At 43.7% G+C, this 288,358-nt stretch overlaps 2 protein-coding genes across 5 annotated transcripts; both read left to right on the top strand.

Annotated features, from left to right (window-relative positions):
- Positions 1–13,800: 13,800 nt before the first annotated feature.
- NUDT7 (nudix hydrolase 7) lies at positions 13,801–31,128 on the top strand. Of its 4 annotated transcripts, XM_010370200.2 has the most exons (5): positions 13,801–13,920; positions 16,742–16,895; positions 25,155–25,313; positions 25,967–26,060; positions 30,453–31,128. In XM_010370200.2, the coding sequence occupies exons 1-5, from the start codon at positions 13,886–13,888 to the stop codon at positions 30,521–30,523; spliced, it is 513 nt and encodes a 170-aa protein (XP_010368502.1). In that variant the 5' UTR covers positions 13,801–13,885; the 3' UTR covers positions 30,524–31,128. The 4 variants fall into 4 exon arrangements, with proteins under 4 accessions (XP_010368502.1, XP_010368500.1, XP_010368501.1 ...); XM_010370198.2 differs by lacking the exon at positions 25,967–26,060; XM_010370199.2 differs by lacking the exons at positions 25,155–25,313; positions 25,967–26,060 and adding an exon at positions 24,721–24,834.
- Positions 31,129–77,587: 46,459 nt separating this feature from the next.
- On the top strand, positions 77,588–268,402 carry VAT1L (vesicle amine transport 1 like). The gene is made up of 9 exons (XM_030925629.1): positions 77,588–77,958; positions 107,139–107,268; positions 115,449–115,664; positions 151,105–151,247; positions 165,090–165,193; positions 167,466–167,521; positions 173,490–173,684; positions 261,440–261,523; positions 265,869–268,402. Exons 1-9 carry the CDS (start codon positions 77,726–77,728, stop codon positions 265,965–265,967), a joined length of 1,260 nt encoding a protein of 419 aa, XP_030781489.1. The 5' UTR covers positions 77,588–77,725; the 3' UTR covers positions 265,968–268,402.
- The last annotated feature ends 19,956 nt before the right edge of the window (positions 268,403–288,358 follow it).

The following is a 288,358-nucleotide window of genomic DNA, read 5'->3' as shown; positions in this document are numbered from 1 at the left end:
TGGCAGACACCTGTAATCCCAGCTACTCAGGAGGTAGAGGCAGAGAGTTGCTTGAACCCAGGAGGCGGAGGTTGCAGTGAGCCAAGATCACCACTGCATTCCAGCCTGGATGACAGAATGAGACTCTGACTCGAAAAAAAAAAAAGAGAGGGGGGGGGGTCTCACTATGTTGCCCAGTCTGGCCCCAAACTCCTGGGCTCAAGTGATTCTCCCACCTTGGCTACCTCGAACTGGGATTACAGGCATGAGCTACCATGCCCAACCCCTACTAAAATGTAAAGTGATATATTTATTTCCTTGATTATCAGTTTATGTGTCTCTGTCATTAGAACATAAGCCACATGGTGGAAGAGATCAGGTCTGCTTGATCATTCCATCTCTAGTGTCCCACATGTAGTTTGCACTATTCACGCTTGTTGAATGAAGATGAATATACAGAGATGTCCATTTCATGGATGATTCCAATTATTTCCCAGCACACCTCTCGAGTCCCTTGACATAGGTATCGTCACCCAGTTTTACAAAAAAGGAAATGGACTGGTGGTGACATAATTTGCCCAAGATCATGTAGCCAGTACATAGTGGGGTGAATTGCAAATTCAAGTAGAACATGAAAACCTGTGGTTTTCCTTTGTAGCATTTTCTAAATACTTGTTTGGCCTATACTATCAGCACTTTGGGAGGCCAAGGTGGGGGAATCATTTGAGCACAGGTGTTCAAGAGCAGCCTGGGCAACACAGTGAGACCTTGTTTCTACAAAAAAAAATTTAAAACGTTAGTGGGGCGTGGTGGTGCACATCCTAGTCACAGCTACTCGGGAGGCTGCGGTGGGAGAATCACCTGAGCCCAGGATTTTGAGGCTGCAGCAAGCTATGGTCATGTCACTGCACTCCTGGGTGCAGTGCCTGGGTGCACAGCCTGGGTGACAGAGTGAGGCTCCATCTCTAATTAAATGAATACATATATACATAAATATACATACTTGTTTGGTGTTAGAACCAGTGCTAAATACATTTCTTGCATTATTTTTATTTAATCCTCAAAATAACCCGTTGAGATAGGTAGTATAGCTACTGTCTTCATTTTCCAGATGAGGAAATTGCAACTCAGAGAGGTTAAGTGATGTGCCTAGGGTCACACAGCCAGAAAGGGGAAGAACTCCCTGAATCCAAACATCACACTATTCTGCATTGCCCCATTCTCATGTGTCACACTACCATGGGCTGTTGTTGTCCTATTCCCTAATTTGGTCTTCAGGTTTCTCTCTGGAGAGTGGCCATAAGCCAAGGTAGCCACTTTCTAGGAGAGCCCTCATCAGGAAGAGAGTTAGGTTCAGGTGTATCGGGCAGGTGAGACACAATGAGAAGGTTTGAAACCATGATGCATGAAACAAGAAATGTATTATTTACAGATCCAGAGAGGTCAGAGTTGCCAACAGGAGGTTACAGGAAGTCTGGAGGCCACAAGGAGCTCAAACAATGGGCAGAGAGCAAGAGAGGGAGGGCCTGGGGGAGCAGGCCTTTATTAAGGTCCAGGGACATTATTCCTTAGATTTTTCCAGGGGCCTATGGATTGGCTAGTTTCAGGAAAACATGTTTGAGAAGGGGGAAATTTATTTACCATTTATTACAATGGTGTTGGCCGGGCGCGGTGGCTCAGGCCGGGCGCGGTGGCTCAAGCCTGTAATCCCAGCACTTTGGGAGGCCGAGACGGGCGGATCACGAGGTCAGGAGATCGAGACCATCCTGGCTAACACGGTGAAACCCCTCTCTACTAAAAAAACAAACAAACAAACAAAAAACTAGCCGGGCGTGGTGACGGGCGCCGGTAGTCCCGGCTGCTCGGGAGGCTTAGGCAGGAGAATGGCGGGAACCCGGGAGGTGGAGCTTGCAGTGAGCTGAGATCCGGCCACAGCACTCCAGCCTGGGCGACAGAGCGAGACTCCGTCTCAAAAAAAAAAAAAAAACACACACACACAATGGTGTTGACCATTGTGTTTTATCATGATCAGCAGCCATTGTGTGTTGGGCTTGGGGTCAGTGGGATGAGGAACAAGTGGGCTATATTGCAAACAGCAACAGCACGAGGGGAACTTTTAACCAGGCCAAAGGTGATGGGGTACAACTGGGTTTCAAACCACCTATTTCACGGTTATCTGTGGATGCTGAGGCAGCAAGTGTGTTACACAAATTTACGACAGTCACACACTGTGCTTGGGTCTGAGGATGGTTAAAGAAAAACTGCTCTTACGCATGTTGAAATGGTTGGTAAGACTTTGTTGAGGTCTATCGCAACAGGTGTAAGACTATCATAATCATCTTAGGAGAGATTGGACTCAACTTAGAACATGGCACAGACATCTGAGGATTGATCACCAGTGAGCAGACTGAGGTGGGTCCATCGAAAGAAAATTGCTGAGAGGTTACATGGCGAATAGGGAGATTCTTACTGGAGACAGGTCAAGGACTTATATACCAAAAGTTGTGGGGGAGGAACTTGATCAGGTATGGAGGGTGATCAGATATCGAGGGTATGGAGGTTCTTGCTAAACTGACTTAGCAACATTCAAGCTAAAACTGAGACAGCAGGCCAAAGACAGCACTTTAGTTTTAACCAAAGTCAAAGCCTAGTCAAGAAGAGGAGCTTTACTAAAGTTTACACTAGAAGAGTCTTTGTCAGGTACTAGAGTGAACAAGGCAGCCAGTTTCTTGAGCCCAGAGTTAGATAAAGTGACAGTCTAACAGCCCATGATGTCTTGGCAGCTTATTGTGGGCTATGACCCTTGCTTGGGTTTTATTTTCTCATATCAATATTTGAGCAGGACGACAGAAGGTGGAGGCGATGGTAGTGGAGAGGGGAAGGGGTGGGAAGAGATGTGGCAGCCTGCATGGCAAGTGAGTTTCAAGACCTGCCAAGCATAATTCATTCACCTGGGAGAGAGCAAGAGGCAACCAGCCCAGGGCTGGGTTTTGGTCTCAGCTCCCCACCTCCCTGGGTATCTGACCTTTTCTCCTGGACTGTCCTATCCTGGATATGTCTTCTAACCCTGCTGTGCCACTGAGATTCACAGTGCCTTGGTTTTGCCTCTCTCTGACGAAGAATCAGCCTTCAAGAGTGGGAGACTGGGAAAACAAGTTGCTGCATGACTATACTGGACCTTTCTCAGTCTTGCCTTTTGTGTGTGTTCCTGAAAACCCCACTTCCCAGCCTAATAGGTACAGTGAGAACACACACAATGCACACACACACTTGCAGGTTCATTCATTCAGACAACATCTACTGAGCATCTTACTCTGTGCTAAGTGCTATCAAGATACAGAGATGGATGAAACACTTATCCACAAGCTCAGACATTCATACAGTCACAGTGTGTGTTTAGGCATGTAGATAAGAACTCACAATAGAAGCTTAGACTTGAAAAGCTTCATAGGAGAGAGAACATAGTAATGACTATCATTTAAGAAACACTATATGTCCAACACTGTTCTAGAACTTCATGCACATTAACAATATGCAACTATCCTATAAGGTAGATCCTACAATTAAGCTCCTTTACAAGGAGGCTTAGGGAGATTATCTTGTCAAAGACACAAAGCAATGCAGTAGTGAAGCTGGGATTGAAACTCAGAGCTGGTACACAACACATTGTACAACACACTATGGAAGTATCATAACCCCTACTGCAGTATTGTGCAAATCGGTAATTTACAATGGACATTCAGATCTGGGAAGTTTACTTCCACTCGGGGATCAGAGGAGCATGAAAACCCATTCAATATGATCACAAAACAGAAAGGGACTGTGGCAGAATTTGGCAGACACTAGGGAAGCTAAACCATTACTAGTAGCAGCTGGGTTCTCAAACGCTCATATCGTGCTGGAAAGCACTTCTCTTTCTTGCAATGTCATGTTTCTCAGACCTCACTGTGAACACAGCACATCTGAGAATCATGGTAAAACTCAGACTCCAATTCAGCAGGTCTGGGTGGGACCTGGGACTCTGCATGCCTACCAAGCTCCTAGCTGGTGCCAATGCTGTTAATCCATAGAATACGCTTGGACAAGCAAAGCTCTGGGGCAGTGGTTCTCAAAGTGAAGTTCTGAGAACGAGGCAGCAGCAGCAGAATCACCCAGAAGCTTGCTAGAAATGCAAATTCCAAGGCCCCACTCCAGAATAAACGAATCAGGAACTCTAGGGTGGAGCCCAGGAATCTACACCTTCACAAACTCTTCACGAGATGCTGACGCACACTGAAGTTTGAGAACCGCTGCTCTAGAAGCACTGTATTCTCCTTCTCTGTTCTCCTTCATTTATAATTTTTTTTTCCTGTTAGGTGCTCTGATTCACTTCTAAATGAGGGAGGAAGTCCTAATACACTTGCTACCTGCTTGGGAGACCAACGCAGAACTCTTCCTAAAAAGCCTCTCTAAACTTCTCAAAGATGGCTGACTGTGTGTAGTTAAGTGGTAAAACCCCGGCCAGACTCCAGACTCATCTTTACCCAGATTCACCTTTAGTCTGTGCTCTACACGATAGTTAATATATGACATACATGTATGTCTATACACACATTTGCATATGCAGGCTTTGTACCACTTCATAGATTTGTTGTAAGGCATACACTTAACTACAATGAACATTTCTGAGATCCATATGTAACAGCAACAACATAATAGAAGTAAAAACGCCGAACACATATTATTTCAGAGAAATGCCCCATTCTTTGATTAACATGATCTCAGTGTTTGTTAGCTGGAAGGTTCTAATTTCTCAATAATAGTGCATTCAAGGCTATTAGCATAATTTTATGATCCCTAACTATAATTCAATGAAAATTGAGATGTTTGTTTCCACTGTATCAAATTTGCCTCTGGTGGATACTGGAAATCCATTGACTGAAGTTCTGTACCAGTTAAGGTAGAATGGGGTAAGCAGTAAATAAATAAACATAAATTTTCAGTGGCTTATTTTTATTACATGCCACGCTCACATTACATGTCCAGCATGGTATGTGTGTATATAATGGCAAGAGTAGGGGAATGGGTGCAGTACAGCCCTCCTCCAATCACTCAAAACCTAGGCTCACAAAGCTCTAGCATCTTGGGACCCAGTTCCCTCAATGTGTGGCTCCAAGGATACTGTTGCAAGGCAGAAACAGGATACTCCTGCAGTGGTTTTTTCACTCTCTTAGCCATAAGGGGCACACATTACTTTCATTCATATTTCATTAGCCAGAACAAGTCTCATGACTCTGCCTAGTTGTGAGGAAAGAGGAGTCTCCTATATGTCCAAGAAGAAAAGGAGAACTAGAAACCAGTGAGCAACAGTATTATCTTCACACTCAGCTGAAACCTGTTACATTTGAATGCCTATAAGCATTATCAGGTAAAAAGATGATCAACAATCAGCTCAAAAACATCTCTGTAAATCAGCATGTGTGACATTGCCATTCATGGAGCATTTATTACGTACCAAGAACTCGCTATGCTATTTCATGTACATCATTTCAACCGGTGCTAAAACAGCCCTAATGGGATGGCCCCATTATCTAACCTACTAGTTTAAAATGCAGGCAAGATCTGAGGCAGGATGTGAATCCAGTTTCATCTGACTCGGAGTACTTGGACTTAACCCACATGCGATACCCGTCAGTAACGATGCTGGCTCCTCCCCTTCAAAACTCTTTGGTTACTCACTGCCTTTCTGTGGACTTTGTAGTTATTTAAAATCCTATTCTACCAGGGACGAACCACAATCTCTGCAGGCCCTTCTCCAGTGTACCGGACTGGGTCCAGGACTGCAACTAGTGTGGACTTTGTAAGGTCAGTTCCCAAAAAACATCATTAGTAAAACACACTAGAGGATGCCCCACCCCCTAGAAGTAAGGGCAAGTTTAAGACTTAGATGCTAATCTACTCTCACTTTCTCTTCTGTCCTACTGAGAGAGGTAAGAACTCTGGTCCTCCCCAGGAGCGAAAGGCGCCCATCATCTATGGACACACTACAAGGAAAATACAAGGCAGAAACATTTAACGGGACATAGACACGGAATGAGACGGAGAGAAGGGTTCTTGTTTTCTTCCCTTGGCTACCTGGAAATTCAAAGGTAGATTTAAACGCATTGAACATCTTAGCACCTCATCCTTGGCTTCTGGTAAAATTTCCCCCCCATCACCACTTGTACAGTTCATGTTCCTCACTTAGCTTCTGTGTTAATATCAGTTGAATCACCTTAAACCATTTTTTAATAGGCAGGATATACAGGCACACCTTGTTTCATTGCACTGCACTTTGTTGTGCTTTGCAGATGTTGGGTCTTTTAAAAATTGAAGGTTTGTGGCAACCCCGCATCAAGCAAGTCTATCAGTGTCATTTTTCCAATAGCACATGTGATCTTTCTGCTACTATCACCGTGGGTGTACACCCTGTGATATGATACATGATACTTCCGCAATCTTTCTGCTATCACAATGGTTGTATACCCTCTGATATTACACACCATACCTTCACGATCTTTCTGCTACTATCACAGTGGGTGTACACCCTGTGATATTATGCATGATATCCTTGCTATCTTTCTGCTACTATCACAGTAGGTATACACCCTGTGATTATTCATGATATTCTTGCAATATTTCTGCTACTATCACAGTGGGTGTATACCCTGTGATATTATGTATGATATCTTCACGATCTTTCTGCTACTATCACAATGGGTGTACACCCTGTAATATTAAGCATGATATCCTCGTGATTTTTCTGCTAATATCACAGTGGGTGTATAGACTGTGATATTATGCATGATATCCTTGTGATATCTCTACTAGTATCACAGTTGGGGTACCCTCTGTGATGTTATCCAGAAAATTTCACAATCTTTCAGCTACTATCACAGTGGGTGTACACCTTGTGATATTATGCCTAATATCCTCGTAATCTTTCTGCTAATAGCACAGTGGATGTACACCCTGTGATATTATGCATGAAATCCTCCCGATCTTTCTGCTACTATCACAGTGGGTGTGTATTTATGCCTGATACCCTCAAAATCTTGCTGCTACTATCACGTACACCGTGTGACATGCATCATATTTTTGCGATCTTTGTGCTACGATCACAGAGGATATACACCCTCTGTGTACACTCTGTGATTATATGCATGATATTTTCATGATATCTCTGCTGCTATCACAGTGGGTGTACACCCTGTGATATTATGCATGATATCCTCGAGATTTTCCTGCTGATATCACAGCCTTTGTACCCCATGTGTTTACACCCTGTGATGCTATGTAGGATATCCTTGTGATCTTTCCGCTAATATCAATCATAGTCGCTTTACACCCTGTGTGTACACCCTGTGATGTTATGCAGGATACCTCGCGATCATTTTGCTAATATCAATCACAGTGGCTTTAAACCCTGTGTGTACACCTTGTGATGTTATGCAGGATATCCTTGCAATCTTTCCGCTAATATCAATCACAGTGGCTGCACACCATGTGTGTACACACTGTGATGTTACTCAGGATATTCTCGCGATCTTTCCGCTAGTATCAATCAATCACAGTGGCTCTACACCCTAAGTGTACAGCCTGTGATGTTATGCAGGATATCCTCGAGATCTTTCCGCTAATATCAGTCAATCATAGTGGCTGCACCTTCTGTGTGTACAGCCTGTGATATTAACACAGGATATCGTCGCAATCTTTTTACTAATATCGATCAATCACAGTGGCTGCACAACCTGTGTGTACACCCTGCATGTGTATTCTGTGATATTATGCAGGATATTTATCCATAGTGTCCTCGCGATCTTTTTGCTAATATCACAGTTAGGTGTACACCTGTGGTATTATCCATGGCATCCTCGCGACCTTTCTGCTAATATCACAGTGGGTGTACACCCTGTGTGCACCCACTACGATATTATTCATGACATCGTCGCGACCTTTCCGCTAATATCACAGTGGGTGTATATCTCAGGTGCACACCCTCCAATACTATGCATGATATTCTCGCGACCTTTCTGCTACTATCACAGTGAATGTACACCCTGCGATATTATGCATGATATCCTCACGATCTTTCTGCTAATATCACAGTGGCTTTACACCCTGTGATATTATACATGACATTCTCGCGACCTTTCTGCTAATATCACAGTGGGTGTACATCCCGGGTGCACACCTTGCACTACTACTATGCATGATAGCCTCACGATCTTTCTGCTACTATCACAGTGAATGTACACCCTGCAATATTATGCATGATATCCTCACGATCTTCCTCCTAATATCACAGTGAATGTACACCCTGCAATATTATGCATGTTACCCTCGTGATCTTTCTGCTACTATCACAGTGGGTGTACACCCTGTGATATTATTCATAATATCTTTGATATTACTGCTAATATCACAGTGAGTGTACACCCTGTGATATTATTAATATCTTCAATATTACTGATAATATCACAAAGAGTGTATACCCTGTGATGTCATTTATAATATCTTTGATATTACTGCTAATATCACAGTACTGCCAATATCACAGTTGGTGTACACCCTGTGATGTTATTCCTAATATTTTCGATTTTACTGCTGATATCCCAATGGGTGTACACCTCGGTTGTACTTCTGCTGTAATATTATTTATAATATTTTCGATATGATGGCTAATATCACAGTGGGTGTACACCCTGTGATATTATTCATAATAATATGGAAGCTGTGTATAAACATTGGATATTATGAATATCGGAGCGATATTTAATTAATATCACAGTGTGTAAACACTGTGTTAACACAGTATACTATAAATGTGAGAGTGATATTTCATTAATATCATGGTTTGTAATCAATGAGTGTAAACACTGGATATTATAAGTATTAGAGTGATATTTCATTAATATCACAGTGTGTAAACAGTGTGCAAACACTGGATATTGTAAATATTGGAGCAGTATTTTATAAATATCACAGTGTGTAAAAACCGGATATTTTAAATATGAGAGCAATATTTCATTACTATTACAGTGTGTAAATATTTAAATATCAGTCATATTTCATTATTATCAACGTGTTTAAACACCGTGTGTAAATGCTGATATTATAAATATCAGAGCGACATTTCTTTAATATCATAGTGTGTAAACACCAAATATTATATATATGAGAGCGATACTTCATTAATATCATAGTATGTAAACACTGTGTCTAAACACTGGATATTATAAATATTAAAGCAATGTTATTAATATCCCAGTGTGTAAATACTGTGTCTAAACACTGGATATTATAAATATCAGAGCAATATTTCATTAATATTTTAGTGTATAAGCACTGGATATTATAAATATCAGAGCGATACTTCAGTAATATTTTAGTGTATAAGCACTGGATGTTACAATTATCAGAGTGATATTTCATTAATATCACAATGTGTAAATACTGGATATTATAAATATCATGGCAATATTTTATTACTATCTCAGTGTGTAAACACTAGATGTTATAAATATCAGAGCCATATTTCATTACTATCACAGTGTGTGAATACTGGATAATATACATCTCAGAGCAATATTTCATGAATATCACAGTGTGTAAACACTGGATATTATAAATATCAGGGCCATATTTCATGAATTTCACAGTGTGTAAACAATGGATATTATAAATATCAGAGTGATATTTCACTCACTGGATATTATAAACATCATCAGAGAGATATTTCATTAATATCACTGTGTAAACCCTGGATATTATTAATATCATCAGAGCAATATTTCATTAATATCACAGTGTGAAAACACTGGATATTACAAGTATCATCAGAGTGATATTTTGTTAATATGACAGTGTGTCAACACTGGATATTACAATTAGTATCATGAGAGCAATATTTCATTAATATCACAGTGTGTAAACTCTGGATATTACATGTATCCTCAACAAAGCGATATTCATTAATATCACAGTTTGTAAACCCTGGATACTATAAATATCAGAGCAAAATTTCCCTAACATCACAGTGTGTACACCCTGGATACTACAAATATCAGTGCAAAATTTCCCCAGTATCACAATGTGTAAATCCTGGATACTCTAAATACGAGAGCAAAAATTCCCAGGTATCACAGTGTAAACCATGGATTCTATAAATATTAGAGTTAAATTTCCCTAGTATCACAGTGTGTAAACCCTGGATACTATAAATATCAAAACAAAATTTTCCTAGTATCACAGTGTGTAAACACTTTGTGTAAACAATGGAAATTATATATATCAGACCGATATTTCACTAGTGTCACAGTGTGTAAACCCTGTGTGTGAACTCTGGATATTATAAATACCAGAGCGATATTTCACTAATGTCACAGTGTGTAAACACTGAATATTACAAATATCAGGGCGAAATTTCACGAATGTCTCAGTATGTAAATACTGGATATTAGTAATATCAGAAAGAAATTTTACTAATGTCACAGTGTGTAAACATTAGATATTACAAATATCAGACCGAAATATCCCTATATCACCATGTGTAAACACTGTATATCATAAATATCAGAGCGGTATTTCACTAGTGTCACAGCGTGTAAACACTTTGTGTAAACACTGGATATTATAAATATCAGAATGATATTTCACTAGTATTACAGTGTGTAACCACCGGATATTATAAATATCAGAGTGATATTTTACTAGCATCATAGTGTGTAATCACCATATATTATAAATATCAGAGAGATATTTCATTAATATAACAGTGTGTAAATACTGGATGTTATAAATAATCACAGCGATATTTCACTGATATCACAGTGTGTAACCACTGGGTATTGTAAATATCACAGTGACGTTTCACCGATATCACAGTGTTTAACCACTGGATATTGGAAATATCACAGCGATGTTTTACCAACATCACAGTGCGTAATCACTGGAAACTGTAAATATCACAGTGATATTTCACCGATATCACAGTGTGTAACCAGTGTGTAAACACAAGATACTGTAAATATCATAGCAATATTTTGCTGGTATCACAGTGTGTAAACTGGATACTGTAAATATCACAGTCATATTCCACTGATATCACAGTGAGTAAACTCTGGATATTGTAACTATCACAGCGATATTTCATTAATGTCACAGTGTGTAAGCACTGTGTGTAAACAACGGATATTATGAATATCACAGGGGTATTTCATTAATGCCACAGTGTGTAAGCATTGTGTGTACACTGGATATTATGAAGATCATAGTGACATTTTATTAATATCACAGTGTGTAAGTACTGTGTGGAAACACTGGATATTATGAATATCACAGTGATATTCATTAATATCACACTGGATATTATAAAAATCACAGCGATATTTAATCAACATCACAGTGCATAAACATTTTGTGTAAACATTGGATATTGTAAATATCACAGCGATATTTCATCAGTATCACAGTTTGTAAACACAGGATATTATAAATATCACAGCGATATTTCATTCATATCATGATGTGTAAGCACCGGATATTATAAATATCACAGCAATGTTTGCTTAATATCACAGTACGTAAACACCGTATATTACAAATATCACAGTCATATTTTATAAATATCATGGTGTGTAAACACTGGATATTATAAATATCACATTGATATTTCATTGATGTCATGGTGTGTAAACACTTGATATTATATCACAGAGATATTTCATTGATATCACAGTGTGTAAACACTGGATAGTATAAATATCACAGCGATATTTTATTAATATCATGGAGTGTAAACATTTTATATTACAAATATCACAGCTATATTTTATTACTATCATGGTGTGTAAACACTGGATATTATAAATATCACAGCGATATTTCATTGATGTCACGGTGTGTAAACACTGGATGTTGTAAATATCACAGCGATATTTCATTAATATCACAAACTGCCCCACTGACCCAGGGTCAGCCACAATATGACTTTCATGGGCCCTAGCTACTTTTGCTTTTGTTCTCCCCTTCTTCCATAAAATAATTTTAAAATGAGTATTTTATGACTGCATTCATATAAAGATGACTGTAATCCAAGCTGGATTCATTATTATATATTGCTTTTATTATATTCCTTTTCTTCTTCTAATTTAAAAAGAAATTACAATTAAAACATTTACACAGGTCCCTAAAATTACTGTGTGCCTCCTGTGCCTCTAAGGGAGAAGTCAGCCCTACACTGACCCCTGGATTCTCAGCTCGCACCAGGCTCACACACACTTTTCTCCAGCCCCTTTCTGCTGTCTTTGCACAAGCTTTGCCCTCTTCCTTGAACACTCTCCCTTACCCTTTCCCTCATTTATCTCCACTATCCCGCACAGAACCTCAGAATCCCCTTACAGCACAGATCACTGGGCCTCACCCCTGGCTTCTGATTCAGCAGGTGTGGCCTGGGCCCCCAAAGTTCACTTTTTATTTCCTTCCTTCCTCCCTCCCTCCCTCCCTCCCTCCCTCCCTCCCTTCCTTCCTTCTTTCCTTTTTGAAACAGAGTTTTGCTTTTCTTGCCCAGGTTGGAGTGCAATGACACGATCTTGGCCCACTGCAACCTCCGCCTCCCAGGTTCAAGCAATTGTCCTGCCTCAGCCTCTCTAGTAGCTGGGATTACAGGCGCCCACCACCGACAAATTTTTGTATTTTTAGTAGAGATGGGGTTTCACTATGTTGGCCAGGCTGGTCTCAAACTCCTGACCTCAGGTGATCCATCCGACTTGGCCTCCCAAAGTGCTGGGATTACAGGTGTGAGTCACCGCACCTGGCCCAGAGTCCACATTTTTAACAGAACCAAAGTGATCCTTATGCTGCTGGTCTGAGGACCACACTTTGAGAACTGCTGCTTTCAAAATGAACTGCACTTCTATTTCCTCTACCAACCCTTCTCTGCCTCCTAATTTGGTCACATTTCTCCTTCGCACGCTCAAGAAGGACAAAAGGCGGCTGCTTTACCTGTGTGATTTTTTTTTCTTTTTTCTTTTTGCATGAAAAACTTTTTGTCTTCTTCTTACTATTTTTGAGACAGGGTCTACCTCTTGTCAGGCTGGAGTGCAGTGGCGCAATCACGGCTCACTGCAGCTTCGACCTCCTGGGCTCAAGCGATCCTCCCACCTCAGCCCCTTAAGTAGCTGGGACCACAGATGCGTGCCACCACCACGCCTGGCTAATTTTTTATTTTTGTTTTGTAGAGATGGGGTTTCCCCATGTTGCCCAGGCTGGTCTGGAACTCCTGGATTCAAGTGATCCTCCCCTCTTGGCCTCCCAAAGTGTTGGAATTACAAGCATACGCCACTGCATCCAGCCTTGTGTGATTAATTTATGTTTATACCATTTGACTGTGAGCTACACGTGTCTTTTCGCTAGCTGTGGGATCTGCAAGTGCTGACAGCAGTTCAAAAAAGTTAATGAATCACCTTAACCTTCCAGCAACAGTGGATGCGAGTGTAAAATCCTATCACCTCACTAGCACGGTATTTTCTTTCTTTTCTTTTTTTTTTTTTAACTCTTCCAGCTCTAAATTCCACAAATCCTGTGCCTCTTGCTTCCATAGAAGCCAAAGGAGCCGGGCAGAAACTGCTTTGCGCAACCGGGAAGCCCCGGCCCTAAGCCCCGCCCCGCGCCTCTCCCCACCTCTAGTCCCGCCTCTGGCCACAGGTCCCGCCCCGATCCCAGCCTCCGACCCCAGAGCTAGCCCCGCCCCGTCCCCTGTCTCCGCCCCAGACCCCGCCCCTCTCTCTGGCTTTAGGCCGCGCCCAGGCCCAGAGCCGCTCTGCGCAAGCGCGACCGGCAGTGCCGCTCCGAGGAGTCCGCCCGGAAACAAACATTCCCCAGGGCAATGTCACCACCTGGTCTTCCTCAGGAGCCAGTCAGGTAAAGCCTTTCCGGGTCCTGGTGCCCCGAGCTTGGCCAGGCCCGGCCTTGATAGCAGCGGAGCCACCGAGGCCTTTAGTCCGGGACCGATTTTGCAGCTCCCGCCAGTCCACCTGCGAGCCCCGGATGGGAGCGTTTGCCTCCAGCAACCCGCAGGGTCCCCGAACCTTTGCACCTGCTCTAGCCAGTAACAGAGCCGGCTTTAGCCACTGTGGTTTACATACACGCTGCTCCCCTTCCCAGCCGGCTTGGCTCTTCTGCAATCCGCGTCTCCAGAGTTGGAACCCAGGACCCCCGAGGGTGGCACAGCCCCGCACCAGGCAGCCCCGGATTCAAGTCCTCCAGTGGCTACTTCCAGTTGTGACCTTGGGTCTGTCAGTTACGTAAGCTCTCTGAGCCTGGAGGTGACCCTGTGATCACTTGCCGGGCTGTTGTGAGGATAAAATGAAACGTGAAAAGTGAGACCATGCTCAGAACAGGGTGGCTGCTACTGCTGTTGATATCTTGCTGATTATTCCAGCGGCCAGTCCCTGAAGTGAACAGATACGTTTTTGCAGCCTTTTACTTCAGCTGGTTTCTCTGGTCACTTCTGCGGTTTCTGGGTGGTTAAAAGCCACCATCCCACAGTTTCCTTTTCTGGAGGCGGGCCTGCGTGCATCAGATGTACTGTGCAATCCCCTGTGCCAGCATTCAGTAATTCTTTCCAGGCCATTTGGTCGTTGAAATCCACTGCTGTTACCCAACCACATCTGGTGAGCAGCCTGCCATCTAGAAAGAGGCAAAAAATAGCAAATACCTCCTGCAAACAACTGCTTATCCAATGATGGGGAGATTTATGACAGTGGTTACCATTCACTGAGTACCAGCTGTGTGCCAGCCACAGTATATGAACTGCATCATTTAATCTGCATAAATATCCTCAAGCCTGACACAAATGAAGATGAAACTCAGAGAAGTCAGTCCTATACACTTTTTTTTTTTTTTTTTTTTTTTTTTTTTTTTTTTTTTTTTTTGAGACAGAGTCTCACTCTGCCACCCAGGCTTACAGTGCAGTAGGCAATCTCGGCTCACTGCAGCCTCTGCCTCCTGAATTCAAGCGATTCTCCTGCCTCAACCTCCTGAGTAGTTGGGATTACAGGCATGTGCCACAATGCCCAGCTAATTTTTGTAGTTTTAGTAGAGGTGGGGTTTTACCATGTTGGCCAGGCTGGTCTCGAACTCATGACTTCAAGTGATCCACCTGCCTCAACCTCCCAAAGTGCTGGGATTACAGACATGAACTACTGTACCAGGCCTCCTATACACATTTGAAGCCAATTCTGGGTATCTCAAACATCTGATTCTGCCCACTATGCAAAACTGCTGTCCCACAGAAAAAGTAAAATCAACTGTTCCTTTTCTAGGGCTGCCATAACAGAGTACCACACACTGGGTGGTTTAAAACAATAGAAATGGTCTCTCATGGCTGGAAGTCCAAAATCAAGGTGTCAGCAGGGCCACACTCCCTTAGAAGGCTCTGGGGGTGACCTTTCCTTGCCTCTTCCAGTTTCTGGTGGTTTCTGGCATTCCTTGGCTCACAGCAGCATCATTTCAACCTCTGCTGCCATCTTCACATGGTCTTCTTCCCTTTGTGCATGTCTCTGTGTTTTTTCTTCTTCTTTAATTTAATTTAATTTTATTTTTTATTGAGTCGGGTCTCACTCTGTCACCCAGGCTGGAGTGCAGTGGTGCAATCATGGCTCACTGCAGCCTTGAACTCTGGGACTCAAGTGATCCTCCCACCTCCACCTCCCAAGTAGCTGGGAATAGAATTGCATGCCCTATGCCCAAGCTAATTTATGCTTTTTTTTTCTTTTGTAAAGACAAGGTCTTGCTATGTTGACCAGGCTGGTTTCAAACTCCTGGGCCCAAGCAATCCTCTCGCCTCAACCTCCCAGTTTTGGGATTACAGGTGTGAGCCACCGCACTTGGCTCGTTTCTGGTTCTTATAAGGACAACAGTCATTGGATTTAGAGCTCACTTCAATTACATCTAAAAAGATCCTATATCTGAATAAAGTCACACTCTGAAGTTTGGGGTAGACATGAATTTCAGGGGTGAGGAGATACTGTTCAACCCACTATACAAACTAGCAGCAAAACACACCTGTCAAAAGGACCAAAACAAGTCCACATAGGAAGGCACCATTTGTGGTTATAAATCCAAATACTTGCATATTATTAGGAAATTGTTCTCAAAATGTGTTCCCCTGTCCACAGCGTCAGTAACACTGTCATGTGGGAGTTTGATACAAATGCTAATTCTCAGGCCCTACATGAGAGTTACTGAGTCACAGTCTGGGACTGAACCTAGCAGTCTGTGTGACAGCCAGTCCTCCAGGTGATTCTGTTGCTGCTAAAGTTTGGGAACCACTGTTACAAGGCAGTTGAAGACAGGAGTTTGAGAACATAAGGGCCAGCTTAACAGAAGGTGGTCTTCTAACCTTAACAATGACGTTTTCATCAAACCTGTCTTCTCTGAATATAATTGTGGATTTCAAAATTCAGCTATTGCATTATTGAAAAAACATTTTACCATACTTTATGTTTCAAAGAGAACCTGTGTACTAAACTGTGTGCTTAGGAGATTTTTTTGTCATTTTCATCTTGCGAACAACCATGCAATTTAGATACTATCATTTCTGTCGTGTTATTGAAAAATACACAGAGAGTCAGAGATGGCAAACTCCTAAATACACAACAAAGCAGAAAGAGGCAGGACTATAAACTTTTTACCGTAACTCTGCTTACTAAAATGTCTGTCTGGTTTGTTTTTATTTTAGAAACAGTTTGCTAGATGATGCTAAGGCCCGCTTAAGAAAGTATGATATTGGAGGCAAATATTCTCACTTGCCATATAACAAATATTCCATCCTTTTGCCATTGGTGGCTAAAGAAGGAAAACTCCATTTGTTGTTCACCGTCCGGTCAGAGAAGGTAGGTGGACAAAAAATTTCCTGCCCTTAAACCTCAGGACATCAGAAAACCTCATGAGATTTTGTCACTTGCACACATTTTGATGCCAAAATTCTCAAAAGGGCTCTCAGAATTGTGATGTCAGAGGCATACAACCAGAAGTCATGGGATAACATGGTGTTTCTTGGAGAAGGTTTAACAAAGAAAATGAAGGAATTTAGCTAGCAAGCAGTTTAAAACACTTTCAGACTAGGGTTACCTAACCTTGGTGCTATTGGCATTTGGGGCTGAATACTTCTTTGGTGTGGAGACTCTCCTGTATAATGTGGTGTGTTTAGCATCATCCTTTGGCCTCTACCCACCAGATGCCAGTAGCACACACAAACACAAGCTCACACACACCTTTGTCCAGTATGCCAGTAGCATACACACCACAAATGTCTTCAGAATTGCCTATTGTCCTGGCAGGATTGGGGGTGCCAAATTGCCCCCACCAAGGGCCACTGTTTTAAACTATCCCACCCCCAGTATAATGTGAAAATACTAGAGCATAGAAGTTAACAGCCTAGGATCTAAAGGTAGCTATCCATTGATAGCTGTTGAATCCAGTTGAATCCAGGCTCTCCCCTTGCCAACTGTGACTTTGGCCTAGTTATTTACCCTCTCTGTACTTCAGTCTTTTCACTTGTAAAATCAGGACAGAATATTAGTTACTGCTTCATACAGCTGCTATGAACATTTCACAGGGTAACAAATGTAGAGCACCTATACAACCCTGGTACTTGGCAAGCAAGAATTCAGTAATTTTTGGCTGTCATTGTTAGTGTCAAGTGGCAGACATGACCTGAAGTTTTGAGATAAATGATGTCACTTTAAGGAAATATTGGGCTGGGAATGGTGTTTCTGGCTCACCCCTTGTATTGGTCCATTCTTGCATTGCTATAAAGAAATACCTGAGGCCAGGCGCGGTGGCTCACGCCTGTAATCACAGCACTTTGAGAGGCTGAGGTGGGTGGATCATGAGGTCAGGAGTTTGAGATCAGCCTGACCAACATGGTGAAACCCCATCTCTACTAAAGATACAAAAGAATTAGCCAGGCGTGGTGACACACGCCTGTAATCCCAGCTACTCAGGAGGCGGAGGCAGGAGAAACACTTGAACCCAGGAGGCAGAGGTTGTAGTGAGCAGAGATTGTGCCACTGCACTCCAGTCTGGGTAACAGCGAGACTCCATCTCGGAAAAAAAAAAAAAAAAAAGAAATACCTGAAACTGGGTAATTCATAAAGAAAAGAGGTTTCATTGGCTCATGTTTCTGCAGGCTGTACAGGAAACATGACACAGGCATCTGCTCAGTTTCTGGAAAGGCCTCAGGGAGTTTACCATCATGGCAGAGGGCAGAGGGGGAGCAGGAGCAAGAGAGACAGCAGGGAAATGCCACACACTTTTAAATGGCCACGGATCTCATGAGAACTCACTCACTATCATGAGGACAGTGCCGAGATGATGGTGCTAAACCATGCATGGGAAATCTGCCCCCATGATCCAGTCACCTCCCATCAGGCCCCAGCTCCAACAATGGGGACTCCAATTCAACATGAGATTTGGGCAAGAACAAATATCGAAATTCTATCACCTCCGCACCCATGAGCGCAATCACTTTCCTTTGCTGTGGGGAACTTTCAAGGAAAAGCTGGTGAAGCAGTCATTTTAAGGTTTTCCAAGGACGAAAAGAAAATAAGCCATGTTAACAGGCTTTTTAAGCAGAATAATGAAAAGCATTTTGTTTAAAAAAAAAAAAAAAAATGCCGAGGAATCAGCTGGAGTTTTGTGGATGTAGAAGTAGACTTGTGCGGATTGTGTTCGGTTTGAGCCAGGCAGAAATGCCGTGAACTCAGGACATGATAGAAATCCAGGTTCCAAGGGGAGATACTTAAATGGAAACCAGGGGACCAGAGTCTGTTCCCAGCTCTGCCACTAAGCACAGGAGAAGCACTTACATATATTTAAAAAAATTATCAGATATGGCCGTGTGTGGTGGCTCATGCCTGTAATCCCAGCACTTTGGGAGGCTGAGGTGGGTGGATCACCTGAGGTCAGGAGTTCGAGACCAGCCTGGCCAACATGGTGAAACCCCATCTCTACTAAAAATGCAAAATTAGCTGGGTGTGGTGGTGCACGCCTGTAGTCCCAGCTACTCGGGAGGCTGAGGCAGGAGAATCACTTGAACCTAGGAGGCAGAGGTTGCAGTGAACCGAGGTTATGCCACTGCACTCCAGCCTGGGTGACAGAGCGAGACTCTATCTCAATAAATAAACAAATAAATAAATAAATAAAATTTAAATCAATAGATAAAATTGTATAGATTTATCCTGTATGACATGGTGTTTTGAAGTATCTATTCACTGTGGAATGACTAAATCTAGCTAATCAATGTACTAACTCACATAGTAACATATTACTATACATATTACCTCACATAGTAACATATCACCACACACATTACCTCTCATAGTAACATATTAACACACACAGTACCTCATATGGTAACATGTCACCACACGTAACATACTATCTCACATATTCATCATCTTTGTGGTAAGAACACTTTATATCCACTCAGCAATTTTCAAGAATACAGTATGTTAACTATAGTCACCATAGTATAAAATACCTCTCTTGAATTTATTCCTCCTGACTGGCTGAAACTTTTTATCTTTTGGCCATCTCCCCAACCTCCCCCAAAACCACCTCAGCATGTGGTAACCACCATTTTACTCTACTTCTATAAGACCGACTTTTTAATATTCCACATATGAATGAGATTATGTGGCATTTGTCTTTCTGTGATTGGCTTATTTTACCTAACGTGATTTCCTCCAGCTTTATCCATGTTGTCACAAATGACAGGATTTCCTTCTTTTTTATGACCAAATAATATTCCTCGCTGGATGTACATTTTCTTCATTCACTTGTTGATGGACACTCAGCTTGATTCCATGTCTTGGCCGTTGTGAACAATGTTGCAGTGAGCATGGGTGTGCAGATACCTCTTCAATATACTGATTTGATTTCCTTTGGATATATAACCAGTAGTGGGATTGCTGGATCGTATGGCAATTCTGTTTTTAACTTTTTGAGAAACCTCCATACTGTTTTCCACAAGGATTGGACTAATTTACATTCCCACCAACAGTGTGTGATCATTGCCTTTTTTCCATATCCTCAACAACGCTTACCTTTTGCTTTTTAGATAATGGTCATTCTAAAAGGTGTGAGGTAATGTCTCTCCGTGGTTTTAGAGTTTTCCTGGTGATTAGTGATGTTAAGCATTTTTTAAATATACCTTTTGAGAACTGTCTATTTAGGTCCTTTGTCCATTTTTTAATTGGGTGTTTTTTATTATTGATATTGAGTTGAGTTCCTTATATATTTAGGATACTAGCCCCTTTTATGGTTTGCAAATATTTTCTCCCATTCCATAGGTTGTCTTTTCAGTCTGTTGAGTGTTTCCTTAGCTGTGCAAAAGCTTTTTAGTTGATGTAAGCCCATGTTTTTATTTTTGCTTTCATTGCCTGTGCTTTTGGGGTCATGTTTTAAAAATCATTGCCTAGACCAAGGATAACATTTTCTTGAGAGTAATGTTCTCACTAAGCCAGAATGGTCTTTTCCAATTCCTATTACCTATTAATTGGAATAGGTGTACAAGGCAACTTGAGTAGAACTAGTATGCTATGAGATAGTTTTGAAACCTTTCAAAATACAGTCATGTGCTGCAAAACAGTGTTTTTCCATCAATGATGGACCATATATACAATGGTGGTCCCATAAGATTATAATGGAGCTGAAAATTCCTATCACCAAGTGACATCATAGCAGTCATAATGTCATAGCACAATACATTACTCACATGTTTGTGGTGATGCTGGTGTAAACAAACCTACTGTGTTGCCAGTGGTCTTAAAGTATAGCATATACAATTATGCATAATATATAATACTTGATAATGATAAAAATGACACTTCTGGTTTATGAAATTTACTACACTATTCTTTTAAATCATTATTTTAGAGTGCTCTTCTTCTACTTATTTTTTTTAAATAACTATAAAGCAGCCTCAGTAAGGTCCTTCAGGAGGTATTCCAAAAAACACAGGCATTGTCATTGTAGGAGATGAGAGCTCCATGTATGTTACTGTTGCCCCTGAAGACCTTCCAGTGGGACAAGAAGTAGAGGTAGAATACAGTGACATTGATGATTCTGTGTGTTGTATCTTAGTTTTTAGCAAGAAAGTTTAAAAAGAAAAACAAAAATCCTTAAAAATAGAAAAAAGCTTCTAGAGTAAGGTATAAGGAAAATATTTTGTACAGCTGTGTAATGTGTTTGTGTTTTAAGCTAAATGTTACTACAAGAGTGAAAAAATTAAAAATTAAAAGGTTTAGAAAGTAAGAAGTAATAGTAAGCTATGGTTAATGTATTATTCAAAAAAGAAAAAGGCCAGGGGTGGTGGCTCACACCTGTAATCCCAGCATTTTGGGAGGCTAAGGTGGAGAGAATCACTTGAGGTCAGTAGTTCGAGATCAGCCTGGCCAACATGGCAAAACCCCGTCTCTACTAAAAATACAAAAATTAGCCGAACATAGTGACAGCTGCCTGTAATTCCACCTACTCGGGAGGCTGAGGCTGCAGTGAGCTGAGATCATGTCACTGCTCTCCAGCCTGGCCAACAGAGTGAGACTCCATCTCAAAAAACAAAAAAAAAGAAAAGAAAAATATTTTTATAAACATACTATAGCCTAAGTGTCTAGTGTTTATGAAGTCTAGAGCAGTGTTTAATGTCCTAGGCCTTCACATTCACTCACCACCCACTCACTCACTGACTCACACAGAGCAGCTTTCAGTCCTGCAAGCTCCATTTATGGAACATGCCCTATACTGGTGAACCATTTTTGATCTTTTATACCATATTTTCACTGTACCTTTTCTGTGTTTATATACACAAATACTTACCACTATGTTACTATTGCCTGCAATATCCAGGACAGTAAAATGGTATACAAGCTGTAGCCCAGAAGCAGTAGCTACACCATATAGCCTAGGTTTGTAGTAGTCTATACTATCCAGGTTTGTACAGGTGCGCCCTGTGTTGTTTATGCAATGATGAAATCGCCTAATGCATTTTTCAGAATGTGTCCCTGACTGTACATTTAAAACAGGCATCATATCAGGTCTGTATTTCTGTCAAGCCTGATGACTGCTTGGAGGTGCCTCTGTCCCTGGCTGCCTTGGAGTTGAACATTCTAACAATAAAGCACTTTTTCAGAGTTGCTCTAACATTAGGTAGATTTCTTATGCATTTGGTGAGACATATTTGCAGTGGGTAGTGAGCGTTCAAGACAATAGAAATATGTCCATCAACCTTCTTTTCACCTGTTCTCACGACTATAATTGAGGTGAAGAAGTCTTAAGTAGCTATGGCAGCAATTTCTGCAGTGTTACTGATTTATCAGCACAGAAGGACTTAAAAAAAATTTTTTGAGCCTTGCCCAAATGAGGCTGTGGACTATAAAATGTCAAAAAGTGTATCATGGCATTGTCTTAGTCCTCTCAAGCTGCTATAACAGAACACTTTAGACTCTCAAGCTGCTATAACAGAACACCTTAGACTGGGTGGCTTATAAACAACAGATATTAATTCTCAGAGTTCTGGAGGCTGCAAAGTCCAAGATTAAGCTGCCAGAAGATTTGGTGTCTGGTGAGGGCCCTGTTCCAGTTCATAGATAGTCATCTTTTTGGTGTCCTTACAGAGAAAGGGGCAAAGGGTCTGGTTCAGGCCTCTTTTATAAGGGCATTAATCTCATTGATGAGGGCTCTGCCCTCATGACCTAATCACCTCCCAAAGGCCCCACCTCCTAATACCATCACCTTAGGGGTCAGGATTTCAACATATGGATTCATGGGAGAATAAACAACCAGGCCATTGCAGGCATCTAGTTTCTCCTTACATAGATATATTGGCCTAGGTGCTAACAATGGCAACATGATCTCTTGATTGAGCTTCTCAATGTCCAGGACTGACCTTACGAGTTCTCATTATTAAATATCTAATGTGGCCAGGCACCATTCCCGTGCATCCACTCCACCCTCATGGAACAATCTTCACAGCTCTGTGAGGAGCACACTGTCATTACCCCATTGCACACAGTTGGAAAGAGGCAGACCCAGGACTCTTGCTGAGCCTGAGGGCTCCTGGACAATTCAGGAGAGAAAGCATAGTAGGTACTAGGCATGAGTGGGCATAAAAGAAATTGAGGTCACTTTGCTGAGATATTTGGCCCTGCAGAAGAGAGAACAGTGGAGCGTTTGTGCCTCTCCACTTCTGCCCAAGATATGAGAGAAATAATTTTAAAGACAGAAATAAGAAAGGGAGTAATTTTAGGATGCTATAAATAGAGACACACTCAGTTCTCCTAAAGGCAGGAAGGATTGGAATCAAGGAAGGAGGCAATGCAGGGAAAGAGGAGACTTCTATTCCTTTACCAACACATGCAAAGATAAACATAGATGCCAATACAATGCTAATAGCTCCAGGGCCCATATTTTTTGTGTCTTATTAAACTTTTGATAAATGTATGTTGTACTGATTAAAACCACAAGCTCGTAAATTAAACACTGGTTTATATTCCAGCTCACTGAGTGAACTTGATCAGGTTATTTAACCTCTGTGAGCCTAAGTTCCCTGTCTGAAAGTAGAAATAATAATAGTATAAGAGTAGCTTATGGCCGGGCGCAGTGGCTCACCCCTGTAATCCCAGCACTTTGGGAGGCCAAGGAGAGCAGATCACGAGGTCAGGAGATCGAGACCAGCCTGGCTAACATGGTGAAACCCTAGCTCTACTAAAAACACAAAAAATTAGCCGAGCATGATGGCGGGCGCCTGTAGTCCCAGCTACTCCAGAGGCTGAAGCAGGAGAATGGCGTGAACCCGGGAGGTGGAGCTTGCAGTGGGCCGAGTTCTCACCATTGCACTCCAGCCTGGGCGACAGAGTGAGACACCCTATCAAAAAAAAAAAAAAAGAGAGAAAGAAAAGAGTAGCTTACCTGCCCATCAGTGCATGAGTGGATAAACAAACTGTGATATATACATACAATAGAGTACTATTCAGCCATAAAAAAGGAAGTACCAATACACGATAGAACATGAAGAACTTCAAAAACATATGTGAAGGGAAAAATGCGAGACACAGAAGTCAAGACTAGGTAAATCCACAGAGACAGGAAGCAGGGACAGAGCGAGACGGGAATGAGAATCAACTGTTGTATGCGGTTTCCTTCTGGAATGATGAAAATATTCTGCAACGAGATAGTGGGGATGATTGTACAACACAGTAAACGTATTAAATGTCTCTTATTTTCTTCACTATAAAATGGTTACTTTTATGTGAATTTCACCTCATTCAAAAATTAGTAGCTTATAGAACTGTTCTGAGGACCCAGTGGGTAAAAAATCTCTGTGAAACAGCATGCCCAGAACATGATAGGCACCCAATAAAGGACTCCACAAAATTATCTGTTGATAATATTGCCCCTTGTATTATTCTTTCAGCTTTTTTCCCCTAGCAATGTCAATCTGTGTATGTGTGATATGGTTTGGATCTCTGTCCCCATCCAAATCTCATGTTCAGTTGTAATCCCCAATATTGGATTTGGGGCCTGGTGGGAGGTGATTTGATCATGCGGGCAGATTTCTTTATTGTACTGTCATCACAATAGTGAGTGAGTTCTCATGAGATATAGTTGTTTAAAGTGTGTGGCACCTCCGCTCCCGCTCTCTTCCTCCCGCTCCAGCCATGTGAAATGCTTGCTCCTCCTTTGCCTTCCGTCATGATTGTAAGTTTCCCGAGGTCTCCCCAGAAGCCAAGCAGATGCCAGCATCGTGCTCCCTGTACAGCCTGCGGGACTGTGAGCCAACAAAACCTCTTTTCTTTATAAATTGCTCAGTCTCCACTATTTATTTATAGCAGTGCAAGAACAGATTAATACAGTGTGTGGTATGTTTTGTGGAGAAACAGAATAAAAGTTAGCAGTGAGAAAAATTTTCAAGGTTCATTTCTTTAAAAGGATTCAAGAAACCACATTTTTGGGCAATGGGGGTTTTGATACCACCACCTAGGTAGGAACGGTCTCTGGTACAAAATCGAAGTTCAGTAAATATTTGTTGAATGAATAAATCGTTCCAAAATTAGAATCTCACATTGTAGTGCTGTTCTTTCTATATCCAGCTAAGAAGGGCCCCTGGAGAAGTTTGCTTCCCTGGAGGTAAGCGTGACCCTACAGACATGGATGATACAGCCACGGCTCTCCGGGAAGCCCAGGAGGAAGTGGGGCTGCGTCCTCATCAAGTGGAAGTTGTCTGCTGCCTGGTGCCATGTCTTATTGATGTAAGGGTTTCCTCAGACACTCGAGCGCCGTCCCCACCCCCAGGTGGATCTACTCTTCTCAGGATTCCACATTTTCCAAACAGAACCCCAAAGAGTACTGTACATAAAGTCAAGAGACCAGGTTCTCCAATGGACATTGCCCCTCGTGAGCCAAGTGGCTGTGGGTAACCCCTTTTGCCTCTCTGGACCCCATCCAGAAATAAAAGGGTTGAACTCCCATCAGTGGATTTAAAACTGGGTGCCATAGAACCCTAGAGAGATGCTTCAGAATTATTAACGTTCAGTTCACATGTATTTTTCTCCAGTATACATTGATTTTGAGAGTTCAGTTGAAAAAATAACACACACTCCAATGTGCTGGATACCAAATTTTAGCCCCTTGGAGACCACCAATGCATTACTTCTGCCATAAAGATACTCATTTTTCTACACACTATAGAATGAAGCCTCTCTGTAACACATTAATTGAATAGAACCATGAAATAACTAGGCCAGCTATTTAAAAACTATTACTATTCATAACTGCATTTGTGTTGGATCAGGATTTCCTTGATAGTATAATATACATCAAAACATATTTAAAATATTTTTTAAAATGAATTTTGGAGCTGATATAACCAGATCTTATTTTCTTTTTATTTTATTTCTTATAGAGATGGGGGTCTCGCTGTGTTGATATGGCTGGTCTCGAGCTCCTGTCCTCAAGCGATCCTCCCACCTCAGCCTCCCAAAGTGCTGGGATTACAGGTGTGAACCACTGTGCTCAGCTTCAGATCTTACTTTCTACTGGTTCACCACCACAACCTCATTGCTGTACTAATTGACTTTAGAAGGGGTAAATATTGTATTAATAAGTATGATCTTGGATAACAGCATGATTTTACCGTATAAATGTTTTAATAAAACCTTTAATTTTAACTTTAGAATAGCTGTAGACTGATGGAAAAGTCGTGAAGATAGTACAGAGAGTTCTTATATGCCATAGACCTAGTTTCCCCTATTGTTGACATCTTACATCACTGCGTACATTTGTCACAACAAAGAAACCAATGTCAGCATGTTACTATTAACTGAACTCCATGCTCTGTTTGCTTTTTACTAGTTTTTCTGCTAGTGTCCTCCTTTCTGTCCTGGATCTCATCTAAGATACCATATTGTATTTTGTGGTCATGTCTCCTTAGTCCTCTGGTCTGTGATAGTTTCTCAGACTTTCTTATTCTCATGACCCTGACAGTTTTGAGATGTAATGGCCAGGTATTTTTAGAATGTTCCCCAATTTTGGTTTGTCTGGTATTTTTCTCATCGTTAAGCTGGGGTCATAATTTGGGAACACCACAGAGGTGAAGTGCTCTCATCACACGATATCAGGGGTAGGTATCAACTCTTAATGTTTTATATGTTGGGCTTTCGGGTAAGTTTTTATTTCAAAAGAACAGTCCCACGGTTGCCTAACAGAAAACCAGTGGGTTAGATCATCCTTTATGTTCCATTTGACTAAAGTCTTGGTGGTACAGTGTTTTGAAGATCAGTGATGCTGAGACAATGTCTGTCTTAATTGAGTCCTTTTTAAAAATAGAAAGGTCAGCACCCAAGGGTGGTTTTGTTTGCAAGAAGCTAGTGGCCACTAAATAAATGTTTTCTAAGTGTGTGTGTATGAAAGCGAAATAGAGACATGGGATTACACAAGAAATGTGTTAATTACTTTTCCATTTTGTTTTCTAATGGGAACTCTTTTCAGTTGATTTCTGCAAATCCACCAGCATTTGGAGGATTTACTTTAGAAATCAATTAACAAATTTAGCTATACTGATTAAAAGTTTCCAAAATGAGACTAACTCCATTCCCAAAGTCCCCAGGTGCTACTGAGTTCCGCATGTGGGTGGACAGAATTCAGCAGCGTTAACAGGAAAATGTGTTTCCGGGAGATTCCTGGGGGCCAGATACTCCTGGAACAGGGGATTTCTAAAGTGGCATGATTGAGAGATTAAACAAAGGCTTTAAAGAAAGGTCTGCTGTGTTTGAAAGCTGCAAGGGAGGGTTACTTTGTTTTTTGGCCCCTGCTAATTTTTAAAATGTATCACAAAAATGCCATTTATTGAAAATTATAAGCATCATCTAATCTATGTAGATCTTAACCTGGAGTGATTTTCTACCCTGGGGAATTTGGTAATGTCTGGAGATCATAGCTGGGAGGGCACTATTGGCTTTTCCCAAGTAATCTCGAGTCCCAGTGATCTCGGCTCACTGCAACCTCCACCTCCCTAGTTCACGCAATTCTCCTGCCTCAGCCTCCAGAGTAGCTATGTATGTACCTACTACATAAACCTTCCAGGCAGGCTGTGACACCACAACCCCCACCCCAGTTTTCCCTTTTGCCAAACGTTTTTGTACTTCTTTTTGCAAAGGTCTCTGAAATATACCCAGCAGTATGAGCAACATGTCTGTGGTTGAATCCAGTTTCTGCCAGGTATTTACAGGATGTGCCCTTGGGCAAGTTTCTTCACGTCTCTAATTGCAGTTGTTAAGGCTTCTTCAAGAGCAGATTGTTGTAAGGAATCAGAGGGTGCTGGGAACTAGACGAGGTGCCCATAAGTTGTGGACACTAATGGTAGCAGCAACCACGAATATTTACTGAGCATACATTGTTGGGGCTCTGTCCAGGCCCCTTCGTATTCCTCTTACAGCCGCAGGGCTTCTGATCACTCACCGTTACCAGATGGGGTCCCGATCCAGACCCTAAAGAGAGGGTTCTTGGATCTCACAGGGTGAGTCCATAAAGTGAAAGCAAGTTTATTAGAGAAGTAAAGAAACAAAAGAATAGCTACTCCATAACAGAGCAATAGCATGTGCTGCTGGTTGGCCATTGTTATGGTTATTTCCTGATCATATGCTAAATAAGGGGTAGGTTATTCATGAGTTTTCTAGGAAAGGGGTGGGCAATTCCCAGAGCTGAGGGTTCCTCACCTTTTTAGACCATATAGGGTAACTTCCTGACATTCCATGGCATTTGTAATCTGTCATGGCGCTGGTAGGAGTGTCTTTTAACATTCTGATGCATTCTGATTAGCATATAATGAGCAGTGAGGATGACCAGAGGTTGCTTTCGTTGCCATCTTGGCTTTGGTGGGTTTTGACGGCCTTCTTTACGGCAAGGTCTTTATGACCGGTATCTCAGTCTTGTCTGGTGACTAAGCGTGCCCTAACCTCCTGGGAATGCAGCCCAGTAGGTCCAAGCCTTATCTTACCCAGCTCCTATTCAAGATGGAGTTGCTCTGGTTCCAACGCCTCTGACAACACTTGGCGGCTTTCTTCTGAATGCTGGCACCCTTGATACTGGAGCCACCTTGCCACGTGTCCTGCACAGAGAGCTGGGAGTGCCTGTGAAGTCACTTCTGGCAAGGCAGTCCTTAACCAGTGACTGACTGGGGCTAGGGAGCATGAAATCCCAACTCCCTTGTCTCCACGTGGGACAAACTGCATATTAATTTACCCTCCAGAACACCCCATGGTGCCCTTGCCAGCATTCTTCCCTTATGAGTCTTGCTCCCCTCCTCCCCTTACCTGTCTCCCCTGGGAGCACTTTCTTAAAACATCACTTGCATCTGAGTCCTTATCTCAGAGTCCACCTGAAAAACTCCATATTCAGAGACTAAGCATTTCCCCCATTGCCAGGTGTGGTGTTAGGTGCTGATAGAGTATTGCCTCTGCCCTTGGGTAACTTAATGACCCCAGATTTCCTGCCCAAGGACATATGAAGTCTATGTTCCTCTTGTCTCCTCCTGGTCCAAATGTTAACTTTCACCATTATTTTGGTTAATGGTCTGAGTTGTCTCTGTTCCTAAATTTGCTTTCCTGTCTTTAGCTGTCCCTCTGAGAATGTTCTGCAGGCTGGATAGGTCCCAGCCTCACCATGTGTCTACCTCTCTGGCTTTTCCCACCCACTTTCTCTTGGGATGCTCCAGAAATTCGAATTCTTCTCACTTTCTAATACAAAGTCGGGCAGCTTTTACCAGATCCTACATCCTCACTCAGCCCCAGGCCTCCCTCTCAGGATTTCCAGTATAACAAAACAGTCTTTCATTTGATAGCACTCATGTTCATTTGCTCTTTTGTTTTTATTTATTTATTTATTTATTTTTATTTTTGAGACTGGGCCTCGTTCTGTCACCCGGGTTGGAGTGCAGTGGCATGATCTCGGCTCACTGCAACCTCCGCCTCCTGAGTTCAAGCAATTCTCCTGCCTTAGCCTCCCGAGTAGCTGGGATTACACGCACGCGCCACCACACCTGGCTAATTTGTGTATTTTTAGTAGAGATGGGGTTTCATCATGTTGGCCAGGCTGGTCTCAAACTCCTGAACTCAGGTGATCCACCCACCTCGACCTCCCAAAGTGCTAGGATTATAGGCGTGAGCCACCACACCTGACCACTCATGTTCATTTGCAAGCAGTTGTGGTTGTAAATAGAAATCCCTCTCCCATGTAATATAAACATGTATTATATAAAATAGTTCACATAGTTATATATAACACATATTTATATGTACATATAAATTTTTTCCATAAATGGGAATATGTCATAACTAGTATTATATCACTTTTCTGTTCATAAGTATAGCACATTTTTTTCTTTACTGAGAAGGAAAGGTGTCTATCCCATTCTTTTTAAAGGCTATATAGTATCCTATTTTATGGATATAAACCTAATTTATATAACTTAAATGCCTATGAAATGAAGAGTGATAACTTTAGAATTTGGGGCTGTAGTCGAAAGTAATGCTTGAGGTTTATACTTGTGTCTTTTCTTACCGGTAGGAATTTATCATACGGATACACAAATGCAATTCCCAGGTCAAAGGGAACACGTTTTTATGATACTGCCACATTGCCATTCCAAAAGATTGTACTACGTTATGTTCATACAAGAAATCATTTTCAGAGTCATCTCATAGATGTCACTTCAGGTAGGGCAGGATGACTCCCATTTTAGGGGGAACGTAAATTTACTTCCAGAATAAGCTTTCTTCCCCTTCTCCCAGGTTTGATGTATTTTCTTAGCTCACCTAGAAGTGGCATGATTTTAGTATTTGAAACAGTATCGCTTCACTTCTTAATTTCTCTATTTTGTTTTCTGCTTTTAGACAGATGCATTGATAACTCCATTTGTGGGTTTAATAGACCACAACTTCCAGGCCCAGCCGAATCCTGCTGAAGTTAAGAATGTATTCCTGGTGCCTCTGGCCTATTTCCTGCATCCACAGGTCCATGACCAGCATTACGTCACACGTCTCGGTCACCGTTTTATTAATCATATCTTTGAGTACACAAACCCTGAAGATGGTGTCACTTACCAGATCAAGGGAATGACGGCAAACCTTGCAGTGTTGGTGGCTTTTATCATTTTGGAAAAAAAACCCACCTTTGAGGTTCAATTTAATCTTAATGATGTATTATCATCCTCTGAAGAGTTATTCCTGAAAGTTCATAAGAAAGCTACAAGCAAGTTATGATTTACGAGACCAAGAGACAAAGAACTATCCACTAGGATTGTGTGTGTGCTTATCCATAGAACAACAATAACACCAGCTGTTGGAATCTGACAGGTGTGAATATTTTTTCTGCAGTATGTAGTTAGAATCTTTGCCTCTTTTCCAGTTGCCTTCTATTGTCTGAAAAAGTAAAAGCCATTCAAAAATGAAAAATATGTTTATAATCGTGCATATTTTTATCCACAATATGTTAATAATGTATTTCTTACACATATAAGAAAGAATATCTGGCACATGGTCAGCCCTTAATAAAGATTTTTTGAATATATGACCATGTAGCATTTACCTTATTTGTAGGAGGCAGATATATATATATATTTTTTTCTTTTTCTTTTTTTTTTTTTTTGAGACAGAGTCTCTCTCTGTCACCCAGGCTAGAGTGCAGTGGCACAATTTTGGCTCGGCTCACTGCAACCTCCCACTCCTGGGTTCAAGTGATTCTTCTGACTCAGCGTCCCAAGTAGCTGGGATCACTAGCTGCCACTATGCCTGGCTAATTTTTGTATTTTTAGTAGAGAAAGGGTTTCACCCTGTTGGCCAGGCTGTTCTCGAACTCCTGACCTCAGGTGCTCCACCCACCTCGGCCTCCCAAAGTTCTGGGATTATAGGTGTGAGCTACTGCATCTGGATGGCAATATGTGTATATATTTTTTTATCTGTTATTACATGTAACAGAAACTTCTGGCCATCCATCAAAACCTATCTTCCCTGTCCCCTCTGGTGGTAGAGTTTAAGCTGGGTCCACAGCACACCAGGTAGAAACAGCATTACTCCAGATCCCTTGCCATTCGAGTTAACTCTGGGACTTAGTTTAGGCCAATGAGTTATGGGTGAAAGTTGACTTTCCAGGTCATCTCCAACTTAACAGATAAGCCAGTCTCCCTGAGTCCCTCTAGTTCTTTTTTCCATGAGCTGCAACATGGACTTGTCTGCAACCCAGCCTTAACCATACAAATGAGGACATTTCCTGGGGGAATGGCAGAACCAAAAGATGTCAGAGCTTGAATCAATGAATGACTCTGTGGGACAAAGTAACCTTCTAACCTGGGCTCTTCACTTGGTACTGTTAAATCAGAAAAGAATAAAATTCTGTGTCATCTCTCTGCCACTATAATTTGGAGTCACTTTTCTATAGCGGAGCTAACCAGTATGCTCCAACACCTGAAAATAGCTAGAATATTCGTCTGAACTTGAAGTGTTGTAAGCAGTTAAAAATGGGGATGATCTGACACTGTTTTTTGTTTTGTTTTGTTTTGTGACGGAGTCTTGCTCCACCCTGGCTGGAGTGCAGTGGCATGATCTCGGCTCACTGCAGCCTCCGCCTGCAGGGTTCAAGTGATTCTCCTGCCTCAGCCTCCCAAGTATCTGGGATTACAGGCGCCCACCACCACGCCCACCTAATTTTGTTTTATTTTTAATAAAGATGGGGTTTCACTGTGTTGGTCAGGCTGGTCTCTAACTCTTGACCTCAGGTAATCTACCCGTTTCAGCCTCCCAAAGTGCTGGGATTACAGGCATCAGCCACCAAGCCCAACTGATCCGATACCTTACATGTAGGTTCTGGAAAACACATAGGATGCCCTCCCTGGGTGGTAGGTGGGGTTCAGTAATCACCATCCAGAGCAGCTGAAATTGAGGAATATGAGAGGCTTATATGCCTACCAATTGGGAGGGATAATGATGTATGTTTAGAGATGATGAGGGCAGAAAAACAGTGATTTAAAGCATCAGCCCCAAATCAAAAGACAAAAAGACAGACATTCTGTAATGCACCTTGAGATCTTCTACTTCTTATGTGGGCATCTCCATATATCATGCTTCAGAGTTAGTCTGGGTTGTTTTGTTTCATTATATTAATCATCCTTGAGGCCAGAGAGGCAAGTGAGTCAAGCAACATAACCAGCAATTCTGTGACGGCAATTTCACATGTTATTAGCTTTCTAGAGAACCAAACCATTTTTAATAAGACTTTGTTATAGTTGAAAATGTGATGCCCACACCAAACCTATCAATCAGCCATGCAGCTGTCCACTGCTGCTGAGTTTTTCTTTTCTGAGTTGGCAAAGGCAAATACCTGATTGGCTGCTTTATACCCATATGTGTTTAAGCGTCAGAAATCTGGCTCTAACCATGAAAGCAGATGTTGGGTACGCTTCCCCATTAACATTCTGTAACCAGCCCTGTGTGAACAGGCCTGAACTATTTCTGAACAATTACAGAAGCATTTGCAAATGTGTATTTACAATCTGACAGCAGTATAATTGCCGGGTAGATGGTTGACCTCTCTGACAGTGCAGAAAGCCTCCTTTCCAAACTGTTTGTTTATGTGAACTCTCCCAGACCTGCCCAGTCCAGCTGAAGTCAATCTGAGCACACTCGTGGCCACACAATTTATGGGGCAGGATGCTTAGCAAAGGAGATATTGCCTCTTACTTCCTAGTGGTGTATTTTATAGTATCCATGTTCAGTGTCCTAGTGAAATATATCTGGCTCGAATAAAATAAGTTATTGAGAAGGTACAGATCTCAGGGAATCTCTGAAGCCACTGAATAAATCAGCTTCAAGAAGGACTGGGGTGCGCAGTGGCTCATGCCTGTAATCCCACCATTCGGGGAGGCTGAGGCGGGTGGATCACTTGAGGTCAGGAGTTCAAGACCAGCATGGCCAGAATGGTGAAATCCATCTCTACCAAAAACACAAAATTAGCCAGGTGTGGTGGTGCATGCCTGTAATCCCAGCTATTTGGGAGGCTGAGGCAGAATTGCTTGAACCTGGGAGGCAGTGGTTGCAGTGAGCCGAGATTGTGGCACTGTACTCCAGTCTAGGCGACAGAGTGAAACTGTGTCAAAAAAAAAAAGGCAGTAAGGAGCAAACACAGCTAACTACCTCAAAGCCAGAAGGATGTGAACCTTCTCTTTTATATCCTGTCATTACTGCAACAAGAAACGTCTTGAATTGATTGACACAGACATAGAAAAACAAGAGACACTCAGTGCCTCAGTCCCTAATTCTATCTGGCCTAACATGGGTCACCTGGAAGGTTTCCAGGAACCCAAAAATATGTTCAAAGGCAAAGGTAAGTGGGGGCTAGATGGACATCCCAAAACATATAATCTCTCCAGTCCCTAGATTTTATAAATTCTCTACATTTTGCCATCCAGACAGCTCAACTGTGTCTTCTTTGCAACCCTGCAATCTTGGTAAAGAAGTGGTTAAGATGGCCGGGTGCTCACACCTAATCCCAGCACTTTGGGAGGCCAAAGCTGGTGGATCACAAGGTCAAGAGATCAAGACCATCCTGGCTAACATGGTGGAAACCCCATCTCTACTAAAAATACAAAATCTATTCAGGCGTGGTGGCACGCGCCTGTAGTCCCAGCTACTTGGGAGGCTGAGGCAGGAGAATCACTTGAACCCAGGAGGCAGAGGTTGCAGTGAGCCAAGATCACGCCACTGCACCCCAGCCTGGTGATAGAGTGAGACTCCGTCTCAAAAAAAAAAAAAAAAAAAAAAAAGAAAAGTGGTTAAGAGTGCTGAGTCTGGAATTGGGATGCCTAGCTTTGAATCTCAGATCCAGTGTCAGCCTATTCTGTGACCTTGAGCAAGTTATTCCTTCTCTGTAGATCTCAGTTTCCTCTTCTGTAATGTAGGAGAAATAAATTCTGTTTTAGGGCTGTCAGGGGATTAAATGAGTTAACACATGTGACCTCTTTACTTAAAGCACACCAAAGCGCTCAGAACAGTGCCTGGGAAATAAGTGCCCAGTTACCTGTTGGCTACTAATTATGGTACCATTATAACTATAACATTATATCATAACAATAACAATAATCACTGTGATTTCTCTAGTTCAGAGTTAGACGAACATTTATTAAGCACCTATTACGTACCCAGTCTTTCATTTTATTTCATTAACCCTCACATCAACTCTTTGTAGTGAGTACATGCTATTATTATTATTCCTATTTTTAGATAGGAAACCTGGAAGATCAGGGATGCTACATATTTGCTCATTGTCACACAGTTCATAAATGGCAAAGCCAACATCCAAACCCACATGCCTGAGTTTCATACCCCATGCTTTTTCTGCTGTAACCACATACTTGAAGATGAAGCAAGAGTAGAAGGTTAAATTTACATCTCCCTTGAGTCACCACATGTGAAAGGGAAAGCAATTCAAAGTGAATAAACTAGAGAGAGTGCAGCATTTATTTTTGCCTTCATCATGTCCTCCAGCTTATTCAGCTGGTGCTGCACACAGTGAAATGAGTAATTAGCCAGGATGATTTTAAATAAAATGGAACATACCAGTTAATAAATGAAAGTGCTGGCATACTTGCTAATTTAACAACCCGTTCATAGTGCCAGCTTTCCAGTTAAAGGACTGAGAAGAGAAAACATTCCTCCACTTCTTCGACAAGATGATTAGGTATTATCCAACTGTTTATTCTTGTTAACAGTTGCTTTCTTATTTGAGAATAGCATGAAGTTTTGTTAAAATTGCTAGAGTGATCATCTCCCAGTCCACTTGTCTCAGATGTGACATACTTGGTGTGGTTCCTAATGGGACCTGTGCGTATACTCAGTTAAGATTTTTTATTATTATTTATTTATTTTATTGAGATGGAGTTTGCTCTGTTGCCCAGGCTGGAGTGCAGTGGCTTGCTGCTGGCTCACTGCGACCTCCACCTCCTGGGTTCAAGCAATTCTCTTGCCTCAGCCTCCTGAATAGCTGGGATTACAGGCATGTGCCATGATGCCCGGCTAATTTTTGTATTTTTAGTAGAGGTGGGGTGTTGCCATGTTGGCCAGGCTGGTCTCAAACTCCTGACCTCAAGTGATCCTCCCATCTCGGCCTCCCAAAGTACTGGTATTACAGGAGTGAGCCACCGCACCCGGCCTCAGTTAATTTTTTATTGCCCTCCCATCCCCACTCAGCCACCTCCCTAGGCCTTGCCACATTGCACACAACTCAGACTTTATGAGCCAATTTCTCTATGCACACTTCTTCAACTACCTCTTACTTTATATTAATAGCATGGACACCACTTCATTGCATTCCTTTGCATATCTGTATAATACATGTGTATCTTTGTGTTTATTCCAGCCCTAACCCTGGAAGGAACAGAACCACGTACCATAAGATCCCTCAGTCTGAGTTCCCCTATCCTCAGACGAATGGACCAAGCATCAATGGCCAAGCCGTTGGTGGCCTCTAATTCAATAGCCTTTGACTTGTATGATCTGCTTAAATACCTGTGCTAAAGTCCATTCGATTGTCCAAAGACTTTGAACAAAGCCAGAAGATAACATATCTTTGGGAAATATTTTTGCCCATGTATATACTGGTGAGTGAGCCCAAGAAGTCAGAGTTTAAAGGTTGGTTGGCCAATAATTGGTAGAAATATGTCTTTGCTCTAAGCAGCAGTTGTCGTGTCAGGGATTCCAACAGATACAACTGGAAGAAGAAGAAACATTTCCTGAAGCAATTTATCCTTTAGGGTCTCATACTCAAGTCCATAAATTTTCATTTTATAGACTTGGTTTAATGTTTCCTCGACTATAACTTTCCTGATTTTTCATTTTAAATCATGAAGCCCTTACTCTCTACTTCACCATGGATGTCAATGACATCTCTGTGTCATTTTTTTTTCTTTTTCATTTATCACCCATGTGAAACTTGAAATTTTCCTTCTGATTATTTTCTTCTACTCACTTTCTTCATGTGTTTCTTCACTCTAGTCTCATTTCATCTTCTTCCATCAGCCTTGAGTTTCAGCTATATTTCACAGATCCCAAACAGCATTCTGAAAATTTGCCTACATTATTTTTTCTAACTATAAATCTGTATGGTCTAACATCAGGCTAAATGACAAGCTGAAGCTAGTGGAAACATTTTGCTAGAACTGTCAACCTGTTAAAAACATATATTAACCCATCTTAGCCTCCTGTAGTGAATTGAGTAGTGATCCCAAAAAGATATGTCCAAATCCTAACCCCAATGCCTGTGAATGTGACTTTATTTTGAAAGAAAATATTTGTGGAGGTAGTTAAGTTAAAGACCTTGAAATGAGATCATCCTAGATTTGGGGTAGTCCCTAAATCCAGTGACTGGTATCTTTATAAATAAAAGAAGAGGGAAATTTGAGACACAAAGTTGCAAGAGACACAGGGAAGAAGCCATGTGAAGACAGAGGCAGAGATTAGAGTTATGTTGCCATGAGCCAAGGAACACCAGGAGCCACTGGAAGCTGAAAGAGGAAAGGAAGGGTCCTCCCCACAGCCTTTGGAGGGAGGGTGACCCTGCCAATGCCTTGATTTCAGATCTCTGGCCTTCAGAACTGTGAGATAACAAATTTCTGTTGTTTTAAGCCACCAACTTTGTGGCAAATTGTTAGGACAGCCCTAGGAAACTATACAGCCCCCTTCTGAAACAACCCTTCATTTTGAGAAATAGCTCTCCGCTCTGTCTTGGGATTACCATGGAAACAGGACATTGTTGACTTCCCAGGATAAACTCAGTTAATCAGATTTAGTCCCTCCGTAATTCCCTTGGGATTAGTACCAAGCGACACCGGAGTCTGTCTGCCTGCCGTCTGGAAGAGAGCATATGTGGGTGTTTGTGTTCCACCATTTGCCCCGGGAAGCAGAGAAAGCTTGTCCCCAACAAGAGAGGAGAGCAAAGTCAATGACCAGAATGGAAGAGCAATGAAAGTCAGTCGTGTGTTGTGAAGGCATTAGAATCCCTGGATGTTTGTTCTTGAGACCTGGATGTTTCCATGGTTTCCATGAAATGCTCTCACCCTTCGTAGTTAAATTCCCTAATGTGCTTGAGGAAGCTTAGGAGTTCTGTAACTTTCACCGGAAAGTGTCCTAACACATCACAGACACACGTCTCTATATCCTTCTCTTTTCTCTTTTCTCACACCCTTTTACACTATGGGGACCTTTGGTTCTATTCTTTCTTCACTTAGAATGGACCTATCCACATGTAGAGTCTTCTGGAAGTGCAATATGATATGGTGGGAAAGATTGAAGACAGAAAACCCAGTCTGCTCTCAGACCCATTGGACAGATTGAGTCCATATGCTAATTGCAAGGAAAATTAGGAAAATAGGCATCTGGCATTTTCGCCTCCACTGTGAGAGGCAAGACCCAGCTAACAAGGAAGAGGAGGATAATGGGAAACTCATTGTCTGCCACATATGTTTATTATATTTTGTTTTATAAATAGAAATAAGGTCCTGCTATGTTGCCAAGGCTTGTCTCAAACTCCTGACTCCAAGCAATCCTCCCACCTGAGCCTTCCAAAGTGCTAGCATTACAAGCATAAGCCACCATGCCTGGCCTGCCTGCCAACATAGAAGTGAAACTGCTCTGGCAGTTAAGGGGCGGAGGGGACAGATTCCTGCTTGCTTGGCTCTTCTCACCTCTCCCCCACCACAGTTGCCCTCATCACTCCTCTATAGACTGCCTTCAGGTTCTATAAGGAACAAAGAGGGACAATGGAGACCCAAGTCAACTCACTTATGTCTTTGATAACATATGTGTCCTTTGCATCACTTTTTTGCTGGTTCAGTAAACAGAAGCTAAAGCAGATATATCAAAGTCTGAATCAACATTCCTGGAGCAGCCTTTGGGTCTGGGCTAGCCCACAAGATAACTGTGAAGCTGTGCTTTCCAAAAGGGCAGGCACGAGATACCTCTGCCTACAGAGCACCTGTAATGTGGCTTGTCCAAACTGAGATGCTGTAGGAGTCAAATACACACTGGACTTCAAAGACTTAGTATTGGCTACATGGTGAAATGATAATGTTTTAGAGATGTTGGGTTAAATATAGGGTGAAAATTAATTTTTCCTGTTTCTTAATGCTTTTTTGAATGTGGCTACTAGAAAATTTAAATTTACATACATGGTTTGCAGTATAATTCTATCAGACAGAGTGGCTCTAGATGACTCATGTGTGGCCAGGACACTAGGACACTGAAGAAGTAATGATCACCCCATGTACAGATACAGTCTGTGTCCTGCCCACATCCCTAGGACCCTACCATAGCAGTGAGCTCCAGATCACTTCCAACAACCTACATTTGCATCTCTATTCCTGCAGGCTTTTTCCAAAGCCACAGCAGGCCAGCTGGAAGTGCCTGGGAATTAATATCTCCCACGTCAGCCCTCAACCAATGACTGATGGGATTTTGCATATCAATAGCTCAGGTTCTTTGCCCCTTGGGTGGGATAATTCTGAGATAGGTGTTCTGTACTTGCTCCCAAACTGAACTAAGCTCTGGGTGCCCACTGTGGTGGCAGGTTTCACACCTCTTTTCATTGGCTGCCTTCCCTTGTCTCATTTCTCCACTCCCATAACAATGTGCCCTGTAGTTCTAAATAAACAACTTGAATCTTTATCTCTAGGTTTCTAGGTAAACCCAAACTAAGACACTCCTATATCTAATCCTTCACCAAATCCTACTGAATTTATCTTCTGAATATCTATCAAATCTAGTTCTTCTCATCTTTACCGACATCAACTTGATTAAAGCTGTCATAAACGTCTGAAAACTTTTGTATCTATCTGGTAACTATTACCCTGCACCATCTCTCTTCTATAGCCAGAGTTATTTTTCAACATAAATATCATCATATTTTCTTGAGGCACTCAAATGGCTTCCCATTGTTTTTATGAAAAAGAAGGATGGCTCTTATAAGGCCTGTGTCCTGGATCCTGTCTACCTCTCTGGCTGTGTGTAGTACCATGAGCCCCCTCCCTGCTCATCCACTCCTACAGCACTGGCCTGTAGGGGCTCAGTTTCAGTTCATAGGTGACTCAGGACTCTTGCACAAGCTGATCCCTCCACCATTTCGCTTTGCCTGGTTACCTCATACTTATTGTTGAAGGATGCCTTCTCTGACACCTCAGCTAGGTTAGTTCTCCTTGTTATAAGCTCTCTTGGTGCCATGTACCTCTCCTTCATAACTCGTGTCATAGTTCTAATATGATATCCCTTTGATTCTTTCATGTCCCTTCATCGTCTGGACTTCAAGTTCTATAACGGCACAGTCATGTCTCAATTTTGGTTCATACACAAGTATACTCTTAGCACTTGACACAGCACTGGGTAAAGAGTAGATACTCCATGGATATTTGTTAAATAAAAGAGTACAACTAAATAAGAAGCAGCTCTTCCTATTCAAATAGCTAATTCAGTGGGTTAAGGAAAATTCAGTCTCTTCTCAACAGACCATCTGACAAAGGTCAACCTAAGCTGGTCTAGCATTGTTGTAAATCACCCCCTCCGGCATTGACTGTATAAGGTATATAAAGTGCTCTACCAAGAGTGGACATGAGTGAGTGGCTCCTAACTTTAATCAGTTTTTGACTTGTAACTTAGTTATTTCCATACCTAGCGGTCTTGAGGTACTATGTGCTACCAGAGGAGCAGAATTAGCTCCCCTTTACCCTTCTAGCCTCAATGCTTGCCCTATGTTTAGGACCCACGCCCCTTCGTATCTACAAAAACTTGCCTGAAATCCCCATTGTAATTCCAGTGCAAAGCTCGATATTCTCCCCAAGATTTATTCAAATCCTTCAGGGAGTACCTTTCTTCTAATCATCTTACGTTCAATTTCCAGCTTCAGTGAATGTTAGTCCTGCATTCTGCATCTTGAGGTCTTTTTCCTTAGTGCTAACCTAAATCCAGGACAGAGATTGCTTCTCCTCGTTTTTCCTAAAGTAACTTGTATGTAAATCATTGAGTGGCTTCAGTTGGAGACATAGGGATATCACCCAGGTAAACTTTGATTGCAACATAAGGGAGCCAAACTTAAATTTGAATATTATGTTTTTCTTGTTCTTTAAAAGTCCTATCCATTTCTCCCAAGTTGGGTATCAGGCTGATGCTGTATTCCTCCATATGCTTGTTCTTTCCTTTTGCTTTTCTATTTGCTCCCACCGCTAAAGTGACATTCATTTCATTTTCAGCGGATGGTGTCTATTTGGCTCCAGGCAGCTCATGCCCACTAGGACCCACCTTCCACATTCAATAAGCTTAGCAGTGAATTTTCCTAAACAAGAAGAGTTTATTTGTGGTACAATGATTTCAATTACACTTTTTCTCACTCCACTGGATATTTTTTAATGAAATGACAAGGGTCAAGTGAGGACAGCCTTCTAGGAAAAGCCATGGGCACTGAATTGAAAAAAACATGCCGTGCAAAACACATTTGATGGGTGAATTCATTGATCCTATAATGAGCTAGATGAGACTGAGCCTGAGTAGTGGTGAGGGGGGTGAATGCTAAGATCAGGAGTGGGACTTGGAGGAAAAAGCTGCATTTAGGAAGTGAGCAGAAGAAGGGTAGATCTAAGGCCATGAGGGCCAGAAGGGAAGACTGGGGAGCAAAGGATATAGGTGAGGAAAGAATAAATGAAGAATTTATACTGAAGGAACAGCAAGGATGACTTTTAGGAGGAGGGTGGTGAAAGGAAGAACCGTGAGACAAAGGAAGACATCACCAGCCGGGGAGGTAGGCATTGCCCCGGTACTGTCCATAAATATGCTCTGTAACCTTGCAGACATAAAAGACAATCTTGCTGAACCTCAGATTCCTTGTGTGTAAAGCGGATTGGAGCTAGTTAATCTCTAATTCCTTTTGCTTTCGGAATCTCCAGTTCTGGGTTTTCTCCAGCTTTTTTTAAGTATATCCAGGTATTGAAGCCATTCTGCTTAATGTTTTACAAAGGAAAAATCTGACTGAGGAAAAGAAAAAAATCACTTTTGGTCTACTGTTTGAAGCGAGCAGCGTGGATAGAGTTTATTATGTGAAAATACCATTTGGGGAGGTTAATTAAAAATTCTGACTTTCAGATCAGGGATTTGGGGCAGGAATGTACAAGTCCAGGGCTCTGGGTAGAATTAGACAGGCATCTAAACGTTGAAACTTATTAAGTATATAGTTAGGCCTTAGGAGGGGGACATTTGGAAGCTAATATTCCTAACCCAAGTACTAGTTGGCTTTGTGCAGTTTGTTTGAATTATGACATATTTAATAGGATTTAGCTGCAGAGCCTGTGCTTAACAATCTGTTTCCTTGGCAATGCAATCCTCAAATGGGCAAAGGTCATATGGAAAACATGGTTTATTTGGTAATGTAATAAGTGAGATGAAAGGAATAGTATTTAATTCAACATACATATTTTTATCCCCTCTATATACAATAAGAAAAAAAAGAGATCAGCATTGAGAAGATAGTGTATACTTAATAAATGGAAGGTACAATTATTATTATCAGAAACAATTTTTATACTATGCTTTATATCATAATAGGTGTCTAAACATATTATCTTATTTGTCCAAAAACACTCACCAGACAAAATAATTATTCTTCTTAGTAGTCCCAGAGGCATTATGCTTGAGTTTGTTTTTCTCCTTCTTTGCTCCCTGCACTTCACCAGCAAGTTTGTTCATTCTGCTTCTGATTCATGCCCCAAATGCATCCTGTCCCCCTTTCCCCCTGTGGCACCTGGTCCAAACCTCATCATCCCCCTCAACCCCTTACCTCCCCTGCACCTATTCTTGCTCCTTACACGCTCTTCTTCACCCAACATCCAGAGTGATCTTTTGAAGCCATGATTAAAGTCATGCCATTTCTTGGCCTAAAACCTTCTAGTGTCGTCCAGCTGTGCCTGACTTTATTTTTTCCCTTCTTTGTTTTTCATTTTTTGTTAGAGACAAGGTCTTGCTCTGTTGTCCAGGCTGCCCTCAAATGATCCTCTCTCCTCTGGCTCCCAAAGTGCTGGGATTGCAGAAATGAGCCAATGTGCCCACCCACCTGTACCTGTAATAAAGTTCAACTTTTGTCTTTGGCTGACAAAACTGGCATGTTATGGACTCTGCCTACTTCTGACCCTTCTTGGTCTTGGCCACTGAATTGCGTTCGCCTGTGCTTCCTTCTCCTTTTAGAAATGCTACGCTTGCCCCCACCATAGTGCTCTTGTACTAGATGCCCCCCTCCTAGCAATTGTCTTCACCCTGGTTTTTGCATGGATGGCACTTGTTTTATCATCAGTTCTCAGTATACTTGCCCTTTCCTGGAAGAGTCTAACCCTGATGTCATTCCTCTTATGCACCCATATTTTACTCTGCTTCCATATCTGATACTTTTTGTGTACATACTTGTTTTTTTTCCCTATCTCTCACACTAGAACACAAGCTCTGTGAGTGTGGGGATCTTTAATTATATTTTATTTTCAATTAGGAATTCAATAAATAAATACTGAGTGGATGAATGAATTAATTTGGCTGAAAACTATGTGGTCAAGGTCATTTTATTATCAAGAAGTAGGTCAAAACAAGAATGAAATCACAGCAATGATAGGTAAAAATAAAACATCCAAGCACTGCTACTTTAATTTGTATTATTTTTTGATATTGATAATTTATATCATAGTATTATTCATGCATCTTTAATTATGTTTTAGAATTATTCATTTTTTCTATTTTAAAGATTGTGTAATTTACTCTCAGCTAGTTAGTCCAGCTCTATGTTTGCATACATTAGCTAAAATTGAAAGCAATCTAGACACCAAACAACTTGTAAACTGTTTAAATAAATTATGGTAAACAGGAGGCTGAGGCAGGAGAATGGCGTAAACCCGGGAAGCGGAGCTTGCAGTGAGCTGAGATCTGGCCACTGCACTCCAGCCTGGGCGACAGAGCGAGACTCCGTCCCCCCCCAAAAAAAAAAAAAAAAAAAAAAAAAAAAAAAAGAAAGATATATATACTTTCATTTTTGTCAGTTTTATCCATACTTACCTATTTGTAAGGATATTCACGGAGGTGTTAAAAATTGTCTTCTCAAGGAGGAGGTTGGGATTATAATTATCATTTATATTCTTTGTTTTTTGGTAGTTTTAATTTTGGGGGGACTTTTTTCCTAATTTTTCTACAATGTGTACACACTGCTTTAATAATCCATAAAAGTAATTTTAAAAATGAAGTTTTGAAAAGATATAAAATATAAGGACTTGGAATGTCTGAGTATGAGGAGTTTTTTTTTTTTTTAACTTAAAAACACAAAATCCCCTCAAAACAGAAAACCTAATCCCTAAATTTAAAAAGATAGAAAGTAAAAATTCAAATTCTGAAACTAGAATTTTCAGTGACCGAATTCAGCTAAGGTGATCAGAGGGAGGCCATCCTTGGCACATCTTTGGCATACATCAATTTAGCTGCCCAGGCAACACTTTGGTATAATATTCATGGCTGCGAGACCATCTTCCTTCCCTTTTGTTCTGCCTCCAAGTCCATTGCTTGCGTGTGCCATAACATCACCCCTCTAACCCCAGTTTATTATATTCACACCTGCAGTAAAAATTGGCCATATATAAAATACCCTGAGAAGTTTGAGAAAGTTTTCTAAATGTAAGGAAGATATGTGAGGCTGTGGCTGCTCCCTCTCTTGGGTATCCATTTTCATCAACTGATTCACGTGGGGGCTGAGCCATGTCCCAGGAAGAACATTGCAACTTGCCAGCATTGGAGTCCAGCAATGCACAGGCATGTTGGAGCTTGGTAGGGTATCCCACTATAAACAAGATGCCAGAAGCACAAGTCCCCTTGGGTAAAATCAACCTGAAAGGAATGAAGCCTGTGATAACAAGCTGAGTCTGGGCAGAAGAACCTGAGACTTGAAAGGGAAATCATGATATAAGATAGACTGCGGTGGCTGGTATTGCTTGTACTGCTTTAGCAGTTCCTATGTGCAGCCTCAGGTGAGAAAACAGACATCTTCATAGAGATAAATGTAGGAAGCCTCTGTAGGGCTCTGAGGTTCTTACCATGCACTTGTATTATCAATTTTGATGTATCTCCCAAGACCATCCCTTATGACTTGCTTACCAAGACGGGAAAATAAAAAAATATTTCATCATTGTGCAAAATTTCAAGTCCACTATATGATCACAAGCATCCTGACCTGAAGATATGGATTTAAATTATGGCCAAATATGAGAAATGATTTGGGAAAAATATCATAACTAAGAAATAGTCTGAGCCATCATATGCAGAAGACACGTGTCTCTCATTCTGTAGATTTTCAGTACAACACTAAGAGTGGGTCATTTCATGGGACTTATTGATTTTGAAACCTTTATTCTCTGCCCACATTGAGTAGGCAACTCTTTCTCCATAGCTTCCTCTTCTACCCACTCCTACTAGAAACAGTTGGGTCTAAAAGGAGCCAAAGAACAAATGAAATGGGCAACTATATATATTCACAGAGCTCTGTCACTCGGCTTCTTATTTAGTTGTCCTTATAATCCTATGTGCAAGACTAGAATGGCAAGCTCTGTTGTACAGTGAAAGGAGATTTGGTGAATTTCAATGCTTGCCCAAGAACACGAGGCTACTTAAGTGAGGATTGCTATAACAGAACCTATATTCCAGCCCCACCAATGTTACATTTCCCATGAAAGACCAAAAGAAGAGAAATCAGATGCGTTATTTTAGGGCTTGGTGGTAGCTGTGTTTTTCATCTATACGGCATGTTTTCATATTGCCTTTGGCTATTGATCATCAATGAATTTCCCCCTTATGTGTGTGGATAACATGATTTGTTAAGCTTGTCTGAATTGAGTCTCTGTCTCTTGCAACCAAAGGAACCCTAACATCGAATACATTTACAGCAGTGGGGAAATACAACGCAATTTAGCCATTGTGCCCTGAGATTTCCAGACCATACTAATTTCAGAAGACCCCTAGGAGTGACATTTATTTAAAACAAACAAACAAACAAACAAAAAAAGGCTACCAGCACTTTAGGAGGCCGAGGTGGGCGGATCACGAGGTCAGGAGATCGAGACCATCCTGGCTAACATGGTGAAACCCGTCTCTACTAAAAGTACAAAAAATTAGCTGGGCATGGCGGCGGGTGCCTGTAGTCCCAGCTACTCGGGAGGCTGAGGCAAGAGAATGGCGTGAACCTGGGTGGCGGAGCTTGCAGTGAGCCGAGATCTCGCCACTACACTCCAGCCTGGGCGACAGAAAAACACCAAAAAAAAAAAAACAAAAAAAAAAACAAAAAAAAAAACAAAGAAAACCAAAAAGCTAAGCAGATGACAGAATAGAAATCGACTGCTGAAGAATTCTATCATTTCCTATCACTACTGAAGGCAATCCGACAAAATTCATTAATTTCAGCTTCCAGTTAATAACACATCAGGAGAGAAGCTCACTAATGACTTTTTCATTTGTAACATGAGACATCGATGTTTGTAGGGCATGTAGCACTGTTAAATTGGCACTTATGTTCGGCTAGTAGTGGGAAAATAAAGTTGTGTTTCTTGGACTAAACTCACCAGATAAATTCTCTTGGCTGTAAGTATTCAGACCTCAGGGTTAGCTAAAAGTAAACAATCAGATTATCTTGAGCTACTCACATTTTTCAGATAATTGTTCCCATTTAAAATTTCCCTCCTCTTCCTCTGCAGTTGATCTTGGATGAGCTAATGAGAAATGAACCATGCAATATGTTATTAATTTCTTGGGTTATCCTCCATTACCCTAAAGTTGATCAATAAAAACTAAATCTCATGACTAAAACACCAAAAGCAATGGCAACAAAGCCAAAATTAACAAATGGGATCTAATTAAACTAAAGAGCTTCTGCACAGCAAAAGAAACTACCATCAGAGTAAACAGACAACTTACAGAATGGGAGAAAATTTTTGCAAACTATCCATCTGACAAAGGGCTAATATCCAGAATCTACAAAGAACTTAAACAAATTTACAAGAAAAAATCAAACAACCCCATCAAAAAGTGAGCAAAGGATATGAACAGAAACTTCTCAAAAGAAGACATTTATGCAGCCAAGAGACACATGAAAAAATGCTCATCACTGGCCATCAGGAAAAATGCAAATCAAAACCACAATGAGATACCATCCCACACCAGTTAGAATGGCGATCATTAAAAAATCAGGAAACAACAGGTGCTGGAGAGGATGTGGAGAAATAGGAACGCTTTTGCACTGTTGGTGGGACTGTAAACTAGTTCAACCATTGTGGAAGACAGTGTGGCGATTCCTCATGCTGCTATAAAGACACATGCACACATATGTTTACTGAGACACTATTCACAATAGCAAAGACTTTGAACCAACCCATATGTCCATTAACGATAGAATGGATTAAGAAAATGTGGCACATATACAGCATGGAATACTATGCAGCCATTAAAAGGATGAGTTCATGTCCTTTGTAGGGACATGGATGAAGCTCGAAACCATCATTCTGAGCAAACTATCGCAAGGACAGAGAACCAAACACCGCATGTTCTTACTCATAGGTGGGAATTGAACAATGAGAACACTTGGACACGTGGTGGGGAACATCACACACCAGGGCCTGTTGTGGGATTAGGAGAGGGGGGGAGCGGGGAGGGATAGCATTAGGAGATATACCTAATGTAAATGACGAGTTAATGGGTGCAGCACACCAACATGGCACATGGATACATATGGAACAAACCTGCATGTTGTGCACATGTACCCTAGAACTTAAAGTATAATAAAAATAAATAAAATAAAATAAAAATAAATAAATAAAATAAAAATTAAATCACTAAGGGGCCAACATATTTTTAGAAACAATACCCAAAACACTTGGATTATAGAATTATAGAATTCTGTTCACAAGTTTAAAGTCCAAAAGAAAGAATCCATCCCATCGCTACCAGCACTTCCATAGAAACAATCTTCCAAGGAGGATAAAAATGAAAATGTATGGTATCAGCCCCAATTTCTGAGAACCTGCTAGTTAGAGAACAAAGATTAGGTCAACATAACCATGCTCTAACAACAATAGTATAGGGTCATAATTACTACCACTATTTTTGAAGGCTTACTGGTATTGTTCTAAAGCAGAGATTGGCAGATTATGGCTCATAATCATGTTTTTTGTAAATAAAGTTTCATTAGACTCTTTGTTTACGTATTGCCTGTGGCTGCCTTTGCTCTGCATTGACAGAACTGAGTAGTTGCCACAGAGACCGATGACTTGCAAAGTCAAAAATATTCATTATCTGATGCTTTACAGAAAAGTTTGCTGACCCCTGGTCTAAATGCTCTTCCAAATCCTCACAAAGACCATGAAGTTGGATTCTTCTCAGTTACATCATCTGTAAAATGATGTCCAGAAAGGATTAAGTAACTTCTCCAAGTAAACCCGGGGCTCAGTCCACTTCTCTCTAATTGTAAAACTTCTATTCTTAATGAATCTGCAATGCTGCCTGCAGTAATATTGTCCTTCCTTATCATGAGTGTTCCCTAAAACTCTACAAAATCTGCTGCCCAGGAAGGAAAAGTAGCTTTGGGGACTAAGACAGGAGCCTCTAAAGAGTGGATTGAGACCAGGCGCGGTGGCTTATGCCTATAATCCCAGCACTTTGGGAGGCTAAGGTGGGCAGATCACAAGGCCAGGAGTTCAAGACCAGCCTGACCAACATGGTGAAACCCCATCTCTACTAAAAATACAAAAATTAGCCGGGAGTGGTGGCATGTGCCTGTAATCCCAGCTTCTTGGGGGGCTGAGGCAGGAGAATCACTTGAACCCAGGAGGCGGAGGTTGCAGTGAGCTGAGATTATGTCATTGCACTCCAACCTGGGCGTCAGATCGAGACTCCATTTCAAAAAAAAAAAACCAAGTGGATTGAGAAGGTGGGTGTAAGAGGAGTAGGAGGAAGGCCCTTCTATATCATGTACTATGTGAGTACCATCCAGCAGTCACATATATCACTCACAAGATTAAAACTTGCTACCCAAAGTTTACTTTTCCTTTCTCCTCCTAACCTCTAATGATCTTTAATAATTTAGAAAAACTGCAAAGATTTCTCTATACCTTCTATGCCATAAAACTATAACCCAAACAATACCAAGATAAAAGCTTGCTAATACGGGACTTTTTCATTCAGAAGCTGCAGGAACTCTGTGGCAAACTTGTATGTCAGGTCACCTTGTTCCATCTAGGACCCTAAGTCCATTAACTCATAAAGAACAATAGCAGACACTGTGGTTCTAAGAGAATTGGTCATTTTCATCACAGTTTAGGATGACAGGAGCTTTATTCTTCACCGCCACTCAGCATCAGCGTAACCATTCCCAGGAGGCAGATGAGGAGACCTGCCAAGGCTGCAGAGCTGGCAATGGATAAAGGGTGTGGCTCCCTTTGTGGCTGATGTTTGGCTCTTGATACCGTTGCTGTCCCTCTCTAGTTATAAATCTGTATCTAGTCTCTGGATCTAGATCTAGTTCTGGATTTGGATCTAGTCCTGGATCTGCATGTAGTCCTAGTTCTGGATCTAGTCTCTGGTTCTGGATCTAGTCCTGGTTCTGGATCTAGTCTCTGGATCTGGATCTAACCCTGGTTCTCGATCTAGTCCTGATTCTGAATCTAGTGCTGGATCTGGAGCTAGTCCTGGTTCTGGATCTAGTCCTGGTCTGGATCTAGTCTCTGGATCTGGAGCTAGTCCTGGATCTGGATCTAGTCTCTGGATCTGGATCTAGTCCCGGTTCTGGATCCAGTCCCGGTTCTGGATCTAGTTCTGGATTTGAATCTAGTCCTGGTGTTGGATCTAGTTTCTGGTTTTGGATCTAGTCCTAGATCTGGACCTAGTCTTAATTTCTCCTCCTATTTTTGCCCTTTTCTTGCTCCTTGGATTTACTAACTGCCCTTAGCTTCTCTGATCTGACCCCGTAGGGACTCTTACAGGGCTGACTCATGCTCAGGCACCTTCCTTGCCCTTAGCTTCTCTGATGTGACCCCACAGGGACTCTTACAGGGCTGACTCGTGCTCATGCACCTTCCTCTACATCCTCTCTACCACCAACATGGAGGCAAGGCCTTTTCCTTCTTCACCCTCTCAGCCCTCATGTCTGCACAGGGCTCACTCTGCCTTCTGAGCATTTGGGCTGTCACTTTCCCTAAGAAGATGCGCTGATAAATCTCTGGTTCCTTCTCAGCCTAGGTTTGGCAAGTCCAATTTCTGTCCCTGGTAATATGGGCATGTTTCATTGGAGGATGAAAATCTCCATTTAGCTGGGATCACTGATCTTTCTGCCAAGCCCCATAGCACATGTATATTATCCATGATTCAGAAAAGGTAATAAAGTTAAAAAAAAAAAAAAAGTAACCCATATATGTTGGAGTTACACAATTCTAGTCCCATGTGGGTGTGGCCAAAGTCATTAATCCCCTGGGCCGCCATGTCCTTATCTGTCAAGCAAACATTAGAATGCTTACTCTGCAGGGTTGCTGGGAATAATGGACATAATAAAAGTGAGAGGTCTCTGGACACCTGACCAGGAGGGGCACTGAGTCATCAATGGTACGAGCATAGGTCCATCCTGGGCACATCACTCATGCCCATCTGATCTGTGTCTTTAAAACTGTGCACACTGAAAATCAACAAAGAAAACAGTAGAGTTAAACTACACACTCCATCTAGTAGGCCTAACTGATATTTATAGAACATTTTACTCGACTGCTGCAGGATACACATTCTTTTCACCTATACATGGAACATTCTCTAGAATAGACCATATCTTAGGTCACAAAACAAGTGTGTACAAATTAAAAAAACAAACAAACAAGAAAACAGAAATTGTATCAAGTATCACAGCTGCCTCTCCAAAACTCTTTGTTTTGATCTGTCTCCTCTACATTTGTCCATTGCTATTTTATTGCTAAGTGTTGTCCCTGGACAAGCAGCAATGTCCTCACCTGGGAGCTTGCAAGGAATGCGGAGCTTCAGGTTCTTCCCTGGACCTAGTGACTCAGCATCTGCACTTTCACCAGATCCCCAGTGATTCCTGTGCATACTGAAGTTCGAGAAGCACTGCTCTATTTCACACTTCCTGTATAATTACCATCTGTCATTCCTGTCCTATTATATCTGTTATCTGACGTATCAGATTCCTATTGCTGCTGTAACAGATTTCTGTAAACTTAACAGCTTAAAACAATACAAATGTATTCTCTTGAACTTCTGGCAGCCAGAAATCTGAAATCAGTTTCTTGGACTGAACCCAAAGTGTTGGCAGGATCATGCTCCCTCGGGAGTCTCTGGGGGAGAATTTGTTCCTCTGCCTTCCAGCTTCCAGCGCTTCATTTCTTGGCTCATGGCTCCTTTCTCCATCTCCAAGCCAGCAGTATAGCATCTTGCTTCAGTATTCACACTGCCATGTGGTCTCTCCTCCTACCATCCGTTAAAAGGACAGTTGTGATTACACTTAGGGCCCACCTGCATATTCCAGGATAATCTTCCTATCTGAAGATCCTTAACTTAATCACATCTGCAATGTTCCTTTTAAGGAAACATTCACAGGTTCTAGGGGTTAGAATGTGGGTGTTTTGGGGGGCTATTTTACAGCCTACTATACCTGGGTCTCTAATCTGACACTTAGTAGGTCTTTAATAAAAGTTGAAATTTGTATTCATGTAGTGGCTTTTTCATTTAGAGCAATTTGTATATGCTCACCTGGAGATGACTTCATGGAAAAAGGCAAGTAAATCAATTGACTCTAACCTATTGTAATCCAGTATGAATGAATGTATCCCTTGGGTTGATATGTTTCCAGTGGCAGGAAGTAGTTCACCTTGAAGGCTTTACAAAAGTGGTGAGCGAAGTCCTGAAAAATGATTAGAAAGTCAGCAGGTGACCAAGACAGGGAGAGACATCCCAAACAGCAGAAACAGCATTTGAAAGTGCATAAAATAAGACATGAAACAGCAAAGCCCATCCACGGAGCTGTAACGATTAGGTAAACTAGAGTGTGTGTATGAAGCCAGGGAGATCAGAAGATGAAGCAAAGAAGTCAGTAAGAATCACATTAGGAAACGCTTTGAATGACTCACCAAGGACACTAATGTTCATCTTGTAGATAGGAGGCTATCATTAAAGGGTTAAAATCAGGTCATTGACAAGGTCAGAGTTACGTTGAAGAAAGGTCATTCTGGCAACAGTATGGAGGCTATTTCAAAAGCTCAGAGCAATCAAATTAACTTTTCAGTTTATGGTAGGTATTTGAATAAATATCTGCTCAATATCTCTCCTATGCACCATCATGCTTGAACTACTGGAGAAAAAGGCATCCAGAATAACAAAATGTTCTGTTCCAAGCAGATGCCTCTCTGATCTGAGCTGGGGGTACAGCTGTTTAGTGGTAATCAACATACCAGTTGCTGTTTCAATCCTTTATAACTAGAGAGGGGACACCAGGTATTAAGCGGCAAGAGAGCTCTTAGTGCAGCATGCCTGAAAGGCACCTGGATTCCTTCAAGACAACCTCAGCCTGCTGCCTGCTTGTTGTTTCTCAGATTCAGGTTTATGTTGTCTTGGTTGTTTTCACCTCTTAGCCATTGTGAATAATGCTGCAATGAACACAGGGATACTAATATCTCTTCGAGATCCTGATTCTAATTCTTTTGGGTAAATACCTCAAAGTAGAATTGCTGAATCATTTGGTAGTTCAATTTTTTTTTTTTCTTTTTTTAATATGGAGCTTCACTCTTGTTACCCAGGCTGGAGTGCAATGGTGCTATCTTGGCTCACGGCAACCTCCACCTCCCGGGTTCAAGCGATTCTCTTGCTTCAGCCTCCTGAGTAGCTGGGACTACAGGCATGTGCCACCACGCCCAGCTAATTTTTTGTATTTTTAGTTGAGATGGCGTTTCACTATGTTGGCCAGACTGGTCTCGAACTTCTGACCTCATGATCTGCCTGCCTGGGCCTCCCAAAGTGCTGGGATTACAGGCGAGAGTCACCGCGGCCAGCCTGGTAGTTCTATTTTTAAATTTATGAGTAACCTCCATATTCTTTTCCACAGTGGCTTCACCATTTTTCATTTCCTCCAATAGTGCACAAGGGCTCCAATTTCTCCATATCCTTGTCAACACTTGTTGTCTTGTGTAGCTAACACTTTTTAAACCCTTACTACATTTGCCATTGTGCTAAGCAGAAGTGTAATGTGCTACCAAATTTAAATGATGGAGAAATAGCACCTGAGAGACACCATCTTGCAATGACACTTGTACTGAACCAAGCACTGCAAGTTTTACATTTGCTGGATTCTCATCCCTGATTTCTACAAACCAGTTCCAGCCTCAGTTGAGTCAACTGTCTGCAGAGATCAATGACTCTCTGGACATTAACACCCATTTTTCCTAATAGTTATATTAAGGATCAAAAGTGCTAAAGCCCTTTGTAAACTGGACAGATACAAGTTACTTAATTGTTTACAATTCTGGAAAGGCACACTTTGCAAAGAGGTTGGAAAAATGTAAAGCTCTCAGCTTTGTTCTTTCATCAAAGAAGACAAATATGAAAGTCATCATGTTCCTTGCTTCAGAAAAAAGGACCTGACACAACAAGGCTTTGTGCCAAAAAACAAACAAACAAACTTATTTCTTTCCAAAGAAGCCAACGTGTGAAGCTGTCTGGCCACCTAAGAGACATGCCTCTTTAAGTAGAGTTTGTCCCTTCCAGAGGCACTTGAGACATCAGTGCCAAGCCTGAGAAGCCCATTCCTACCACCACCTACCCAGGAAAGATAGGAACGTTTGATAGAAAGTGCTCTTGGCTGAGAAAGTTTGAGTCTCTGTTCATGCCAGTTCTGCCTGCTCTTAGCTTTCTTGGCAAACCCTTGGCTCATGAAAACTTCAGGACAAAATGGCAGAAGATTCATGTGGTTGGTGCCTATGAGTGAGAGATCTGGAGTCCAATATCAGAAGGAAGACCTCTACAGAGTGGGCCCCAACGAACACGCCTCAGAAACTTTGCCTACAGAGACAGCCAATATGGGCATGCACCAAAGATGCAGACAATCTAGATTATTCTTCAGCTGTGTCCCCACATTGTCCTTACCTCCAATCTCTATTCACACTGTCTTTTCCCAGTTAATGTCCAGTCCATATGACCTTCTCATCAAATCCAGGCCACCCTTCAATGCTGCCTTCTGTATAAACTCCTATGATACCAATCTGCCATCTTTCTTTTTCCTTCCTCCTTCCCTCTCCCACCCCGATTTTGGTCCCACAGCACTTTTATGGTACTTCAACCGAATTCAATAGAAATGTGGATTCCAAGATTACAACACAATAAATCCCTTGAGATGCATAATTATATAGAGGAAAGTGCATGGACTCATATCCTGCTTTGCTTCTCACCAGCTGTGTGAGCAAATTCCTTTACCACATGCCATGCAGAATCTGACATGAAGAGGCTGAGATTTGGGGCTGCAGTGGTGGGTTTTAATCCTGGCTCTAACACGTAGCATCTGTGTGATCTTGGACAAGTCACTAACCTCTCTAAGCCTCTACATCCATACCTGTAAGTTGAGGCAATAACAGTGTCTTCTTTTGGGAGCAGCTATAAGGATCAGTGAGTTAACAAGATGAGCACACTGGATGGTAACACCACTGGTATCTGAAGTGCAGTTTCCCTATCTCAGGACTGTCATGAGGACTGAGGCAAAGGCTGTGTGTGAGGTTTCTAGGACTGTCCATGGCAGCATGAGTGGCTCCATAAATGTGATTCCTCTCCTTGACTAGAGATCACATTTACAGATCCTCAGTCCTTCTTGCTCATTCTTGGGCACCATCTCTGTGCTCTGCATAGTAGATTTTTAGTTAGATCACATCAGAACACCACTTCAGAAGCAGGTTAACCAACATTCCAGAGAGCTGAGGGGCCCAGGCCAGACCTAATTTCCTGAAGTGTGTCCCAGAAGGGGAGAAGATGCCCCACGAAGTCAACTCGCACCTGGTAGGGAGTTTACAGGAGGCATGGGATTAGGGCCCTACAGCCAGGGTTTGGCAGGTTGAGATTCACCTCACGCCTCCCTGAATTTATTTATCACAAAAAAGAGCTGGCAACAGTAGAGGGCAATTATCCACAAGGCCAGGTTTGCCAGATTTAGTAAATAAAGACATTCATTCATTCATTCATTCATTCACTCACTAGTGAAGCAAGACTTCTTCTTTTCTTCTCTGAGCTTACTAAGCCCAGTGAAAAATTTTTGTCTTTAAAAACTCCCTCTCAAACACCAACTTGGCATGACTCAAACACCTTGACTCTAGCCTCCCAAAACACCACATCATGGGGACTGACCACTCTCTCCAGACAGGCTGCGGGGCAAGGAGCAGGGCCAGCTGATGTGGAAGTTCCCTGGCACACCAGGCAACGGGGCCTGTGGTCTTATAGAAAAACACTGGGCTCAGGGCCAAGTTCCTGCACTCCAGCCTCAGTCCTCACATTTGCTGTGTGTCCTTGGGTGAAACACTTTATTTGTTTGGGGTGGGTGATGGTATGTATGTGTGTGCATGAGTATTTACTTAAATATGGCCCTGCTATGATCCCAGTCCCAACACCCTACTGAGGGCCTTGCATTCAGGATCTCCTTCCATCTTTGCAACAGCCGTATGTGATGGAGCTGGAATTTGAACCAGTGTTGGTCTGCCTCCAGAGACCATGGTTTTTGTCTCTGAGTATTTCTCAAAAGCAAGTCCACGTGTAAACCTTCTCTATGAATTTTGCCATAGTTATGTTCTATCTCTATGTTATTTTCAAACTTTTCTTTTTTAAGAGGGAGTCTTGCTCTGTCATCCAGGCTGAAGTGCAGTGTTACAATCTCTGCTCACTGCAACCTCTGCCTCCTGGGCTCAAGCAATTCTCCTGCCTCAGCCTCCTGAGTAGCTGGGATTACAGGCGTGCACCACCATGCCCAGCTAATTTATTATTATTATTTTTTGTATTGTTAGCAGAGACAGGGCTCCACCATGTTGACCAGGCTGGTCTCAAACTCCTGGTCTCAAGTGATCCACCTGCCTCAGCCTCCCAAAGTGCTGGGATTATAGGCATGAGCCACCACACCCAGTCAATTATTTTTAAAAGAAAATATATTTCACTACCATGAAAGGAAAACAAACATCACTTGCTATAAAGAGAAGGTAAACTAAAAATGAGAAACAAAACAATGTCAGAAAATTCTAGCCAAATACAGTATTGATGGCTACTAACACAAGTGTGATGAGTCTGGCGCACGTCAGAAAATAGATGACGTTGTCAAATGGGGAATCGGAGGAGAGTTTAATGGAGAAACTATTAACAATGATGTGGACAAAGTTAAGGAAAATCACAAAAAAGAGCTGGCAACAGCAGAGGGCAATTATCCACAAGGCCAGGTTTGCCAGATTTAGTAAATAAAGACACAGGATGTCCAGTGACATTTGAATTTCAGAAAACAATAAATAATTTTTTTAGTATAATTATGTCTCTGGCAATGTATGGTACCTATTTATACTAAAAGTGATTTGTCATTGATCTAAAATTCAAATTTAGCCGGATGTTCTGTATTTTTCTGGCAACACTAGGCATGAGAGCGTAGGAAGGAGGGTGGTTATTGGAACACACAGGGTCGGGGATATTTGAAAACTCCAGCCTAGTTGGAGTTACAGCCTCTCTTACAGGAGCAAAACCAAATGGGACAAGGGATGAGCTGGAGAAATAAGGATTCTGAACTTGCTCTCCTCTTCCTGTCTTCCAATTGTCTGCTGGCACGTCTGATTATTAGGACAATCCAGAAACTAGAGGCCAGATCAGCCTATTGACTCACTCCAATGGTTTCCATGGAGATAGGTTTTCCAGGGCATTGAGGAGGCATGGGAAAAGGAAGAGCAAGGATCTAGACGGCAAACAGAAAGATACCTAGGACACCTCCTGGGGATTTGAGCCTGAAGTCCAATCTCTTACTGTTCAAGGAGTAGATTAGCAAATGTCAGAAAGGTGTCAGAATACTTGCTAGCACTCAACTTGAGACTATTCCACTTGGTGGGAAGGTGAAAAAGAAGGGGGAAAGAAAAAGGAAAAGTAACTTTCTCATAAAATGCCCCGTGTTACATAACATCATGGCAAGGTAGCACCTAAAATTATGTGTGCACTACTAATTGTATGTGTCCCACACTTTGGGAAACCTGCTAAGACAAACCACTCAAGAGGCAAAAGTAGGGTCAGGAGAGTGAGGAACTCACCTCAGATGCAAAATTTCAGGGGGCATCAAAAACCTTAGTAATCAAGATAAATAATGGTCTAAATGCATTGTTTCTAAAAAATGAAAATTGATGCAAAAAATCCACGATGAATGAAATAGCAATATTTTCAATCAAGAGAGGCCCCATCCCTGCATTGCACAACTCAGCCTCATTTGTCTTCTGACTCTGGGTTCTGCTGCTATAGGTGTGGCTAGCGCTTGCTGGGTTTGTCAGTAACAAACTTGTCACATATGGTGGGTACTCCTTAATTCCCAAGATATTATTACCAACTGTTTACCTTATTGGAAGTTCCCAACAACCCATGAGGGAGTCAGGAATAGGAAAATAACTCCTGTAGTACAGTCCTAGTGTAATGGTTTTAAATCAGAGACAGCTGGGTTCAAACCCTGTATCTGCTTCTTAGAAGAGCACGATCTTGGGCAATTTGCAAATGTACCTTCCCTGAACTTCCAGGCCTCTATCTGCCCCATTGCCTCCTGAACTCCCCTCCATTGAAGAGCCAGTCTGCACCCACTGAAAGGTCATTTAGAACTTGGGAGAAGAAAGTCTTTTAGACACTGCATTTTCTACTAAGCTCATTTGTTCTCATTCATGATGGATGACTTATTTCCTTTCTTGTCCGTGAAAGAAGCCAAAAGGAGACATGCTGAAGGCCAAAACAATACTTTTCCAACATATGCACAGAGAAGCAAGAAAAAAGGGAAGATAAAAGCAGATTTTCAGAGACAAGCAAAGACAAAAAACCACATTGTCCCAGAGAGACTGAAAAAATGGCAGGCTGGGTTTCAGACGTCTTCCCTGTTCTGCGCTCCTGTCTGCCCTTGGCTTCCTTCCAAACACCACCTCGCTTTTAAGCTCATTGTGAAAGGTTTTCTTTTATTTTTAATCAAAGACAGTAATAAAAAAGAGGTTAGGCACAGTGGCTCATGCCTGTAATCTCAGCACTTTGGGAGACCAAGGCGCATAGAATACTTGAGGTCAAGGAGTTCAAGACCAGCCTGGCCAACTTGATGAAACCCATCTCTACTAAAAATACAAAAATACAAAAATTAGCCAGGTGTGGTGGTGGGTGCCTGTAATCCCAGCTACTCAGGAGGCTGATGCAAGAGAATTTCTTGAACCTAGGAGGCAGAGGTTGCAGTGAGCCGAGATCCTGCCACTGTACTCCAGCATGAGTGACAGAGAAAGACTGTCTCAAAAAAAAAAAAAGAAATAAATAAATAAAGGAAAGAAGAAAAAGAAAGAAAGAAAGAAAGAAAGAAAGAAAGAGAAAGAAAAAAAGAAAGAAAGAAAGAAGAAAGAAAGAAAGAAAGAAGAAAGAAAGAAAGAAAGAAAGAAAGAAAGAAAGAAAGAAAGAAAGAAAGAAAGAAAGAAAGAAAGAAAGAGCAAGCTACTTTAATAGTCAATTGAATTGATTTACTTTTATATCTCTTCTTGAAATTCTCATTGCTGCTTCTCCTATTTGGAGTAAACTTCCCCCTCTCCCAAGCAAAAAGTGAAAATGAATTGTGTCACTCACAAAACATGACAAATAAATATCCATGACTGCTTCATCCGATTGTTCAAAAATACTCCTGGACACTTGCAGATTTCCTTACATAGACTTTAAACACATAATACTTTGCACTTCTGTGTACTTCCTGAGTTTTCTGAGTTTGAATGGAAGGAACAAAACACACCAGAGTATATTTTTTAACACTCTGAAGCAGTGTGATTTCTGTGACAATGAACTCACTATGGGTTCCGTTACTTTGGAAAGTGCTACTCTTTGGAAAAGATGAATTGAGGAGTTTGGAGTCAGACATAGGGTACAAGCTCCAGTGCTGCCACTTATATGCTGTGTGGTCTTGGACAAGAAGCTTAGTCTCTCAGGATCTTAGAGTCAAAACTTATAAAGTTGGAGTAATATATTCTCAGCAATAGTTTTGTAAGAATCAAATAAGATAGTATATAGGAAAGAGGAATGAATCTAACTTCAATAGACAGGATACAAGAAATGTTGCATTTGTTTCCCTGAATAAAATTTAATCTGCTAACAGTCTTCTGCATCTCAGCTATAAACAAATACATAAAGGAATAGCCTATGTTGATCTTCCCAATTCCATTGGGATGGCAGAAAATACAATAATGGATCTCCCTCCAACTTGTGAAGGCACTAGAGGTCTTCCCAAGAGCAGAACTTTTGTTCAGGAGGCTCCTTGTTCTCACTGATGTGCTCCTTGAAGGAGGATTTCTCTGCTGCTTCCATGCATAGCTGGAGTGCAGGTGCTTTGTGAGGCTGAGGGTCCTGGTATCTGGGGCTCTGCCTCCTTATGAGCGTCCTCCCCACAGCCACTTTCCTCTGATATCTGTCTCCTCCCTGGTGCACTGTGAATGAGTGGGAGGTGTGTCCCAACCATTCATGTGCCCGTGACCCTTTCTCAGTCTTGGGAATTGTTCTCAACACCCAACCATGAACTGGTTGCTTCTGCATCCCAATATCCCAACCCCAGAGCCCTCTCCTTCCCTTGGGCACATGTTCAACTCTATGCAAATGTGCAGGCTGGCCATGATGATCTCACAGGCCACTGGTGTGTTTTATTCTACTTCAAAAAAAAAAAAAAAAGAATTTTTAATAGCTGTCAAGAGTTAAAAACTGGGTGGAAATAACCTTGAGTACATACACACAGTGGATTACTAGGCAGCTGTAAAAGAAATAAGGAAGATTTGGCCAGGTGCAGTGGCTCACGCCTGTAGTCCCAGCACTTTGAGAGGCCAAGGCGGGCAGATCACCCGAGGTCAGGAGTTCGAGACCAGGCCTGGCCAACTTGGTGAAACTCTGTCTCTAACAAAAATACAAAAATCAACTGGGCATGGTGGCGGGTGCCTGTTATCCCAGCTACTTGGGAAGCTGAGGCAGGAGAATCACTTGAATCCAGGAGGTGGAGGTTGGAGTGAGCCAAAATCGCACTATTGCACTTTGCCTGGGTGACAAGAGCAAGGCTCTGTCTAAAAAAAAAAAAAAAAAAAAAAAAAAAAAAAAAAAAAAAAGAGAGAGAGAGAGAAAGAAAAAGGAAAAAAGAAAGAAATAAGGAAGATTTGTATAAAATGATTATAGAGTGATTTCTAGGAGATAGCGTCAGGTTAAAAATAAAGCAAAGTGCAAAAAGGAATATATAGAATGCTACCTTTTGTGTTAGAAGAGGAAAAAAAGATGAAATGCATATACATGCACTCATCTTTCCAAACAGAAACACAAAGGAAAAGCTAGAAAGCTATGAAATTGTTTACCTTCAAGAGCTGGCTAGGAGGAACAAGATGGAGTGGGTACAGAAGGGAGAAATAATTCTCGGAGTATATCTTTTATATAGTTTTGACTTCTAGAAACATGTTAATGCTCCATCCGTTCAGAAAATAAAATAAAATCAACTAAGATGAGAAGAGACGAGTGGTAAAATCTATTGGTAACTTAGCATCAGTCAGTCACTTACACACTAGGGATCAGTGTGAAACAAGACTTGACATGTGTCAAACAATCCTACACTTTGGGTTTGAGTTGTACATTCCAACTTAGGCCAAGCCCAGGGCCAACGGCTCCCCTATGTCTTCAGTTTAGCATCAACTCTCCCAGCAAGTGAATAGAGATAGGACCTTTTGTCTAAGTGTTTAACGTTATGCCTTACCATTGCCTATTTTGCAGTTAGAAAGTAAAAGCCATTTTCTCCCTTTGGACATTCTCTCTACTCCCTCCTCCACTGCACTTGGTAGATTTCATCCTTCAGATTACCCCACTCTTGGAGGAAGGTTCACCCACTTCTCATTTATTTGTTAATTCATTGAATTTCTTCTGGGTGGGCCACTGGGAATGGGGATGCAGGTTCACCTTGGACCCCGCCAGTGAAGCAGTTACAAGGTTACCGGATTCTATAGCACCAAGTCTAATGCTCCCTCTGTGCTGTCACAGAAGAGCCTGCCTCTTTCTTCAGCCTGTGTCCTATTACTAGATACTATTATCCTAGGCTCAGTACACTCTCTGTCCCAGAAAGAGGAGCAAGGGCAGAAATAATCCTTCTCCAAGGGTTAATATTTGTTGGGTATTTAAAATCAGATAGACTATAAACTCTTGTGAGTTTTTTTCCCCCTAAAAGGCAGTCTTGGCTTCTCAAAGCCAATTTGAGGCAAGAACTCCGGGAAATCAAAAGCAGGGGTAAGGGACTTCTCCGGAAGATCATTTGGGAACTGGGTGACAGCTGGTGTGGTGAAAATAATATGGGTTTTGGTACCAGCCCACCTGGGTTGAATTCAGCTTTTCTATTCTCAAGCAGTATATAATCCCTTTACCTCTCAGCTTCTTATAAATAAGGGTAAAATTAAGATAAAAGGATTTTATACTTCACAGGATATTGTGTCCATTCATGAGATGTATATTAAACATCGCAAACCTCACAGCTATTCACTTATTAAAAATTATGTCTCGCTTCTCTCATCGATAAAGCTGGAAAGGAAGAACTATGCTGGATTTTTTCCCCCTTAAAACATGATCATTAAAAAATGTCTAATTATAAAAGCAATGTATGTTAATTGCAGAAAAATTGTAGAAATGCAAAAAAAATAATAAAAATTTCAGGACACCCATAAAAACATCAACCAGAGATAATCACCATGAAGACGCTGATCTTTCCAAATCTTAATACTCAATACATGTGCATATGTACATACCTCAAAAAAGATACATTATTTTACTTTTTTTATCATATTATTTGGGGTGCTTTTTAAACCTGATCAAAATAGTCTTCCATGCGTAATATTTTCAAAGATCCCACAGTTTTCAATTGTATGGATACAAAAAATAAATCTGTTATCTTGACTCCCACTATCAGATGTTTAGATTTCCAGGTTTGGAGTATTTTAATTAATGCTGCAATGGAAGTACTTAGAACTAAAATATTTGCACATGTATTTAATTGTTTACTAAGAATAGCCTTACTAAAAGGGGTTCAAAGTTTTATCTTGTTAAGGCTTTTGTCTCATATACCCAAATCACTCTCTCACATGTTTGTACCACTGTACACTTCCAAAAATACTCCATGCAGGTCCTTTACCCCATAGGTAGAACCAAACTGCATTGTAGGATTCAAAGACACACAAACACACTCTCACACAATTTTGCAATCTGCTGGCAACAGCAGAAAGGTCAGCACTTAAACTTTCATTTATCGAAGCTTATTTTTTCAGACACTTCTTGCTCACCAACTGGAACATTCTTAAATTGCTGCCCTGTCTTGGGCCTTTTCTAGGAATGATGAGGGTCTTCTCAACTAAGCTGTGTCTATCTCCAAATGACTTTCACTTCTGAGCATACGCCTTCCCCTGAAATCCCAGGTTAATACCCAGATGCCCAAAAATACAGGTGGGAAAAAATTTCAAATAGATTATGCAGCCCATCTGTTCCAGTATTCTTCTTATGGGAATAATTTTATTTTTTGTATAATTAGAGAAAAGTTGGTAAGATAAATTTACCTGGGACCCCATAATTTAAAAAATAATAATAATAAAATCTTCATCTCCCTCCAGGAAGCTCTAGTGTGTTAACCAAGGTCAGGAAGAGCCTCTGCTCAGGAGGTTGTGGTTAACTTCCTTTGGGTTTTATTTCCAGAGCAAGGGTAGTAGAAAGCCAGATTGTCCTTGAATATTCCTTTAGTACCTTTTTTCTGTAGAATCTTTGGTATTCTCTTAAATACCTTGGTCTTTCTTAGTTTTATACCCATATGTTCTTTCTTCATGGCAGAAGTTCCCAGGGCTTCAATATACCGTTTACTGATTTCCTTTCTCCTACCAAGTAGAATTATTTTCTGTTCTATTCTAAAAATTACCGTCTCTTCTGGTTCCTGTTAACTCAATGCCCCCAGTCGATTCAGGTTTTGGGAGTTGAAGGCTCAATATAAACTGTTTCCTTCCCTTTCTTGCCAGCTCATTCCCCTTCTTGACACATACACATTCAATACCTATTCTTATCCATTAAGAAATGTGTAGGCATAGGCTGGGCAAGGTGCTCATGTCTGTAATCCCAGCACTTTGAGAGGCCAAAGAGGTAGGATTGCTTGAGACCAGCCTGGGCGACATAATGAGACCGTGTCTCTACTTTTTTTTTTTTTTTTTTTTTTTGAGAGGGAGTCTTGCTGTGTTGCCCAGGCTGGAGTACACTGGTATAATCTCAGCTCACTACAAGCTCTGCCTCCCGGGTTCACACCATTCTCCTGCCTCAGCCTCCTAAGCAGCTGGGACTACAGGCACCCATCACCACGCCTGGCTAATTTTTTTTTTTTTTTTGTATTTTCAGTAGAGACAGGGTTTCACCATGTTAGCCAGGACAGTCTCGATCTCCTGACCTCGTGATCTGCCCGCCTTGGCCTCCCAAAGTGCTGGGATTATATGCGTGAACCACCGCGCCCGGCCAATTTTTTTTTTTAATTAGCCAGGTGTGGTGGTGTATGCCTGTAGTCCTAGCTCCTCAGGAGACTGGGAGGATCGCTTGAGCCTAGGAAGTCGAGGCTCCAGTGAGCTGATATCACATCACTGCACTCCATCCTAGGTGACAGAGCGAAACCCTATCTCTAAAGAAAAAAAGAAATGTATAGGCATAACTTCTGCCTTCTAGGACAAGACATGGTCACAGGTACACAGAGACAAGATTCTACTGTCCTCATGTACTGAGCACTTCTCATTTCCCTATATTTGAAATGTTAAAAAATTTTTATTTGAACATTGCAGTAATCTTTTAGGACCTGTCCACCAAGCTTTTTCTTTGCTTCTTTAATTGTGCACACTAACATGAAAGACACTTTAGTAGACATTAGTCACATCTTTTGGCTGCCTAGCAATGGAATCTCTTTACTATGTCTGGGGTATGCCGCACCTTGAGTCCCAGAGGTAGGAAGGCCCACATCCCATCCTAATATGGATGACATGAGGCATTGGCTTTGCCAGCCTCCACCAGATTGGGATACAGGTTTATGGTTCAGATTGTACTGTAGATTCACACCCAACCTCATGGTTGAGATTTTAGTAGCAATGTGGCAATGAAGCAGCAATGGTACCCCAAGTTTGGTGGTGGCAGTGGTTGCACAAACAAGTGTCTCCTGTTAGCAGAAATGGTGAAAGCAATGTCCTTACCAGACAGGCATGATTTCAGCTGGGGTCCTAGCTGTTTCTCAACCGCCGTTGTGCCAGCAGGCATCCAAAGCAGACTTCCCAGTCATCTGTGAGCTACCCAACATTCTTTCCATTGATCCCTTTCCCTAATATGTTAAATTAGTTTCAAGTAAGAACCTTCACTGATACAAAAAAAAAAAAACATTAATATCAAAGGAAACATTTATGTCAAGTGAAGACCAAATGAACTCCAGGATTGACTTTTTGCAGTAGCTGAAAGATAGAAAAGTGGGAGGGAGTGTAGTTATTGCAGAATATTACAGGCAGGGTAGATTCAAAAGAACCTGAGCCCTAGTAGTCGGTACCGTATTTGTGTTGCAAACCTTGATTTTGTTTGACCAAACACCACCGTGCCTCACATTGAGTTATTGTTGTTATTTTCACCTGTATTGCTTTTTACTGCTTTACAAATGTAGTGTGTAAGCATGCCTTGCTTTTCAGAGTTATTTATAAGAGCCATAAGCATGAGGATATTATAGCTGGCTTACACTCATACAAGTTGTATGATGATAATTACAATTTAAATCAATGCGCTACAAACAGCAGGTGCCATCACTTCTCCACCCATAGCCCCGTCTCTCGACTCTCTACTGCTAAAGATGCTCACTGTGAATATCCGCTACTTCTTGCCTGAGGGCTTTTGCTATGAGAGCCTGGTTGGCCTGAATGTAGAGCAAGCCAGAGGTTCTGAAAAGTTAATTCCCCCGAAAGCAGCCCTCAACCCATGATAGAAGGGGAATTATTGGTGCATAAATATCCCAGCTTCACCAGTGGCTATATAGAATAACTCAAAATACACATTTTCACACCATCTTCCAGAATTTCCCAGTAGGGATGAGCCCCAGATGCCTACTTGCTTGAAAACGCACCCCTTTCCTGTTTCTTTTCATTCCTTGTCTAACTTTTTTACTCCACTACCAGTGCTTCCTGGGATCCTCTCCTGCTTGGCCTCAAGTCCGAGTTGCGGGTTCCTAAACTTAGTTTATCCTAAACGGTGACAGCTGCACATCAGGCATCATTGCACCTTCACTGGTAAAGTGAATCTTTACATGTTGCATCAAGTGTGTTAGGGGATTGGCAGATTTGCCTGAATTTGCTCTTACACCTAACATACAAGAGAATTGATTTCCCAGCCTAATAAACTAAGGGTATAAGAACCTATTAGAAGAGCAACTGCTACCCAGAAAAGGGGCGGATATAGCATGGTTTGGTGCAGTTCCTCTGGGCCCCAAAGCCCCTAACAGGAGGACAGATGTAGATGGCACTCTCCACATAGGGTTTTATTTTGCTGCAGCTGTTATAGCCTCAAGCTTGTATCACCATCCCAGAAGAACTTACCCTAACAACTGACATGCTGCTATTAAAGTAAATGTTGCAAACACCTTGTTTTGTGGTTCTTGCATGAAATGCAGCATCATTAAAGGCCATACCTCCTCTTTGAGAGGCCTAGGGGGATAGGGTCAGCACCAAAAAATCACTAAACAACACTTCTTTTTTTTTTTTTTTTTTTTTTTTTTTGAGACTGAGTCTCGCTCTGTCGCCCGGGCTGGAGTGCAGTGCTCGGATCTCAGCTCACTGCAAGCTCCGCCTCCTGGGTTTACGCCATTCTCCTGCCTCAGCCTCCCGAGTAGCTGGGACTAAAGGCGCCAGCCACCTCGCCCGGCCAGCTTTTTGTATTTTTTAGTAGAGACGGGGTTTCACCGTGTTAGCCAGGATGGTCTCAAACTCCTGGCCTCGTGATCCGCCGGTCTTGGCCTCCCAAAGTGCTGGGATTACAGGCTTGAGCCACCGTGCCCGGCCTACTAAACAACACTTCTGTCTCTGCCTCTCCAGGATCATAGAAAGCAAGGCCCTTCGCCCCAGAAATGTACCTGCTTGAGAAGCTCTGCAGTGTGTTGAAGAAAGAAGCAATGATACCATGCAAGGGAAGTGCAATAGATTAAATGTGCCCCCCTCTCCAAATGTATATGTTGAAATCTTCATTCCCAAGGTGATGGTATCAGGAGGTGGGGCCTTTGGGAGATTATTAGGTCAAGAGGGCAGAGCTCTCCTGAGTGGGATTAGTGCCCTTATAAAAGAGACCTGAAGGCCGGGCGTGGTGGCTCATGCCTGTAATCTCGGCACTCTGGGAGGCCAAAACAGACGGATCATCTGAGGTCGGGAGTTCGAGACCAGCCTGGCCAACATGATGAAAACCCATCTCTACTAAAAATACAAAAATTAGCTGGGCGTGGTGCCATGTGCCTGTAATCCCAGCTACTCAGGGGACTGAGACAGGAGAATTGCTTGAATCCCTGAGGCAGAAGTTTCAGTGAGCCTAGATCGCACCACTGCACTTCAACTTGGGCAACAGAGTGAGACTGCGTCTCAAAAAAAAAACAAAAAAAAAAAAAAACAAAAAAAACAAAACTAAAAAACTAAAAAAAAAAAACTAAGGCCTGAGGGAGACCCCCTCACTCCTTCCACCATGTAAGGACACAGGTAGAAGGCACCATTCTATGAACCAGGTAACAGATCCTCACCAGACATCAAAACTGCTGGCACCTGGATCTTGGACTTCAGCCTCCAGAACTGTGAGAAATAAATCTCTGTTGTTTATAAGCCACTCTGTTCATGGTGTTTTGTGATAGCAGCCCACACAGAGTGAGAGAGCAGCCTGGGTGACTCACACTGCCTGGGGATGGGCATTAGCAGTAATGTCCTGGGTGTATGTATTGGAGACTCCAGTCTTTGGTACCTGCATGTACAGGTAGTCTGTGTCCCCCCATCCCTGATTCTCCTGATCCAAGTATCACCCCTTCTCCCCATGCACCTCATCTTCCTGCCTGCTCAGTTCCACTGTGGAAATGATTGAGTTAAATCCTTAAGATAAAAAATAAACTTTGCTCACGATGACCAACTAGATAAACAGGCACATGCAATGCCAAAACTCAAAATCAATATCTGGGAGACTGTCTCTATTTGGAAAAGGAGAGGTATATTAAATTAAAGTGTATCCTTTGATTTTTCCCTCAACAAAATATGGCAGTCTCTGAAACAAAACTGCCCAGAATGATTTAGTAACCTTCTAACGTCAGCTTCAAATGTATTCAAGTGTCTGCAATGAGACCTGCATGAAACAGGCCTCTGAGCTCGTCTAAAGGACAAACAGTATTCCAGGTTGGGAACATTCCCCTGGTGTGTGTTGTCACATCAATAGCTATCATTTCTGATCAATGTCGTTTCTGCAAAGACAGCCCTTGTGTGCCAGGCCACTGCCAATAGAGAGGACTAATGTGACCTCAGCCTCTGGGCTGGAAAGTCCCTTGAGCATCAATTAGTCCAAGGACCTTCTTTTACCAACCAAAATAAGGACATTTCCAAAGTCACACAGGCAGCAAGTCAAAACCACAGGCTACCTTGCTCCCAGAAGCCAAGGATCCATCTATGGCTTAGAACAGGGTGGTTCAGGCCCGGGGCAGTGGCTCATGCCTGTAATCCCAGGTCTTTGGGAGGCTGAGGTGGGTGGATCATTTGAGGTCAGGAGTTTGAAACCGGCAGGCCAACATGGTGAAATCCCCGTCTCTACTAAAAACACAAAAACTAGTCAGGCGTGGTGGTGGATGCCTGTAATGCCAGCTACTTGGGAGAATGAGGCAGGAGAATTGCTTGAGCCCAGAAGGTGGAGGTTGCAATGAGCAGAGATTGCGCCACTGCACTCCAGCTTGGGCAACAGAGCAAGACTCCATCTCAAAAAAGAAAAAAAAAAAAGGCCAGGCACAGTGGCTCATGCCTGTAATCCCAGCACTTTGGGAGGCCGAGGTGGGCAGATAACAAGGTCAGAAGTTCGAAACCAGCCTGGCCAATATAATGAAACCCCGTCTCTACCGCACCTGTAGTCCCAGCTACTCAGGAGGCAGAGGCAGGAGAATCGCTTGAACCTGGGGGGCAGAGGTTGCAGCAAGCTGAGATCGTGCCACTGCTCACCAGCCTGGGTGACAGTGCAAGACTCTGTCAAAAAACAAACAAACAAACAACAACAAAAAAATCAGGGTGGTTCACCTTTGGCACGACTAACATTTTAGCATTTTAGGCTCGATCATTCTTTGTTATAAGGCTATCCTGTGCCTTGCAGGATGTTTAGCAGCATCCCTGGCCTGTACCCATTAGATGCCTGTAGCACTACTGGTAACAACCAAAAATGTCCCCAGACACTGCCGATGTCCCCCAAGAGGTAAAATCACCTCTGACTTAGAGAAAAGATTGCAAATTTGAGCCATATGGGCTAAATCTGGTTCACAGGCATGTTTTGTTTAGCCTATCTAATATTTAATCAAAATTTTATAAATTTGGTATATTTCACATAAAAATTCAGACTTTTGGCTGATCAGAAACACCTGGAAGCCCCAGCAACTCTGAGCTCACATTTTCACGTTACAATGATGGATCAAAGTTGAGTTTTTTGTTTGTTTGTTTTTTGAGACAGAGTCTTGCTTTGTCGCCCAGGCTGGAGTACGATGGTGTGATCATGGTTCACCGCAGCCTCAACCTCCCAGTCTCAAGCAGCTCTCCTGCTGCAGCCTCCCCTCCTGAGTAGCATGTGCCCAGCTAATGTTTGTACTCTTTTGCAGAGACGGAGTCTCACTGTGCTGCCCAGGCTGGTTTCAAACATCTGGGCTCAAATGATCCACCTGTCTAGGCCTTCCAAAGTGCTGGGATTACAGGCTTAAGCCACCGTGCCCAGTCACTATCCCTTTTAGAATGCCGTCTGCACTCTGGTTTGTCACAGTCCCCACCACTCTCTATTATGCCCCACAACAGGCCCACTTCATTTACTTCATGATGTTCTTGGGCCTGGATTTAAAGTTTTCTTAAAACGATTTGTGGTATATCTTTTCTTAGGTAAGCCCCTCAGTTCCTTGAGGTCAGAGTCATGTTATTTTTTTCTTTTGTTCCTTCTACAGTGCCTAACCTTGAGCAGACACTTAAAAATAGTTATCCATTTATCTACAGCAGTTTTCCCCAAAAGATATCCTGCAGAATGCTAATCTTGTTAACTTGAAGAGCAAAGAGCTGGACGTCAAGTAAGTTTGGGTAAAGCTGTATTCTGCATCCCTGTGTAGAGACTGAAGAGTTATGCTAAGACTCTAAATCTACATTCAAGAAAGCTGCTTAACTGTATTTGACCCAGAGCGTCCCAGGCTAATTTGACCACAGACCCTCCTTTTACCCTGGCATCCATCAACATTTAGGAAACCACTGTTCCGTCGAATAGACTGTGGAAAACACTGAACTAGAACTCTGACCATTTCTAATTAGACACAGGTGTTTAATCTTAAACACAGGTGTTTAATATTAAGTGATATGACAAAGGCAGTTACAAAGTACTAACATGTAAAGAGTTTTTTTCTAAGCCTAGACTTTTATTTCAATCAGCTGTTTTAAATTTCTCCACACATTTGTGAAGACAATGTGATCAATGTTTATACCTCACAGATTAGAAAATTAAGCAACAGGCCAGGCACGGTGGCTCACACTTGTAATTCCAACACTTTGCAGGGCTCAGGAGGGTGGATCACGAGGTCAGGAGTTTGAAATCAGCCTGGCCAAGATGGTGAAATCCCATCTCTGCTAAAAATACAAAAATTAGCCAGGTGCAGTGGCGGGTTCCTGTAATCCCAACTACTCGGGAGGCTGAGGAGGGGGAATCACCTGAACCCGGGAGGCAGAGGTTGCAGTGAGCCAATATCTCACCACACACTCCAGCCTGGGCGAGAGAAAGACTCCATCTCAAAAAAAAAAAAAAAGCAACAGAAGATTAAGGAGCTTGTTCATGGTTACGCATGGTACCTCATGCAGAATTAGATGTTCTAATACTCACTTATTGGGCAATTCTCTTAACCTTTCAGAGCCTAAAATTCACGTAGGTAGGAAATGGGAAAACGGTTCTGAACAAGTCCTGGAAACAAGGTATGTATTCCTTCTACCTTCCTTAGTGCATATCAAGAATGTAGAATTGGGCTAGACATGGTGGCTCAAGCCTGTAATCCCAGCACTTTGGGAGGCCAAGGTGGGCAGATCACCTGAAGTTAGGAGTTCGATACCAGCCTGACCAACATGAAGAAACATTGTCTCTACTAAAAATACAAAAATCAGTTGGGTGTGGTGGCAGGTGCCGGTAATCCCAGCTACTCAATTGGCTGAGGCAGGAGAATCACTTGAACCTGGGAGGCAGAGGTTGCAGTGAGCCGAGATTGTGCCACTGAACTCCAGCCTGGGTGACAGAGCAAGACTCTGTCTCACAAAACAAACAAACAAAAAACAAAACAAAACAACAATAACAAAGAATGTAAAATTGGATGAATGAGTGGACAGATGGATGACTGGATGACTGGGTGATTGGGTGATGGATGGACTTCTCATTTGCTTTGTGGAAAGCACCCCTTTAGGCTCTGTAAACAGGAGGGGCATACTAAAAGGAACAGGACAGGATTTCTGAAGAACATTTCCCCATTTCCTGGGATTTAAGCCTGCTAACCTCAGAACAGGAAAAGCAAAATGTGCCCTTTTCATAGTGTGCATTTTCAGTTACATTGAGGTCTTGTAGCTTCACACAGTCATTACTCCAAGGAAGCCCCAACCAACTGGATATGGGCCAATCCAATAATAAGAGCAACAAAACTTTCAGGGACGTCAACTCTTACCCTCAACCAGAGACATCAGGGAAACAAGAGAGTGAATTAGCTGGAGGGCTAGTTCATCCTGATTTATAGTATGATGATCTCAGCTTGTAAGGTGGGAAAAATGGTGCAGGGGAGGAATTCGCCCCCTTTCTGGTTTCTGTTGGACACTATTTGAGGAGTAAATGCTTTGTTTACTTCTGAACCTGAATTTTACATCCCCATCCCATTACCATTACTCACCATGATCTATAGCAAAGTACTTCAGGGAAAACACAGCTCTCTGCAGTGCTTGGAAGAAGCAGGAAGCATTATTGTGTGGTGATTCACACAGGAAATCATACAGGGGCTGGACACGGTGGCTCACGTCTGTAATCCCAGCACTTTGGGAGGCCAAGGTGGGCAGATCACCTGAAGTCAGGAGTTCAAGACGAGCCTGACCAACATGGTGAAATCACGTTTCCACTGAAAATACAAAAGTTAGCCAGGTGTTGTGGTGCACGCCTGTAGTCCCAGCTACTCAGGAGGCTAATTTAGGAGAATCACTTGAACCTCGGAAATGGAGGCTGCAGTGAGTTGAGATTCTGCCACTGCACTGCAGCCTGGGGTGACAGAGCCAGACTCCATCTGAAGAAGAGGGAGAGGGAGAGGGGGAGGAGAAGAAGGAGAAGAAGAAATGGAAGAGGAAGAGGAAGAAAAGAAGAAGAAGAAGAGAAAAAAATCATACAGCATCACACTAGGGGGAGGACCCTAGATAATATTCAAGGGAGGGGTACAAGAAATCACTCAGAAATTATCTTTCAGCATGAATGAGATTTCAAAAACAAAAACTACATGATTTAGTTGTATATTTTCCTATGTTGTATGTACAGCAAGTCCTATGTTGTAGATTTTCCTCTTTACTTGACCAACCATGTTTACCAAGTGATACTAAACAATTGACAAGATCGTCTCCACATGGATAACAGCTACGTATGGGGACGAGTAAGAGCAGGTGAAATGTTTCTAATTCTATTCATACATGAGCAGATTAATAGAGAGCTAAAATGGTGTTCAGGGTCTTGTGAGTAGCGCTTTTGGTTAGGGTTTTCCTGTTAACATCCATTATAAAATTGCAGCTGCATCCCTACGAAGAGAAAACTCCAATAGGGTGAAAACGTATCTTACAGAGGAGTTGTGAGACAGCAGCACTGAATCCCAGGGACTGGGATCCTTGCGGAATGTTGTGTTGTAGGGAGGCCATGGGGACTCTTCTTAATACTCCACACAGTCTATCATTCATTTATTTAAAGCCCTTCAGTGGCATCTGTGGAAGATACTGCTACACCTCCTAATATTATTTGTCCCTTTCCTCATTAATTGTGGAACCTTAACTTTTACTCGGACGTTGTTACTTAGTTAAGAAAAAACTAGCTTTCCCAGCATCCTTTGCAGTGGGATGTGGCCATGTGACTAGGCTCTGGCTAATACGAGGTAAGTACCCATATTATGGAGGAGTCCTGAAGTGTCCCTAAGATGACAGATGTGGGTCTTTCTTCCCCTCTCACACATCTCTGTCCTGCCACCCAGCACATAAATGTGATGGCTATATCTTAAACTATGAGAATGGAAGCCAATGATTCACGACCTGGAGTACAGAGCAGGAAGGAACATTGATCCTTGATGATAATGTATAGCCTCCATCCCACCCTAATGTATTTCATATTCTTTAGGCCAATTTTTATTTTATTATTATATTTTGTTGCCTGTAGCTGAACCTAATACATAAACATCGGTTTCATAGAGAAGCTTTTCCCGACTGTGCAGATAGCCTCTTGTATTTCTCCTTTACAGCACTTATTGACTGGTAAATGACTAATTACTTACATAATTTTTTTTGGTTTAATATATGTAGCAGAGATGGTCAGTGCCCAACCTACGACCTCTTGGAGCTCACCATTGCCATGCACAATGACCCGATGGCTTCCAAGTACGAACACCTGCAACTCTTTCAGGACAGCTTTGTCTGGCTGCCTATTCCCAAACAGCCCATGTGCATGGCAGGCTACAAGTGGCAGATGGTTAGTGCCCCACAGAAACAGTCCTCAACTAAGGACTAACAGGAGTTGGTGGATTCTCCATTTTCTTTGCCTCTTGATGGGGATACCTCTGAGGTGTGGTCTACACTGTCTCCTAGAGTTCCCCAGCAGGATTTAATCAGAGTTATAACAGTGATAACCTGCTAGGTAATACACTTCATATTGGCTTCTTTTCCTACCCTGTCTCACTTTCACAGACCTCTTCCAGTGCTTCCTGGGATCACTTCTGAAGCCATTTGTATGCAAATCTTCAAATTAAGAAAGGTTTGCTTCTGGGCAACCCAATCTAAACCAATATATACCTCCTCAACAGGACTGATAACTCCTTTAGGACTGAGAATATATTTGTTTTATTCACCTTATTCACCATTTTTCCGCCAGCATTTAGCAATAGCTCAAGGGAACCACTCAAAAAGTGGTAAGTAAATATCAGTGCACTTTTTTTCCCCTCTGACACAACTAGAGTTTACCACATAAGACTGGTCCTATAAGGTATAGATAGGAAGCCTATCCTGCCACCATCAGGATGGGCTGCACACTTCTATAGCATGTCTCTAAAAAATAGTGTTGTGCTCATTGGCAATTATGTTTCATTATTTTTTAAATGACATAAAGAAAAACTATAAGAAATGATGGCACATATCCTCTAATATAAGTCCCTGGATTTTGTTAGGATATTCCAATGGCCAGAATCTTCTATCCCTCTCATTATTGACCTCCTAAATTTGTCTCCTTTTTCTTGACCTATTTGATGGCATTTTTGTAAGTAAAAGATAGAGCAACAAATAAAACCATAAGCATTGAAGTGTGGTGGTTAAGCATATGCATTTCAAAGTCAAATCGCTCCCATTTCAAATCTCAACTCTGTAATTTGTTTAGTAGGCAATCCTAGAAAAGTTACTCAGTTTATATTAAATGTTCTCCTCTGTAAAGTAGGGATAATAGTGCTATAGCATAGGATTATTTCAAAGATGAAATAATATAATGTATGTACAAGAAATGATTCTAATTGTATTGAAGAGAATAAAATGCAACAAGTATTATTAAAGCATATGGTTGAAGACATTGACCATCTTCCTCAAATAACATTTCTCTGGGAAGTTGCTGAACCATTCCAAGTTATTTAGAAAACCATTTCTAAAATAATAATAAGATTGTTTCCCATATTTTCTTACTCAAAGACTTTACCTCTATTAGGGGTTCCTATATCTGGCCTTCAACATCTCCCCCACCCCCGCCATGTGCACACACCCTGCCCCAGGCCACTTGCAAGTTAACAGAGCTGAGCTGTAATACTATGTTTTACCATCAGTGGCCACTGTTTGACATTGTTCTACAATAACGTAAGAAATTTCACAACTGAGGCTCTGAGTGAATGTCCAAGGAATCAATTATACAAATTAAAAATTGATTTATTGTGTTTATTTGGAGATATGCCATGCACTTTGGCTCTTTCCACATTCCACCAGGGAGGATCAGAGTTGGGAATACTTAACAATAGTGGTATATCGGAGTCAGAGGAGGGTATCTCCCCCCACCAGCGGCACAGACTGTGGTGGGTTCTTTCTGGGTTGTTGTGATAATCAGCTTCCTACCAATTATAATCTGGGGTTTGTAAACAGCCAGAAGATTTCCTTGGAGGAAGTAATTATATTCCCTTTAACACGCTGTAAGACAAACACTTTCTCTTAAACATGCTGTGTGCTGACTACAAAGTAGATTTACTTTACTAATGCCAAAGGAAAACACTCAGAACCAAGGCAAGGGACCTTGGTGGTACAGAGATAGTAGGCAGTGAAAAAAAGAGCAGGGAACATTAAAAAATGCCATGGAGTATTGTCAATCAGGGGAGAAGTGGTTTGGCCTGTCTGTATAAACACGCATCATGAGATATTAAAAGCATGGATTTGGAGTTGGTCTTCTATCTCATTATAACTAGCATGTTCCTTTGAGCACAATAACTCATCATGTTAAGATTCATTTTCATTTTCCTCTTCCATAAAGTAGGAATAGGAATTCTTATCTCAAGAGATTATTTTCAGAATCAAATTAAGAAATATACCTAAAGTGTCTAGAACAGTAGACACCTCCAAAACAATAACATATATTGCAGATATTATTGGTGCCAAAGCTATGTCTCATTGGAATTCATCATTCCATGTATAAAATGATAGCTTCCTGCAAAGAGCATACACAGTTCTCTGCCTGGCGATTCTCTCAGCCCAAGTACATGGGACAGGATGGAAATGTTAAAGAATTAACAATTCCAGGAACAGTTCTTGGCCAATCAAGCATAGACTTTAGTGAATAAATACCTATGTCCTCACTCCTTGGGTGAGACAACTCTGAGACTTGTTCTACACTGTCTCTCAAATGTCCCCTGCGGGTTTGAGCTCCAATTGTCCACTGCAGTAATCTGCTTATTAATACATTCCATATTGGGTACCATCAATTTTCTATCTCACTTTCCTACTTCCCAGCCAGAGTTTCCTGGGATTACTTCCAAAATAAACCACGGGTGTTCAAATTCTTGTTTCAGGATAGAATCCAGCCTAATCACTATATCTCACAATGTAAACAAGACAAACAATTTGGACAATTGGATTCACAATAAAATGTCCAATTCACTAACCAAGCCCTGTCTATTCAGGCTTCTTTTAGCCCTCTTCCTTCCATCCCATGGCTATTGCCTCAGTTGGGACCACTCTCATTTATTTTGTTTTTTCTGGGGGGGGAGGATTTTTTTTTTTGCCTGCACTTAGTCTCTAACTGATCTCCATGCTTCCAGTAACTTTATCATCTAATCCATCACCCACTTACTGTCAAAGTTATTATCCTAAAATGCAGTTCTGGTAATGCTCTTCCTATGTTTTTGTTTTTTAAGCCTTTATGGCGCCAATTGCCTCTGTGATTATGTCTTAAATTTTATAACCTGGTATGTGAGAACTTTCAAAAGCTGGTCCCAATCAACCCTTCAAACTCATCTCCAACGATTGATAAATACAGCCAATGTTCTGCCTACATAGAACAAACCAGCATCTCAAAAGCCCTTTTACCTGTTACCTTTTGGTGTATTTGAATGAGCCTGTGACCTTGTCTGCCAGAAGAACCTGCCTCATCCTTCAAGATCTAGCTCAAATGTTCCCTCCTCCATGAGAATTTCTCCAACTCTCTGGACTGGTCCAACTCTCTGGACCAGTTTTTCTGTGTGTATTCTACTATGTACCAATCACGTATTAAGCCCTGGGAAAATCACGCTGGATAAAAGTAGAAATAGCTCCTGCTCACATGAATTTCACAGTTGGATAAAGGAAACAGATATTATCAGGTAAACATATAAAAGTTAGCTACAAAGGGACATAAGTGTCTCTAGTCATGGAGGATACCAATCTGGAGGTTGGAGTGTCTCCCAAAAGGAACGGACCCTTGAGGTGAGAATGAAGTAGGAGTCGACACCAGATAAAGGAGATGGAACACATACCCCAGGCCAAGGGGACAGCAGGTGCAGAACCCTGTGGAAGAAGGGAAAATAATCTTTTTTTTTTTTTTTTTTTTTTTTAAGGAATAGAAGACCAGGGCATTTAAAGCAGTGAGGCACAGGAAGACTGCGGGGAGAGAAGAGGTAGCACTTAGATCATTCATTGTACCACATTTGTTGACTGTGCCCTTCCTGCCTCATGCTCTGAAATTGACCTTTTCCAATATAAGGACCATGTCTCACTGAAATCATATCCACCCCAGCACTTCACACAATACAGAAAAAAAAAAAAAATCAATGTACCCAATTTATAGATGAGGGTGTTGAGGCTCAGGAAGGTTGAATGAGTTGCCCAAGATCTCAAGGCTGGCGATGGCATAGCAACTATAATAGAATATAGACGTAGTTCCTCAACTGCATCTCTTTCCTTAAACTGCCCCTAGGAAAACCAACTCCTCTCCCATCATTTTACTTAAGAAAATCCAAGTTTTTCTATGAGCTCTTTTTCTCAAAGAGCCTGATAACAAAACAAAACACCAGTTAGTACTCTGTGTATGTGCGTGCATGTTGGGGAGCGGGTACACATTGGTCTTCCGGGAATCAGAACACGAGCAGGATCCTTTCTGGTACAGGATTCTTGTCTAGCCTGTTTAATAGCCCGAAATGGTGTGAGTGGTGAGAATTCGCCATCGTAAGGAAGCCCCTGGTGATACCCAGAAAAGAGCATCCCGGCTGACCCTGCAGGTCTGGAGTGAGAAGACCCCGGACTGGACTCTTCAGGGCAGTGAGCGGGATCTCTAGTTCCCTGCTTCCCAAATCTCTCCGCCCTTCCACTGGCTGTTTGAGGAACGATCCAATTTCCCGACTATCCCGCCCAGCCTCGCAGATGGGAGGGAGACAGGGCAACCTTGTAGCGGGAAGGCATCCTCCAGGCCCAGACATTCGTCTCGGTCCATTTCAAGGCACCCGAGCCTTTGCCGTATATAACCAAGTACTGGGCCCACGGGTTGGCGGATGACAAGGTGGCCTCTCTAGGCTCTTTTTAGTCACAGATCTTCGGCAAATCTGGGTTTGGGGTCGCGATCCCGAGCCTAATTTGGGACTATTTCATGAACTGGAGTTGAGGCTTCGTTTGGACAGGAAAGAAGGGTGGGGCGGGGGTGGAGCGCTTAGGGGCACGGCTCTTGTGAGGATTACGGCGGAGACTGTGGACCGCGGCGGCGCTCGCGGAGGCTGCAGCCATTGCACAGCCGAGCATCCCACATTCAACAGGAGGAACCCGCGGGAGAGGATCCCTAATCCCCCAGCGCCGCAGCCACCGCAGCCCGTGCGCCCCGCGCCCTCGAGCGCCATGGCCAAGGAAGGAGTGGAGAAGGCGGAGGAGACGGAGCAAATGATCGAGAAGGAGGCAGGCAAGGAGCCTGCGGAGGGCGGCGGTGGCGACGGCTCACACCGCCTCGGGGACGCCCAGGAGATGCGCGCGGTGGTGCTGGCCGGCTTCGGGGGTCTCAACAAGCTGCGGCTCTCCAGGAAGACCATGCCAGAGCCTCAGGACGGCGAGCTCAAGATTCGCGTCAAAGCCTGGTCCAGTATCCGCGCCTTTCTCGCTTTCTCTCTTTTTGCGCGCTGGGCGCTGGGGAGGGGGTGGGAAAGCTGCAACTGGGATGCTGCCCGGGTAGAGCCGCCGCGCGCACCCCCTCCGCGCGCTCACCCGGGTCTCAGAGCCTACCCGGGCCAAAGCTGGGGAGGATTTAGAGGGGTGGCCTCCCCAAGCCAGATCTAGGGGTGACGGGAGGAAAATGTGAGCTCCTGAGCGCGGGGAGAATGCTGGCGCCCAAGCACCCAGGGTCTGGAAGATTGCGCTACGGGAGTTCTCCGTCTGAGAGGACAACTCAGCTTCTGCTCAGGGGGGTTGATGCTTAACAGAATTAAAAATATATGTATTAAGAACCGCAAGCCCACTGTGTGCCAGCTGCCGTTGGTAGTTTTACATGTGCGATCCTATTTAATACTTCCTAGGACCTCATGAGTCAGGTGCCATCATGATCCCTTTACAGGTAAGAAAGCCGCCGCTCAGAGAGAATGAGTGATTTGCCCAAGATCACTCAGCTGCCACTAAGTGGCTTGGCCGGGAATTTGATACCTGATCTTTTTCTCACCTCTATGCTGTTGTCTGAAGGGCCTGGGACAGGGTGCAGGGCTGGGTCCCGCCTCCTGCATACTTTCTTCCCCGTAGCCTGACGGGAAAAGGAACTAGGAAGCAAGAGGGTCGGTACCTTGCACCCAAGCTTGATGAGGGTGGAGGCCAGGGCTGCAGCGCAACCCCTCTGTTTCTCCGAGAAGGGAAAAAACGCTGATCAGTCTCCCCGGAATTCCTGCTCCCATCTCAGAAGGAGCTCATCTCTCTAAGCTGCCCTCTATTCCCCATTCCCCCTGGGGGAACTTCTCCAGGCCCTCAGGCTCAGCTGAGATTCCCTGGGAGAGTTTAAGCCTCTCTTTGTGCGGGCACTGTAAGATCATTTCCCTGAAGTTCTGGGAAGGGCTTACCCGGCAGAGGCGGACTGGACCCAACACTAGGTTTGTATGTTAAACTTGTAAGGGGAACTTGCTATTATCACGGTGAGACGAGCCTATTCCTTCCCATCTGTTTTTTAGAGCCTCCCAGTACATACTGCTCTCCAAAGCAACAGCCAGCTCACAAGCTCCTAGGTTAGATCAGAAACCCAAGATCTGGACCTGATCTGGAGGCAAGAGAAATGCAAAGGAGCGTCCCCTCCCCTTCACCACCTTGAGAGCAGACGCAGGTTTCATCTGCCAGATTAGAAGGCAGCTAGGGGAGAAGCAGGCGATGATCCCTGCCTTGCTGCTCATATATGCAGCTGGTCAGGTTTGACTCTGAACACTACTCGTGGGCCTCTGGTGAGGAATTCAGGGTAAGGGAAGAGGTTTTTGCAAACAGGGGGATCCTGTACAATGAACTCTTATTGAATCAAGTTGTTTGATCCCAGAAGGAGAGCTTATACCTGCCCTTTCGCAGTTAAATCCCCAAAGACCAGCCCACTCCCCCACCCCACAATGCCTAGTACACTGTTTGGCACACTGCACACCCTAAATAACTTATCGCTGAATGAATGGATTGAGGAAAGAGCTCGAAGGAGGATTGTTGTGTCATTATTTTTCTTTACTTGCTAGTGAAAGAGCTTTTGCTTAGTACAATTAAAACCGTGCATTTAGAACTCTCCTTCCTTAACCACTTCATCAAAAAATATTACCTGCATACACACACGTATACATATATGTGTATATACATATATACAATTATATATACAGTTACATATATATGTGTATGTAATTTATGACCCTTCATCCAAATTGAGGATGGGATTCTAGAATTCTGTGTCAGGGTATCTATTCAGAGAGTGAAAATGGTAAAACTACTTTTTAAAGGAAAGAGCATCATCTGCAGTACACATAGTTCTGTGTTTTCCAGTCTTATGCTAACTGCATAATTGCTAATAGGAACTGAAGCATTTTGAAATCATAAGTGTCAAGATGAAGGCCAAGACATTGATTTTCAAAGCCAGATGTGCAAGCCTGTTCTTCAGTGGAGCTCAACACACATGCGCGCGCACACACACAGAAAATCACTGCACTTCCCCCACCCCAGTTGTTCAGAAAGCCAACCAGGCTGCAGGTACATTTAGGATACAGTATTGCAAACAGCCCAGATTGATTTTCCTTTCACCAAGCTGGAAACAGAGTTAATGGTTTTACAAGGAAGGATTGTAATAGGGTTGTAAAGATGGCCCACTGGGCAGCTCCTTCTCCAGTGGGCTGGGATTGGCTGGTCAGACATGCCCATTGATTATAAGTTTTAGCCTTGGGATCCAGGATGACTCATTCTGTGTTTTTATGAATCAGCCGATGGCTTCCTGGATGAAGGCCTCCCTTTTATCTGCTCTCTATTTTTAATAGAAACCTTTTTGTCATAATAGGATATGCTTTTTGCTTGGAATGAAGCATAGTCCATTTGAACCAGTATTAGTTAGACCTGGAATGACGTTCCAAGTTGGCTATAGATTTTATGAAAATGGAAGAGATGAGGCAGGAAGGAATATCTATTTTATATCATTTACCCTCTTTCATTCATGGGCCAATGGCATGAGTATTTTTCCTGTAGAAGAGAAGAGCAAATTGAGGCTTGGAAACATTGAGTAATTTGCTAAATATATCACACAATAGTAGAGTTAGGATTTGAATCTGCTTCTCCTTAAATTTTTGCTGTTTTCCTTTTATTCCATTTTGTCTCCCTTGGTGGAAAAGCCATAGGACATGTGATTCCCCTCTTAGCATGAAGTCTCACATTCTTTTCTCCACCGAAGATGTTTCCTTTGCTCTTTTTATGTCTGGCTTAAGAGAATATTCTCTAGCTATTCCCAAAGTAGTATGGCTTTCTCCAGAAAGTAGAGACATTTTGGTCAAATGCAGCTCAAAAAGAACTGTTGCTGGGGTCAAGGTTGGAGTGATAGCAGAGTCTTCTGTCTAAATTATTTTTTTAAATGTCAGTTTTGATGGCAGATCGATTTCACCAATTATTCATGGAATTCTTTATGCAACAAGATGTTTAAGTGATCAGGTGGAAAAAGCATGTGGTCCTTGAAGAAAGATGGACTTGGATATAAGCTTAAGTCTCTTCTCTTCCTATTCATATGCCCTTGGGGAATGCGTCTCAATGTCTCCAAACTTCCCATACATTATCTGCAAAGTGGGGATGATAAAATGAACCTCATGGTATTGTTGAGAGGATCCAATGCAAGAAAGACACTGGCTGTTGTCAGCATTCAATAAATAGGATTCGTTGTGACTGCTGTTGTTGCCATGTCTAGACCAATGTGATGATATATGCTGCTTGGTGACCTGACAACTTGGAGGCCATTGTTTTAATCATGTATGTAATATAGGCAATATCACGTCACATTTGCTTAGTGATTAAGAGAGCTTCCTAGACATGATTCCCAGCTCTAATACTTGCTAACTGGACGTCTTAGGTCTGGCTCCTTGAAGCCAGAGCCTGACACAGGTATCCTTTTCCAGGTGGTTTATTGAAAGCGTGCTTTTAGAACTATGGGAACAAGGGAAGCAGGCTAGGGAAGAGGAAGGTGTTAAGCAAGGATGTGGTCTTAGCTGGATCCCACTGCAGAGTCAGTCCCACCTTGAAGCAAGGAACAGACGGAGCCTTGTGTGTCATTGGCTGTGGCCTGCTTCCTAAGTGGGGACATTGAGCCTCTCAAGCAGAAGTGGCTTCTATTTGAGCAAAATTCTCTAGGGAAAGGGATGACTGAGGCTTGAGCAGCCAACACTTCCAGCAGTTTGGGGATGGGCGTGCTGCCCATAGATGGGATCTGGGTGAGGTACAAACCCTGCCTTCTGCTTGGCCTTGGCCATGTTGTTGTTAAGAACATGTTAACAAGCTTCTGTTTCCTGGGCTATAAAACAGAGCATCCATTTCATAATAGCATCCCCCTTCATAGTGTTGTAATGAAGCTTAAATGACATGCCATATACAAAGACCTTTATAAGGATGCCTGGTGCTTAGCAAGTAGTCAAAAAATGATAACCATTATTATCTAAACTTTTGCTTTTGGTTGCCATAGATACTTTATATAGTTTATTATTCAAACTGGAACTCTTATATTTTGAGACAGGCATAGCAAGTAGTCAAAAAATGATAACCATTATTATCTAAACTTTTACGTTTCGTTGCTGTAGATACTTATATCGTTTATTATTCAAACTGGAACTCTTATATTTTGAGACAGGGTCTGGCTCTGTCACCCAAGCTGAAGTGCAGTGGTGTGATCATGGTTCACTGCCACCTTGATCTCCCTAGCTCAAGTGATCCTCCTGCCTTGGCTTCCTGCGTAGCTGGGACCACAGGCATGTGCCACCGTGCCCAACTAATTTTTTAAAAATTTATTTTTTATAGAGACAGAGTCTCACTGTGTTGCTCAGGCTGGCCTCAAACAAACGGAACCTCTTCTAAAAGCAAAAGGGACACTGTTTATAATTACTCCTACATAGGAGAAGCTACAATCATAAACTGGAACTGTCTTAAGCAAACCGAGGTGTATGGTTCTCCCCTAACTGATACGAGTCAGAACTGTGCCTTTGCTGCTATCAGTCTTGTCACAGTTGAATGTCTCTGAGACACGGGCTGCTAGGATTTTAGGCTGGCAGAGGGTCTCCACGTTGGGCTGCAGGAATGTATTTAAGTGGCCATTAACAAATCTTGTCTGGTTTGTGGCTCTAATTGGCTTGCAGTAGAAGGGCACTAATGGATTAGGGACATTTATTTTCCCAGAGTGATTTACAGCAAGAGGCTACATGAAACTGCTGGAAAGAGACCAATTGGATGAAAAATGGTTCCAGCCAGTCATGGTTCCATTGGCTGATCTGAAAATGGGCTGAGGGCAGGCCACATCAGAAGAAAGCTACCAGATTGGTGGGATTCTAATATGTCATGAGGGTATAGTAAATTGGAGATGGGGGAAGGAACAAACATATATTGACCAGTTGTTATGAGGCAGGAACTGAGTTGCCTGCGATATACTCTGTTTCATTTCATCCTAACGACAACTCAACAAAATCAGTATCGTCATCTCCAATTAAAGATGAGGAAACTGACATTCACAGACACATCAGGATCACAGACTGCTACGTGGAAGAGCCATGTGAAAACCCAAGTGTGCCTAAAACCCGTATGGCTCTTTACATTTTGGAGAATCAGAGAGACACAGTGATAAAGACATAAAAGAGAAAGAGACAGAGAGAGACAGACAGAGAATCAAAGAGACACAGTGACAAAGACATAAAAGAAAAAGAGACAGAGAGAGACACACACAAATCATGAGAGACCAAGAGACACAGAGAGGCAGACAGGCACAGAGACAGGAATATACAGAGAAAGAACCATGAATGTATTTGACTGATTTGAAGTACAACTGCTAAGACTCAAAATTGCACAGTAGTATCCTGCCTCCCACTCCAAAACAGCCATTATGTTTCTGTACTACATCCATTTTGTCTACACTTGTGAGATATAGTATGTGGGATGCTTTGGGGGATCCATCTAGATGGAGTTACTATGACTGTTGACCCAGAACACCCATGCTGATTAAACACAATCACAATCACCACTCCTTGAACCACTCAAAATATCGGAGTTCCTCCCTCTGCCTCCTTTACATTGATCAGGCCATTGCTACACTGGCAAACTGAGTATACGTTATCCCCAAACAACCGAGTATTAAACTGTCACTAGTAAGGTTGATGCAATGAAACGTGGCCAACATGATATTCCCTGTGTTTATTCAAATAAACAAGTGGCGTCCATGAGGTTAAGTGATACAGATGTTTGTAAAACTAAGAAATTGCTCAGAGGGTTTCTAATGCCAAGTCAGGAGCCACTCCGACATGGAGATTGAAATAATGTGTTCTGAATCACTCTGTATTGGATGGAAGCGTCAGGATTTGACAGTAAAGGATGACTCCATGCTGAGTCATATTTAAATGTCATTTGATGATGACAACATGGAAGTGCTAGCTCAGGGGTCATTTTTATTTAATGAAATTTGCATTCTCTCATCAACTGAGTCCTTGCTGATGATGACTGGGGGTGGTGACAATATCCGCTCTTTATCTAATAATGAAATGGACTTCTTGCTTTTCTGGCGATTTGAAGATGAAAGGAAACCTAGAATCAGTGATTCTTCTAGCTCATGAGAACAAAGAAATATGTTTTGACCCCATCATTTGAACCCACTGTTTATACTTAGCCATCTTGCCCCCTGAGAATATTATGATCTCACTATCAATAGAGAAGCCTTTGTCTTTTCTGTTTTATGTCCCCTCTCCCTCAATCTGTATCTTCACATATTCCTGTCTTACAATTTTTCCATTCTGCTGCTAAAAAAATAATAGCCACCAAAGAATAACCTCACTAACAGAAGCAATAATTGGTAGAATATACAGTGGAGTGGGAAAAAGATTGAGAAACTGAGATTTGTTATAATAATATTTTACATGAAATAGGATTCATCCAAGTAGAAATAATTTCAGAAAATAAAAGTGAAGTAAATGGCAAATAGCTTAACAGCTTATTAACAGCTTAACAACAAATAGCTAAAGTGTGCCATTTAGAACGTTTTAATTTGCTAAAAATCAACACTGTTGTCATAATTCTGATGACTTGTTTGTGGTGGGTATTTCCTCAGGATTAAACCTTTTGAGGGGTTGAAAGTATGGAATTAAAAATAACCTGGGATCAAAAGGAAGAGCCTGAAGGAAGAGTAGGAACGAAGGTGGATGGGTCCACTCAGAAAAGATTTATTTATTTCATCTAGTTGGTCAACTAGCATTGGTAGGGACTCAGTGCAGATGGGGAGGAAGCTGCTTATTCTTTGGAAAGTGCTGGGGCTCTGGTTTCAGGCAGACATGGGTTAAAATTTTGCTTTGCCCTTTATTAACCATTTGTGTTTGAGCAAATCGCTTAGCTCCCTTCCCCCCCCCCCCCTTTTTTTTGAGACAGAGTTTTGCCCTGTCGCCGAGGCTGGAATGCAGTGGTGCAGTTTCAGCTCACCGCAACCTCTGCCTACCGAGTTCAAGAGATTGTCCTGCCTCAGCCTCCCAAGTAGCTGGGATTACAGGCACCTGCCACCACGCCCAGCTAATTTTTATATTTTTAGTAGAGGCAGGGTTTCACCATGTTGGCCAGGCTGGTCTCGAATTCCTGACCTCAGGTAATCTGCCCACCTCAGCCTCCCAAAGTGCTGGGATTACAGGCATGAGGCTCCACACCCGGCCAGTTGCTTAGCTCTCTAAGTGTTATTTGCTTTACTTATAAAATGGAGATACAACCTTATAGAACATCCGACGTATACTGGATTTCTATGAACAGCAGCCAGATCTCAACTGTACAGGGACTAGTGAGAAACCAATGGCAGGTGGCTGATGATGGGCAAAGGGAATGGCGACTGATCATTGCACCCACCCTACCATCTATCTGCAGCATCTTTGCAGTGACAAAGCCTACTATGTACCTCAGCTTTTCATCTGATCCTCACCACCCCATGGGGTAGGTGTCACCAAAATTATCATCCATGTTTTCTAGGAGAGGAAGCTGGGACTCAGGGATGGAATGGAAATAGTGAGAAGCTACAATCGATTTGGGTTCAGATCCTAACTCTACCTCACTGTGGCTGTGTGATCTTAAGCAAATAGCACTTTCAACTTGTCTACTTCCTCACTTTGTTAATGACACGCACTTTTACGTATTGTTACAAAGACTAGTTGAGTGTCTGTAGAAGTCTTGATGGTGGCTTGCACATGGTGGGTACTCAATAAATGTTGTGTTTCTTCCTAAATGACTTGGGCTTTTACATACAGAACTGGGACATGAATTGCCATCTCCTGGTTTCTTGCCTAGTGATTCTCACACTAAACTACATTGCCAGCAGGGAGTAGGATGCTGGCTTTTCCATAAAATGGAATGAAATCATGTCTTTTGCAGCAACATAGATGGAGATGAAGGCTGTTATCCCAAGAGAAATAACTCAGAAACAGAAAGTCCAACCTGGCACCTTCTCACTTAGAAGTGGGTACCCATGGACATGGTACACACTGAGTAGAATAATAGACATTGGAGGCTCTAAAAGGTGTGAGGGTGGGAGGAAGATGAGGGTTGAAAATTGCCTAATGGTACAGTGGTCACTACTGGTGCAGTGGGTGCACTAAAGGCCCGGATTTGACCATTACACAGTATATCCACACAACAAAACTGCACTTGTACCCCTTAAATCTATTTTGATTTTGAGATGGAGTCTTGCTCTGTCACCCAGGCTGGAGAACAATGGCACCATCTCACCTCACTGCAACCTGCACCTCCCAGGTTCAGGTGATTCTCCTGCTTCAGCCTCCTGAGTAGCTGGGATTACAGGCATGCACCACCCGGCTACTTTTTGTATTTTTAGCAGTGACAGATTTCACCATGTTGGCCAGGTTGGTCTCAAACTCTTGACCTCAGGTGATCCGCCGGCTTCAGCCTCCCATAGTGTTGGGATTACAGGTTTAAGCCACTACGCCCAGCAATTTTTCTTTTTCCCCTTCCTTCCTTCCTTCCTTCCTTCCTTCCTTCCTTCCTTCCTTCCTTCCTTCCTTCCTTCCTTCCTTCCTTCCTTCCTTCCTTCCTTTCTTTCTTTCTTTCTTTCTTTCTTTCTTTTCGATGCTAGCTTTCAAAGCCACCCAGCTTCCAGGCTTGGGAATAGATTTGGACTGATCTATTGCTGCCCTCCCACCAGCCCCCTGCATCCCTACCCATGGGTTGCTGCAGGGATTTCTTTGCTAGCTGGATGTATATAGACAATCCAGCCTCTGGAGCTTGGTTCACTCTCATTCAAAGGAGTCAAATCCCACACTTCGGACCCATCACTGACACTCAACACTGACAGCAGAGCTCACCCAGGCATGAAGAAAGAGTACCCCAATGACCCCCAAGCTCCTGGGACTTTCTCTTCCTAAGAGAGAGCCTTTTGGACATCTTGGCATTTGTCACAGAAGAAAAAGTGTAATTAGAAGGAAGAAGAGACTCTTCACAGGAAAGGGCGGCAAGCATGTAATCTCAAATTAGTTTGATTCCTCTGTGTGTGATCTCATACAGAACATCGGTTGGAGGCATGGTATGAAAATGAGGGAGTTTTATGTCTGAAGGCCCAGGAGACAAAACAGATGTTCCAGTGAAAGAAGCAGTTTTATCTTTGAACGTCATATTTTCTTGATGAGAACATGCAGTCAGCGTCCGTCCTCAGTCTCCTGTCAATGACCCTGATGCCTCGTCCCCAGAATTTTCCTGGAGCCAGGGATATGCTAAACAATGCCTCACCAAACAGAACCCGAAGTCAAAGCATTGGGTCCTCTCAATCCTGACTTCTCTAAATAACTGTGGTTCCCAGAGCCTAATGCAGGATAATTATCTTCCGAGCAAGGGATGACAATGATTCCTTTCTTAACCTGGCACTGGCCATACACCCAAGCCAGATGAGAGGCAGTATGCTTCTTGGTTATAAAATAGTTAATGTGTGAATTAAAACAAACCTGGACTCAAATCCTGGCTCTAACCATTTTAGCAACTTGTATAACGTTGGAAAAATGATTTAGTCTTTTGAAACCTCAGTGTGCTCATCTGTAATACGGATATGATAATAGCATGTACGGGGTAAAAGTTTTTGTGTGGGGATAGAAAAAAACAATGCAGCTAAAGTGCCTAGCAAGGATGTTGATACATTTCATATTTGTTGAATGAATGAATAAATGAAGTGTGTGTGTCGTATAAGATGTGTTTAATAGATATTAATGGTGGGGAGGAGGTACAAAGAAATAGGACATTAAAAAGTCCCTCCATGCTTCATAAAGTTTTCTGAATAGAGTCCCTCATTCAGACTCCACCTGTATCCCCCAAAGAGTACAAAGCCCTGACATCAAAAGTAGCTCAAGCAGGATGTGCCACTGTGTCATGACATATACAAGAAGATCAAGATTAATTCCTCAAGGGACAAGAGAGGAAATGGAATCAAAATATAGTGTGCTCCTACTGTGTGCTAGAAACTGGACCAAGCTTAGAGATCTTCAGAGGGCAGGAAGGCCACTCCCTTCCTCCCTCCCCTCTCTCTTTATTCCAGCCCTGCTGGCCATCACGATGAATTTGTTCCTGGGTTTCTAGACTTTCTCCTCTCCTTCCCCTTCTTTTATCCTCTCTCCTCATAAGTTAGCTTCATGTGCTCCTTCTGCAATGAGCTCCCTTCCCGAGGCTGGTAAAGGTGGTGGCCTTTAGCTGCAGCTGCCATGTAAAAATTTAGCAAGCCCCAGTGCAAAGAGAACTTTTTTCTCTCCCAGGTTTCATGTATTAAGGAAGGAATTTGATTGGTCCTTTGCAAATCACATACCAGGCCCTGGAGATTTCTATCCCTCTCTTCCTCTCCCGGTCCTGCTCCTCCTCTCCTTGTCTCTCTCTCCCTCTTCTCTCCCTCTCTTTCTCTGTCTCTCTCCCTCCCTTCTTTTCCCTCCCTCTGTCTTTCCCCCTTTCTCCCTTTCACTTTCTCCATCTCTTCCCCTCTCCACTGTCTCCCTCTCTCTCCTCTTTTTCTCTCTGGCTTAAGAAAATGAGGAGCTGTGATTGACCACACCTGTGCCTCATGCTGTCTTACCTTGGTCTAAAAGAATGTGAGCATCATGGCTGACAACCCCGCTGGAATACATGGGGTGTGTGTGTGTGTGTGTGTGTATGTGTGTGTGTGTGTGTGTGTGTTGGGGAAAAAGGAGAGGGTAAATACTCCAAAAGGATTGGAGAGCAATTACCAGAAGGTGGGGGATAAGAAGCACATGGGACTTATTTAAATGGTAGCCATCATGGGTGGATGTGAGACTCTTCATCCCGTAAAAAGTGAAGAATCCGAGGAGAACTGGAGAAGTCAGGTCCATGCCCTCTCCTGTGATTGTACCTTTCTCAGCACAGTTATTAAGTCACATTAAATAACACATATTTTCAACTTTGAGACCCATCGTGTTGTAAATCTTTTTGGTAACCTTGGAAATCTAAGAATTTTCTCTGTGATCAGTTAACTGTTGAATGCCAAGCATGGTGCTTGCTTCACAGTAGGCACTCAATAAGCCTGGAGAATGAGTAAATATATTACTGACTTTCTAGCAAACATGACCTTCCTAATACAAACAGTGGTCATTTCTGGTGAGTGGGGCTCAAGCTTCCCTTCTTCATCTCAGCTTTCTCCAACAAGAACCTAAATCTCTCCTGAGGCCTCTCACATGCAGATCTCTGAGTGAGAACCTGGAAGAATATCAAAGGAACTATGTTTTCAGGAGTTTTACTTCTCCTTAACACAGGTCTGTTCTCTTGGAAGCGAAATGCACTTTTTGTGCTAATAACTACTTTCTCTAGCCTGGGAAATGTGGGTCTCTGACTTCTCAAGATGCTCTGTAATTTTCTCCTTGTTGACATCTGGCTCCATCGAGTGCCGCAGACCAAAGCTCTTAGAGAGAACCTACCATGCAGCCCCAATGACTGTTATTCCATGAGCAATCACTCAAGCATCCCTGCAATACATGAGATTATCATGTATGCCTGGGAACTCTAAGGCTGACCAACCTAGATGTTAAAATCATAAAACCGTATTTCTACGATTCTGTCCCTACCCTCCGTAGGTATCAGGCCCCCCAAACTGCACCTTTCAATACCCACAGAGAGTTTCAAGGGTTGCCTAAGAGGTATTGCGTAGGCGCTCAGAAACACAGTTCTCCTGGTTCACCAAATGATCCTGAACCTTTCCTATGGTCTTGTTCTTTTCCCACTGCCATACACTAAAGCTACCCAGAATATGTCCCCATTTTCTCCCTGTTCCAGATAGAAATTCAGGCTCCCTGCTTGGGCTGTGGCACATTTTCCCCCCAATGCAGGTTACAAAGCAGCACATGCTACTTTGTATATTTAATGCCCCCACTGTTTGGAGTTAATAGGAAAGATACATTAATTATATTTCACTATTATCATAATAGCCTTTTTTTTCCCAGAGTCTCACTCTGTTGCCCAGGCTAGAGCGCAGTGGCCCGATCTCGGTTCACTGCAACCTCCGCCTGCCGGGTTCAAGCGATTCTTCTGCCTCAGCTTCCCGAGTAGCTGGGATTACAGGCATGTGCCACCACACCTGGCTAATTTTTGTATTTTTAGTAGAGATGGGATTTTGCCATATTGTCCAGGCTGGTTTTGAACTCCTGACCTCAGGTGATCTGCCTGCCTTGACCTCCCAAATTGCTGGGATTACAGGTGTGAACCACTGCCCCTGGCCCCATAATACCCTTTATTGGGTACTTTTCATGTACCAGAAGCTCTATACTGTGTTTTATACTGTGTTTTATGGTGATCTCTGTGACACCAAGCATCGTACCCATAAAGAAGCAGGATCCAGAAGGTGAAGGAACTCGCTAACCATCACACAGACAAGCCACAGAAAAACTTGGCTTCCAATCATGGTTTGTCGCTCTCCAGGGCCCACACCTTTCCCACTGCTTGCCCTTACCTTTCGGTGTTCTGTCGTAGATACGAGTCCCTGGAGCCGAAAAGGACCATGAATGGTGGGAAATAACCACACGCAAAATCCTGCCTACCATTATGCGGTTCTAGCCGGCTTCATCCAGGCCTGTACTCTCCAACTCACTTTTCCCTTAGGATTAGGTTTGTTATTGCTCCCAGAATACATAGCTGCTCTTCATGCAAATGGACACATTGTGGGGCAGCCCCACTGGACCAGATAGTCTGAGCCCTATGATTCAAGGGAGCCCTGATGAGACTTTCAAACTGCACTCTCTGTACTCCTGCCCCTCCTCCCAACACAGGCACACTTGTATCTCTGAGTGGACTGTCCATCAAAGTACACACTTTCATTAAAAAAAAAAAAAAAAAATAGCACCCCTCATCTAGGATCAGAAAGAAATGCTTTTCATTTATGTATGCGACACCTACTTCAATCAGCTAATGGGGAGCTATTAAACCTACCATACCTGTGATTGATCTGAATGATTTTCTAATTGGTTTCCCTTTATCCGCTCAGTTAAACTCACTAAAATTGTTCCGACTGGGGACCTCATAATAAACTCTGACTCAACGTTTTGCAGCTGGAATCGAGGATGCATGATGCAGCCATCGATGCGCCCACCTTCCTGAAACAGTCCTTTCAGATTTGGAGGCCTTCTCTGTCTGACCCCGGAGGAGAGACAGACAGTCCATGTCTCCGGGACTACTACTTCATAGGAAATGAATGGCAAAGGGAATTTTCACCCTCCCACCACTTTGAGCCTCAGCATCTCTGTCCTCAGCCAGCAGCACATGTGGGATACTCCACATCTTCCTTTTGCATTTTTAGCAGGCTTCTTTCCTAGTCATCTTTTTTCCATTTGTGTCCTTAAGATAGTTGGGCCTGTTTGCTCTTCAATGGAGACCCAGCTTCCAAAATAATTGAAAAGCACTGTCAAAGTCTTGAGTCCCTTAGAAAACACTAAAGTTGCCTGGGCACGGTGGCGCATGCCTGTAATCCCAGCACTTTTGGAGGACGGTGGAGCGTGAGGTCAGGAGTTCAAGACCAGCCTGGCCAAGATGGTAAAATCCTGTCTCTACTAAAAATACAAAAATTAGCCGGGCATGGTGGCAGGCGCCTGTAATCCCAGCTACTCGGGAGGCTGAGGCGGGGAATTGTTTGAACCCGGGAGGCAAAGATGGCAGTGAGCCAAGATCGTGCCACTGCACTCCAGTCTGGGCAACAGAGTGAGACCCCACCTCAAAAAAAAGAAAACACACACACACACTAAAGTTGCATCCATGCATGGCACGGACAAGACTTCTCAAACATTTTCTTTTCCTGTGTACATCCCACAAGTGCCGCTGCTCCCTCCAAACTCTCCTCTGCTCTCTTCAAACTCTTCCAGATTTTGAAACCTTGCTCTTGCTATTTCTTGGCAATCTTTATTCACCTTTCATATCTAGTCTTTCATCTTCCAGGAGTAAATTCTTGCTTTTTTTTGAAGCGCATCAATCAAGCAAGTCTTTGATCTTCTCAGTTTCCTTCTCACCATCACAGCAGTGGATGCCGCAGGGCTACCAGCCAAGCATGGCTAAGAGATTATTTCTTTTTTTTTTTTTTTTTGAGATGGAGTCTCGCTCTGTCGCCCAGGCTGGAGTGCAGTGGCCGGATCTCAGCTCACTGCAAGCTCCGCCCCCCAGGTTTATGCCATTCTCCTGCCTCAGCCTCCCGAGTAGCTGGGACTACAGGCGCCCGCCACCTCGCCCGGCTAGTTTTTTGTATTTTTAGTAGAGACGGGGTTTCACCGTGTTAGCCAGGATGGTCTCGATCTCCTGACCTCGTGATCCGCCCGTCTCAGCCTCCCAAAGTGCTGGGATTACAGGCTTGAGCCACCGCGCCTGGCCGAGATTATTTCTTTTGCAAAAAGAAAGAAGAGAGCTCAAATCATTTGTAGGTATTTTCCTACTTACACCTTCCGTGGAGAAATTATTGTTTGCCAGCCTTTAATGTGCCCTGTGCTAAGCACTGAACATTGAAAGGTGGATTTTAAGACAAGCCCTGTGCCCTAAAGTTGCTCAAAGTCTATAGGGAAGATAATAGGGTAGAGATGCTGCTCCTGTCTCCTCCTTAGGATCCATTAGACTTAAATATTACTTAACCAAAAGTTCAGTTCCTTAGTCACACTAGTTACATTACCACACTAGTCACACTACCACATGGCCAAGTGGCAACCATATTGGAGAGCAGCAGACACAGAACATTTCCATAATTCCAGAGCATTCTCTTGGACGTGTCTGTTCAAGTCTTCATCTCCTTTTTGTTCCTATTGAAACAACCATTTTACTAGACATTCTTTTTTTTTTTTTTTTTTTTTGAGATGGAGTCTCGCTCTGTCGCCCAGGCTAGAGTGCAGTGGCGTGATCTCGGCTCACTGTTAGCTCTGCTTCCTGGGTTCACGCCATTCTCCTGCCTCAGCTTCCCAAGCAGCTGGGACTACAGGTGCCCGCCCCCATGCCTGGCTAAATTTTTGTATTTTTAGTAGAGACGGGGTTTCACCATGTTAGCCAGGATGGGCTTAATCTCCTGACCTCATGATCTGCCTGCTTCGGCCTCCCGAAGTGCTGGGATTACAGGCATGAGCCACCGCGCCCGGCTAGACATTCTTTTTATCAGCAGCAATGTCTTAGGAAATAGCTGTCATGTTGTAGCGAAAATGGACTATTTCTCCATGGGGACCCAGTCCATCTTTGGCTCCGAGGAGAAATCAAGCCATCACCACTCTTATCTTCTCCCCTCCGTGGAGAGATGAGATGGGGCTGGAGAGGCTGAGAGAACAGGAGCAAGGGGCACACCCATTCAGTGATACTTTCTTTGAGAAGAACCTGATCCCAGTCACGTGATTTAAGAACTACCCTCTCTGCACTTGCTGTGACTCTTGTACAGCCTCCTCTTATGGAACTATCATGCTATATAGTCATTCCTTTGTTGATCTCTGAGTCCTGGAAAGCAGAGATGTCATTGTCACTGTTGTGACGTTAGTGCCTAGCCAAGCCCCAAAACACAGAGGGGTCTGTTGAATTTAAATTGAAGGACATGGCCGGGTGCGGTGGCTCAAACCTGTAATCCCAGCACTTTGGGAGGCCGAGATGGGCAGATCACGAGGTCAGGAGATCGAGACCATCCTGGCCAACACGGTGAAACCTCATCTCTACTAAAAATACAAAAAAACTAGCCGGGCGAGGTGGCGGGCGCCTGTAGTCCCAGTTACTCCGGAGGCTGAGGCAGGAGAATGGCGTAAAACCCGGGAGGCGGAGCTTGCAGTGAGCTGAGATGCGGCCACTGCACTCCAGCCCGGGCGACAGAGCGAGACTCCGTCTCAAAAAGTAAAATAAAATAAAAAATAAATTGAAGGACATTAAATGTTCTGTGCAACCAGTCACTGCCGAGCACCTGTTTGAAGTCAATGCCTTGGTGAACATCAAACGTGGAGCATAAAGATGTTAACCTTTCCAGGGACCTTAGGAATAGATACCTCCTGCTGTGTCCTGAGGAGGTGCTGAGAGTAAATAAGTCCAGGTCTCAAAGTCAAAAGAGTTAGTCTCAGCATCCAGGAGTGCTTGTTTTGGATACTTTCAGACCCGGCTTTTCTGTTTCTACTGAAAACTGGCTCTAGACATTTAGATTCTCAATGTGTCTCCTTGGCCGTTTTGTTCTATGTTGGAAATACTACTGAGGTGGGTTTTGAATACCAATTTGGACATATGATCTGAATGTATTTCTTTTCTCAGACACGGAAGAAACAAAGAACTCGTACAACTGTATCCCCAAGCTATATTACCCTCATCGTCACTGCCAAGTCACTTCCTTCCTCCTGTCTGTCCTTATTTCAGCCATGCTGGCCGTCGTGATGAGTTTGTCCCTGGGACTCTGGCCTTTCCCCTCTTCTGTCCCTTCCATCTTTTATCCTCTCTATCCTCATGAGTTAGCATCTTGTGCTCCTGCTACAATGAGCTTCCTTCTTGAGGCTGGAAAAGGTGGTGGTCTTCAGCTCCAGCAGCGGTGTACAAATTTAGCAAGTCCTAGTGCAAAGAGAACTTTTTTCTACCAGCATACGTTATGGAGAAAGGGATCTCAGTGGGGCAACAACAGCACTACTAATGTAAAGTGGTAGATTATGAATAAAATCAGATGGGTCGGAAAACTCCGTATGTCTCCCATGGCTGCAGTGGCTTGTTTATCTTAAAATAGTGGTTAGGGAGGGTGGACAGGGTTATGTGGAACTGGTCACCAAGAGGACTGGTGTCAAAAGCCATGGGCCAGCAGTGTGGGAGGGGAGTCTGAGCATCCCAGCGTACCTTTTCCAGCCTCTGTTGAACACAGGTGAATTCTTCAGGGGACTCCTAAGACCTCTCCGAGACAATTCTGGCTATTCTCAAATTAGAGCTGCCACCTGAGATTTGCATAAACAGTGTCCTTGCTTTGGTCACTGTGAGCTTTTTCTTCCCCAGCAAATTTGTGTCAGTCTGTTCTCACAGTCTTGAGATAACAAAACCGGCCCTTGAGCAAATCAAAAAAGAAAAAAGAAGATTTATGCCCAAGATCTTCTGAGATCAGTGCCTATTTTCTTAGGCATTTTCAAGTTTTCAATTGAGATTAAGAAACAAAAACAAAAGCTTCAGTTCTGGGGCAATGAGAAAATGAATCAAACATCTGCTTCTTTGACCCCGCATGGATTGGGAGTTAAGTGCTTCGATGAACATATTATCAGCAAGACGAGAGCAGAATAAGCAAAGAGAGCACCTTCCCTTGCTGCACCTGCTTGGCACAAAGCCTCGCTTGAGGTCCACTTGGCTCTGCCTAGAGCTGGCAAAGGCTGCCACAAATGCAGCGCTGGGTAACGTTCCCATGCAGAGGGCTGGTAAAAGCTTCCTGTTGAGAATTTGATGGTGTTTTATCTAATGCCTGCCTCTCTGCCAGTGTTGTTACCTCTGACTTCCCACAGATACATAGAAAGCCCTGAAGTGTGATTTTTTCATATATTTTCCTCAAGCAGTTTACCAATCCTGCGTGTATTTATCTGCTTGTTCCTTTTTCTGTTATTTTTTCCTTAGTCTCTGCCTTTTTTTTTTTTTTTTTTTTTTTGACAGAGTCTTGCCCTGTTGCCCAGGCTAAGAGTGCAATGGAAAGATCTTGGCTCACTGCATCCTCTGCCTCCCAGGTTCAAGCAATTCTCCTGCCTCAGCCTCCTGAGTAGCTGGGATTACAAGCATGAGCCACCACACCTAGCTAATTTTTGTGTTTTCAGTAGAGTCGAAACTTCAAGTTGGACAGGCTGGTCTCGAACTCCTGACCTCAGGTGATTTGGCCGCCTCAGCCTCCCAAAGTGCTGGGATTACAGGTGTGAGTCACCGCGCCCAGCCTCTGCCCCCTTTTGAAATTCCTTCATCTCTATCTTTTTCTTTTTCTTTTTTTTTTTTTTTTTTTTTTTTTTTTTGAGGCAGAGTCTTGCTCTGTCGCCCAGGCTAGAGTGCAGTGGCACGATCTCGGCTCACTGCAAGCTCTGCCTCCTGGGCTCACACCATTCTCCTGCCTCAGCCTCCTGAGTAGCTAGAACTACAGGCGCCCACCACCATGCTTGGCTAATTTTTTGTATTTTTAGTAGAGATGGGGTTTCACCGTGTTAGCCAGGATGGTCTCGATTTCCTGACCTCGTGATCTCCCAAAGTGCTGGGATTACAGGCGTGAGCCACCGTGACCGGCCTGATCTCTTTATTTTTCTAATCTTCACTTCCTTTTTTTCTATGGAAACAACTGTTTTTATTAAACATTACTTTTATCAGCAGCCATACCTTAGGAAACAGCTGTCATGTCATAGCAAAAATGGACTGTTTCTCCATGGGGACGCTAGTCCTTGGTGGCCCCAGGGAGAAATCAAGCCGTGGCCACTCTGTGCTGTCTTCTCCCTTCCATGGGAAGGCGGGGTGGGGCCAGAGAGGGGCTGAGAGAATGGGAGCAAGGGGCATGCCCATTCATAAGGGATGCTTTCTGTGAGAAGCACCTGATCCCAGCAGGTTCTTTCTCCTCCTCTCATTCTTTCAGGTTTTCATTTAAAGATCTTTCTCTTTCCTGCCTTTGCACCATTTGTTATAAGAACCACTAGATCTTTCCTCCTCAGGGACCGCTGTGCAAAGGAGCCTCATAAAAATTCACCATCAATGACAGCTGCTCTGTGATCACAAGGGAATAAACCCTGAAAGGGGAGATCACACCACTCTCCTCGTAGTGGGTGCTGGTGTGCGCCACCCCAAAGCATCCTTTTAGAATCTCAGTGCTCACTCCCCCAGCTACCAGGAGTGATGGCAGCTGACAGCTCACAGGTGGTTTCTCCTGAGGAATTGTTCTCAGCCAAAGGAAGTCTCTTTCCCCCAGGGTGCACCCCCTCCCTGGGGGCAGCCCTTATTCCTGACTGGTCAGTTCAGGGGTGCAAAGGCTCAGTTCCCTTGCCTTGATTCAGTATTACCCAAGGAACCATGCTATGTCTGGAACGTTGCAAGGATGAACTGAGACCACTTTACTGATATATCAGAGTTCAACTTCTCCCCGTCCCCAGTCCAGCTTCCCTCCTGCCCATCCAGGACTTGTCTTCTAGAACACTCCCTATCAGACCTCTTGCTGCAAATCTCAGTCTCGGAGTCTGTTTCCCAAGGGAAACTGACCTATGGCATTTTCTTTGTGTCATAGTGAGGACAGTGATGCGGATAGCAGCTCATATTTATTGAGCATTTACTGTGTACGAGGTACTCTGTTTTACATATACTGTCACATGCAGTCCACACAATAGCCCATAAGGTGGGTATGTTACTATCCCATTGTTGAGATGGAAAAACTAAGGCCCAAAGTCAAGCAACCCACTTGAGGAGGAGCCAGAAAGCTAATGCTAAAGATCTAAACTTAGCTTTGGTGATTGCAGAGGACTACTTGGAATAATTCTTTGGGGAGAACTTTCTGGAGGTTGATGTTTTGACTTCATGGTTATATTGTATATTAGCATGTGCCCTGGTGGCTATATGAGCACTTTGCCTACACTCTAGAACAGGGGTCCCCGGGCCGCAGACCAGTACTGGTCTCATAGGAGCATGAACCCTATTGTGAGCTGCGCATGTGAGTGATCTAGGTTGTTTTGTTTTGTTTTGTTTTGTTTTGTTTTTTTGAGACGGAGTCTCGCTGTCTCCCAGGATGGAGTGCAGTGGTGATATCTTGGCTCACTGCAAGCTCTGCCTCCCAGGTTCACACATCCTCCTGCCTCAGACTCCCAAGTAGCTGGGACTACAGGCGCCCACGACCACACCCGGCTAATTTTTTGTATTTTTAGTAGAGACAGGGTTTCACTATGTTAGCCAGGATGGTCTCAATCTCCTGACCTCGTGATCCGCCCGCCTCGGCCTCCCAAAGTGCTGGGATTACAGGCATGAGCCACTGCACCCAGCTGGTTGTGCACTTCTTATGCGAATCTAATGCCCAATGATCTGTCACTATCTCCTGTCACCCCGAGATGTGACCATCAAGTTGCAGGAAAACCACCTCAGGGTTCCCACTTGATTCTACATTATGCTGAGTTGTATAATTATTTCATTATGTATTACAATGTAATAATAATAATAGAAATACAATGCACAGTAAATGTCATGTGCTTGAATCATCTGGAAACCATCCCTCCACCCCTGTTCCATGGAAAAAAAAGTCTTCTGTTAAACTGGTCCCTGGTGCCAAAAAGTTTGGGACCATTGCTCTAGAAGACCACTCATCAACACATTGTGATCAGTTTTCCTTTTTTTTTTTTTTTTTTTTGACGGAGTTTCACTCTTATTGCCCAGGCTGGAGTGCAATGGTGCGATCATGGCTCACTGCAACCTCTACCCACCAGGTTCAAGCAATTCTCCTGCCTCAGCCTCCCTGCATAGCTGGGATTACAGGCCTGTGCCACCACACCTGGCTAATATTTTGTATTTTCAGTAGAGATGGTGTTTTCCCATGTTGGTCAGGCTGGTCTTGAACTCCCAACCTCAGGTGATCCACCTGCCTCAGCCTCTCAAAGTGCTGAGATTACAGGTGTGGGCCATCGCACCCAGCCGTGATCAGTTTTTATGATTCTGTTTCCCCATGAGAATTTGGAACCCCTTGTTAACTTTGGGCATCCACTACCTAGTATACGGCATAGTATACAGTGAGTGCTCAATGTGCTAGTTGAGTGGAAAGGTCTTGTCTTTGTAACTGGGAAAACCGAGCGATGATTTTTCTCTAGGAGAGCCAAGTACGTTAGTCAAGAGCACAAGCCCTGGATTTACATCGTTTGCTTTCGCAAGCAACGTAAACCAGGTAAAACCAACATTTTGTAAACCGCAGTGTGCCTTCGTTATTGTTCTCTGTAAAATGGGGGTAATATTGTTGATCTCTTAGCATCGTTTATCATTGTTGTAAGAAATGAAATGACACTCAACACTATGCCTGACACATAGCAAGCACCCCATGAAAGTTTCCTATTACAATTACTAGCCACAAATCAATTCTTTTCCTTCCCATCCTCCATCATCAGAGAAATTAGAATGGTCAGATTTCTGTTAGCTTCTTGGGGATGCCTCCAACAGTCACAAAGCCCTATAGGAAATAGAGCCCTCTCAGAAAGAGTCCATCCTTTTTTGATCATTTTTTTTCCATGGGAACAACTGACATTGGGGTACTCAAGTGGTCCTTTGCAACCCTAACAGCACATGAGAGTATGTGCTTTCACTAAACAGACTCTCAGAGCTGGGGCCAGGATGTGCACATTCAGAAAAAAATAAACGTCGTGATGATCCTGACTTGCATTTATAAAAGCGGTTGTATTCAAGGCTCACCCCCTCTTCTCAGCAATTGCAGCTATGGGTGGAGGGAGGGGATCTACTGCCATTGCTCACAAAGAGAGAGGGTTCATAGTCTTTATCGAGTTTACTACACATGACTTCAAGGTGTCTTGGAGCTATTTCATAGAATCATGAGAGCTCCAGATTTGAAGAAAGGATGTCAGCTAGTCTTGTGTTTTAAATTTCCTCCATGACATCCTTCATGGTCTTCACAAACATCCTTAGTAACCAGGAACGGGGCAGCCTGTCTGATATTTTTATCAGCAACTTGGATGTAGAAGCTTGTGTCATGATAACCACATTTTCACAGGATACAAATCCAGGAGGGAGAATTAATTTTTTTTTGACGAAAGAATTAAGATTCAAGAAAGAGACAGACAAATGAGAATGATGAACTTAATTTAATAACACCAAATCTAGCAAGGATAACTATAATCCTCTGGACTAAGATCAAAAATTCAACTGCCCTGGAGGACAATGAGAACTTTCATCTACTTTCTATTTAGCCATTTAATTTTTACTCTGTCTCATTTAGAAAAAGACTTGAATTAGCTTTAAAAAATATTTAAAAAATCAGTGATTCTCTAAGTGTGGTTCCCAGATCAGCAGCATCAGCATTACTTAGAAACTTAGAAATGAAAAACTTAAGAATTCACCCCAGACCTACTTGAGTCCAGAACTCAGAGGTGGGGTCCAACAATCTGTGTTTTAACCAGCCCTCCTGGAAATTCTGATGAACAATAAAGTTTGAGAACCATTCACAATACTAGTAATACTGGTAATGGAGTGTAAGGATTTAAAAAGTAGAAACTCCAAAGTACTCAGAGATTAAGATGAAGTTGAGTATTAAGATGAAATAGAGGCCAGGCACGGTGGCCCAGCACTTCCCACACTTCCCAGCACTTTGGGAAGCCAAAGTGGGAGCATGACCTGAGCCCAGGAGGTCAAGACTGCAGTGAGCCATGTTCACACCACTGCACTCCAGCCTGGGTGACAGAGCTAGACTCTGTCTCAGAAACAACAACAAGAAAAGTGATATAGAGAATGAATGTGATCAATTTGGCTCAGAGCTTCCTAACAGCCAATGCAAAGAAATAAACATAACCAATGTATATACTGTACTGAGCCTGTAAGATCCATAAAGCCAATCCTTGTGCTGAGATTTGAGGAAAAAATACTGTCTTCATAAAGTCGTGAATATATATTGTAGCAAATTATATACTTAACAAAATCCCTACAGTAAGTATTATAAGTAATGGCACAAATCACAATTATTTCTGCACCAACCTAATAAAACAGTGGGTTTCTGAAGATTCTTTGGCAGTCTATCTCTTAATTGAGCTAATGACAGAGCAAGACTTGGGATTTCTATTGAGTGTAACATGAAAATATAGGATGGGGCTCTATAATCTGCATCAATAGAGAAGTAGGTTTCGGAAGAGGGAGATTTGTTTACTGATCTGACGTTATTTAGATTTTCATGATTGTTGCTGAGGATACCGACAACCTGAGGAAGGAACAGGATCACAAGAGGCCTAAGATCTTTTCATATGAGCAACCTCTGCCTTCCTTTCACCAGGAGAGTAGAAGACAAGGGAGCATCTCCACGCTACCTGTATCTTCTTTGCTAAACTCCTTCTTTGGAGTCACTTTTCACCTCAAATGGGAAAATTAATAAACTATAGCTGGGCTGATTCTTTTGTCATCCACTTAGTGATGTCTTTTAAGAAATCAAATGTGTCATCATTTGATATTGTTAGCATATCCAAAAAAATATTCCGAACGATAAGCTTTGGGGACAAGAAGACATAGAAGCCTACCGTGGTTTATAGATCACACAATGACAGCCTGGCGGTCAGAACTCAAGCTTGGCAGTCATCTAAAAAGGGCTCATATTTCCAGTTCTGGTACCAACTATATAACCTTGGACAAGGTACTTTATTCTCTCTTGGCCTCACCTCCCTTTTGCACAAAATGGAGATTAAAACACTCCATCCCTTAATACCTAACATGTAGCAGTATCATCACGGGAGCAATGTTTGTTGACTTTGGTAGGACAAAAGTAAAGGCAGCTAAGTGTCTCTCAGGAGACTTTACAGGGTGATATTCCTCACTTACTGGATAACAGAAAAGAAAGTGTAGAGACCAAGGCTAGCTTTTAGCTCTGAGTCTAAGCATACAAGTCAATGTCTTTTTTCTCAAGACCACCAAGTGTCTCTCCCTGTCTACCTAAGCTTTGATTTTGATAATGTTTGAAACAGAGCCCACAGGATAAAGGACCATCTAACAAACAAAGTATGAGAGCTGGGGAAGGCTTCAGAGACTCAGCCAGACTCCACCACTAATTGATGGCAGTACAGAGACTAAAACCGAAGCCACTGCATCTGTTTCCTTTCACTGCTTCCTTTCAGTCTTCTTGTCCCTGAATCTTTTTTTTTTTTTGACGGAGTCTCACTCTGCCACCCAGAGTGGAGTGCAGTGGAGTGATCTCCGCTCACTGTCTTCCAAGTTCAAGCGATTCTTCTGCCTCAGCCTCCTGAGTACCTGGGATTATAGGCATGCGCCACCACGCCTGGCTAATTTTTGTATGTTTGGTAGAGATGGGGTTTCACCGTGTTGGCCAGGCTGATCTCGAACCCCTTACTACAGGTAATGCACCTGTCTCACCCTCCCAAAGTGCTGGGATTACAGACATGAACCACCATGCCCCGGCTTTCCTGAATCTTAAAATTCTTTATTTTAGTAACATTTGATTTACTTGAGATTTCATGGTGTTATGGGATACACAAAAAGCAAGGAGTTGGAAGACCTTTACTCAGGTCTCAACTCTGCCTCTGTCATGTGCTGTCAGTGTTGTTGTGCTGCCTTTAACAAGTCAGTTTTCTTATCGGAGGCTCAATGTTCACATCTATTTAATGGGATTAATGGTATCTGCACTTCTTGCTTTTCTCAGCTTGTTACGAAGTTTAATGAGATGTGTATGAAAGCACATGACAAACTGTGCTGTACTATACAAATAGAAGAAAGTGTTATTATTTTAAGGAACTGTCCCCCAATTTTCCTGTATCTTCCCTCACGTGTCTTCAGATCCCTCATTCTACGTTTTGAGTTTTTCAGGGTCTTTTTCAAACCTCTGTCTTCATTCCTTCAAGATGCTATGTCTCAATAATAACTCTTTCAACTTAGCCTCTGACTAATAATTTAGTATGAGAAGAAAACTGAGACAGTCTTATATTATTTATTAAAATTATACCAATCTTTGAGAAAAATAGGATTACCTGGCAGAACTTTATGTCAGGCACTTTCCAACACTATTTCTTTTTTTTGCAACGATCTCAAATGTTTAAGAGCTGTATAAAAATTTTACTCCCTTTGTGGGCCTGAGTAATTGGGCGTAGTCATTGCCACCCCCAAAAACATTCTAAGAATCATATTACCTTAGAGAATACTGGAAACTGTAATTGTGCAAAACAGGGGCATTAACATGCCCCTGTTTTTTAGTTTTGTTTTGTTTTTATTTTTTTTTTTTCTGTTGTGGTGGAAAAAGAAAAGGATTAGATTCAAGTTTTTAAGTTCATAGATTTCACTATTTACTATCTGTGTGGCCTTGGGCAAATAACTTATTATCTCTAAACAAACAAAGTTATTTGTTTTGTCTCAGGAAAAAAAAATAGAGTCAACAATGTCTGTCCCAGTGGGTGATTGGGAGTGATTGATTATGGTATTCGTTTGAGTTTGTATCTTTTGGTTTCATGTGACAGGGACCACACAGGTAATCCAAACAAAGAGCTTCTGCTATAAACACATGTGTGAAGTAATGAAGGAACTCATGGAAATCAGAGAGCAGGAGGTGTGATGGAGCTGGACCTCCCCAAGCCCAGAGACTGGACCTCTGCTCATTCTAGGGAGCTCAGCAATGGAAGTCTACAAAGCCTCATCCTGGTGCAGGGAGTTGGGTTGACTCTGTTGCTCTTCATGTTTGTTCTTTTAATTCTTCCATCTATTGGCTTTTCCACGTATGCTTCGCCAAAGCGCGGGTCAACTAGGTCTCTCTCACTCATTTCTGTCTTTTGACCTCCTTTCTGTTGCTAAGTCATTCTCTTGATGTGTGTTTCCCAATTCATAGTTTTACAGAGAACACCCAGTTCTTGGACCAGCTCATTTATTCAGTTTAAGGAATAGGTTCCTGTCTAGATTATGAATGGCCACTCCTCCAATATTGGGCCCACATTGGTGCAATCAACTCTCTGCAAAGGGGAAGATATAAAGAGCTATAAACATGGCTCTTGTATGTGCAAGGGCGGGGCATAGAGAGGTTCCCCATAAAGAGGTAGAGTGTGTTGCCTAAGGGGTCAGGTTCTAGACTTGGCATGAATTCAAATCCTGACTTTGACACTTTGAAAAGATGTCATGGCAAGCAGGTTACTTAAGCTCTCTGGGTCTCAGTTTTCTGATCTGAGAAATTGGTGTGATAGTTCATACCTCATAGGAGGAGTATTGATGAGTCTTAAATAACAAAAGTCAAGCACTTAGCACAGTTCTTGACACAAACTAAACCCTCAGCAAAAGCTAGCTATATCCATATCAGGAGAAACAGGTCTGATCCAACACTTGAGAGTACTCTATTAACAATTATTTACATCCGCTTTGTGTGGAGATAAACAATACTGACCTGTCCTAGTCTCCGTCTCCAAAATACACCTACGTCCTAAAAATAGGGGGCATTCTCCATGACCTGACAGAATCACCTAATGCCTCACTGAGGAAACAGGGTGCTACAGGCTTTTGAAAAGTCAGTGTTAGGCTCTTCTCACCGGAATTTAAGTAGCTGACTCTCAGTTTACCATCACTGGGCCCAGTTCATGCTGGATGGCGAATGCAGGCAGCCCAGTTGAGCAGCGTAATAAGTGTCAAAGATGAGGCAGGCCTTCTCCAGGGGGCTGCCATGTTTGCAGAAATGGCAACTAATTTCTTCCAGCATTTTTCCAACAGGGTCTTGGGAAATCATTGGTTTTCATGCAAAGAAAAATACAGTGAGCTAAAATATACATTAAATGAGATGGAGTGCTTGATTCAGGATGTAGAAATTTCCTTTACTGTTATATAGTGATGTTTTATTTATTTGGTTTTGTCAGAAAATCGGCCGTTTTATATAAGTGAAGTTCAGAGATAGTTGAAGTTTTTCCATGTCAGTTCTGAAAGTGTTTTTAACTTTTTTTATGAGTGTCTTCCTAAAATATATCACATACTTCTGCCTTCTTAACAGAAGATGCAAATTTCAAGGCTAACATGTATTGAATACTGACTACGTGCCTGGCACCACATGTCAGTGCTTTATGTGCATTAATTTTCAATGACAGCCCCGTGAAGTAGGTACTGCCATAACTCCCACTTTACAGATGTGGAAACTGAGGCATGGAGAAGTTAAGTAACTTTTCCCAGGTTATAGAGGTAGAAGTGGTAGAACTGGGATTTGTACCCCACGCTCCCCAAGCTCTTAAGGAATTGGCCATGTTATTGGATAACATTTCAGTTAATAACTGACCTGGATAACTGCTAACCATTAAAGTAGGACCTTTGGGAGTCTACACATATCATTCAGAAACGTATCCATTACTCCAAACATTCTTTGACTGCTTTTTAAAAGGAATTAGTACTCAAACTGGCAGTGCATATTTTTGAATATCCATGACTATTTCTTCATTCAGCAGATGCTACTTGAATCTCTACTATATTTCTTTGGGTCCGATGCATGCCAGGCACACTGGAAGCAGAGAAATATGAGTCATATGGCTGCCTTCAAGGAGGGTGCACTTTAGAGAAGTACCGGCTGGGACAGTATGTGAAAATTCTCTAATTTGTGGTTGGGAAAACTTTGAGAAGGTGGTGAGTTTTGAGCCCACACTTCAAGGAAGTCATTTTACTCACCTTTATTCAGTCCCTTTGTATGAGACTCATAAGTGAGACCAGTGGTCACAGGTGGAGTTAGGTGCTTCCTTGGGTCCAAAGAGATCAGAGAAGAAATAGGAAACATGTGCTTAAGAACTAGTTCAAATCGGCCAGGCACAGTGGAACATGCCTGTAATCCCAGCACTTTGGGAAGCCGAGGTGGGCGGATCACCTGAGGTCAGGAGTTCGAGACTAGCCTGGCCAACTTGGCGAAACCCCATCTCTACTAAAAATACAAAAATTAGCCAGGCATGTTGATGTGCACCTGTAATCCCAGCTACTTGGGAGGCTGAGGCAGGAGAATTGCTTGAACCCGGGAGGCGGAAGTTGCAGTGAGTCAAAACCACACCATTGCACCGCAGCCTGGGTGACAAGAGTGAAGCGAAACTCCATCTCAAAAAGAAAAAAAAAGAACTAGTTCAAGTCATCTAGCTTGGAAAAGAAGCTGTGGTTGGATGCTAATGGATGTTGGGTCACACTGAAGAGTGTAGTTTCTATAGTCCGAGTCTTTCTAATATGGTGGCTTCTAAAAACAGAAAGTACAGGCTGGGCGCAGTAGCTCAAGCCTATAATCCCAGCCCTTTGGGAGGCTGAGGCGGGTGGATCACCTGAGGTCAGAAGTTCAAGACCAGCCTGGCCAATACGGTGAAACCCTGTCTCTATTAAAAATACAAAAAATAGCCGGTCGTGGTGGCAGGCACCTGTAATCCTAGCTACTCAGGAGGCTGAGGCAGGAGAATTGCTTGAACCTGGAAGGTGGAGGTTGCAGTGGGCCGAGATTGAGCCATTGCACTCCAGCCTGGGCAACAAGAGCAACACTCTGTCTCAAAAAAAAAAAAAAGTACATTACAACCACATCTGTTGGGGAAAAAATCCATGTTTAATGAGGTGTTTTCCCATGTGATTAGCAAATGGGTGTTAAATGAAATTCCCAAGAGTAGTTCTGATAAAATAAAAAGAGTCCAGGATCATTGCTAATAGCATCATTGGAATCAAGTGTATGGTTTTCCATTATGATGACTTTGATATATTTTAATAACTTTCTTATTCCAAAAGTAATGTGTTAATCAGAAATTTCCAGTAATATCTCTCATCTGGAAATAACTAAGATTTTTGAAACACTCCAGTATTTCCATATCTATTGGGGCATTCCTTTGATCTCTCTTTGAGTCCCGTCTCCTCCAGTGGAACATAATGTAATCCCCTGATGGCTCATATTCTTTATTATGGGAGCTGTTTATGCATAGTGCTGGTGTAAGTGTGCGTGATGATTGAGGAGAGATGGTTGGTTGTTTTGAGACCTTTTTAGTTAGGTCTTCTTTCTTTTTCTCAGGCACTGGCTGGTTGCCATTGGGTCTGGCTGCTTTCCATGTGTCTGTTTATAACCTCTTCCTGGTAAATTTTTTACCTTTGATTAAGTACTAGGAATTCTAATAGCCAGGCTAGTCAATATGTTTTTAGAGTAAGCATAAACAGGTTCTGAGAGAAGACAAAGGGGCCATCTCTTGAATCAGTGTAAACTCTGCAACTACTGCTTTCATTGCCACAAATGTATTACTTGTCTGCATAGAGGTAATTGAATTTTGCTTTATTGGTGACATCTAGCTAAGTGGCATTACTCTTAGTAATACTTTGCCAAAAAGAAAAAAAAAGCGAGGAAGGAGTGAAGAAGGGAGGGAGGAAAGGAGGAGAAGAAAAGGAAGAAAAGAAAACCAGGTCGGTGCTTTCTTTTGGATCTCATGTTGAATTTCTCTCCTTTCACGTTTGCTTTTCACAGTGGATTAAACTTCATTGACTTGATGGTGCGACAAGGGAATATTGACAACCCTCCCAAGACTCCCCTGGTGCCAGGATTTGAGTGTTCTGGGATTGTTGAAGCTCTGGGGGACAGCGTGAAAGGATATGAGGTAATGTTTTGACTCTCACTTGAAGAGTAATATTCATTTGGAATCCATTGAGACAACAAAAGATGATGCAGAAAGAAGTATTTGAAATAACCTATGGCGTGCATTATTATTATTGTCTTCTTATTTGGACTATTGACAATGTTTATAGTCATTAAGGTCTCATGCCTTTCTTATGGACTATCTTGGTTGCTCCCGGAAGCATTCTGGTGCAGTGAGCAGGACAAAGCTTGTCTCCCCATTTATTCATGTCATGCAGCTATTAAACAAAAGTATTTGGTGTTGGATTAACTAAGTTTGCATAGCCCCTTCCCATATCCAGAAAATCCAGAATGATTTTCTCATCATCTTCAGCTCAAAATGCAACTACAAAACACAGAAGTTTGGAGGAAATGGACTCTCTATTATATAACTTGGCTCCTTCAGATAGTCACTTAACTGGTACATTTAAGTGATCATTTATAAATTCCTAACTATTTCAGGGATTGGGAAAGTAGCATTTTGGATGAAGAAGATCTTAAAGAGTGGAGGTACCTGAGAAGTAGAACAGTATTGGCCATGGATTGATGGCTTTGGAAGTAGGGAAACGGGCAAAAAGGTTTATTCTATTATACTGACTACTTTCGTACATGTTCAAACTTCTCCATAATAAAACCTTTTTTAATTTGTAAAAAGATGTATGACCCTTCCTACTATTATAATGCAAATCAAATAGAAACCAATCTATAAAAACTTAGAACCTGTGTGCAAGTCAATTGCACAAAATTGCAGTCGTTTGGAGTCAGAAAAACCAATGCAAATCAGGTACAAGAGCTCTTACTTCATAACTAAGTGCTCCCCTAGGGAGGAATGAACATTTGAGAACCGACTATAATCAGAACCATGGAAAAGTTATCTTTTTTAAGCCTCCACCATAGCCCTGCAAAGCAAAGATTGTTATCCCCTTGCAGATGAGGTTTGAGAGGGTTCGGTAATTTTCTGTGAGGTCAGAAGGGTAGTTAGTACTAGCAGAACCCGGATTTAAATCACCAGAGCTCGTTTATCCTTCTTACAATCTCATGATCTTCATTCCCTACTCCCAGTCCCCAAATACCGCAATAATAAATGCAGGACAGGAGAACTAAAGAAGAATTCTACAAAATGCAGTGCCAAAATGCCCTTGAAATTGAATTGGAGCCTGGTTCTCAGTCTCAGTGTGTCTGAGCCTCAGTATCCTGTGAAAATATCAATATGCTCCAAATTCATTACGGAAAATGTCTGGAAATCTCATCCCACTTATCAGTATTTTTGCCAATGGTTTCCAGATAAGACAGCACATACATGTTGAGAAAGAGGCAGTGAATGAGCCTTTTCTTTTTTTATATACGAATTTACATTTTTCTGTCCCCAGGTAAGCAATATAACCAGAGGCACACTATCTCACCCTGAAAGTGCTGCACATAAGAAACACTATCTTCTCTTCCATCCTCCACATGGTCCCCAAAGAAAAAAATCATGCAGCTCACTCCGTTAACCCCGAGCGTTGAATAAATAACCAATTATTTTAGAATATAACAGGAAACAGGGGCATTGTTGGACTTGGTTTAGAGGGAGAACTTACTATACTTGATTATGTATATTTTTCCTTTCAGTATGACTTATCTTTTGCTAATTTGCCCTGGCTTGTTTACTATCAAGCCCACACTTTAAACTCTGTCCCTTCCCATGACTTGTGGCTGCACCAAAAAAATAAGTCACCTACTCGTTTCCAGTCAGGGTGCCATATGGGAGAAAACTGGCACGAATATTCCTTCTATAATTTTGACTTAAGATTTTCAGTCATATTGGAGATGGAATTCCTTGCAGCAGCACACTGAATAGCTCTCTCGGTTTGATAGATTCCAAGGGATGATGAAAAGCCATTACTGGAGGCCCAGTAATAAAGGAATAATTTGGGTGCATTTTGGCTGCACCCAAATTATTTTTTTTTTCTTAGCAGAATCAAATAATGAGATGAAGTGGATATGTTTTAAATGTGCCTGCCTCTGTACTCTGAGGCTGGAGCTGAACCCATGGCTTGTACATATTTGCTATTTTGATAATGAAATGGAAGTGGTGCAGCAAAGTCGAAGAAGAGATGTGTGAACAGCCAGCCCTGCAGTGATGACCATGAGACCACTGTTAAGGTGGTTGAAATATTCTGTTCATTATACTCTGTGCTGACCCTGGAGGCCATCAGTTACTCTGTGGGACTGAGGCTGTGTCTTTGAGTTTTTGTGATTCTGTGAAGAACAGGATGCTAATGTTAGACCCTAGTTATCTTCTGATGCACTGAAGATGATATTCTTTTCTTTTTTTTGTTTTTTTCTTTTTAGATGGAGTCTCACTCTGTCACCCAGGCTGGAGTGCAATGGCGCAATCTCAGCTCACTGCAACCTCTGCCTCCCAGGTTCAAGTGATTCTCCTACCTCAGTCTCCTGAGTAGCTGGGATTACAGGTGCCTGCCACGACGCCTGGCTAATTTTTTGTGTTTATAGTAGAGACAGGGTTTTACCATGTTGGCCAGGCTGGTCTCAAACTCCTGACCTCAGGTGATCCACCCATCTCAGCCTCCCAAAGTGCTGGGATTACAGGCGTGAGCCATTGCCCCTGGCCTGAAGATGATATTCTTCACATTCATCAATTGGTCTTCACCCCTACAGTGGGACAGCCTCTCTTTCCCCTCAGTTTCCTCCTTAGACAGCTGTTCCTCCTGCTTCCTGAAGCATAATGAGTCAGTATTTAACTGCTGATTGCTAAACTGTGAATTCCATCAGGTCAAGAACCAATCTGTTCTTTTTTTTTTTTTTTGAGACGGAGTCTCGCTCTGTCGCCCAGGCTGGAGTGCAGTGGCCGGATCTCAGCTCACTGCAAGCTCCGCCTCCCAGGTTCACGCCATTCTCCTGCCTCAGCCTCCCAAGTAGCTGGGACTACAGGCACCCGCCACCTCGCCCGGCTAGTTTTTTGTATTTTTTAGTAGAGACAGGGTTTCACCGTGTTAGCCAGGATGGTCTCGATCTCCTGACCTTGTGATCCACCAGTCTCGGCCTCCCAAAGTGCTGGGATTACAGGCTTGAGCCACCGCGCCCGGCCCTAATCTGTTCTTTTAAAGAGCGAACATGTATTGCTCTTTCCTCATTTTCCGTGCACCATGTTAAGTGCATTGTGTGTGTATTATGCCATTTAGTTTTCATAAGGACCTTTTACTAATATTATACCTATTTTGGAGCTGAGGAGAATGAGCCCTGAAAAGTTCAACTAATATTTCCACACTTGGTAGGTTCCCCTGTTATGCACCTGTAACTTTATGTTTCCTTTGGAGCACTTATCTCAAGTGTAATGAATTAATTATTTGTATCTGGAATCAGACTCTCTGAGGCCATTTCTTTAATGGTTTCAAGAGGGTTGAGGTGGGCTGCCACACCCGGTCAGATTGAACTTTTACCTAACGCTAGGAGGAGATGACAATAGTCATGGTGATTCCCAGGGTTTCCGTGATTCTCTCTCTACAAATATATTAGCACTAAGAAAACTCACCAGGGTCTTGGCTGAGGCTACTGCCAGCTAGATGAACCAGTGCTGCTTTAGAATCCCCCTAAAATCAGCAAAAACACACATTTAGCTGAAGACCAAACCCCTTACCAAGAAAAGGAAAGCTCATCGATACTCACATCCTCAAGCTCGAGCTCTGTAGGGGTGTTTCCCATTGTCTCTGTATCTTTTCCTACAGAATAAGAGAAGGACCCTCAAACCAGCACAAGCCGTCAGTCAGGATAGCCTCCTCTTAGTAACCGCTTGTCTTAGCAACACCAAGAAGGTGGAAACTAGCTAGAACAAGGGAGAGCTCTGCAGAGAGACAGATCTGAACTAGAAGCCTTCTGCTTCTGCTTCTGCTCCTCAATGACTCCTTCACCTTCCAGTCTCAATTTTCCCATCTATATAAAGGGCACAGTAATAGTTCATTATGAGTCATCAACTTCAAGAACTTCATGGAGTTCTTGTGGGAATTATGTAAGGTCATGTAAATAAAGGCACTTAGCCCAGATTCAGGAACATATTAGTTTTTGTTTTGGTAAATGCCATTTATCATTATCAATAACAATAGCTCCTAGCACCCCTGCCCCAGCAGAGTTTCCCTGCCCCAGCAGTTCCTGCCCTAGCAGTGCATTCTAGTCAATTGCAGACACTGGTTTTCCCCTTTAGACCTAGAGATGTTTCCTATGAGACTATTGAAAGCTTCTCCAGGATTGAATTTCTTCCCTTATTCTCTCCCATTTCCCACCCATGGAGAAGTTAGACAAGGTTCAGTTGCTTGTAATTATCCATCAACCCATCACTCACTATGCATTGGGTCATGCATTTAGAATCCATAAATCAATAAGACCCAGCCTCTGCCCTCTGAGGTCTCCCCATTTAGAGGGAGGCTAGTCATGTAAAAGGATAAGCCAGTATTATAATGGGATCTGCACAATGATGAAGGATTACATAAGGAATCAGGTGGACTTTTGTTGAAATCTTGTCTTTTTTTTTTTTTTTTTTTTTTGAGACAGGAGTCTCACTCTGTTGCCCAGGCTAGAGTGCACTGGCATGATCTCAACGCACCGCAACCTCCATCTCACAGGTTCAAGTGATTCTCCTGCCTCAGCCTCCCAAGTAGCAGAGATTACAGGCAAGCGCCACCACACCTGGCTAATTCTTTGTATTTTTAGTAGAGAAGGGATTTCGCCATGTTGGCCAGGCTGGTCTCAAACCCCTGACCTCAAGTAATCTACCTTCCTCGGCCTCCTAAAGTGCTGGGATTACAGGCGTGAGTCACCGTGCCCAGCCTGAAATCTTGTCTTTACCACTTACAACTGTGTGGTCTTGGGCAACTTATTAACTGCTTTGAGCTTTAGGTTCCAGTCTATAAAATGCGAACAACAATAAAAGCTACCACATAGGGCTGTCATCAGAATTAAATGCAGTAATTTAATTTGCTGTGTACTCAGTGCCAGCACACAAGCAGCACTCAATAAACACAAATACTAGCAGCAATAAGAAGACATGTCAGTTCTGCTTTTGTAGGGGAAGGTTGGTTATCAGGGAAAGTTTTAGAGAAAACATTTGAGCTGAGCTTTAAAGGAAAATCAATACTTTCCAAAAGAAAGCGAGTGCCAGCTGCAGAAATAGCAGATACAAAAGCATGAGGGTGTGAGCATGCGCTTTCCTGTGTTTCCTGCTGCTTTTCCAGCATGGCCATAAGGGAGACACAGGCGTCAATACTGAACAAGCACAGGGGCTGAGTCTTCCTTTCTCCTTTGCTCACATTATCTGAGCTCCCACCCACTGCTGCCACTTCTTATTGTTAGCTGATATTTTTTATTTTTATTTCTATTTTTATTTTTTGAGGTGGAGTTTCGCTCTTGTTGCCCAGGCTGGCATGCAATGGCACGATCTTGCTCACTACAGCTTCTGTCTCCCAGGTTCAAGCAATTCTCCTGCCTCAGCCTCTCGAGTAGCTGGGATTACAGACATGCGCCACTATGCCTGACTAATTTTGTATTTTTAGTAGAGACAGGGTTTCTTCATATTGGTCAGGCTGGTCTCGAACTCCCAAACTCAGGTGATCCACTCGCCTCAGCCTCCCAAAGTGCTGGGATTATAGGCGTGAGCCACCGTGCCTGGCCTGGCTGATGTTTTATTCTTAATTGTACTCTCTCTGGGACAGACTGCTGTCACCACCAGTGTGGAGAGTCACTCCCTTCCAGTATCCAAGAAGTCTAGGGTCATTTAGGGGCTTGGGGAAGGGGAGAGAAGGCATGTGGGGTCTGAGGCAGAGATAACATACAGGTAAGTCTAGGCAAGGACTTCTCCCTCTCCAGCAGTCCGGGGAGGATTCAGAGAGGGGAAGACCTGCTTAGGTTTATGCCAGGCTACCCAAGGATAAGGAAAGGAGATGCAAGGAGGCAGTGAGAATGTCCTCCTTGCCCAGCTGTCAGATCATCATGTTGATTAATTACTTGCCTCTTTTCTCAAAACGAGCAGACTAGACTTTGCCTTGCTCTTGTTGCTGTCACGAGAGCCCCAGAAGACACACTGGGGCAGAGCAATTTAATTCTGTGGTTCAGGCATCTTTCCTGAATTAGGTAACCCAAACCCCCGCCCCTGACAGAGTTACCCTGGCAGCTGGAGAGAGGTGGCCAGGCTCACTTAGAACATTGTTGATGCTGTCCCCAACTGTCTCATTCACCTGAACTCCTCATTACCCAGGTCTGAATGGCACCAAGATAAGTCTGTTGTCTTTATACTATACCATCCTATAGCCAAATGGACAATCAAGTCCTCTGGATCCTGTTCCAGACACACACTGAGGCTGAAGCAGCTCTATTCCAAAATACACAGAACTGGCCAACCTGGAAAATCCCCAAGGTTTTGGGAGCGCTCACCTCCAGGCTACTCTTGACATCCCTTGACCCCACCCACTGTTCCCACACCCAAAAAATGAACTCTATTATCTTTGGACCAATATCTGAAACATCGCCATCGTAATTTCATGCTTTTGGCTTAAGACTGCATTCTCTGCTGAAATATTATCCCTTCCAAGTAGATTTGCCTCTAAGCCCTATCACTCATAGCACTTGCCATATGAAAATATCAGGGAGTATGAATAATTTGAAAGCATGAGCTGTACCTCATTGACAGTTATATCTCCAGTGCCTGGAACCTAAGATCAAGAAGGGGCTTCATATGCAAACATGGCTCATTGTGATGTCATGGAAAAATATTTGGAATTAGACAGGCTTCACTCTGTATGTCATTAGGGAAGATACTCAACCATTCTTAGCCTCAGTTTCTTCATATTATAATAAGAATAATATCCTATTAAGCTTTCACGTAGATTAAATAACCGACAAAATGAAGATTACAGTCTAGTACATTATGATTGTTTAGCAAATCATAGATTTTATAGTGATCAAATGTACATATAGAAAAACTTCTTGGCCGGACACAGTGGATCATGCCTGTAATCCCAGCACTTTGGGAGGCCAAGGCGGGAGGATCACCGAGGTCAGGAGTTTGCAATCAGCCTAACATGGTGAAACCCCGTCTCTACTAAATACAAAAAAAAAAAATAGCCAGGCGTCGTGGTGCATGCCTGGAATCCGAGCTACTTGGGAGGCTGAGACAGGACAATCGCTTGTACCTGGGAGGCGGAGGTTGCGGTGAGCTGAGATCGCATCATTGCAGTCCAGCCTGGGAAACAAGAGCAAAACTCCATCTCAGAAATAAAGAAAAGAAAAAGAAAAACCTCTCATGAGGAGGAATCCATTCTCTAACCAGGCTGTAAGTTCCTCATGCTTGGCTATGGGGACTACATTTTTGAGAAGTCCTAAAGGAAGGACAGAAGGTTGCCAAGTCAAAGCATGAAGGAGAGCTCTGCATCGTTTTGCTACCTTTCTTAGATGCACTGACACTTCCCAGGACTTTTACTACCACCTAAATAATGTTCAGAGTTTCAAGGAATGGTTCTCAACTAACCAGCTTAGCTGGTTCTGGAGAGGAGAGGGTAGTGGCTGAAGCTGGGTGGACAAGAAACATAGACTATCAATGGTTCATTAAATCAGTTCTATTACTTGTGAAGTATACACATTAGCTTTTTCACTGCAAATTTATTTTAAAAGATACGTTTCGTCGAAGTTTAAAAACAAATGATTGTGATACTCAAAAATTTGGATAAAGTGTATGAGTCAGTAGAAACAATGTGTTTGGACCATGGATAGCTCCCAATAATACTTTTTTTTTTTTTTTTTTTTTTTTTTTTTTGGAGACAGTGTCTTGCTTTGTTGCCCAGGCTGGAGTACAATGGCGTGATCTCAGGTCACTGCAACCTCCGCCTCCTGGATTCAAGCAGTTCTCCTGTCTCAGCCTCCTGAGTAGCTGGGACTACAGGCACGTGCCACCACACCTGGAGAATTTTTGTATTTTTAGTAGAGATGGGGTTTCACCATGTCAGCCAGGCTGGTCTTGAACTCCTGACCTCAAGTGATTCACCCGCCTCAGCCTCCCAAAGTGCTAGGATTATAGGCATGAGCCACAGCACCCGGCCAGCTCCCAGTAATTCTGTTCTCTCCTTGAGCCTCTGTCATGAGGTAGCCTCCACTAACTCTGTATTTCCCCATGCCCAGATTGGGGACCGTGTCATGGCATTTGTCAACTACAATGCCTGGGCAGAGGTGGTCTGCACACCAGTGGAGTTTGTCTACAAGATCCCGGATGACATGAGCTTCTCTGAGGCTGCTGCATTCCCCATGAACTTCGTCACAGCCTACGTGATGCTGTTTGAAGTTGCCAACCTCCGGGAAGGGATGTCTGTGCTCGTGCACTCAGCTGGTGGTGGTGTGGTAAGTCAGCTCTTTGTAACTTCTCTTCTTCTTTAAGGTCATGATGGTGGAAGTGGAGTGACACCCCCGTGAGGTCTTATGTTAGCTATGTCCTTTAGTAGGAATCATCACTGTGGTTCTGGTGGAGTTCACATGGACAACAGAGCCCATATGGATGATTGCACTGGGGATAGGATAAGCCTGAGAGATGGTTTCTCTGCAGTTTTGGAAGGTTGCCAAAATGACATGTGAGGAAACAGTGGCTCTCAGAGATGGTTTCTGTTGAGAAGCATTCTCAACAGTCTTGGTATCATGATGAAAGGTTGTGTCAATCATTGTAAGATGTCTTACGAGTCATCTACTACTGCTATTATTTGAAATGACAAAATGGTCATTTTGTCAGTGATTTAGTTTTTTCAATAAATTGCAGTGGACTGGAGATGGTTCCCATATTAATGACATGCTTACTAATTTGTATTCTACTATATTTTCTTGAGTGGGAGAAAGGTGGGCAGAGATTGTACTAGCACACTAGAAAACATACATAAACCTGAGTACATTCATGAAAGTGGGTGCACATGTCAATGTCATCAGTCAGGTGTGTCTCTGCCAAGGGGGAGAATGGTGGAAATCAAAATTTCTGCTGTGGATTTCAGGGATGGCAGAAATTTCTCCCATGGTTTGTCTGTGTCTCAGTGCCAGTCATTCAGTGTATACTGCATGCCCACTACCTGGCAAGCACTATATCTGTCATTGGTCTACTGGGGTCTGGGTGGAACATTAGTGTTTCCGAGAGTGGAAAGTACTACCCACTAGTTCAAAACATATTTATTAAACACATAGCATGTTCTAGACTCTGTGGATGTAGAGATTAATACTCTATCTTAGAGGCTTTGAGAGGTTCTCAGAGTCACTGTTTTTGTGGTTTGATGGACTCAGAAATAAACTCTTATGATTTGGTGTGTCTCAGAGATATTTCGCTGGAGGTTTTGCTAGCATACCATTGATTTAAATAAAGAAAAACTTGGCTTTCTATAACTATCCAAACGCTATATAGTGTGGAGCACATTTCTGTTGTTTTTATCTAAGAAAACAAGCTCATATCCAGAACCATGAAGGCAAAGATAGGAAACTTTAGGAATGCCTTAAGAAAAATATCTTCAATCACTTTAGCAAATTTGCTGATGTCTTTTGACCATGAATAAAGACATCATAAAAACTAAGCAGCCCGTAGAAAAGCAATGGCTTTCAGTTCCAGTGGATCTGCTAACAGCAAGCGAGCCATTTAGAATGCTGGCATTTATGATCTTAGTGTGCTCAGCATACAAAGCATTAGAGACTTGTTTTCATACGATCAGCATAAGCTTCAGTCTTTACAATGATGCTGGACTCAGTTCTGCTGAGAATTCATGTTTATACATTGGCACCTATGATATTTCATTTCATGTTTTTATTTTTATTTTGTTCTTGGAGCAAAGAAGAATGTATCAGGGGCGTGTGTCTTATAAAAGAGAAAATAATCTTGGAAAATAAAAAATGTTTTTATCATGCTTTATTCTGGGCTTACAGATGCTACCAACAATACGAACTAAAGTATAAAACAGGTGAAGGAACTGGGGAAAGTGGATAATGAGGGTTGGAAAATAAGTCAATGCACGTACCACAGACTCTGCTGTCCTAAAGCTTTGCTGAAGATGAACAACAGTTTCGTCTCTTCGCTTTCTAATAGTGAGTGAAAATAGGGGGAAATGGTCATCCACGTGAACTAGTGTTCATTTGATTGAAATAAAGCAGTTACTAGAGGTAACCATAGCTAACACTGGTTTTGGGGACCAGAGGACTCTTTCTTTCTCTGTGGTTTCTCATAAGAAATGTATGCTGAAATGCAATAAACATGCTCAACAAAGCTGTTATAGTAAATGCAACTATTTCCATGAAGTTTTTTCTTAGGGTGCACTCCTAATGTAATGCAAGAGCAACAAAGTAAAGCAAAATGTAGTGAGAGCATATATTCTGGGGCCAAAAGGATGTGGTCTGGTTTAATCTTCAGACAGAGTTGAAAAGCGCAGTTGGACCCATCTCTAGGTGGGCTGGTCTCTCTGAATAGCATTTCTCGCAACCAAGATTTGATAGGTGGTGTGTGGCAGCTCAAGGTTACCGTTAGAGAAGAGACTTTTGGCCAAGTGTGGATCCACATATGTGTGCACTCCACTGAGCTGGGATGGGTTAGGCACTGTCTTACAAAATCTAAGGAGTCCCGAAGAGAGCCCACACCGTCACACTCCCCCACAGGGAGAGACCAGTGAGTCCCTGGCACCTGCATGTTACCTTACCTGACAAAAGGAACTTTACAGGTATGACTAATGTAAGGACGTTGAGATAGGGAAGTTATCTATCCTGCATTATTCAGGATGACCCAGTGTCATCACAAGAGTCCTTAAAGGTGGGAGTGGGGGCCGGGCGCAATGGCTCATGCCTCTAATCCCAGCACTTTGGTAGGCTGAGGTGGGTGGATCACCTGAGGTTGGGAGTTCGAGACCAGCCTGACCAACATAGAGAAACCCCATCTCTATTAAAAATACAAAATTAGCTGGGCGTGGTGGCGCATGCCTGTAATCCCAGCTACTCAGGAGGCTGAGGCAGGAGAATCACTTGAACCCAGGAGGTAGAAGTTGCAGCGAACCGAGATCACGCCATTGCACTCCAGCCTGGACAACAAGAGCAAAACTCCATCTCAAAAAATAAAAAAACAAAAAATAAAAAAGGTGGGAGTGGGAATCTGAAGAATCAGAGAGAGATTGAGAGAAGCTACACTGCTGGGTCTGATGGAGGAGGAGGCTGTGAACCAAGCACGCAGGTGGCCTCTAGATGCTAGAAAAGGCAGGAAATGGACTCTCCTCTGGAGCTTTCGGAAGGAACACAACCCTGCTAAGACCTTCATCTTAGCCCAGTGAAACCCATTTTGCCCTTCAGACCTCTAGCACTTTAATATCCTAAATCTGTGTTTTGAGCCACTAAGTGTGTGTTAATTTGTTACCACTTATGGGAAACTGATACTACCACTTTCCCTGGAGGCTGCCTCTCTCCCTCCCTTTTCATTATGGCCAGCCGGCAGAGGCCTGAAGAAAATAAAAGCAGCAAATTGCAGAACTAGGATTCCTACCCCAATTTGGCTGATTCCAAAACCTCTTTCCATTCAACAGCCCAAAATGTTGGGAGAGCCAGCCCAGATTCTTCAGTCCGTCATTTAACAAATATTTGTTCAACCTCTACCCAGGGCTCAGCATAGATGTTTTCAAGATCCAAAAGACTGGCCCAGGTACACATTTCCTAACCTGATGTCAGTAAGATGACAAAGAAGATTAAACTAGTAATAGCTGGGGCAAAAATTTCCTAAATAGGGTTATGTAAAGTGTGTAGCCCTAAGGGCACCAAGACTTCTGAGTTTCATCAAAGGCTGGGATGGGGAATTTGCAGACAGCATGTGAGGAATACCCAACTTAGCTATGGTTTTAAGGAAACTTGAATACAGCATGGAAAAATAATTCAGTCCGGAGCAGGATACACTCTCACTGGAATTGCCCTCTGCCTCCATGCTCTGTCATATCTTTGAGGACATTGTTTTCGTCTGACAATAGCATGACCAGATGGCCCCAAACAGCAATGCTCTTACTAAGATCTTTAGGAAGTGGTTGAAAATTGGCTCACAATCCTTTGAAGGAAAAATAACAGAATAAGTAACAGAATGAGACTCATGTTGGGACCTCAAGAGTTTTGTTTTCAATCCCATTTAATGAGCCTTGTTGATGAAGGTGCTATGACTGTGAGCCTCTTGATCCGGGTGTACTGAGTTTCTGGAGAGTGGCATTACTGTTCCTGTGAGGTTATTTACATTTGTGTCTGATATCTGATGCTTTGTAGTTTTCAGAGTCCTCTTACCTTTATCATCACATCATCTGAGCAGAGATTACTGTAGGCAGTGAGCAAGCATCGTTCCCGTTTTCCGGAAGTGGAAGCTGATGGTTAGAGAAGATGAAGTGAACCCAGGTGCCAGCATATGCCCCAGCTTCCTGACCCCATTCGATGCTGTCACTGCTCCACCACCCCTAGCCAGACCCTCAAGGGAGATGAGATGCCCCTCTATTCTGTACCTTTTCAGAAACTGTCTCAGGGAAGGTAAGTCAAGATTAGCACTCTCCCGTCCCGCCACTCTGACCTCACTCTACTCAGAACACTCTTTATGTTATGGTGCGCTCCTAATGTAATCTAATAGCATCAAAGTAAGCAAAATTTGAAGCTCTGAACTCTGTGCCTTTTCACATGCTGTTTTTTTCTTTCCAAAATGGTATTCTCTCCCAATTCAGATGTCAGATCCTCTGGAAAGCCATACTGTCCTCTCTTGTCTGGGTAGCCTTAGCCCTTTAATAAAAGCTATAGGAGAATCCATATAGCCTTTTATTTGTTTATGGTTTGATATGGTTTGGCTGTGTCCCCACCCAAATCTCATTTTGACTTATGGCTCCCATAATTCCCACGTGTTATGGGAGGGACCCAGTGGGAGGTAATTGAATCGTGGAGGCGAGTCTTTCCCATGTTGTTCTTGTGATACTGAATAAGTCTCACAAGATCTGATGGTTTTATAAAGGGGAGTTCCCCTGAACAAGCTCTCTTCCCTGCCACCATGTAAGACATGACTTTGCTCCTCCTTTGCCTTCCACCGTGATTATGTGGCCTTCTCAGCTGTGTAGAACTGTGAGTCCGTTAAACCTCTAATTCTTTGTTGCTGTTGTTGTTGAGACAGAGTCTCAATCTGCCACTCAGGCTGGAGTGCTGTGGTGCAATCTCAGCTCACTGCAGCCTTCGCCTCCCGGGTTCAAGGGATTCTCATGCCTCAGCCTCCTGAGTAGCTGGGATTACAGGTGCGTGCCACCATGCCCAGCTAATTTTTGTATTTTTAGTAGAGATGGGATTTCACCATGTTGGCAAGGCTGTTCTCAAACTCCTGACCTCAGGTGATCCACGTGCCTCAGCCTCCCAAAGTGCTGGGATTACAGGTATAAGCCACTGCACCTAGCCAAACCCCTTACTCTTTATAAGTTACCCAGTCTTAGGTATTTCTTTATTAACACTGTGAGAACAGAACAATACATGGTTCATCCTCCCAGCAACATTTCATGGGCAGAGTTATCTACTGAAGGCTGTGTTGTTTGGTAAGAAGAAGCCAGGCAAACCTGAATACAGTCTTCAGCTCTGTCATTTAATGGGGGGGTGGGTGCAGGGGTCCGGGGGGACACTAGGCAAAGAACTTAGTTTCTATAAAATGGAAATGGTAACATTTACCTCACGTAAGGATTAAGTGAGAAACAAAGGGCTTAGCAGAATACCTGACATATAATCTATAAATGGTAAGGAGAGAAGATGAGGCAGAGGAGAGAGACAGAAGAAGGCAGGGAGAGGTTTCTTTATATTCATAGTACTGGGCACATATCAGTGGCTGAATAAATGTTTATTGAATTACTCCTGTCCAAATATTTGATGCAAAAAAGGTACTGCTTCCATGTATGTGTCATACTCCCTGAGATGATGAGAGTGACATTTTACCTTTCTGATATTCTTTCCCCAAACCCATAACCCCAATTTAATCATGATAAAACATAGTACAAGCCCAAATTGAGGGGAATCTATAAAATACCTGACCAGTACTCCTCAACCCTGTCATGGTAATGAAAACCATAGGAAGACTGAGAAACCATCACAGACGGGAAGAGACAAAGGAGCTATGACAAATACATGCAAAATGTTGTTTCCTGGACTGAAAAGGGCCATTAATGGAAAAACAGATGGAATCAGAATAAAGCCTGGAGTTTAGTTAACCATTTGGTACCAGTGTTGTTTCTTCAGTTTGGATGTGTACCATAGCACTGTGAGGTTGGCATTAAGGAAGTATGGGCAAAGGGTATCGTGGAAATCTCTGTACTATCTTTTCAACTTCTCTGTAACACTAAAGTTATTCCAAGATAAAGAGTTGGAGAGAAACATGGAGAGACAGACTATTTTAGCCAAGGGATTCCATGAAGGCAAATGAGTTTCCAGATTCTTTCACCTCTAAGCATGTTATCTACCTCTGCCGTGATGTCGTCTTCGCTTTCCCTACCATAAGGACAGTTTAGAGACAACCTAAAGACAGCTGTATCTTTCTCTATTCTGGCCCCAGTTGCAAGTCACAGGAAGGGCTGGAAGAAGCATCCCTGGATCTCCACCGGGCTCAGATGAGGTTTTCTCGACAGGCATCCAGCTAAGACATTTGGGGAAAACACTAAGCAGGCCGAGAAAAGCTTCTCTGATCACCACAGCCTGGGCTGGACCATAGACCTTGGAAAGGAAAGCAGAGCTTAACTTTCAGATGGAGTTAAATTTGGTAGCCACTCAATGATTAAATTCTATTCATTATGCATGAGGCATTTCCCAGTGTCATTCAAACTGGGAAATGGAACTGGTTCTTACTCTTTTTGTGTCTGGTCCCTGCCACATAGTAAATGCAGTAAATACTTGTGAATCAAAAAGCTGTCACAAGCCATTTTTTCCCTATACTCTAGAAGAGTTATTTGCTGAACTAAGGACAGCCCTGTCAACTGAGTTAATCCCAGGGGGAGGAAAAATCAGTCCCAGTGACCTTGTAAATTTAAATCTATTAAGCAGTCTTTGGGGTTCTTTCTCATGCTATCCAACAGTCTGAATATTCTTCCCAGATTTTTTGGCTGCCTCTGGTATGTAATATTCATTAAATGAGGTCCCCTTTTCATGGCCCCTGTGGCTGTCCCAGCATCACTCCATCCATCATCCCATGGTCCAGCTATGCTGAGTCCATTTCCTTCAAAGCCCCAACTAGCAGGCAATGCGTGGGATCTCAGAGCTGGAAGGGAATTAAGACATACGTGCACTTTTGTCAGTCAAGTCCTATGTACTAGTCTCTTCAAATATGCTGTTCATGGCTGGGCGTGGTGGCTCACACCTGTAATCCCAGCACTTTAGGAGGCCAAGGCAGGCGGATCATCTGAGGTCAGGAGTTCGAAACCAGCCTGGCCAACATGACGAAACCCCATCTCTACTAAAAATACAATAATTAGCCGGGTGTGGTGGTATATGCCTGTAATCCCAGCTGCTCGGGAGGCTGAGGCAGGAGAATCACTTGAACCCAGGAGGTGGAGTTCTCAGTGAGCCGAGAGAGTGTCATTGCACTCCAGCCTGGGCAACGAGAGCAAAACTCTGTCTTAAGAAAAACCGAATGCTGTTCATTTAACCCTCCTAAAATCCTCCCTGTTGAATAGTATGTGACAGAGAAAAGAACAGAGTATGCGCTCTAAAGTCAGACTCCTTGGGTTTAGTCCCAGCTCCATCTTCCTAACCACACTCAGACTCAGTTTCTTCATCTGTACAGTGCGGATGATATTAGTGCCAGCCTTAGATATTACTTATGAACTTGGGGCAGTGCTTGGCACATGACTAAACACCCGCTGATTTCTGAGATTAAGAGTTTGAGTGTGATTTTCTAGGCTATAATGTTAGTCAGAGGATCCAATTTGAACTCAAATATGGAGAGCTAGAGACTCCCGATTCAGTGCTCTTGACACTACACCACATGGTGGCCTCAGAAACATCTGCACCTCCCTCATTTCTTCGGCCTGTCCCACCATGAGCCCCAGGATAAGGGAGATTTCACTATGGCCAGATACCTGGTCCCCAGGGTCCTGCAATCATGGGAAACGGAACGCCTGAAACTTTAAAGAGAACTAAATGGCTCTATCAGGTCTTTCATGAATAATCAAAGCAATGAGGATTAACTGCATCTGCACATCAGCAGGAAGGGCTGTAGCTGGGGACTCACTGCAGTGATTAAGACCCTCTTTGCCTAACTGCTGACCCTGGGAAACAGGCCCTTGCCTTCCAAAATGTCAAAGACATTTCTGAGATATGTTGTGGAACAAGGGCCCCACCTCCCTGTTCCCAGAAATCTCTGATGCCCACAGCACGTGACTGGATTCCTCCTATCAGCAAAATGCCTTAGGTTATAGACAAGACACCAAGCCGTGTCTATTGCTGAAAAAGCATCACTCATTCTTTATTTTAATTGTTTTTATCTCCTCGACAGTAAATCATGATTGGCTCAAATGAACTAACTTTATTATAAATACCGTACAGGTGAATTTGGCCTCTGTGACAGGATTTATTCATGCAATATTCGTTGAATAAATATATAAGCTCAGGAAGACAGAAGAACTAAAGTAGATTGAGCTCAATAATTTCCATACATTGTCTATAAGAGACTATCGCATCTCATTTTAACAGGGGAAACAGACACAGAGAGGTTAAGTAACTTATTCCAGGTCACACAGCTATAGAGAGGAAGAGCTGGCATGTGAACGCTCTTTGAATACAGAGCCCATCTTTTTAAGTGCTAGGCTGTGCTGACAGGTAGGCAGTGCTGAAAGAAGCCATGCCTCTGCCTAGGGTTAGATGGAATGGATTTCATTCCACGGGTTGTGTTGGTGGACTTTCCCCTCCATGAGTTGAGGACAGCCTGAGGTTTCCCAGGAGCTCAGGAAGTGGGGAGGATCTTTAGTTGACACAGCTGATTTCTCAAGGGGTCAGGCAGATTTGGTGCTTGGAACTACCTTGATGTTAACTATCTGGCTGAAACTAAACCCCAGGCTCCCATGTTCATAAATTAAACCTCAGGCTGGTGCATCTGTGAAATTAAACCTCAGGGCTCCTGTGTCCATGAAATTAAACCTCAGGCAGTTGTGTCCATAAATTAAACCTCAGGCTGCTGCATCTATGAAATTAAACCTCAGGCTCCTGTGTCCATGCAATCAAACCTCAGGCTGCTGTGTCCGTAAATTAAACCTCAGGCTCCTGTGTCCATAAATTAAACCTCAGGCTGCTGCATCTATGAAATTAAACCTCAGGCTATTGTGTTCATGAAGGCAGGGATGGTGTGAACACTTCATCTCCTGTATCCCAATCACTGAGCTCAGTACCCAGCACATTGCTGCTGCTTCAGAAATGTTTGTAGAAGAAATGAAAGAATCAAGGGAAAGAAGACAGAAAAGGGCCATAACCAGCAGTAGCTACGTTATAAAAATGGTATGAAACTTTAGGTTCCAGATTCTGGAGTCAGAGCTGGTTTTCATGCCAACTTCTCTGGTTTCCAGGTGAGAGATCTTGAGTAAGTACTTTAACTTCCTTGGACTTTATTTTTTCATCTGTAAAGAACAGGTCTTATACCTATTGTATCCTTATTAAATGGCATTTAAAAAAGTGGATCTTGTAATGGACTTAGAGGTTCCCTGGCACATAGAAAATTCAAATGTTATCTGGAATTATTCCTATTATATCATTATTATCATTGTCTCATTAGATGATGTTACACAACGATACTTTGGCATTTACAGCCAGAAGCAAACAGGTTAGGCTGACAGTTGAAACCTAGAGGTAGAGGCAAAGAAAGCCGATCTCAGCTCCCTTGGTCTATCTTCCCTGACAGCCACTGCTCCATGCTCTCATGAACTGGTGAGATTGTCTCAAGCCCCTTTCCAAACATTGCTTTCCTTGACCACATATGAAATAATTGGACTTTAGGGAAAATTCAGCTCTATAGTTCTGGCTGCTTGGATACATGCTGAGAACTCCAAACACAGAGACTTCTCTTGGCCGGGTTTATATGACTCTGGGGACCCGTCCACTTTCCCAGTGACATACCCAAAAGGCCACAGTTGCTTTTATTATTGCCTTTGTTAAGAAGAAAAATCACTTCAGTTGGGCAAGGGAGGTGTGTAGCAAGAAGCAGCCTCATTGCCTTTGAGGCGCATGGTCTCTGTACTTAGCGACACCCACCAGGCTTTCGGCTCTGGCCCCCGCATCACCCAGGCTGACCACTGGTCACTCTGATTGTGTTCATTTTGCAGCTCATGTCATGGCAAATTTGGCAGTTTCCCTTTTCCTTGCACTCAGCCCCCTGTTCTCAACATGCCTGGGTATCCAACTCCACGACAGGATAGAGAGATGAAACTTGAGCACTCCCTGCCCCTCAGACAAGCTTTGTCCCTCTCCCCACCCCACCCCACCCCAACAAACTGATCTATACTTCCTGCCTCCTTCCCTTTCCCTCCTCCTTTGCCTCCCTGCCTCTCTCTGTTCCTTTGTCTTGCCGTCCATTTTCATCTCTCTCTCCCTTTTTTCTTTCTCTGTGTTTCTGTCTCCTTCTCTTTTCCGTTTCCTTCTCTCCTTCCTTCCTTTCTTCTTTTTCTCTTACTTCTTTCCTTCTTCTTTTCCTTCTCTCTTTCTCTCCTTCCTCCCTTCCTCCTTCTCTTTCTCCCTTTTATTCTCTTTCTCTCCACCTCCCACCCCCATCTCTTTCTTTCAGCATCTGTCAAGTACAAGCCCTGGGGGTAACTGTGTTGGTCTCTGGGTATTCCATAGTGAGCAAACTCAGGTCTCATCCCATATTCCTGAAGCCTGCAGTCCTGTGGATATGATATAGACTTACAAAGAGGCACATAAATCATCGATGGCAGTGGTGATTGGTACTAGAGGGAGGAGTAAAAGCTGCCGCAGAACATGAGGATATGAGTGCCTGGTCTAGAGGACCCAAGATGACTGTGCTCAGGGACTAAACTGAGGACTGATGTCTGAAGGAGGAGGAGGAAATGGGAGGTGAAGGAAATGAAGGGGGAAAGGATAGAGTGTTTTAAGAATGGGCAATAACACAGCCGGGTGCGGTGGCTCACGCCTGTAATCCCAGCACTTTGGGAGGCCGAGACAGGTGGATCATGAGGTCAGGAGATCAAGACCTTCCTGGCCAACATGGTGAAACCCCGTTTCTACTAAAAATACAAAAAAATTAGCCAGGCCTGGTGGTGGGTGCCTGTAGTTCCAGCTACTCGGGAGGCTGAGGCAGGAGAATGGCGTGAACCCAGGAGGCAGAGCTTTCAGTGAGCCAAGATTGCGCCACTGCACTCCAGCCTGGGCGACAGAGAGTTACTCCATCTCAATAAAAGAGTGGGCAACAACATGAGACCTGGGCATTTGACCCAGAGTATGACAAGTGAGAAGAAGAATAGAGAAAAATGACAGTAAGTGATTGGGTGGTATACAACCCTGGGGCGGGGTCAGCAATCTGTGTTGTCATGAGCCCTCCAGCAGACTCTAATGCATGCTTAAGTTTGAGAACCACTGATGCAGAGCACTTAGAACAGAACCTGATGTTCAGCAGTTCAATAAGAATTCAATATCACCGTCATTGCATGGAGGTGCTTTAGAACATGCAAAGCACATTAAATATGGATTTAAAGAATGTGTTGTTACACATATCAATCCCTGAATGAGTGTATGTTCATTTATGTCTACGATGGCATAGAGGTAAGAGTCTTTGGGTTGAGACTGACCTATATTTGCATCTTAGCTTCCGCACCTTGCTGGGTGATCTTAATCAGCTGCTTCATCTCTCTAAGACTCAGTTTCCTCATGTGTAAAACTGGCAAAACATCTCCCCTCCTAAGGTTGCTGTGAAGTTTAATGAGATAATCTATGGAATCATTAGCTGTCCAAGAGAAGCCAGCAGTGAATGGTGCCTATGGTTATGCCAATATCATGCCCTACATCAGAGATAATAGGTAACAGAATCATTATCTTGTACATGTTCTAGTGTTTGCTCATACAAGCAGATGGGCAGTCCAGCATATTAGGTGGGGAGGCAGGTAGTCAGGGAAGTCCTCATAAAAGAGCCCATGTGAATGATTATTTCAAAATCTTTCAAAACTAAACCTATGACCTCTTTCCCTTTTAAACATCTCTGCATGCTGGCCCAGCTGGTGGAAGGGCTGACCTCTCTCTGTAGCATAAAGCCAGTAGTTAAAATATCAGGAGCATTCCATGGTGTAAAATAACAAGAAAATCAACCCATAAAGAGTATCTAGATGCTCTTCATCTTCCTCAGTTTCTTTTTTGTTTTGTGTCCATAAAATCTGTCTGGCATTCAGATCTGTGCTTCTCATCCTGGGAACATTCATTTGGTTTTGCATCTCAGAAGAAAATACTACAGACCAGCTGTATTTGTAAAATACACCACAACTTAGTGATGAATATGTTTACTCCCGTGGTAGGAGAATGCAGTGGTCAGGGCTCTGGACTTGGCACATATGGATTTGACTCCTGGCCCTGCTATTTGATGATTGTGAGACCTGGGGCACATTCCTTTACCTCTCGAAGTCTCAGCTTCCTCGTTTGTAAGTGCTCATTTAATGCGTAGGGTCTAGAATGTAATGCATACTTAGCTATTTTTAACTGTAATATTGGAAATCATCTTATTACACAATCCAGCATGGATTTCAGAAGGCAGATATTCAAATTACGTAAGCATGGTTGTTGTACACTTTTTTCAGTCCTCTTCATCTTAAGGGTTACAGTAACTTTAGCTTCAAACCTTAAGCAAGCTACGTGGATTTAAAAGTTAACTATTAAATCAAATGGCCTTGTATGCACCAATAACATGTCATTTTTTTGTTTGTTTGAGGCAGAGTCTTGCTGTATTGCCCGGGCTGGAGTGTAGTAGTGTAATCATGGCTCACAGCAGTCTCAGCCTTCTGGGCTCAAACAATCCTCCCTCCTCAGCCTCCCAAGTAACTGAGACTACAGGCTCATACCACCATCCCTGGTGATTTTTTAAAACATTTTAGTGAGATGGGAACTCACTATTTGGTCCAGGCTGGTCTTGAACTCCTGAGCTCATGCAATCCTCCTGCCTTGGCCTCCCAAAGTGCCAGGAATTAAAGGCATGAGCCACCACACCTGGCCAATAACACGTTTTTTTATGAGCATTTAGAAATGTTCATATACAACTCTCTCATCACGCAGGAATGCCCAGGTGTATTTCCTCCTTGCTGACCCATTACACATGACAGATCGTCACCCTCCTACTGGTAGTCATGGGACACTGGAAGCATAAATTACTACCTCCTCTTCTCTCTCACAAATGTCAGACTTTGTCCACGCTGCAGGAATGTCCTCTATGTCAAAGAGCTGACAGTTCTGTCAAGATATCGCCCTGTCTCCGGGAAACTGCTTTTTAGAGTGGGCTTCGTTGTTCTGACAAAGGGAGAAAGGTGTGGGCTTCCTGCACGTTTGAAAAAGCCTGGAAACTGGAGCTCTACATGGGGTTGGAACATGGTGGCAAAATGCGAGTCTCAACTCATGCAAGGAAAAGCCTGGACTTCACTTTTTCTGAAAGACTTAGTGGCGTCTAAGCCTGTATCCATCGGGAGAGGCTACCAATGGCTTTCAAAATCAATCTGGTTGCTCTTTTCCAAGGAGAAAGTCTAAAAACTCTTCCTGGGCCCAAATGAACCTGAGAGTCGTTTGACACAGACTTCTATAGATCCATAGATGGGTGCCCACTCTGTGTCTGGCCCTGTACAAGCCCCTGCAGAGACAAAATGGGTAAGACACAGTGCTTGCATTGAGAGGGCTCCCAGTTCTCTGGAGGAGACCAACAAGCAACTAAATATGTGCATGGAGTGTGGAGTCTGCAATGACAGAACCAACGAAAGTAATCCACACGAAAAAAAAGATTAATTCCTGTGCAGAGTTGGGAATGATAGGTTAGCAGAGTTCTTAAATAGGAATTTTCCAGGTAGCCAAGAAACATGGCAGCAGAGCCCAGGAGAACATGATCCTTTGAGAGAGCTGCAAGTATTGGGTATGGCCAAAGCCAGGGGCAGGTGGTGATAAGTGAGATAGGCAGCTAGAAATAAATCACGAGGGCCCTGGTTCTTCCTGTAATGTCAATTTTCTCAAACACCTCTACTCTCCCCACTCCCAGCTCCACAAATTGAGTTTTATTCGTAACTCCTTGGATGGATAAATTGATGGATGGAATGAATTCCAAGATAATACCAACTAGCAATTTTTCAAAGTTTACCATGTAAATGTGTATGCATAATATATATGTAAAATTAAGCAAGGAAATGTATTTTTCCACGTTCTGTTTTTGACAAGCATGCTGCCAGTGCTTGTATTCATTATTTCATTTCTGCTCACAACTCTGTGAGGTATAGTGTATTCTCATCAACTCATTTTGAGGTTTAAAAACTCAGAATTTACTGAAATAAAGCCAGTCACCCAAAGTCACACGATTGGCAAAGATGGAGGTAGAATTCACACTCAAATGGGTCCTTCTCAAATCCTGTGTTTTAAGCCACAAAGATAGGTCAGGAAATGAGAAAGGAGACAGCAGGTATGGGTCTACCCATCTGTTCATTGCCTCTGCCCACTTAACTATTTTGGGAGCATCAAGGTGACCTTGCTATGGGCTGTCTTTTTCAATCGTATATAGGGTCACGTTGGCCTCTGAGAAGCCAGCTGGGCAGTGGGAGGGCAGGGGTGAAGCTCATGGGGCTGGCAGGGTGGTGAGGATGCACCAAGATGCCCCAGCTTAAAGAGGTGAGCACATTATTCCCAGATCTCCAGAGCCCTAACAGAAGGTCGACCCCCAGGAGAGATGCTGGATTTAGCAAATACAAATTGTATCTGGCAAACCTTGCTTCCCAGGAACCCCTGAGTTCTCCCACAGAAAGTTCTAAACCTTCCAGGGAATTAATTACACCAGTGAGGCTGAAAGCCAGGATTTGAGTTGATTAGGAGATACGTCCAGTCAGGAATGCATTAAGAACGGGAAATATTTTAAGCCTCAAGAGCAGCAGCTAAAAGGAGCCCTGTTCTCTAGAGCCCGTCCCCACAATGAGAAAAAGGCTGTGTGTTCAGTGCCAGATCTGGACCCCCCTTCACAGGGCCAAACAGAGGCCAGTCTACTCCCTGTCCCTTATATAAACTGGTCCCTGATAAAAACTGGTCTAATATTTGCATACAACCTATGCTCACTCAGGGTCCCTCCCCAGCCACACGACCCCTCAGCATGGGCAGACAATTAGGCCCGGAGGTCTGGGCTTGTGGAGGAGGACCAGCGGGGAGACCAAAGTGCCTCTGCCTTCCTCTGCCAGAGAGAGCAGGAGACAGGTGGTGGACCTTATTGGGCCACCCAGCAGATCTTTATTGAGCATGTACTATGTGCCAGGTGGCATGCTAGGTATCTGGAATGTGACAGCAAACAAAATAGTCACTGTCCTCAAGGACCGTCTGTACGGGAGAGAGGCACATAGCTATACAGCAGACAAATATATACACACACACATATACATACTATACACATAGTATGTGTGTATAAATAAGATATAGCCAGCCCTTATATCATGCGTTTCAAATCTGTGGATTCAGCCAACCACAGGTCAAGAATATTTTTGAAAATGGATAGTTGCATCTGTACTAAACAGGCACAGACTTTTTCCTTGTCATTATTCCCTAAACAATACAGTATAGCAGCTTATGGACATAGCATTTACATTGTGCTAAGTATTATAAGTAATCTAGGATGATTTAAAGTATACAGGAAGATGTGCATAGGTTATATGTAAATAGTACACAAGTTTATTTTTTACTTTTTTTTACTTTTTCTGAGATGGAGTCTTGCTCTGTCACCCAGATTGGAGTGCAGTGGCGTGATCTCAGCTCCCTACAACCTCTGCCTCCCAGGTTCAAGTGCTTCTCATGCCTCAGCCCCACCGAGTAACTGGGACTACAGGTGCCCGCCACCATGCCTGACTACTTTTTGTATTTTTATTAGAAACGAGGTTTCACTATGTTGGCCAGCCAGGCTGGTCTCAAACTCCTGACCTCAGGTGATCCAGCCGTCTTAGCCTCCCAAAGTGCTGGGATGACACCGTGCCTGGCCTACCAGTTTATATCAGAGACTTGAACCTGTAGATTTTGGTGTCTTGGTATCCAGGGCTCCTGGAACCAATCGCACGAGGATACCGGGTATGGCTATATATACACACAAACATATACATATACATACACATGTGATAAATGTGAGTGTGTGCGTGTGTGTGTGTATATATGTGTGTGTGTATATATATATATAACACATACATATGAAAGGATCAAGATGCTATCAAAGCGAATATCAGGTGGAGAGACCTACTGCACATTAAATCATCAAAGATGTCTTCACTGAGTGGGTGACATTTAGGCAGAGACAAGGAGGCAGTTATGTGAAAAGCAGGAAGAAAGCACTTTGCAAGGCTTTTGGAAATTGCAAACATCCCAGGCAGGACTTGCCATCAAGATTAAGTCATTGGAAGAGGATTTTCTTCCTAGTCACAGAGCTTGCTTGCTAAGATGTAGCCTGCTGGCCATTGGGCTGTGTAGCAGACACAGCCATATTCTCGTCCCTGAGGTCGGCACTGACGGTGTCCATTCACACAGGCAGATGCCAGCAGCTCTGCCTGAGGTTGTTTCCTGGTTTGCAATTTGGCCCATGCTCAGGCAGGTTGCAAGAGCCCTGACTGAATGCCACAGGAGCATCCCTCAGCAGGTGCGGGATGAGAGTGGGGGGATACATTCCTGAGCGTGCTCCCCCTCCACGGGACAGTTAGGAGGGGTGTTCTATGTTACCTCTCAGAGGGACCCCACTAGAATAGAACTTTGTTGTTGACAGGGGTAAGCCACTTTGTAGGCTTTCCTCCCTTCAATGCCTCACCACCCTAACTCGTTCATCTTCCTGAGACCCATCCCAACTAAACTACATGCACCCACATTTTTACTCTAGGGGCCACTTTTGGGGAAAGTCAAACCCTCTGAAAAAGTCTTTGATGATCAGCCAAAATGAACACAAACACCTCTCCTCATAATCCCCTGCCCCAGTCGCTTTTTCTTCAGCCCGGCCGGTCCGCTCATCCTCTCCATGTAATTCTGCACTGTCCAACCTTCCACCCGGCGCAACATGCTAGCTCCCGTTGTTCCTCTGCCTGGCAAGTTTCTATTCACCATTTAAACGTCACTTCCTCTTGGAAGCCCCTCCCACTCTTCTGCCTCTATACCGTCTACATTATCTTCCTGATATTACCCTTATTAGATTCATCTATCGTGCATCCATCCATCCAGCAACTATGTATTAACTGCCTGTATATCCCAGGCACTAATATGTGCAATTATCCCAGGTCTTCCTGTGCTAGAGGGGTCTTCTTGAAATCAGAATGGGCCTTAGCATCTCTGTGCTCCCACCACATACCACAGGGTCTGGAATGGAGTGGGTGCTTGGCAAGTATTGGATCAAATTAAATGGATGAACTTTACCTGTCCTATGTAGTGATAATGATGTTCTTAATTACACAGGGGGAGGATACATTAGTATGTAGAATAGATGTGTACATTATCACCAAAATGTGAGCTACATGTAGACACAGTTTCATGACTGAAAACAGCTTGTAAGCCATTATGCCAGTGACTGTGTTTGATTTCCCAATACCAAAGCAGGAACAGCCCCAGCAGGTTCCACTTGATCCCTCCGTGAACCACAATGACAGAAATTCTTGCTTTGCTGCCCCAAATATTTTCTTTAGAATTTTACTGAACCCTTTGACCTCACGATTTCATACTGGTAGGGCTGCCATATACTAATAAAAGACAGGATACAACCTTCACTACTGGCAATATCTTCTAAAGAGATAACCAGAGAGTTAGTCAAACAGCCAGCCAGTCACTATGCAAACACTGAGCATCAGCAGTTCTGGCAACAATGAGTTAGACACAAAGTATACAGTCATAGGTAAGATGGACTTAGACTCTGTCTTCTGAAACTTAGAATCAAAGATATGTATACAAAAATCTTCACTGAAATACAGTGTATAATAGTTTAACACCATAATTTCTTGTAAGATAGTTGGTTAAAAGGAATTGTAGTATATCTATATAATAAAATATTCCACAGCCATTCAAAATGGGGGTGTTAAATAATTTGTCATGGCCCACAATAATGCTCACAATGTGAGCTTAGAAGGAAAAAGATAATCAGGGTACGTATGGTGTATTCAGTGTGATTCCAATTCTGTGGATTAAAAAAATATTGATAATACATATTAGAAAACTACTATAACAGAATAAGCCAAATTATTTAGAGTGTTTATCTCTGAGATATGGCATTGTAGTTGACATTTTTATAGTTTTCTGTATTTTCCAAATTTCATGATTTACAATGGCATAAACATGTTGCTTTCATAATAATACTTTTTATAAAGAGCTTAGTAGAGGTCGGAGTAGGTCCTTCTGCAAGATGCAGCATTTCATTCTCTGATGTTTACGTGTATCAGGAGAACTTACTAATATGTTCACAGTTTTTGCTGCTCTTGGAGAAGTAATTGCTTTCAGTCATGCCAAGAGCTTTTTGAGAATGAGAAAGCAGGAAAAAGAAACCTCTTAAACTGTGACTTATGTACCTTTAACTTCTTTTGTTGATTGTGACCTGCAACCACTAAATAGTGGCCAAAAGCAGTGGGTGTAGGAGAGGTGGAAGGGAGACAGAAACCAAACCAATCACCTCTCCCTTGGTCTTCCCATGCTTCTGATGTAAAAACCTGTGGTCCTGGAAAGGTATTGCCCTCATCCTATGCTAACTGTGCACTTCAAAACTTCGGCAAAGTGGACCACCATATTTTGACCCATGTGTACATTTCATTTTTGATACAACTGAGTATGCATGTCCTGCCTGTCCATCAGAGTGTGGACATGATAGAGCTCAAAGATGCAGTGTAACGTGCAATACCATTGCTGTGAGTACTAAATTGAGGCTGTTGCCTGAGGAAGATCACCCTTTTACTGGACCATGTAAGACATTCATCTTGTGCACATGCATCAAAAGAGCCAAGTCAGACGACTAAGAAGTTCTAAAGTCAAGTGGCAAAACTAAGTGTCAATGTAGAGACTGTGAGATGTTGTTATGCTGTGGTTGCGAATGGCAATGTAATCTCGCCTAAGTTTTAGTGTTATTTGAATTTATCAGTCAAGTGTGCTACCCAAAATTGTGTTATACAAAAGTAGGCTGTGAACAAAGAAATATCAGGAACTGCTGATGTTCAAATGGAAGGAGATGGTTCTGCTGTGCCACATGTAAGAGGGTTATCACCTTCCAGGCCACCGTCCCCTGGATGTAGTGCCATTTGCCAAAGAGAAGAGTTGAAGGGATTAAACATGCTCAGATTGGAAAAGAGAAGATCCACGATGCAGGAGCGTGGTGGAAATATCACCAGGGAGTAAGAAGGGATATGAGACATAGAAGTCTATAGTTTTGTGTGTCATGCTTCCTAAGAGCAAAATTTACAGGATGGCTGAGGACAGCATATTATAAATAAGACCTTCTAACAATTAGAAGTACCTCAAAATAGAATGGGCTGACTAGAGAGGCAATTAGTGCACCATTTCCGCCTCATTAGTTTTCATCCTGGAAATATTACAGGAGGAAGCTGAGTCAGGAAGCTCCTCCTGCACCAGGTAGGAGGTTGGAGTGGATGACTCAAGGACATTTTAGGTCCTAAGAGTCTCCAGAGCTGTGTTTTCAATTCTCTTCATGTTGCCTCCATCTTGGTCCCCCCATGTGGGATTGCCCCATGTGGGACCATGCCTGGTCCATGATCTTGTTAGAGAGACAGGTAAGGAGCTGACGTCCTTAGCATTAATATTAGCTGCTACCAGGCAGGGTGTTAAGCCCTTACTGGGGCCATCTCCTTCTCTCCTTACACCCACCTTCAGGAGCCACCAATACCATGCACATGGGCAAAAACAAAAGTTCTGAATGCTTATGTGATTTGCCCAAGGCCAGCTATCTAGTAAATGTGATCGGGGTACTTCCGCAGGTGGTCTGCCTCTAGAACATGCCACCTCGTGTTCCTAGAACCTACCCAGCATAGGTCACTGTTCACAATAGCAAAGACTTGGAACCCACCCAAGTGCTCATCAATGATACACTGGATAAAGAAAATGTAGCACATATACGCCATAGAATACTATGCAGCCATAAAACAGGATGAGTTCACGTCCTTTGTATGGACATGGATGAAGTTGGAAACCATCATTCTCGACAAACTAACACAAGAACAGAAAACCAAACACCACGTGTTCTCATTCATAAATGAGAGTTTAACAATGAGAACACATGGACACAGGGAGGTGAATATCACACACCGGGGCCTGTCAGGGGGTGGGGGGCTAGGGGAGGGATAGCATTAGAAGAAATATCTAATGTAGACAATGGGTTGGTGGGTGCAGCAAGCCACCATGGCACGTGTATACTTATGTAACAAACCTGCACGTTCTGCACATGTATCCCAGAACGTAAAGTATAATAATAAAAAAAGTAGATGCACAGCACATGGCACTTAGGTACATGGCACATAAATGTCCACTGAATGAAACAAGACACAAACGTGCAAAATTTCTGAGACAGAGACGATAGCATGAAAGGAACAGGGCGTTGCATTACTAAGATATCAAAGGAGGGGAAAATGTGAAGAAATCATCATTCGTTCATCCATTCACTCATTCATCTCCATGTTTTTATGAACAAATTCTATGTGCTTGTCTGTGTACCAGGGGCTCCAGGTAAGAGGTGACTGGCGACCACATTGGTCCTGGTGATGCTGCTCTTTGAGCAAGGGGGATGGCTTGGTAAACAATATTAAGAGTGAAATAATTTTACTCTTACTACATTCGCAGAGAAAGTCCATTAACTTTGAGAGTTGGTCATTGATAGGAAACAGCAGGACAAAGAGCTTTGAAAAGGGTCCTGTCCTACAAAGAAGGCAGGTCTGAGAATGGAAAGGTGGCAAAGGTGAAATGAATAGAACTAAACATCCCAGTAGGAATTTCTGTCTGGAGACCTGGCCACTGCATTCCAGTTCCCTACAGGACTGACAGTTAAAACGTACTCTGATCCAGAAGCCTCCGATGTCACCTTCCAGCTGCGATGGGTCCTGTCCCGCCTGGAACAGAACCTCAGCCGCAGGATCTAAAGTCATAGAAAGAGTCCCGACGTCTGATCTCTGAGGACCGGCAGAAACAGAGCAATGATGTGAGCGTTTGAGTCATTCATGTTCAGGGCAGGTACTTTGAAATGGAATTCTTGATCACATCAGAAGTTGCTGAAACCAAGGTCAGGCTCCTGTTCCTGTTGAGAGGCCTTGCTAATGAGGTGCCTTCAGCAAACACGGACACCCAAGCCAGGCAGGAAGGCAGGCTGCTGAGCTGTGAAACCATCGTCCGAAGTAAGCGCGTTTGCTTTCTGCCAGGCACTGCTGCATGCTGGTGTACAAATCCCTGTGTGTAGGGTACAGGCATTGTAGGAGATGGGTAAAGACAGGAGTAGGGGACATGAGCTTACATCTCCTAAGCCCCCACTTTGATCCTGCGCAAGGCTGTATGCACACTTGTCTGTTGCACACTCGTGGTAACCTGGTGAGGTAGGTAATATCATCCCAACTTTATAGCTAAGGCTATCACTTCAGAGTAACAAGGTCAAGTTCCCTCAAGTGCTTAGCAGTAGATCCAAGGATCAGAATCTAAGTCCCACTGATGCTGCCCCTCTGCCCTTCTCTCCTGGCCACCCTATTAATTATTTTCCTTGCCTTAATATCAGGATGACTGTATGACCCAATTTGCCTAAGACACAGTTTGTGCCTGTTGTCTTAATAATAGCATTAATAATAGCATTCCCTTTCATTCTCAAAAAGAGTCCCAATTTAGCTAATAAATTATATAGTCCCCCTACACAAGAGTAGTTTCAGTCGTTTGGTTGTTTTTTTGTTTTGTTTTTGTTTTGTTTTGGTTGAAAGAGATGCATTCATCAAAACCACAACTTCAAACTGTGGGTACAAATTGTAATTGGGCTGGAAATGAGAATCCGGCATCCCACTATGCAAATATAAGCATCCAGGAAATTTATCCAAATGCACTACATGGAAGGCAGCCAGCCTGGAAATGACTCTAATACTCCTACACTCCTTGATTTAGAGCCCTGTGAAGGGGACTTTGCCACCTGGTGGACTGGCCTGCTCCACGGTTGCTGGAGTCCAACTGTCAAGCAATGTGTCAGTCTGTGGGCCATGGGTTGTCCTGTGGCCATGCATGGTGTCCCTCACTTGGAGAGTTTTGTTGATGACAGACACGAGCCTTGATATGGTCTCTACAAGGGTTGATTAGCAGAGTTACCAAGTGCAGTTGGACAGGCTGTACTCTGCACAAAAACACCAGATCATGGGTCAAGCAAGAGATGGCCACACTCTAGTTGCTAGGGCTCACAGTTCTGCCTGGCAACAGATACTAGACTGTCTTTCTAGTTCACACAAAACTGTGCTAGGGTAGAGCAGGGGCAGCTATGGTTACAGATTGAACCTTTCCAACCCTGCCCTGCCATTGACAATCAGAAATCGCAGAGGGCCTGAAAAAAAAAGCAATTTAACCTGGAATTAGTAGACTGAAGATCATAACACGGAATGATACAGTCTTTAGAGTAAGAAGAGCAGAGCTGGCCAGGCATGGTGGCTCATGCCTGTAATCCCAGTGCTTTGGGAAGCCGAGGTGAAAAGATTACTTGAAGCCAGGAGCTTGAGAGCAGCCTGGGCAACATAGTGAGACCCTGTCTCTAAAAAAAAAAAAAATGTTTTAAATTACCCAGACATGGTGGCAAGTGCCTGTAGTCCCAGCTATATGAGAGGCTGAGGTGGGAGGATTGCTTAAGCCCAAGAGTTTGAGTTTACTGTGAACTATGATCATGCCACTGTACATCAGGCTGGGCAACAGAGTGAAAACCTGTATTAAAAAAATAATAATAATAGAGAGAGAGAGAGAGAGCAGGGTCCTAAAATCTACCGAGCATCCACCATGCTTGGCACTGTACTAAGTATGCTTACCTGTTTGCATGTGAGTTCGCTGAGGCTCAGAGAGATGAAGTAGCTTTCTAGGGTCACACGGCCTGTCAGTGCCATAGCCAGGCTGCAAACTCAGGTTTGCCTGACTCCAAAGTCCATGTTGTCGTGTTTACCATCACATAGGACACTCGGAGACTCTGCCCCTTTCCTTCCTGTACATCTGAAGGACGTAAGCTACAAAGCCCTGAAATGGCAAGAGCAGGATCAGAACTCAGGTTTTCTGCTCCTGCATGTTCAAGACTCCCTTCAGAGCCAGCTTGCTTTGGGTCTTGTTCTGAAAGCAGGGATCTCCCACAGTCTCTTCCTCCAGGGCCATATTATTGCTCCTCTCCCACTCCCTATCTCGGGGCTGCCCGTCCTTATTGCTCAAACAACAAAACTCTATGCTGGCTTGACCCTCAAAAAGTCAACAGTCCAAAAGTGGACTGACCTCCCTCTCAGCTAGAGCAGAGGAGTGGCTATCACTGATGCGTCATCCCATAGGCCCGGGCTCATAGAGCTGCCTCCTAGGAGAAGCTTGGGGAAAGCAAAAGTCACCTCCCTCCCACCCTTGATCCGGAAGCTGCCTGCTGTGCTCCATGAGGACTGGGTGTCAGGAAACCTAGCTGAGGGGTTTCCTGATCAGGCCTCTCGGGCACTGGCTGGCAGCCGAGTTTATGTGCGGAGTGGGAGTCATTGTTGCCAAATCCCTTCGTGAACACATCCTTCTGTCCCCACAGGTGACCTGAATCTTGGAAGCAGGCTTCCGCTTGCAGGTTGGTGTGGGGTGGGAGCACCTAAGGGAGGGACAGGTCCAAGTTCACTCAGTCCAGCTCAGGAAGCATCTGCAAACTGCCCTAGGGAGAGCCAGTGCTACAGTCCAGCTCTGGTGGCTCTTTGTGGAATGTATTTCTACACCCACATCTGTTTTATCCTAATGTTCTTCCTATGTTTCTCCCTCCATTGTCACCCTCATCTTACCCTTCTCTCCACTCCATGTGCATGGTTGAAAAGCAAAGCAACAAAATATTTGCCCTTGACATGCACATACATTTCACCCATCACTGATGTAAAGTTGTAACTGTGCTACCAACAGGTTGTATCTCAGTGGGCAGACCTCGTCCACCTCCAACCAAGGGATAAAGGAAGGGAGGTGACTGTGCAGCCACTGAACCTTCCTTCCAAGCCTCCACTTTCCTAGAAAGGACACACATCCTCTGCCCTAGCCCTCAGTTGCCCTCTGACCTACATCGTGGGTCCTTTTGATTGCCTTTGTCTTTGCTCACACTTCTGACTCTTCTGTTGTTTCCTCCATTCTCCTGCAGTTACTGAGACCTACACAGTAGATAAATGCTGTGGATATAAAGGCAGTAAAATGTGGTCCTTTCCTGAAGGAGTAATGATTTGGCTGTGTACACACCCACATCTCATCTTGAACTGTAGCTCCCATAATCCCCACGTGTCGTGGGAGGGACCCAGTGGGAGGTAATTGAATCATGGGGGTGGGTCTTTCCCATGCTGTTTGCATGATGGTGAATAAGTCTCACAAGAGCTGATGGTTTTATTTAAGGGAGTTCCCCTGCAAACACTGTCTTGCCTGCCTCCATGTAAGACATGCCTTTGCTCCTCCTTTGCCTTCCGCCATGATTGTGAGACCTCCCCAGCCATGTAGAACTGTGAGTCAATTAAACCTCTTTCCTTCATAAATTACCCAGTCTAAGGGATGTCTTTATTAGCAGCGTGAGAACAGACTAATACAAGGAGTTTACAGCCTAATGGGAGATACAAAAGAAATTTTTAAAGAAGAGAGAGAGAAGAGAAGGGAGGAGAAGAAAGGGAGGAGAGGGGAGGGCAAAAAACTAGAGAAGAGAAGCAAACAGGAGAGGAGAATTAGGGTACAGAGTAAAGGATGGTTGGGTGGTGACATGAGTGAGTCTGGGGCGAAGCAGAAATAGATGAACTCTTCTGGGGAACTCTGGGAAGGCTTCCCAGAAGAGGTGGTCTTGGAGGACAAAGGGGATGAAACCAGCTTATTGAACAACTGCTCTGGGCCATCCCCAGGTGAACACATCACATGTGTTACCCACACTGACCCACACCTGGCCTTGTGGAGTAGCCATTATCATCCTCAATCTAAAGAGGAGGAATCTGAGACTCAGCTAGGCTCACCTTGCCCGAGATCAACCAGGTAATGAGAGCCCAGGACTGACTCAGGTATGAGATCCAGAAGGTTTACCTTGGTATGCAACCTCTGCATCATCACATTTTCTGTTTCATTGCCTTAGATGTCGGTAACAAAGCACAAAGAACTTGGGCTCAGCAATAAGGAGGCTTGCATTTAAACCTCATCACTTGCAGTTGCTAGTACTTAGACTTCCTGAGCCTCGGTTTCCAACGATCCTGGCAAGATTACTCTGAGTAAATCCCCTTGCTCTTTCTGAGCCTTTCTTCCAGATGGCAATATGATGTTGGCTGGATAGAATGGGATGTGTGTAAAGTACCCAGCATAGTGCTTGACAAAGCATAACTTACCAGGAAGAGGTGGTTCCCCTTCCTTCTCTCCTTTTAGCCTACAGGCCCACAACTGTCCTGTCGCATAGGGCAGTGGTTAAACTGTGGAAGCTGGAGCCAGACTACTTGGATTCAGATCTTCTCCCTGGTATTGCTATGTGACTTTAGGCTGTTATCTCACTTGCCTGTGCTTCAGTTCTTCTATCTAGGAAATGATGAAGAATTAGTACCTACCTCATGAAGGTTATGATGAGGATTGAATGAGCTATTATTTATAGGGTATGTTGAGCCCTGCCAGGCACACAGTAAGCTCTGTGCAGCTGGAGTTGAATGAATCAACCTATATGCTTCACCACTTTGCCTCATTTGCTTCTTAATCCAGTACCTTTGCAATGAGCTGAGAGCAGTCTAAGCAGAGGAAAAGGTTTACATTGTCATCTTCGCAGTCACTTGCTGGAGCAGAGCTGCGACGGGCTAGGAAAACCCGGTGCACCGTGGCCAAGCATCAGAAGCCTCAGACCCTGCTAATGGGGATGGGGGCTGATTTTCTCTTCCTGCTTCTCTGATCACAGAAGACTGTGATGGTCACACCCGGATCTACAGGATCCCACACGCTAAACCCATAGACCCTGATGTCAGCCTCAACTAGGAAAAGAGGAAGTGGATTGTTACAATGCCATAATTGAGCACATTAGAAGAAGGATGCCTTTATAGAGCAGTGCATCTCCGCACCGTCAGCACATTAGGATTCTCCAGGGAATATATAATTACATACAAATAGTCAGGCTGCATCCAGCTTTTAAATAAAATATCTGATTGTCAGATATTCTGAGCATCATGGGACCTTTCTCCTCTAAATCACAGGGAATGTGCCAATGATTTACTGTGATGATTTACGTCAGTGGTTCTCAGCTTGAGCTGCAGCAGAATCCCCTAGAGGGCCTGTCCAAACTCAGGCTGCAGGGCCCCATCCTGGGAGTTTCTGATTCCATACGTCTTGGGCGGGGAGCCTGGGAGTCTGCATTACAGCAAGTCCCCACGTGACGTTGAGGCTTCTGGCTCTGGCACCACACACTGAGAAGCACGGATCCATACAAGGAATAAAAGAGAAAAAAATAAGACACCATCCACCAAGTCTTCCCAAAGAATATGTCTACTTCTTTTGGGGATTAAAAACAATTTGGCCAGGCGCCATGACTCACACCTGTAATCCTAGCACTTTGGGAGGCCAAGGAGGGGAGATCACGAGGTCAGGATTTCAAGACCAGCCTGGCCAGCAAGGTGAAACCCCGTCTTTACTAAAAATACAAAAAGTAGCCAGGTGTGGTGGCATGCGCCTGTAGTCCCAGCTGCTCGAGCAGCTGAGGCAGGAAAATCGCTTGAACCCGGAAGGTGGAGGTTGCAGTGAGCCAAGATCACACCACTGCACTCCAGCCTCGGCAAGAGAGCGAGACTGTCTCAAAAAAAAAAAAAAAAAAAAAAAAAAAAAAAAAAAAAAAAAAAAAAAAAATGTCCATACTTATATTTTGATCTATTGAAAAATGGCTGTCCCACCCTTTTCAATTTTTCTTCCCTCTCTCCTATCTCAGCCGTGCACCCCTGTAACTTCCTGCCATTGAAATTCTCAGCACCTGTGTGTCACAGTGCATGTCACGTGTAGGTCAACAGCTTTGCAGTGACAAACAAAGAAAAAGAAAAACTGACTGATGCTTGAAGCACTGTCGGTGAGAACATAAAATAGTCTTTGCTGCCTTTGGTGGCAGGTCACATGGATCAGCCCACACAGTGGGGTTTGAATTTTTTCTTACAACAATTGAGTCCCTGAATTGTCGAGCAGATAAATGACAGCGTGATCTGAAAAAAATGTTTCTGACTCTGTGTCTAAACCTCAATGTGGGAGCTTGTATTGTCATAAGAAAAACGTAAGTATGGCTCATGCATCCAGTGGACTTGATTTTGTGATAATTTTCAGTTATTTTCGCTCATCTAAGTATCTCCATGCATTGATGAAGATGCAAAAATAAAGTGACAATCTTTGGAAGAAGAAAATCTTACCTCACCATCTCCTCCAGGTCTCCTCTCCCAACATTCACAAGTTCATTCTGCTCATTCATTTCCATTCTTTGACTACATTAATGATCTGTGGTTTTCATGAGCTGTTTAGTGAAAACAACTTTTAGAAGAGATATACAAAATTCTGTTTGTAAGATGATCTTGAAAATGGTCAAGTTAGTAACAGAAAGTTCCATTTTCATCAAACTTGAGATAGTGACTCAACTTTCATACTTTTTGGGAGATTTCTCCAAATAGACTGCTTTTGGCCCAGCTAAATAACTAGTCAATGTGATCAAGAAATCTGAACTGAAGAGACCATAGAGATCATTAAGTCCAAGTTCCCATTTTAAAAATGTGAAACCGACTGGGCGTGGTGTCTCACGCCTGTAATCCCAGCACTTTGGGAGGCTGAGGCGGGCAGATCATGAGTCAGGAGTTCGAGACCAACCTGGCCAACATGGTGAAACCCCATCTCTAATAAAAATACAAAAATCAGCTGCTCATGGTGGTGTGTGCCTGTAGTCCCACCTACTCAGGAGACTGAGGCAGGAGAATCGCTTGAACCCGGGAAGCAGAGGTTGCAGTGAGCTGAGATCACGCCACTGCACTGCAGCCTAGGAGACAGAGTGAGACTCCATCTCAAAAAGAAGAAAAAGGGAAACCAAGGCACAGAGAGATGATGAGTTTGCCCCTAGTCACACAATCCATTGGAGAAACTTGACCACAGGTGAGTCCTTTCCTTTTCCTTATCTATCTCCCCCGACATGCCCACATACTCCACTTTAACGCATGCCCCTCATTGTCTGCATATGTGCAAAAACATAACGCACCAATGTGGTCTTTTGCTGGTGGTTCAGTGGAATTGGTGCTCTCATTCTCATGGTTTAGGTGTATAATTGTACTTTTAATGGTTTATTTTATTAATATCTGTCATCTTCATTACAATACAAGTTCCAAGACAGGGACCATATATATAAATAACTTGTTTATATTTCTGGCACCTCTGATAATGTTTGATCCAGTAGAAATGCTCATTAAATAGCACTGTAGTCACTCCTGTAATCCCAGCACTTTGGGAAGCCGAGGCGGGCAGATCACGAGGTCAAGAGATTGAGACCATCCTGGCTAACACGGTGAAACCCCATCTCTACTGAAAATACAAAAATTAGCCGGGCATGGTGGCGGGCACCTGTAATCCTAGCTACTCAGGAGGCTGAGGCAGGAGAATCGCTTGAACCCGGGAGGCAGAGGTTGCAGTGAGCTGAGATTGTGCCATTGCACTCCAGCCTGGACAACAAAACAAGACTCCATAAGAAAAAAGAAAGCACTGTAGTGATGGAATGAATGACTCAATGAAGTAACGGAGAGGCTGGGATTCAAAGGATACAAGGAATAAACTGGGAGAAAAGACAGGAAAGAGGATTCCAAGCAGTGGGGACTGTATGTGCAAAGATCCTGCAGTGAAAGAGGGGGTGGCACTTAGGAAGAACTGATCGTTTTTCCCTGTGGTCAAGGTAGAGTTCCGGAATATGGCGAGAAACAAGGCTGGAGGAGTAGACGGTGTTTACATTATACAGACTTTCCTAAACCATCCATTCTCTGTCCTTACTTAGTCAAGTTTCTGATGCTAAATACTGAATTTCAGTGCACTGGTTAGGATCATCTAGCCTACATTCCCACTTAGTGGGTAAAAAGAATTTCAGCTGGGCCCCATCCCAGTCCCAAAACTGTTGTAGCTAAAAACTGCCACTTACTCAGTACTTAATATGTACCAGGCAGTGTAGGAAGCCTTTAAAGAGATGGATTCAGTCCTCTAAGCATTCATTTACATGCTTAGCTTTGCTGGAATATGATCTTGCTTTAAATGACTAGTCTGCCGATCAGGGTCATGTTTCAGGGACCCAAATCAGCTCCCTTGTTACCACAGTCTCTGGATTCCCTGCTGCCTGTGGTCTGCTTAAGGAGACTCCAGCAGCTCTGCAATAAGGATTGAGTTGATTAACATCTGGTTAAAAATCTCTTCGCCCATATGAACCTGAGACAAAGTCATCCAAAGAGTAATTGATGGCAAAGACCCGCAGTTGTCTCTAAGATGGCAACTTGAGTGCTTAGCTGCACAGATAAGAAGATTAATAGCAGAGTGGCCTTGAAGTCAGGGATACCTGGATTTGATTCCCAGCTTTATCATTCACAAGCCAGGTAACCTTGGCCAACTTTGCTTTTCTCTCTGAGTCCCCATGTTTAGGTATGAAAAGAAGACAAAAATACTTACACTAAAGGTGGTTTAAGGATTTAACGAAGCACTTTAGGACAGTATCTGCCCCATGGTGGGACAAAAGAAGCTGCAGCTGCTGTTAATGCTCTATTGTTAGCCATAGGGAAGAGAAGGGCAGATGTGGTGCAGAATTCTTGCGTTCAAAAGAAGGAAGGAAAATCCATTAAAAATAAGTGCATGCAAATCGTCATTTACTGCTGCGACTGGGAGAATGGATTGTCTTATTCATTTTATGTTCTGGTTCTGGAGGTAAATTGCAAGGTCCTTTTTATTGAAAGTTCATTCTGTCTTCCACAAATGTTTATTGAGTCCATGCTATTTGCTAGGCACGTAGGAGAAACGAGGATAAATGAGCTGCTGATCCCGCATTCACCTCGGCAGCTGGAGAAGGGAGAACACGGATTTTCTATAAATGTGTGGGAAGGCACTTTTCTGCTTAAATACAGAATGCTGAGTATTATTTAAAATTTATTGAAGATGTTATCAGGGCCTCTCATTGCCTAAGACAGGTGATGGAGAACAGAAAGGCTGCAAGTAGATATGTGATGAATTTATGTTTTCCATCCATTAATCTTTAGGTAATAGTATAGATTATTATATATTATACATAATACTTATACAGCATACTAATTTTAATTGTGTTATTAGTAATTCTATTTCTATATTATTAAATAGATAGTATATATTATTATACATATACACATCATGGCTATATATATTAATTGTACATTATTCTAGTTATAAGTAATTATATTATATATTTATCTATTATCTAATACTCACATATTATATGTTATAAGTACATAAGTGATCTGGAATACTTATATTATCTCTCTCTCTTTTTTTTTTTTTTTTTTTTACCATGTGCATGTTTTTCTTTAAAATAGAAATAGTGAAGTTCTGCTTGGGTCAAAACCTGCATAGGTTAATTAAATCTATGCTTTATTCCAACTCTACAACACTAAAGGACATGAAGGCTGCAAAACGATTGGGAAGGGCTGCCCCCATACACCCAACTCCTCCAGTTTCTCATGCATCTGTCCACCAAGTTTTACCAGACATTTACTGTGTGTCAGGCTCTGCCCTGGGCACAGGAGCAGAGGGCCAGTGGAGACACAGTCCCTGCCCCCACAGAGCTCACAGATAGGGCAGGCAGAAGCCACAGAGGCCGTGGCAGCCACACTTTGGGAGAAAGGAACCACAAGTCAACAGGGGCACAAAAGAGGGCAACCGACTCTATCTGGCATGCTGGAAAGGATTCCTGGGGATGGAGATGCTTGAGTGGGAATGGCTCTGATTGGCAGAAAAAAGAGGAAGAGAAGGCATAATGAGAAGGAGGAGAGCATGTGGGGAAACTGGCATTGACGCTAAAATAGCATAGTTATGCAGGATCTGATGGCAGGATAGCGGGTATGTTGCTACTGCGAATATAATAAGACCAAGAAAAATAGTAAGAGAGGACTTAGGAGTACTGATAGCAAGTATGTATTGAGCATTGATTGTTCTAGGCACTTGGATGCATTATAACACGTAATCTCACAGTAAACCTAGACTGTGTAGAGTATTGCTATACAAATATTTTAGATGAGTGAACAGAGGTGCCTATACGTTGCTCAGCTGGTACGTGTGGCAGCCAGGAGTGAAGCAGATCAAGCTGTTACTCTACTGGTGTTGGAGCAGGCACCTACCCTCTATAAACCTCAGCTTCTTCCTCAGTAAACTAAGGTGAGGCTGGGCACAATGGCTCATGCCTGTAATCCTAGTGCTTTGGGAAGCCAAGATAGGTGGATCACCTGAGGCTAGGAATTCTAGACCAGCCTGGGTAACATAGTGAGACTCCATCTTTACAAAAAAAAAATTTTTAAAAGGCTGGGTGCAGTGGCTCAAACCTGTAATCCCAGCACTTTGGGAGGCTGAGGCAGGCAAATCACCTGAGGTCGGGAGTTCGAGACCAGCCTGACCAACATGGAGAAACCCTGTCTCTACTAAAAATACAAAATTAGCCGGGCGTGGTGGCGCATGCCTGTAATCCCAGCTACTCAGGAGTCTGAGGCAGGAGAATTGCTTGAAACCAGGAGGCGGAGGTTGTGGTGAGCCAAGATTGTACTGCTGCACTCCAGCCTGGGCAACAAGAGTGAAACTGTCTCAAAAAAAAAAAAAAAAAAAAACTATTTGGGTGTGGTGACATGTACCTGTAGTCCCAGCTACTGGGGAGGCTGATGTGGGACGATCACTTGAGCCCAGGAGTTCAAGGTTGCAGTGAGCCATGATTGAGCCACTACACTCCAACCTGGGTGACAGAGTGAGACCCTGTCTGTAATAACAAACAAAAGTAAGATGAAAGGTCATTCTGAGAATGCCAGGGTTGAGGGCTGCATAATGCCATGCTCGTGGCAAACGCTAGTCGTGGTGGCTGAAGTTCTGTGTGTGTTAGGGAGTAGAGACTGGAAAAGTGGAGGAAATAAGTGAATGAGGAAGCCTGGGTCAGATAATAGGGGCAAGCCTTGTGTGATAAACTAGGTGGTGTGCATTTTATTCTGAAAGCTGTGATGGACATTGGGAAGTCCAAAATAAATAGTGACATGTTCAATGTTGTATTTGAGAAATGTCACTCTGACCACAGAAGGACTTTTGGAAACAGCCAGGTCAGGTGGTGGAGTGTTGTCCTAGTCCAGGGTGAGAAGCGTGACCACCCAGACTAAGAGACAGTCATAAGAGCTGTTGAGGACAAAGAGATAATGCAGTTGCTGAAATATAGGGACGTGGGGGCGAGGGAGGAAGAGGAGGCCAGGATGCGGCCCAGATTCCTGGCTTTAGCGCTGGGGAATGGTGCAGTCCATCCACTGAAGCAGGAAACACAGTAAGAGGAGTGTTACCGGTTAAATTGCATCCCACCCTCACCACTCCAAATTCTTATGTTGAAGTCCTAACCCCCAGCACCTCAGAATGTCACTTTATTTGGAGATAGGGTCTTTACAAAGGCAATTAAGTTACACTGAGGTCATTGGAGTGGGCCCTCATCCAATATGGCTGGTGTCCTTATGAGAAGGGGAAATTCAGACACAGAGCGTCATAGAGAGAAGATGGAGCGGAGAGACGCAGGGACAAGAGGCACATCTACAAGCTGAGGAGAAAGCCCTGGAATAGATCTTTTGCTCACAGCCCTCAGAAGGAGCCAACCCTGCCAATACCTTGATTTTAGACTTTGTGCCTCCAGAACTGTGAGAAAAGGAATTTCTGATGTTTAAGCCACTGGGTCTGTAGAACTTTGTTACAGCAGCACTAGGAAACTGACTCATCTCTGAATGAGTTCATTCAGAAATGGGCACGAGTTAGGTTTGGATCAGTTGAGTGTGATGTGTTGCTTTTGGGACAGCCAGGTGGAAAAAATGCCAAAACGATAGAGATGCAAGTCCAAGACTCAGTGGGCAGCTTGGGACTGGAGATTTACACATGCCAATCATTTTGGACACTCTGGCATCCATAGCACAGTGCAAGCAGTACAGAATAGAAATCTGAAAAATAGTTGAATGAATGTATGTCCTATTTGCCTAAGGACAGAGGGCAGAAGGGAATACAGGGATACTGGAACTAATTGTAATTTCCCGTCCTAGTACTAAGAAGGTTATCGTTGCAAGCCCTGTCCATATGGAGCTGTAACTGTGACATATCTGAGGCCAGCAAGTTTTAGAGAATTGCTGCATTGGTTGCTGATATTTACACTCCCTAGAAAACATAGTCCTCTCTTTGTTTTATAAAATCTAGAAGGCAGGAGAATTAAACAAATATCAATGCTATTCTTTGGACAGAAAACTATAGCCTGTCCAGAGTCTTAGGTTCATGCCCATATTCTGAAATGTTGACCTCCAAGGGGATGTGCCAGCAACATGTCTATTTTAGGTAGGAACTTTAGAGCCTGCTTAGCTTAAAATGTCAAAATAAGTAGACAGCATAACACAATGGAAAATGGCAATAACTGGAAACCAGGAGACCTTACTTTGAATCGCAGATTTGCCTCTGAAAAAATGGGTAACCTTAACCTTTCTGAATGTCTTTTCCTTTATCTATAGAGCAGTCATGGGGAGGGGGTAATTGGATGATCTTCCAATTCTGACATTCTATGATTCTCTCAATGTTTCCTTTAATTGCAACGGGTGATAAGATAACATTTCCATAAATTGACCTGCCAACCTGATTTAGTCCGCCAGCATGAAGACATGAAAATAAGATGATAGGCAGAAATTAGCATCGCAGATGACTCTGGTAGAATAGTTTTCCTCCTTAAAATGGCAGATGGAACATCAGAAATAGACAACACTTGGTTTTAGAACGCACCTTAGTTACCAGAAAAGTGGGTTTTACTGGAAAATGTCTGAAAACACATGACCACAATATTTTGTCCAATGACTTCAATTTTAACCATATTGAAAAAGGATATGGAAAAATAAACCTGCTCCTAACTGCATTTGTGATTTCCCCTGGACCAGTTAATACTTAAAATTTGCATTGACCTTTTCTCTGTATGCCTGGAGATCTCGGCAATGGATATCATAAGCCCCTAATGGGGGAAGGTAATTAGGATTTATTATCTAAGTGTCACATGTTGTGCCAGGTCTTTGACCTGTGTTGCATAATACCTTATTTAACACTTTCCTGTAGAAGATGCTGTCAGCTACACCCTATCTTTTCTGCACTTAAAATGCCGAAGGTTGCTTAGGACTTCTGTCTGCCGTGGGAGCACGCTTGACTGGAACAGGCCAGATAGGCACAAGAATTACTATTGCAGAAGCAGCCCTCAACAAGCAGCAGATGGAAATGTGCTGGATAAATATTCCGACTTCCTTACCCATGGTTGGGATAACACAGAGGTGTATTCTACACTTGCTCACAGAGTTCCTCAGAGGGATTGAACTCCAGTTATGCATGGTAGATATGGCCTCGATAACACATCTTTTATTGGCTGCCTTCTTTTACTGTCTTAATATCTTGTTATTTCCTGAGATCATTTTCCAGATAAAATACCTATATTCAAATCCTTATCTCAGGGTCAGCTTCTGGGGGACCCAAACTAAGACATCTGCAAGAGCCCTGTGAAGTAGGTGGCATTGCAAGATATCAGTTTTTAAATCTTGGTGCTTAGATTCGTCTGATTCCCGTTGACTTTCCTCTGATTCTCAACCATGGGAGATTTTGTCCTTCCACCCAAGTGACACTTTGCAATGTCTGGATACATCTGTGGTTGTCACAACTGGGAGGATGCTACTGGCATGTAGTAGGTAGAGGCCAGGAGGGCTAAACATCTGACAACACACAGTACAGATTCCTACCACAAAGACTAATCCAACCTTAAAAAGGCCCCCTGAGCACAGTGGCTCACGCCTGTAATCCTAGCACTTTGGGAGGCTGAGGTGGGTGGATTGCCTGAGCTCAGGAGTTTGGGACCAGGCTGGGCAACACGGTGAAACCCCATCTCTACGAAAAATACAAAAAATTAGCTGGGTGTGGCAGCATGTGCCTGTAGTCCCAGACACTTGGGAGGCGGAGGCTGAGGCAGGACAATGCCTAGAACCCGGGAGGTAGAGGTTGCGGTGAGCCGAGATCACACCATTGCACACTCCATTCCAGCCTGAGTGACAGAGTGAGACTCCATCACTAAAAAAAAAAAAAAAAAAAATCAATAGTGCCAATGGAGAAATCCTGCTCTACACCCAGCAAGACTGGCTATGAACTGGTGGCTCCTATGTGTGACATAGCTATCGTCTTTTCCTTCCAGGGTCAAGCTGTGGCTCAGCTGTGTTCCACTGTCCCCAATGTGACTATCTTTGGAACAGCCTCTACTTTCAAGCATGAAGCAATCAAAGACTCTGTGACCCACCTCTTTGACAGAAATGCAGACTATGTGCAAGAAGTTAAAAGGTAAGATGTTTGCTTTTGAAAAAGCACCAGGCTGGCCCTTGCTGTGCTCTCAAAAAGCAGTAGCACTTATTTAAAGGAGGGATAATAATAATAATAATAATAATAATAATAATAATAATATATAGCAAACATATATTGGGAGCTTAGTATTATTAGCTCTGAACCAAATACTTCAAATGCATTAGTTCATTTAATCCTCTTAACCCCATTATCACCAAGGAACAAATCGGCTAAGTAACTTGCAAAGCTAATGTATTAAAGTTATGCTAGCTCCTATTTGACCATCTTAACGCATAGAAGTTTATTTCTTATTCACTCACATGACAGCTTAAGGTGGATATTTGGTGGATGATCTTCTGTAAGAGCATTGAGAGACCCAGGCTCTTTTCACCTTATGGTTCCACTATTATCTTGGGTCTTAAGGTCCTTTGCTTCTAGCCAACAGATGAGCAGAGAGCACCAAAGGGTCATGAATAGGAGGTTTTATGGGCCAGTCCCAGAAAGAACACACACCCTTCTCATAGTCTAGCACTACTGCTCAGGTCATTGGCTACACCTTACTGAAAGCAAATTGAGAAACCTTGTCATTGTGTGCACCCAGAAAGGCCTGGCACTGGCAGTAAAGTGTGGAGCCTAGAGTCAAGCCAGGCATTTCAACTTTGGAGCCCGTGATTTTCCTGTACAGATAGCACCTCTCTGAAGAGTGAAGCATGAGCCAGAATTACCTATAGGAAGAAAGGGGCAGGGAGGGGGCTGCTCTGGGAAAGGAAAGTCTTGTGCATACATACTGAGGAACTCAAGAGCCTCAGAGGCTGGGAGAACTACAAGAAGCCTTACTGGGGTGCAAGTCCAGGGATGTCTTGTTATCTCATCTAATTATAGGTTTTGGCACAGGGACACCTGGGGGGAAAGGGAAGGAGGGGCATGAGGTGAGGCTGAGCAAGGAAACAGGTATCAGATGCACATAAAGACCACGTACACCAATCTAGCAAATGTGTACTCCAACCTGGGTGTGACCAAGAGCCACTGACGAACTGAAGTGGAGCTATGATTGACTTGAGTTTTGAACAATCACTGGTGGTGCAGAGGGGATGGATGGGAGGAGGGAGGCTGGGACCACAAGATCGTGTGCTGGTTGTTGCAGTCACCTGGGGGAATGGTGGTTTATAACCTGTGATTCTGAAGTCATTGATCATGGCCACATGTGTGTCAACACAGAGAATCAGATGGAGACCCAGCTGCCATCATGGTTTCGGATGATTTTGTGTGTCTCACTCTGGCTGTTGCTCTGGGCTCCAGGCTTGTTCTCAGGGTCTGTGCCACTCACAGCTTCTGAGAGGATTCAGATTTGGGCCAGAGCCATTGTTTCAGCATTCTCATTTTCCAACACAAATTACTATGTACAAAGGTATTACGTAGTCCAGACAGAATCATAATAAAGAAACAAGGCAGCTGGGCACAGTGGTTCATGCCTATAATCCCAGCACTTTGGGAGGCCAAGGAGGGCAGATCACTTGAGCCCAGGAGTTTGAGACCAGCCTGGCCAACATGGTGAAGCCCCATCTCTAGCTGCGCCCCCCTCCAAAAATACAAAACTTAGCTGAGCGTGGTGATGCATGCCTGTAGTCTCAGCTACTCAGAAGGCTGAGGGGGGTGGATTGCTTGATCCTGGGGGTAGAGGTTGCAGTGAGCTATCATGCCACTGCACTCCAGCATGGGTGACAGACAGCAAAAGCCTGTCTCAAAAAGGAAACAATTTTCTTCAAATCACAGATGAAGCTGGGAAAACTGAAGGACGGGTGGATGGGAGAGCTGGTTATTTGAAGTGATAGTTTTAGAACAGATTTGGGGAAACTTGGGAAGTTTCTTAAAAAGGAGGGGGTTCTGATGGTCTGAGTTTTCAGATTTATTTTTAAATTTTGAATGCAGAGCATTGCATGTAATTTAAGGTTGTCCCAATAGTTCCAGCAGGATGTGAAAGGAAAGCTTAAAGCTAGATATTAGAAGTTGACACTCTGTTTCTCAGATATCTAGAGGCTGCAGGCTAATTCTGAGGACATCCATTTGCCCAGTTCCATAGCTCTCAGGTAGTTTTTTTTTCTTTTGAGACGGAGCCTCGCTCTGTTGCCCAAGCTGGAGTGCAGTGGTGCAGTCTCCGCTCACTGCAAGCTCCGCCTCCCGGGTTCACACCATTCTCCTGCCCCAGCCACCCGAGTAGCTGGGACTACAGGCACCCGCCACCATGCCTGGCTAATTTTTTGTATTTTTAGTAGAGATGGGGTTTCACTGTGTTAGCCAGGATGGTCTCGATCTCCTGACCTCGTGATCCGCCCGCCTTGGCCTCCCAAAGTGCTGGGATTACAGGCATGAGCCACCGCGCCCGGTCAGTTCTTTCTATCTTTAACTCAAGTCTCTTAAGCTGTGGTCTGGAAAATGAACTATCATTGTCCCTTCAGTCATTTTCTCTTTGACTTCCTTATGTGATATTTTTGCAAGCATTCTTTCATGTATGCATGCATACAATTGCTTAATACATCTGTGCTTTGTGTCTGTGATGGCCTGGAGACTGTGCCAGGGCCAGAGATCCAGCAATACTACCTTGAGAGTCACTGTCCTTCTGGAACGTAGTCTTAATGGAAGGAGAGGGGACAAAAAATAAAACCATAAAGAGAAGTAACTGATTCACATTTTTGACATGTGCTCTGGTAGTGAAATGCAAGGTGCTAGCGAATACTTACTGATGGAGAAATCAGAAACACTGTCAATCATAGAGTGGGATTTTGGCTGAGAGTTGAGGGGTGAGAAGTTGGCCAAAGGAAGAGCATTTCTGACTAGCAGGGATGCCATGGGCTAGGGTCCCACATCAGGAAAAGCTTGCTGAACTTATGAACCTGAAAGGAGGCCAGTGCAGCTGGCAGGATGTGGGGAGTGGGAAGAGAAGGGAGATGGCATCTCTTCTGAAAAACAAATAGCCCGTAACCAGGGAACTCCTGCCTGCCCCATTTCCTCAGCATCCTTCCCATCCTCTCATCTTCCCACTGCCTTAGATCTACTCTCTTAGCCCCCAAATCACTGGTGTCTGCTAATGTCAGAGGAATAGAAGGCATTTGAGACCCACCTCACCCTCACTTCCTTCAAAGGTGACTTCCCACAATTCATTGTGTTTTTAAATAGAGATCTTGGGATTACACTCAGAATGCCCAGAAAGTTACAAATACGTTTACATGACCCTCCATCCCAGCAAACCTACAGTCAGGAAATAAGAAGAGCAAAGCTACAGGTACAAGGCTGCCTGTTACAGAGCCAAACACTGCTTCTGCTTCATTGTAAGTGCTCAGCACATGTTGACAGAGTGAATTACAGCATTGTCTGCAATAGTGAAAATTCAGAACCAGCCTCCACAATCAACAGAAGGGAAACAGTTCAGTCGATTATGCTACACCCACATACTTGAGTATTGTGCAGTCCCTTAAAAAATGATAATTATGAAGACAGCCACAAAATGAAAAAGATGCCCATGGTAGCACATTGAGTGAAAAAAGCAGAATGCCAAATTCCATCTACTCTGTGATCACAGCTTTGTACAAATTCTCGGTGCATGTAGACATAAAATGAAAGGAAAGGGAAAATATCCAACTGCCAACATGCAATAGGAGTGGAATGCAGAGTTATTTCTCTTTATTTTTTGATCACAGATATTGTTACACTATTATGTGTACAATGAACCAGAAAAAAATAAAAAGATAAAATTTCTGGAGATGAAAACTCTTTTATAAGCAGGTGAATCGGGAAGCCTCCTTTGAACACATTCTCAGCCTTGAGGCAGGTGTTGTAAAGGGAATAGAAAAAAACATATTTATGATATAGACCTAACCTTTACATCAGTTACTTTCTCTCTCTTTAGGAGGAGAGAGATGATTATGAGTGAAACCAAGCCAAAGCGTTAGAAACCTTGAGTTGTGTGTACCTAACTGCAAGAGCTTTAGAAATAAGGAAAAGAGAAAGATCAGAGAGAGCATGTCAAGATGGACAGCCCCTCAGGCGCACTTGAAGGTTGCAATCGATTTCAGTAGGTGGAGGGAAGCGTGAGAGAATCCACACAAGGGAATCTTGGACAGAACAGGGCAGATAATAATAGCCACGCTTTATTGATCTCCTGCCGTCCTGCTACGAGTTCAGTTAGACCATTTTATGTGCACTTGAGACAATCCTGCAAGGTGAACATTCCTCATTTTACAGATAAGGAAACTGAGAGGTAGGACTAGATTTGGCCTTGGAGGTGTGTGATTCTATCAGCTTTCTATTCTGCAAAACTCCTCTTGGTTTACAAGAGGACTCGAGGCAACTTTTGCGTGTGAAGGATATGTTCATTACGTGGATGGTGGTGAGGGTTTCACAGGTGTGAACGTATTTCATCTCTCATCAAATTGTACACTTTAAATATGTACAGTTTATTGTATGTCAATTATATTTCAATAAAGCTATTGAAAAAACCTGCCTTTAAAAAAATCAAACATTTTAAAACTTCGTTGGGTAGAAATGGGTACACAGTATTATTTCAGACCATTTGTTCATTCATTCATCCATTCATTCATGTAGAGATGCTTCTCGATTTACAGTGGAGTTACATCCCTGTAAACCCATCAGAAGCTTACAATATTATGAGTCAAAAATATATTTAAGGCCGGGCTTAAGTGGCTCATGCCTGTATATCCAGGACTTCAGGGAGGCCGAGGCAGGAAGATCACTTGAGGTCAGCAGTTCAAGACCAGCCTGGCCAACATGGTGAAACCCCATCTCTACTAAAAATACAAAACTTAGCCGGGTGTGGTAGTGCACGCCTGTAATCCCAGCTACTCAGGTGACTGAGGAAGGAAAATTGCTTGAACCCAGGAGGTGGAGGCTGCAGTGAGCCAAGATTATGCCACTGCACTCCAGCCTGGGCGACAGAGCGAGACTATCTTAAAAGAAAAAAAAAAAAAAAAAGAAAGAAAGAAAGAAAGAAAAAAAACCCACAATACACAACATTTTAAAACTTCATTGGGTGGGAAATGGGTACACATTATTATTTCAGACCTTTTGTTTTTTCATTTATTCCTGTACAGATGCTTCTCAACTTACAATGGTGTTCCATCCTTGTGAACTCATCATAAGTTTAAACTACCATGAGTCAAAAATGTATTTAATACACCTAACCTACTGAATATCATAGCTTAGCTTAGCCTACCCTAAATTTACATTAGCCTACAGTTGGGCAAAATAATCTAGCACAAAGCCTATTTTACAATAAAGTGTTGAAAACCTCGAGTTGTGTGCAGTCAGGTATACACAACTCAGGGTTCTTAATGCTTGCGAAATATTGTACTGAAAGTGAGAAACTGAATGGTTGTATGGGTACATCACAAAGTTGAAAAAATATTAAGTGAGGCCATTGTAAATGGAGGACCATCTATATTAGTGATGCCTACAAACAGACTATGAAAATACAGTGGTGAGCAAACAAAGCAAATCCCCCTGCAAGACGATGGGGTTGACAGCTGATAGGGAAGCACAGAGCAGTGTGGGGGCACAGGTGAGCAATGCCTAAATGGAAGCCTGAAGAACACGTGAGAGCTCTCTTTGGGGTCTTACACATTTTATGAAGTAAACACTGTGCTTATTTTTCAGAGGGAGGTAAGGCAAGCCTGGTTAAGTAAATGTCACACAAATAGGTGTGACGGGACTCAGTCCTGGGTGGCTGTAGTTCCAGAGTTTGTGATCTTTCTAGCACCCACACTCACTCTCACAAAGGAAGTGAGGGCGGCTTGCTCCTCAGCCAGGGAGGAAGCCAGATTGCCTGTATTAAAGCATGTGGTTTTGTGAGGTGTTCAGATGGTAGGACGGGGTTAGATCAGAGCTTCCAATCTCAGCACTGTGAACATTTGGGGCAGGCTCATTCTGCTGTCAGGGGGCGCCACCTTGTGCACTGTAGATGTTGAACAGCATCCCTGGTCTCTACCCATTAGATGCCAGTAGCACTCCCCTGCCCTTCAAGTCATGAAAATATGAAATGTCTCCAGACCCTGGTGGAGAACTGGGCTAGATTGATGAGGCTCTTGAAAGCTCTTAAATGGAGTAAACATTGCATTATGTCAGAAATGTAGAGTTCCTTGCAGATTTGAAGCACTTAAACACTCTTTTGAAAGGCGAATCTACAAAAAAACTGATCTGGCTGCCATGTACAGGATGAGTGAGAGAAGAGATCTCCAAAATCAGGAGAATGAGTAGCAGAAGGGGGAAGGGAGAGGAAGTACCTATAGTGATTTTGAAGCAGAACAAGACAGAATGACTATGACTAGAGAAAATACTGCAAGATGAGACCAAGACTTCTTTTCCTTTTTGTTGTTGTTAGACAATGAGCAATGGAAGCTTGACTTCCTTTAGACAAGATAAATATAGTGTGAAAGTGAGAACTCCAGGGGGCCTGCATAACAGGCCTGGGAAAGTGGGACTGGAGCTCCAGTGAGTACAAAGCCACTCCCTTAGGCTGGGTGTGGTATTTCACGCCTATAATTCCAGCACTTTAGGAAGCCAAGGCAGGAGGATCACTTGGGGCCAGAGTTTGAGACGAACCTGGGCAACATAATGAGACTCCCATCTCTGAAAAACAATTAGTTGGGTGTAGTGGTGCACACCTGTGGTCCCAGCTACTTGGGAGGCTGAGACAGGAGGATCTCTTGAGCCTAGGAGTTTGAGGCTGCAGTGAGCTATGATCATGCCACTGCACTGCAACCTGGGCAACAGAACAAGACTCAGTCTCAACGATTAAAAAAGCAACCACCCACTTCGAGCGTTTTCCAAATGACTGACGTGAGCTGGCTCTGGAAGTTAGGGAACTGAGATAAAGCACAATCTCTAGCCAAAGGAGCACAAAGTCCACAGAGGAAAGGTTCAAACTCCTGATCGAGGGGGAGCAGCTAATTGTTCAAATGACTTGAATCTTGCAGATCCCAGTCATAGGTGAAGCCAAGGGGTATAAGCTCAGAAAAGGCAGAGATCAGACTGACCTCCTGCATTTCTAGCACGATGCCTGGCACATAATAGGAGCTTATTTTAAAACTGGTGGAAATTAATAAGAGTCTAATCACCTAGAGAGAATAGGGACAGAGGGATCTAGAAAGGATTCCTGGAGGTAGTATTGCTAAGTACATATGGGAACTACTAATAGTAAACACTTACCAAGAAGCCTACCACACATCAGCACTGGGCTTGGCCCCCTGTGAGAAACCTGTCACGTGCTGGCTGCCATGCTTGGCACTCTGTGAGAAGCCTATGGTGGAGTAGGCGTTGTGTCCAGTCCTCTATTAGAAGCCTATTGTGTACCAGGCACTGTGCTTGGCACCCTGTGCAAAGCCTACTAAGGGCCAGGCACTCGGAAATGGTCTCATCCTGTGATGGTTAAAGCTGTGGCACAGATGAGTTCTGAGAAAAAGGGATTCAGAAAGAGAAAAATGAGTGGAGAGTCAAAGACCCAGCTGGACAGCAACATCACCATAAAGGGGAATTCGTTTCTTGGCAAGGTCAAAGGGTTTCTCTCTCGGCACTGGCTCTGTTGGAACCTACCGCCACTCAAGAGAAATTCTTCGCTGATCTGTGTGGGCAAGAAGGAAAGAGGCAGCATTCACCATCCAGGGGCCGGGGCTGGGGACACAGGAAGGACAGACATGAAGGTCTTGGATCAGCAACTCTGAAATATCTTGCTGCTGAATTTGGCTCATATAATCCCTGAGCTGGGGCTATTTGTGTTTGCTTTTTAAATCCGCAGAGATTTATGGCAGCAGGAAAAAGCACACAAAGAAATTGCTGCATTTGGCCTTCTGCCCCACCTTCTTTGCTTTCATGTAATAATTATACATATGCAGGCAGTGGTGAACACCCCCAGAAACCAGAGTCGGGGGGCACAGAAATGATGAGGATGGTCCTTGTTCCTCTGATGAGCCTTCCAGCTCCACTTGTGATTTTCATGATGATTTCATTAAAAGGGCTACTGCAGCGCTTTTCAGTGTGGGTGTAACTGAGACAGGGCCAGAACCAAGGCTGCTTATGGGACCAGGAACATTCTAAATAGATCCAACTGAGTCCAGTTCAGTACAATCCTTTTATGGGATTTGTCATGACTCAACAGAGATGGAGTGTGTTTCAATTTTGAAATTCTTACCCGAAGGAACATTTCTACCCTTGAAAGGAGCAATAGCTGCTGGAATGGTTTGACAGAAAGAGCAAAAGCATCCTCACCCTCAGGTCCTGAAAATGATATCTGCCTCTGCCCAACTTCTCCCCCTCAGAATCCAATTCCTCTCCCTCCTCCCACCCTCCACGCGACCGCTGACCTTCAAAAGGATGCAATGACGGCAAGAAGGAGAGGATTTGTGGTTCTGCTGACCCCCAGACATGCATGTGATTCAACTGTAGAAATGCCGAGAGAGAAGTGTGGAAGGGGGCAGGTGGCCTGAATGTGAAGGAGACCCACAAGTGTCTCCTTGTAGTGTTAAGCCCAAGGAAGCACCCCCCAGCTTTGCTCATCCCTGCCGGGTACCTGCATGGCATAGAAGTGACAGTGGTGGTCGCCTCGGGGTTGGCTACTACTTACCCTACGAAACCCTACTTCGCCTTTGATGTCCTTACCTGGTTTCTAGATGCGATGGAACTAACTAAGGTCTTCCCACTCTATGCAGTGGGCTCTGGGGCGAATCACCTGACCTCACTGAGTCTCATTTTCCTTGTGCATCAAATAGGGATAATGATGGCCCCAGAGTCAGAGGATCGGCATGAGGCATAAATGTAGCCTGGGCCACAGAGCAAGACCCAGTCTCAATGATGAAACACTTAGGAAGTTCTTAGCATTCTACTTGTGATATAGTAAGCGCTCAAGAGTGTAGCACATTCTCTTCGGAAGGTCAAGAGCATCAAGCCTCAACTCCAGTAATTTCTGGGCTGGTGTCTCCACCCACCCTGAAGGTTGAGTTGGAGAGGTTTTGCATACTCTTTCTTTTCATGCCCTTTTCTCAACCAAAAGACTTGAAGTTGGGGCATTTTGAAAAATGGTAATCAGTCAAAGCTAGCATGGACCCAGAGCTTACCATGAGCTGGGCTCTGTGACCCATTTGCATCAATTCATTCAAGCTTCATAAAGAAAACATAAGTGTTATCACCATCATCACCTTACACAGTTGGGGAAACTGAGGCACAGAGCGGCTAAGTAACTCACCTAAGGTCACACAGCATGTAAGTAGCAGAACTGAATGCTTAACAGTGATATAAAATGTATATTCCTAAGCCCAGTGCTGTGTTGCCCTTGAGCCATCCCTCTCCCCTGCCTACCCACCTCCATGTTAGCTGTTGGTTGTGATAGCCAGTCTTAGGGTCCTTCTAGAAGGAGCCAGTGGCCAGGCGTCCTCATTGCCATGGTTAGTGTCCCAAAGCCTTCTCACTGTCCTAGGTCAAGCTGTGATGCTATTCTCTGAGAAGTGCCTTCCCTTTGTCACCTGGCCAATTTCTGCTCTAAAAACAGACCCGGGAAGAAGCGAGAGAGACAGGAGCACAATTACCCAGCCCATAATGCAAGGTGAAGACCTGACCACCAACCTGAAGCCCACCAACCAAGAGTCCGTGTGGTTCAACTCCCGCCTGCCTCTCCAGCCCAACCTCAAAGCAATCGGCCCTTTGTTTTCATACTCCAGCCACACTGGCTGCTTCCCAGTCTTCCTCCCACCATAGGGCTTTGCACATCCTGTTCCCTCTGGTTCCCTCTGCTGCCAACCCTCAACAGAGGGTCATCTTCCAATGCTCGTAAGTTGCTCTATTGGAGCAGTGATCACTCTGTGTTTGATCCATTTATAGATGTCTCCTCTTGTAGCCCATGAGCTCCTGGATGGTCATGGTAAACTTCCGCCTTCTCTGTGTATTCCCAACTCAGCATGCACAGTGCCTAGCATGTAGTAAACACTCAGAAAATGGTTATCCAGTGGCTGGAAATTAAGGGTAAATTTGTGGGACTCTGAACTTGGGTCTTTCCTATAAACTCTGGGGGAAAACCAGCTTGAAAACAGAAATCTTTTGGTCTAGATGTTTGATCCAGGTCAGACTTTGATCAAATGTAATCAGACTCTGAATGTATGTGTATTTATCTCAAGACAAAATTTAAGCCTGAATTCTTCAAAGACTAAATTAAATTGCCTGCTTCTCAGAGCTGCTTGCTAAAGTGACGCTTCCATCCTTAACACTGGCTTGAACATTTATTGAAGTCTTAAACTCAGAGTGGTGAAAAAGCCGTCATCTTTGGGGTTAAACTAGGCCTAGAATTGAATTCCAGCTGTGCTAGTTACGTAAGCCTGGGCAAGACTGCTGCATCTGTAAGCCTTGATTTCACTTTTTAAAAAGTGGAGTTAAAATGCCTGCCTCATAGGCTTTTTGTGAGGGTTAATTACGAAATAGCTGTTATATAGGAGAGTTCTGAAATGTGAGTTTCCTTTCCAAGGAAGCACACATATAGAGACACAGAATAGCAGTCTTTTTTTTTTTTTTTTTTTTTGAGACGGAGTCTCGCTCTGTCGCCCAGGCTGGAGTGCAGTGGCCGGATCTCAGCTCACTGCAAGCTCCGCCTCCCACGTTTACGCCATTCTCCTGCCTCAGCCTCCCGAGTAGCTGGGACTACAGGCGTCCGCCACCCCGCCCGGCTAGATTTTTGTATTTTTTGGTAGAGACGGGGTTTCACCTTGTTAGCCAGGATGGTCTTGATCTCCTGACCTCGTGATCCGCCCGTCTCGGCCTCCCAAAGTGCTGGGATTACAGGCTTGAGCCACCGCGCCCAGAATAGCAGTCCTAAACTGTTTTCTTCATCGTCTTTCATTCATTCGGTTGCCCAGTCATTGAAACACTTGTGCATTCCTGTGGTCAATCACTATTTCTTGAGAAGCAACACTGTGTCCAGCAGGAAGAGAAGGGCTGCAGATATTATCATAAGCAGCACAAACATGCCCCATGGGGCTTAAATTTTGGTGGAAAAGAAAGTCAATAAATAAATAATTATAACCTATGGTACATGCTAAAAAGTCTCTCCAGTGTAGACACTAAAGTATAAAGGAAACTAAAATGGAGATACATTTCAGGTAGAGTGATTAGTTACAACTCCTCTGGGAGGATCGTATGTGAGTGAGATCTGAAGGATGAGAAGGAGCCAGCTCTAAGGAGAACAGAGGAACGGCTGTCCAGGCAGCGATGACAGCACACGCAAAGGCCCTGAGGTCAGAAAGTTCTAGGGACAATCAAAAGGTCAAATGCCTTGAGCTGTGGGTGGGAGGTGAAGATGGGGAAGTGCACAGGAGTTTATAGGCCACTGCTGGCTATGGACATGCCCTGCTTTTCTGCAGAACCAAAGTCCAGCAGACAGAGCAACAGGTCAAGGTGGGGCTAATACAACCAGATATGACTGGCAGTTTGTGGGAGGGAATGTGGTCCGTCAAGTAGAACGCAGATGTGAGGAGCATCGGGGATGAAAATTCAAGGCTGGGCAGACCCATCAGGGGTACAAGCAGGAGGTATGCATGGCCTAATATTGGTGAGGCTGCTTCTGACCTCAGGTGGGCATCCTGCTGGCAAGGGGAGAGGTCTTGGGGAAATGCAGTTCACTGGGATGACTTGATGGCTCAGGAGGGCTGGCTGGTAAAAGCAGAGCAGGATCCCGCTCCCACAAGAGTGTGGAAACTTGGAAGAAAACAGACCCTGGCAGAAGTGAGGGAGATAGGAGCACAACTACCCGGCCCATAATGCAAGGTGAAGACCTGACCACCATCCTGAAGCCCAGCAACCAAGAGTCGTGTGGTTCAACTCCCAGCCCAACCTGCCTCTCCAGCCCAACCTCAAAGCAAGCACCCCTTTGTTTTCATACTCCAGCCACACTGGTGGCTTCCCAGTCTTCCTCGACCACAGGGCCTTTGCACATGCTGTTCCCTCTACCTAGGACACTATTCCCTTCACTCTTTACTGACTTAACTCCTTCCCTTCCGCAGGGATGCCTCTCTGATAGCCCTGATTGGGAAAATTCTCGATTTACACAATTTTAGAGCCCCTTAGTGGCATGAGACCACATTTCAACTTAACATTTATTTGCGTAATTATTGTTAAATATCTGCCTTTTATACGCTCCAAAAAGAGGAGAAAGCAATACACTACATCCTCCCATGCCTAGTGCGGTGCCCACTGCTGGATATTTACAGAACAAATTAGTTAATTTGTAAGAAAAAAAACAACAAGAAGTGCCAGTTTGGCTCCTGAGTAACTGCCTTAGATCAGTAATTCTCAGAGTGTGGAGCTGGAATTAGCAGCAGCAGCAGCACCTGGAAACAAACAGTAGAAATGCAAATCCTCATCACAGACCTGCGGAATCAGAGAAGAAGGGGGAGGATTGCAATCTTTGTTTTAATAAACCCTGCGGGTTATTACAGTGCACACTTAGGTTTGAGATCCACTGTCCTAATTACTTTGTTTTGAACTTTCAGGTGAGACTTAAGAGGACACCCCTGTGCAGATAAGAGCTCTATTAGGCAGGAAGCTAAGCTGATCATTTTGGATGCACCTTGGTAGCGGGCTGGATTTTGGATATGACATGAGGGCTTTTGAAGGGCATAGTCACATAAAGACTCAGCTGCATGGGGAAGCTGACTTAGTCTCCACACCCAGGAGATGTACATGCAGTTTCCTAGTTAGTGACACTGTGGACACAAGACCCAGCTGTTGACACACGCTGCAATGCCTAAATTTTGCTAGGGTGAACTTGGGGGTAGAAAAATTGAGATATTTGCTAAGATAAGTTAATCCTGCAAACTTGCAAACACAAGGAATGCCATTCTTGTCTGAACAGAGCGGGGATCTGCGAGAATAGGATCTCTGTGGGCATGAATATCTTCCCCACAATCTCCAGAGCCCTCCTGTTCTATAGGCCCCTCCTGTATATCTTCTAACAGTGGGAGCCCAGTAAAAGTTGCTTACATGTATTATTGAGTGAGTGAGTGAATCAATGAATGTATAAATAAATAGAAGAAGAGATCAACAAATGCTTTGTCTAATGCAGTACCAACGTGGCTTCTTTCTACTCCACAGCCTCCTATTGCTGGAGGAAGTTCATCTCCATTTAACCCTCTTCCCTTAGCGTTAGTTTTAGGTTGGACCCGGACATTGGAGGAAGAGAAGCCTGCAAGTTAGATTAACGTGCTTTATGTTTTCACTGTAAAGGGAAGTTAGGAGGTAGGAAGGCCAGTCCCTGCTGGAGAAGCAGTCCCATGAAGACAGGGAGCATACTGGTTTGGTTCACTCTACCGCCAGCACTTTGAACAGAGCTAGGCAATTAACCCTTGCTCTGCACATAGGAGTTGCTAACTGAGGTACTGAATGACTGTTCTGTGGCAAGCCTGAGCCTCCTCTTTTGTCACCTCATTTCATTCTTACCAGCAAAGAAACATACCAGCTCCACATTACAAAGGAGAAAGCTGAAGCTAGAGAATTTGAGTAAAGGAGCTAGATACAAACTCAGACCCACTGACCCCAAGTTCATTCCTCCAGCCCAGGCTGGTTCCCAGCGCCAGCTGCCAGCCAGATTCTTAGCTGCCTCCAGTTTTGCGAAATTTTTATCATTGGATCTGGGAAGATAAATCCACCTCCTGGGCTCCTGCCCTATTTATTGCTACTCCTGGAACTCTCAGGGTTCCTTATTCTGGGAGTCAAACAATATGACACAGGAAAGGAAAGGGATTGATGGTCTGGCTCCTGACAGGTCACAGAATTTTGCTTTGCCTTCTCACCATTTAGAATCTCTGCTGAAGGCGTAGACATCGTTTTGGATTGCCTCTGTGGGGACAACACTGGAAAAGGTCTCAGTCTTCTCAAACCCTTGGGAACCTACATTTTATATGGTGAGTGCAAAACAGCAGCAGGGACTTGCTCAGCAATAGGTAACTCTCCATGTGCGCCTGCAAAGTGAATTGTGCTGATATGTTGGGATAGTGGGATGGGGGTGTTTCATTTTTTAATGTCTCCTATAATGTTTCTATTGCTGTGAATTCTTTTCAATTGTAAAATAACATGTGCCTACTGTCCTACGTCCTATTATTTCAAATGGGATAAAACAAGATCAAGCCAATGTGGTCACTGATATGAGTAGAACCATTAAGGGGCATCACCCATAGAAGGTAGCACAGGTGGAAAATAGGAAAGTCTTCAAAGGAAGTTCAGAAATAAAGAAGGCATGAAGGACCCACAGTAGGATGGGGAAGAGTGGCTAGGATATGCGGGTTTTAAGGGAGGATCTTCACTATTCGAGAAGTTGTGAAGTACACACTCTTCTTCCCCTAAACTACTCCTGAGCGTCCCACTCAAGACAGAAACTCTGGATAGATGGAGCTCATGTCTGTTTCCATCTCTTTCTACATTTACTTCTATGCTCTTAGGAGTGGAAGAGATGTATGAAAAACAACTGGGAGAAGATTTTCTCCAGCAAAATGAGGCTCCAGGGCCTCCTTTCTCTCTTCTTTTTCTTCTCTTCGGTCATAGGCATGCAAACTAATTTAAACATTAGTCTCCACAAACTAAAGTAGGAGTATTGGAAGCTAAATGGCATATTCTGACACTAAATAATAGTGGATTTATCCAGCGTTAGAGATTCTTGGTACCTTTGTCCCCTGTTGGTACAATAGAAGAGTCTTAATTCTGGGTAACTCAGAAAAAAACACTATTTCCCTGCTATTACCTGTAGAGATTATAAAATAAATATTTGAGGGGTATAAATGTGCAAGCATCTTTTAGTCATCTTCAGATCATTGTAACAGAAAGAAGGCCAAGCTCACCAGAGGCAGGTAACATCCCATTGCTGGAGTGTTCCAGTAATTTCAATCATGGCCATGTATTTCCTTTGAAGTGGATGTGTAGCTTATTATTATCAATGAGAGTCCCTGCACATTGCGAGGATATCAGATATGACTAACATATAAGTCAAATGCAGATGGATGATGTAGTCATCCTTGCTTATCATTTACCAATAATTCTATTTTTGCCCCAGTTTCATGATGTCATTTTGGTGAAATTCAACTTGATTTTTCAATTTGAGTAGTTCACAATTATCTAATTCATTACATTGGTCACTTGGTCACTAATTAATCGAAGTCTAGTACTGTCATGCCCTGTGGTACTCACCCCATAAAAACAGAAGCAATGGTTCACTATTAGGTTGGTGCAAGGATAATTGTGGTCTTTGGCATTAAAAGTAATGACAAAAACCATAATTACTTTTGCACCAACCTAATAACTGGCTACTAGTTTACCCAGGCTAAATAATTTAAAATACACATGATTATTTTATTAAATAACTCCTCTCTGAGAAGAACTTACTCCCAAATATTTGGAGACGAGGCAGGAAAGTCGTTGAAAAATCACCTGTATGGTACTTGAATGCTCCCCATACTGTTAAGAGCTCTCTCATTTCCCCCTCCCCTGCCCCCAAACCCTGTAAAGGATCTTTCTCTCCATATGAGAATCTTAGGGAATCTTTCCCAACTCCACCTCCCATCTGACCTCTGAATATTGCTTGTCCAATTGGCAAAACTCAGTTTCTCATACCACTTGTCTCAGACCTCTTTGGAGCTGACACATGGGTCACACCATTTTCTTGGTCCCTGGGCCTCTTTTCATTCTCACCTGCAAGCTTCTATACCCATTTTTTCCAATCCATCTACAATCTAACTCTCCTCCACATCTCCCACCAGTTAGGTACCCAGCCCAGGTCAGAGCCCGAAGCCCCTCGCTTGCTACGGAATCAAATTCAGAATCACAAAGAAGTTTCACTCAGGAGCTCCCTTCTCAGTCTCAAAGAACAGACCTAAAGAGACATTTCAGCAACTCATCATTTTATTCAAATGTTGGCCTACATCATATTTTTGCTACATGCCCAGTTTTTCAAAGTAATGAAACGGTCACCATGAGAAATGTCACTTTCTCTTTGATCAGGGACACTCAGCTAAAATAGTCAACTTGATGCCTCATTCTCATTCCCCTCACTTTGCCAAGGCTTAATTAAATTTGTTTTCAAGATTTTGCCAGTTCCGGACCAAACAATTGCCATTTTTTTCATGCATAACAAGAGATGTCAATTTTCATTAGCAATTGCTCAATGTGGGAATCTTTCATTTTCAGGCTCATCCAACATGGTAACTGGAGAGACCAAGAGCTTCTTCAGCTTTGCAAAATCAGTAAGTATCCAGGCACATCTGATGTGCTGTTGTGGCGTGTTCATTCACATGGTGTGAGCTTTTTTTTTTTTTTTTTTTTTTTTTTTTTGAGATGGAGTCCCATTCTGTTGCCAGACTGGAGTGCGGTGGCATGATCTCGGCTCACTGCAACCTCCGACGGGTTCAAGCGATTCTCCTGCCTCAGTCTCCCTAGTAGCTGGGATTACAGGCATGCACCACCACGCCCAGTTAATTTTTGTATTTTTAGTAGAGATGGGGTTTTACCATGTTGACCAGGATGGTCTCAATCTGTCCTCGTGATCCGCCTACCTCAGCCTCCCAAAGTGCTGGGATTACAGACGGGAGCCACCACACCCAGCTGTGAGCTCTTCTATCATAAGGCATTGACTTAATCTTGTCTTTCATTTTCATCATTCATTTCCAATAAAACCCGCACTCCTGCCCTGCTCCCTGCAAATGGACAGGACCAGAATTTAGACTACTTTTGTCTAAATGAAACAGAAATGTGGGAGTGTCAGTGAAACTCAAGAAAGCTTCAGCTTTCAGTCAAAATTGCTTAAGTGTTGGTGTCTTTAATCATTGGTCAAAAATGAACTTAGCATTAGCACATTTTCTTTGCTCCATAGAGAGGCCAGCCTTTCACTTTGCCACTTTCTGACTAGGTTCTGGGGGTACTGGAGATTTCTCTGTGTCCCCATCCTCTTGAATTGGAGATAGAAATGAGGACCCTATGACCTTAACAAGATTCTGGGGTGACTTGTAGACTCAGGCAAGCTCATGAACCACTCTCTTGGGTGATCATGCTTTAAATATGGTGGTTAGTTTGTCAGCCATTGCGAAGCAATATCCCTGGGCATTCACCTCACTATGAATTGACTCCGATCTATCTTCCTATCTGGAGCTATACTTGCTAGAATTATACTAACGTGGGCTTGAGACAGAGTCTAGCTCTCTGCACCCAGGTTGGAGTGCAGTGGCATGATCTTGGCTCACTGCAACCTCCACCTCCTGAACTCTAGCAACCCTCCTGTTTCAGCCTCCCAAGTAGCTGAGATTACAGGTGCCTGCCACTACACCCGGCTAATTTATTTATTATTTTGGTGGAGACAAGGTTTCATCCTGTTACCTGGGCTGGTTTCAAATTCCTGGGTTCAAGAAATCCGCTTGCCTCATCCTCCCAAAGTGTTGGGATTATAGGCATGATCCATTGCACCTGGCCAAACTTAATTTTTAAAGTATCATTTCGGCCAGGCGCAGTGGCTCACACCTGTAATCCCAGCACTTTGGGAGGCTGAGACGGGTGGATCACGAGGTCAGGAGATCAAGACCATCCTAGCTAACATGGTGAAACCTGTCTCTACTAAAAATACAAAAAAAAATTAGCCGGGCATGGTGGTGGACACCTGTAGCCCCAGCTACTCGGGAGGCTGAGGCAGGAGAATGGCGTGAACCTGGGAGGCAGAGCTTGCAGTGAGCCGAGATCGTGCCACTGCACTCCAGCCTGGGTGACAGAGCGAGACTCCATCAAAAAATGAAGTAAAATTAAATTAGATTAAATTAAATTAAATTAAATTAAAATATCATTTCAGCACTCCTTTCCCAGTCCAAATTCCTTCTCTTCTTTGAAATGAACCACCAGTATCCCAGCACCAGCCAATATTCCTTATTTTTTTCTTTGCACGTTCCAAGGTATTTTTTTTTTAACAATTTCAACTTTTTCGATTCAGGAGGTACATGCGCAGGTTTTTTGCCTGGGTATACTGTATGATGCTGAAGTTTGAGGTACATATGATCCTCTCATTCAGATAGTGAGCATAGTACCCAATAGTTAGTTTTTCAACCCCTGTCCCCCTCCCAGTCCCCTTCAGTGGTCCACAGTGTTAACTGTTCCCATATTTATGTCCATGAGTACCCAATGTTTAGCTCCCACTTATAAGAGAGAACATGCAGTATTTGGTTTTATGTTTCTACATTAATTTGATTAGGAAAATGGGCTCCAGCTGCATCCATGTTGCCGCAAAGGACATGATTTCATTCTTTTTTATGGCTGCATAGTATTCCATGGTGTATATGTCTCACATTTTCTTTGTTCAGTCCACCACTGATGAGCACCAAGGTTGATTCCATGTGTTTGCTATTGTGAATAGAATGGCAATGAATATATGGGTGCATGTGTCCTTTTGATAGAACGATTTACTTTCTTTTGGATATATACCCAGTAGTGGGACTGCTGGGGCAAATAGCAGGAACTTTCATTTTTACCCCTTCCCAACAGGGGATTGCTACTTTTCACAAGGGTTTGTTTTAGCCCCTCTACTTTTGGACTTCTCTGTGTCAGTGCAGCATCGATTGATCCACTCACTTGACAAGCATTTTCTGAGCACCTGCTGTTTGTGGTATTGTGCCAAGCACCAGGCTATCACAGTAAAGAAGATCGGTGCACTTTGGGCCTTTTTGGTTCTTATATACGAATGAGGGAGACAAACCCAAAAGAAGCAAGATGTGTTAATAACATGATTATAAATGGCTACTAAACCTCTGAAGGGGATAAAAATCGAGTGCTAAAATAGAAAATAGCAGGGTGGATGGAGGCAATTAAAACAAAGTGGTCAGGGAAAAGTATGGTAAGGAGTTTGGAATTCATTCTAAGTGTGGCACTATGGGGTATTCATATGCTCTCAAAGTGCCAACATTGGCTGCCAGAAACTTCAGCTCCAAACATTCTGGAATGGAAAATAACTCCCTGCACTTGTGAGATTCGAATCAAAGGTCCTCTCTATGCATTTGGGCTTTAAAATATGGGTCAAGGATCATCCTGACTACAGAACCTACAGGAGGAGCAAGAATGGAGTATAATGAAGGATGCTGTCTGGAGTGTGTCCCCTGAAGACAGGCTTTGTGCCATGCACAGCTGCTGTGTTGCTGTGACTGTAATTAACATGATGTTGACAGACTGCTGTGGGTAACCACACTGATCCCAAATTATATAGAATTGTAAGAAGTGTTTTCCCTTTCTCCCTTAAATGCACAATCCCAACACACACTGTTAATGAAATAATTGCAGCGTGCCCATGCTCAACGAAGGCATTCATAAATGCACAGCCAGGATGGAGATGGAGATTCCTCTCCCCAAAGCAGGGGTTCCTATTACCAGAACGCTTTGTACCTGGAGGTCAAGAATGAGGATGTTTTCTTTCAGAGGCCTGCTCAAACACTAAGGGTCATTTGGAAGAAAACTGAAGAGGGGGGCTACCAAGAGGTGGAACAGTGCTCTGAAAAGTTCTAGAAAAAAAAAATTTCCATGTATTCAAGGGAGGCTTAGAAATTAAAGGTCAACTGGAATTATACAGGAATTTCCCATTCAGCTATCTTAATGATGTTGCATCTTAAAATTGCTGCAGAGTTTATGCCTCACTATTTGCCAAACAGGCCATTTTCTTTCACACCATAACGATGATGATACTCATAGAGGAAGTTAACATTTACAGAGCAATCTGACTCCATCTTTGGAGCTCTTATTCACTAGACCAAAAACATCTTGTTCAAATTAAGATAAGAAAAATGGATGGCGTATGTTCATATGCATTAACACATTTACTCCTCATAACCACCTCATGAGGATCAGTGAGAAAACTGAGCACAGAGAAGTTAAGAGATTTGCCTAAAGTCACACAGCTCATGAGTGACAAAGCTGGGATTCAAAACTAGGCATTCAGCTCTATAACCTTCTTAACCACAGCTGTGCAGCAAGTGTACATTTGCAGCAAGCATTCATTCCACAAACATTCACTGAGGCATTGCAGATACACTGTGAGTCAAGTTATTATTTTTCTATATTTGCTGTATTTCCCAAGTTGGTTTGTTTTCAATGAGGGCACTAAAAATCACTGTCCCATAGAATAGTATTTTGGATGTAAGGAATACTTGAAGTTATTTGGTGGTTTCCAAACCACGTGCCTCACTACACCATCTGTGCCACGAACCCTTGCCAGGTAAGACCATCAAAATTGGAAGCCAAGAAACCTAAGGTCAAATGCTGGCTCTTCTTGGTCCCCCACCCCTCTCCAAATGTGCTTTTGTAAATAATAATTTTTTTTTTTTTTTTTTTTTTGAGACGGAGTCTTGCTCTGTCGCCCGGACTGGAGTGCAGTGGCTGGTGCAAGCTCTGCCTCCTGAGTTCACGCCATTCTCCTGCCTCAGCCTCCGGAGTAGCTGGGACTACAAGTGCCCGCCACCTCGCCCGGCTAGTTTTTTGTATTTTTAGTAGAGACGGGGTTTCACCGTGTTAGCCAGGATGGTCTCGATCTCCTGACCTCGTGATCCGCCCGTCTCGGCCTCCCAAAGTGCTGGGATTACAGGCTTGAGCCACTGTAAATAATTTTTTAAATGAACCTCATCATTGTTTTCACCCTAGCTTTTCCACGCTTATTCTCCTAATGACATGAGCTTCCCAATTTAAAAAAATAAAAAGTTTCACTTTAGTCACTCTCCTTAATTCTTTTTGGAAAGAGGATATAAATGAGCTCAATGATAACATAAATACTATCAGTGTTTCTAAATGCCCATCACATTCCTCTTTGCACCCTGTATTGAAATGATATTGAACATCTTATCTCCTAGAATCCCCCAGAAACTGGACGTTTGGATTTCTAACCTATAACCAGCACCAAAGGAAAAGCAATTAAATCACAACAAAGCAGTTGGATCCCCATTTCTCTAGGTTTCTAGTGGATTATTTACTTATTTTGATACTTGAAGGGAGGAGATGAGAGACTGGAAAAGAGATGGCCACACTGAATAGTTTGTAGGTATTTCACCCAGAATTTTAGTCCAGGGCATCTCGGCTTTAGTGCTATGGATATTTGGGGCCGGGTAATTCTTTGTTGTGGATTATTCTTTGCTGTAAATATTCTTTGTCCTGAGCATTGTGGGATGTTTAGTTGCATCCCTGGCTTCTACCCACTAGATACCAGTAGCACCGCCTCCCATTTCTGTCATCACAAACAAACAAAAATCCCCAAACACTATCAAACGCCCTCTGGGGGACGAAACTACCCCAGTTCAGAACCACTGATTCAGTCCCAACAATTTGACCTCATCATTTCTTCATGCTGTCCCTTCTTCCTAAATCACCCCTCCTCCCTCTTCTTTCTTCAATGGATCCCTACCCACCTCCCCAGATTTAGCCTTGTCATAACCACTCCCCCAGGAAAGCTGCCCCTGCAGTCAGAGAGGTCACCTCAATCATGTCTGCCACCACACTGTGTAAACTTCTCTGCCATCCTACTTCCTTTAACAACCCCATCATCACCACCACCATTCACTGAGCCGAGTGCTTTACACTTAATAACAGAACATTGTAGAGCGACAGTTCAACTCCAGAGCTGATGATCCTGACCGTGTACTTAATGTTTCCACTACATGTGGCCTTGTAGTTAGTTTTGGTCTCTCTCTCCCACTTAGACCTGAGCGTCTTCTAAGCATCACTATCTATTGCTTCCCATGTACTTGCAACAGTGCCTAGCAAAATAGATGCTTTAAAAAAAATACACCACTGTCCAAGGCAGGTAGATCACGAGGTCAGGAGTTCAAGACCAGCCTGGCCAAGGTGGTGAAACCCCGTCTCTGCCAAAAACACAAAAATTAGCTGGGCATGATGGCGGGCGCCTGTAATCCCAGCTACTCAGGAGGCTGAGGCAGAGAATTGCTTGAACCTGGGAGGCAGAAGTTGCAGAGAGCTGAGATCATGCCACTGCACTCCAGCCTGGGTGACAGAGCGAGACTCCATCTCAAAAAATAAAAATAAAAAATAAAATTCACCACCAAGAACCACCCCTTGGCCAGCTGGAGTCTGCTGAGCTGCAGCCCCATGCTCCCCCTGTAGTAGCTGATGACATCAGCAATGCTGCAAATGTAGCCTTAACCCTGGTATTGAGTCCCTATAACCCGATACCACCTCTCTTTGCAGTGGTGGCAGGTGGAGAAGGTGAACCCCATCAAGCTGTACGAGGAGAACAAAGTCATCGCGGGGTTTTCCCTTTTAAATCTGCTCTTCAAACAAGGCCGGGCAGGCCTCATTCGGGGAGTGGTGGAAAAACTCATAGGGCTCTACAACCAGAAGAAGATCAAGCCTGTGGTGGACTCCTTGTGGGCTCTGGAGGAGGTAAGAATGGTGCTTTTCCTCTGAAGATAAACTCTTTAACTCAGGAAGGTTTGGGCAGCCAAATACAATCTTCTACTAAATGATTTTTTTCCCAGATGGGTTTGTTTTAAATGAGGGTCCTAAAAGTCACCTGTACCATAGAATAGTACTTTGGATATAGGAAATACTTTAAGTTCTTTGGTCATTTGCAGACCACGTGCCTCATCACACCATTTGTGCTATGAACCTTTCCCAGGTAAGGCCACCAAATTTTTATGGATGTCTATAATTCGGTGTGGTTACAAGAGCGTGTGTACATTGTTGAGGCATCATATATTATTGTCACCTTGTGAGGACATAAGAGATCAATGTCAGAGCAGATAGTGGCTCTGAGCTAAAATGATTTGTGTGCTCAGCTGGATGCCTTGAGCCCCGATGAGATATTAGCTATCACGATGGACTTTGGAATTACTACTGAATTGTTGGGTCTGATGTTGGATTGAGTCATTTCATTAGTTGATCTTCCAAAAGTTATAGTATTTGAAAGCATTCCTTGATCACAAGGACATTCAGAACCCCTAATGGAGCCTTGAAGGATACTGAAACATGAACTGTTTGTATTGGTTCATATGACCCTTGCTAGGAGGAGGCAGGGTCTAGAAAATCTTTCAAGTAAGGGGAAGGTTTGGGCAGTTGGTAAATCAGTTAATGGCAGCTACTAGTAGAAGGAATGAAGAGATGTGGCCTGGATTTTTAGAGGCATTTCACTAAGAAACCTAAGTCAGAATTTTGTAACCTTGGCTTCAGGGAGCCATGAAGCCCCTGAAACATATTTTTAAATATGTGGGAATTTTTTTTTTATTGTTTTGCATTTTGTCTGAGGGAAGGGCCTTATGGTACAATTACTTTGTTGTACTTTTGCAAGTCACAAATATCTTTTAAAAAAATAACAAGTATCAAAGTTCTAGTGGGTGTGCTTCTGGCAAGAAGGCCGTGTCTGTTTGCCTAAACAATTACATTGGCCCAAATCCAGTGGCTTCTCTAAGCACAGAAATACCACCAGAAAGGCTCTTTGGGGGTCACTGTATATTCAAATACAACTGGTCCTAGATCAATGGACCAGGAATGTGCCTATATCTCTCTTTAATACTGCATTGTCATGGATGGACTTAAAACCTTTAGCCACCAAAAACCTTGTTTGTTTTTTAAGATAAAATCAATATGCATTACAGAAATTCCTCAATTAACCAGAAACTTAAGGAGAAAATAAACTGCAAGTCCACATTCCAGAGAAGGATAACATTGTTAATATTTTGGTTTGCTTCCTTCCGGTCTTTTTTCTATTGCAGATGCTCGCTGTGATTCAATTTAGTGCTAAATCAAATCAGATAATTGTGCATGCCTTCTGCTGTGTAATTGCCAATACAGCTAGCCTATTGCTATAATTTTCTTTAAATGTTTTTAATTCAATGAGTCAGACACCCATATGGTATTCACTATCATATCTCAATGGAATAGGGAAAGGGCTGGGCTACCTGGTTACTGGGTTCTCAGTGGTTAGGAAGGAGAGAACACTGGGAATCATCAAGAAAAAAGCTAAGAGATTAACTTGTCCATGGGCCAGAGAAGGTGACTTACACTTGAACTCAGTGTCCAAAAGGACTCAACAAATCTGGTAGCATTTAAGTGAGAATTGAAATCCAAGAGGAGTCCACTTGGCCCAGTGGGTTCTTATTCTAGTATTTGAAATCACCCCTTGGTTACAATGGTAATTGAATCACCAAATATTTATTGAACAACTACTGTGTGCCCAGTACTGAGCAAATGCTGGAGATACAATGATGAACAAATGGCCAAGATCCCAAGACTTCATGGAGTTTGCATTCAGAGGAGTAGGAGGAGATAGGAAATGCTGAAATACAATAAGCAAGGTAGTTGCCTGTCATAATAAGTTCTTAGAAGGAGATAAATTAGGATATATGTTGGTGAGAGGAAAGGGGAGACTTAGTTTCTACAGAGCAATGTTGCTTAACTTTTCATTGTTGCTCCTCTAAAGAGACTTTTTAGATAATATTTTGCCTAATCAATAAACTCATAAAGTTTTACTACCATATGTGTGTGTATGTGCAAGTATGTGTGTGTTTATGTCCTGTATGTATGTCTGTATTTTGTATATTAAAAGAGTAAATTATTTTTATCTTCCAAGAGCCAATGTTCACCCCACTAGGGTGATACCATGCTTATTAAGAATGAATGCTGTAGAGAAACTTTAAAGAGGGAAGGTTTATCTGAGTAGGTCTCATGTGAGCCAGAACATGAAGGAGGCAAGAAACTAAAGGGAGAGAATTCAACACAAGGAGACCCCCGAAAACAAAGGGGTGAGGAACAAAAGATTTTGCTAAATCCCAAAGGTGGCTTATTGTGAGCCAAGGAGGGAATGGTACAAGGAGACTCTGAGTAGGTTAGCAAGGGCTGGATGGAAATTTGGGTTTTACTCTAAGCAGCATGGGGGCTGCTATAGGTTCAGAGTCAGGAGGTGCCACCTCCTGGTCCCAAGGGTGTTATCCATCAGGACAGAAGATGAAATTGCCAGGCAGGATCCTAGGCAACTAGGCAACTACAGAAGTCTGATATTCAAGGAAGATCTCAATCCAGCTAAGGAATAGGAAAAGCATGCTAACTACAGACCAGGAAGCCTCCCAATGGGAAAGCTCAGCTAGCATTAAGGAGGATCTGACCAGGCACAGATGGTGCACATGAGGCAGCAAGACTCATCTCCAGTCCTCAGTGCTGGGGGAAATGGAGCTCCATGAATGCTGGGGTTGTCAGCACTGGCTCAAAGACTGAGTCCACTAAGGATACAGAGCAAAGGTACTCAGGACCAGCACTAATGAGAGATGAGAAAGCCAAGGCTGGCAGCTTGTTTGACTGAGTCATGGATCATATGGAAGCAAGTCTGAGACTTTACCTTGAACATACTTCTTCCATCTTTATCCTTAGCCCTGTCATCTAAGCTGGGTGGACTCAAGAAATACCTAAACCAGATCATGTCTAACCTAGCTTAAAATCCTCCCACGGCTTCCTGCTATACCTGAAGTGCAGTCTAAATTCCTCGTTGAGGTCTGTAAGGCCCTGCACTGTCTGACTCCTGCCCATCCATTACCCTCACCTCCTCCTTCAACCTCACCTCCTCCACCCAAGCTTCAGCACCATTCATGTTTCTGGTCCTTGAGCCTACCCAGGCCTTCCCTGTCTTGAGCCTTTGAACGTGTTGCTCCTTCTGTTTTGAACACTCCCCTTCCCAATTTTTGACAGTCTGCTTCCTTCAGGTGTCAGCCTCAGTATGACCTGTACAGAGAAGCCTTCCCCAGCCCCACTCTTGAAAGTAGCACCCTGCACAACCACTGCAACCCAGGCCATTCTCTCTCCCTTTACCCCATTTATACTCTCCATTGTATTTACTGCCAGTTGAAATGATCCTCTTCTTTGATTTGTCAACTTATTTGGACTCTTGCCTCCTTTCCACTAGAATTTAAACCCTACATGAGGGAAGACCTAGACTATATTGTTCCAGACCCCAGTGCCTGGCATGGAATAGATGCTCAATACATAATTTACTATGTGAATGAAACAATCCACCAACACAGAGAAAGAGGACTAGTTGGATATTTTCTATATTTTAACAATAAATATTTGTTGAATGAGTGAATTAATGAATGAATGGATGGATGAATGAACAAGCTATAATTTTGAAAGATTATGTTAAGACAAGGTTTCTCAAAATAAAAAAATAAAAGACGGTTTCTCAGCCTGGGCATGACTGAGATTTTGGACTGAATCATTTTTTTGCTGGGTAGGGAGGGACTGCCCTGTGCACTGCAGAATGGTGAGCAGCATCTTTTGCCTCTACTGCTGTACTGCCAGCGGTGGCAATAGAAAATGTCCCCAGACATTGTCAGATGTCTCCTGGATGGGACAAGGGTAGGGGCAAAACCACTGCCACCTGAGAACCACTGCTTTTAAAAGAAGCCATGATGGCAAAGACAGTCACCAGCAAGACAAAGGAATTCTAGGTTCCTGTAGCAGAGTAGTCATCCACAGAAAGGAGAGAGACAGCTGTAGCCTGTTTGCCAACAACAGCACCCACAGCCAGTCATCAAGAACACCCACCAACTTTCTGCTGGCTTTCTGCAATATTTACAGACATCTGTTTAGAGCTGCAGTCGGACCAAACGTGGCTATTTATCAAGCCCACGCAGCTCTCCCGGGCCTGAGGAGAGTATAACATGCTTATTACTTGCAAACCTCTGAAGGACTATAATGATTTTTCCCCTCCCCTTCGGTAAATGATTGCACAAAATTGCTTCTCAAGCCAGCTCTATAACTTCATCTATGGAATATGAAGCCCATAGGGATTCAAAGAAAATTTTCTTGGGCTCTCTGAGCCTCAAACTAGAAGATTTAATAATATCAGAGACGATTAAAGTTTCCTCTTAGCCATCTGTCTTTGACTTTATTGTAAATTTAATTCACAAAGCAGAGTGGGTCTACTGCAGCCTCGGGTTTGCTTCCAGATACTAAATGTGCAGCTGTACATTAAGTTGGAAGAAAGTTAATCTCACCAAACAGTTTAGAGATGGAAAAGAAATAAAAACTACTTGCATTTTTCAACCAAGCAGCAGTAACAGTGTTGAACGCCTACTGTGTGCTGTGTGCTAATCCTCTTTTAGGATGTCAGGTCTACAGCAGTCATAGACAACATGTTAATACTTGTATTTGTCAACCAAGCAGCAGTAACATTGCTGAGCACCTACTATGTGCTATATGACAATCCTATTTTAGAATGTAAAATCTACAGAAGTCATAGACAACGTGTTTCCTTCCCTTCAGTTTATAATTTAATGTCTGAGACAAAAATAAAATCTATAAAACAATTAGTAACGTAGTATGCAATCACAGAGTATTAATTTCAACTGCAACTGGATTTGAAAACAAGAGAGAACAATGTTAAGAGTGAATGTTAGCCAGCCTCAGTGGCTTACACCTGTAATCCCAGCACTTTGGGAGGCTGAGGCAAGCGATTCGCTTGAGGTTGGGAGTTCGAGACCAGCCTGGCCAACAGGGTGAAACCCCATCTCTAATAAAAATACAAAAAATTAGCCGGGCATGGTGGCAATGCCTGTTGTCCCAGCTACTTGGGAAGCTGAGGCAGGAGAATCGCTTGAACCTGGGAGGTGGAGGTTGCAGTGTGCCAAGATCGTGCCACTACACTCCAGCCTTGGCAACAGAGCAAGACTCCGTTCCAAAAAAAAAAGAGAGAGAGAGAAAGAGAGAATGTTGAGAGATGGATTTTACAGATGAGGTGGGGCTTCCTTGGGATGGGAATGACATGAATGATTTGGATGACACTGGAGTTACCAAAAATAGATATCAGAAGCAGGAGGGACAATGTGAACAACATCACAGAAGTGGGAAAGAGTATGGAGTGGGTGAGGTAGAGATAAAAGCAGAGATTGTTGGCTGCAGAGGAGAGGAAGTAAAATTGGTTTGGTCAATGGAGTCAAATCATGGACCTCTTTGCTGCCAGGCAGAGGAGTATGAGCCGACATCCCGAGTGGGGGATTGCTGTTGGAGAATATGGGGCCTAAGAGGCATGACACCATTTCATCTTCTACTTTTCCCTGAGGCCCACCCTGGCCCCAAGTATGATCGCTGTAAAGATTTGCACTTAGATACAGCTGTGGTCTCTGATTAAAATTGCCTTCCCCCATCTGCCACTTCATAGTACACAGAGGGCTGCACAGAGATCTCAACAATTTTTTAAATGTTCTATTGAAGACAGGATCTGGGCCAGGCATGGTGGCTCACACCTGTAATTCCAGCACTTTGGGAGGCCAAGGTGAGCAGATTGCTTGAGCCCAGGAGTTCGAGATCAGCCTGAGCAGCATGGTGAGACCCCATCTCTACTAAAAATACAAAATATTATCCAGGCGTGGTGGCACATATCTATGGTCCCAGCTACTCAGGAGGCTGAAGTGGGAGGATGACTTGAGTCTGGGGGGTGGAGGTTGCAATGAGCTGAGATTGCACCACTGCACTCCAACCTGGGTGACAGAGGAAGATCCTGTCTTAAAAATAAATAAATAAATAAATAAATAAATAAATAAATAAATAAAGCATTGTCTTTACTATTTTACATTATGTATATAAAAGTCTATGGCTACACTCTCCAGTATGGTACCACTGGTCACATATGGTTATTTAAATTTAAGCTAATTTAAATTAGGTCAAATTAAAAATTCAATTCCTCAGCCTGGCACAGTGGCTCACACCTGCAATCCCAGCACTTTGGGCACTTTAGGAGGCTGACACAGGTGGATCACGAGGTCAGGAGGTCGAGACCATCCTGGCTAACATGGTGAAACCCTGTCTCTACTAAAAATACAAAAAAATAGCCGGGTGTGGTGGCACGTGCCTGTAGTCCCAGCTACTCGGGAGGCTGAGGCAGGAGAATTACTTGAACCTGGGAGGCGGAGGTTGCAGTGAGCGGAGATCACACCACTGCACTCCAGCCTGGGTGACAGAGTGAGACTCCATCTCAAAAACAAAACAAAAAAAAGATTAATGTGGGACACCAAGGACAGACAGGGTGGAATGGCCTAAGTCAAGGCTGTGTGGCGATGTGATTGTCAGTTCTGAAGAAACTTCAACTCCAGCACCAGATTGGGAAGGGGACAGAGAGGATGAATGGGGCCAAGCATCCAAAACAGATACTCCACCCCAAACTAGGAGGCAAAGACTCAAGGAGAAACCATGGAAAGTCCAACTTAACTGTGGTAGATTTCAACTAGCTGGCATGGACCCTCTTTAAAAATTTAGAAGCTCCTCCTGAGGCACTGAGCACAGTGTGGGGTGAGGATTTAAAAGCATCTACTGGCTTTGCAGACACTGCTGCTGCGCCATGGTGAATCCCACTATGTTGGGGTTGACAGTGCAGTTGATGGTGAGCCCTTGGGCCGTGTCTTCTTCAAGCTGTTTGCAGACAAGTTTCCAAAGCCAGCAAAAAACTTTCGTACTCTGAGAACTGGAGAGAAAGGATTTGGTTATAAGGGTTCTTGTTTTCACAGAATTATTCCAGGGGTTATGTGTCAGGGTGGTGACTTCACACATCATAATGGCACTGGTGGCAAGTCCATCTATGGAGAGAAATTAGATGATGAGAACTTCATCCTAAAGAATATAGGTCCTGGCATCTTTTCCATGGCAAATGCCGGACCCAACACAATGGCTTCCAGTTTTTCATATGCACTGCCAAGACTGAGTGGTTGGACGCAAGCATGTGGTCTTTGGCAAGGTGAGAGAAGGCATGACGATTGTGGAGGCCATGGAGTGCTTTGGGTCCAGGAATGGCAAGACCGGCAAGAAGGTCACCATTGCTGATTGTGGACAAGTCTAATAAGTTCGATTTGTGTTTTATCTTAACCACCAGACCATTCCTTCTGTAGCTCAGGAGAGCATCCTGCACCCCATTTGCTCAGAGTATCCTATCATCTTTGTACTTTTGCTGCAGTTCCCTTTGGGTTCCATGTTTTCCTTGTTCCCTTTCAGGCCTGGCTGGATTGCAGAGTGAAGTTTATGGTTATGAAATAAAAACTAAATAACAACAACAACAAAAGCCTCTCCCAAAAGCAGGCTGTGTGTGTTGTGTCATGTACACAGTGGTTTGGAGGGTGAACTGGTGGCAACTGGTCTGGCTGGGAGGCCATGGCAATTTTGGGGGCATGAATATAGGTAAGCCACCAACCCAAGTGGGGGTGTGGGATGGGAGAGAATAAACCCATCTCAGCCATTAACAGAAAGGAAATCAGAAATAAAAGACAAAGGGGAAGCAAGAGTCAGAAATGACCAAGGGTCTTTTAACCTGGGAGGTCAGGAACAGGGAAGCCAGCAATGGCACTTTAGTTAGCAGAGATAGACAATGGTGTGAAAATGTTGAAGAGCTTAGATGTGAGTTTGCTTTAAAGTCATAGTAGGACATGCAGATGGCACTGTCCACAGACAAGTCAAACCCTCAACCACATTCAGGTGAGAGAAGACTGGATAATTACCACTATGATTGCTACTACTATTACTACTACTGCTACTACAGTACCAACATTTCTAGAGGATTCGCTAAGTACTAGGCATTCTTCTAAGTGCTTTATGTATTAACTGATCTAAACTTCCCAACATCACAATAGTATCCAGGTATTATTATCCCCATTTACAAATCACAAAAATGAGGCTCTAGAGAGATGATACTTGCCCATAGTCCCTGCTTACCATTGAATTTGATGGAAATTTGAACCCCAGGAAATTCTGATGCATAGAAGTTTTTGGAAAGGGATAATGAATAAATTCATAGAACAAAAGAATGAGCAAAATAATTCTATTAGGAAATGCTTAGCATAGCATGTTTATATGTGCCAAGTACCTTGCATTTATTAACTCATTAAATCCTCATGATTACCCCCAGTGGTGAGAATTGTTACTCGCATTGTGATACAAATGAGGGAATGAAGGCATACAGAGAAGAATAAGTTGGCCAAGGTCACACGGCCAATGCATAGCAAAACCATTGAGACCTAGGCAGTTTGGCTCTCGAGTCCATGCTATGGACATTAGTGTCTCCACTACCGTGGGAAAGACCAGAACCCTAGCACCCCGCTTTATTTCTGCCTGTCTGTGAATCTTTCGTCCTTGGGCAGAGGATGAGGCATCCACAGACAGGCAGTAGTAAAGGAACCACCACGGCCATCTGACAGGTCATTAGTGTCGGCTGCTGCTGACAAGCCAGTAAGTACATACAGAAACAGCCTTTGGGTTTGGCCCAGGCTCATTGTTGACCTTTCAGAAAGCAGGGTCAGTAGAATGATGGGGGCGGAAGTCTGAATGCAGAGGTTCGTGAAGGGGAGGTGCAGGGAGGACAGGCCAACAGCCGGTACAAGCCTCCCACCTGGCACTGAACAGGACAAATGTCCGAAACCCAGCCAGGAGGAACAGAGGTCACTGGAGGGCTATTTAGAAAGATGACTCGTGGTTGCCTAGGTCTGGGGGACTTGGAGAGAATGCAGAGGAACTGCTGATGGGCATGGCATTTCTTTTTGGAGAGATAAAATTGTTCTAAAATTAATGTAGTGATAATTTCACAACTCTGAATATGCTTTTAAAAAAACATTGAATCATACACTTTAAGTGGGTGAATTGTATGGCATATGAATTATATATAAAACCAATATAGAGATATCATATATATGCTAAGATAGATATGCTAGGATACACATATATTACACATGTGAACGGGAGAGATTGAAGGGCTATTTAATGCCGGGATCAGGGGAACTTGGGAGATGGGGAAGAGGCACAGCCTTAGAATCTCTGGATCCCTGGCCTCGATCCTTATTAATATCCTAGCTGTATGGCTTTGGAAAACCATCCCACCTGGTCCATTCTCCCAGTTTTCAGATGAGCAAAATGGGGCACCAGAAGCAATTGCTGTGTTTGCTGTAGGTCCCTACCCTTCATTTTTTCCTTCTTGAGTGACTTCTTTCCCTTAAGTGGAATTGTAGATTTTTCATTTCAACATAATCACCCCAGTCACTTGCCCACACACACACATTTCCGATTTCCATGCACATTCTCCCAGCTGGCCTTAGTCTCATGTGTTTTCTGCAGCTCAACTTACGAGCACCATCACGCCCCCAGGACCTGCCATGCCCTTGCACCCAGCTCTGCTCCGAGCTGCCCAACAGACCAAAGAAATTAAGGCACAGCTCTGCCTCAGCATATTCATCTGTGACAGGCTGAATGATGGCCCCCTAAAGATGTCCACATCCTAATCCCTAGAATATTCGAACATGTTACTTCATATGGCAAAAGGGACCATGCAGGTGTGATTAAATGAAACATTCTGAGACAAGGAGACTACCCTGGATCATGCAGATGGACCCAATACAATCACAAGGGCTTATGTAAGAGAGAGGCAGGAGGGTTGGAGTCAGAGGAGCAGATGTGATGGCAGAAGCAGGGGAAGAAGGGTGATGTGATACTGGAAATGGGAAGAGCCTGTAGAAGCCAGAAAAGGCACAAAAATTAAGGAGCCAGCCCTGCTGACACCTTGATGTTAGCCCTAAAGAGACAATTTCAGGCTTCTGATTTACAGAACTGTAAGATAATAAATTTTTGTAGTTTTACCTAAATTTGAGATAATTTATTGTAGCAACAACTGGACACTAATACATACTACTAATGCCACTCAGCAAATGCTTACAGAGTGCCTGCCTGCTGCACGCCAAGCACCGGGCCGGACTTTGCAAACACAGTTGGAAGGAAGAAAGCCTGGGCCTATGCTCAGGGGCAGCCGGGATGGTGGAAGTGAACAGTCAGACAATTACATAAGCAGGAAATGAAGCCTGGAGGAAGAGAGCTGGGCAGGGGCGAGACCCAGGCCTGTGCCACACCAGACTCAGCTCTGGTGTTGACTCTTCTGCAAAACTATTCCTCCCTCTTGCCATTATCCCAACCCTGAATTAGGAGGTACTGCTTGGGCAAAGGCCTGGAAGTTGGAGAGAGAGAGATGGAGGTTGGCACATTCAACAGACAAAGGGTTCATCAGGCTGAACACAGAGTGATAGGGAGGCTGACCTTGAATGGAGGTGAGAGGCAACAGGATAGGAGGAACTCCCGCCAACCGCCAGAATATACCCATCACTCTGGCCTTACTGGACCACTGTGGTTTTCAGAAACCTGAGTCTCGGTGCCTCCCTGCCTTTGTTCCAGTTGTTAGCTTGGCCTGCATGCCCTTCCCTCTTCCTTGTCCTCCTGCAAAATTCCTTTTTTTTTTTTTGAGACGGAGTCTCACTCTGTCGCCCAGGCTGGAGTGCAGTGGCAGGATCTCAGCTCACTGCAAGCTCTGCCTCCCAGGTTCACGCCTTTCTCCTGCCTCAACCTCCCAAGCAGCTGGGACTACAGGCGCCCGCCACCTCGCCCGGCTAGTTTTTTGTATTTTTTAGTAGAGACGGGGTTTCACCGTGTTAGCCAGGATGGTCTCGATCTCCTGACCTGGTGATCCGCCCGTCTCGGCCTCCCTAAGTGCTGGGATTACAGGCTTGATCCACCGCGCCCGGCTGCAAAATTCCTTTTAATACTCAGCTCTGGTGTTGACTCTTCTGCAAAACTATTACCATTATCCCATTATCCCAACTCTTGCCATTATCCCAACCCTGAGTTACGAGGTACTGCTTTTAGATCCCATGGGCTTGCCTCCCTCATTGACATGTGCCTGGGTAATTTCCTATGAAAAATGGAGAGAATAATGCTACCTTCCTTCGGTTTCTATTTGGAGGAATTAAATGACCTAGTGTACAAAAGATACTTAGCTTAATGACTGACAGAGTAAGTGCTCAGCATTAGCTGTTATCATTACAGAGCATTGCAAATGCCTTTCCCCCAGAGAGTCGAGATATTTGAGGTCAGGGACTCTTTGGCAAGGTGCCAAGGGAGGAGAATACAGGATATGCCCTGCAAAAGATTTCTGGGGCCTCAGGGCACGCATTTTCATCAGCCTGGTGCAGCATCCCCCATCAAGGTTCTAAGCAGACAATTTCATCTACACCAGGAGACCAGCGTGTTGCGGGATTAGGTTTATTCACAGCTCAGGACTCCTCGTTAGGAGTCTGGGAGCTCAGCTCTGAATACATTCCTGTTACAAAGGAAATGCTCGTCCTTGCCTTTACACCTGTCATTCAGATGAAAATGCCTCACAAAACTGAATTTCCCTGTGAGCCAGGGACAGAGTCAACTCACACTGCCCTTGGCTGTGTTTTAAAAGATACAGACCAGGATTCTGCCGTTTCCAAAGACTGGAAAGGTTCTATTTGCCTTTGAGGTTGATGGAGAAATTACTTTACATGTCTTATTTGCAGAAAGGCACCAGAGGACCAATTTCAAGATTTTTCCAAGATATCTGTACTGATATGTTAATCACAGATTCCTTATTTGCTAGACTAAATAGATAACTGTGTTGGAGACCAACATTCATGAATCTTGGGACATACATTTAAATCCGATAATGCATGAATAAAAGGTCACATCCTGGCAGATAAACATGCTGCGGATATTACCACTACTCCCACCTCTGGAATACACACTCCGGTCTGAGCATCAGTATCCTCCATTAGAAATGGGGATACTACCATGTTCCTTGTTATTGCATAGGATTTTATGATTATTGTATAATCAATTGAGTCCATATGTGGTGAATTCTTGTACACTGTAAACCACTCTGCTGACATGAGGCATATTATAATGTGCAGAAGCAGCTCTGATTGGATGGGGCAAATACTTGGTCTAACAAACTGGTTTTTTGTTTGTTTGTTTTTTGAGACAGAGTTTCACTCTTGTCACCCAGGCTGGAGTGCAATGGTGCAATCTCGGCTCACTGCAACCTCTGCCTCCCGGGTTCAAGCAATGATCCTGCCTCAGCCTCCCGAGTAGCTGGGGTTACAGGCGATGCCAGCCACCACGCCTGGCTAATTTTTGTATTTTTAGCAGAGATGGGGTTTCACCATGTTGGCCAGGCTGGTCTCGAACTCCTGAGCTTAGGTGATCCACCCGCCTCGGCCTCCGAAAGTGCTGGGATTCCAGGCGTAAGCCACTGCGTCCAGCCCAAACTGGGTTTCTTAACCCTTCCACTCCTAGCGGTTTGTCCTGTAGCACTTCATTTTTCTCTTCCTCCTTTTCCTCCCCTATAAAATGGGAACGGCTGACTTCATTTCCCAAAACTGTTGTGTATGAGTTTACTAGGGCTGTTGTAACAAAGCACCACAAGCCAAGTGGCTTACACAACAGAAATGTGTTATCTCACCATTCTGGAGGCTGGAAGTGTAAAGACCAAAGTGTCTGCAGGGTCTCTTCGTTCTGAGGGTCACAAAGGAACCTGTTTCATGCCTGTCTTCTAGATCTGGCAATCTTTGGTGTTCTTTAGCTTATAGACACATCACCTCTATCTCTGCCTTCATCTTCACAAGGCATTCCCTCTGTGGACATCTATCTCCAAAATTCTCCCACTTTATAAAAACACTAGTATTGGATTAGGGCCCACCGTACTTCAGTATAATCTCATCTTAACTAATTACATCTCCAAAATCTCCATCTCTAAATAAGGTTGCAGTGGTGTTGCTGGGAGTTAGGATTTCAACATATGCATACTTGGGAAAGCAGGGAGGGACACAGTTATACCCATAACAAATTGTAGGTCAGATATGATCAGAAACGGAAGATGCCTTGCAAATTATAAAGGGTTAAAGAGATAACATTTTGCAAGAGGGTTAAAAGGGCAAAGTGCAGATTAAGTTCAAGTCCCCCCTCCTCCAGTTATAGCTGTGATTTCTTGGAAGAGTGGCTTCATTTCTTTCCTAAGCCTTGCTTTTGCTATCTGTGAAATGAGGATGGTAGCAGGGCCTCCTCTTTGGGGTTGCTGTGAAAACATCATGAGGCTGTGTGTGCAGGGCTTAAGGCATGCTCTGGCACCCAGTACAAGCCAGCCTCTATTACCAGATCAGATGGGGTGGGCTGGGTGGGGCCCTGCCTTTCCATCACCTTGCAGTCAAACCTCCCAGAGCTGGTTTCCTCCCTGATGTGCCACTGCTGTGGTGCAAACAGGCTTACCAGTGCCCTTTCCTCATACTTGTACTCATTTCCAAAGGCAACTGTGAGAGCTGCTTTATGGAACAGAAGCTCCGAACAGCACAAATGATAAACACATGCTGGTGTTTGCATTCCTCCAACCCTCCAACCATCTAGTCTCTGATGACTAAACTGTTGGCTTGTTTTGGGAGGTTCTGCCAGGAAAGTGCCACGCTCCAGTTAGTCATTTAATAAACTCTAAGTGAGCAGCTGCCTGCAGAGCCATGGACAAATGACAAAGTAGCAATCATGGCTAAAGAGTGATGTCTGCCCAGAGCCAGGCACTGTGCTGAGCACTTTACGTGCATTAGCTCATCTAGACTCATGGAAATCCTGTAGGGAAAGAACTATTATTGCCCCCGTTTTACAGATGAGGGCACTGAGGCTTAGACATTAAGTGAACTGGTGAAGCTTACACAGACAAAAAGTGGTGGAGCCAAAACTCAACTCTCAGACTGACTCTCTCCTGAAGCTGTGCTTGTCACCAAGGCCTCAACCCGCTCCAGAGCGGCGATGACTTTGTCCTGAGCTCTTCAACCTGGTTGCCCCATCTCCCTGATTGGAGGCATCCTGATTTGCAGTGGAGAGATTGGCTTGAACACCCTGGTTCATCAGTTCCTAACTTCTGTGATTAGACAGGTGACACCGCATCTCAAACCTTTCTGCATCTGTAACCCTTGCTCTTCCTGCCTGTTTCAAAGTCTCTTGCAAGCAGTGTGTAAGCTGTAAACGGCATGCTGTGTATGGAAATGCCACAGAGTGGGTGCTTGATACAACTTTAGCTTGCTTCTTCCACTTCCCTTCCAAAATGTGTGTCATTTTCATAGCTTCCCTAGCACATTCACATGTGTTATCATTCAGTGAGTTTGCTCAACAGACACCAACTAAGTGAGGATGGGGACATGGTGATGAAGCTCTGTTCCCATGACCAGGAGCTGAAAACCACGTGATGCTCACCCAACCTTTCCAGGGTTGATAAAAAGACCGAGATGAGGAGAGCGAATGCCTTCTCCAAGACACAGAACTCTACTAAGTAGTAGCACAGATTCCCTTGACTTCAAGGCCAGTACTTGAGCCTCACCACCTCCCTTTCAGCCTCACCCAAATGGCTACAAATTACCAACTAGTTGGCTTCCAATTTCATTGCATTTTTATTGTTTGGCAGTTGGACATACTCCACGTGAGCATGTTTACCTCCCAAGCTACCATATGCAAGGCTGTGCTGGGAAGTGAAGAGGTGTCAATTCAAAGAGGCTGTATCTGACTCTACACCTTCTATTTGCACAGCATTTATTTTCCTTTATGGGGATCAAGCCCCATGGTAAACCCACAGAGATAGGCAGGACAGGTGTTATGTTCATTACACAGATATGTGTGTGTTACAAACATAGACTAAGGTAATTTGCACAAGGTAATAGAGCTGGGAATCCAAGCCACATTCCTTATTCCGGATATCATATAAGTATGTGTGTGTTTGCGTATATCTGTGTGTTTGTGTGCTTTGCTTATGTGCTTCTTTTGCCCTTTTCCCCAGCATAATTTTTTTCTTACAATTAAAATAAGTTACATAAATATATAACTACAATATACAACATTTAGAAAATAGGAAAAAAGGGCCAGGCAATGGGGCTCACACCTATAATATCAGCATTTTGGGAGGCCGAGGAGGGTGGATCACTTGAGGTCAGCAGTTTGAGACCAGCCTGGGCAACATGGTGAAATACCATTTCTACTAAAAATACAAAAATTAGCTGGGCGTAGTGGCAGGTGCCTGTAGGCCCAGCTACTTGGGAAGCTGAGGCACAAGAATTGCTTGAACCCAGGAGGCGGTGGTTGCAGTGAGCTGAAATCGTGCCACCGCACTCCAGACTCAGCCTCAGCTGCAGAGTGAGATTTTCAAGAAAGAAAGAAAAGAAAGAAAGAAAGGAAGGAAGGAAGGAAGGAAGGAAGGAAGGAAGGAAGGAAGGAAGGAAGGAAGGAAGGAAGGAAGGATGGAAGGAAGGGGAAAATAGAAAGAAAGAAAGACAAAAATATTGCCCATAATCGTGCCACCCTAAACAAAACCATTGTTATTGTCAGACTGTGCCCCATTCCTGGCTTTATTCCCATACATCTTTTCCTTCTGTGACCCTCGGCCCCCAACAGTTGTCATTATAAATGCCCCAAGTCTGCTCATGAGCCCTGAGCAAATTAAGGGCATGTTATGATGCTTTTCTAAGCAGGGACACAGGGTCACAGCAAAATGCACGAGGTATTTGCTTTGGGCCAGCATTGTCGACAGAGCAAGGGCGAGGAAGTTCACGACTGGCAAACATCAAGTTCAAAGGGTGAATGAGGACTGGAATGGGAGAAGACACGGCAAGTGATGGCCAAAGGGCTCAGAGGTGGGGCTGATATTGTTGAAATATACAAACAAGATGGTGTTAGGTGTGTGTCCAGTAGTTCACCTTTTTTTTTTTTTTTTTTTTTTTTTTTTTGAGACAGAGTCTTGCTCTGTCGCCCAGGCTGGAGTGCAGTGGCTCAATCTCGGCTCACTGCCACGTCTGCCTCCCGGGTCATGCCATTCTCCCGCCTCAGCCTCCCAAGTAGCTGGTACTATAGGCGCCCGCCACCACGCCTGGCTAATTTTTTGTATTTTTAGTAGAGACGGGGTTTCACCCTGTTGGCCAGGCTCATCTCGATCTCCTGACCTCATGATCTGCCCACCTCAGCCTCCCAAAGTGCTGGGATTACCGGCATGAGCCACCACACCTGGCCAGTAGTTTACCTTTTAATTAGTATTTAATGCAATTTTGCTGGTTTTCCTCCATAGTCACAGAATCATTCAAAAGAATTGTTACCTGAGTCCTATCAAATGCCTCTTACTTATTCTCCTATCAGAGCAGGTGGAATACATTTCTCTTTAGACACAACGTGGTTCTACTCCCAGGTTTGCAGGCCATCAGCACTTCCTTCTACACCCCACGGCAGACATCACTAACCCATCCCACTTGGCGTCAGATCTCTCTCAGCACAACATCCCACTCCCACTCAATCAGAGAAGTTACATAAAATGAACCACTGTGGGTCACCCTCACCCCTAACCTGAAATAACCTAACCAATGTCCAGCGCAACCAAAGTGGGCAGAGCAAGAAGAGCTACCAGTTTCAAGAACAGCCCTCAGTGGTGGTCTGGTTCTTGCTGTTTCTCAGGATAATTTTCACCTCATTTATGGTTTGCCGAGGAAGTGGCTGTCTTAACAGGCATTTGAGAGAAGCTATCAGCCACAGTTTTTCAGCCCAAAGTCATTCACCGTTTTCCTAACACTGATTGGTTTGTGACAGTGTTTTCCCATAATAGAAACACCAGTTATTTCAGGTCTTCCAATATGCCGTATTTTCAAAATCTAAACGTTTGGGGTTTATGTATAATTTACTAGAAGTCTATTAGAAAACAAAAAATCATACACAGCCCTAGACATTACTGGTTGATGAGCTCATCTTATTCCTTTCTTTATCCTTGGTTCTAATCAGGCAAGAAGGAGCAGAAGGCCATGGATGGAATAAGAAATGCATGGTAATATTCATTTCTGAGTAATTAACCTTACCTGTGTATGTCAGAGAACAATAGTGAATGGGGTTGTTCATATAATTTATCACATTACCATAAAAACATTGAGTAGTTATCTTGGTAGATGCCAAGGCATTTGATGAAATTCAGCAACTATTTTTTATTCAGTCACTAAGTTTTTTCTTAACCCGATAAATGCTTTAAAATAGAATTAAAACCAAAACCAATTTAAATACTTTAAAAGGGAATTTAAATGCCAAACAATATTATATTTGGTAAAACAATGTAAGAACCTCAACAAGCTGTACAAGACAAGGATGGCCCCTACCCGAAGATGTGCTAACAAGAAAATTGATCGATCAATCAGTCAATAGAATAAAAAGGCCGAGTGTGGTGGCTCATGCCTATAATCCCAGCACTTTGGGAGGCCGATGGCGGGGTGGGTGGGGGGGCGGGGGGGTGGATCACCTGAGCTTAGGAGTTTGAGACTGGCCTGGCCAACATGGTGAAACCTCATCTCTACTAAAAATACCACAAAAACCTAGCTGGGAGTGGTTGTCCAGTCCTGTAATTCCAGCTACTCAGGAGGCTGAGGTAGGAGAATCACTTGAACCCGGGAGGTAGAGATTTCAGTGAGCCGAGATGGAGCCACTGCACTCCAGCCTGGGTGACAGAGGGAGACTCTGAAAAAAAAAAAAAAAAGAAAGAAAAAAGAAACAAAGGAATAAAAAGATTATACCTTACACTCTCATAGTAGATGATGCTTTTAATGTGTGGCATTCCCTTTCTTAAAAATTTCCTTGAGGATAGTCCATCTTTGTTTTTAATAGACATCTCCTGGGTTTAGTCTCAGATCTCATTTAGTAAATGAGAATTCACCAAGAAACTTACCCTCACTGAACTGGAGTTTTCTCACCTGTAAATTTGGGATAAATTACAATAGATACAGCATATGACAAGCACACAGAAAATACGATATTCCCCTGTGCTATGTAAGCTCTACCTTTCATTTGCTTTTGGTTGTTCTTTTTTTGGAGTCCAAGGCTTAAAAATGCATTTGCTTCTTAAAATAATTTTGGGAATAGACTTTGCAATATGTAGTTAGTATGTATAATACAGTCTTCCTGAGCCTTAGTTTCTGAGAGTGAAAATTAATATACAGAACACCTATAATAGATACTAAAAATAATAATAGCACTCCTAGTTACTGAAGACTTATTCTAAGCCAAGCATTGGACTGGACCGGGGTATACAAAACTGTAAAAACCAAATATCTTACAGAGAAATTGCTTACAACCACCCTATCTAGACTTGGAAATTCTGACTTGGAGATCACCTTGGGTGTTTTCTGTTTTTAGAAATAATCATTCAATGCCACTTGATGTTAAAATTATTAGGTTGGTGCCAAAGTCATTGCGGTTTCTCTCATAACTTTTAATGGCAAAAACTGTAATGACTTTGGCACCAACCTAATAACACATAAAAGAATAACCATATTGCCCCATCAAAAGAGAAACGCTTCTCTATGTATTATTTTACACCACTCTATTTTATTCCTGGTGTTATTGATTTGTTTTTCGGTTTTTTTTTTTTTCATTAAAGGCACCAATGGTGTATTTATATGGTTTGTCTGTTCTGAGGTTTCATTTATATCCTGCTTTTTTTTTAAATGGCTTTTAATTTTAACACGATTTTTGGCTTATTGCTTTATTTCCTTCCTGTATGAGTCTTTCCAGGCTGCCATAACAAAATATCCTAGACTGAGTGGCTTAAACAATAATAATTTGTTTCTCAGTTATGGAGACTGGGAATTTCAAGATCAAGGTGTCCGCTGCTTTGGTTACTGGTAAGGGCTCTCTCTGGCTTGTGGACATCCTCTCACTGTGTCCTCACGTGGTCCCCACTCTGTGGAGTCTCATAAGGGCACTAATCCCATCATGGGGGCCTGCCGTTATGAGCTCATCTGACCCTAAGTGCCTCCCAAAGCCTCCATCTCCAAATACTCTAAACCATTGCATTGGGGTTCAGGGCTTAAACATATGAAATTAGGGGGAACAATCATTCAATCCATAACACTTCCTAAATTCCCTAGGGAGAGATTTAGTGCATTCTTTCTTTTCTAACTAATATGAGAACTTTGGGCCAAGAAATGTGCTTCAAATATTGTTTGGCAGCAGATGGATTCCTTCCTTGACCCATATTTTTACATAAGAAAAATTTTTTTTCAATGTACACACGGTTGCACTTCATTGTTTTCATTCATTTGTAAGCCCACTTGTCTTCATTGAGCACCTACTACTTACCAAACCTGGGACAAGGCCTTGAAGAGTTAGAAAATCAAAATACCTCAAGGAAAAAAAACAACTGGTGGTAAAGGAGAAATGGAAACCAATGATTAAAATACAGCATGGCAAGCTCAATAAGCAAAGAGGTTCGTAGGAAATACTGGTGTCAAATAAGAGGAATTCAACTCTGCTGAATATGCTTATGAAAGGCCCTTATAAAACATCCCCTACCTATCAATATATTGGGTATTATTTGTATGCCTCTTGTTGGCAACCTGTAAAGAAAATGGAATGCTTTAGATGCACCCAATCTTGCAATAATTTTCCTATGGCTAAAAGAAAAATAAGGAGAACATCAAGTTTGTTGGCATGGCTTGACTGTCTTCAAAGAAGAAAAGAATTTGAAGCCTATTAAATTTGTTGGCATAACTTGGTTCAAAGAAACGAATTTGAAGTGAAATCAAGAGAGAAAAAGCAATAGCTGAGAAGAGATGCCTGAAGTTATTCTCGCTGACCTTTTCTGTTTGCCAGGATCCTAACCTGATTTTTTACACTTAAAAATTTGACAAGGAGGTTTTTCAAAAGTTCCCTGAAGGTAGCTTCTGAGTGCAAATATGGAGTAGCCTTTCCTCCCCAGCTGAGATCATTTTTCTGTTCAGATCCATTTTTATGTGATTGTTTTCCTGCTTCTGGTTTCCACCTAACTGCTGTTTTTAAGTGTCCTCTGTTGTACCATTATTCACAGGTTGATGTTCCTTGTTTTATTTTCTAGGTTGGCAGCCTTCCCTGCATTATTATTCTGTTTGTATCATTAGCTGTCATGTAGATTTGTCGTGCTACAGCATCATACGGTATTTGCTTTGCAAATATGACTCACTGTCTCTAACTTTCATCACCTATGTTTGTGCGTCCTCTGAAGTGTTTATAAGCTTATCATAGGCCTGCAGTGTTGAGAAACATGCTTCTAAAAAATAGTCATTAAAAAGAGGCAATAGCTACTGTGTGTCTCCCTGACATTCCAAGCGTTCTGTCAGATCTAGGAGGTTTAGGCTTATATTTACTACAGACGTAATTTTTAACGTTTCCTTGTCTAATTCTTTTAGGTTTCTTTACCAAAGCTTCCTTGACGTTTGAGGTTCCCCTCACCATCACTCATGAATTTTGGAAGGCCTTGGCTCACATCAGGAACTCATTTCACCATTGTTCCCCCAGTAATGAGTGTTGAATTAATGCTTCTTCCGAGATGTGCTTAAAAGTTCTTTAAAGTACCTTCTTTGTTCATTCATCAAAAAGTTTGTCACCTACTCTGCTCTAGGGGATGTTGTAAGGTGAAGACAGCAAAGCCCCTTTGTCTTAATGTTGAGAGCCTGGAGGGAGAGAGATTTGATGTTTAACCTCATTTGATAATTACAGTGCAATGTGGAGAGTGCTTTCAGAGCTCCTTTGGAAGCAAAACATCACCAGGTCTGGGGAAAACCAGGCAAGGCTTCAAAGACGAGGTTGTGCTTAACCTGGTTCTCCATCACCAGCATACTTACCATTTTACGCTGTGACTTGTACAACAGGACAGTCATATGATTGATGGACAGATGTCAACACTTAGCTTGGGATCGCCTCAAATCAGAGCCTGGGATACAGACTCATGTGCAGGAACTTATTTGAGAAATGATCCCAGAGAGAAAAAGTGAGGGAGAAGAAGAGTATTTGGAAAATGAAGGAAGGATGGGTTATCAAAGGCAGCTACTGCTGTGAGTATCTGGTTTCTGATCCTAATCCCTGGGGAAACTAAGGAAATGCAACTCAGAACTGTCTTCCTGAAAAACTAAGTGGGGAAGCATTTGTCATTGATGGTCACTCCCCATTAGTCAAAGGTGGCCACAAAGCACCAACTCCCAGTATTTTAGGGTTGTGCATGCATGTGAGTGGGCTGCCCTCTCTCCCATCAGAGATACCTCCGAGTGAAGCAGAGCTACAGGCAGGGCCCAAGGAACTGCCATCTTGCACATGCATGAAGTTGATCAAAGTCTGTGTGGAACTGGCCCTGACAACAGTAGCTAGAGTGTAAAAGGGCCCAGAAGATTTAAAGTGATGTAGAAGAGGTGTTCAAAACAGTGGATTCAATTCAATACATTCAATTTCAATTTTGTAAAAAGATATAGAGAACTATGAAGTTGGTTACATCATGCTGGAGGCAGCAGAGAAAGCTCCCAATTGAGGGTCTACACAGTGAAGTGCTGGTAAATATTTTAACAACCAGCTCTAGGGAAAAGGAAGGGAGGGAGGGAAGGAGGGAGAGAGGGAAGGAAGGAAGGAAGGAGGGAAGGAAGGAAGGAGAGAAGGAAGGAAGGAGGGAAGGAAGGAAGGAAGGAAGGAAGGAAGGAAGGAAGGAAGGAAGGAAGGAAGGAAGGAAGGAAGGAAGGAATCCCTGCTGTGTAGCATTTGCCAGTTTCCATGCTGTAAATACTGCCGTCATCACCAATAACAAGTTACCAACATGATGTCACTGAACACACAGTTGGGAAGAGATGTGTACAATCGACTCTCGGAGCGAGTGCCCCCCATACGTATTCCTTAACTCCAGTTCCCCAGGGTTGGCTGACAATATGATGGCTTGAAAGGCAGATTCCACCAGGCATGGAGCTCACTTTTGCTCCATGGCTCACTTTGCTCCTGGCTATGTCTGTGTTTGACAACCTGGTACAAGGTAACTGGGGAAAATCTCAGAACATTCAGAATGTTTGCTGTGAGGCTATATAAAGAAATCAATATCCAGGCAGAACCTCTGTCAGCAGCCCTAGACACCAGGCCTGCCTTAGGTCCATTGCTGCATAATTCTTTAGGTCTCTGTTTTGCTCTCACTTCTTGGACATCCCATGCCCAGCTCAAGTCCCTCCTATGTACCCTCAGCACCCTGCACTTTCAACACAAAGATATAATTTTTTTTATTGTCCATATTTTCCATTAAGCTATAAGCTTCCTAAAAGCAGGTGTAGACATCATGTTCAGTTTTATATCCCCAACAGTTAATTTAAGAGCTCAGTACCCAAAACTTCATAGTTCTCCTCCTCCCCTATCCTTCAGGGAGGAGTGGTGCCAAGTGCTGGATTTGCCCCTGAGCTAGGCAGTTGTGGTCTATCAAAAGCAAAAGTGCTTAGCTATGTTTCTCGCCATCCATCATTTTAGTGCCTGTTTAGAGAGAATCATAATAAAAGCAGAGTAGCAGTGAAAGATTGAAATATCCGCTTCAGGCGATGATAGAAAAGCCATCACAAGGGCCGGACATGGGGGCTCAAGCCTGTAATCCCAGTACTTTGGGAGGCTGAGGCGGGCGGATCACAAGGTCAGGAGATCAAGACCATCCTGGCTAACACGGTGAAACCCCATCTCTACTAAAAATACAAAAATTAGCTGGGCGTGGTGGCGGGCGCCTGTAGTCCCAGCTACTTGGGAGGCTGAGGCAGGAGAATGAAGTGAACACAGGAAGCGGAGCTTGCAGTGAGCCGAGATCATGCCACTGTACTCCAGCCTGGGCAACAGAACAAGACTCTGTCTCAAACAAAATTAAATTAAAAAAAGAGTTCAAGACCAGCCTGACTGACATGGTAAAACCCTGTCTCTATTAAAATTACAAAAAAATTAGCCAGGCGTGGTGGTGGGTGCCTGTAATCCCCACTACTCGGGAGGCTGAGGTAGGAGAGTCTTGCTTGAAACTCAAGAGGCAGAGGTTGCAGTGAGCCAAGATCGCGCCACTGCACTCCAGCCTGGGGGTCAAGAGAGAGGTTCTGTCTCAAAACACACACACACACACACACACACACACACACACACACACACACAACACAAAACACAAAAAAAGCCATCACAAGGCTCTTTATGATTTACTTGTCAAGTAACAAGCTCAGATAATAGGCCCAGTTGGAGTGTAGAAAAAGCCAACAACACTTCCTGAACCCACAGAAGTACTGGTGTGCATTGTCTGATCACTATGACCTTTCAGTGGCTCAAGACAGGAAAAGGAGGCCAGGTGCAGTGGCTCACGCCTGTAATCCCAGCACGTTGGGAGGTCGAGGCAGCTGGATCACAAGGTCAGGAGATCAAGACCATCCTGGCTAACACAATGAAACCCCGTCTCTACTAAAAATAGAAAAAATAGCCAGGTGTGGTGGCGGGCGCCTGTAGTCCTAGCTACTTGGGAGGCTAAAACAGGAGAATGGCGTGAACCCAGGAGGCGGAGCTTGCAGTGAGCTGAGATCAGGCCACTACGCTCCAGCCTGAGTGACAGAGCAAGACTCCGTCACAAAAAAAAGACAGGAAAAGGAGAGTGGAATTGAGTAGGAGGAAAGAGAGAAGCAGTGGGATGTGGATAAAAGATGATAATAATATGACAATAACATACAGCAATGATGATAATAATCAACACACGTTGAACACTGATCATGTACTGGACACTGTCCTAAACATTTTATGAGGACTGTATTTCATTTAATCCTCAAAATAACCATAAGAATTAGATGATATTATTTATCCCTATGGATTATAGAAGAAAATGAGGCACAGAGGAGTAAAGTCACTTGCCTGAAGTCACACAGTCAGACTATGAAAGACAAAAACTTACATTTAAACAGCTTTTGAAAATCAGGTGATGACATTCTGTCATAGGCTATATTCTAAACCTTACCTCCTCTGCCCTTCTTTTTCTTGCCTCTCTGCAGTAAGTACTGTAAAGATTTCTTGGCCAGGTACAGTGGCTCATGCCTGTAATCCCAGCATATTGGGAGGCCTAGGCAGCTGGATCCCTTGAGGTCAGGATTTTGAGACCAGCCTGGGCAACATGGTGAAACTCTCTCTACTAAAAATACAAAAATTAGCCAGGCATGGTGGAGTGTGCCTATAATCCCAGCTACTCGGGAGGCTGAGGCAGGAGAATCACTTGAATCCAGGAGGCAGAGGTTACAGTGAGCTGAGATGGCGCCACTGCACTCCAGCCTGGGTGACAGAGGGAGACTCCGTCTCAAAAAAAAAAAAAAGACTTGAGCTACTGAGTGCTGAGCACTCTGCCTGTATCTTCTCATACAATCCACTCACAACCAATCAAACTTTAGTAGGTAAGGAGGCGAGGGTTCAGAGAGGTTCAGTAGCTTGTCTGAGATCACACAGCTGCTCAGTGGAGGAGCTGGGATTTGAACCGACATCACTGGGGCTCTGAATTTTTCCATGCCTGCATACATCCCTGCCCTTCAACCCAGTCCAGCCTGCTCACCCTCCCTTCTTGCCTCCTAAGAGCAGCTCCTGTGGGAACACCACAGACCTGTAGAAGAATTCAATTTGAAACCACTTTTCAAGAATATGACAACAGCCAAATTGCTAGAGAGGGCAGTTTTAGGAAACTTCTCACTTCTTTTTGGAAAACAAGAATGCCCTTTAAGGTGAAATTCAATTAAAGTTGGAATATTCTTTGCAAACGTATGAATTATTCTCATGGGGGAAAAGGCATCCCTGAAGTCCTACTTGATTCCTTAGGCTCTGGCTAGGGTCCCAGAACCTGATGTGTAAGCGTGGATAGCACGTCTGCTTTGAGAAAAGAGAAAATGAAATCTTGGGAAATGGCAGCTGCTCTTTTTCTCAGTGAAGGGACATTCCACAGATGTCCAGTTAAAGCCAAAAAATGAGTCTCTCGGGGTACGTTTCACAAACATGGATCCTAGTAGTTTGGAAATTCATTATACAGTATCATTTCTTAAGCATATACTAGGTGGCCAGGTGCGGTGGCTCACGCCTGTAATCCCTGCACTTTGGGAGGCTGAGGTGGGCAGATCACGAGGTCGGGAGATCAAGACCATCCTGGCTAACATGGTGAAACCCCGCCTCTACTAAAATACAAAAAAAGAAATTAGCTGGGTGTCGTGGCGGTCACCTGTAGTCTCAGCTCCTCGGGAGGCTGAGGCAGGAGAATGGCGTGAACCCGGGAGGCAGAGGTTGCAGTGAGCTGAGATCACGCCACTGCACTCCAGCCTGGGCAACAGAGCGAGACTCCTTCTCCAAAAAAAAAGAAAAGAATACACTAGGCATCAAAACATCTAAAAGACTCTGAGAAGCCCTGCATTAAAGAAATCTCATTGACATTAGTCAAGCTACCACTTATCAAAATTGTTAGTGCATCATCATTATACATTATTTGAGGATATGCTATATGCTGGGCATTGTGCTAAGAGCATTAGGACATTACCTCTTTAAACAACCCTGTAAGATGCAATTGCTATCCCCATTTTAATAGATGAGGCAAAAGAATAGAGAGATTAAATAACTTTCCCAGAGTCACATTGCTAATAAGTGGCACAGCAGGGGTCTGAACCCATGCAGCCTTGCTCGTAACCACTACATGCAAACATTTACTATCATCTCACAGGCAGGGACCTCGAAGTGGTTTGCAGTAACCTGCCAGTGTACACCAACCTGTACCACCCAGTAAGACCAGTGTTCAAACCAGAATCCTAGCTGATTCACAATGAAAAACATAACCTCCATCTCAGAAGTGCAACATCATTGGTTATCCCAGTGTCCCAGTTGGGAAGAAAAAGGAGAATATACATTGTAAACAGCCAAGGTCCTTGGTTAGGATAAGGGAGCAGCAAAACAATGAGGTGATTGGTGGCTTTACTTACTTGATCATTTTCCCCACTATCAGCCCAGGGGAGACCAGACCTTCTCATCCTGTGGCATGATGCCCTGTGCGGTACTGAGGATTCAGTACTTCTCTTAAATTCATAAAAACAGGCCCCTGCCCAAGGCCCTGGGCTTCAATAGGACCCTATGTGGACCCTCCCCCAGCCTCACCCTTGCTCTTCTACAAGGCCAAGGGATACAGGCCTATCCAAGACTTCAGCATCCCCTGACCAAATGGCCCTAAGCCCTCTTGCAGTGTCTTCACAAGCTTTTTTTCTAGCGCATCCTCCTGTGGGTCAAATGTGCCACCAGATCGTGCTTCCCAAATCCTGAGGAGTGGGTATTTGTGGGAGTTGGGGAAGGAGCTTGCACATGCATGCTGGGAGTCGACATGAGTGTACACAAGGCACCCCATGGGGATGGACAGGGCTGGGATGGGAAGAAAGGGACTCCCTAGCAGGTGGGGTCAGCTGTCCTCACTCCACACCTCTGGCATAGAACTTGGGAGGATGAGAATTCTAAACGGGAACCTGGTCCTCCTGGGCTTGGTGATGGTTTGTCAAGGGAGGAAGATAGAAATAGTTCAGTTAAAACAAACTAACGGTATGTGAGGTTGATTTATGTCCACTAAATACTTAGACATATGACACATGGGCCCACTTTTGTACTCTTTGTACTCTCATCTTGGACCCTACAATATAAAAGATGGGCCCACAATACCTCTTCAATTCCTCTAAGGCAGTGTGACATAGTAGAAAGACAAACATTCAGTACGCATTTATAGAATGCCTACATTTTACCATGAGCCGCCTAGAAAGAGTCAAGCCTGAGTTCAAGTCCTGGATTTACCACTTCCCAGCATAAGTGAGTTCTCTTCAGCTGTTTTCAACATCAGTTTCCTCATCAGGAAAGTGGGGTTGATCACCCTCTGCAAGATACCAGCAAGGTAGGGTGAAGTTAACATAAGTAAGGTAGGGTGACGTTAACATAAGTAAAGTGCCTGGGATTGAGCCTTTCATATAATATGTGTTCAATAAACAAAATAACATGATGAAAAACAATGAAAATGGCAAAGTGTTAATAATTGTTGAGGTTAAGTGAATGGAGACAAAGTGGTTCATTATACAAGTCTACCTTTTTTATTTTCTGCACCCAGGCTGGAGTGCAGTGGCACAATCACAGTTCACTACAGCCTCAACCTCCCAGGCTCAAGCAGTCCTCCCTCCTTGGCCTCCCAAAGTCTACTTTAATTTTTTTTTTACAATAGAATGAAATTTTAAAAATTAAACATAGCATCCAGTTTCAACTGGATTATTTTGCCTGGCAAGGCGAACATGTTGCTATTTCTCCTACTGTAAAGTATCTCTTGACCTCATCCCACCTGATAGCTATTGTCTTAGTTTGCTCAGGATGTCAGAACAAAAAAACATAGACCGTGTGCTTAAACAACAGAGGTTTCTTTCCCACAGTTTTGGAGGCTTGGAAGTTCAAGATCAAGGTAATAGCAGATTTTGTGCTTGGTGAGGGCTCTCTCCTTGGCTTGTAGACGTCTGCCTTCTCACTGCATCCTCATATGGCAGAGACAGGAAGTGGTTTTTCTTCTTCTTCTAAGGGCATCAATCCCATCTCGAAGGCTTCATCCTCATGACTTTATCTAAACTTAACTCCCTCCCAAAGGCCTCACCCCCTAATACTATCACATCAGGTGTTATGGCTTCAACATATGCATATGTGGGGGCGGGGTCATAGGCATTCAGTCTATAACAGCTTTTGCTGTTTCTCTGACCCCCTTTGCTACAAAATGTTTAAAAAGAGTTGTCTATGCTTTTTTTGGATTAAATGATTTAATTTCATTTGAAAGTAATATTTTTATTGTGGTAAAAACACATAAACTTACCCTCTTAAATTTTTAAGTGTGTAGCACAGTGTTAACTATATACACAATGTTATACAACACACCTCTATAACATTTTTGTCTTGCAACTCTAAAATTCTATACCCATTGGAGTTGTCTATGCTTTTTGTCTCTAATTCTTTCCTTCTATTCTCATTTAAATTTAGTCCAAGCAAACTCCTGCCCCCACATTCTACCAAACCCACTCTTGTCAAAGTCAATAGGGACCCCCCTCACCGACCCCAACACAGTTACATCCAGTGATCAGCTCTCAATCCTCATCATCTTGATACAGAGACCCCCTCCCTCTACCGTGATGCTTCCTCCAGTTGGCTTCTAGGACACCCTTCCTTGCTTGTTAGTCTCCAGGGTTGGATCTTCTCCTTGACCATTTTATCTTGCAATGTCCCAGGGTTCCGTCCTTGGGACTCAACTCTGGGACATGTTGGCACCTGGACTGGGCCAGTTTATTCTTTGACATGGTTGGAGGAAGACAGTTTATGCATAAATGTGTGTTGTAACAATGGCCAGGAGTTGCCTAAGACAGTATTGGACATCAGATATAAACGGTAAGTTTAAGATCCTAGTCAGACATAGAATTAGGACTTAAGAAATACAATAAATTTGGGGATGTAAGTTAGGGGAGGTAAAAGAGCTGGGACCAACTCTGTGAACCTCATGAGGATATGGAGGGCTCCCTCTTGGTAGAAAGGCTGTTATTCAGCAACATTGACTGAAAAAATGCCTGAAGGCTGCCTTATTTTCTCAAGTTATTTGGTCATCTGTTCTTTTGAAAACTAAAGCCACTCACTCACACAGCAAGTATTCAGAGAGCTTTTACTGCAGCCCAGAATCACATTAGACAATCTGAATTACAAAATAGATGCAGCATATGCTGGAGCTGGCTCATACCGGCTCACAAGAGCCAATTGTTAAATATTCAGGAATTTTGTGAGCCAGTCATTCAACAAAACTATTATAGTGATTGAATTATATAAAGATTTAAAATATGTATTAAAAATAAATGGAATAATCATTTATAACTTACAACTTTTTAGTTCTTTTTCATTTGGCTATCTATGCTTTTGAGGTTGTATGCATTCATTGTACCTGTATGTAGTAGCACAGAGTACTATAAAATAGTGTTACCATGCATTGTGTCCCAACCCCACTTTCAGTTATGTCATTTTGGTAACCTGAAAATCAGCCATGGTGGGAGCATTCACACCAAAGAAATCAGCAAACGCTACAATCAGGGCTTGATTTGTCACTTGGTTTATTGTGTAGATGAAACAAAGTAATGGAAAAAAATGTAAATAATGCAAATTAAACTTGAAAACATATCACGTGTATTACTGAAGCTGAAAGAGGTTCATTGAATGAAATTTGTATGATAGTAAGAAAGAATGCTACCATAGATCAGTTATCAGTCACGTATCAGATTTAATAACACCAAATTGATTGGGTAAAGAGTTCTTGGGCCAGTTAGTGAAGCTGAAAGAGGTTACAGTTCATTGAAAGAAATCTGTATGATGGTGAGAAATAGTGTTATCATAGATCAGGTATCAGTCACATATGAGATTTAATAACACCAAATTGATTGGGTCAAGAGTTGATGGGCTGGGCATGATGGCTCATGCCTGTAATCCCAGCACTTTGGGATACTAAGGCAGGCAGATCACCTGAGGTTGGGAGTTCGAGACCAGCCTGATCAACATGGAGAAACCCCGTCTCTACTAAAAATACAAAATTAGCTGGGCGTAGTGGCACATGCCTGTAATCCCAGCTACTCGGGAGGCTGAGGCAGGAGAATCGCTTGAACCCGGGAGGTGGAGGTTGCAGTGAGCCGAGATTGCGCCATTGCACTCCAGCTTGGGTGACAAGAGTGAAATTCTTTCTCAAAAAAAAAAAAAGAGTTGTTGGATTGGAATGCAACTCAATTTGTCAAATTGTGATTGAATTGTAACCATAGATTGGCAAAACTCAACAAAAGCATTCTCTGGAAACAAATAGACTATATAGACTTTACAGTAAAGAGTATTGTATATTTTATTACTGTTTGTAAGGTGTACTACACATCCTCTATGTCAGTAAATTATCATAAATGTATGTATGTGCATATACGGATTTTTTCGGAGAGTCAGTTATTAAGCATTTATCAGCACACCACTGGCTGTGAGCATGATCTTGATACACAGATGTTTAAAGTCCATTTGGGGGGAAACAAATGGTATGGATACAATAAGAATTAGAGGACAAGGCAGTATATGACATTGTTTAGTGTAGGGAAATGTCGCAAAAGGCCTGTGAGTTGGTCTACCTATGTGTGAGTCACTGAGAAGGCTTCCCCGGAGGAGTGGGATTTGAGCAAAACCTTGAAGCAAGTGCATGAGTAAAAACTGCAAATGGAAAAGCCTAGAGGCAGGAGGCCCTGTTGTTGGTGTTCCATCACTACATCAGTCGCAAGACCAAGCCTATGGGAATGAATGAACCAATGGAGAACTAATGGCAAGTGAGGTTGGCTAGAAGATGGAGCCAGATAGAGGGTTTCACAAAGCAGCAGCTGACCCTGAGACAGAGAAGCATGTGCAGGATGTGTATTTGGGCCCCCAGAACACACTGGTGGAAAAGGTGGGAAAGTTAGAGAAGGAAGGGAAGGCAACTTCTGCGAGGTGCATTGTCAAGTCAGCCACTCCTGTGGGTAAGTGGAGGTTAATCCTACTGGGGTGCTATGAGAAGCAGTGCACAACCCCCAGCTCGGATGAGGAGCTGGCATACTTAAGCATTAACTCCCAATAGTCATTCATTGAGAGCTATTCTAGGAATGGGGAACATTAATTCCCTGGCACTTCTGGCCTGCTGTGCAGGCAGCATCAGCAAGAGAAAGCCTTCAGATGAAGAAATAGGGGTAGTTGCACGGTAGGGTCTGTACGAAAGGGGTCCGAGGGCAAGGAAATGACAACCTCTGCTATAATTCCTGGAAGTCAGTTTGGGTTTTGTGCACTCAACAGTGGGGACTCACTGTGTGTTGTTGAGCAAAGAAGAATCCTTGGAAATGCTGCCTCTTCTAGAACTCTCCCTGCGATAGCATCCTTATGACATGGTATGGTGCAAGGGGCTCAGGTTCAGAAGAGCAGAGTTCAAGCCCTACCTGAGCCACTAAGTAGCTGTATCGTTGTGAATCTCTTGTCTTCTCCGCTTTTGTAAAACAGGACTGTTACTACTCTCTTTCCACTGGGTTTTTAAAATTAGTATTATTATTATTTGTTGTTTTAGAGATGGAGTCTTGATATGTTGACCAGGCTGGTCTCAAACTCTTGGCCTCAAGCAATTCTCCCTAGTAGCTGGGACTACAGGCCTGCAACACTGTGCTTTGCTCCCATTAAGTTGTTCTGAGCATTAAAAATATACATAAGAGTGTTTTGGAAATTGTTATTTTGTTATTTTTATCACCTATAGAATGTCAAAGAAAGAATGAGGTTTTCAAAAGAATCGATGTTGGAATCGTCTTTTACTGTTGCTTTTTAAATCTACTCTTACAGGGAGCCTTCTTATACTACACCGAGCTTTGCTCCTTTTTTATTTTATTTTTATAAGTCAGACGCACCTTCAAAGCAACCCCTGTCATTCTTCCACTTTGTTGTTGGCAAAGAGTGCCCTCTGATTAGTAGCGATTGCACTCATGGTGATATTTGTCATTTTCACAGCAACAGTCATGCCAGTTGGGAGTTCTAATAGACATTGTTTTGATTTTTAAAAAATCATCTTTGTGTATTACTTAAGTGACCAAAGTTTATTATTCATCCACCAGCACTTGAAAGATTTAGATAAAAGATATTGCTGAGTAATTTGTCCCTTGGCCTAATGGAGCCTCTGAAATATAAGGTAGATTCTCAGCGTCACCATGAAAACCTCACTTCATTAATTGAAGACCAATTTAGAGAGATGATAAGAGGGAAGAAAAGGAAAGGTCAGAAGAGATCTAAGCTCATCTTCCCAGTTAGCAGTAAGATGAGAGACAGGAGATGAGATCAGAAGGAGAGAAATATTGGAAGCAATGAAAAAGGAAGGGGCAAGCCATCCTGAGCTGTAAGATGTAGCCATTATGTGGAAAGGCATATCTGTGCTCCATAATTTCACGGATATTACCTTTTATTAAAGTACTACCCTTAACCACATTACCTTTAATATTGAAAAATAAAGATTGCTAAAGGAAGTCAGGTTTCAGTGCAAATGTAACAGAGATAATTAAATTCATACTAATTCAGTCTCAATGATACCTTTTCAACTTCAAATCATTGCAATTAAAAAAGCACTTTTTCATTCAGCTCGGAGAATAAACCATAGTTTCTTTATGCTTTGATTTGTTTGTAGCTTCCATTAACAGCCGGTTTACAGGGCTGCAGAGAAGAAAACGGAGGCTTGAAAGAACTGGAAGAGGATGGAGTAGAGACTTAGATTCTATCTGAATAATCTAAGGTCCCTCCACTCTGCTGCCTTGCCTTTCTTGTTCCAGTAAATTCCGGAGAATACAGGAGAGATTATTACCAAAGTACAGTAAAGAATAATAAGGAGAGTGTGTGATTTCTTCTGCCTTTGAGGGGAAGATACATGATTTGGAAGGACTCTGAATCCCCAGACCTCCCTAGTCTTTGTGCTTAGGGGGAGCCTCAGAGATGGAAATCACTTGAAGCCAGACACTGAAGTTCTGTATATACAAGACTCTCTAGGTCTGGGCTGCCCCTTCTCTTCACCCTAGGAAACCATCAATTATTTGTCACCCAACTAGGCAGGGAAATAGGGAAAGAAAGAGCAGAGACACAGGCTGAATCTTTTCTATCAAAAAGAAACAGTTTGAAGAATTTCATATCCAGTAAATGTGTGAATGGGGAGGTGTAGGGATGCAAATTAAAGGCATTAAGGAACTTGCTAATTGGCTCAAGAAACTGGAAGCTTCTCTCACTGACACTTACCAGCTGGCCCAGCAAGCTGTTTATTCTGTGGTGTCTCTGAGGCCAGGAAAAGGTGATACAGTGAGCCCAGTAAGCTAAGTAGTGATTCAAAGATTTAGAAACATTTTTCTTGTTACATCCCAATTAATGGTGCTACCATCCATGCAGGAAACCAAGGTAGAAAGTTCTTCTCACCAGGCACATATTCAAACACATATTATCTTTCCTTCTTCCCTCCAAATGTCTCTTGAATCTAGTCCTTTCTCTTCATTCCACAGGGCCTGCTGTAATTCCAGCCACCATCGTCCTGCTGTTAGACTCCTTTGCTGGCCACCTGTCTCCCTGCCTCCTTGTCCCCATCCTCAACCCTTGCTCTCCTCATGTCGCTGTGACTAACACTAGAATGTCAGGTCCCAGTGTCTGCTGGGAATGTGTGACCCATGATGCATTTGGCTGATCCGTGCTGTCGGGAGGATGGAAAAATAGCATCTTCCAATTGCTTCTCAATATCCAGCTCAATCCCGGCAACTGTAGGTTTAATATGGGAAGGCAATGAATGCATCAGCCCTCCCACGCTGATCATTCCTAATTCTTACTTTGCCCATTTTTCTCCTCCTTCCAAATCTGAGCTCCCCGGAGGAAGGAGCCTTCCCTTATTCATCTCAGGGTTCAGAATGCATAGCAGAATACCCTGCCCAAGACAGGCTCCCAGTAAATGTTTGTTCAGTGGAATAAGTTATCTCTCTCCTGAGTTTACCATGACTATTAGTTAAAATTAAGTTGCTCAGGGAAGCAGGCACCATCCATCATTCCTTCCTATCTAGCTTCTTGTTTATTCAAAAGAGTCTTGGCTATAGAAACAGTGCTGAGGTATTCTGCAGTAGAAGCTGTGCCAATCAGGGAGAGGAAGGGTATTGAATCCAACGAGCCACAAATGAAAGGCTGAAAGTCCTTCTGGAGTTTTGAGGGTGTGTGTCTGTGCATGCATGTGTGTGTGTTTCAGGAGCTTTCTCTGCAATTTAGGTGTCCAGGGGAAAACAGGAGCCCCTTGTGCTTCCTGATTTGCAAACCAGACCATGCCTTTCAGTGACAGGTGTTGTGCCTAGACCAGGATGCTGTTTTGATTGGAAAGCATGCTGGACTGATTAGTTGAAACAAAACATTCTCCAGTTAACAGAAATAGAAGCGGTAACTGGAATGTGAAGTGTTCAGCAACAGTGTTGCCAGGCAGCCTATTTAAAATTAATTAGAGGTAGAGATACATGGAACTGAAAAACACCACCCCCTTCTCTGCTTAAGAGAGCTAGGGTAGATTGAATAGGATGTGGGAATTTGCAAGCATTCCTGAGGGAGTTTGAACCACCTTCTCAGATCGCATTTTTTCAATTGGTGGCTCTCATGCAGATGAGCACAAGTGAGTCAATGTGTGAGACAGAGGAGAGATGACTGTGATAGAGAAAGACAAAGATTACAAAATATCCCTTGCTTTCTAAATGCCCTTAGCTCCTGAGTTTGCAGAGCAAGAATTCAGAAAGTGAGAAGAGCAAGAATTCAGAAAGTGAGAATTCAGAGAGCAAGAGATACCTGTTACTATTAAGAAAGGTTCAGTATATCTCATTTATCTAAAAAACAAACCTTGGCCGGTTGTGGTAGCTCACACCTGCAATCCCAGCACTTTGAGGAGGCTGAGGCGGGCAGACCACTTGAGGTCAGGAGTTTGAGACCAGCCTGGCTAATATGGCAAAACCCCCTCTCTACTAAATAAATAAATAACCGGGTATGGTGGCGGGTGCCTATAATCCCAGCCTCTTGGGAGACTGAGGTACAAGAATTGCTTGAACGTGGGAGGTGGAGATTACAGTGAGCCAAGATGGTGCCACTGCACTCCAGCCTGGGCTACAAAGTAAGACTCAAAAATAAAAATTGCAGAAGGAAAAGCAAAGTGATCTCTGTAAGAATTGCACAGAGCTGCCAAGTATACGCCCATTCAAGCAGGACCTAGTCAGTCCCTGGGAACTTTTGCTTTTCATGCAAGTCTGGCCACTGCAAATCTTGGCTATGTCTAATCTGATCTGGTGTGAGTTATGAATGTTCAAAAGGTGGAGGAAACTGATAGAGGCAGGTCCATTTAAAACTGCCAGAAGTGATAGCCTGTAGCCCAGCAATGCAGGAGAAGGAAGCAGATTAGACCTCTAAAATGACCTCTCAAGGACTCACCAAAACATAGCTGCCGTTTCTAGTAGGAACAAAACAACTCCATACACCTCATCAGCACTTGAAAACACCCCCTGAATTATACTCAGAAGACTGAATATCTAAATATATATGTGTGTGCATGTGTCTATGTATGTATATGAATATATATAATATATGTGTGTATATAGTCATGCTCTGTATAATGACATTTCGGTCAACAACAGATGTTTGCTTAAGACGGGTGTCCCATAAAGTGATAATACCATATTTTTACTGTGCCTTTTGTATGTTGATGTGTTTAGATACACGCTTACCACTGGGTTACAATTGCTTAGAGCACTCAGTCCAGTAACATGCTGTACAGATTTGTAACCTGGGAGCAATAAGCTATACCATACAGCCTAGGGGAATGGTAGGCTATACCATCTAGGTTTGTGTAAGTACACTCTGTAATGTTCACACAATAACAAGACCCCCTAACCATGCATTTCTCAGAATGTATCCTCATCATTAGATGACATACGACTGTGTGTGTGTGTGTGTGTAGTGTGTATGTGCATACATACACACACATACATACATAGAGAGAATTCATCAGAAGTTAACACAAACATCCATTTCATTAGATCAGCAGTGGCAAATCAGCTTTATCTCATTTGCCAGTTTCAGTGGGTTGACAGGGACTACCTGGAAATCTGTTTGCACAAGGACTCTGATGCCAAATCTTATCTTAATGGTAAGAAGGGCCATTACTGACAGGAATAACATCGTGGGGCTTGACAAGGAAGCAAGCCAATCTCTCTTTCCAGCTGGAATAAGTCATAGCCCAAGAACACTGTAAATCAGGACTATTCCTCTGACTCCTCATGGAACTGCTTTTACTGAACAACATGTTGACATTTCCCTATCTTTGCACTGAGACATGTTGCAATAAGAAGAATCTCTATTGTGTATCTCATAGGGGTGCTTGATAACTTTATCCACGGAAGTGATTCTCCTTTGTGAGAACCCATGGAAGAAATACATCCTGTGGGAGAGAAAACGGTTTCTCTTGAGAAATGTGTTTGTCTCATCCTCCAGGGACCACAAATCCTTTAATTAGTTACATTTCTCTTTTTGCATCAACTGTGGAAGCCAGATATGCACTCTCCTGTAAACCTATGCAGGATCTTTTGTATCTATTTTATCTGTTCCTCTTACCTGTGACTTAATTTTATGTCTCTATTAATATTTTCCCTTTGTCCTAATTTGGTCACTTTATTTGTGACTTTCAGGCAGTTATACTTTCTAAGTCACCTCAAATCCTACTTGAATAAGTAACAATTAAGGAAACGTGTACACTTTTTTCTTTTTGAGACAGGATCTCACTCTGTTGGCCAGGCTGGAGTGCAGTGGCACAATCACACCTCACTGCAACCTCTACCTCCCAGGCTCAAGCAATCCTCCCACCTCAGCCTCCTGAGGAGCTGGGACTACAGGTGCATGCCCCCACACCTGGGTAATTTTTATAATTTTTGTGGTGACAGTGTCTCACTATGTTGCCCAGGCTGGTCTTGAAGCCCTGGACTCAAGCAACCCTCCTGCCTCCGCCTCCCAAATTGTTGGAATTACAGGCATCAGCCACTGCATCCTAGCCACACATACTTTAGAAAAACCTTTTTTTCAGGTTAGCACCTACTGAGACAAGTTGTTACTATCTGGCAAATTTAATCATGTGGAATATTTTATTTCATAAATGAAGACTGTCTCCCTGTGTGAGTTTGGGATGGCAGGCGGGGGTCGCGGGGCGGTGTCTGTATGTGTCTCTGTGTATCAGTGTCTATGTCTGTGTGTACACATACATGTATGACATTCATATGGTTCTTTTTAGGTCTTGGAATTAAAAGGTACTCTGTTCAAGCTGAGCTTCTCAGAGCCACATAATCATAGTAATTACCAAGGCCAGTTCCATCAAGGCAGCAGAGTTAGACACGTTTCAATTGAACAGACAAAGGGAGCCTAAGCCATTGTTAGAAATGTGCTGCTTATTAATGGCTGCAAAAAACATTCTTTTCCTGTCTTAGCCTCAGAATGCAAGGAGATTCATTCTTAATGATGAAAAGACAGGCAGCTGCTAGCGGCTTGTCACAGCTGGACATGTGATGAAGACAGGTGCTGTGACATATGCCAGCAAGGACAGGACTTATGCAGTGGAGAAGTAGGGAAACAGCCTCAAAAATAGGACCAAGGGAGAGAACGGTATTAAAGTGAATGCCACTCTTACTTACTATGTGCCTAGCACTGTTTCAGGCACTTTTTAGAAACTCCCATTTGATGGATAAAAACGCTGAGGAACAGAGGGCTGAAACTCCTTCCCCACGGAGCCAGGATTTAAACCAAAGTTTGCCTGACTTCCCATCCTATGCCACTCTCACTGTGCCAGTGGCCCTCACAGTGTGCACTGTGAACCATCTGAGTTGGAATTTTTGGGGAGCTTTATAATGCAGATTCCGGGACATCAACCCAGACCTGTTTGTTCCATCTTGGTTGACTTCTATAAGCACTAATTCTTGAGAGCCACCATTGTACCTTGCAGCCTGTTAACAGCCAGCAGTTCCTTGCCACAGTGGTGGGCTTTGGAGAGTTCTCCCAACTCTCAATTCCTCCTTCAGCAGCAGACGCTGCAAACCTGTGTGACCCCCCGAACCTCGGCTTCTGAAGGACAATTCTGAACATTCGTTAAAAGCAATAACCTTGGCCAGGCACAGTGGCTCACGCCTGTAATTGCAGCATGTTGGGGGGCCAAGATGGGCGGATCACGAGGTCAGGAGATCGAGACCATCCTGGCTAACATGGTGAAACCCCGTATCTACTGAAAATATAAAAAATTAACTGGGCGTGGTGCCACATGCCTGTAGTCCCAGCTACTTGGGAGGCTGAGGCAGAAGAATAACTTGAATCCTGGAGGCAGAGGTTGCCGTGAGCCAAGATCATGTCACTGCACCCCAGGGACAGAGCGAGACTCTGTCAAGAAAGAAAGAAAGAAAGAAAGAGAGAGAGAGGGAGGGAGGGAGGGAGGGAGGGAGGGAGGGAGGAGGAAGGAAGGAAGGAAGGAAGGAAGGAAGGAAGGAAGGAAGGAAGGAAGGAAGGAAGGAAGGAAGGAAGGAAGGAAAAAAGAAAGGAAAGAAAGAAAGGAAAGAAAGGACCTCAGGGGCCCAGAATCAGGTCTTAAAATCCTGGTCCCTGGAAAGATTAATGTTAACAAAATTAAACCAGCATCCTCACCTATCAGGTTTTTTCTGCTCTCTGTTGGGCTTCTGTAGAATTTCTCTGGCATTTTTCAGAAGCCAGCCTCCTGCCTAGTCACATAGCTTTCTCCTGCGGACCTCAGTTTCCCAATCTGTAAAATGAGGGAGATGGACAAAGGCTTCTCCCAAGCCGGCTTCTTTCTCAAAGTTTGTACCCAGGCTGGTTTCACACAGTTTTTAAAAACGAAGTGCCTTCACTGGAGAGAGAGGGGGAAAAAAAAATCAGGCTGCTGTGAAAACCATCCCTGGACAGCTCATATGAGCTTAGCAGCCCACACACTGGTGTGTACAGGACCCATTTGTCAAGCTGACTGTCTCTGCACAAGCCTGGATTTCTCCCTCATGGTTTGGGGTCTGCCTTCCCACCCTCCCTTCCGCTAGTAAAGATGAGGAAATCTATTTATGCAGCTCTGAAACTAGACACACCAGAAGTCGCATCCCCACTGTTTCTTACCAGCTGGGAGACCCTGAGCAACTGATTCAACATCTCTGAACCTCCTTGTCTCCATTTGTACGTAATACAGATGTCAGCTGGCATCCCTCTTTCTCCCGAAGAAGCTATATTGACTCAGACACCCCCGAGTCAATCTTGTGGTCTTTGAAAGTCTGAAACTTTTCCTTGAATATTTGCTATTTTCTAGGGCTTATGATCTAGAGGTTTTCCTCATGACTGCAGGCAGAGTCTCCTTTTCACCCAGGACCACCCAGCATCAAGCTCAGCCCCTTTACTGGGTCCCATAAGATGCCCCTCCCTGGCACACATATCAAGCATTTTAAGCTTTAGTGTTTGAGAGCCAGGAACGAGCACATCAAAATGCACGAACCCCCAGCCTTCTCCAAGCTTCCACCCACTTCCCCTTATATGTTTTTCCTTCCCCCTGCCTTTTTTTTTTTTTTTTTTTTTTTTTTCCTCCTGAGACAGAATCTTGCTCTGTCATCCAGGCTGGAGTGCAGTGACACAGTCTCAGCTCACTGCAACCTCCACCTCCCAGGTTCAAGCAATTCTCCTGCCTCAGCCTCCCAAGTAGCTGGGATTGCATGCACACGCCACCACACCCACCTAATTTTTTGTATTTTTAGTAGAGACGGGGTTTCACCATGTTGGCCGGGCTGGTCTTGAACTCCTGGCAAGTGATCCGCCTGCCTTGGCCTCCCAAAGTGCTAGGATTACAGGCGTGAGCCGCCATGCCTGGCCCACTTACCCATATTTTCATATCCCCTCAATCCAGACTCCAAAGACCTTCAATTTTTCCCCCCTCTGTCTAGCAGGGTAATGTCTTCCTTTCTCTTAAGACCCTTAAGAATATCAGCAAATAAATTACCTAAGCCCTGGGTAGAGAGATAGCCAGCTCAGTCTCTGTACCTTTTCATTTTACTAAAGGATTTCTTTCCAAATACATGGCCCTTTCTGTAAGAATTAAGATACGTAAAACTATCTCTGTCTAATAGTGTGTTCATTAAAGGTAAGAATGCTTGTCCACAAGGCTTCTGAGAAGATGGGTGGTCCATTACATAAAACTCCTCATGGAATGTTCAGCTCATAGGTGGCCTTCAAAGTTAGTAGCTTTTGCCTTCCCTACCACCAAGCAATGGTTCCTGCCAGGGCAGACTAGGGTAAGGCAAGCAAGGTACCTCGTGTGCACAATTTAAGGCAGCACTCACTCTCAGGTTCACATGCAGCCTGGAGAGTGAGGACCTCCTTAAATTTACCACTTCGGTCTTTCTCTTGCCTAGTCCTGGCCCTGGTTACAGAACTGACCAAACCATCTACCCCTTCTGGTTATCTGAATCTGACAAATGTGAATTTGATCCCAGCTTTACCAAATAGTCACTATTAGACCTCAATCAAGTTGCTTGAGTTTCAGCCTACTATTTACAAAATCAAGCTAAATAATACCCCGTAGCGGAAAGGGTTGTTTCAGGGGATTAAAGATGTCCAGATATGCAATAGCGCTTCAATCAATATTGCTTTTCTCTGCCCAGAGTCAATACAAGAACAAAAGATTATTTCAGCTTTCCAGGTTCTAGCGTTTTCACTGCTTCATTTAATAAAATGAACTCAGCAGGAGATGAGACTAGCCCAGAACTATTTTTCACAGTTTCCCTTCCTAAAATCAATTTTGCTTTTCCCTGGTTCTGCAGATGACGTAAAATCTAGAGAGACTACAGGAAATTGAAAGAATAAAATAGATGGCAATCCTGCAGAGTTGTTGCTGGGTCACAGAACAGTGCCTTTTGAGAAATCTGTCAAACAACATAAAAAGCCAGAAGCATCATCTTCCTTTAATTCACCCCCACCTCCCCCTGCTTCTGGCTTTGAAAGTCCTTGACCATGAAGCTGCCTAGATGCTGTATTGGGTCTTTGAGTGATTAATGGCATGTATACATTCAATCCTTTACTGCTGATAATCTGTCATTAAAAAATAGGAGTCGGGACCGGGTGCCGTGGCTCACACTTGTAATCCCAGCACTTTGGTAGGCCGAGGAGGGCGGATCACGAGATCAGGAGATCGAGACCATCCTGACTAACATGGTGAAACCCCATGTCTACTAAAAATACAAAAAATTAGCCGGGCGTGGTGGCGGGTGCCTGTAGTCCCAGCTGCTCAGGAGACTGAAGCAGGAGAATGGCATGAACCCAGCAGGCGGAGCTTGCGGTGAGCCGAGATTGTGCCACTGCACTCCAGCCTGGGTGACAGACCAAGACTCTATCTCAAAAAAAAAAAAAAGAGTTGGGCCAGGCACAGTGGTGCACACCTGTAATCCCAGCACTTTGGGAGGCCAAGGCAAGCAGATCGCTTGAGGTCAGGAGTTTGAAACCAGCCTGGCCAACATGGTGAAACCCTATGTTTACTAAAAATACAAAAGTCAGGCATGGTGGCAAGTGCCTGTAATCCCAGCTACTCAAGAGGCTGAGATAGGAGAATTGCTTAAACCTGGGGGGCAGAGGTTGCAATGAGCCAAGACTGTACCATGCACTCCAGCCTGGGTGACAGAGCAAGACTCCATCTCAAAAAAAAAAAAAAAAAAAAAAATAGAAGTAGGGGTAAGAACTAAAAGATACGGTGGTTGATTAAGGATATGGAAGTGTGGCCACGTTTCCTAAAAAGTATTTCAGCATAAAAACTAAGGTTGACTTCACAGTCCTCACCAACCTCCATGACCCGTTAATGATTCTTCTGAACATATCACTGCCCCCTCTAGAACTCTGGCTGAGCCTTTGTTTCCAGCCCTGAGACACAAACACATCCCATTCTGCTTGCAGTCTCCCTTGGTGGGGACACCCTCCCTCCTAGATGTGACATAGAAAAAGACTCTGGCTTCTTGGGAGACTCTATCATGGCTACCCCTGAATTTAGAAATCAACCAATCACTTCCTCCAGGTTGTCAAAGACCATTACACATTTACATATGCTACCTCTCTGGTTAGGAATATATAAGACAACATAATGGTCATTAGCTATTTCCTGAGGAATTAGTACACATCAACACGATTAGGAGGGCGTGGCATATAGTGAGTACTACTATTGACCCTACTTTACAGATGAAGAAACTGAGGCTTAGCAAGGTTAAATACCTTGATGAAGGTCACACAACTAGTAAGAAGTACAAACAGGATCAAAACCAATCGATCCGTCTCCAGAATCTGCACTCTTTAGCCACGAGCTTTTGCAGTCATCCTATGGCCACCCTAGGTACCCCCATTCATTTACATCAGGCCGCCTGTCCTGATTTGCACTTCAAAAAAATGGAAAAACTTAGCCGGGCATGGTAGCTTATGCCTGTAATCCCAGCACTTTGGGAGGCTGAGGTGGGCAGATCACAAGGTCAGGAGTTCGAGACCATCCTGGCTAACACGGTGAAACCCCATCTCTACTGAAAAATTAGCCGGGCGTGGTGGCACACGCCTGTAGTCCCAGCTACTCGGGAGTCTGAAGCAGGAGAATCGCCTGAACCCGGGAAGCAGAGGTTGCAGTGAACCAAGAGTGCACCACTGTACTCCAGCCAGGGCAACAGAGACTCCGTCTCAAAATAAAAAAATATAAATAAATTATTAAATAAACTTTTCAATTTCCTTTGAAAATTCTTATCACTAGTATCCCTGATCTACAGTTCTGACTGTCTTCATGGAAATCAAAAGTCATTTGACCTCTAATTCAATCCTTCCCATTAGGATGGGATGCCTCTTCCGTACAATATCTAAATAATAAAACAATGCAGTATCTTCAGTGTCTACTAGGCTCAAGTGGGCCATTTTCACAGCAGGCCTTATTGACAAACTCATTTTAACATTGTTTAGTTCAATCAAAGACCCCAGAGCTGGCCTCCTTTTGTAAAGCTGTGACGATAGCAAGACCTGGCTCTGGTTCATTTGTGACCTGAGAAGTCCCAGGGAAGCCGACATTTCTCTGGTCACTAGGCTTCCCTCTAGCAAATGTGTGTGTGGAGAACGCTAAATGAGAAAAATTACATAATCACTTAGCACACTTGTAAAAACTCATTAGCTGTTTGCTAATCCTGCTATTGTGACTGCTATTATCTCTCTTATGATTATTCCATCATGGTTGGGGGACAATTCAGGGATGGAGGGAGGTGGTCACCTATCTTTTAGAAGATCAAGTATTGAGATTTTTCATAACACTCTCATGTGTGAGACAAGTCATAGCTGAATGTTCCATAACTGTCATCTCAGAAACCTGTATCTTGGATGTGATGTGACATCCAACATTTCCTTAAATAAGGCATTTGTACCCCTCCCCGACCATAGTGATATTTAAAGAAATTTCTATAATCAAAGAAATAAGATTTCAAAGCGAGCCCCTCCTAAATGATGTGTTTCATATTACTCACCAAAATCAGTAATAAAAACAATTACACAAAATGTCTTAAACGGATGGGGGTGTCAGGAAAGTAAGAATTTTTGTTTTAATGAGTGTTGAAGTCCTTCTAGGCCACTGTGCCAGTATGCTCTGTTTTTGTTTGTTTGTTTTTGAGATGGAGTCTCACTCTGTCACCAGGCTGGAGTGTACTGGTGCAATCTCAGCTCACTGCAACCTCCGCCTTCCAAGTTCAAGCAATCCTGCCTCAGCCTCCCAAGCAGCTGGGACTACAGGTGTGCACCACCACCACGCCCATTTAATTTTTGTATTTTTATTAGAGACAGGGTTTCACCATGTTGGCCAGGATGGTCTTGATCTCTTGACCTTGTGATCTGCCCCCTTGGCCTCCCAAAGTGCTGGGATTACAGGCATGAGCCGCTGCACCCAGCCACTCTGTTACTTTTATGCAGCATGATACTGATATACTTTGAATGCTCTCTATTCAAGCTCTGCATTCTCTAGATTGATGGAATGTGACATCATTCTTTGTCTACAGAAATTTCCCCTCTCCTTCAGTAATGAGTCTCTAGACTTGGTGCTGCCTGAACAATGGGATACTCTCTTCCAGGCAGGGATCATTAGTGAGAGAAAGATTGGCAACATTTCCTCAACACTGGTAGAAAGAGGAGTTATATGAGCTCTCTGTGCATGTGTTTTTAAGTACGTGTATTTGTATTAGGCCCTAAGGAGTTTCAAGACAAGCTGAATTTCCTTCAGTGTTTAATACGTCATAAATAAGCCTTAGTAGCAATTTTCAGCTCCAGCAAATCATGGATATATTCCAGAGAACATTTAAAATATAAACGTAATTTCAAGTGGAAGAAAAGAGCCCCATTTTTCCAAATAGTCAACATATCTCAATACACTAACATTTTCAGGATGGAGAGGGTGGCAGATAAGCAGTCAGATGGGAATGCTTTGGTGAGATAGAGAGCCCTCAGAGCAAGAAGCAAAGGCCACTCTCCCCCTCACTACATGCTTCAGTACTCACAGGTGACACGAGGTAGGTGCTGGAATTACCCCCATTTTAAATTCGATGAAACATTTACAGGTTAAGCAAACTGTCTGAGGAGACCGAGATAATCAGTGGAAGAAATGGTGTTTGAAGTTACCACAGTAACTCGAAAACTGCCCTCTGGCTGGGTGTGTAATCCCAGCACTTTGGGAGGCCTCAGCAGGAGGATCACTTGAGTGCAGGAGTTTGAGACTAGCTTGGGCAACACAGAGAGTTCTCCAAGCCATTGTCCTATTCAACATTATGTATTTTTCTTCCTGCGTGCCTTTCCAGAAAAGACATCTTATTTCCAAATGAACCTCCAACCAATAGCCATAGCCCATATTCCTTATCCCTTTTAGAAAGACCTACCTTCCAGCCCAAACTTCTTATCCTTCTTGATAACGACCACCCACACCCCTCTTTCCAGCCCATATTCCATGTCTTCATTGGAATGAACCACCATAACCCATCCCCAACATATATTCCTTATTGTTCTTGAGATGAACCACTGAATTCCACCGCGAGCCTGTATTGTCTGTCTTTCCTGGTCATGCATGGCCTCAGTGAAAACCACTAGGTCTCTCCCATGGTTATCACTACTGGTGTTCTTTGGGGGACATGGCTCAGCTGTTTCCCAACAATGGCCAATTCTACCTACGCCATCCATTGATCCTATCTCTCACCTCAGGGAGGAGGGCCCACAGGAGTTTAGTCTGGCCCTCTCCTTTGAATGGCTCTCTGCAGTGACAGGTGAGACTGGTTCGGAAGGAGGTGTCATGTAGATAACCCCTCACTGAATCAAACTCGAAGAGACTCTCAATCTTGACCCAACATTCTTGACAGGTTCCAGGGCCCTTGCCTTGCTTATATCTCAAGGTAAGTTCTGTAGCACTCAATAAAGCCCTCTGCAAGGCATGGATCATCATTTGGTGCTTAGGTAATCCTAATCTCAGGGTGTTGAAAGCCCCCACTATTAAGAAAACCTTCAGTCTTGTTCCCAGAACATAGCCATCTCCTCTTGGCCTGTTCCAACATGCAGAGTTGTTCAACAGGGCATGCAGAGAAGGCTGTTCTCTCTCCCACCCAGTGTGTTTGTCATTCTGGAAAGAGCAGGTGGAGAAAAGCAGGCTGTGCTCTTGACACTGCATTCTTTCTGGCTTTACACTAATTCAACCTAAGACACAACATTCAACATAATTCATTGAGTAGCTAGGATGTTCCAGGCACTGTACTAAGAATCTTAAATTCAATCTCATTTAAACTTCAGAACTTTAGAGGTGGATAATGGTACTCTCCTCATTTTATAGATTTAGCTAAAAGTAATCATTTGTTCAAGAGTATACATCCAGTCAGTCAGTGGTGGACCTGCAATTCACACCCAGGTTATTCTACTCCAGAGCCAATGTCTTTTTTTTTTTTTTTTTTTTTTTTTTTTTTAATTTTTTTGTTGAGACGGAGTCTCGCTCTGTCGCCCAGGCTGGAGTGCGGTGGCCGGATCTCAGCTCACTGCAAGCTCCGCCTCCCGGGTTTACGCCATCCTCCTTCCTCAGCCTCCCGAGTAGCTGGGACTACAGGTGCCCTGCCACCTCACCCGGCTAGTTTTTTGTATTTTTTTTTAGTAGAGACGGGATGTCACCGTGTTAACCAGGATGGTCTCGATCTCCTGACCTCGTGATCCGCCCGTCTTGGCCTCCCAAAGTGCTGGGATTACAGGCTTGAGCCACCGCACCCGGCCCAGAGCCAACGTCTTAATGCTCTTATTAGATTGCCTCCTAGATCAGAATTATGACTCTCAGAAGTTTTAATAAACTTTCTTTCATTGAACGAGGTGGGTGGGCATTACGCAGCCTAGCTTTATATAAAATGACGTCAGCACCCTCAAAATGATAGAATGTTGGGAATGAAAGGCTCTAGGCTTTAACTGTCTTAGTAGCTCCTTTTAAATAAGGAAACTGAGACCCATGAAGAAATAACTCAGCCAAGATCACAAATTTTACCTCTGGGAAACAAAAGCAGCCTACATAGAAATAACTTTTACATCATATATTCCAAAATGTGTTTCATGGAGGAGTAAGGCCTGCAAGGTGTTAAAAATAGCCCAGGGAAGGGGGAAGAAAGGGTTCTAGGGTGAAATACTATTTCCTGATACGTAAAACTCACCATTTATATGAGACATCACCCAATTTTATAAAGAAATTCTATGCAAGAATTACTTTCCATCGTACTTTTTAAAAAGTGATTTTATAGTGGAAAATTATGTAAATGTGGATTGTTGTACAGTGGAATCCTAGTAGGAAATAATTAAGTCTGCATATGTAGTGATATCTTACAAGCCCCTAGGCAGGGAGCAATATGAAAATCACACGGCTGGAAAAAACATATTGGTCCTACTAAATGCTAGCACATGCTAGAGTTAGTAGGGTTAGTAGTAATTATATTTAAGTTCGAAGTGTCAGGGGAAAATCACCTAACCAGCTATGTGAACTGTGACTTGCTACTTTTTATAGGAAAACTTTCACGTAATGTGAAAACATTGTATCTTTACTGCTATGTTTTGGGATTGCCTGTTTTACCGCTAAGGGAGTACACAGGTATTATTTTGCCTTGGGTTTTCATTCCTCCATCCACGCCTGAGCATTTAGTGCATGGGAATGTTTGGATTCTTATTCTTCCATTGCAAGGAGGGAAATGCATTATATAAGCTTGAAATACAGGTTTTTTTGGTTTTTTTGTTTTTTGTTTTTTGTTTTGAGATGGAGTCTCTCTGTCGCCCAGGCTGGAGTGCAGTGGCGCAATCTTGGCTCATTGCGAGCTCCACCTCCTGGTTTCAGGCCATTCTCCTGCCTCAGCCTCCTGAGTAGCTGGGACTACAGATGCCTGTCACCACACCTGGCTAATTTTTTTTTGTATTTTTAGTAGAGACGGGGTTTCACCATGTTAGCCAGGAAGGTCTCGATCTCCTGACCTTGTGATCCACCTGCCTCAGCCTCCCAAAGTGCTGGGATTACAGGCGTGAGCCACCGTGCCCAGCTGAAATACAGTAAATGTTTTAAATGCCAGATTAAACTAAGTGAGACAGGTTTCTTTACTGCAGGACTTCTTGTTTACAGAGTATACAGCATTTTCCTACTTATTTGACTATGGCAACTCTTTTCTTTGTATCTCACTTAATACAATTTCACAAGATTTTAGTGTCCCATGCTATATCCCTGCCATCAGATTATCAAATCGCAGCAATGCAATATCTTACACTTGAGAGAAAAGCAGGACAGTCCTTTATGATTTGGTACCTGAAGTAGAAACAGAGTGTCTGCTGAAAGGAATGCCACCTCCTACCAATTCAGCAATCCCTGAGATCTACTCATTTGTGCTGTCCACAGTACATCGAAACTTGTCTTCCTCTCTGTTCTGCCCACAAACGTGCATTCTTGCCTGCCTCGTGGATTCACAGAAATCCAAAGGGAAAAAACAAAGGAGATCTTTCTTTACCAGGAGTGCTGAGATAGCTCGCAGGAAAATGAATGGTAGGATTCAAGCATGTTAGAACTCTACAGAAACAGAGAGACATTGGTGTGATTCCAAGGACCTGGGGACAATTATGCCCCACACATTTCATTGGCTGGCAACTATTCTCCTCCACACATTTCATTGGCTAGCACTGATCACATGGCCCCACCTGACTCCAAGGAGGCTGGGAAGTGAAGTCTTCCTGAGTGTTTAGGAAAAGAATAACCATATATGGATAAGTACAAGTCCTTCCACCTCAAGACCCTAAGTTCTTAGTGATTGCTGTGTCAGAAGAAATTAATGTCATGGAATGCTACAATTATCACTCCCTGAAGTTTCATCACTCTCTCTCATTTAGACTTATAGTAAACCCCGATTTTAGCTCCCATTGTCGCTTAAGAAAACAATAGTTCAGCATGGTAAAGTAACTTGTCCAAGGTTCCTTTAGCTAGTAAGTGACAAAGCCAGACTCAAACCCGTATCTTCCTGACTCCAAAAACTCTATTTACCCTACACAGCTGTTGTGAGGATTGATTAAATCAAAAATGCATTCATTCATTTGAATATTCATTAAACACCTACATGAACCATTTACTAGTCAGTATGCAGAGAATTTGGCAGACACGGCTCTCCTAGAATTTAAAACTGTATGAGGATAAAATAACAAACAAGAAAAATGGCCAAATAATTTCAACAATGGAAAAATTCCGGGAAGAAAAACAAGCTAAAGGAATGGAGTAAAAGGGATGGGGAAGGCAGGTATTTTGGATAGGGGAGTCAGGGAAAGCCTGAAGAGGTGATTTGAGGAGAGGAGGCTGAAGCAAAGGAGAAGAGGTCTTAAGCAGGGCTGGAGGGAGGGGGACTAACAAGTGCAAAAGCCCTGAGGTGACAGTGGGCTGGGTACATTTAAAAAACAACAATAAGGCAAGTACAACTGGAGCAAGGAAGTGAAGGAGGCAACAGTAAATGAGGTCAGAGAAGCAGGCGGATGGTACATAGCCTAGGTCAGAGAAATAAGCAGATGGTGCATAATCTGGGAGAGGGAGGCACAATCAGGAATCTGGAAATTTTCTAGCCATGATGGGAAGAAATCCACTGGAGTGCCTTGGGCGATGGCATGATGTGGCCTGTGTTCTTTTTCTTAAGGTTCCTTTTCTGTGATTATTTCTGTGGAATAGACTGTTCCGGGAGAGGGAAGAGTAAGAATAGAAGTAAGAAGAATAATTTAGGGAGCTACTGAAGTCATTCAAGCAAAAATTGATGGTCGCCTGGATAAGACTGGTCAAAAGAGGAGGTGAAAAGTCATTAGATTCAGGATATATTCTGGATGTTGAGCCAACCAGATTTATTGGCAGATCGGATGTGAAGACTGAGGGGAAGAAGAGAATCAGGAAAAAACCCTAGGTTTTTGGCCTGAAGAACTGTGGTTTTGCGGTTGTGGTAGACAGAATAATGCCCCCCACGCCCCCAAGATGACCCTGTTCTAATCCCTTGGACCTGTCAATATATTACTTTACATGACCAAAAGGATTTTACAGGTGTGATTAAGTTAAGAAGCCTTGAGCTGGGGAGGTTATACCGGATTATCTGGGTAGGTCCAATGTAATTTCAGGGGTCATGGAAAGAGGGAGGCATGAGGCTGGGGTTGGAAAGAGACTGAGTGATGCTGCTGGCTTTAAAGATGGAAGGAAGGGGCCTTGAGCCAAGGAATGCAGGCAGAATTTAAAAATAAGAAAAAATTAAAAAAAAAAAAAGGATTCTTCCCTAGAGCCTTCAGAAGGAACACAGCCCAGCTGACACCTTGATTTTAGACCAGTGAAAGCCACTTTGGATTTCTGACCTCTAGAACTGTAAGATAATAAACCCCTGTTGGTTTAAGCCACTAAGTCTGCAGTAATTTGTTATAGCAACCATAGGGAACTAATTTACTGGGATGTGAACAGTGCTTTGAATGCTGTTAAGACACTAAAGGGTGATCACCACAGGAAACTAGGAATTAGAACAGAGAACAGAAGGAGACAGGGTAGGTTTATTATTCAACCTTAAAATGGAAAAGTACTTAATTGTGTAATATATTGAGCTTCACTAACAAGCAGGAAGTACCAATTTGTGCCAGGGCTTATATCAGACAATGGAGACGTGAGGATGAGTAAGATGCAGGGACCGGTCTGGTGGGTGAATTTGCAGGATGGGGAACAATTTCACAGCAGTTTAATGGACCTGCCTGTCATTTTTACCTCGAAAAAGGACACTGGTCTAGTTTTCATCTTTGAGTAACGGGGGAAAAAAGACCTCTTGGTGCTCGATTTCCTCTGGTACCACGGAATGTTTCTTCGGGCAGGTCTCTCCTGTCTTTTACATCTGCCCCACAAAATGCAGTTTATCCCATTTGGTCAGGACTTTCTACTGAAACCAGCAAAATGATTTACAGAATGTATGGCATCTCTGAAAAAGACAGTACAAGATTCATTGGAAGAGTGAACTCTCTTTTAGTTTGTAGGAGATGTCTCTTCACTCATCTAATATGATACAATTTTAAAGTGATAATTGAGATTTTTTATGGAGTGCAATTAAGAAATGTCATTACTGCTTATTACAGATAATGAAATAAATTGGTAGTGTGGGTAAGAGAACTCATATTCTACAGAATTATAACTCTTTGGGAAATACGAGGTGAGCAGCTTCTTTGGGCACCAGAATTTTTTTTCAAATACCTTCCAATCAGCACAAGCCTTGTGCTCAGTATTTCCTGCACTCCCCATTCAATGATGTTTTAAAAAAACAAAAACTACCCTTATTCCAAATGTAAGAGGCAGAGAGAGATGGGGCGGTGGCGGGGAAGGGAGAAAAGGAGAGGAAAGGAGTGAGGGGGACAGAGAGGGAGATGGACAAGTCGGGGGAAGAGAGGGAGGGAAAGGGAGAGGGAGAGGCAGAGGGAGAGAGAGGGAGAGAGAGGGAGGGAGTGGGGGAGGGAGGGAGGGAGTGGGGGGGGAGAGAGAGAGAGAGAGAGAGAGAGAGAGAGAGAGAGAGAGAGAGAGAAGGGGAAAATGTGGGAAAGAGGTTCAGACTGGTTGGATCGTGTCTGCAGTGATTGCTGACCACAGGGTTGCACGGTAGACTAGCACTGGCTTTGATGTTAAGCTCCCAGAATTTAAAGCTCATCTCTGGCATAAACTACCTGTGTGACCATGGACAAAATATCGAACCCCTATGAGCTTCAGTTTTTTCATCTGTTGAACTGGAGTAATAATACCTGTTTGCAGGGCTATTGGGAATTCTGGTGTGATCATGTATCTAAAGTACCTGGCATTGTCTAAAACATGGTAGTTGCGTAATAAATACTCATTTCATTCTCCAGAGCATCCTGCCTCTCTTTCTCTTTTTGACACCCCTTAATTTTCTTCTTTTGAGAATCAGTGATATATACCTGGGGAGGAAAAAAAAAAAAAAAAGGAGGTGGGAAGAAATGGGGAGGGATGATAAGGTTGTAGGGAGACTATCGCACCACTGACTTTTCTTATAACTTCCCAGGACTGGCTGGGGAAAGACCTGGTAGGTACAAGAGGAGCCATGGCCTGGAATAGCAAGCTGGACATTCCCAGTTATCTTACTATACTGAGACTTAAGGCTGCAAAACACTTGTCCATCTTCAGCTATATTCCCTCCTCACTTAAACCTTCTGGGACAATTTTCCACTTTAGAGCTAAAGAAACTGAGGCTGGGAGTGGCTTTCTGACTTGCCCAGGATTACTACAATGAGTAAAAGGAACCTCGGTCTCCTGAAGTCACCACGCAGGCAGCTCTTTCTACCTCATTGCACCTGGCGCCCACCTTTATGTAAAAGCCAACATCAAACAAAAGGACCCAAGTGTTGGAGGACTTCTCCTTAAGTCAACTAAAGATGGGGTCCTTGTCACATGGCCACGAAAATGTAGGCTTGTAGATGACTTGAAGAGTGAGAAAAATGGGATTTATTGGGCAAAAAGGAAAAAAGGGCAAACAGAGACTTAGTGAAGCGAGAGAATGTGCTTCCTACCTGTGTACTTCCTGCCTCGCAGTTTGAGTCCCAGGTTCCACCTAGGAAGAGGAGGGGCCAGGCTCCTCCCCGCTGCAAACAGCATGAACTTCTGTGGCTCCATCCTGTAAGGATTAAAGAAAGAAGAGACAAAAAAGAGAGAGGAAGAGGGAGGAAGAGGCAGCAAGGGTTAGGGAGGGAAATACCCCTTGCCAGTGGTCGGGGTGGATTCCTAAGACCTGAGGGTTTGTTTGCTTTGCTTGTTGTTTGTTTTTGAGATGGAGTCTCGCTCTGTCGCCCAGGCTGGTGTGCAGCAGCAGGATCTCGGCTCACTGCAAGCTCCACCTCCCGGGTTCATGCCATTCTCCTGCCTCAGCCTCCCGAGTAGCTGGGACTACAGGCGCCCGCCACCACCCCTGGCTAATTTTTTGCATTTTTAGTAGAGATGGGGTTTCACCGTGTTGATCAGGATGGTCTCGATCTCTTGACCTCGTGATCTGCCCACCTCGGCCACCCAAAGTGCTGGGATTATAGGCATGAGCCACCATGCCCAGCCCAACCTGAGGGTTTTGAATGCCCACCTGGGAGTAGCCCCATCCTGAACCTCACAGTTCCCTTCAGGTTCATTGTCCTCCTCACGCAAATCGCTTGAAAAGTGAAGGGAGAGAAAAGACGGGTCGGGTGGCCAGAGACCCTCAGGACTCAGGAGTTAACTCAGGGTGAGCCGCCGTTGCCCACTGCTTCATGAGTTGTAAGAGCCTGTGCCCCCCACACCCATTCCAGGTTTTGGCACCAAATGCAAGAATTAAAGAAAGAGGAGAGAAACACGAAGGGTGGCTTGACAGTTACCCAAGAGACTTTCCCCCCGACCTCCCTTTGTGGCCGAGCTTGTTTTATTTGTGTTTTACTGTTGGCTCTTTCTGGCTGCTTATAGTTAGAAGAGAAGTGATTTCCTTGTAATGCTTGAGGCCAGAAAGGGAGCTGGAACTTGAAGTGGTGGTGTTTGTCCGAGATGACGATGCTTCTGCTCTGTCACATCCCAGTGTGCACCCCTCCCAGTGAATAGGCCAGTTGGAGTTTTGCCAGGGAGCCCTTCCCACCTGGCTGTCTCGCAAATTCTCAGACCAGGAGAACAACTTCCTTGAAAAGGCGAGTTGGATCCCTAGAATTACATAAGGGGAGGAGACAATCTGAGCCTCGGACTCACAGTGAAGCCCACTAGTTGGGAATTCTGAAGAGACTTAAAGAGTTGAAGATTACTGAAGGAGACTTGCCCAAATACTTAAGATAGAATCACAGTGCTCTGAAAGAATATGCTAAGTCACTGAACTTTTAAGAATTGGGATAATGTGTTTCCTGCTACTATTTGGAAAGAATGACTCTAAAAGTGTAAAGGGCAAAACCCTTCTTTTTATGAGCACTGGTTACTGTTGCTAATACCTGACTGCAGAGACTGCGTCTAAGTCTGGACCACTTGGGACCAGTTCCTGAGCTCCACTTTGGACCCAATGAATCAAAAGTTACTGGAGATGGGCCCCAGAGTTTTGTTTTAATATGCTACTGTAGTGGTCCTAATGCACAGATGAATTGGAAACCACTCCTCTAAATCTGTCTTATGTCTCCCTTGCCTGCTGGATCCTAATTCAACAGATATTTATTGAATTCCAGCTATTTAGCTGGCTGTGTTTTATGCACTTGAGATATACCTATAAACAAAACTGAACCCCTTGTCAAAAAATTCTGGTTTTTAGAGCTTATATTCTACTGTCTGGGTAACATTGTTTAAATGTGTGTCCTTATCGAATCTCATGTTGAATTGTAATCACCAGTGTTGGAGGAGGGGCTGGATGGGAGGTGACGATCATGGCGATGAAGTTTTCATGAATGGTTTAGCACTGTACCCCCTTGGTACCGTATAGCGAGTTCTCATGAGATCTGGTTGTTTAAAAGTGTGTGGCACCTCCCCTACCTTATTCTCTCTCTTGCTTCTGCTCCGGCCATGTAAGACATGCCTGCTTCCCCTTCACCTTCCACCATGATGGTAAGTTTCCTGAGGCCTCCCCAGAAGCCAAGCAGATGCCAGCATCATGCTTCCTGTTACAGGCTGTGGAACCATGAGCCAATTAAACCTCTTTTCTTTATAAATGACCCAGTCTCAGGTATTTCTTTATAGCAGTATGAGAACAGATTAATACTGTAAAAATAGGTGAGTGGGGAAGGAAAATAATAAGCAATAAATATAACAAGTAAATCATTTTTTACTTTATAATTAAAAGATCATCTTTTTTTAAAGAAGAGGCAGACAAAAGGGGAAATAGGAGTGTGGGGATGGGAGAGAGGAGTGGGTTGGCTGGTGTGACCCTGGATCTTCTGTGTACTCCAGGAATGAGGCTTTAAGCCTTTCCTGCCTGCACCAAACTGGACTGCTCAGATCTGGGCTTCCCACTTCTAGCTGCATCCTGCTCTGAGTGCTCTGTTGCCCTCCCAGTTCCTAGGTGCTCCACCCACAGTGCACGGGAGTAACCCTTCCTCTCCTAGCTAGATAGAATTCATGACCACCTCTCCAGGCTAACTCTAGGAAAATGCTTGTTTATACCTCCCTGTAGGACTGAATGCTTACCAATTCTCTGAAACACTGGAAAGGCTGGAGATATATTTGAGCAACACTCTGTGGTGTGTGCTGGAGCCAGTATGCACAAGCTCCTGAGAGCCAATTGTGTGCATGTTTTTTAAAGCGAGGCATCAGTGGTGTTACATCATAGCTCAAATCAGCAGAGGGGGGTGGGGGGAGTAGTTACACTGAGGACTGTTGATAACTCAGCAAGTGCTACAAATCAGGGCTCCCTCTAGAGATCTGTTGTTACATATTGACCATCACATCAGTGGTAACAGTTATGTGCTAGAAACAGCCCCAGAGGAACATAACTCCAAAGCTGTTTCCCTAAATCCAGTAACCTGGGTTTGGTTTTTCTCTTGCTTCCTGGGTACAAGAAAATCTCAAACCCTCTTGCTACCGAAGGGTTTGAGATTCTAGACCAAAAAGATACACAGAGAGGCTTGGAATAAAATAGACAGTAGTGACTTGAAGGAATACAAAGGATGAAAAATTCCTGCACTCGATTTATTATTGTCTTATATCTTGAGGTTTATTTTTCCTAATAATCATTATACCCTCAGAAACTGATGAGTTTCCAGGGCATTATACATTTCAAACATTTAGCAGGGCTAGCGCTAAAATAGCTCATTAAAGAGTGTGGGTTGGAAAGAAGGCCTGTTAGTCTACTTTATATACGATGATCAATTACAGCAAATTTCTCAGCAGTAGTTTCTATCACTCTTCTTTAAGATACAGTAATAGAAATGAGATCATCAGACCTAAGGAAGTTGTTCAGTGCATCAAGGTTTTCCACAGAAATTTTCCAAGGCAGAAGAAAGAGAAGGGACATTCCAGATGTCTAAGACTGTGGTTTAAAGGGTCTAAACAAGCTCAAAATATCATGAAAGCTTTGGCCAGTGATACGCTAGTGAATGTTTTAGCAATAAAATCTTAGGGGTGGGGGACTCTGATTTACAGCATTTGCCAACTTCCACAGTATCAAAATTCCCACCATGGCCAATTTCAAGCTACAAATATGCTGTCGACTGACTTACTATATTCCTGAAAATTTAGCTATTGATTCTCATGAGCTAGTACAAGCCAGGTCTACTGACACCACTTGTTTTATTGTTTTTTTTGGTTTGTTTTTTTTTCAGAGTCTTGCTCTGTCATCCAGGCTGAAGAGCAATGGCACAGTCTTGGCTCACTGCAACCTCTGCCTCCTGGGTTCAAGCGATTCTCCTTCCTCAGCCTCCTGAGTAGCTGGGATTAAAGGCACGTGCTACCATGCCCGGGTAATTTTTGTATTTTTTAGTAGAGACGGGGTTTCACCATGTTGGTCATGCTGATCTTGAACTCCTGACCTCATGATCCACCCGCCTCAGCCACCCAAAATGCTGGGATTACAGGTGTGAGCCACTGCGCCCAGCCCCACACCACTGTCTTTAGCTCAAAAGTTAATATGAATTTTGCACCCAGCTCAATGATACATCCATACTTAATTTAAAAGTAATAGTGGTTTTCTGTCTGTCTTCAAACTTCCCAGCATCACCTAATGTATGTTTCCCAAAGACAGCTCTACTCTTACGTGAGGTGACTTGGTAGGGGACTGGGACATGGAATAGCCTTACATTGCTTCCTTTGCATTTCTCCCTGTCCATCTTTCCAATTATATTAACATTAAAGTCTCAGTGGGGTGCTAATCTGCTTTAACACCTCTTGAACACTTATCCCTCTCCCTTTTCAACAAAGAGGGAGCAGGCTTCAAGTTCAGAGTCTTCAGGCAGGCAACAGAATCAAGCTAGAATGTATTAGACTTGCTTCTTTTCATTTTGCTTATTATGTTCAGCCGTCTATAGCAAATAATACTGACTTTTTTTCCACTTATGGGTGCAGAGTGGGGTTTTCCTTTAAATATGTTATTAGTATGTCAGTGAATATGTTTCTTGTACTAAGGTGGTACCTGGAATAAGCAAAAGTCACTTGCTTCTCCGAAGATGAGGCCCAGCTTCTTGTGGGTGTGCTAGTGAGCTTTTTGGAGGCAGAAATACCCAGTGGCAGCTTGTTGCATTATAGCAGTCACTCTCTACCTTTAGAATCTCCTGGTGCCATTCATCCCACTCACCCGAACAGATTTAGATTCAAGTTATGATGTGCTATCATATGCTGATTTGTATCAGCAGTTGCTCACTTGTATCCATTGCCAATTTCCATGGTGTAAATCTTTCCACCATGGCTGATTTCAAGCTATCAACCAGACAATGAACATAGGCATTCATGTGTCTTTATGACAGAATGATTTATATTCATTTGGATATATACACAGTAATGGGACTGCTGGGTAAAATGGTAGTTCTGTTTTTAGCTCTTTGAGAAATTGCCACACTGTTTTTTTTTGTTTTGTTTTTTGAGAGTCTTGCTCTTGTCGCCCAGGCTGGAGTGCAATGGTGCAATCTCTGCTCACTTCAACCTCCAGCTCCCAGGTTCAAGCTATTCTCCTGCCTCAGCCTCATGAGCAGCTGGGATTACAGGCACCATGCCACCATGCCTGGCTAATTTTTTTGTATTTTTGGTAGAGACGGGGGTTTCACTATGTTGGCCAGGCTGGTCTCGAACTCATGACCTCAGGTGATCCACCTGCCTCAGCCTCCCAGAGTGCCTGGATTACAGGCATGAGCCACCGCGCCCAGTCTGCCACACTGCTTTGCACAATGGTTGAACTAATTTACACTCCCCCCAACAGTGTTTAAGTATTCCTTTTTCTCTGCAAACCTCTGCAAAGGTTTCTCTGCAACCTTGCCAGCATGTTATTTTTTTACTTTTTAATAATAGACATTCTGACTGGTTTGAGATGATATCTCATTGTGGTTTTGATTTGCGTTTCTCTAATAATCAGTGTATTAGTCCATTTTCACGCTACTGATAAAGATATACGTGAGACTGGGTAATTTATTTAAAAAAAAAAAAAGTTTAATGGACTCACAGTTCCACGTGGCTGGGAAGGCCTCACAATCATGGTGGAAGATGAAAGGCATGTCTTACATGGTGGCAGGCAAGAGATAATTTGTGCAGGGAAACTCCCCTTTATAAAACCATCAGATCTCATGAGACTTATTCACTATCACACGAACAGCACAGTTACCTCTCCCCGGTTCCCTCCCATGACATTGTGGGAACTACAATTCAAGAGGAGATTTGGGTGGTGACTCAGCCAAACCATACCAATCAGTGATGTTGAGCCTTTTTTTTCATATGCTCATACAGCTTTGAAGAGAGGGGAATTCTTTGGAGAAACAGAAATCTTGCATCCATACTTGCCTCATTCCTCTTTTTCAATTACTGACTCTCCCAACATAGAAGGATCAAGTGGAGGGAGGCCACAGGGTCACTTACATGTGCAGATAGAGCAGTGGTTTGAATTCACCCTGTATTTTTTTTTTTTTTTTTTTTTTTTGAGACAGAGTCTCACTCTGTCACCGAGGCTAGAGTGCAGTGGCGCAATCTCAGCTCACCGCAAGCTCTGCCTCCTGGGTTCAAGCAATTATCTCAGCCTCCCAAGTAGCTGGGATTACTGGCACCCACCACCACATCTGGCTAATTTTTCTATTTTTAGTAGAGACAGGGTTTCATCATGTTGGTTGGGCTGGTCTCAAACTCCTGACCTCAAGTGATTTCGCCTACCTCGGCCTCCCAAAGTGCTGGGATTACAGGTGTGAGCCACTGTGCCCAGCCCACGCTGTATTTTTTTGGGGGGGGGGAAATGAATTCTGCCTCTGTTGCCCAAGCTGGAGTGCAGTGGCTCGATCTCTGCTCACTGTAACCTCTGCCTCCAGGGTTCAAGTGATTCTTGTGCCTCAGCCTCCTGAGTAGCTGGGATTACAGGCATGCACCACCAAGCCCAGCTAATTTTTGTATTTTTAGTAGAGATGGGGTTTCACCATATTGGCCAGGCTGGTCTCAAGCTCCTGACTTCAGGTGATCCATCAGCCTCAGCCTCCCAAAGTGCTGGAATTACAAGTGTGAATCACCGCACTCAGCCTGTTTTTTTTTAAATTATTTTTATCTTTAGATGGAGTCTCGCTCGCTCTATTGCCCAGGCTAGACTGCAGTCTTCCAGGCTCAAGTGCACTAGCGCGATCTCGGCTCATTGCCACCTCCGCCTCCCAGGTTCACGCCATTCTCCTGCCTCAGCCTCCCAAGTAGCTGGGACTACAGATGCCCACCATCACGGCCGGCTAATTTCTTTTTGTATCTTTAGTAGAGATGGGGGTGTCACCGTGTTAGCCAGGATAGTCTCGATCTCCTGACCTCGTGATCCGCCCATCTCAGCCTCCCAAAGTGCTGGGATTACAGGCGTGAGCCACTGCGCCTGGCCCACCCTGTATTCTTAAACTAGCCCAAGCATTCACTAGCTGTGTGGTCTCAAGGCAAGTCACTTAGCCTCTAAGCAATGACATTTCTAGAAGCACAAGAGCATAGGGCTCTCACATAACATATGGCAGTTATTAGGATGCAATTAGCATCACTGTGGCTTTCCTCCACACCCACAGCTGCAGAACCAGGGCACGTGAGCATTGTTTAAAGGAAAGCTTCAAAGATGATGTATCTTCAGAGCTTGACGCCACCTGCCTTTGCCTACCTGGTGCTTGGCCACAGACCTGGCTCCCCTCCAGCCTCCCATTTCTAATGCTACATCAAAGGCTGTGCTTCTCAGCTGGGACCCGATTTGTCCTTTGAGGGGCAGTTGGCAATGTCTGGAGACATTTTTGATTCTCACAACTGGAAAAGTAGGACTGGCATCTAGCGAATGGAGGCCAGGGATGGTGCTAAACATCTCATGATACACAGGATAGCCCCCTGCAACAAAGAAGTATCCATCCCCAAATGTCACCATGCCAAGAATAAAAAACCCTGCTCTAAGGATTAAGTGAGCTTGGTCCCTCTAAAAGATGTGTTTACTTTACTGGAATACTAGAGAAACTCCTCAGGCTACCATCCTAAGAAGGAGTAGCATAGCCCCTAAAGATTGTAACTAAATTTTACACTCCCCAGGCAGAGGTACAAAGATGCCTCCAATTTGTGAAAGCAATACATGACCGAAGGGTAATGGGCATGACAGAATAGATTTTTAACAGTCTGATTCCCATCTTTAAATCCTAGCTCTTCCACTTTTTTAGCTGTGTGACCATGAGCATAGGAAATACTAGGATCCTCAATTTCTTCAACTGTAAAAACAGAAATAATGCACCTGTCTTGCATAAAATTGTTGTGAAGATGATAATGCCTGTAAGCCAGTTAGCCAGTTACTGCTGGTATATTGTTATGTTCTCGACAAACATAATCATCATCATCATTACTCTTCCTATTATACTGCCTACAGTAGTCAGAGCTCAAATAGCTATTTTCATCATTATTATTATTTTAGGTCTATTTTAGTTCCTTAAACAGTTGTGGGTGGCTGAGAGGCACATGTACCTATCTCTTCCCTGTGCCAACACTCTGCAGAGTGGTGAACAGCAAGAAAGGAAAAGAGTCCAAACAGATGGAAACTTCATGGGGCAGGTTTCTCCTAGTCCACCCCCCACCACACACACACACAGAAACTCAACACTTTTCCAAGCTGTCTTCATCCATGAGATAATTTCTTTAAAGCCTGCGTGGAATCCCAGGTAATGAAGAATGATGAGGCTAATTATAGACTCACCATGGCACAAATGCCTGTTGGTTGTATGTTCATATAGATTATCCAGCTTGAGTCACAGGCCATTCAGAGTGTTCAATTTTAGAACCATCCAGAAGCTATCAGACCTAGTCTATCAAATCTGGGGGGCAAAGATGCTGTATCATCTGGTTTTATAGTTTACACAAAGCCAAGAACTGTTCTGGCACATAGAAGAGCACAAAAAACATGGCTTGTGGTATCAGTGCTTAGTGAGACCACTGACTCACTTGGAATGGCCAATTACAGATTGTAGAACTTTTTGTTTGTTTGTTTGTCTTGAGAGAGAGAGAGAGACTGTGTCTCTTACTCTGTCGTTCATGCTACAGTACAGTGATGCAGTCATAGCTCACTGCAGCCTCAAACTCCTAGGCTCAAGTGATGTTACCACCTCAGCCTCCTGAGTAGCTGAGATTACAGGCACTCACCATCATACCCGTTTAATTTTTAAATATATAGTTTCTGAGACAGGCTCTTGCTATGTTGCCAAAGCTGGTCCCGAATTCCTTGCCTCAAGCAATTGTCCTGCCTCAGCCTCCTAAAGCACTGGGATTACAGGTGTTAGGTACCACACCTGGCCGAAACTTTTTTTCCATTGTTATTTTTTCCTGATAAGAAAAGTAGCACATATTCAATAGAGACATTTAAAACCGTTTCCCTTCAAAGCAAGAAAAATCATACTCCCATTACCAACAACAACCCTTGTGTATGAGTTGTCTTTTCTTCCAGTATTTCCTTTTTGGACATGTGGGGATTTGTTTTTGCTTTTGTTTTCTTTAGTGGCTTGACTTTTTTTTTTTTAAGACAAAGCCTGGCTGTCTCCCCCAGGCTGGAGTGCAGTGGTGTGATCTCAGCTCACTGCAAGCTGTGCCTCCCAGGTTCACGCCATTCTCCTGCCTCAGCCTCCTGAGCAGCGGGGACCACAGACGCCCGCCACCACGCCTGGCTAATTTTTGTATTTTTAATAGAGACGGGGTTTCATTATGTTAGCCAGGATGGTCTCAATCTCCTGACTTCCTGATCCGCCCGCCTCAACCTCCCAAAGTGCTGGGATTACAGGCGAGAGCCACCGTGCCAGACCCGAGAATGTATCTTAAAGAAATAAACCTCTAATTGGAATTTTATTTAAAAAGTATTTATATCTAAAACGTTTGTTGTAGCTATACCAACAAAAATGAACAAGTCACTTTGGGAGGCCGAAGCAGGTGGATCACGAGGTCAGAAGATTGAGACAATCCTGGCTAACAAGGTGAAACCCCATCTCTACTAAAAATACAAAAATTAGCTGGGTGTGGTGATGGGCTCCTGTAGTCCCAGCCACTCGGGAGGCTGAGGCAGGAGAATGACCTGAACCCGGGAGGCGGAGCTTGCAGTGAGCCAAGATCGCACCACTGCACTCCAGCCTGGGCAACAGAGCGAGACTGTCTCAAAAAAAAAAAAAAAAAAAAAAAAAAAAGATACATTCTCAGAAATAGAATTGCTAGGTCAGAGAATTTTAAAGACTTTGCAAGGTGTTTTAAAGACCTTTTAAAATCTCTGCCAACATTTCCTACTCTGCTCAGTGTGGATGTGACTTCAGTTTATTCTTATTGGAATGCATTGCCACCTACCTCTCCAACTTACCAAACTCTTGGTTATGGAGACTTCTTAGATCCACCCTTCCTTATGACTCTAGAGGACCTGACTACTGTCCATCCATAGCCATCCCTCTGGGATCAGTCCCATTTGAGATCCCAGTGAAGCCCAGGCTGAAAGAAGAGTGGCTGAAGTCTGGCTATCCATCCCTAGTCAACCTCTGAGCAGGAATGGAAAGTTGCTGGAAGACAACACCTCCCTCAATCACTTACTTTAATTCCTTGTCTATTGAGCCTGTTTTTGTCTCGTTACCATGGCAACACAGCCTCAAGGCTGATAGATATTCCTTGCCACTTAGACGAAAACACTCAGCTGATAGGCAAGTGGGAAGGACACAGGAAAGAAAAGGTGAGCCCTTTTCTGTTTACCTTCCCTACCTCTGCAAATGGGCAGAGATAATTACAAATTAGATTTTAAAGTCACACTGACATGGATGGAGGGAACATAAGGAGGATTCCAGGGCTCACAAAACCATCTGCTTCTTGTGCTAATTAAAATGGATGAAGATAAATCAAATTACCCCAGATCTCATCTCTCCTTGATGAAGAATCTTTGAAAGCATAGGTCATTTTAGGCACTCTTTTCGCCCTTTGGGGATTACCTGGCTTCTGAAAAACCTGAAACAATCGTAAAGATCAAGTGGCTTTTAACAGCATGCCTCTGCATCCTACCTCAAATCTTGTTGGTCTCACCTCGCCAGCCTCCCTAATTCCCGGTTGTCATTGGTCTCCCAGTTTCTCCCCATCCAGGGCCCATTGGCCAACATTATTCTTGGGGTTATCTTCCTGAAACACACTTCTGGTTGCGTCCAAGTGAAGACCACGCCCAACTCCCTCCTGCTCACATAAGAGGGACCAGCTGACCTTGCCCAGCACACAACATCCCCAGGACACCCAATGCCACCATTAATCACTCTCAGTCCGCTGAATGAGCAATGCATTCCTTTCAAGACTCTGTTCTCTTGCCTGAGTGTACGCAGTTTCTCTTCTTGAAAAATGCCTCCCTCCCTCTGTTTTTGAGATGGAGTTTCACTCTTGTTACCCAGGCTGCAGTGCAATGGCACAATCTCGGCTCACCACAACCTCTGCCTCCCGGGTTCTAGCGATTCTCCCGCCTCAGCCTCCCAAGTAGCAGGGATTACAGGCATGCACCACCATGCCTAGCTAATTTTGTATTTTTGGTAGAGACAGGGTTTCTCCATGTTGGTCAGGCTGGTCTCGAACTCCCAACCTAAGGTGATCTGCCCGCCTATTACAGGCATGAGCCACCGTGCCCAGCCCTACCTCCCTCTTAAAACCCAATGGAATAGTTGTTTTTCTCTAAACTGAGTCATTTCCTCCACTGGACTCACATGCCTCTTCATTCATAGCTAGGATATAGCTCTTCCCACGCTCTGTTAGAATTGACTGTCTCCATGGCCACTTTCCCTCCTCTCCCGGCTTCAACGGCAGGGGCTGCCTGTGCTCATCTCTGCGTGTTGCCTGGCACATAGTAGGTGGAGGTTATTATCCCACAAACACAGGCCATTTGATTGAAAGGATACACTTGTCTATCTGGGAAATGAGAATAACACATTGAACTTCTCTAACAGCTAACTCCTAGGAAATCCAGACCCACCCCTCATTTGCAACACCATCATCATACATATGCTGGGTCCTTAGCAATATGGTGTCACAGTTAAACATTTGGGTGCTGGAACTGTCGCTATAGTTGTCATTTGGGGAAGAAAGCTCAAAGTTCACACTTTGAAAAGTTTTTGGAAAATTTCAAACATTTAAAAGCAGCAGTTACAGGATACTGACACCCCCTGCCCCCATACTCCTTCCCTGTCACCCAGTTTCCACAATGATTAGTATTTGGTTGATTTTTTTCTTCATTGCCTTCCCTTTCTCACTATTTTTCTGGAGTATTTTAAAGTAAATCCCAGACATTATTTCATCTGTAAATATTTCATAAACATTTTAAGTTAAAATCCTAGCTCTTTGACATACTATGTCTATGACCTTAAGCAGGTTAATTAATGTCCCTCATGTTCATCTTCTACATATGTAAAATGATGATAATTATGGTATATTCCTCGTAGGGTTATAATGAGGAGTGAAGGGACTATTCCATGGAAAACATTTGACACTTAGCATGTACTCAGCTCATGTGCTAAGGGGTCAGTGTTAGCCATCAAAATCACTGTCACTTATCAATACTGAATTTACAGCACAGCATCAAGCTCTTGGGACATGAAAGACGTAAGATCTATCAATAATCTGTATCTATCAGTAATCATGACTATGGCAGCAGGACGGGGGCAGAATGGAGCATGAAGCAGCTGGGACCTTGAGAGAACAAATAGGAGGCTATAAAAAGAATACTGTAGGGAGATGATGAGACCTTGAATGACGCAGTGACAGAGTGGAGACAATACACGCGGGGCGATTAGAGCCAAGATCTCTGATCGACTGGCTGCAGCAGGGAGACATCCTTCTGCAATTAAAGGTCAAGTCTAGATTCTGGTGGCCTGGAGCAAGTAAGTCAAGGGAGGTGGAGGCAATGGTAGATAACAAGTTTCTTCTTCCTAGGATCATGGTACTGACAGGGCATCCCACAATGGGGCATCCTGGAAAAAAGTGTAGGCAATGTGCTAAGAGTTTGGATGTTTGTTCTCCAAATCTCATATTGAAATTTGATCCCAGTGTTGGAGGTGGGGCCTAATGAGAGGTGTCTGGGTCATAGGAGTGGATCCCACATGAATAGATTAATGCCCTCCCTGCAGGAATGGAGAGTGAATTCTTATTCTAATAGTTCCTGCCACAGCTGGTTGTTAAAAAGAGCCTGCTGCCTCACCTCTGTCTTGCTTCCTCTCTTACTGTGTGATCTCTGCACATGCCAGCTCCCCTGCACCTTCTGTCACGAGCAGAAACAGCCTGCAGCTTCCACCAGATGCTCAATCTTCCAGCCTCCACAATCATGGACCAAATAACTCTTTTTTCTTTAAAAATTACGCAGCTTCAGGTGTTCTTTTATAGCAATACAAAGGGACTAATAATAGCAGGTGAGACTGCTGATTATGACACGGCAATGCTTGTCCTGTCCTTTTTGTGAAGCACGTGGCTCCTCCTAGACAGTTGGTTGTCAGTTTTATGTTAGTGTTCACTTATGCAGCTTCTAATGAAAGATTCCAGATGACCCTACCCCTAAGCTTTCCTTCAGCCATGGCTCTGTAGCCTGATTTCACTACTGTGATGATCAAAGTGAACTGGTGGTTGCCTATAGTCACTTTTAATAACATTATCCAATGTACATGTGCTCATTGTACTCATTTTTTAAAACACAAAAGCATTGGCCAGGTGCAGCGGCTCATGCCTGTAATCCTAGCACTTTGGGAGGCCAAGGCAGGTGGATCACTTGAGGTCCAGAGTTCAAAACCAGCCTGGCCAACATGGAAAAATCCTGTCTCTACTAATAATACAAAAATTAGCTAGCTGTGGTGGTGGGTGCCTGTAATCCCAGCTACTCAGGAGGATGACACAGGAGAATTGCTTGAACCTGCTAGGCAGAGGTTGCAGTGAGCCGAGATCACACCACTGCACTCTAGCCTGGGCAACAGAGCAAGATTCCATCTAAACATACACACACACACACACACACACACACACACACACAATTTATAATGGAGAAAATGAAAACTAGCCCTAACCCTATCAATCAGATATAGCCAAGGTTGATACAACCCATAATTTGCATTAATATATATTTTACATATGTAAGATCATGCTGAACATACAATTTCTTATTCTGCCTATCATGTTAATGAGAAGTAGGAAGCAGTGATCTTTAGGGATGTTCTGTGATGCCCTTAACCATCCTAATCCTGATGGACGTTTTGCTCCAGTTTTTTGCTTTTCAATATTGAATAACATATAGTAACTGTTAAATTAGTGAATGTTTTACAGCTTTATTCCATTTCTTTAATTTTTCTCCTTTTAAAAGGCTGTTTCTACTGACAAACATAAAGAAAGAATCCATTATTTATCCTGCCTTTCCTCTATAACCTGTTTATCACTGGTGATCAAATAATGGATGAAGGGAAATATCTCCTTATGAAATTATGGCAGCTAATACATGAACACGAATGTATTTATCTCCCCAGTAAATTACTGCATCTAGGCATGAAGCTAGCATCCTGGAAAGAGAGCCAGCCAGCCATTGTATAGGTTCCGGAGAAAAGACACAGCAGCGCCTGTGGTCTTGGCAAAGAAAATCTATGAACCTGATCAAACCTCACACTCACCTGAAGGAAATAGAGAATGGAAAGAGATGTTAGCTGCACTGGCTGGCTAAAATGTGTACAATCCAGATGGTGTGCAACTCCACAGAGCTCAACAATCGGAACTCTTCAGACATCTTGCAGGGAACAGCAGCAAAGTGGAGGGGTAACTTGTAGTTTTAAAAGGACTTAAGTGCTGGCAGTGGTAGCTCACGCCTGTTATCCCAGCACTTTGGGAGGCTGAGGCCAGCAGATTACTTGAGGTCAGGAGCTTGAGACCAACCTGGGCAATATGGTAAAACCTCGTCTCTGCTAAAAATCAAAAAATTAGCCAGGTGTGGTGGTGGGAGCCTGTCATCCCAGTTACTCAGAAGGCTGAGGCAGGAGAATCACTTGAACCCAGGAAGTGGGGGTTGCAGTGAGCTGAGATCGCGCCACTGCACTCTAGCCAGGGTAGTGGAGTGAGACTCCGTCTCAAAAATAAAGACTTAAAAGTATGAGTGCATTTATAATTTTTTAACGAGCAAGACAATACTATGATGCCTGGGATGCACAGTTGGATGAAATTAAGGAAATTCAAGGAAGTGATTACTCTAAAAGTCAGGATTGAGCCAGTGACATTTGAGGGAGGGGAAGGAGGTAAGATTAACACAAGGGACACAGAAAGGACTTGGGGGTGACTGACAAAGTTCTACTTTGATGCATTGGTTTTGTGTAGTTTTCTGTATCTGTGTTTTATAATTTTTAAAAGTTTAAAATTAAAAACAAAATGAGAAAACAAACTTTGAAAGCTGTTACTAGGCAAGATTATTTCAACAGGGCAGAGAGACTGAACTCAATTCCTTTGAAACAAAAGGTAGAGCATTTTTGAGCACTAGGGGGAGATAGTGGCAAAGTCCTAGAGGACTTCTTCCTTTCAGGAAGAAGGCAGGTGAGCTGAAGTCATCAGGCCATCTGTGTTTGCTAAGTGGTGCTAATGGAAGTTAGGCTCTTATCCTTCCCAGAGACTGGGAGACAGGGATTCTATCTTTCTTGATTACATTTTGAAGGGATGGTTCCCAAGTCCTTGAGAAAGACATTCCTGGGTTATAGAAGATTTATGTCTTTAAAGGAGCACAAATAATTTACAGTAGCAAGTTTTCTAAAGTAAATGCTCTAAGGGAGGATTAGGGACCTACGGTCAGGAAGAAACATGTTGATACAGTTTGGATCTGTGTCCCAACCCAAATCTCATGGGGAAATGTAGTCCCCAACGTCAGAGGTGGGGCCTGGTGGGAGGTGTTCGGATCAGGGCAGCAGATCCCTCATGAACGGCTCTCGCTCAGAGTTCACACCAGACCTGGTAGTTTAAAATTGTGGGGCCCCTCCTCCCTGTGACCCCCATCACCACCCCTCGCCTGCATCTGCTTTTGCCATGTGACATGCCTGCTTCCCCTCTGAGGCCTCCCTAGAAGCTGAGCATATGCCAGCACTATGCTTCCCATAAAGCCTGCATAACCATGAGACCCTGGTGACTCACGCCTGTAATGCCAGCACTTTGGGAGCCTGAGGCGGGCAGATCCCGAGGTCAGGAGTTTGAGACCAGCCTGGCCAACATGGCAAAACCCCATCCCTACTAAAAAACACAAAAATTAGCCAGGTGTGGTGGCGCATGCCTGTAGTCCCAGCTACTCAGGAGGCTGAGGCAAGAGAATTGCTTGACCTGGGAGGTGGAGGTTGCACTGAGCCAAGATGGTACCACTGCATTCTGGCCTGGGTGACAGACGCTCCATCTCAAAAACAAAAAAACCATGAGCCAATTAAACTGCATTTCTTTATTTAAAAGAAAAAACAAAGCTGTTACTAACTATACTGTGTTGGAGAGTGTCCCCCTAAATTCATGTTTCTCCCTGAACCTCAGAATGTGACTTTATTCGGAAATGCGGTTGTTGCAGATGTATTGCAACATTGCAGGTAGTTAAAATGACATCATATCAGAATAGGATGGACCCCTAACCCAACATGGTGTACTTGTAAGAAGAAAAAAAGAGAGAGAGAGAATGGTATATGATGATGGAGGCAGAGACAGGAGTGATGTGTCTCCAAGTCAAGGGCCACCAAAGATGCCAGCAACCACCAGAAGCTAGGAGAAAATAATGGAAAAGATTCTTTCTCAGAACCTCCAGTAGGAACCAATCATGCTGACATTTTGATTTCAGAATCTGAGCCTCAAAACTGTGAGAAAATCAATTTCTGTTGTTTTAAGCCACCCGGTTTGTGGTACTTTGACAGCAACCCTAGGAAACTAATATACTACCCAAACATTACCATGTGTTCTTCATTTTTTTAATGAAAAGAATGATTAGTTTAGCTGAAGACTGGGTATGATTTGTGAAAGCATTATGTCTAGTCCTTGTCTGTATGCAAACAGTTATTTACTTGGTTGAAGTTATAGCCCAATACAGTTTTATTTCTGGACTTTTTTTCATTTGACAGAACACCAATTTGCATTTCTTTTTGTTTAGTTTTATTATTATCATTATTTTTGATAAAGCGTCTCACTCTGTCACCCAGGCTGGACTGCAGTGGTGCAATCATGGCTCACTGCAGCCTCAAACTCCTGCGGGCTCAGCCTGCCAAGTAGCTAGGATTACAGGTGCGTGCCACCACATTCAACTGTTTTTTCATTGCCCAAGCTGGTCTGGAACTCCTGGACCCAAGCAATCCTCCCACCTCAACCTCCCAAAGTGTTGAGATTACGGGCGTGAGCCATCTTGCACAGCCTGATTTGCATTTCTTAATTCGAGCATGTGCATCTCTACTAGGCATTGGTTCACACTAGATCCTGCTGTTTCCTTCCTTGAAAAGAAGCCCACCTACTGCATTTACAGCATGCAACTTTGCTTCTGAGTTTTCTGTTCATGTTGCACTAAGATCTGGCTCATTAGACCATAAACTGTGGGTCGCTCTCATAACCTGCTGATTCTAACTTCTCACACACATCCTGTGACCCCACCACCACTGAGATTCCTCCCTCAAACCATCAGCAGATGAAACTCAGCTGCTGGGTCTTTTGAGGGACCACATGGAGACAATGAATAGGTATAATTAACAGAAAAACAATCATCCTGAAGGTTTCTTCATGCACTGAGCAGAAATCAAGTCGATACTTGCACAGAACCAAAGCTGAGATCTGATTTCTTCTCTGTTGCCCTGGAGTGAAAAGGGTTGTAGTCACTGCTCTCTACTGCTTTCCAACATGCCAGGGTATTTAAGTCAAGTGTCAAATTAGGCTCTATCCAGATACTAAAAGTGGAATGTCAGGCCGGGCACGGTGGCTCATGCCTGTAATCCTGGCACTTTGGGAGGCCCAGGCGGGCGAATCACAAGGTCAGGAGTTCGAGACCAGCCTGACCAACATGGTGAAACCTGGTCTCTACTAAAAATATAAAAATTAGCTGGGCGTGGTAGCACATGCCTGTAATCCCAGCTATTCAGGAGGCTGAGGCAGGAGAATTGCTTGAACCTAGGAGGCACAGGTTGCAGTGTGCCGAGATCATGCCACTGCACTCCAGCCTGGGCAACAGAGCAAGTCTGTCTCAAAAAAAAATTTAAAAAAGAAACGTCTTCTGCCCCGCTCAGCACCTTAGCCAAACAGGGGACCCGTCTTTCTTGTTCTTTGCATGAGTCACCCCAGCATGATGCCTTCTCACAGCAGGCAGTCAATATTTGTTAAATAAAGCACTATTTGAATTAAAAGACTCTAAAACGTCAGAGCTGCAGAATCACCAGAAGTGGACTACCTGCCCAGTCTCAAAACAAGAGGTCTAGGGTGAGGCCAATACGTCACTTTTTAAAAGCAGCATGTGCAATTTTTTATTTATTTATTTATTTTAAGATCAAAGCCAGTGATAGGAAACACATGATTTTAATGCAGGCAGTCTTTAATTTCTATTTTTAAGAAAAACTAATGTAACCACTTGAGTGTTTTGAAATCAGAGACCACATTATGTTCTGTTCACGAGCGCCTATTGAGCTGTGTACCACACACTCTTCCTCCTTCTTGGGAAAGAGTAGAACCAAATCTCCTGTGTGCAAGGTGTTATGTGAATACTGAGATGAGGCAGGTGTGCCTGCTCTTCAAGAGCCCATGGACCAATGGGAGGGTAGAGATATAGAAAAAGTTTTTAGAACACCGATTCTCAACTGGAGGTGCTTTTGTCTCCCTAAGGCACATTTGGCAATGCCTGGAAACATTTTTGTTTGTCACAACGGGGTAGCACTACTGACATCGAGTGAGCAGAGGCCAAGGATGCTGATGAACATCCTGCAGCGCCCAGGACAGCCCCCACAACAAAGAGTTATCTGCGCCAAAATGCCAATAGGTAGTAGATTGAAGAACTCTTCAAGAGACAATGGGGTCTGGTGTGGTGGCTCACACCTGTAATCCCAGCACTTTGGGAGGCCAGGCGGGAAGATCACTTGAGGTCAGGAGTTCAAGACCACCCTGGCCAATGTGATGAAACCCTGTCTCCACTAAAAACACAAAAATTAGCCAGGTGTGGTGGCACTCATCTGTAACCCCAGCTACTCGGGAGGCTGAGATGGGAGAATCACTTGAACCTGGGAAGTGGAGGTTGCAGTGAGCTCAGATCGTACCACTACACTCCAGCCTAGGTGACAGAGGCTCCATCTCCCATTGTTTTTGCCTAAGGTTAAACAGTAGAATACAGAGAAACTAGGCTTCAGACCCAGCCCCAAACAACTACAGGCTTGATGCACTATTGCTGGATATGAGACAGTAGGTTGGAAGCAATGGAGAGTGAAGAGGGGAGAAAGAGGAAGGATGGGTTAAGACCTATTTGATAGCACAATGGGGTGACTATAGTCAACAGTAATTTGTACATTTTAAAATAACTAAAAGAGTATAATTGGATTGTTTGCAACACAAAGAGATAAAGCCTGAAGGCATGGATACCCCATTCCTCATGTGATTATTACCTATTGCATGCCTGTATCAAAACATTTCACGTACCCCATAAATATGTATACCTACCATGTACCCACAAGGATTAAAAATTTAAAAACTTTTTAATTAAAAAGAAAAAATAACCTTGGACAAGCCATTAACCTTCCTGAACCTCATTCTCATCTTGACTCTCCTCCTCAAGCAACAGAGACTCAGGAAGAAAAGGGGGCCTATTTTTATGTACCCCTGATTGACAGCCTGACAAACTCCCACTTACCTCACTGGGTTGATGCAATGAAATGAGGTCATGCATATGAGGTGCTTTGCTCAGTGACAGCACCCAGTAAGCACTTGTCATATGTCAGCTGCCGCAATGATCATGAGCAATGGCCTCCACCACCCCATAGATTTACCACCTCTGCCTTGTCCTTTACGTTTACCCGATCTGGGGTTCATCTCTTTCCTTGAGACTTATCTTCTCCCATCACAACCTGTGGGCATCTGGTGACTCTCATATTACTACGTTCTTAGGTCCAGAGCCTATAGCTTGCTCCTCCTATCCCTCCTCTCTAAGGGAGGATCCAATATATACCCCCCTTTAGACAAAGTGGGGGAGAACCAGCTTTTGATAAGAACACTTTGGTTGGCAATGCTTACACAAATAGAATCACTCTTTTATTTCCGTTTTATACTTCAGTCTGTTCCCAGACTCTTTATCCCAGTCTTGGACTCTGTCTCTGTTGGCCAACTCTAATTTTGCAGCCTAGGAACCCTAGCGTGTGTCTAGACAACAGTTATATATGGATTATAGAGTCAACGTATTTCAATTTCCTCAGGTACTAAAAATGCCACCTATTCCTGCAAACCATCCCTTTTTCTCCAAGCCTAAGAAATGATCACCTCTGACTTCTATGAAAGTAATTGTGCATTCTGCCATTGAAAATAAGGGTAAAAATCACAATTCCTTTGTACCAACTTAATAAAGGGTGCTTTCCCAAATGCTATTAGGTCTGGCAGTCATCCCTTTCAAAGATAACTGCCACTTGGGAACTTTCAAGGCTTTGAAGGGTCTTTGGACTCCTTATATTTTTAGCCCTTTTCCATGAATTCTCATGTTTGACAATTCTGGGTGAAAACTTTCAGACATTATAGAATGACACAGTTACCAGTCTGTGAGTAAATAAAACCAGTGTTACCTGGAAGCAAGGTAATTACATCGTTAGTAAAGAACTAGAGTCCTCCATGCAGAAATATAGTATCTTTCTCCCTGCATTGAAGGTTTTGCTGAAAGATTCAAAGCCCAAAAAAAGTTTAAAATACATTTTTCAGCTGGGCGCAGTAGCTCACGCCTATAATCCCAGCACTTTGGGCAGCCAAGGCGGGCGGATCACAAGGTCAAGAGATCGAGACCATCCAGGCCAATATTGTGAAACCCCATCTCTACCGAAAATACAAAAGTTAGCTGGGTGTGGTGGCACGTGCCTGTAATCCCAGCTACTCGGAAGGCTGAGGCAGGAGAATCACTTGAACCTGGGAAGCAGAGGTTGCAGTGAGCTGAGATCGGGCCACTGCAGTCCAGCCTGGTGACAGAGCGAGACTCTGTCTCAAAAAAAAAAAAAATTATTTTATATATATATAAGTTCTACCATTCTCATGTGGAATTTCAGGAGTGGTGGGAGCTTGGGTTGTTACTTTAACTGCTCATTCTCTTAATAGAGCAATATTTCCTTGGGTTATTCATGCATTTATTTTTGAGACAGGGGTTTGCTCTGTCACCCAGCCTGGAGTACAATGGCGCGCTCTCAGCTCACTGCAATCTCTGCTCACCAGGCTCAAGCGATTCTCCTTTCTCTGCCTTCCAAGTAGCTGGGACTATAGGCATGTGCTACCAGGCCTGGCTAATTTTTTTGTCTTTTGTAGACATGAGGGTTTGCCATGTTGACCAAGCTGGCCTCCAACTCCTGGACTGAAGTCATCAACCTGCCCGGCCTCCAGGTTGATTGCAGGCTGGGATTACAGGCATGAGCCACCATGCCTGGCCTTCTTAGGTTATTTATATGTCCCTCTGTTTGGCTGAGTGACCAACTTCTACTCAAGTTACTTCCTCTGAACAGCTTCCTCTGGTTTTCATCCTTCTCCCATACCAAATAAATTGCTTCCTCTTCTGTGCCCATCGCACTTCAAGCATCTCTCTTACACACTGTGCAACAGACATTTTTCCGCAGGTCTTTCTGAGAGGCTGAGCATCTCCAGGAGAGAAAGCACCTCACAGTGTATTTTATCCTCTTCCCCAGGTCTCACTCGCATGTTGAAATCAGCATACCCTGAGTGTCCACTTCAATTCTATTCAACCACCCAAATCCAGCACCATGGAGCGTTGTTAACTAAGACAAACACTGGAGGGAATTCACCTGATTTTTTTTTTTTATCTTCTTTAGTTCGAAATACAGTAAGACAAGAATATATAGTTTGGTTTCGTTATGAGTCAGATTTCTGCAGAACATTCTGGCTCCTGGTTCAATGTTTAATTCACATGAACCCCTTATGACCATGATGTATACTTGATCAAGAAAATCAATACCGTCCAAGGATGCAGGACAAAAGGAACAGTCGCGCCATCCAAATTACACTGCCTTGCTTTTTGCTTTCTCTTCTTCTCCCTGGAAGAACATTCTGTCTCTTGTAAGCCAGTGTTCCTACTAATAGCCCCTTTAAAAATCCTCTTGGAGAATCACATTTTCCCTTATAATAGCTGGTTGAATGTTTCTCCCATTCCTTTAAAAATAATAACCATCCTTACAGGACCAAGACTATGATTAGTCAAGAGAGACAGTTAGGATATAAAATGTAAGGCAACGCTCACACTCAGGTGATGATCCTGCACTTGTGCGAGTCAGAGAATGGACACCTCCTTATATTTTGCATCCCAGTCACCTTTGCCCCACCCTAGTCTATGCCCTGCATTATTGCAAAGACCCAATATGCAGCTGGTCTAAAAAGGAAGTCGAGTGTTTGAATCCTTTCTCTACCCTTCCAGTGGATTAATTCATGGTACCTGACATTCTACTTTTTCCAGTCACTCTTCCATCTGGATCAAAATCTTGGGGCTCACGCACTTTAGACTCCAGAAGCTACTTGCCAGAGGCCAGAAATTCCAGATCTCAAAACCTACTTGCAATGAATGTGTTACATTTAAACACCCACTTTGTATTTTAGATAATCATCAATCCCTCCCAAAGATGGATATTGTTAATATGAGGAATATCTCACCGATGACTTTGGTAGATGTGCTTCTTAATTATAGCATTACTCATTTCTTCATTTTCAAAGCTTTTAATTTATCAGTCTAACAGGCATAGTGATCCATGGAATTACCCCTCTTGATTTTTTCCCCTTTTTTACATGGCTATGCTTATTACTATTCACAGCACAAGCCAAGTACTATGGTTATTAAGTGGTGTCATTTGTACCCTAATGACTTTGTGCCTTTCACACCATTGAAAAGGAAGTTGGCTGTTATGAAGCACTAAATGAAACCCCAAACAAAGATTGAGGAATTGTTAATCCTCATGGCCCAAGTGTGAAGGAACTAACCACTCAGGTAGGTGAGGGGAGATAGAAGGAGGTTCTACATTTGCAACCACTTTCGTGGAAACTCTTTGGAATGTAGTAACCAAAGTCCTCAAATACTTTCCAGAATTTTGCCCCACCTTGACTTTTGCTCTTCTGTCCCCAAGGCCATTGGCTTTTTTCAGTCTCTCCTGTCACATTCTACTTCCTCTGCTTGGAATGGTCTTCTCCCTATCCTCTTGTCATATCTAAATCCCATCCATCCTTGAAATCCCAGCTCAATTATCACTTCTTCAGAGAAGCACTCCCTGATCTTCGCAACCAAATCCCCATCCACATCCTCATAACACCATCTTACCAAGTGGTAATGTTACATTTGTTTGAGTCATTCTTTGATGAAACCCATGGCTCCATGAGACTGTAAAAGCCTCACCAGCTTAGGGGGTCTTGTAGGGGTTTGGCTTGCTTGCCGTTGTCTTCCCAGGACTTAACAGTTAGTACACACTCAGTGTATTTGTTGAATAAAAAAGCTTGGAGCCAAATATATCAGTCAGTGCCCTGGCAGGAAGCAAGCAGCACACTTAGCTGGAGTTCTAAAGGTATCAGAGTTAAGGAAACCAACTCAACATGAATGTTGAGATGCCCAGAAACAAGTCATAGTAGGAAGGTATTACCCGCCCTGGGCCTGAAGGAGCATGAGAAAGGAAAGGCATTACCAGATTGCAGAGAGAAAGCTAGGACCTTGCAGAAGCTGTAGTTATAAAGAGGCATAGCTACTTCCAGAGACCCATCACAAGGCAGGAATGAAGGGGGAAATATTTTCATTCTCCTTCCTCCTGTTTTCTGATCTACCAGGATCTCTCATTGGCCAAAGCCAAGTGGAAGCCATGGGACAAGGAGCCTGGTAGATACAGTCCATGGGGGAATGAACAGAGGCCAGAGAATGGATGAGGGGAGGAACCCTCTAATGATAACCAAGACCCCAAGGTTGCAGCCCATGAGGCCTCCTCAGCCCTGATTGAGGCTTCCACCCACCCCACCTCTCCTAATTTCATTGCAGACAGAAATGACTATAACTACTGCCCAGAAATGACTGACTACTGTTCCTCTGCTTGCATGGGGTGAGCCAATTAAATTTTCCCCATGGGTCATGCACTGAGTCTTAAGCACCAGCCGACTTCATTGAGAGCACGAACCGATGGCATGAGTTCAGCTCCAGTGGGTTGCAATCCACTGGGGTTAAATAAACAAATCAGGAATTCTCCATGAGTCTAGCTACAGTGAAATATTTTTAAATAAATTTTTCTGAGAGCATCTACCAGGATGCTGCAGCCTCTGTGCTACTGTCTGTCTTTAACCTTGAGGGAAACAGCTGGGGCAGTTTTCAAAAAGGATGGGCTTGAGGAACAAGAGTCTTTGTTGGCTGCATGTCTATTCACAGAGAAGCAAAAAAGTTGGAGACAGGAGTTCCAGGCTGTCACCAAGGGGGGTTCTCCTCGGTGCACTGTGATCTAGCTCCTGCCCACTCTGCTTTGCCGAGTCAGTCCTCTCTAAATCACCATGACCCGGGTTCAAGGGCTTCATGCCAGTTTTTCTCCTTCCTCCCTCGGATCTGTTCACCTTCTTGTTCCCTCACCTTGCCCTACTCCTGGCTCCCAGATCCTTGGGCCTGTTCCAATCTCTGATCTACCTTTTAGAGATGGAGCGGGGAGAAGAAACCACTGTTCTCCAAGGTTTCCATAGCCCTCTTCTTATCGGGGACTGAATCAGTCTGTGACTCACAACATCCAGGCATTTCCTGCCATTTTCCCCTGGCTGCCCAGTCAGGATCTCAAACACAACACTAGACATGAATGCAGCCGCTTCTCCTTGGAGAGGAAACCAGGTCTAATGGAAAGCCCTGGGCTTGGCCCCCTCTCCTCTGACCTTACTCCCAGCTCCTGCACTGTCAGCTATGTGACCTTAGGTGAAACACTTAGCATCTCGGAACCTCAGGTTTATAGTTCCAAAACGAAGCTCAGCAAAGATGGGAATGCTATACAGATGTGAATATTGTCATCATTTTTGTCATTGTCATCATTCCATTGTGACAAATCCCTCACTGGGTGCCCCATTCTAACTAGTGTCTAGAGCATCATAGTCCTTCTGGTCAACTGTGAGTCATCTCTAATTCTTTCTCTCCTCAGTCTCCATGTCGTACCCACATCCTCATTTCCAGAACCTGCCAGTCATGCCACGTAATCACTGTGTCCTGTAGCCAAACCCACCCCTCACATCTGCAGGGCCCTGGGCAAGAGTGCAAATGGAGGATCCCAGTCCGTGGTCAGCCCCCTTTTGTCTCCACCCCAGAGTCCCACCCACATCACCAGAAGGGGTCCTGCCCACATAGTGGGAAAAAGTCCCCATTTGGTCTTGGGGCCATTTGAGAATAGAATTCTGCAAGGCCAGGAACTCAAAGCATGGTCTAGAAGTATATATGTTGGGGGAGAAAGTTTGCTTTGCATGGCTGTCTCTTTGGCTCCAACCAAAGGGAGCCAAAGGTAGAGGTGCAGGCATAGGTAGGGGTGCAGGCAGAAGAAGGCCAGGGTAGGCCCCAGGTGTCAGAGTAGAACCTCTCCTCTGGACTTGGGAGTCAGAAAGAACCAGTTGGACTCTACCTTTTATTAGGTGGCCTTGAGTATACTGTAGGCAGGACCATCCTATAAATAAAGAAATAGGCCACGAGGCCAAGGCAGGAGGACGGCTTCAATCCAGAAGTTCAAGACCAGCCTGGGCAACATAGCAAGACCTTGTCTCTATTTAAGAAAAAAAAGAAAAGAAAGAAACAGAAAAAGAAAAAATAGCTAGGCATGGTGGCTCATGCCTGTAGTCTCCGGTACTTGGGAGGCTGAGACAGGAGGATTGCTTAAGCCTGGGAGGCAGAGACTGCAGTGGGTTGTGATCATGCCACTGCATTCCAGCCTGGACAACAGATCATGATCCTGCCTCAAACACAAAACAAGAAAGAAACAATCTTAGAGTTCTGGGTGAGGAGGACATAGATGGCTTTCAGAAATCCAGTAGAGGGCACTGGATCCCCAAGTTTTCTCCTAAAGCAGCTTCCAGTGAACCCAGTAACAGTGTCAGATGCTTAGCAGACATCGGCCCTCAACCTTCACGGCAGTTCTATTAGGTGGGTGAGAACCTGGGCCGGGCAGAATACTACCACGCAAACCTGCCCACATCCTCATCCCCAGAACCTGAAAATCTGGTACCTCACATGGGAAAATGGACTTTGCAGATGAGATTAAGGTAAGGATTCGGTGTTGGGGAGACCCTCCTGTGTCTTTTCAAAGAGGGAGGCAGGAGGAGAGTGAGAGTCAGAGAGATTTGAAGGTCTACCCTGCTGGCTTTGAAGATGCTGGGAGGGACCTGCAAGCAAAGAAATGCAAGTGGTTCTTCTAAAGATGGGAAAGTCAAAGAAATGAATTCTTCCCTGGAAACAAATGCAGGAAGGAATGCAGCCCTGCCAGAGCCTTGATGTTAACCCTGTAAAACCCATTTCAAACTTTTGACCTCCAGAACGGTAAGATAATAAATTTGTGCTTAAAGTCACTGTTAGTGGTCATCCGTTACAGTAATAATATGAAACTGATATAAAACCTTACTTCCACTTTGTAGAAAATAAAGGGGGAAAAAACCCACAGTGTCACAGAGAGGCTGGGGGAACTGCCCGAAGTCATGCTGTCAGAGAATGCAAGAGCCTGGATCCCTCCGGAGACTCCCATTGCTCCACAGTACAGGCTGGTGTCCTCACAGGAAAGGCATATGCATTTGGCAAATAGGGGAATATTGGGGAAGTCATGGGAAAGTGATATTCACTTCTCTGTGACACTTCCAAGCACAGAAATGATTTGAAGCAATCAGAGACGAACTCTCTCACTAGCAAAGAGGAAGTCTTCGCAATGTGTGAAGACCGTCAGAGCAAAACCAAAAGTCTTACAAAAGGGCCTTCAGTGGTGCAAATAGTGGCTGGTTAGGGACTTCAAGATCTCCCATGCTCTCCGCTTGCAGACCCCAGTGTCAGGCCTCTGAGCCCAAGCCAAGCCATCGCATCCCCTGTGACTTGCACATATACGCCCAGATGGCCTGAAGTAACTGAAGAATCACAAAAGAAGTGCAAATGCTCTGCCTCACCTTAACCATTGATATCCCACCACAAAAGAAGTGCAAATGCCCTGCCTCGCCTTAACCATTGATATCCCACCACAAAAGAAGTGCAAATGCCCTGCCTCGCCTTAACCGTTGACATCCCACCACAAAAGAAGTGAAAATGGCCGGTCCTTGCCTTAAGTGATGATATTAGCTTGTGAAATTCCTTTTCCTGGCTCATCCTGGCTCAAAAAGCTCCCCCACTGAGCACCTTGTGACCCCCACTCCTGCCCACCAGAGAACAACCCCCCTTTGACTGTAATTTTCCTTTACCTACCCAAATCCTATAAAACGGCCCCACCCTTATCTCCCTTCACTGATTCTCTTTTTGGACTCAGCCCGCCTGCACCCAGGTGAAATAAACAGCCATGTTGCTCACACAAAGCCTGTTTGGTGGTCTCCTCATGCGGACGCGCATGACACTCCATGCTCTATTTTTTTTTTTTTTTTTTTTGAGATGGAGTCTCACTCTGTTGCCCAGGCTGGAGTACAGTGCCACGAACTCGGCTCACTTCAAGTTTCGCCTCCTGGATTCACGCCATTCTTCCTCCTCAACCTCCAGAGTAGCTGAGACTTACAGGCGCCTGCCACCATGCCCGGCTAATTTTTTGTATTTTTAGTAGAGATGGAGTTTCACCATGTTAGCCAGGATGGTCTTGATCTCCTGACCTAGTGATCCACCTGCCTCAGCCTCCCAAAGTGCTGGGATTACAGGTGTGAGCCACCGCACCCGACCCATGCTCTTTTTTAATCCTACATTTAAACAAGCATTGTACCCAGAGTGAACATGTTATTCCTCTTACTTTCTGGAACGCCCTACTCTGTGGCATAGCTATCGTTTCACCGCTTGACTTTCTTAAACTTGTTTTTGCTTTGCACTGTGAATTCACCCTAAATTCTTTGCTGTGGGAGACCCAAGGCTCTGTCTTGGGGTCTGGACCCCTTTCTTGATTACAGCCTTGTGAGAGTCAAAGGACCAACTAAGCTGTGCCCAGATTCCCCACTCACAGAAACTGGGAGATCGTAAGTGCCTCTAAGTTCGTTGGGTGGCGGCAGGAGTTGGGGGGTTAAATGCAATAATAGGTAATATATTCTTAACATACATAATTCTTACCTTTCAACACATATCCCCGTTTTACAGATACATACCCTGATGCTCAAAAATAGAAGCAATTTATCCAAAGATTATATAGTTAATTGTGACAGAATTGTGGTTGACACTCAGGGCTGCCAGCCTTCAAAGCTCTTTCCCAGTTCTGCCCAATCTGTACTGCTTCATTTGACTCTCAAAGGCAGAGGAACTAGGTAGGTAAATGTCTCACGTCATGGCTTCCCAACATTCAGTTCTTTTTCACTCTGGCAAATTATTAGCATCTGAAAACTCCTTGGAGACTAGAAACAACTTTTAAGCTGCCTCTCCAATAAGACAGAGCCCAGAGAAACTGAAAATCTGTTTTCTCACCAGTTAAAGCTTATTGTGATGCCAGGAGAAAAAGCTCCCTGCAGGGCTGCCTCTAATCTGCATGCTTTTTGGATATTTCTTCTGAAATGAACTGACTCCTTGAAGTCCCTTATGGAAAGGATGGATAAAGGATTAGCAGTATTTCCAAGAGGCCATTTCAGTAGCCTGACCCCCTAGTCATGCTGTTTGCATTTCTATCCTCTATGCTCTTGGAGATGGAAAAGACCCTTTCTGATGACAATGTTGAAGGAAAGAAATGATACTGTTCCTGATTAATTCTTTCTTAAGTCACCGTATGAGGCCCTTTGCATAAGTTGCTTCCTTTTATCCACACACACCAAGCCTCTTAGAAGTGTCTGCATCAGTTTCACAGAGGAGAAACCGGATGATAAGCTGAGTTAAGCACCACAGTTTCACAGATGCAAAACCCAATGATTACAAAATCCAAGGTTCTTGCCTCTGGTGCCCATCTGAAAGGTGGCGAGAACCATGGGGGATTTGAGAGGTCAGCTTCCCCTTCCTCTGTTGTCAACACCCCACACTGCTCTCAAGTAACACCTTGGCAAAGCAAAGTCTGCACAAAAGAGACATTACTCCCAAATTACCATTTATAACTGGAAGTACCCCGGTGTGGGTGACCGTGCCCAGAAGATAGTGGTGATGAGCTCCAGAAAGCTCAGTAGCACGTGGGAGACTTGTCTTCTCCGTTGGGACTGTCAGAGGTGTTTTTTTTTTCCTGAAGTACTCTTCTGTTTAAAACCCTTCCCCACTGTATTCAAGAGAACTGTCTAGTAGACCTGCATTGCCTAATACTATAGCCACTAGTCTATGTGGCAAGTGAGCATTTGAAATTTGGCTAATAAAAATCGCCGTGTGCTGTCAGTGTAAAATTCACGCCAGACTTCACAGACTTAATCATCATAAAAAATCCAAACTATCTCAGTAAGAATTGTTGACATTTATTACATGTTGAAATAACAATTATTAAAAATAGTTTTTTATAGTTTTGAAAATATGGCTAGAAACTAGAAAATTTAAAACTGCGTGTGGCTCACATAATTCTGCTGAACACCTCTGATGACATGTTTCTGGAGCCTGGTAACTGTTGCCTTTTCTGGCTTTATTGCTTTTCTTCACCTCTTTAACGCACCCTCATGTCCACCACTTACAATGCATTCACTGGACTCTCTGCACTGTGTGTCTCTCTATATCCTGGGTCCCTTCCTGGAGTGCCGTGGTCCCTGACCTACCTTGGATTTGTCTTGCAGCTGTTGACTTGGATGTGAGCTCTTCTAAGCATTTGCCCTCCAGCCCCAACCTCACAGTCTTGCCCAAGCACTTCTCCCTTCACATGTAGCTGGCTGGTAATGTCAACCCTACCCCAGCCTTGTAAGTTACACATCTGCCTCTCCTCTCCATTGCAAATCAACAGAACAGTGCCATCTAAAAGAAATATAAAGTGAACCACAAATGTGGCTAAAATTTTTCTAATTAACCAAGTCAAGAAATGTAAAACAAAACGGGTGAAATTAATTTTAAGATATTTAAGCAAATATATCCAACATGTTATTTCAATATATATTCAATATAATGAAGTAATAATTTACACTTTTTTTGGGGGGACTGTTTGGAATCTAGGGTGTATTTTCTACTAAGGAAATCTCCATTCAGATGAACCACACTTGAAGTCCTCATTGGCCTCCCATGGCTCACAGCTACCATATTGGGGATTTCAGCTGTATATGGGCAGGACAGTGGTGTCTACCTCAAAGTCCATAGAGCAAAAGGACATCTGTCACACAACAGCTTCCAGGATGAATGAATGAATGAAAAAGTGGATATGTGGAGAATGTGAGATGTCATGTGGCTGAGCCTCACCTAGAGGTCTTTGTCCGGCCTACCCCACAACCTAGAACCCCTGGCCTGGGCAGCTTTCTCTTGGTGGCCTGCTCAGTGCAGCGTGGGTGGCCCAGCAGAGTCTGTTCATAATCAGGACCATGGTCCCACACCCAGTCTGGGACACCACTGCCAGCGGTGTGGCTGGCCAGATCTGGTCTCAGCAGCTGGATTTTCCAGGGCCGTGATTCTGGATTTACTCAGGCCATGTCTAACAGAGCTGGAGGGAGAAAATCTGAGTCATGTCATTCAAGCACCTCAGGATGCCAACATTCGAAGCTCAGAGGACATCTGGACTTTCTCTGACACTTCTGGTGTCTGGGAGGCCACTTTGACAGCATCCCAAGTGGATGGTGGCAGGAGGCAGTGGGAAAATTCCAGGACTGAATCCTGGCTTTGCTTTGAGTTGGTCATATCATTCCAACAAAGTGGCTTCCTCTCTATGCATCTCATCTTTCTTTTTTTTTTTTTTTTTTTTTTTGAGGCGGAGTCTCGCTCTGTCGCCCGGACTGGAGTGCAGTGGCCAGATCTCAGCTCACTGCAAGCTCCGCCTCCCGGGTTTACGCCATTCTCCTGCCTCAGCCTCCCGAGTAGCTGGGACTACAGGCGCCCGCCACCTCGCCCGGCTAGTTTTTGTATTTTTAGTAGAGACGGGGTTTCACCGTGTTAGCCAGGATGGTCTCGATCTCCTGACCTCGTGATCCGCCTGTCTCGGCCTCCCAAAGTGCTGGGATTACAGGCTTGAGCCACCGCGCCCGGCCACATCTCATCTTTCTTATGTGAATGATAATAGCTATACTACTCATTCATTCATTCATTCAACAGAACCAAAGTCCTGGGCCAGGAACTGGGTGAAACAGATGTTCTCCGTCTGTCCTGGGGGAATCATAGTTTCCCTTATTAAATAGGCTTATCATAATCATTAAAAAAAAGTGCTACAGCTGGGTGGGGTGGTCACTCAGCACTTTGGGAGGTCCTGGCGGGCGGAACACCTGAGGTCGGGAGTTCAACACCAGTCTGACCAACGTGGAGAAACCCCGTCTCTATTAAAAGTACAAAATTAGCCAGGCGTGGTGGTGCATGCCTGTAATCCCAGCTACTCAGGAGGCTGAGGGAGGAGAAGCACTTGAACCGGGGAGACGGAGGTTGTGGTGAGCTGAGATTACGTCATTGCACTCCAGCCTGGGCAAAAAGGGCGAAACTCCATCTCAAAAAAAAAAAAAGTGCTACAAAGGGAGTGAGCAGTGTTGCACAATGGAGAATAGATGATGAGGGGTGGAGGGAGAGTGACCCACTTAAACAAGATCCCTGGGGAAACGCAGACAGAATGACCTCACACTCCCAAGCCATCCATTCCCTAATCTCCAGAACCTGAAGATATGTTTGTTACCTGACATGGCAAAAAGACTTTGTAGAAGTGATTAAGCTAAAAATCTGAGATGGGGGATTATCCTGGATTATCTGGGGGCCCCATGGAATCACAGTGATTCTTGCAGGAGGGAGGCAGGAGGGTTTGGGTCAGAGAGCCAGTGGTGGGACAAGAGAAGCAGAGTTTGGAGTGATGCCCTTGCTGGAGGGACCATGAGGCAAGAAAAACACACGTGGCCTCTAGAAGCTAAAGAAGGGAAGGAAATAAATTCTGTCCTAGAGCCTCCATGAGGAATGAAGCCCAGCCCTGCGGACGCCTTGATTTTTGGGCTTTTAGAACTGTAAGATAATACTTTCGATGTCATTTAAGCCACTATATTTGTGGTCATTTGTGGCAGCAGCTTACAGGACACTAATATAGGTGGGTTTCACAAGGTGATGGGTGAGACCTGAAAAGCAGGAAAGAGTGAGCCATGGAAAGAGCTGAGCAATAGGGATTCAGGGAGGGGAGCAGCATGTGCTTTGGCTCCAGGTAGATCTGAATCCCACGTGGGATTCCCTAAGAGGAGGCCAGAGTGGTGGAGAAAAATACAGGGGCGGGTGGAGAGGAAGGCAGCGGCCAGATCCTGGGTGTCATGCGTGTCCGCATGAAGAGACCACCAAACAGGCTTTGTGTGAGCAACATGGCTGTTTATTTCACCTGGGTGCAGGCGGGCTGAGTCCGAAAAGAGAGTCAGTGAAGGGAGATAAGGATGGGACCGTTTTATAGGATTTGGGTAGGTAAAGGAAAATTACAGTCAAAGGGGGGTTGTTCTCTGGTGGGCAGGAGTGGGGATCACAAGGTGCTCAGTGGGGGAGCTTTTTGAGCCAGGATGAGCCAGGAAAAAGGAATTTCACAAGATAATATCATCACTTAAGGCAAGGACAGGCCATTTTCACTTCTTTTGTGGTGGGATGTCAATGGTTAAGGCGAGGCAGGGCATTTGCACTTCTTTTATGATTCTTCAGTTACTTCAGGCCATCTGGGCGTATATGTACAAGTCACAGGGGATGTGATGCCTTGGCTTGGGCTCAGAGGCCTGACATGGGGGACATGTGCTCTGCTACAAGGGTTTGTGATAAAGGATTAATTTTCTTAATTACTGTATTTTGCAAGAATCAATACTATTTTTTTCTTTTTTCTTTTTTTTAGACAGTTTCGCTCTGTTTCCCAGGCTGCAGCACAGTGGTGCGATTTCAGCTCACTGCAACCTCCACCTCCCAGGTTCAAGCAATTCTCCTACCTCAGCCCCTCAAGTAGCTGGGATTACAGGCACCCACCACCACACCCAGCTAATTTTTGTATTTTTAGTAGAGATGGAGTTTCCCCATGTTGGCCAGGCTGGTCTCGAACTCCTGACCTCAAGTGATTGGCCTGCCCTGGCCTCCCAAAGTGCTGGGATTACAAGCACGAGCCACTGTGCCCGATATTATTATCTTTAAAGTAAAATTAGTAATGCATCTGTTCTCAAGATATCAAGATATTGTTATCAGGACACTCCCAAGTCTGAGTCTGTTTAGTAAACATTATCAATCTGTTCCCTTAACCATAAGCATCTAGAGGCTAGGAATATCTAACTCTCTGGGGATGCGGCCAGCAAGTCCCAGCCTCGTTTTCCTACCCCTCACTCAGGACGGAGTTGCTCTGGTTCAAATGCCTCTGACAAAGGTGTCAGCTGGGGCTGTGGTCTCAACTGGGGAAGGGTCTGCTTCCAAGGTCTCTGTGGTTGTTGGCAGGATTCAGTTCCTCACCAGCATTTGGACTGAGGGTATCTGCTCCTCACTGACTGTTGGCTGGGATCTGCCCTCAATTTCTTGCCATGTGCACCTCTCCATAGGGCAGGTCACAACATGGTAGCTCAAGTCATCAGAACAAGGAAGCGTCAAGAGTTAGAGAAAGAGGGACTGCAAAACGGAAGTCACGGTCCTTTACTACCTAATTTTGGAAGTGATATATCATCACTTTTGCTCTATTCTGTTGCTTAGAAGCAAGTCACTAGGTCCAGCCTACATTCACGGGGAGGGGATGAGTACCAGGCAGTGGGGATTCCTGACAACCATTTTAGAAGGTGTCTGCTCTAATACATGAACATTCCCGGTAGGTAGTAGCTATGTGGAAACCCTTTGAAAAGCAGAGCTCGCTACAGAAATAAAAGGAATCTACTGGATTATGTATTAGGGCCAAGACATTTAACAATCATATGACACTATTAGTCCGAGATCAGGGCCGGGCACAGCGGCTCATGCCTGTCATCTCAGCACTTATGGGAGGCCAACTGGGGAGGATCACTTGAGGCCAAGAGTTCACGAACAGCCTGGCAACATGGCAGAACCACATCTCTAATAAAAAATTTAAAAAATTTAAAAAAGCAAAACATTAGCTGAGCATGTAGTGACGCTTGCCTTTAATAATCCTAGCTACTTGGGAGGCTGAGGTGGCAGGATGGCTTGAGACCAGGAGGTCAAACCTGCAGTGATCTGTGATTGTACTGCTTTACTCCAGCCAAGGCAACAGAGCAAGATCTTGTTCCCCCCAAAAACTGGTTGATTCTGATCACTGCCGGGTTGTTCAAGGACTGCATTTAAAAATGCATTTGTATTAAATACTGATTTGATAATATGTTACCAGACAGACACTAAAATTAAAAGGTATCCATTTCTTCTACGTGTTTTATCATATATCCATAGCCCTTTCTAGTTATTTTAGTATATGTGTGTTTTTATGGAGACAGAGATTAAAATATTTTAAATATGCATGTCAGTTCTCATTTAGCAATATTACAACATTTAATTCTGCTGTGCAGTCTTTGTAATTAACTGCATATATCTTTATATTCTTTAACAGTCACATATCATTTCCTTTCAGTAGATAAATGTGAATGAGTCATTGTTTACTTAATCATCCCCTTAACTCTGAGACATGTAAGTTGCTTCAATGTTTTGCCATAAAAAGCAATACTGTAATTGAGTATCTTTTGTGTAATAAGTTTTTTTCCCCATAATTTAAATTATGTCTTTAGGATAAATTTCCAGAAAAGCAATTAAAATACAAACATTTTAATAGCTGTGTCAAGTTGTTACCCAAATGTGTAGAAGGCTTCGGTTTTCATACAAGCAAACACTGCTCTATCAATCAGCCACAGGGTGAGTTCCTCAGAGGCAGGCACTGTATCTTACTTTTTGTTGAACCATAGCATCTAGGCTATAAGCAACATTTAATGAATATTTTTGGACTGAATGAACACAAATTTTAAATGTTTGAGACTTCAGGAAAAATATTTAGGCTAGATCTATTTAAAAAAATTTTTTTTCTTAATCAAGAGATGTGGCATTTCCATGCAGATTTCGCTGAGATGTGGAGCACGGGCCTGTACCAAGCACCAAACTCCATAGTACCCTTTCTGGATTTCATTTAACTCTCATGCCTTCCTCCCCGACCCCACCCCTCAACAGTTGGAATTCCACATGGCAACAGAATGAGATGCTCAAAATGCAAACTGGATTCTGCCACAACCTTGCTGTTTCAGAAGGTCCCAGGAGACACCTGTGGGCCTGGCAAGCCCCCAACATTTGAAAAGAAACAGGAGGCCCTCTTTTCTGGGGAGAATACTATAATGTTGAGGGGAAACTCCACTTAGATAGAGACAACATTTCCTCCCAATAACCAGAATCGTGAGAATTTTCCTGAGTGCAGTTCAGCCTTGAGTAATGGGTCAATTTAGCCCAACTGTGAGTCAGAGTTAAATAACACTGAAGCAAGCAGGGCACAAATGACCTTCAGAAAGTATCTTTATTGGTCAAAATGTAATCTGACTAAAGCACCCTGCCACCCTGCGGCATGTCACCCTGAGAATTCCAGACAACCTTCCCCCCACCCTTTTTAGAAACGTTCGTCTACTAATTTCAAGAGCTGTCACCCTCAGTTTTTCGACCCAGAGGATGTTTGCACAAGATCGCTGTGTGTGAATGGCACAACCACAATGAAGTTGCACCCGCAACGTCCAACATCGCCTTCTTAGCCACTAAGCTTGAGCCGCAGCGCCCTCTGGTGGTCACTTGACAGTTTGAGTTTTCCAGGCCCTTTTTATAACGGCAACATCTCACCTAACCAGCACCTCTGTTTCTCACCTTGTCTGGCAGGTGAAGGAGGCCATGCAGCGGATTCACGACCGAGGGAACATTGGCAAATTAATTCTGGATGTAGAAAAGACCCCAACTCCACTGGTGAGTGAAAAGCAGAGGAGTCTGTTCAGTTCCACGTGAGAGAGCACCACAGGTCAATCAGGTGCACACACAGGTGGAGTAGAAGGAAGTACAGGTAGCTTGTGGGCTAGTGGAGGAGACCAGGGGTAATCAAATGATTTCACACATGAGGGATTCATGACCAACTGAGATGATGCTGAAAAGGCAAGGCCAGTGCTTCAGTGAGAGCATATCAAAAGCAATCTGAAGGCATAGGCAGGAAAGCATAGCAACAACAGACCTGTCTATTACAGCTGCTAGCTCTTGGGGGAAACTCCTGGAAAATTTCAATAATTTCACATTCATGTTCCTAACAGAATGATGCCAGCTGCTTCCGAGATGCTCCCTGATGGTTCCACTGATTTTTTTTCTTTCAGAGAGAGAGAGAGAGTCTCACTCTGTCACCTAGGCTGGAGTGCAAGTAGCATTGTCTCAACTCACTGCAGCCCCTACCTCCTGGACTCAAGGGATCCTCCCACCTCAGCCTCTTGAGCAGCTGAGACTACAGGAGATCACTGCCATGCCCAGCTAATTATAATAATTATTGGCCGGGCGCAGTGGCTCACGCCTGTAATCCCAGCACTTTGGGAGGCCGAGGTGGGTGGATCATCTGAGGTCAGCAGTTCGAGACCAGCCTGGCCAAGATGGTGAAACCTCATCTCTACTAAAACTACAAAAATGAGGTGGATGTGGTGGCAGGTACCTGTAATCCCAGCTACTGGGGAGGCTGAGGCAGGAGAATTGCTTGAACCCAGGAGGCAGAGATTGCAGTGAGTCATGATTGTGCCATTGCACTCCAGCCTGGGGTACTAGAGCGAGACTTCATCTCAAAAAATAATAATAATAATAGAAAACAAAATAAAAATTAAAACATAAATAATAAAAATATAATTTAAAATATTATCATTGCTATTTTTAGAGACAGGGTCTCACCATGTTGCCTAGGCTGGTCTCGAGCTCCTGAGTTCAAGCAATCTGCCTATCTCAGCCTCCCAAAGTGCTGGGATTATAGGTGTGAGCTACCACACCCAGCTGTGATTTTTTTTTTTTTTTCTTTTACTGGGACGAAACCCTTATATCCCAGGGATACCACCAGTTCTCCCCAGGGCCTCTCGAGGAGGGACTATGTAGTGGTGTGGTCAGTGCACACACCACCCGACTCCATGGATTCAAAACCCTGAGCCCCTGTTTATGACCTGGGCAAGTTACTTGACTAGTCAGCTTTGATCCCCTGTCTGTAAATTGGAGATCGGTAAGTTCTTACTTAGAATAGCATTCATAAAGCATTGTCTGGTATGTACTAAGTTCCAGGTCATCTTTGAGACGGAGTCTCACTCTGTGGCCCAGGCTGTAGTGCAATGGCACGATCTCAGCTCACTGCAACCTCCGCCTCCCGGGTTCAAGTGATCCTCCCACCTCAGCCTCCTGAGTAGCTGGAATTACAGGCACATGCCACCACACTCACCCAATTTTTTTTTATTTTTTTATTTTTAGTAGAGGCAGGGTTTCACCATGTTGACCAGGCTGGTCTCGGACTCCTGACCCCAAGTGACGCACCTGCCTTGGCCTCCCAAAGAGCTGGGATTACCGGCATGAGACACTGTACCTGGCCCTCCTGAAGGCTTTTATCCCTGAGACCTAAAGAAACAACAAGACAGTAGAGAGTGGGTATTCAGAGCAACCACGTGGTGGAAAAGAGGCCAACGGCCTATCTAGATGGAAAAGCAGACTTGAAGGAAAGGGAGCATGTCGTCAGGTTAAACAGAAGACATGGAAACGCAGGAGGGATCCAGTGAGGTCATTTTAGGGCTAGCACCTGATAAAAGAGGAAACAACTCAAGCTCTGGGCTCCGCAGGATGGGTCGCTGTCCACTCAGCAGGTGTTGGAGGAGGGGGATGGAGGCGCCTGCAGAGGTGCTTTCTCCTACTGGAATGACCACTTCTTTTTTTTTTTTTTTTTTTTTTTTTTTTTTTTTAAGATAGAGTCTCATTCTGTCACCCAGGCTGGAATGCAGTGGTGTGATCTTGGCTCACTGCAACCTTCGCCTCCCAGGTTCAAGTGATTCTCAGGCCGCAGGCTCCAGAGTAGCTGGGATTACAGGTGCACACCACACCACGCCCGGCTAATTTTTGTATTTTTAGTAGAGACTGGGTTTCACAATGTTGGCCAGGTTGGTATTGAAATCCCGACCTCAGGTGATCTGCCCGCCTCGGCCTCCCAAAGTGCTGGGGTTACAGGCATCAGCCACCGCGCCCAGCCATGACCACTCTCAGCCCTCACTCAGCCCTGAATCTGCCCAGCCAGCACGCTGCAGGAGATGCACTGTTCCTCTAGAATAGTCTGGGCTGTAAAGCGTATCGGCAGCACCCAGGCAGGGGAAGTCGATTGCTATTGGCAGCTCCAGAAGTGAATTTCCTGGGAAGCACTAAGAGTGGAGTCTCTCCTGGGCAGAGCCTCCTCTTGATGAGGCTGGACCAAAGCAAAAGTCGGAACTCATCCTATGATGTGTCATGAGGTCAGAGCAGAGGCAGAACTGCTGCCTCCAGACCCCACAGTACCAGAGGGCAGCCCTGCCCCAGTCCTGGCCATCAGACAAGTGCCCCAGAGAACAGGGGTGGCCTTTCCTGAAGGCAACTGACCTCTGCTGCCCTTACGGCTTCTGTGGTCACATCACCTCAGGGTCTCACTTTCCAATGCTGCAGAATGGAACTAACAATAATTACTACTATTGCTACGACTTCATAGAGTCGTAGAGAAGATTAAAAGAACCAGTGTCTGTGAGCCAACTGGCATATTGGTGACTATGGATTATAATATACACTACTAAGGGACAGCTTAGTTGGTTAGTTCTTCATTATCCTAAAGCGCTTGTTTGCATACATACCTAGTTGTAGGGAAGAAAACTGCAGAGACCTGGTCCTCCCCTGTGGTATCTATGGTTCGGCAGGGGCAGATGGACATTGGTCAATGAGCCATTCATATAAATGGGACATTGCAACTCTTGATCAGTGCTACAAAGAAGAGGTATTGGGGCCATGAAAGCTCATAATATGGAGATTGTTCCAGTTAGGGAATTCTGCAAAGGCTTCCTTGAGGAAGTAGGATGAGCCCTAAAGGAAATGTAGGGATGAACTGGGCAGAGAGGGTGGAGGAATGACATTCCAGGGAGAAGGCACTGCACATGGCATGGCCAAGGGGGGAAACCCAGCTTCAGGTGAGACAACATGGAGTGAGCTGAGATTCAGGGGCCAAATTCCTGTTTATCAGAATAGGCCGTGAGGCAGCCAGGGATTCTAGTTTGGGAGATCTGGGGTCCAACCTAGATCAGGAGCTAAGAACAGAAAAGAAATCTGAGGCACACACAGCTCACATAGGGGGATGTTAATGGACATTTGTTCTGAGCCTCTCTCAAGTGCCCAGCCGTTTGCTAGACTCTTCAGATACATTGCTCCATCTTCTTTCACCTGGTTCTTGTAACAACTTTATAAGGCAAGTAGATTTATCGCCACTGTCATGATGGAGGAAATGAAGGCCCAGAGGGGTATTCATAACTATGCCAGGTACCAGTGGTTAACAAAAGAAAAGAACCAAGCAAAATCCCCGTCTTCCCAGAAACTATATTCCAATGGGGGAACAGAGACCAAAAAGCAGATCAATACACCTTTGTTCTGGTTGCTGTATCTGTTCTTCCTAAGTGACGGCATTAAGACTTCAACTCTGGGGGTCTGTGCAGCTGACGCTCTCAATACCCCTCCCATCTCCTCTTGGCGCTCGGGTCCCCTGCACTCCAGGGACTTCCTCTTGTGGGCACCTGCCCCTCTCTGCCTGAGAGCTAACTCTCGTCACCAGAGCATGCTTGAGTTTTGCACAGAACCTGCATGGGGTACAGGGAGATAACTCACCTCCCCTGAGAGCAGTCCTTAGCCATAAAGTGGTTTCCTCCTCCCTCAGAAGGGGCAGCTCTAAGATGTGTCCCCCAGGGTCTCTCAGCGGGTCCCCAGCAGGACTGAGTCCCACTGCCCACACAGGAGCTGACTAACTAACATCCCCTGCATTGGATTCTTCCCCTTTTCACTCTCATTTCTTCACTCCCCTGCTAGTGCTTCATGGGATCATCTCCCAATTCCAGATACTGGCATTCAAATCCTTATCTCAGCACCATCTCTTGGGGTCCCCAACATATGACAGCTAACCCTGCACTGCCTTCCAGGGAAACAAGCAATCCTAGCCCTAGCCCCCAAGTCCTCCCATGGGACTCTGTCAGAGGCCCAGAGATGATGGGTCCGGGTTGCATAGCTCTCAGTAACATCCTCTTTTGAATTACAGATGGCCAATGACAGCACAGAGACCAGTGAAGCAGGGGAAGAGGAGGAGGACCACGAGGGAGACAGCGAGAACAAGGAGCGGATGCCCTTTATCCAGTAACCCAGGACCCAAGTGGGAGAATGTGAAGGATGGTTTGGAAGACGAGGACCCGGCTGAGAAAACTCTTCTGTGCCCCAGTGAACAAATGCTGTAGTCCAGTGCGTGTCGTGTTTGTCTGCAGTCAGCTGAGCTAAAAAGCTGTTGATCACTGTTGTTTTTTGAAATTAAGTGCCAATCCCATGCCATGCAGTATTATGTCCCTCTTCTATCTCTGTATTACACACTCCCCTCTCCCCTGTATCAAAACCATCCATCTGTGGGTTCTTCTTGACAGTTCTAGAACAGCCTTGCAAATTAATACAAGCCCCAGGCCCAATGCCTAAGAGACCAGACATGGGCAAAGACAAGTTTGGATGGAAAGGTGTTATCACAGAGCCCCGTTCAGCTCCTAGAATTCTTCAGGCCAATGACACTTTTTTGCTGCTGACCACCCATGCCTCTGATGAGAACACTTGCTAATTTGACCGGCAGAAAGAGAGTAGGCCAGATGTTTTCATAAGCCCACAAATTTAGAAACTCTTTTAGTAGTACTTTTTCCTCTCTCCATTTAAGAGACGACTATGGTCAAAAGTTTGAGCCATTCTCTTCTACCCCTTCAGTGTTTGACCCTTTCACTGGCTCTTATCCATAAACACAGGGAGGCAGGTATGGATTTTTCACAGAAGACAATGGGTCAGCATCATGAGTTTGAGGACCTGCTGTGAAGATTTATCCTCCAAAACATCTCATGAGCAGAATTCTTCCTGCTCCATATCTATTTTGATTTTAAGAGAACACCACATACGAGATGCATTCAGAAGTCATTCTTGAGCATTGTTGGTGTTTGCACACTTGCCACCTGCATTACCAATTCTGTAAACTTGAATTTCTGGGGGAAAGTGACCACTTTGACCATGCGTGGATTTCCCAAAGAGTTTCCTTGTGGACCATAGGTGGAAAAGTCAAGGAGCATCTCCTTCCTGGCCAAAGCATGTCCCAACATGTAACAAACTCTAGTGATATAAAAGGTTTATATTCAGCATCTGATGCCAGATGTATAGTTCCTCCCCTCCCATATATAAACCCCTGGTGTAGAATCTGCATCGCCCCTGCTCTTGGGAAACCAAGGAACAAGGCCACCTGCTCACACACCTTATTCAATTTTTCAGCTCCTGAGAACCCCACCCCCATGTCATTTGACTGCACTTGAGAGGTGAATATAGTTACCCTCGAGAAAGAGAAGGATCTCAATGTCTCCCCCCAATGGCGTCCCTCACTCCCTCATTCCAGTCCTTTTGGCTAAAATGGTTAACTATCACTCACAAACCAATCTGGAATCCCAGGAGCTCACGGGATTAGTACCCCAACTTTGTGTTCTGAAAAACATCAGAGGGCTTTTACATTGCCCAGTTTCTCCACCAACAAGCCTAAGGGTGGACCCAAGCCTTTCCCCAGGTGGTAGGAACTGAATGCATCTTAGCAATTACCTGATTTCCAGTCCTTTTGTAGCAAATGTCACCTCATTCGTGTTCTTTTTTCCTATCCTAAGCTTAGGATGATGAGTTATGTATACCAAATATTTATCTGAAGAGTTTCTCCCCATTGTGAATGTGTATGTAAAATATGAAGACAAGAAAGGGTGCCGTCATCTGAGGAACCAAGGGATGAGAGTATCCCAAAAGAGGACACCAACATCATTCTTTTCTTCCTACTCCAGGACTCACCACTATTCCAGTTCTGGGCCATTTACAGAGATAATGGGGCGTTTATTCCCCTATTACCTTTGCTAAGTGCTATATTATTGGCTGTTTCTCCCGTAACCTTGCTGAAAAGGGGGTCTTGGGGGGAACTGTCATCCAAGTGGCATTCCTAGTAAGTTGGGCAGAAATGACATTTTCCAAAGCTGAAGGAGTGAAGACCCATTGGCCATATTAGGGTTCTCCGTCCCCAGGGGACGTGGAAACTCAGCTACATTCAGAATTCACATTGCCTTTGTTATGACCAGAGGAGAGGCATAAAAAGGTACTCCCCACCCCACCCCCAAATCTGGGTATGGTTGTGTTTTGTTTAACTAGCAAAGTTAATCCAGTAATCACAAATTATGCCAGATGTAAAGAAACCCCTTTCAGAGTACAGAATGAGAACACTAGAGTTTGACCAGTAAGACTAATTTCTGCCATGAAGAACCGGGGGACTCAAGTTAATTGTTTAACATACTCTCATTTTAAAGCACCTTCTTTCCTGTCTGTTGATTGTTTTTTCTGAAGGAAGTGTAAAGAATGTCTCAGTCTGCCTTAAAGGAACTGTGAAGGCTTCTCTGTAATTTAAGCTTGATTGAAGTGAACTGAAACATTGTCTAATGTCTTCGTGGCTTTAGAGCTTTTGTTATATTGTGCCTACAAAGCAAATTATGTTTACATAAAAATATAAATAAAGTATTCAGCATAGCAAAACCTTGCCTGGCATCTGCTATTCCACATAAATCATTGCTGGATAAGCAGTTGCACTATTTTTTTTTTTTTTTTTTTTTTTTTTTTTTTTTTTTTTTTTTGAGACGGAGTCTCGCTCTGTGACCCAGGCTGGAGTGCAGTGGCACAATCTTGGCTCACTGCAAGCTCCACCTCCCAGGTTCACACTATTCTCCTACCTCAGCCTCCCGAGTAGCCGGGACTACAAGCACCCACCACCACGCCCGGCTAATTTTTTGCATTTTTAGTAGAGATGGGGTTTCACCGTGTTAGCCAGAATGGTCTGGATCTCCTGACCTCGTGATCCACCCGCCTCGGCCTCCCAAAGTGCTGGGATTACAGGCGTGAGCCACCACGCCTGGCTGCAGTCGCACTATGAAATATGCAATGAATGGGGAACTGAAACAGGAAAAGTTAAAAACCTAATGGGAGCATGTCCAGATGAGAAACTAAAGACCACACGGAGAAAACAGGGGTTAAGAGGAGAAAAGCCTTTAAAACCATGTTCAGGTTCCCTCAAGCTAGAAAGTAAAACCATGAGGTAAAAAATATATATATATATATTGAAAACATATGGGCCAGGCACAGTGGCTCATACCTGTAGTCCCAGTATTTCGGGAAGCTGACGCCAGTGGATCACCTGAGGTCAGGAGAAAGCCTGGCCAACATAGTGAAACCTCATCTCTGCTAAAAATACAAAAAGTAGCTGAGTATGGTGGTATTTGCCTGTAATCCCAGCTACTTAGGAGCCTGAGGCAAGAGAATCACTTGAACCTGAAAGACAGAGGTTGCCATGAGTTGAGATCACATCACCGCACTCCAGCCTGGGTGACAGAACGAGCCTCTGTCTCAGAAACAAAACAAAACCAAAAAAACTATTATATGATCATGATGACAGTGATGATACAGGTAACGATAATAGAATAACAATAGGCCGGGCATGGTGGTTCTCGCCTGTAATCCCAGCACTTTGGGAGGCCAAGACAGGCGGATCACGAGGTCAGGAGATTGAGACCATCCTGGCTAACATGGTGAAAACCTGTTTCTATTTAAAATACCAAAAATTATCCGGCCGTGGTGGCGGGTGCCTGTAGTCCTGGCTACCAGGGAGCCTGAGGCAGGAGAATGGCGTGAACCCGGGAGGCGGAGCTTGCAGTGAGCAGAGATCACGCCACTGCACTCCAGCCTGGGCAACAGAGTGAGACTACATCTCAAAAAAAAAAAAAAAAAAAAAAAAAAAAAAAGGCTAGGATAACAATAATGCCCAATGTTTATAAGGCAACCTACTATATGTAGCTAAAAACTGTCCACATATTAATTCATATGCCTTCCCCACAGCCCTAAGAGGTAAGGTCTATCATGTCCACATACAGGTGACAAGATTGAAACACAGGGAGCCTGTGCCCTTTCTAAGATCACATGCTACTAAGTGAAAGCTGGAACTCACCAATTTCCAGCCATACTTTTGCCACCACAATTCATGCTCTTAACCACCTGATCATGCTACCTTGAACCTTAAATAAGGGAAAAACATAACACATTTCAAATGAGCGATCGCTTGTTCACTTGAAACCCTTTAGGGGTTCAGTTTTCTCTGATTTCAAGGATATGCGTGTAAATTTGTCTTGCTTCGTAGCAAATAATATGCATGTCCAGAAGCATATTTACCTTTCTAACCTTCCATACAAGTGTTTGGTGACATACTGATTTTGAAACTCACATGTCTCATCAATAGTTTTCATTTTCATGATCTAAAATCCTCAGGGTTACCAAAGAGATACAAAAAACTAAAGATCTACCAGCTAGGGTTTCACAAAAGAGGAATTAATGGCTGGGGAGGGTGTATAGTGTTTTACCATCTTTCTCAGCAGGAAGTCAACAAAACAGGCCTATGTCAATAAAACACCAGATATATAAACCAGAATTGACAAAGCAGAAAGTTAGTCACGCCCTCAGTGAAATTCTTAGGAAGTTCCACGCTACTAACTTTGTTTTTTTTTTTTGTTTGTTTGTTTTTTGAGACTGGGTCTTGCTGCATTGCCCAAGCTGGAGTGCAGTGGCACAATCACAGCTCACTGCACAATCGACCTTCTGGGTTCAAGCAATCCTCCCACCTCAGCCTCACAAGTAGCTCAAACCATAGGCACGTGCCACCATGCCCAGCTAGCTTTTTAATTTTTTTTGTAAAGACAGAGCTCTCCCTATGTTGCCCAGGCTGGTCTCATACTCCTGGGCACAAGTAATCCTCCTGCCTTGGTCTCCCAAAGTGCTGGGATTATAGGCGTGAGCCACTGCATTCAACGTGTGTGTGTGTGTGTGTGTGTATTTTTTCAGACCGAATCTCACTGTGTCACCCAGGCTGGAGTGCAGTGGCATGATCCTCGGCTTACTGCAACCTCCAGCTCCTAAGTTCAAGTGATTCTCCTGCCTCAGCCTCCTGAGTAGCTGGGATTACAAGCACATGCCACCATGCCTGGCTAATTTTTATATTTTTAGTAGAGACGGAGTTTCACCATGTTGGCCATGCTGGTCTCTAACTCCTGACCTCAGGTGATCCACCTGCCTCGGCCTCCCAAAGTGTTGTACATTCTTATTTAAGGCTCACGTTCTCTGTATGAATCCCATGGCTGCACCCAGCCAGTGTTTGTGCACTGTCACATTTAAAAATGGCTCAGCCACCAAATCTAGAAACTAAACAAATCCACATCTTCACTTTTAACTGGAAATGGGAAAGAGGTCTACTACAAATTGGAAATAATTTATTTTGTTTTGTTTGAGATAAGGTCTCGCTGTCACCCAGGTGGAATACAGTTGCATGATCTCTACTCACAGCAGCCTCCACCTCCCAGACTCGAGCAATCCTCCCACCTCAGCTTCCCCAGCAGCTAGGATTACAGGTGTGTGCTAACTTTAATATTTTGTAGAAACAGGGTCTCACCATATTGCCCAGGCTGCTCTGGAACTCCTGGGTTCAAGTGATCCTCCCACCTTAGCCTCCCAAAGTGCTGGGATTACAGACGTGAGCCACCCTGCCCAGCCCAAATTAATTTTTAAAGGTTTGAAGGAGGTTAGGGTAGTAATATTTAAAACGCCATTTGGGGCATAGGAAACATTTGTGTATGAGCAAGGAAGAGAGAAATTTGCGGAGCAGAGAATAGAACAGCGTAGCTGAAATACAAGATTGTGGGGAAGGAGTGCAGCAGGAGATAGGCATTATGGGAAGTCAGCACCAGATCTGGGGGCTGTTGAATACCACTGGCCCTGGTATGTATTTTATGCTTACAGCACATCTCAACTTTGACTAGACACACTTTAAACATTCAGGATCACCTGTGACCAATGGCTACCATTTTGGACAGGCAGGTGTAGAGGAAGGGCAGGAATGGACTGCAAGATATAAACGTAGCTTTAAAGATGCAATGGGAGAGGGGATAATGAAGATGCAAAGTAGGGAGGGAATGGCAAGGAAAGCAGACACAAAGGAGGCGACGATGCTTGAGTAAAGCCATGAAAGATGAGCACATGTCATCCACGAGAATAAGGTACTTAAAGGACACAGGATAGTGCCTGGCATGCAGCAAGCACTCAGTAAGCATTACTTCTCTTTCCCTACCCCCATTTGTCAATGCCGGGAAGAATGGGATGCTTGGGAAAAATTCAGTAGCTTCTTTTTTCTACTTTTTTTTTTTTAAACAACAGAGACTATATAGATCTCAATATTTTGCTTCCAGATTTGTTTGTGGGAAAGAATAAAATAAATGTTTTGGTATTCTCTGCCATGAGCAGAGCTTCTATTGCCAGCCAAGCAAAGACGCTGGGAAATATGTTATTCAAATTGGCATCCAAACACCCAAACAAAGAAGAAACTCAGACAGGGGCAACTGAAACATCAACACAGCACAGGAGTGCACACTCACGAACAACTGTGCAAGAGCAGAAGCCTTGGAATCTTCCAAACTAGACATCGAACTTGGGGAATTTGCTTGGTGTCTGAGCTTTCTCCTGCTACAATGGAGCAAATCATATTGTACATATTCTAGAAGATCAAATGTCACAGTGTAGGTGTAACCCAGCTGAAATCATGATCCACAATTCCAGTCGAAGAGCCAGACAACAAATGCCTCCAAAACCAGGTTTCTCCACTCATTCATACACTGATCAAATGTCTACTATGTTACCGACATATTACTTTTAGTGTCTTAACTGCAAAAATAAGTGCATAGCCCCTGCCATTCAGAAACTCAGTTTAATGATGTGGTAATAAATAAGTTATTCATTGTGCAAATGGCAATTTGTTTGTAGAGCCTGCCTTGGTACTGGGCATTTATGTGGGCTGAGTGGCAAAGAGGCTATAATTGATGAGAAATGTGTATCAGGAGCAGACAAAGAGAGCCATCTAGGACAAGTAACTATCATTAGGTACATCAGTGAGGAAGTCCAGGGTAGTTTCATGGAATGGTTCATGGAATGGTTCACTTAACTACTGTATCCATCAAGAGAAAAGCTAGAAAATCAATAGGACTGGATTATGGAAATCCATGGATTTCACTTCAAGGGTTCTGGATTTTGTACTAAAAGAATAATTCATTGAGGGATGAATCAAGAGATTGCTAGAGAGGGTCTCATGTAAGAGAAGACCATGGGAAATCTTCCCAGAATGAACTTTACTATTTCACTTGGTTCAGCTGTGGGAGGTGGAACAGAGACAGGTGCCATATTGGAATAACAGTTCTTCGGCCAGTCTCCCAGCACCCATGCATTGTCTATTTACTTATGAGATAAGGTGCCCATGGAATAGGCATGAATGGGAACAAGAGAACTCCTCTCCATTTCAGGAGTTGTGAGACAAGGAGGCTGGTGGTTCTTTTTCTGGGGATATGGGACCTCTTCTCCATGGAAGTAGAGGCTCCTGGAAAGCAAATCACCATTCATGAGAGTCAAAACTAGTGCAAGTGACCCATGTGGCATACTCACAAACACTGACACTCAAAGATTGGAACGGTTTTCAAAAATGTGCCCCAGCTCAGAGTTGACAGATGTCCATTGAGTGGAATTAAATCGAGACCAACCATGGAAATGAAACTAACATTTGCTGAGGATTTGCTACTTGCCAGGCATTTTATACATACCCTCACTGAATCGTGGCAGTGCCTGGAAAAGCAAGCATCATCCTCACTTACAGATAAGGACCCCGAATTTCAGGGAGGTTAGGTGGCCTGCCCTTGTTCACGCAGTCGGAAAGCAGAGGCTCTATATGACAGAAGGGCTTCTCTCAATAGCTGGGAGATGGTGAAGGCCAGGAGTTCCAATAACCTCCTGGCAAAGAAAAAGAACCTTCTCTTTACTAGCTCTAGTGTGAATCAAGGTGCTCTCAGGAAGGCTCTGATTAGCCCATTCTGGGTCATATGCCAGCCTGTAAAACAGTCACTGAAGCAGCGGGGTGGCTATTACTTGGCCAGCCTGGGTCACACAGCCCTGGTAGGTTCCAGCAACCTGATTGACAAGACAATCAGGACCATGTCAAGCTGCAAAAGGATCCTCATAGGAAATGATGCTGGATGGTTCAACTATGTCCACTATAGCTACAGTATATGGAATACTCATTGCGTGCCAGACACTGTTTGAAGCCCCTGTAGCAATCACCACTGACACCCACCACATGTTGTCTTGGTGCACTAGAGTTCACCTCAGCTATAGATAGTTCCTGGCATGGGGACAGCTTTCCACATCAAGCACCTGCGCTGGTCTTTCTTCTGTGCCTGCAGGCTTCCTCCAACACCACAGGGCACAAATGCATGGGGGTCACCCAGAATTACTGTGGTGTGGGGCAAGGGGTAGCTTCAGCTAGTGGAAGATGGCAGCTGGTGGACAAACGCCAAGATTTCCCACCTTCTAGTCTCAGAATTTGGAGGTGTGTTCCACACCTCATTCTCCTACTCCTGCTTTCTGAGATCATATTTCCAATAAACTATTTCCATCCAAGTCCTTGTCTTGAGGGATTCTATTGTGGAACCCAAGTAAAAAAAGCATTTTACATGTCTTTACTTGCCAACTACCCCCAAAAACCCTATAAAGTAACTGACACTATTTCCATTTAACTGATGACAAAATGAAGCACAGAAAATTAAAATAAAGTGCCCAAAACTACACAGCTAGCAACTGAGTTTCCAGAATTGGGGCCTAGAAACCTAGCCAAGTTCTCTCGAATGTCCAAGTCACTGGAAACATGCATTATGGCTTAAGCTGGAAAAATTATTCAAAAGCTAAGCTAGTGTCATAATTAAATTGACTTCTGGGGCCAGCCCTTCTCAGTCTTTCAAAAAGCCTGCCCAAAGAGTGAGAAGGGATTATTGCTATTTTCCTGGTTCTGGAGAACTCTATCCAAGGCCAGCGGGAGAGAACCCAGCAGCATGATGAGTTAATGGGCTATGCTGGAAAAAAGGGAATGGGACAAACCCCAAGAATCATAATACATTTGGTCTCTTCACCCTTTGCCAAAACAAACAAAATATCGATTTACTGAGCCCAGGCTGCTGCTCAGGCTGACGTCTGATGTTAAGAGTTGTTCTGCCTGTCTTTGTTTGGAGGCAGAAGTTTGATTATCTCAATGGTCCTTTGAAATTAATCAACTAGCAAGGAAGGAAGTCAAACTATCATTAAATTTCACTTAATTATTAACTAGATAAATTCAGAGTATATTTTTAAAACTCCCATTCTTACTCAGGCACTCTCTCTCCTAATGTTAATGTTATGAAATAGACTCGATTCCGTTCTACAAATATTACTAAGCCTTGGCTACGTGCATGGCCCTGTTTTGCATGTTGTGAAGGAGTTAAACACAGCCTGGCCACTGCTGGCAAAAAGCCCATGGTTGGGCTGGGTATGGTGGCTCACGCCTGTAATCTCAGCACTTTGGGAGGCCGAGACGGGCGGATCATGAGGTCAGGAGATCGAGACCATCCTGCCTAACACGGTGAAACCCCTTCTCTACTTAACATGTAAAATATTAGCCGGGTGTGGTGGCGGTGCCTGTAGTCCCAGCTGCTCGGGAGGCTGAGGCAGGAGAATGGCATGAACCCGGGAGGCGGAGCTTGCAGTGAGCCAAGATTTTGCCACTGCACTCCAACCTGAGCAACAGGGCAAGACTCGGTCTCAAAAAAAAAAAAAAAAAAAAGCCCATGGTTGAGAAGATGGCATGAGACAGGGACATCAATCACCAGGAAAAAGCTAGAAGCATAAACAGAAGAGATGCATGGGGCTCAGGGCTGCAAGAGTGGAAGCGGTGGATATTTGGATAGAGGATAAAGAAGCTCTATGGAATGGAGGTGGGATGGACACTCTTGGTTTTGCCTGCCAAATTTCTTATAGTTCCATGGTCAAAAGCAGAGACTCTGAAGACAGATGGTCTGTGTTTGAATCCTGACTAGCTGTATAGTTACCAGCTAAATGACCTTGACCAAGTTATTTGATCTCTGGGCCTTTGTTGGCTCCTCTGTAGAAGGGTATGATGACACTAAAATGTTATGAGGTTATGGTGATATCAAATGAGTCGATAGGTATAAGATGCTTATGTGAGTGCCTGGTACGTAATAAGAAATTGTAATTGTGATGTGTTTTGTCCATTGCACCTGATTTTCCTTTGGGGAAAGACCCACGCTTTATACACTGTGTTGGGGTTTCTGTAAATCAAGATGCCTCGCCCTTGTTTACTCAAATGAGGCTTATGATCCAGGGAAGGTCAAATGAATGGTCTAGTAATTGGAAGTTTAAGAAGAGAGATGCAAACAGACACATGGGTAGACCTCATTCATTCTTTTTTTTTTTTTTTTTTTTTTTTGGATAGGGAGTCTCGCTCTGTCTCCCAGGCTGGAGTGCAGTGGATCTCAGCTCATTGCAAGCTCCGCCTCCCGGGTTTACACCATTCTCCTGCCTCAGCCTCCCGAGTAGCTGGGACTACAGGCGCCCACCACCTCGCCCGGCTAGTTTTTTTATTTTTTCAGTAGAGACGGGGTTTCACCATGTTAGCCAGGATGGTCTTGATCTCCTGACCCTGTGATCCGCCCGTCTCGGCCTCCCAAAGTGCTGGGATTACAGGCTTGAGCCACCGCGCCCGGCCGAGCTCATTCATTCTAAAGACAGTGTCCTTGACTGGGCACGGTGGCTCACGCCTATAATTCCAGCACTTTGGGAGGCCAAGGCAGGTGGATCACCTGAGGTAAGGAATTCTGGACCAGCATGGCCAACATGGTGAAATCCCGTCTCTACTAAAAATACAAAAATTAGCTGCATGTGGTGGCAAGCACCTATAATTCCAGCTACTCGGGAGGCTGAAGCAGGAGAATCACTTGAACACAGAAGGTGGAGGTTGCAGTAAGCTGAGATCGCACCATTGCACTCCAGCCTGCGAGACTTTGCCTCTAAAAGAAAAAATAAAAAGACAGTGCCCTAAAGATACTCTCCATGAATTTCTGATACCCAGATCCCCAAAGCTGCTTGAGTTTCTATTTTTTTCTGAGATCCAGATGTTCAGAATTGGATTCTGTAAGCTTAAGTTAGCCAGACCTGATTTCTGTTACACGCAACCAAAGAACCCTATCTGATCAAAAGAGAGCCTTTGAACCGGGTCTTGAATCATGTGCTAGGGTTGTAACTCAGATGGTTCCACTTCCTGGTTATATCTATATAAAAAGCACATTTATTTTTAAAAGATCAGGACACATAGCTGGCAAAGGATTTTTATTGCACATCAGTGACAACAGCAGCATAAGAGAATAGGAATGCCAAACTATAGTCATTCCTGAAACAGTCCAGATTTTTCATTAAGACATAATGGTCAAATATTTGAAGTACAAAAAAATACGACCAACATATCCATGGATCAAGAGCAGTATTTGCCAGATTTCAGTTTTTTGTGTACCGCTTTGTGATTTTTGTCATACCTAGGTCCCAGGTATCACTAATATTTTTTATTATATATATAGATACATGTACACACATATACATATACACACCTCCCCCTCAACACATACCCCATTACATCATGAATATTTCTCTTTAAATCCACCTACTGTTAAAGTCAAAAATATATTTTTAAATTATATTACTACCATAAATGGAAAATAAATACCATTGTTGATGAATAGAAAGCAATCACAAGCATTAATACCACAGAGCAAGGTTAGGGAGTCCCACTGGTCAAATATGGGGCAATTTCAGCATAAAATAAATAATAGATCATAACCCATGAATAAAATAAAAACCCATGAGCCCAGCAATAACTAATATGTAATTATAGCCAAATGCCAACTAATAAATACAAAAAAAAAAAAAATGGAGTTAGAAAATCAAGTAGTTGGTGAAAGTTTAATGAGTAGTAGATTTTCCTAGCCTCAAATGCTTCCTCACAAATTACCAATTAATTACAAAGTGAAAACTGGTAACTTTATTGTTGAGAAGCCCAGCAGGCAGCATCTTAACCAAGTGATCAAAGGCGACACCACCAATGTGGACCAGCCAACACTACTTGCTTCCTAATAGGATGCACTTAGAGGGACACAACCTCATCTCTTTAATATTCCTGCCAAAATATGCACAACTAAATTTATTCAGGAAAAAATATCAGGCAAACCCAATCTGAGGAACATTCTAAGAAAAAGCCCCCAAAATGGCCTGTACTCTTCAAACATGGTAAAATCAAAAAGAGCAAAAAAAAAAAAAAAAAAAAAAAAGGCTTAAAACTGTTACAAATTTAAAGAGTCCAAAGTGTAGACTGGACGAACAGAGGCAAGATGGCGCACTTCCGGGTTCTTCACCACTAACCTTCCGGCGCCCGGGAAGAGTACCGGCCGACGGCAGGCGCGAGCATGACGAAAAACCAAGGAAACCGAAACTTAACTGGGGAAATAGAAACTTACCCAAACCCAGCCCCCTGCTCCACCCCTGGCCCGCCCAAATTCCCCCCTGCCCTGCCCATAGACCTCTCACCCTAGACCTAGTACATAAAATGACACACCCGACGGACGCCAGGCGCGAACTTCCTCAGCCCCCACTCCTGTCAGGACTGCACCAGGAACTTCGCCAGAGAGCTCCACCGGGTGACTCCCTCGGCCTCCTTTGCCAGAGACTGACGGACCTCACCCCCACACCTTCTTCCCTGAAGCTGGATGACCAAAAATAAATTTGTAGTTTTGCTCCTAGCCTTGCCTACTTGCTGGTTCTTTGGTACTCGCCTTGGTGGTCTTAGAAAACAAATCATAGACACGACAGCTAAATACAACGTGTGATCCTGGACTAAATTCTGGACTGAGGCAGTAGGGGTGGGGAGGAACTATATAGAACTGTATCAGGACAACTGATGAAATGTGAATATGCACTAGATTAGAGTGCAGCATTGCAGCAATATCATGTTTCCTGATTTTGATGATTGCATTGGGTCTATATGAGAGAACTTCTTAGGAAATACACACTTAAATGCTTAGGTGTAAAGGAGACCCATGTCTTCAACATTCATTTTCTCATGGTTCCAAAAGAAACATGCATCAAGAGACAGAATGAAGATTATAAAACAAATGGGGGCCAGGCGTGGTGGCTCACGCCTGTAATCCCAGCACTTTGGGAGGCCGAGGAGGGCAGATCATGAGGTCAGGAGATCAAGACCATCCTGGCTAACATGGTGAAACCCTGTCCCTACTAAAAATACAAAAAATTAGCCGGGCGTGGTAGCGGGCGCCTGTAGGCCCAGCTACTCGGGAGGATGAGGCAGGAGAATGATGTAAGTAAACCCGGGAGGCGGAGCTTGCAGTGAGCCAAGATGGCGCCACTGCACTCCAGCCAGGGTGAAAGAGCTAGAGTCCTTCTCAAAAAAAAAAAAAAAAAAAAAGAAAGAAATATGCATCAGGAGACAGAATGAAGATTATAAAACAAATGGGACAAAAAGTAGTCAGGTGAATCTGGGTAATAGGATTAAAAAATTCCTTATGTAATTTTTGCAACTTTTCAATAAGCTAGAAATCATAATAAAGTTACCAAAAATCACTAATACAATATAACAAAACATGTTATTAGAGTTGTCAATGACAAAAAAATCAAACTTTTGTCAGATACAGTGAGTTCTGCTTCAAAGGTTTAGTTTCTGACCTCCTTGTTCTTTGTTCTCAAGATCAACTTCCTTGTCCCTTCTCCTAAGCTACCTGCTCTGTAAACATCTCCCGCCAATCCCAATCTGTAAGTCACATCTCGTCCGTATTTGGAAAGAGTCCTCTTTGCTCCTGGCTACCCATTCTGTAAACTGCCGCTCCTGCTGAAACAGCTCTTCCCGCCAAAACTACCCTTCCCGCACCTTTGTCATGCCCTGGCATTGCCCAAACACGCCTTGTACCATCAGGGACAACCTCTCCCTTCCCGCCTAATTAGCCATATTCAATTTTAAATAGTAGCCAATTGGGTCAGTTTAGATTGTGCTGTCCAACTCCAGTCATGGGGATAGGACATAGAAGGAGGGACTAACTGCATTAGGGATAAAAACCCCTTCCCTACTTTGTTCGGTATGCTTTCCCAGCAGCCAGAAGTGCAAGCAGCACCCTTCTACAGAAGTAAATTTGGCTTGCTGAGAAATACTTTGGCTGCTGGTTTCCTTCCAGCTCCAAGCTCTTGTTTCCATCGCTTTGTAAAATATTTGGAGAGATTTATTCTGAGCCAAATATGAGTGACTACGGCCCAAGACACAGCTGTTAGGAGGTCCTGAGAACATATGCCTAAGGTGGTCAGGGTGCAGCTTGGTTTTATATATTTTAGGGAGGCATGAAACATCAGATATATTGGAGGAATACATTTGTTTGGTACAAGAAAGGCTGTACAAAGTGAGGGAGCTTCCAGGCTGTAGGTAAATTTAAGCATTTTCTGGTTGACAATTGGTCAAGTTTGTCTAAAGACCTGGAATCAACAGAAAGGAAAAGTTCAGGTTAAGATAAAAGATTGTGGAGACCAAGGTTCTTTTGAAATCTCACAGTGGCTGCCCTTAGAGACAATAGAAGATAAATGTTTCCGACTCAAGACCTTTAAAAGGTGCTAGACTCTCAGTTAATCTCTTTGGGATTGCAAGGGCTTGAAAGAAAAAGATGGAGTTATGTTAAGAGATTCTTTGCAGATGTAAATTTTCCCATACAAAGGATGGCTTTGCAGGGCCATTTCAAGAGATAGCAAAGAAACATGTTTTGGGGTAAAATATTTTGATTTTCTTCTTTGTCACATAATGTTATGCCAGAGTCAGATTGAAACGTAAGTCATGATATATAGAGTTAAATAAAACCCATCTGATGAGAATTTATGGTTTGCAGGGTATGACTCCCCAGACCTCTTAGCTATATGGGCAAGATAAGAAAAAAATATATATCAGAGCTTAATCCCCAGTGGCAAGTTCAAAACTATTGCCCATCAAAGTCTCCAATGCTGGAGACCAGTTTCTTAATAAAAAAGAAATAAGCATATTTTAGAAAGATTTTATAAGGCATACCAACATCAGGATAAAAACTACCTCCTTGATACTATAACCAAGGTTTGGAAAGCATTGGAAAAGAAAAAACATTTCCCCCAATGTGATCCAACGCTCTTTAATGGATGTGCGCCAGCAGTAAGAGCACTTAACCTGGGGAAATCTTCTCTCAAGCAAATGAGGCTTGCAGACACTTTGATCCACTGAGCAGCTAAAACCAGGGAAGGCAGGAGGCCAGAACAGCCTGACTTTTTTGCACAGCTCTTGGTTGAGAAGACATGCCAGTACATTAAATTTAATACACTGGTTTTGCCTGTTAGAAATCCACTTTACTCACAACAGTTTTGAAACAGATCTCACTTTTGGGTGGTGACAATATTTTCTGCAGCCAGGCGTTTCTATTTAAATGCTGGCTAAACCAAGCTTCAACAATGAGTCATCAAGAGAGAAGTTCTGTTTTCCCCACATCAGGAGACCCAGATGGAAAGAGAAACCATCTGCCCACCACTCCTGTAATCTATTTCGAGCTACCAAGCATCTGCACTCCCACAATTAAGATAGAACTCCCTGAAACAGCCCCCCAAAATGGTCCCAGTACTTTGAAAGGGCTAAGCTTCAGTGCCACCAACTATCGAAGCAACCCCCAGTGAATTTTTAATGTGGTACTGAGAGAGTACTGGGAATCCCCAGTCATATTTATTTATCTGTTACCGCCAGGAAGAATCCCTGCTAAGCTATCTTGATGGATTATTTCATTTAATCCTCTCACTGTCAGAGAAGTTTGAATCAGAGCAACTCCATCCTGAGTGAGGGCTAGGAAAATGAGACTGAGACTTGCTGGGCTGCATCCCCAGAAAGTTAGGTATTCCTAGCCTCTAGATGTTTATGATTAAGGGAACGGATTCATAGTGTTTACTAAACAGACCCAGACTTGAGAGTGTCCCGATATCCCCACATCTTGAGAACAGAAGCATTCCTAAATTTGCTTTAAAGATAATATTGATTCTTGCAAAATATAGTAATTAAGAAAATTAATCCTTTATGACAAACCCTTATAACAGAGCACATCTCCCCATGATTTATCTCATATATATACACATATGCACACACACACATAAGTATTGTACCTAGGTGGATGCATTCTTCCTTACTTTAGGGAAAGCCTTACTCTGTCTGTGGAGTTGCTGTACTTTCACCACTTTACTTTTTTAATAAGCTTGCTTTTGCTTTGTACTGTGGACTCACCCTGAATTCTTTCTTGTGTGAGGTCCAGGAACCCTCTCTTGGGGTCTGGATCAGGACCCCTTTCCGGTAACATCACCACATGAGACTGTGCTTTCATTTCATAGATGCAGAAACTGAGGCTAGGAAAAGTTAATCAACTTACCCTGGTTCTATAACCAGCTACGTGGTTCCAGGATTCAGATCCAAGCTGTCTGCCTCCAGAAACCACGTTCTTGGACAATTTCAACCACTAAGCTGGGTTGCCCCAAGGAAAGTAAAAGAGGTATCTGGCTGGTGGGTTGCCAACTAAAAAATGGAATATGCATTTATAGTGGAATTTCACACAAACAATGGGGAAATAATTTTTTAGTATAATTATGTTCCAAATATAACATGATACATAGTTATACCACAAAAGTTATTGTTTATCTGAAATTTCAACATAACTTGGCATCCATCCAACCTACATTTTTTTTTTTTTTTTTTGTTTTGAGACGGAGTCTCCCCCAGTCGCCCAGGCTGGAGTGCAGTGGCCGGATCTCAGCTCACTGCAAGCTCCGCCTCCTGGGTTTATGTCATTCTCCTGCCTCAGCCTCCCGAGTAGCTGGGACTACAGGCACCCGCCACCTCTCCCGGCTAGTTTTTTGTATTATTTTTTAGTAGAGATGGGGTTTCACCGTGTTAGACAGGATGGTCTTGCTCTCCTGACCTCGTGATCCGCCCTTCTCGGCTTCCCAAAGTGCTGGGATTACAGGCTTGAGCCACCGTGCCCGGCCCCAACCTGTATTTTTAAATCTGGAAACCTTATAGCAGGTAGGACCAAATCTATGCAACCCCTAGCTCAGAAGACATGTGGCTTAACTATTGGGCCACAAGACGCAACTACACCTTCGGAATCCAGGTCTTCTGTAACCCTTCCCAAATGTCTATGTGCCTAATAACCTTCAGGTCATTTTTGAATTTTGGGGCATTGGTGGGATGGTGGTACGTCAGTTCTAGCAAGATGCCAGAGAATCCCACAAGCTATTATTATAAAGAACTAACAGGGATACCTGTGGAAAAAACCTACTGAAGCAGCGTTGTTGTCTGGGGTAAAAACCAGGATTTGTCATCTCACTCCAGGAAAATTAAGGACACAGACGCATGTGGGTAGGTTAAGGAGTGGAAAGTTTAACAGACAAAAGTAAGGAGAGAGGAGAGCAGCTCCTTGTGAGAGAGACATTAGGGGGAAAAAAAAGCGGGGGGAGAAAGGTGTGGACCACAGCAAATTTTTTAGGCAGGCTTGAGGAGGCAGTGTCTGATTTACATAAGGCTCACAGATTGGTTTGACCACGTGTGATGTTTACATAGCATGGGGAAAAGACTGGTCACCCCAACCAAATCTTATTATGCAAATTGGCTTTCCACTTGGCCTGGGCCATCTTGTCTGCTGCTTACTTCTACACGTGGCTGGCAAAAAAAGATGGAGCTGCCATTTTGAACATGCCTTTTCCAGGTAGTATATTCCTATGGGCACAACTGCGGGCATTCACCCATGCCAGCTTCCAGCTTATGCCTGCAGCTTGATTTTATAGGATGCTTTTTCTTAGAAAGGAAGATGATTTAGGGGCTGCTTTACATTAAAAGGAAAACCTTACCAAGGACTTTGCCAGAGATGGTGAATTCCTCTTCAAAGAGTTTAATTGTGTAATGTCCTTGTCCTTGGTTTGGAGGCCTCACCTCCTTGTACTCTGTTTCTACCCAGAGAGCAGCCCTCCTGCTCTTGTTGTGCCCTGACTTGCTCAGACATGTCGGAACATGCTTTGTGCTGTAGCAGAGGGACCACTCCCACCCCCCTCCTGCTCCCTATGGAATCACCCATTTACCCTAATTGGAAAAGTTTAAGTCTTAGCCCACCAGGGTCAGCTTAGATCTTGCAGTCCAGCCCCAGCCAATAGAAGGACACAGGGATAGGGACTGTGTTAGGGACAAAAACTCCTTCTCTCTTTTGTTTGGTGTGCTCTTGCAGCTGCCAGAAGTGTGAGCAGCATCCTTCTGCAGAAGTAAATTTGCCTTGCTGAGAAATTCTTTGCTCATTTTCCTCACAATTCCGAGCTCTTGTTTCTAATGGACTTCCATACCCTCACTATCTAAGTAGTTTCTTCTTAGCTCCTAAATCACTATAGTACTGAGTCCAAAGAGTGAGATGGAAACCTGAGCCTCACATCTCAAACCCAGGACAAGCCCTGGATGGAGTGTTGTCAGCTGTGTGACCTCCATGACACCACTTTTCCTCTTTAAGCCTTAACCTCCTCTTATGCAAAGGGAGGGATAACCCTGTTGAACTAGGCTGGAGGATCTCAAAGTTGGTCCCCAGTCTGCCTGCACCAGAGTCATCCAGACAACTTGTCAAATAGGTATATTGTGTCTCTTTGAGACGGAGTCCCTCTTAGTTGCCCAGGCTGGAGTGCAGTGGCACCATCTTGGCTCACTGAAACCTCTGCCTCCCAGGTTCAAGCAATTCTCCTGTCTCAGCCTCCCAAGTAGCTGGGACTACAGATGCGTGCCACTACATCCACCTAATTTTTGTATTTTTAGTAGAGACACGGTTTCACCATCTTGGCCAGGCTGGTCTCCAACTCCTGACCTCAAGTGATCCTCCCACTTTGGCCTCCCAAAGTGCTAGAACTACAGGTGTGAGCCACAGCATCCAGCCCAAACAAGTAGATTCTTGATTCCCACCCCAGACAAACCAAAGCAACAATTTTAGAGGAGCCAGAAAAACAGCACTTTAATAAGATCCCCAAGAGGTTCTGATGCATCCTGAAGTTTAAAACTAACTGGACCAATGATTATTGAAAAGTAGATGCTAATTCAAAGAAGCCAAAGACAAAAGTTCACATATTCTATAATTCCACTAATATGCAATATCCAGATTAGATTAGTCTATACAAACAATGGATGGATACAGGGAGGAGGAATGAGGAATGATTGATAGATATGGGTTTCCTTTTAAGGAAATAAAAATGTCCCGAAATTTGATAGTAGTGATGGCTGCACAACTCATAAATATAGTGTAAAAAAACATTGACTTGTACACTTTGAAATGGTTAATTTTATGATAGTTGAATTACATCTTATTTATTTAGTTTTTGAGATGGAGCCTCACTCTGTCACCTAGGCTGGAATGCAGTAGAAAAATCTTGGCTCACTGCAACTTCCGCCTCCCGGATTCAAGCAACTCTCATGCCTCAGCCTCCCAAGTAGCTGGAATTAGAGGTGTGAGCTACCATGTCTGGTTAATTTTTGTATTTTTTGTAGAGATGACATTTCCACCATGTTGTCCAGCCTGGGTCTCCAACTCCAGACCTCAAGTGATCCACCTGCCTCAGCCTCCCTTAATTTTTAAGTATAATAATGAGTTTTAAATGGTAATGGGAAAAAAATTCACTCAGCTGGATGATCCTAGATCAGGGTTTCCCAGAATATGCTCCCCAGATTTCTCCACCAAAATCATCCATGAGAACTGAGTATTAGAGTTCATCCCATAGCCAGGCATGGTGGCTCACACCTTTAATCCCAGCGCTTTGGGAGGCCAAGGCAGGCAAATCACCTGAGGTCAGGAGTTTGAGACCAGCCTTACCAACATGGTGAAAACTCCATCTCTACTAAAAGTACAAAAATTAGCCGGGTCTGGTGGTGCGCACCTGTAAACCCAGCTACTCAACAGGATGAGGCAAGAGAATCACTTGAACCTCGGAGGTGGAGTTTGCAGTGAGCTGAGATTGTGCCATTACCCTCCAGCCTGCGTGACAAGAGCGAGACTCCATCCAGCTCCCACCCCTCCCAAAAAATAAGAGTTCATCCCAGAAGGTCACAGGGCAGCTACTAGAGAGGAAGAACGCCGAGAAGGTCTGTTGATAACAGAAAGAACATCTTCGGCCCAGAAATTCCTACACTTACTTTCCCCCTAAAGAACACCTAAGTATCTATGAAACAGCCATTTAAAGGTGGATGCCCTTGTGAGATGTCATTTCCTCAAATTCATGGTCAATGTCTGCAATGGGCATATGGATTCGAGGGCCCCTTGTGTCACTGCCACAGCCTTCGACTGGGGAAGTGGTCTGCACAGACACTGACTTGCCTAAACATACCCGCCTCCTGTAATCATGACCACTTCATGGTCATTTAACTCCTCTTTTTTCAAACAAAACTTACCTACTTCATGGTAAGAGTTACACCTTGTTCCTCTGTTTTCCCCAAGTCAGGCAGAGAATTTAGTCACACTTAGTAAATACTTGCAGATATATTGATGAACTGAAGATTAAGTTCAAAGGTAAGGTGTGCTTGCTTCACAGACACAGCTCCAGCATAAAGCATGACCCTGGATGTTAGAGAATAGGAAAATATGGTGTGATGCAACGAGACAGACCTGGGTTCAAACCCTGTCTTCATTTGTTCAACACATTTTGATTGTGCTCCAACAATGTGCTGGGCACTAGACTAATGAAATGGGAGGAGTTTTCCCTTATTCCTCCTGCTGAGTGTGCAACAGGGGTGTGGCTCACTTCTTTGGTGCCCTGCTGCTCAAACCCCTAGGGGAAGCATACAGACAAGCAGGTTATAAGGAGTGTTTTTGGGCTCCGAGCCCATAGCAGTGTCTGGGGTTGAATGTTTACAGCTTCTGAAGCCCCAGCGGGTGTGTATGACAGTGCACTCTGTCAGTTTTACCATCTGCAGGCAGCTTGTATTAATCAGCTCAATTAGACCTTCTGTCTTACCATAAGGAACAAACTAAGACAGAGGCCTTTCTGTATCCCAGGTGCTTGCCCTAATTGTACCAGAAAAATTGGATCATACATGGTCTTGGAGGATGGGTGCAAGGTTTTACTAAGTGGTGGAGGTGGCTCTCAGTGAAGTGGATGGGGAGCGAGAAGGGGGATGGAGTTGGAAGATGATCTTCCCTGGGAGTCAGGCCACCCAGCAGCTAGACTCTCCTTTGACTGTCCCGACTAAATTCCACATTGTCCTGTCTCGATGGCTTGCTGGTGTCTGCTAGCGTCTGTCAGTATGTTCTTCTGTTCCCTCTTCTTATTTATCTTGTATCTGTGCCCACTAGCGTCTCAGGTTTTTATGGGCACAGGATGGGGTGTGGCAGGCCAGAGTGGTCTTGGAAAATGCAACATTTGGGTGCAAAAACAGGAGCGCCTGTTCTCACTTACATCCATGGGCACAAGCCCAAGGATGGAGCCCTCACCAGGTACCCCACCCTTCTCTACCTAGCATTTCCCTGCCCTCCTCTCATATCACTAAGTATGGGCATGGTTGGATATATGCCTCAATTTCTCTGGAGCTATGAATAGAGTTTCTGCTGCTTAGCTGTGTGAAATGACCTTGGGTCATTTGCAGGTCTCTGGATTCATTTTTTATTACTGCATACTAGTAACCACAAACTTTGGGGCTTAAGGCAATGTATGTTTACTATCTCAGTTTCCATGGGTCAGGAATCTGAACATCCATTGACTGGGCTGTTTGCCTGGTGTCTCACAACCCTGCAATCCTTTTGTCAGCAGGCTGTATTCCCTGCTGGATCCCGGAGTCCTCTTTCATGCTCACAGGCCATCTCACAGCATGGCAGCATACTTCTCCCCGTCATGGATGGCCAGAATTAGGCTAGGTCACAGGATTAGGCTAGGTCCATACAGGATCATCTGTGAACTCAAAGCCAACACATTTGGGACTTTAATTGTATATTTAGAATCCATCCCTTCACCTTGTCATATTTTCTGATTTGCAGCAAATCACAGGTTCCACACAAACTCAAGGGAAGGAGATTCTATAAGGGTGTTGATATGGTTTGCCTGTGTCCCCACCCAAATCTCATCTTGAATTGTAACTCCCAAAACTCCCATGTGCCGTAAGACGAACCTGGTGAGAGGTGATTGATTTATGAGGGTGGGTCTTTCCTGCACTGTTCTCGTGACAGGGAATGAGTCTCACGAGATCTGATGGTTTTAAAAAGAGGAGCTCCCCTGCACAAGTTCTCTCATTTTGCTTGTTGCCATCCATATAAGACATGACTTGCTCCTCCTTGTTTTCCACCATGATGGTGAGGCTCCCCAGCCACATGAAACTGCAAGTCCAATTAAATCTCTTTCTTTTGTAAGACTTGGGTATATCTTTATCAGGAGCATGAAAAATAATAGAGGTGTAGATACCAGGGGATGGGAGGGCAGGGTAATCAACTTCAA

The sequence above is a fragment of the Rhinopithecus roxellana genome, chromosome 20 (genome assembly GCF_007565055.1).
Source record: "Rhinopithecus roxellana isolate Shanxi Qingling chromosome 20, ASM756505v1, whole genome shotgun sequence".
Classification (NCBI taxonomy): domain Eukaryota; kingdom Metazoa; phylum Chordata; class Mammalia; order Primates; family Cercopithecidae; genus Rhinopithecus; species Rhinopithecus roxellana.
Note: the sequence above shows the minus strand (reverse complement) of the source record. Positions and strands in the feature narration are given on the sequence as shown.

Coding starts and splice junctions, on each gene's coding strand:
- VAT1L (XM_030925629.1), top strand. CDS start 77,726: ATGGCCAAGGAAGGAGTGGAGAAGGCGGAGGAGACGGAGCAAATGATC. Junction 151,248..165,089: donor TATGTGCAAGAAGTTAAAAG/GTAAGATGTTTG, acceptor CTCACCATTTAG/AATCTCTGCTGAAGGCGTAG. Junction 165,194..167,465: donor GGGAACCTACATTTTATATG/GTGAGTGCAAAA, acceptor TTTCATTTTCAG/GCTCATCCAACATGGTAACT.
- NUDT7 (XM_010370198.2), top strand. CDS start 13,886: ATGTCACCACCTGGTCTTCCTCAGGAGCCAGTCAG. Junction 16,896..25,154: donor TCACCGTCCGGTCAGAGAAG/GTAGGTGGACAA, acceptor TTCTATATCCAG/CTAAGAAGGGCCCCTGGAGA. Junction 25,314..30,452: donor TGGTGCCATGTCTTATTGAT/GTAAGGGTTTCC, acceptor TTCTGCTTTTAG/ACAGATGCATTGATAACTCC.